Consider the following 260,153-nt stretch of genomic DNA (forward strand, 5'->3'; position numbering starts at 1 on the left):
AGCTCTCTGTACTCCCACAGTCAAATAAACAGTTTGTAGTGCGACTGTTTAGCTCGATGTCCATCATGGACCTGGCGAGTTGGTGAGGCCTGGATTGGTCCAGCATAACCGAAGCCACCGTTGGATTTTGCGACGCGGCTGACGGCATCCAAGATGGCGGCCCGCACGGCTCACACGTGGCTGAAGACGTCCAAGATGGCGGCCCGCACAGCTCACACGCAGCTACTGGCGCCCAAGATGGCGGCCCCTGCGGGTCGCATGCGGCGCTACTGGGCTTGGAGGTCGACTTCGCCCTGCATACCTTCACGTAATGGCCCTTCTTTCCACACCTGGAGCAGATTGCATCCTTCGCCGGGCAGCGTTGTCAGGGGTGCTTCCCCAGGCCACAGAAGTAGCACTTCGGGCCTCCAGAGACTGCCGCAGCGGTCGGGTCATTGGTGGATCGTGGTGTGGCGTAGGCCTGCGGCCCTCCCGAGTACAGAGGTGGCGGCGACTGCGGCGTCCACGATGCGCCCCTGTGGTCGGGGGTGTAGGCCTCGAGATTACGGAAGGCCACCTCTAATGAGTTGGCAAGCATTACAGTCTTTTGTAGATCCAGCCCACCCTATTCCAGCAGTCGTTGTCGGATATAGTTTAACCTGATACCTGTGACATAGGCATCTCTGATTAAGTCCTCAGTGTTTTGGGCTGTTACGGCCTTGCAGTTGCAGGCCCTGCCAAGTGCTCGCAACGCACGCAGGAATTGGTCGCCCGATTCTCCTGGCTGTTGTCTGCGAGTAGCCAGAAGATGTCTGGCGTAGATTACATTAGTCTGTTTGTTGTACTGGCCTTTTAAAAGTTCGATCGCATCCTCGTAAGTTTCAGCGTCTCTAATCATCGAGAATACTTGATCGCTTACCCGGGCGTGGAGCACGTGGAGCTTGTCGGTTTCGGTCCGGACGACGGAGGTGGAGGCGGTGAGGAAAGTTTCGAAACATCGCAGCCATTGGTCGAAGGTATTAGAGGCTCCTACGGCTTGAGGATCCAATTCTAATCTATCGGGTTTTAGTATCTGCTCCATCCCAAAACTTTTTGCGAATAAAATTGATGCACTATCAATCAAGCAAAGACTAGTTTGTATGCAAGAACAAATAGGCTTTTATTCGCAAAAGACTTGGAGCACACCCATGCTGATGAACTGGTCCAGAGACTGAGGCAGGGGGGTGGGGAGCAGTCACCTTTATACCTGGACCGGGGGGGGAGGAGTCTCAGGCAGGGCCGGCAGGGGCATGCCCAGGCATGTCACACACACACACAGGCAATAAGCTTAACAGTGGTTTACCACACTAATTAATAAATTGTTGTTTTACTGTGCTCGGGGTAGCAACAGACACCCAAGGCAATAAATTAAATCTGCAAGACCACCCAGACTGAAATCTCATTCCTGTATCTTATGCTGCAATGGTTTCCTCTTACGCGGTGAACCGGAGTACATTTTGTCAGGGAAACACTTAACAGCTGAGAAGGGAAGCTGTCACCCGAGGTGATGGATCTAAACTGGGACAAAGCTAATTTACCATTCCTATAACTGGGAAGGATGGATCAGAGCACTGTGACAGGGTTAGTACCAGTATTCGGGGTTACAGCATGAGACAGGCCAGGACTCAGAGTTACAGTTTGAGAAAGAGGCAGGTGTTACGCACGGGGGAGACAGGTTTAGGGGCTTATTTCACCACCTGTCCATGCGCAGAAGGTGTTTTGAATTTTTTTTAATATGCGGTGGTATCTGTTCCCAGTTCCTAATTTTTTTGTGATTCAGTTATTAATAATTCATGGTGAATTCACATTAGAATTAACTAAAAAGATTAGTTTACTTCACATTCAGAAAAACCTAGGGCAGGAGTTTATGCAATTATACCAACACACACACTCACGCACACAGACAGACACACACAGACACACACACTCGCATATACACACACTCACACAGACACACGGGTGCACACACACACTCACCAGACACACACTCACACAGACACACGGGTGCACACACACACTCACCAGACACACACTCACACACAGTCACACACTCACACAGACACACACTCACACACACACAGTCGCACACACTCAGCCGCACACACTCAGCCGCGCACACTCAGCCGCACACACTCACACACATAGACACACATACACACACTCACACACAGACACACAGATGCACACACACACACACACACACACAGACAGACATTCACACATACAAACACACACAGACACTCACACAGACACACATTCACACACACACACACAGACATTCACACATGCACAACCCCAGACAGGCACACACTCACACACACTCATACACACATACATTCACACAGGTTGCTGAAGAAGATTGGGTCACACGGAGTTGGGGGTAGGGTGTTAGCGTGGATTGGGGATTGGCTATCCGACAGGAAGCAGAGAGTCGGAATAAATGGGTGCTTTTCTGGTTGGCGGATGGTAACTAGTGGCGTGCTGCAGGGATCGGTACTGGGGCCTCAACTATTTACCATTTATATAGACGATCTGGAGGAGGGGACTGAGTGTAGGGTAACAAAGTTTGCAGACGACACAAAGATAAGTGGAAAAGTGAATCGTGTGGAGGGCGTAGAAGGTCTGCAGAGAGATTTGGACAGGCTGAGTGAGTGGGCGAGGATCTGGTAGATGGAGTATAACGTTAACAAATGGAGGTTATTCACTTTGGAAGAAATAATAGCAAATTGGATTATTATCTAAATGGAAAGAAATTACAACATGCTGCTGTGCAGAGGGACCTGGGGGTCCTTGTGCATGAGACGCAAAAACCCAGTCTGCAGGTGCAACAGGTGATCAAGAAGGCAAATGGGATGTTGGCCTATATCGCAAGGGGGATAGAATATAAAAGCAGAGATGTCTTGCTGCATCTGTACAGGGCATTGGTGAGGCCGCAGCTGGAATACTGTGTGCAGTATTGGTCCCCTTATTTGCGGAAGGATATATTGGCCTTGGAGGGAGTGCAGAGAAGGTTCACCAGTTTGATACCAGAGATGAGGGGTGTTGATTATGAGGAGAGACTGAGCAGATTGGGTTTGTACTCGTTGGAATTTAGAAGGCTGGGGGGGGGATCTTATAGAGACCTATAAGATAATGAAGGGGCTGGATAGGGTAGAGGTGGAGAGATTCTTTCCACTTAGAAAGGAAGCAAGAACTAGAGGGCACAGCCTCAAAATAAAGGGGGGTCAGTTTAGGACAGAGTTGAGGAGGAACCTCTTCTCTCAGAGGGTGGTGAATCTCTGGAATTCTCTGCCCACTGACGTGGTGGAGGCTACCTCGTTGAATATGTTTAAATCACGTATAGATGGATTCCTAATCGGTAAGGGAATTAGGGGTTATAGGGATCAGGTGGGTAAGTGGAACTGATTCAGATCAGCCATGATCTTATTGAATGGCAGGGCAGGATCGAGGGGCTAGATGGCCTACTCCTGCTCCTATTTCTTATGTTCTTATACATAGACACACACAGACACACATAGACTCACACACAGACACGCACACTCAGACACGCACACTCAGACACACATAGACACACAGACACATACACTCACACACACACACAGACACACATTTATCTTGTCAGAGTGCAGTGGTGGGCAGTGCCGGCAGCTCCATTGCCTCTGGCCATGAACCCTCGGCTCAAAGTTTCAGGTTGGGGACCTCTCGTCAGAACTGGCAAAGAATCTGATGAAAAGGCATCAACAGTGGAAGGTTCGCTATTTTCCTCTCTCCCAAGATATTGAGTATTTTGAGCATTTTCGTTTTTTACTGTGAAAACACTCGAAGTGTGTATCCAGTTCCCTTTGGACAGTTACTGCTGAATCTACTTCCATTGCACTTGCGTGTAACGTCTTTCCATATAACAATAACTCTCTGTATAAAAACCTCCCCCCCCCCCCATTATGGGGATGCAATGGGCAGTGGTATTCTTGCTGAGTTAGTAATTGCGAGACCTCCAGTAGTGCTTTGAGGACCTGTCATATTGCTAAATTTGAATTTAATAAAAATTTGGAATTAAAATCTAAAGATTACCATGAAATCGTCTTTATAAAAAAACCATCTGATTCACAAATGTCCTTTAGGAAATGAAATCTGCTGTCCTTACCTGGCCTGGCCTACATGTGACTCCAGGCACAATGGGGAGGCGATGGTCTAGTGGTATTATTGGTGAATTATTAATACAGAAACTCAGTTGATGTTCTGGGGACCCGGGTTCGAATCCCACCACATAAATGGTGGAATTTGAATTCAATCAACAATATCTGGAATTGAGAATCTACTGATGACCATGAAACCATTGCCGATTGTCGGAAAAACCCATCTGGTTCACTAATGTCCTTTAGGGAAGGAAGTCTGCCGTCCTTACCCGGTCTGGCCTACATGTGACTGCAGAGCCACGGCAATGTGGTTGACTCTCAACTGACCTTCAAGGGCAACTAGGTATGGGCAATAAATGCTGGCCCAGCCAGTGATGCCCATGTTCCACAAACAAATTTTTAAAAAGTCCTCTAAAATGGGCTAGCAAACCACTCAGTTCAAGGACAATTCGGGATGGGTAATAAATGCTGGCCCAACCAGCGACACCCACATCCCATGAATCAATTTTTAAAAATCCCAGCAAGCTGCTTTTCCTTATCTCGGTGTCCTCTAATTGATGGCCCTGTGGAAGTAGTTTTGTCCCATCCACAAAGCGTACTTTGACCCCTGACTGAATGAAACGATTACTCACAGATAATGATTGATGGCAATTGCGGTTTAGGAATGTGAATTCCACGTCCCAATCGAGTATGAATTTAAGAGCTTCCCCTGTCATTCATAGAATCCCTGCAGTGCAGAAGAGGCCATTCGGCCCATCGGATCTGCACTGACTCTCTGACAACAATCCCACCCGGACACCATTTCCGTAACATCATGTATTCACCCTGCTAATCCCCCTAACCTACACATGTTGAGGCAATTTCATGTAACCAATTTCACATAACCCTTTTTGGAAATAGAGGGATATGGTCCCCGGAAAGCTGGAGGGTTTTAGTTCAGTCGGGCAGCATGGTAGGTGCAGGCTAGGAGGGTTGAAGGGCCTGTTTCTGTGCTGTAATTTTTTCTTTGTTCTTTGTTCAATCCACTTAACCTGCACATCTTTGGAGTGTGGGAGGAAACCGGAGCACTGGGAGGAAAGCCACGCAGACACGGGGAGAATGTGCAGACCCCACCCAAGGCTGGAACTGAACACAGATCCTTGGCGCTGTGAGGCAACAGTGCTAACTACTGTGTCACCGTGCCATTCCCAATAGCTACTTTTCCCTGGATTGCTGGGTTATGGTTTGCATGACATTGACTAGAGACTCTCTGTCTATCAGACATTCCCAGAACTGCAGAGTGTATTTTGCCTTTAAATGTGATGACTTATGCACATATTCTTGCGACTGAACATTCCACTTCAACCTTTTCCCATTTTGAAGAGCAGGTGAGCAGGATGTGTTGGAAAAGCCCACTTCTCTCAAATTGCGTTCCAGATTATTCTACTCTAACATCAAAGTTGCCATAAATACGTTTAATTGAAATGATGATGTGAAGATGCCGGCGTTGGACTGGGGTAGGCACAGTCAGAAGTCTCACAACACCAGGTTAAAGTCCAACAGGTTTATTTGGTAGACCGAGCTTTCGGAGCGCTGCCCCTTCATCAGGTGAGTGCAGGATTTGTTTCACACACAGGGTATATATAGACACAAACTCAATTACAAGATAATGGTTGGAATGCGAGTCTTAACAGGTAATCAATTCTTTACAGGTACAGACTATGTGAGCGCAGAGAGGGTTAAGCACAGGTTAAAGAGATGTGAATTGTCTCAAGCCAGGACAGTTAGTAAGATTTTCCAAACCCAGGCAAGTCATGGGGGTCACAGATAGTGTGACACGAACCCAAGATCCCGGTTGAGGCCGTCCTCATGTGGGCGGAACTTGGCTATCAGTTTCTGCTCAGCGACTCTGCGTTGTCATGTGTCTTGAAGGCCGCCTTAGAGAACACTTACCCGAAGATCAGAGGCTGAATGCCCTTGACTGCCCTTGAAATGATGGATTACCTGGAAATGGATCAATTGTATCACCTTAAAGTGTGAAATTTACCCAAATTGCTTCTGTCTGAATTGTCACCCTGAAGGCAAACCCCTTGCCATAATTATCCCTTGGCATGTTCAAACTGTGATTATAATGTATGATGTGTTTGAATGTCTTCTGCTTTCATTTATTTCCATTAAAAAGATTAAGTTGCTATTATAATAAAACCAATGTTCTGTTTTAGAATTTGTCAGATTTGTGTCTACAAGCAGTGCGATATGTAACACCATTTATTCAGGCATTTGCAAAGGAAATCACTTACGTAAACATTGACAAAGTCAAAACACAGACATGCACCGACATTTTAAAAAGGGAAAACGATATGTAAAGATTTTGTTTCTTTGATTAACCAACCGAATCACTCAAAAACCTCTTTTGAACAAACTAAAGTTTCAAATAAAATTAAAATGTTACATATTTCATAATTAAATGATGAGTAATTGTTCCGACTTCAGATCATCTGCTACCTGGTTTGTATAATAGAGTCATAGAGATTTATAGCATGGAAACGGGCTCTTCGGCCCAACTTGTCCATGCTACCCCTTTGTTTATAACCACTAAGCTCGTCCCAATTGCCCGCATTTGACACATATCTCTCTATATCCCTCTCACCCATGTAACTGTCTAAATGCTTTTTAAAAGACAAAATTGTATCCTCCTATACTACTACTTCTGGCAGCTTGTTCCAGGCACTTGTAAGTTTCAGGCCAATCCTCCACATTTTAGAAGGACTCAGGAGAAACCTGACAGTTTAAAAGTGGCCAACTCTGGCTGCTGGCTGATAAAAGCTCCCAGAAGGCTAGGCAGGACAAACATAACCTGCCTGTGGACTGTGCTAAGAAAAGGTGTGAGCCCCCTGAATATGCAAGTGGCCAGAAAGGCAGACACACCAGTGATCTAATCATCAGAAGGACAAAGGGAGATGGAGGCCAGCAGACGAACAGTAAACAGACCAGCAGGGAGACAATGGCCACGGAAATCGGCCCATCCACAGAAGACAAGAAGACCCATCCCTCTAATGGGACACCGTTCAGGAAGCTCCGGAGGAACATTAAGAAGACATTAAAATAACGACCCACGGGGGGTCAAGGCAGTTCCAGCCTTTTGTGTTTGGACTTCACTCAATTAAACCGAGACTGCCGGTGATCGAAACCCATTGTCCTTGAAAATCACCTACGGGGGCAGGGAAGTTGGTTGTTAAATTGGGCGGAAGATCAAGAGAGACAGACAAGCAAGACTGAGCTCTCTTCCAGGATTGCAAGCTGATGTGCAGAGGTGAAGACCAACAGCAGCCCAGTTTCGACCCTGCACTAAGACATTCGAGCCCACAACAAAGGAACCCCTTTTAGAATTGTGAGTATCCCAGCCAACCTTGTGAAGCTCCCGAGGATAGGATAGAGGTTGAGGCAAGGGGAGGGGTGGTGTATTGTAATTTTAAAATTCAGTAATCTTGTTTTGAACTGTGTAAAGTAAGATTTTACGTTGTACCCGTTAGCATTTCTCCCATAGTGATAGTATAAAATATCAGTTTTATTCATGTGTGGTGGGGTATTGGAGAGGTTGATTCTATTGTTAAAGAAATCATTGTAAGTTTTGAAATTCATTTGGAGTTCGTCTTGCCTCTTGTTCTCTCATCAGCGCACTCTGGCGAGGTCACAGTTTCAATATCCCTTACCATAAATCCAGAGTCTAGAACCGAGGGTGATCTGAGCGATTCCAACCCGCTCACTCAAGGGAGACTGCTGGTCAGGAGATAAAAAGGACAGAGTCTCTCTGTTCTCTTTCTTGGAGACCTACTCGAGTGGAGTGGGTGCAGGGTGGCCGTTGTCCCACCGACAAGGGAGAGAATCACTCAGGCCTTGGTGGCGGTTTTGGGATGGCTGTGTGATATAAGTATCAGGTTACCGGTCAGGTATAAACGGTGAGCCTGGTTCAGCGCTCTCTCCTGCGGAGTTGCCCCAGTGCAGCATTCCCCGGCCTTTGAAATTTCAAGGCCTGTAAGAGAGAGACACTCGCAGCTATCGGCAGACCCCCAAATACCGGCCTGTAAGTGGAGTAAAGAGAAAGATCCCGCTACACACTCACACCCTCTGAGTGAAACAATTGCCACTCTGGACCATTTTGAATCTCTCCCCTTTCACCTTAAACCTATGCCCTCAAGTTTTAGACTCCCCTACCTTTGGGAAAAGATGTTGACTATCTCGCTGATCTATGCCCCTCATTATTTTATAGATCTCTGGAAGATCACCCCTCAGCCTCCAGGGAAAAAAGTCCCAGTCTATCCAACCTCTCCTTATAACTCAAACCATCAAGTCCCGGTAGCATCCTGGTAAATCTTTTCTGCATTCTTTCTAGTTTAATAATATCCTTTCTATAATAGGGTGACCAAAACTGTACACGGTATTCCAAGTGTGGTCTTACCAATGTCTTGTACAATGTCAACAAGATATCCTAACTCCTGTGTTCAATGTTCTGACCAATGAAACCAAGCATGCCGAATGCCTTCTTCACTACCCTGTCCACCTGTGACTCCACTTTCAATGAGCTATGAATCTGTACCCCTAGATCACTTTGTTCTGTAACTCTCCCCAATGCCCTACCATTAACCGAGTAAGTCCTGCCCTGGTTCGATCTACCAAAATGCATCACCTCGCATTTACCTAATTTAACTCCATCTGCCATTTGTCAGCCCACTGGCCCAATTGACCAAGATTCTGTTGCAATCTTAGATAACCTTCTTCACTGTCCACTGTGCCACAAATCTTCGTGTCATCTGCAAACTTACTAACCGTGCCTCCTAAATTCTCATCCAAATCATTAATATAAATAACAAATAACAGTGGACCCAGCACCGATCCCTGAGGCACATCGCTGGTCACAGGCCTCCAGTTTGAAAAACAACCTTCACTCTGGATCCGTGAGATTTAACCTTTTGCAGCAACCTACGATGCGGTACCTTGTCCTGGACATTCGCGTATTCTCTGTCCTGCATTTGCTCCTAGTCCAGTCCAGCAACCCCATCACTTTAAAAATGTCACCCTTGTTTTTCCAATCCTTCCATGATCTAACCCTTCTCTATCTCTGTAATCTCCACCAACCTGACAACTCCCTAAGATCTATCCATGTCTCCAATTCTGAGTGTGTGGGGGGGAATTTTCCTGTCCTGCCTGCCTTGGGAATCGTAGCAGTTTGGGGGAGTGGGGGTGCGGTGGGGGGGAGGGGGGGGGGGTGCGGAAGGTGGGTGGGGAGGTTGGAGGGGGGGGACCATGCAAAGATCCGTTGACCTCAGATGGGATTTTCTGTTTTTGGGATGAGCGTGGTTGGAAGATCCTGCCCTGTGTGCCTTCCTGAGTTTGCCTGCTCCACCATTGGTGACCAAGCTCCCAAGTTTTGGAGTTTCCTCTCTACGCCTCTCCACGTCACCATGGCACTTTCCACCTTTAAGATGCTCCTTAACACTTACCTCTTTAACCAAAGAGTTTCAAACACCAATCCTAAAATCTCCTCACGAGGCTTCAGGTCAACTTATCACCAGAAACTTCTGACCTCCTCCGCGGCTGAGATTCTCCAGTTCTGCTGCAGTTTGGGCTGAGCGCCAAATTCTCCATTCCCGCTGGCAGCGGAGGGGGGGGGGGGAGCCTAGGAGATTGGAGAATCCCACCTTTGTCAAAGTTAAGGGGGCTATATAAATTCAAGTTGTGCTGCTGCTGGGATTTCATCTCGAAAGGTGGACAAAAATCCTAGAATACCAAGTAATTAAAAACAGGGCTTGTTCCATTGAGTGAACATACAGCTCTGATGTATGTTTACTCATACGGCACGATGGCACAGTGGTTAGCACTGCTGCCTCACAGGGCCAGGGACCCATGTTCAATACCACAGGTCATTGTTTGTGTGGAGTTTGCACATCCTCCCCGTGTCTGTGTGGGTTTCCTCTGGGTGCTCTGGTTTCCTCCCACACTCCAAAGATGTGGTGGGTTAGGTTGATTGGCCATGCTAAATTGCCCCTGATCATCAGGGGGACTAGCTAGGGTAAAATGCATGGGATTACGGAGATAAGGCCTGGGTGGGATTGTGGTCAGTGCAGACTTGATAGGCTGAATGGCCTTCTTTTGCACTGTAGGGAATCTACGATTCTATGATAGGACATGGAGACAGAGATTGAGCATCATTCTCTGGATGAGAAACTGAGACACAATACACCAATTTCACGGGGCTAACTCCCATGGTCCCAAGTGTACTGAAGAACGTGTGATGCCATTTTGACCTTCATTGCTTTACTGGAATCCGTGTAGTCGCCTAAAATAGGTGTGAGGCCCCTTGCTAATGAGGGGACCTCTGATAGGACTCCTCTGAAATACTGAGGCATTTCAAGTGTTTGCAGTTCTCCCATTGGCTCCGCAGCTTTGCTGCCAGTTATTAAGAGGTGTAACTGGACCCCCTCTCCTGTTATCCTCGCCTTCCTTCCATTCCTACCATCCAGCTGAAAGGACCACAGACACAGGGGTGTAAGGGGTGTAAGGAACCCACAACTGGACCTCAGAAAGGGATGGGTTTCTTGTGCAAGTTCTGCAGGTGCCCGGCACAGCATCTAAGTTATTGACATGTGGGCTGAGGCCTAACTCTGAGCCAAACCCGAAGCCTTTCGATGGGAGCACCCATTGCCCACACCATGCTATCAATGGGCCAAGATGAATTTCTACTCCACTGCACGTTTCTTGGCACTGGGTGCACAACATCCTCTGACTCTCCACTTGGAATGGTGAATGAGTCAGATGTGCCGAATTATACCCCACTCCTTCCTGAGATAGTGAGTGACCCAAGACCCCAATCCAGAGAATTTCCAATAGCGACAATTAACCTCGAATTAACCCCAGGAATTATTTTGATTGACATTTCCCCCAGGAAACCAGTGCGCAGTTGTCTCAAAGGTTAATCACAGGAACTGTGCTGCAGATCACAGAGTACTCATGGGTATGACAGAAGACCTGTCAGTGCATGTATGGTTTTGTGTGTGAATCTTACATTCAGGGCATCAGTCATGTTTTATGTAAATACCAAAGATGGAAGAATCTCAAATAAAAACACCCAATAAGAGAGCCAGTCATTTTCTGCAGATTTTCATTCCATCATAGAATAGCTACAACACAGAAGGAGGCCATTCAGCCCATTGTGTGATGCTGTCTTTGTTTAAGAACAACTCAGCTAGTCGCCCCCACACCATCCTTATCCTGTGCCCTGCATTTCTTTGCCCATTCAAGTGTTTTTTATGCAGGTCAGTGTTGACTCTCCCTGCCCCACACTCAGACAGTGCATTCCAGACCCTAACCACTCGCTGTGTGAACCTGTCTCCACCACACTCTCAGACAGTGCATTCCAGATCCCACCCACTCACTGTGTGAATCTGTCTCCACCACACTCTCAGACAGTGCATTCCAGACCCTAACCACTCGCTGTGTGAATCTGTCCCCACCACACTCTCAGACAGTGCATTCCAGACCCTAACTACTCGCTGTGTGAATCTGTCTCCACCACACTCTCAGACAGTGCATTCCTTAAACTTCCACCAAGAGAAGCACCCAACCTCCTCCAACGTATCCACATAACTCTCATTCCTGGGACCATTCTGGTAAATCTCTGACAGCCTCTCTAAAACCTTCCTGCTGTTTGTGAAGTGTGGGTGCTCAGAACATGACAGTGGAGGTCAAACCAGATTTTTATAAAAATTCATCACAACTGACCTGTTTTTGTACTCTGTGCCCCTATTTTTAACATGGTGTGGAGATGCCGGCATTGGACTGGGGTAGGCATAGAAAGAAGTCTCACAACACCAGGTTGAAGTACAATAGATTTATTTGGAATCATGAGCTTTCGGAGCGCTGCTCCTTCCTCAGGTGAGTGAAGGTTGAATTCCATTTGCCACTGATTTGATTTGATTTGTTATTGTCACATGTATTAACATACAGTGAAAAGTATTGTTTCTTGCGCGCTATACAGACAAAACATACCATTCATAGAGAAGGAAACAAGAGAGTGCAGAATGCAGTGTTACAGTCATAGCTAGGGTGTAGAGAAAGATCAACTTAATGCAAGGGAAGTCCATTCAAAAGTCTGACAGCAGCAGGGAAGAAGCTGTTCTTGAGTCGGTTGGTACGTGACCTCAGACTTTTGTATCTTTTTCCTGAAGGAAGAAGATGGAAGAGAGAATGTCCAGGGTGCGTGGGGTCCTTAATTATGCTGGCTGCTTTGCCGAGGTCGCGGGAAGTGTAGACAGAGTCAATGGATGGGAGGTTGGTTTGCGTGATGGATTGGGCTACATTCACGACCTTTTGTAGTTCCTTGCAGTCTTGGGCAGAGCGGGAGCCATACCAAGCTGTGATACAACCAGAAAGAATGCTTTCTATGGTGCATCTGTAAAGGTTGGTGAGAATTGTGCTCTGTCCACCTAACCAGTCCATTGATATCCACTCATCTGATGAAGGAACAGCGCTCCGAAAGCTTGTGATTCCAAATAAACCTGTTAGACTTTAACCTGGTGTTGTGAGGCTTCTTACTGCGCCTATTTATAAAGCCCAGGACCTTCTATACCTTTTTAACCACTTTTGCAACCTGCCCTGCCACCTTCGACAATATTTATGCATATTGCACCCAGGTCCCTGAATATCCCCAGCTCTCTTGGTTCCGCTTGCTTTGGACTACGTGCCACATTGCGCTGCTCTGCATGAAATCTTTCTAGCCCTGGGGCTAAACTAATCGCTTCCGAAACAATCCACTGCCTGTCAAGTAGTATCACCAGCTGGGTGCTAACTGATCTGAGCACACGCCCACTTAGACAATATTCCTCCCACTGCACAGGGAGAAATCAGCCAGCAGACCCCAAGGCACAAGTCAGAAATCATAGAAATCATAGAAACCCTACAGTACAGAAAGAGGCCATTCGGCCCATCGAGTCTGCACCGACCACAATCCCACCCAGGCCCTACCACCATATCCCTACAGATTTACCCACTAATCCCTCTAACCTACGCATCGCAGGACACTAAGGGCAATTTTTAGCATGGCCAATCAACCTAACCCGCACATCTTACACAACTTACACAGCTTAGACCCTAACCCTCAGGTTAGGGTCTAAGCAACGCAAATGAGTACCAGACTGCAGACTACTGGTGAGGATCGCCATGGAGAAAAGTGAGTTTCAGAACTGAGGTGGACACATGGCCAACTGTTTGTTACTTGTGCCAAAATTCTTTGGTTGAGATTATTGACAGAAAGAATTTCAGACCTTTAGTTTTTTTTTGCAGCAAAATAGCTTCCATGTCATAAATTTACATTGAGATTTATAAGGGGTTTTGATAGATAAGCTGTTGAAAATTGTTTCCACTGGCTGCAGGGCGGTAACCAGAAGACACAGATTTAAGATAATAGGCAAAAGAAAATTCAGAGGGGAATATATTTTCATGCTCGACTAGTTGTTATGTTCTGGAAGGCACGGCCTAAAAGGGCGGTGGACAGAGATTCAATAGCGAATTGGATAGACACTTGGAAAAGAGAAATCTCACTAAAGGAATTCAGGGAATTGTAGAAGAGACAACACATTTTATTTCATTGCCTCAGGGCAACATAATCCAGGAGAGCCTGATCACTCAACACCATAGAAACATAGAAACTAGAAGCAGGATAGGCCATTCGCCCCTTTGAGCCTGCTCTGCCATTCACCTTGATCATGGCTGATCATCAAATTCAGTATCTTGATCCTCCCCTTCCTCTATATCACTTGATTCCTTTAGCCCCAAGAGCTATGTCTAATTTCTTCTTGAAATCAGACAATGTTTTAGCCTCAACTACATTCTGTGGTAGTGAATTCCACACATTCACCACCCTCTCAGTGAAGAAATTTCTCCTCACCTCAGTTCTAAAAGGTTTACCCCTTATCCTCAAACAGTGACCCCCTAGTTCTGGACTCCCCCACCAAGTAGTATCACCAGCTGGGTGCTAACTGATCTGAGCACACGCCCACTTTGACAATATTCCTCCCACTGCACAGGGAGAAATCAGCCAGCAGACCCCAAAGCACAAGTCAGAAATCATAGAAATCATAGAAACCCTACAGTACAGAAAGAGGTCATTTGGCCCATCGAGTCTGCACCGACCACAATCCCACCCAGGCCCTACCACCATATCCCTACAGATTTACCCACTAATCCCTCTAACCTACGCATCTCAGGACACTAAGGGCAATTTTTAGCATGGCCAATCAACCTAACCCGCACATCTTACACAACTTACACAGCTTAGACTCTAACCTTTCTGAATCTACCCTGTCTAATGCTGTTAGAATTTTATAAGTTTCTATGAGATCCCCTCTCACTCTTCTAAACTTCAATGAATATAATCCTAACCGATTTAATCTCTCCTCATATGACAAACCTGCCATTCCAGGAATCAGCCTGGTAAACCTTCACTGTACTCCCTGTATAGCAAGGACATCCTTTCTCAGATAAGAGAAACTGCACACAATACTCCAGGTGTGGCCTCACTATCTGTGGGTTCTCAGCTCTTGCTTGCTGCCAGTAGATGTGTTCATACTAAAAGAGAAAATGCTGGAAAATCTCAGCAGGTCTGGCAGCATCTGTAAGGAGAGAAAAGAATCCAGATGACCCTTTGTCAAAGCTAAAAGGAATAGAAAGTGGGAGATATTTATACTGCAGGGGGAGGGAATGAAAGATGAGTCGTAGCCACAGAAACCAGGGGAAAAGACTGCTAATGGTTGTCCACAGAGAGAGCAAAGGGTGTGAATGGGAGGATGTGTTCATACTCCTATACAACTTTACTTGCCTCTGCCTCAGGTCATTGCTTCCAGAACACACCAGCCAATGCTCCTGCCACCCCAAACTCAAACTGTTCAACACTTTTCTTAACCAGTTGCCTAATCTCCTCCAACTGCAAGAAGGCAGCTCACCTCCACCTTTTCAAGGGCAACTAGAGATGGGCAATAAATGCTGGCCAGCCAGCAACATCCATGCCCCACAAATTAAAAAAAGGTCCCAACTCACCTCTTATCCCCTATCCCTGCTCTCCCATTACCTCCCAGTCCCACAGATCTCCATATGCTCAAAGACCTCTTCACTTTCAAATCCCTACGGGTCCTCAAGTCCTCTGAGACCTTCTCCTGTGACCTGCTCTACCCCAACATCTCAGGCCCATTCTTTTCAATCCACTGTTCCAGCTCACACCCTCCCTCCCTCCCACCCTCCCTCCACTCTGCTAAGTCTGTTCCTGTCCTATATTTTGCAATGGTCTTCCTAAATCCTTCGCATTCTTTCCCTTGGTTTATCGATGATGTGGAGATGCCGGCGTTGGACTGGGGTGGGCACACTAAGTAGTCTCACAACACCAGGTTAAACACCAGGACACTCACCTGATGAAGGGGCAGTGCTCCAAAAGCTTGTGCTACCAAATAAACGTGTTGGACTTTAACCTGGTGTTGTGAGACTTCTTACTTGGTTTATCAATGCCACAGGTTTAAAATTCGCAATCTCCTGTTCAAATCCTGGCATGGGCGGCAGGGTGGCACAGTGGTTAGCACTGCTGCCTCACAGTGCCAGAGACTCGGATTCGATTCCAGTCTCGGGTTACTGTCTGTGTGGAGTTTGCATATTCTCCCCATGTCTGCGTGGGTTTCCTCCCACAGTCCAAAGATGTGCAGGTTAGGTGGATTAGCCATGGTAAATTCTCAGGGTTATGGGGATAGGCCTGGGTAAGTTGCTCTTTCGGAGAGTCGGTGCAGACCTGATGGGCTGAATGGCCTCTTTCTGCACTGTAGGATTACAGAGTCAACATTTTGAGTCGAACATGACTCTTCTGTATAACTGAGGTGTCCCCTTGTGTCCTGGCCAATATTTATCTCTCAATCAACACCATTGGAAAGAAACAGGTGGAATTTTCCCACCCCGCCTGCCATGGGAATGGTAGTGGATGGGGAGGGGTGGGGGGGTGCGCATGCTCAGGTCCGTTGACCTCGGGCAGGAAATTCCAGCCTTGGGGGCGGCGAGCATGACCAGAAAATCCCGTCTAACTTATCTGGTCATTGTCTGCATTGCATTGCCTTTTATGGGATCTTGCTGTGTGTTAAGTGATTTTGATTTGATTTGATTTATTATTGTCACATGTGTTGATATACAGTGAAAAGTATTGTTTCTTGTGCACTATACAGACAAAGCATAGCGTTCATAGAGAAATTCTCACCATCACAACTGTAACTGCGTTTCCAAAGAACTTAATTGGGCGCGAAATCCCCTGGGAAACACCTTGGGTTGTGGAAAGGACTCTGTAAACACAGGTTTCGCTTCAAGGGAAACATAATCCCATCGCCCCCGTTGAAGGAACATTAAAATTCAATCCTTATTGAAAAGTAAATAAATTGTGGATCAAATCCACATGCACAGAAGCCATCACAATAACTGGCCAATCTTGACATCTTGAATGATGTAGTACATGCGCTCACTTCAGATTAATGGGCACACTGGATTCTCACCAGGCGTGAAGAATTGTTTTAACAGTTAAGCGCTCACGGCTCACAAGGCGCTGAAACATAAACATTCGCAATTCAGATAAAGGGAATTGAATACATGATAGCTCCTGCCTTCTCGGCCTACTGACGTGACATAACAAGGTTGGCAACCCAGCCCCAGGGGCGAACAATGTAACGTTAGGGAGGAAAAATCAGAAGTAACACTTGATCAGATTTTTAGAAAATATGCAGGAAAACCAAACTTGATCAAGTGTGGCAGCTGATGATGGATTAGATAAGGGAGTCAAAGCAAAGTTATCTGATTGTAGATCGAATGACTCTGATATGTTGTGGGTAAGAGCTAAAGGAGAAATGTGAATCTATTTTTAGATTCCAAAATCTAAATTAAAATAAAAATCTATTTGAGTGGTGGTGATCTGGAACGTGCTGCCTCAGAGGATTAAAAAAACCAACAATTTCAGAGCAGATTTAGAAGAGTCATGGGGGAAAGTAAATCCACGGAGCTCTGGGAATAGGGCACGGGACTGGAGAATGGGACTGACTGGCTGTATTGCTCCATGGAAGTCAAGCCTGGACTACGGTGGCACAGTGGTTAGCACTGCTGCCTCGCAGCGCCAGGGACCCGGGTTCAATTCCCGGCCTCGGGTCACTGTCTGTGTGGAGTTTGCACGTTCTTCCCGTGTCTGCGTGGGTTTCCTCCGAGTGCTCCAGTTTCCTCCCACAGTCCAAAGATGTGCCGATTAGGTGGATTAACGCAGTACACGGGATTATGGGGATAGGGCAGGGAGGGAGGGTTCTGGATGGGATACTGTTTAATAAGGGGTGACACGGTGTCACAGTGGTTAGCATAGCAGCCTCACAGCACCATGGACCTGGGTTCGAATCCCAGCTTGGGTCACTTTCTGTGTGGAGTCTGCACCTTCTCCCAGTGTCTGCGTGGGTTTGCTCCGGTTTCAAAGAACAAAGAAAATTACAGCACAGGAACAGGCCCTTCAGCCCTCCAAGCCTGCATCGACCATGCTGCCCAATTTAACTAAAACCCCCTACCCTTCCGAGGCCCATATCCCTCTATTCCCATCCTATTCATGTATTTGACAAGATGCTCCTTAAAAGCCGCTACCGTATCCGCTTCCACTACCTCCCCCGGCAGCGAGTTCCAGGCACCCACCACCCTCTGTGTAAAAAATCTGCCTCATACATCTCCTTTAAATCTTGCCCCTCGCATCTTAAACCTGTGCCCCCTAGTAATTGACTCTTCCTCCCACAGTCCGAAAGACGTGCTGATGCGCTACATTGGCCATGCTAAATTTTCCCTTAGTGCCCTGAATGTGTAGGTTAGTGGAATTAGTGGTGTAAATATGTGGGATTATGGGGATGGTGCCTGGGGAAGATGCTCTGTCGGAGAGTTGCTGCAGACCCAATGGGCCAAATGGCTCCTTCTGCATTGTAAGGATTCTAGATGGGTTGAAGAGTTGTCTTCTGTGCCAGAATGACCCCAGGGACTGAATTTCCCCCTCAGCCTCAAGATCCTGACGTGAGAGGTCGTGTTCCTCCACTTGACAGTAGAGGGTGCAGCACAAGGATATTTCCAGAGACAACATCCAAATGGACTCTATCTGAGCTCTCCATCCAATAAAGGTAGATGCTGCTGACCTCATTGAAGGGTTAGCAGCTCTGAAACTTTAGGCACCCCACTGGGAAAGGTGGGCACTGCGAAGGCAGGTCGGAAACCCAAAGGGTGTCACCACATGAAGGGCTGAGTTTAAAGTAAAAATTCAGAGGGATAAATAAACAGGTAGGCCTGTCAGATCGGAGGAGATGCCTCCTTTGGATGGTTCATTGGCACTGAGAGTGGGTACTTTCCTGACTGTGGCCTATATATACCCTGGAGCCTCTGCCTTTGATGTACCCTGGATGGCCACAAGGGGCCCCCCTCTATGAGCTCAGAGGCCATTCTGTGCCTGAACAAGTTACAGCAGGATCGGGGCCTTCAGTACGGTCTCTGCTCAGCAGGCTGCCAATCTGGGTCCTTGCCTGCTTCTGAGAAACCACTCGCAAGGCTGGAAATGCACCTGGAAAGCATCCCATCATGACTCCCCATTATTTTCCCACCCCTGCATTGCCAACTCAACTCCTGCCATCCCCGGGAAATTCTGCCCTTTCACTCTAAGGGCTGGATTTTCTTTGCTGCAATTGGGGCGAACGCACACGTGGGGCAGGAACAAAAATTAGCGCCACCCACTGAGGCAGTTTGCTGGCACAATCCTGCCCAACCAGGCCATTTTTCCTGAGGAGGAATTGGGGGAGTTTAGGCCTGAGGTCTGCAGCCAGTATATCTTCCCAAATGCAAAGGGAACTGGGCATCCAGGTCCCTTTGCACATAAAGTAAAAAGTAAAATTTATATATTAGTCACAAGTAAGGCTTACATTACAGTGCAATGAAGTTACTGTGAAATTCCCCTAGTCGCCACAATCTGGCACCTGTTCGGGTCAATGCACCCTAACCAGCACGTCTTTCAGAATGTGGGAGGAAACCAGAGCACCTGGAGGAAACCCACGCAGACACGGGGAGAACGTGCAGACTCCACACAGACAGTGACCTAAGCCGGGAACCGAACCCAGGTCCCTGGTGCTGAGAGGCAGCAGTGCTGACCACTGTGCCACCGTGTCACCCGTATCAACATTTCCCAATCTATCACCATTTAAATAATACTCTGCCATTCAGTTTCTCCTTCTGAAGTGGATAACTTCACATTTTTCCATATTATACTGCACTTGCCATGTCTTTGCCCACTCACTCAACTTGTCTAAATCGCCTTGAAGCTTCTGAACATCCTCCTCACCAATTCACATTCCCACCAAATTTTGTGTCGTCAGCAAATTAGCAAATAGTTAGTTCCCTCATCAAAATCATTGATATACATTGTGAACAGCTGGGGCCCAAGCACTGATCCCGCTGGGACCCCATGAGTCACTTCGGAAAAGATCCATTTATCCCTACTCTCTGTTTCCTGTCCGCTAACCAATTCTCAACCCAAGCCAATATATTAAACCCAATCCCATGTGCTTTAATTTTGCACACCAACCTCTTATGCGGAATCTTATCGAAAGCTTTCTGAAAATCCAACCACACCACATCCACTGATTAACCCTTATTCATTCTACTAGTTATGTCCCGAAAAAACTCCAGTGGGTTTGTCAAACGTGATTTCCCTTTCATAAATCCAAGTTGATTTGTCTAATCCCATTGATATTTTCTAAATGTCCTGTTATCACATCCTTCAACATAGACGCCAGCATTTTTCCTAATAAACTACTGATGTTAGTCTAGAACAAAGAACAAAGAAAAATACATCACAGGAACAGGCCCTTCAGCCCTCCAAAGCTGCACCAATCATGAAGCCTGCCTAAGCTATATGCAACCATATGCACTTACAGAGTCCGCACCCTTCCATTCCCATCCTATTCATGTATTCATCTAGATGCCCCTTAAAAGCCGCTATCATTCTTGCTCCCATCACCTCCCTGGGCAGCGCATTCCAGACATTTATCACTCTCTGTGTAAAAAACTTGCCTTGCACATCTCTAAACTTTTCCCCATGCACCTTAAGCCTATGTCCCCTAGTACTTGACTTTTCTACTCTAGCTTGTAGTTCTAATTTGTTTTCTCCCTCTCAACATGATCTCAACCCGAAACCTACAACCCATGGACCCAACTCCCCGCCCCACCGCACCCCCCCCCACCTCCCCCACCACCACCACCACCACCACCCCGCCCCCCCACCCCCCCCCCCCCCCCCCCCCCCCACCCCCCATCCTAGCTGCAGACACCTGTTGGATTTTGACATCTTAAGCAATATGGCAGATACAAAGTGTATTGCCTGCTCACGATGCATTACCTGCCTCACAGATTTGAGAATTAGAGTCTGGAGCTGGGAGGCAGATTTACAGATTTCACCAGTGGTAATCTTTGAAGGCAGGCAGCTGGAAATCCCAAAATGTGACATTCCCAAACACAAATATTGAAGATTTCACCACTATATGTATCTGTGAAAATGAGACTTCCCAGACATCATAACGCAGCTTCTGTCTTCATTTCCCTTTCAGTCGCCTCTTCCAATCTCACTTATACTTCATGGGGCGGCACGGTAGCACAGTGGTTAGCACTGCTGCTTCACAGCACCAGGGACCTGGGTTCGAGTCCTGGCTTGGGACACTGTCCATGTGGAGTTTGCACGTTCTCCCCGTGTCTGTGTGGGTTTCCTCCGGGTGCTCCGGTTTCATCCCACAGTCTGAAAGAGGTTCTGGTTAAGGTGCATTGACCCGAACAGGCGCCGGAGTGTGACGACTAGGGGAATTTCACAGCAACTTCATTGCTACCACTTTGCAGGATAGGAGCAGGATAGAAATACCATGAGCTGCAATGTCCCCTCCAAACCACTTCCCATCCTGACTTGAAACTTTATGGCTGTTCCTTCACTGCCGCTGGGTCAAATTCCTGGACCCTCCACCCTTCACATTGCTGTGGGTGTACCAGCCGACATCATAGGGACTTCAGCATCCAAGAAGTCAGCTCAAGGGGAAATTAGGGATGGGCAACAAATGTTGGCCCAGCCAACAACGCCCACATGCCACAAATGACTGAAAAAAATGGCCATCATCAGAAGCGAATGCCGCAGGCAATGCGGACATTCCTGTGTTCAAATACCAACACACTTGTGCTTCAACTATCCTTTTGAAGTCTCCTACCTGTCAGGAAAGATTTCAAGCTAAATTTGACTTCCTCAGCTTTGTGGAATCCGATCGGGTCTCAAAAGGGAATCTTCAGTAAATGCTATTTACAAGTTGAGACAGACAGCAATTCTGCAGAGCGCGTGCCGATCAACTTTCTTCCCAGTCCTGTGTGTGCCAACACAGGAAAGGATGTGAGCCAGAAAAATGAGTCAGGACCTGAGTAGAATTTGTATGAAACTGGGCATTTCACCTACAAGAAAACAGCCTTAAAATATATATATATATCTAGGTAATTTGGGATGTTGAAAGGGTGGCTTACAAAATGCAGGAAACCTATTTACAATTGTTGGTCTGAGGTTTGTGGAAGCAGACACAAAGGGCGGGATTTTATAGCCTCGTTCGTCCTGAAACTGTAAAATCCCACCCGAGGTCAACGGACATTTCCATAGTCCAGCCCTTGCCTGCTCTGAGTCCGTGGCAGGCGGGGCGGTAAAATTCCAGCCATAGGGCGAGATATTACAGCCTCGCTCGGGGCTGTAGAACCGGCCATAGATCTAGAAGCAGGAGGAGGCCATTCGGCCCTTCGAGCCTGCTCCGCCATTCATTTTGATCATGGCTGATCATCGAATTCAATATCTTGATTCCCCCCTTCCCGCCCATATCCCTTGATCCCTTTAGCCCTAAGAGCGAAATCTAATCTCTTCTTGAAATCACACAACGTTTTGACCTCAACTACATTCTGTGGGAGTGAATTCCACACATTCACCAACCTCTGGGTGAAGAAATTTCTCCTCACCTCAGTTCTAAAAGGTTTACCCCTTATCCTCAAACTGTGACCCCTCTTCTGGACCCCCCCCCCACCATTGGGAACATTCTTTCTGAATCTACCCTGTCTAACCCTGTTAGAATTTTTAAAGTTTCTCTCACTCTACTAAACTCCAAAGAATATAATCCTAACCTACTTAGTCAATAAATACTGTGATTACAAGACCAGGTCAGAGGCTAGGAATCATGCAGAGATCAACACATCTCCTGACTCCTCAAAGTCTGTCCACCATCTCCAAGGCACAAGTCGGGAGTGTGATGAAATAGTCTCAACTTGCCTGGATGGGTGCAGCTCCAACAACACTCAAGAAGCTCAACACCATCCAGGACATAGTAGCCCCACTTGATTGGCACCACATCCATCACGTTCAACATCCATTCCCTCCAGCACCAGTGAACAGAGGCACCAGCGTGCATCATCTACAACATGCACTGCAGCAACTCACCAAGGCTCCCTCAACAGGAACTTCCAAACCCATAACCCCCACCACCTAAAAGGACAAGGGCAGCAGATGTATGGGAGCAGCACTCCCTTTCTTACTTGGAACTATATAATTGTTCCTTTATTGTCGCTTGAGTCAAAATCCTGGAAACCCCTATTTTTTTCTTCCATGGGGTATAGGCATCACTGGTGAGACCAGCATTTTTATTGTCCAATTCTAATTGCCCTTGAGATGGCAGTGGTGAGCTGTCTTCTTGAACCACTGCTGTCCATATGATGTAGGTACACCCACAGTGCTGTTAGGATGGGAGTTCACCACACTGATTGCAGGAACCTGAAGCCCTCCTATCTGCACTATTTTGCCAACAGCACACTACACCTCTTTCATCTTACTGTCCTTGAACTGACTGGTGTGTGGCACTGGAAGGAATTAGAGATTATTACCTTTGCGGTCCCACTTTTTAACTTTCTTCCGAGTTCCTGAAATTCTGACTTTAGAACATCAACCCTTTTCATTCCTATGTTTTATCCCACATGGGTCAGAAATTCCGATGTTTCCCCTTCCCTGTTCAAAATATTCAAATAGCTTTACCTTGGCTGCAGGGAACAAACACACCATGTGAAAGTCACAGCAGTGGGCAACGGCATGGTAGCACAGTGGTTAGCACGGCTGCCTCCCAATGTCAGGGATCCGGGTTCGATTCCCGGCTTGGGTCACTGTCTGCGCAGAGTCTGCACATTCTCCCTGTCTTTGCGTGGGTTTCCTCCCACAGTCTGAAAGGCATGTTGGTTAGGTGCATTGGCCATGCTAAATTCTCCCTCAGTGTACCCGAACAGGTGCCGGAATGTGGAAACAAGGGGATTTTCACAATAATTTCACTGCAGTGTTAACGTAAGCCTACTTGTGACACTAACGATAAATAAACTTAAAATAAAGTGGTCACAGAAATGTTTGTCTATTCCTCTGACTATTGAATTCCCCATGACCAGAGCATCCATGCACACTGCTCTGCCCCACCTTCTGACATCATTTGCCCCACAGTGCTGTGGATGTGCTCTGGACCTAAGGTGTCATAAGGTGCAGATAACTAATTCAAGAGCGCCACTGTTGAGAGAAGTTTGAGTCCACTGTCTGTAGGGTCTTTCTGACTCGGTATCACTCTGTCAGATAGCTGGATAATTCTCTTAAGGGATATTTAACTGGCAGGGATGGAGAGCTGCTCTGGAGATGAATGCTGGCCTTGTTACCTGGCTGCCCCGGCCTCTGGCGATGTTCTTCCAAGATGTTCCCCCCTTAAAATGGCTGTTTCTTTGGCCTTTATAACGGCAATGACCTCACAATTTTCTTACACCATGATTGGTTTGAGGCTGTCAACAGTATCAAATTCAAATCTGATAGGCTCTTAATAGCTGAGTGTCTTCTTTAACCTCATAGGCTAACAAAAATGAAAAGAACCTGCAGAGCCGGTTACCAAGGCAACAAGGGATGTCTTGGCACAATCATAAAGGGCTTTGGTGAGACCACACCTGGATTATTGCAGTTTGGTCTTCTTATCTGAGGAAGGATGTTTTTGCGATGGAAAGGGAGCAGAGAAGGTTTACCTGACTGATTCCTGGGATGGCGGGACTGTCATACCAGGAGAGATTGAGTTGTTTAGGATTATATTCACTGGAGTTTAGAAGAAAGAGGGGGGATTTCAGAGAAACCTATAAAATCCAAACAGGACTAATCACGGTAGATGCAAGACAGATATTCCCCATGGCAGGGGAGTCCAGAACCAAGGGTCACAGACTGAGGATACGGGGTAAACATTATGGACTGAGATGAGGAAAAATCTCTTTACCCAGAGAGTGGTGAGCCTGTGGAATTCTCTACCATAGAAAGCAGTTGAGGCCAAAACATTGTAGAGGATCCATTCATTCTTCAGAATAGATGTAGGCAGCACTGATACGTTGAATTTCTTTCATTGGGCAGAATTTTAAAATTAACATGTTACAGAAAGCAAAAAAAACTGATTTACTGGAGAGAGAGAGGGAGAGAGATACTAGCTAAAGCCAGTCTTGACACAGACTTGACCCAAACCTCACTGAACACATATAGCTGGATACAGAATTATAACTTTTCCGCTTTCTCGCATTGAAATTGCTTGGCACAAACTGTGTCTCCAACTTTCATAAACAATTGGCAGCTGGGGCCATGAAAAGCTTTGTTTTGGCTTATGGGAAAGCCGCTCCTGTGAGCATTATACTTCCAAATAATGCAGTCAATTTTCAAGCTAATCCCAGCATGCCTGCTGAGTTTAAAATGTGGTCAAGTTAACTTTAAAAGCTTAGCGTTTAGTTACATAGGCAGAAATATCTTAAAATGAAGTCTTTGCATTAACTGAAGCAAACCATACGAAGGATCTCACACATTGTTTGTTTTCACGAAGGAATTAGATATAGCACTTGGGGATCAAAGGAGATGGGGGGAAGGCAGGAACAGGTTACTGAGTTGGATGATCAACCATCATCATGATGAATGGCAGAGCAAGCTGAAAGGGCCAAATGGCCTCCTCCTGCTCCTATTTTGTATGTTTCTATGTTTCTCCAGATTCAAGGAACCCTAACCTCCAGCTCAAGCCACTGGAGAAATAGGAAGGATCCTGGAGTTTTCACATGGCGAAGGAATTGAAGGCAACAGGTTTCCTCAGATCTATTTTAGTTCATTAAAACACAGCAAGGAAATCCAGGTGAGCACTTAAAAGTTTAATTAAAAAGGAGCAGCATTTGTAATTTAACCCGAATGCCTGGTCTGTAGGCACTTAGATAGTCGCTTGAAGACAAAAAGTAACAAAAATTCCATTAATCTGACTTGAAACCAACTGCTGCTTCAGGCTTCTTGGGAATAACATGTGCATCTGTGATCTTCACATCTTAGTCTCCCACACACATGGTGTAGCGATTTTCACCGGGAATTAACCCAAGGTGAAGCATCCTGGCTGAAGGAATCCAATATAAGTCTCTGAATGCTGCCATTTCATATAAATGTCAATACATTGGTAATAATTCAGCCACACATTCCATCTTTTAGAACTTGGTACGTATGTCAAGAAACATTGAGTAAACAGACAGCTGAGCAAGATCGATCCGATATATTAATCAAACACATCTGGATTCAAAAATATCTGGGCAGGTGATTTTATAAATATGATTTACTTAACAGGAATCAAGAGCGATTGCGAGCTTGTGTAAGAGGGGGATTGGAGGCTGTGTTTGCAAATGCCACAGTGCCCCATGTCGCAACTTTCAAGCTTGTTGTCAAATGCTTCAGTTGCAACAATGTCATAACAACGGTGGCACAGTGGTTAGCACTGCTGCCTCACAGCGTCAGGGACCCGGGTTCGATTCCTGGCTCGGGTCACTGCCTGTGTGGAGTTTGCACGTTCTCCCCGTGTCTGCGTGGGTTTCCTCCGGGTGCTCCGGTTTCCACCCGCAGTCCAAAGATGTGCGGGTTAGGTAGATTGGCCATGCTAAATTGCCCCTTAGTATCAGGGGGACTAGCTAGGGTAAATGCATGGGGTTATGGGGATAGGGCCTGGGTGGGATTGTGGTCGGTGCAGGTTCAGTAGGCCGAATGGCCTCCTTCTTCACTGTATGATTCTATGATTCTATGAAAAACAACTTACGTTTAAATAGAGCCTTCAGTGTAGTTATCTCCCTAGATCTGGCTTAGGTTGTTGACAATAGTGATGGCAGCTTGTGATGATTGTATGTTCAGATAGACGATGACGGTGAGTCACATGCCATCGTGTAAACCTGCTGAAGAAATGCTGGCGAGATCTAGTCCAATGCGGAGACACTCAGTCGACTAGGCCCATGTTCCACTCACTTTAGAAGAATGAGGTGAGCTCATTACGACACAGGAACATTCTTAAGGGAATTGACAATGTGGTGTAATGAGAATGCCATTGGCCCAATAACGCAGAGGCTCAATCTTGTGCGCTTGGTGCGTGGGTTCAAATCCCACCAGGAGGCCGCAGGTGGAATTTATATTTAATAAAACCTGGAATATAAATGGTGACCATGACAGCCATCATTGCTTGCTGTAAGATAGGAGCCAGAGTAGGCCATTCAGCCCATCAAGCCTGCTGCACCATTCATTGCGGTCATGGCTGATTGGACACTTCAATACCTTTTTCCCATACTATCCCCATATCCCTCCATGTCAGTGGTATTTAGAAATCTGTTCATCCCTATTTTAAACATACTCAATGACTGAGCTTCCACAGCCCTCTGGAGTAGGAAAATCCAAATGTTCACAAACTTCTGAGTGAAAAAAAAAAATCATTTTAGTCTAAAGTGGCTTCCCTCTTATTTTGAAATTGTGTTCCTTGGTTCTGGACTCCCCAACTAAGAGAGACATCTTACCTGCATCGACCCTGTCAATTGCTTTCAGTATTTTGTAGGTTTCAATGAGATCACTTCTCATTCTTTGAAAGGCTGGACAACACTGGCCCAATTTCTCCAATCTCTCTTCATAGGACAGTCCCACCATGCTGGGAACAAGCCTGGTGAATCTTTGTTGCACTCCCTCTATGGCAATAATATCCTTCCTCAGGCAGGAGGACCAATGCTGCACCCAGTACTCCAGGTCTAACCAAGGTTCCAAACCACTGAAGCAAAACTTTGCTATTACTTTACTCAAATACTCTTGCGATGGAGGCTAACAAACCACTGATCTTCATATTTGCTCACTGCACCTGCATCTCAACTTTCAGTGACTTATTGATCAGGACATTCTACACTTCCATCTACACTTTCTATTCTCTGACTATTTAAGAAATACTCTGCATATCTTTTCCTCCTACCAAACTGGATAACCTCACGTTTTTCCATAGAACATTACAGCACAGAAACAGGTCTTTTGGCCCTTCTTGTCTGTGCCGAACCATTTTTCTGCCTCGTCCCACTGACCTGCACCTGGACCATATCCCTCCACACCCCTCTCATCCATGTACCTGTCCAAGTTTTTCTTAAATGTTAAAAGTGAGCCCGTATTCACCACCTCATCTGGCAGCTCATTCCACACTCCCACCACTCTCTGTGTGAAGAAGCCCCCCCTAATATTCCCTTTAAACTTTTCCCCCCTCACCCTTAACCCATGTCCTCTAGCTATTTTCTTCCCTAGCCTCAGTGGAAAAAGCCTGCTTGCATTCACTCTATACCCATCATAATTTTATACACCTCTATCAAATCTCCCCTCATTCTTCTACGCTCCAGGGAATAAAGTCCTAACCTATTCAACCTTTCTCTGTAACTCAGTTTCTTAAGTCCCGGCAACATCCTTGTAAACCTTCTCTGCACTCTTTCAACCTTATTTACATCCTTCCTGTAATTAGGTGACCAAAACTACACACAATACTCACAAATGTCTTATACAACCTCACCATAACATTCCAACTCCTATACTCAATACTTTGATTTATAAAGGCCAATGTACCAAAAGCACTCTTTACGTAAGGACTCTTTACACTCTTTATGTATCTGTATTCCCAGATCCCTCTGTTCTACTGCACTCTTCAGTGTCCTACCATTTACCCTGTACGTTCTACCTTGGTTTGTCCTTCCAAAATACAATACCTCACACTTGACTGCATTAAACTCCATCTACCATTTTTTAGCCCATTTTTCTAGCTGGTCCAAATCCCTCTGCAAGCTTTGAAAACCTTCCTCACTGTCCATTCCACCTCCAATCTTTGTATCATCAGCAAACTTGCTGATCCAATTTACCGCATTATCATCCGGATCATTGATATAGATGACAAACAACAATGGACCCAGCACTGATTCCTGTGGCACACCACTAGTCACAGGCCTCCACTCAGAGAAGCAATCCTCCACTACCACTCTCTGGCTTCTTCCATTGAGCCAATGTCTAATCCAATTTACTACCTCTCCATGTATACCTAGCGACTGAACCTTCCTGACTAACCTCCCATGCGGGACCTTGTCAAAGGCCTTACTGAAGTCCATGTAGACAATATCCACTGCTTCCCTTCATCCACTTTCCTGGTAACCTCCTCGAAAAACTCTAATAGATTGGTTAAACATGACCTACCACGCGCAAAGCCATGTTGACTCTCCCTAATAAGTCCCTGTCCATCCAAATATTTGTAGATCCTATCTTTTAGTACTCCTTCCAATTATTTACCTACTACTGACGTCAAATGTACCGGCCTATAATTTCCCGCATTACTTTTTGAGCCTTTTTTAAACAACGGAACAACATAAGCTACCCTCCAATCATCCGGCACCTCACCCGTGTATACCGACATTTTAAATATATCTGCCAGGTCCCCTGCAATTTCAACACTAATCTCCTTCAAGGTCTGAGGGGATACCCTGTCCGGTCCTGGGGATTTATCCACTCTGATTTGCCTCAAGACAGCGAGCACCTCCTCCCCTTTAATCTGTAAAGGTTCCATGACCTCCCTACTTGTTTGTCTTATTTCGATAGACTCCATGCCAGTTTCCTTAGTAAATGTGGATGCAAAAAACCCATTTAATATCTCCCCCATTTCTTTTGGTTCCATACATAGCCGATCACTCTGATCTTCAGGAAGACCAATTTTATCCCTTAGTATCCTTTTGCTCTTAATATACCTGTAGAAGCTCTTAGGATTATCCTTCACCTTGTCTGCCAAAGCAACCTCATGTCTTCTTTTAGCCCTCCTGCTTTCTTTCTTAAGTAGTTTCTTGCACTTTTTATACTCTTCAAGCATCTTACTTGCTCCCTGTTGCCTATACATGTCATACATCTCTCTCTTCTTCTCTATCAGAGTTCCAATATCCCTCGAGAACCAAGGTTCCTTATTCTTATTCACATTGCCTTTAATCCTGACAGGAACATACAAACTCTGCACTCTCAAAATTTCTCCTTTGAAGGCCTCCCACTTACCATTCATATCCTTGCCAGAGAACAACCTGTCCCAATCCACGCTTTTTAGATCCTTTCTCGTTTTTTCAAATTTGGCCTTTTTCCAGTTTAGAACCTCAACCCGAGGACCAGATCTATCTTTATCCATGGTCAAGTTGAAACTAATGGCGTTATGATCACTGGAACCAAAGTGTTCCCCTACACACACTTCTGTCACTTGTCCTAACTCGTTTCCTAATAGGAGATCTAATATTGCATCCTGTCTAGTTGGTACCTCTATATATTGATTTAGAAAATTTTCCTGAACACATTTTACAAACTCTAACCCATCTCGACCTTTAACAGTATGGGAGTCCCAATCTATATGTGGAAAATTAAAATCCCCTACTCTCACAATTTTATGTTTCCTGCAGTTGTCTGCTATCTCTCTGCAGATTTGCTCCTCCAATTCTCGCTGACTGTTGGGTGGTCTATAATACACCCCCCACCCTTCATCCCTCTGCCTCTATCACGTCTGAAACATCGGAACACTGGAACATTGAGCTGCCAGTCCTGCCCCTCCTGTAGCCAAGTTTCACTAATGGCTATAATGTCATAATTCCATGTGTCGCCCTCAGCTCGTCTGCCTTCCCCACAATACTCCTGGCATTGAAATAGACACACCTCAGAAGATTATTACCACCACACACAACCCTTCTATTTGTGATTTTGCATGAACTATTAACATCATTTGTTTTCACCCCTGCTCCACTATCTGCTCTGGCACTCTGGTTCCCATCCCCCTGCAAATCTAGTTTAAACCCTCCCCAATAACCCTAGCAAATCTCCCTGCAAGTATATTGGTCCCCTTGTAGTTCAGGTGTAACCCGTCTCTCTTGTACAGGTCCCACCTGCCCCAGAAGAGGTCCCAATGATCTAGAAATCTGAAACCCTGCCCCCTATACCAGTCCCTCAGCCACGTGTTCATCCACCCGAGCATCCTACTCTTACCCTCACTGGCACATGGCACAGGTAGCAATCCTGAGATTACTACACTCGGGGTCCTGCTTTTTAACTTCCTACCAAGCTTTCTATACTCAGACTTCAGGACCTCCTCACTCTTCCTTCCTACATCATTGGTACCGATGTGTACCATGACATCTGGCTGATCACCCTCCCACTTCAGAATGCTGTGCACGCGATCAGAGACATCCCTGATCCTGGCACCCGGGAGGCAACAAACCATCCAGGAGTCTCTGTCACGACCACAGAACCTCCTGTCTGTACCTCTGACTATCGAGTCCCCTATCACTACCGCTCTCCTCTTCTTCCACCCTCCCTTCTGCGCTGCAGAACCAGACTCAGTGCCAGAGATCCGGCTGCCGCAGCTTGTCCCAGGTAAGGCATCCCCCACAACAGTATCCAAATCGGTATACTGTTGTGGAGGGGAATGGCCACAGGGATACCCTGCTCTGCCTGCCCTTTCCCTTTCCCTCGCTTGATGGTAACCCAATTACCTGTGCTCTGTGCCTTTGGCGTAACTGCCTCCCTGAAGCTACTATCTATAAAACTTCTCATTCTCCCGAATGATTCAGAGGTCATCCAGCTCCTGCTCCAGTTCCCTGTTAGGAGCTGCAGCTGGATGCCTGATTTCCCATGTCATGCAAGAGAAGCATTCCAACATCCTGCCTGGCATTCTTTCTACTCTGAAGAAACAATAACAACTGACCGGAACCTACCCTCGCCTCTGCCTGTTCACGCTGAAGCCTGTTTGAGCCAAAGCCGTCCCACTCTGCTCCCTCTCACTCGCCGCCCACTCACAACGCTGCCCGCTGGATAGAGCGGCCTGCTTTTTAAACCTTCCGCGCGCTGACATCAGAAAAAAAACTTCCCAGGTCTCACTGGGGCGTACTCCCGGTTTTAGACTTCCGGCTGCCTTACAAAAACTCTGAAAAAAGAAAGAAAGTTAAGTTATAAATCCCTCTTTCCGACTAGCTTTCCTCACTTGAATCACCTCTCCAGCTGCTCCTCTGGAACAATGAGCTATCTACTCATTCTATCTGCCACATTCTTGCCCACTCACTAAGTCTGTCCATGTCCTATTGACACCTCTTTGCCTCCTCCTCACAACTCATATTCCCACATTACTTTCCGTCATCCACAAACTTGGAATTGTGGGCGGCACGGTGGCACAGTGGTTAGCACCGCTGGGTCACAGCGCCAGGGACCCAGGTTCGATTCCCGGTTTGGGTCACTGTCTGGGTGGAGTCTGCACGTTCTCCCCGTGTCTGCGTGGATTTCCTCCGGGTGCTCCGGTTTCCTCCCATAGTCCTAAAGACGTGCTGGTTGGGTGCATTGGCCGTGCTAAATTCTCCCTCAATGTACCCAAACAGGCGCTGGAGTGTGGCAACTAGGGATTTTCACAGTAACTTCATTGCAGTCTTAATGTAAGCCTACTCGTGACACTAATAAATAAACTTTAAAATATCACATTTGGACTTGAAATGCAAATTATTGTGAACAGCTGGGGGTCAGGAACTGATGACTGTGGTACCTCTAACCACCACTCTTGTCACAGCCTGTCAACATAAGAATAACTTGCCCACTCCTACTCTGTTTTCTGCCTGTTAACCAAACTTTAACACATGCCAGTACATTACCTCCTATCCCATGTGCTTTCGTTTTGCTAATTAACTTCTTGTGGGGGACTTTATTGAAAGCCTTCTGAAAATCCAAAAACACTCTGGCAACATCCCTTTATTAATTCTGTTAGTAACATTCTCAAAAAACCCCAGCAGGTTCATCAAACATGATTTCCCATTCATAAATCCATGTTGGCTTTCACCAAGCAGATCATTATTATCTGAGTGTCCATTTGTCACATCCTCCGTAACAGATTCCATCATTTCCATGACTACTGATGTCAGGTTAAATATCAGTAATTTCTCTGTTCCTCCCCCCTTCTTAAATAGTGGGGTCACATTTGGAACCAAAATATGGGAAAAGTTCTGGATTCCATGGATTTTGGAAGATGGTCACTAGTGAATCTATTATCTCCATATCTCCCTTTGTCAACTCTGAGATGCAGAATATCAAGCCCTGGGGCCTTACCAACCTCCGATCCCTTCAATTTCTCCAATGCAACCTTCTTACTAATACTAATTTTCTTCAATTCATCATTCTCCCTATAGTCTCCTGGATCTCTAATCATGGGAGATTTCTTGTATCTTCCTCAGTGAAGACACACAAAGTAATCATTTCGCTTCTCTGCCATTTCTCTATCCCCCATTGTGAATTCTCCTGACTCTATCTGTAATGGACCCACATTTGCCTTAGCCGAATATTTCCTTTCTACACGCCTACAGAAGGTTTTACCATCCATTTTTATAGTTTCTGTTAGTTTATATTCATATTCCATTCTCCCTTAGTTTATCAGTTTTTGATCAAACAAAGAACAAAGAAAATTACAGCACAGGAACAGGCCCTTCGGCCCTCCAAGCCTGAACTGATCATGTTGCCCATCTGAACTAAAACCCCCTACCCTCCCGGGACTGTATCCCTCTATTCCCATCCTATTCATGTATTTGTCAAGACGTCCCTTAAAAGTCACTATTGTGCCTGCTTCCACTACCTCCCTCGGCAGCGAGTTCCAGGCACCCTCTGCGTAAAAAACTTGCCTCGTACATCTCCTTTAAACCTTGCCTCTCGCACCTTAAACATGTGCCCCCTAGTAATTGCCTCTTCCAGCCTGGGAAAAAGATCTGAAGGATCTTCAAATTTCCCCCTGCAGTTTGTGAACCAGACAGTTTACCAACAATTTGTGTTAGATTCAGGAATAAAATTTAACATTTAAGGCTAATTCTTTTTAAATTCTCTCACACTTACCTTAAATCCCAAGCACTCAGAGAAAAATGGCACTCCAACTCTTTGCTTCCTGTTTGCCAACCAATTTACTGCACCTCAATACACCACCCTCAATCCCCATCGCTTTAATTTGACACACTAATCTCTTTTGTGGGACGTGTCAAAAGCCTTCTGAAAGTCCAGATAAACCACTGGCTCTCCCTCATCAACTCCATGGGTTACATCCTCAAAGAGGGTGGCATGGTGGTACAGTGGTTAGCACTGCTTCCTCAGAGCACCAGGAACCTGGGTTCGATTCCCGGCTTGGGTCACTGTCTGTGTGGAATGTGCACATTCTCCCTGTGTCTGCGTGAGTTTCCTCCGGGTATTCCGGTTTCTCCCACAGTCCAAAGATGTGCGGGTTAGGTGGATTGGCCATGCTAAATTGCCCCTTAGTGTCAGGGGGACGAGCTAGGGTAAATGCATGGGGTTATGGGGATAGGGCCTGGGTGGGATTGTGGTCAGTGCAGACTCGATGGGCCAAATGGCCTCCTTCTGCACTGTAGAATTCTATGGATTTTATGGAATTCCAGTGGATGTGTCAGGATTGAAGGAGATGCTGAAAACATTCACAAGGCACCAGAACTGAGAGCTTATAACCATCAGGGACCACGATGGTGCAGTGGAAATGTCACTGGATCAGTCATCTGGAGATCCAGGTTGATGTGCGGGACGGCACGGGTTCAAAACTCACTGTGGTAACTGGAAATTAAAAAATAAATTACTAAAATATCTAGATGAAACAATTGCTGTAAAAACCCATCTAGCTTCTTCATGCCCCTTCAGAGAAGGGAAATCAATCCATAGCCTCCATGTTGACTCTCAAGGGTAATTATGGATGGGCATCAAATACAGTGATGTCTGTATCCCATCAAATAATAAAATCGGGAGAGACTGAAGAGGTTGGGACACTGTCCTCAAAAGAGAACGCTTTGAAATGATGAAGGGTTTCAACAAGGTAGAAGCAGAGATGTTTCTCCTTGTGGGAATCGAAAACCATAGATGTGAGGTAGTCACTGGTAACCCCAACAAAGAACTCGGGAGAAAGCGTTGAGAATGTGGAGAATAGCATTGACATATTTCAGAACAAGCTTTATAAATGAAGGTTGAGTGAGATAAACTGGGGCAGAGGATCATGTGGAATGTAAACACCAGCATAGATCTTTGCCTTTGACCTTTGTCGAATTCCACCACCCCTCCCTACCCTCATCTCTGCTGACTCTCTTTCCTCTCAGCTCTGACGAAGGGTCATCAAGACTTTTTGTTTATTCATTTATTCATTCGTGGGACATGGGCGCCACTGGCTGGCCAGCATTTATTGCCCATCCCTAGTTGCTCGAGGAAAACCACATTGCTGTGGCTCTGGAGTCACATGTAGGCCAGACCGGGTAAGGACAGCAAATTTCCTTCCCTAAAGGACATTCGTGAACCAGATGGGTTTTTCCTGACAATCGGCAATGGTTTCATGGTCATCAGTAGATTCTTAATTCCAAATATTTTTTATTAAATTCAAATTCCACCATCCGCCGTGGCGGGATTCGAACCCGGGTCTGCAGAATGTTTGCTGAGTTTCTGGATTAATAGTCTAGCAATAATACCACTAGGCCATTGCCTCCCCCTGAACATGAAACGTTGGCTCTATTCTCTCTCCACAGATGCTGTCAGACCTGCTGAGATTTTCCATCATTTTTCTGCTTTTGTTTCAGATTTCAGCATTCCCAGTATTTTGCGTTTACCAGCATGGATCTAGAACAAAGAACAATACAGCACAGGAACAGGCCCTTCGGCCCTCCAAGCCCGTGCCACTCCCTGGTCCAAACTAGACCATTCTTTTGTATCCCTCTGTTGGGCTGAATGGCTTGTTTCTGTGCTGCTAAAATACACAGCACTAATCTCGATATTATTGTGCAGAACTGGCATCATTAGGAATAGTGCTTTCTGTGGAAACCCATTCAGAGTTTTGGTTTGTCTGAGAGATTCGAATACTGCAGCAAGTTCTGCGTAAGGTCAAATTGAATATCACACTCACTTATGTCATTGCTGCAGGGTGATTCTGACCTCTTGCTGACACAATCTGTGCCAAGCTCGGAAAACTGTAACCTGTGGAGGAGCTGATATCTCACATTTCAATTTTAATGCCTGGCGCAACTCAACCCTGACTGCCTCGCTTCTCCCCGCCAGCCCTCACACCCCATTTCCGCACCCTCCAGACAAGTTCAAAAGACAATTTTGGATACAGATGTTGAAATGCAAAGGAGTTTATTATCACAAGCACATGTGGATGGGGAAGGGCTTAGCTGTTCTTGCACACAAAAAAACACATCTTGCCCTTGCCTTGAGTTACTGGATTTTCACTGCAAGCCTCAGCATTGATTCCCCCCTGAATAGCTGTTATATACACTCTGTTATATTCACAGTTATAATTACCAGTCGCCATCCTTGATAAAAGGACAAAGCCTTATGATCACCGAGAACCTGCCCAATCTTGTAGCAAGGGCGATCACAAGGTTGTAAAGAATTGTCTCTCTTAGTGTTCTGGAGCTGAAGATCCATTATTCTTTAGCTCCCTCTCCACAGGCACCAGCAGATAGTCTTGAGACTCGATTACAATCTTCTAGATAAAGCATTGAACCAGGGTCTGGTCTGTGGCCATAAAAGGTCCCATGGCACAACTTCAACAAAGCACAGGGGAGTTTACCCCAGTGGCATTGTTAATACTAATTCTTTAATCCCATGATCTGATCATTATCTGATTACTGCTTGAGAGATCTTGCTGTGCGCAAACTGGCTACATCTCTGTCCACATTACACTGCACTTCCAAAGTGCTGTTGGCACATCCAAAGGCTGTGAAAGGCACAACTGAAATGCAAACCTTTCTTCTATACTTTTCCTATCTAAATGTTACAGTGCAGATTTCTCAGTGACTTGGCTTAAAGACGCCACCAGGTTCGACAGGATCCTTAGCCGTGTCTGTCCCATTTCCCGCACGTCTGCTCTCACCCCTTCCTCTCCCTCCAGGAGCACAATAAGGTCCTCCTTGTCCTCACCTTGCAGCTTCCATTCAGCCTCTTCCAGCGTGAAGCCACCACCAAACACATCTTTCCTTCTCTTCCCCGTCCAATATTCAGAGGGATCTTCTGTGACATCATTTCTCAATCAGCCCCAGCACCTCCTCTTCTTCACACAACGCAACAACTGCCGGACCATAAGATCATAAGAAATAGGAACAGGTGTAGGCTGTTCAGCCCCTTGAGCCTGCTCCATCATTCAATAGGATTATGGCTGATCTGACATTCCACATATCCACTTTCCTGCCCTTTCCCCGTAACCCTTGATTCCCTTACTGATCAAAAATCTATCTATCTCAGCCTTAAATATACACAAGGACTCTGCCCCCACAGCTCTCTGTGGCAAGGAGCTTCAAAGACTCACAACCCTCTGAGAGAAGAAATTCCTGCTCTGTCCAAGACCGCAAGAAACAACAAAAGGTCATGAACGAAGCCCAGTCCATCACTCAAACCAGCCTCCCATCCATTGAATCTGTCTAAACTTCCAGCTGCCTCAGAAAAGCAGCCAGCATAATTAAGGACCCCATGCATTCAGACATTCTCTCTTCTACCTTCTTCTGTGGGAAAAAGATACAGAAGTCCGAGGTCACGTACCAACTGATTCAGAACAACTTCTTCCCAGCTGCCGTCAGACTTTTGAATAGACCTACCTCGCATTAAGTTGATCTTTCTCTACACCCTAGCTATGACTGTAACATTACATTCTGCACTCTCTCCTTTCCTTCTCCATGTTCACCTTATCTATGCCCTTCATAATTATATAAACTTCAATCAGGTCGCCCCTCTGACTCCATCTTTTCAGTGAGAATAATCTCAGTTTATCCAATCTCTCCTCATAGCTAATATCTTCCATACCAGGCAACATCCTGGTAAACCTTTTCTGTAATACCTCCAAAGCCACCACATCCTACACATTGGTACCAACGACATAGGTAAGAGAAGGGACGGGGATTTAAAACAGGAATTTCGGGAGCTGGGCTGGAAGCTGAGAGCCAAGACAAAACATGTGGTCATCTCTGGTACGTTGCCAGTGCCATGTGATAGCGAGTTGAGGAACAGGGAGAGAGTGCAGTTAAACATGTGGTTGCAGGGATGGTGTAGGAGGGAGGGTTTCAGATACGTGGATAATTGGAACACATTCTGGGGAAGGTGGGACCTGTACAAACAGGATGGGGTGCATCTGAACCAGAGGGGCACCAATATCCTGAGAGGGAAATTTGATACGGCTCTTCAGGGGGGTTTAAACTAATTTGTCAGGGGAGTGGGAAAAGGAGTTGTAGTCCAGAAGTCAGTGAGGGTGGTGAGGTATTGGGGAAGGTATCAGGGTCAAGGGTGGGTACCGGTAGACAGGAAGGTGGGTTGAAGTGTGTCTACTTCAATGCAAGGAGCATCCGGAACAAGGTAGATGAACTTGGGGCGTGGATTGGTACTTGGGACTACGATGTTGTGGCCATTACGGAGACGTGGGTCGAACAAGGACAGGAATGGTTGTTGGACGTTCCGGGGTATAGATGTTTCAGTAGGTGGAGGGAAGTAGGTAAAAGAGGTGGAGGAGTAGCATTGTTAATCAAGGATAGTTTAACGGCTGCGGAAAGGCACTTCGAGGGGGATCTGCACATTGAGGTAATATGGGCTGAGGTTAGAAATAGGAAAGGAGCAGTCACGTTGTTAGGAGTTTACTATAGGGCCCCAAATAGTAATAGAGATGTGGAGGAAGAAATTGCTACGCAGATTATGGATATGTGTGGGGGTCACAGGGTAGTTGTCATGGAGGACTTTAACTTTCCAAATATTGATTGGAACCTTTGTAGGTCAAATAGTTCGGATGGGGCAGTTTTTGTGCAGTGTGTGCAGGAGGGTTTCCTGACACAATATGTGGATAGGCCGACAAGAGGTGAGGCCACATTGGATTTGGTACTGGGAAATGATACGGGCCAAGTGTTAGATTTGGTTGTGGGACAGCACTTTGGAGATAGTGACCACAATTCGGTGTCTTTTGTTATTGCAATGGAGAGGGATAGGGCCGTACGGCAGGGCAAGGTTTACAATTGGGGGAGAGGTAATTATGATGCGATTAGGCAAGAATTAGGGGGCATAAGTTGGGAACAGAAACTGTCAGGCACTAATGAAAAGTGGAACTTTATCAAGGAGCAAATACTGGGTGTCCTTGATAGGTATGTCCCTGTCAGGCAGGGAGGAAATGGCCGAGTGAGGGAACCATGGTTCACCAAAGAGGTGGAATGTCTTGTGAAAAGGAAGAGGGAAGCTTATGTAGGGATGAGGAAACAAGGTTCAGATGGCTCGATTGAGGGTTACAAGTTAGCAAGGAACAAGCTGAAAAAGGAGCTTAGGAGAGCTAGGAGGGGACATGAGAATTCCTTGGCGGGTCGGATCAAGGAAAACCCCAAGGCCTTTTACTCTTATGTGAGGAAGAAAAGAATGACCAGGGTGAGGTTAGGGCCGGTCAAGGACAGTAATGGGAACTTGTGTATGGAGTCAGTAGAGATAGGCGAGGTGATGAATGAATACTTTTCTTCAGTGTTCACCAAGGAGAGGGGCCATGTTTTTGAGGAAGAGAAGGTGTTACAGGCTAACAGGCTGGAGGAAATAGATGTTCGGAGGGAGGATGTCCTGGCAGTTTTGAATAAACTGAAGGTCAATAAGTCCCCTGGGCCTGATGAAATATATCCTAGGATTCATTGGGAGGCAAGGGATGAGATTGCAGAGCCTTTGGCTTTGATCCTTGGGTCCTCACTGTCCACGGGGATGGTGCCAGAGGACTGGAGAATGGCGAATGTTATTCCTCTGTTTAAGAAAGGGAATAGAAATGACCCTGGTAATTATAGACCGGTTAGTCTTACTTCTATGGTTGGTAAATTGATGGAAAAGGTCCTTAGGGATGGGATTTACGACCATTTAGAAAGATGCAGATTAATCCGGGATAATCAGCACGGATTCGTGAAGGGCAAGTCGTGCCTCACAAATTTGATTGAATTTTCTGAGGAGGTAACTAAGTGTGTTGATGAAGGGAGGGCAGTTGATGTCATATACATGGATTTTAGTAAGGCGTTTGTTAAGGTCCCCCATGGTCGGCTTATGATGAAAGTGAGGAGGTGTGGGATCGAGGGAAAGTTGGCCAATTGGATAGGTAACTGGCTGTCTGATCGAAGACAGAGGGTGGTGGTGGATGGAATATTTTTGGATTGGAGGCAGGTTGCTAGCGGAGTGCCACAGGGATCAGTGCTTGCTCCTCTGCTCTTTGTGATTTTTATTAATGACTTAGAGGAGGGGGCTGAAGGGTGGATCAGTAAATTTGCTGATGACACCAAGATTGGTGGAGTAGTGGATGAGGTGGAGGGCTGTTGTAGGCTGCAAAGAGACATAGATAGGATGCAAAGCTGGGCTGAAAAATGGCAAATGGAGTTTAACCCTGATAAATGTGAGGTGATTCATTTTGGTGGGACTAATTTAAATGTGGATTACAGGGTCAAAGGTAGGGTTCTGAAGACTGTGGAGGAACAGAGAGATCTTGGGGTCCATATCCACTGATCTTTAAAGGTTGCCACTCAAGTGGATAGAGCTGTGAAGAAGGCCTATAGTGTGTTAGCTTTTATTAACAGGGGGTTGGAGTTTAAGAGCCGTGGGGTTATGCTGCAACTGTACAGGACCTTGGTGAGACCACATTTGGAATATTGTGTGCAGTTCTGGTCACCTCACTATAAGAAGGATGTGGAAGCGCTGGAAAGAGTGCAGAGGAGATTTACCAGGATGCTGCCTGGTTTGGAGAGTAGGTCTTATGAGGAAAGGTTGAGGGAGCTAGGGCTGTTCTCTCTGGAGCGGAGGAGGCTGAGGGGAGACTTAATAGAGGTTTATAAAATGATGAAGGGGATAGATAGAGTGAACATTCAAAGACTATTTCCTCGGGTGGTGGAGCTATTACAAGGGGGCATAACTATAGGGTTCAGGGTGGGAGATATAGGAAGGATATCAGAGGTAGGTTCTTTACGCAGAGAGTGGTTGGGGTGTGGAATGGACTGCCTGCAGTGATAGTGGAGTCAGACACTTTAGGAACATTTAAGCGGTTATTGGATAGGCACATGGAGCACACCAGGATGATAGGGAGTGGGATAGCTTGATATTGGTTTCAGATAAAGCTCGGCACAACATCATGGGCCGAAGGGCCTATTCTGTGCTGTACTGTTCTATGTTCTATGTTCTATCCTTCTGGTAGTATAGTTGAAGCATGGTTGACTTATAATTAAATACTTTTTAGGGATATCCTAGTATTCAATTAGCTTTGGTGGCAACTTCACATTGACTGGAACTGTTGAGAGAATGACGAACAAACACACCCAAATTCTTTTCTTTCTGGAGTTTGGTTAAAGTACATTCTTTCATCACATATCAATATTAGATGTTTTCATTTTCAACATGCTAACATTTATATCAACATTAGACCCATCTGCCATTCATTACTCTTTATGGTTAATGTGCCTGGAGCCTTTACATGCTCTTTATCTGCCTTGTATTTGTCAGTAATGACCAGGATAATTGAAACCAGTTCATTATTACTGAGAACCTCCAGTGAACTGGGTTTTGCTCGACTCAGTACATGGATTATAAAAGGGGAATAGTAAAATTGTGATTGGTTACTAAAGCATTGTAAACCTCAGGAAATGTTCCTTTCGAGCATTTGAGGGTTGGGGTTAACTCTCGATAGTGCGGAGAAAGAGGACAGTAGCAGACTGGTCAGCCATTGATTGGTCAATGAAGGGGCTAATTGTGAAGGGGTGGCACAATCGCACAGTGGTTAGCACTGCTGCTTCACAGCGCCAGGGACCCGGGTTCGATTCCCGGCTTGGGTCACTGTGTTGAGTCTACACGTTCTCCCCGTGTCTGTGTGGGTTTCCTCTGGGTGCTCCAGTTTCCTCCCACAGTCCGAAAGGATGATCAGGATACTTGAAAACAAATGTGCTGGTTAGGTGCATCGCCCATGCTAAATTCTCCCTCAGTGTACCCAAACAGGTGCCCAAGTGTGACCACTGGGGGATTTTCACAGTGACTTCATTGCATATTTAATTGAAGCCTACTTGTGACGCTAATAGATAAACTTTAATTGGGCAGTCTGTACATTAGGTAAATGGTGTAGATAGGATGAAAATGCATGGAGTGTATCACATGCAGGGTGGGTAACTGGTAGGGCATATTATGGACAGAATGTCTAACTGGCAGATATATAGTAGATGGAGCATCTAATGGGCACATAGAAAATGGGTGGGTATATAAGGGGGTATATAATGGGCAATAGGGAAAAGGAATGGGGTAAATAATGGGATATGGCCATTAACTGTGGAGCAAAGTTAAATTTGGGATGTGTGAGCGAGCAAAGTTGGAGTTGTAAAGCTGGAAGAGATTACAGAGGCAGGGAAGGGTGAGGCCAAGGAAAGGTTTGAAAACAAGGATGGCAATCTCAAAATCACACCAGTGAAATGGAGTCGAAGTTAAGATCAGCCACAATCCAACTAGCAGAGTATGCTCGGGGAGAGGGGGGTTGGGGGGGGGGGGGGGGGGGGGGGGGCTGAATGGCATCCTCCTCTTCTGTTGCTAAATATCACCACAAGAGAAAACACAACAGTTTTTGTGGTATTCTGCTGTGTGTAACAGTCATTGGACTTCATCTGATTCACTGTGTGAGGAATCGCGCTGAGGGATGTGATAAGGGGAGGAAGTTGACTTGGCAGCGATCTGAAACAGCCTCCTGGTGAGTCTGAAGCTGATCTCACTGCAGTCTACACATCCTGGCATCTATACTGGCATCTCCACATCCTCACTGCAGTCCACAGAATAATGACTCACACTCTTTTTTGGAAACTTGTTTACGAGCCTCACTGTCACTTTTGTTCGGTGTGTCACTTGTATTTTCTTCATCAATGGAGAGTTGATACAGAAATAAAAAGTCAGCTGCCCACTTCACACTTCTGGCAAAGACCAATTTCGCCCCGAGTGTAAATTAGAGTTTATGTTCTTTCCCTCTGTGATACATCCTCACCTTTAAGAAAGCAAAGACAAAAGTAACGACTGGGTTGATTACTTTATTACTTTATTACCGCTCTCCCATCCATTCTTCCCACATCTTCACCTGCCACGGTTTACCCTCTGATTTCAGCTTCTCTGCCGTTTGGCCATTCACACCCTTTATTCTCTCTATGAGCTGCCATTAACAGGCTTTCCCCTTGTTTCTGTGGCTATGGCTCATCTTCCATTCCCTCACCCTGCAGTATAAATATCTCCCACTTCCTTTTAGTTTTGACAAAGGGTCATCTGGACCCGAAACGTCAGCTCTTTTCTCTCCTTACAGATGCTGCCAGACCTGCTGAGATTTTCCAGCACTTTCTCCTTCGGTTACTTTATTACAGCATGACCACTGCGCTTCAGCACTCTAACCAATCAACACTCTCATAACAAATGGACCTTTACCAGAGAGTTAAAATCATTAATTAATGAGCAAGACGACCTCACGGGTAATGACAGAGAAATAACCAAAGTATTGAACACATACTGCACCTCCGTTTTTACTAAGGTAAAAAAAAATGGACACTCCACCAGTAAAGTTAGAGAAAGATCAGAATTCAGAAAGTTGTTACCATGGGAGGCAAGGAGAAATTATTTTTAAAAGGCACCACATTGGACCCTAAGGCAGAAAGTGTCAATGGTTTGCTAACAAGCCACATTAAAAACCTTATTAAAGGCTGAAAGGAAAATCTTTGTATCGAGACAGAGAACTTGGTAAAAGTACCACAGAATCATTTTGCATTTGTCTTCACACACACAAAGTAGAAGGTACACTGAAAGAGAGAGGGGGGGAAGTTATTGTCCGAATTATAATCGCTGGATTAGCATTACTGAAAGTGCGATGGCCTAGTGGTATTACCGCTGGACTATTAATCCAAAAACTCAGCTAATGTTCTGGGGACCTGGGTTCGAATCTCGCCACGGCAGATGGTGGAATTTGGGTTCAATAAAAAATATTTTCACCCTTCGCAGAGAGGAGAAACTGTACACACGTTCCGTGTGTGGAGGAGGCTTCAACTGATCATCCAACCTAGAAAGACACAGGGACATCAACACCATGGAAACGTGGGGGGTGTCAGAAAGGATTCAATTCTCCATCCCTGTTTGAAATTAAGAATCTACTGATGATCGTGAAACCATTACCGATTGTTGGAAAAACCCATTAGCTTCACTAATATCCTTTAGGGAAGGAAATCTGCTGTCCTTACCTTGCCTGGCTTACAGAAACACAGTAACGTGGTTTACGCTCAGCTGCTCTTGGCCAACCAGGGATAGGCAATAAATGTTGGCCAGCCAGCAATGCCCATCTCCCACGAATGAGTAAATAGAAAGTGGTTAAGTCACCTGATCCAGATGGGATGTATCCTCAGTTGCTGAAAAGTAGAAAGAGCCAGCATGATTCTGGTCAAGATAAATCATGTCTAACTAACTTGGTTGACATGATGTGAAGATGCCGACATCGGACTTGGGTGGGGACAGTAAGAAGTCTCACAATGCCAGGTTAAAGTCCAACAGGTTTACTTGGAATCACGAGCTTTCGGAGCGCTGATCCTTCATCAGGTGAGTGGAGGTTCGTTCACAAACACGGCGTATTCCAATCTGTAATTATCTTGCAATTGTGTCTTTGCCAATATGTGCCATGTTTGTGAACTAACCTCCACTCACCTGATGAAGGAGCAGCGCTCCGAAAGCTCGTGATTCCAAATAAACCTGTTGGACTTTAACCTGGTGTTGTGAGACTTCTAACTTGGTTGAGTGATTTGATAAGCTTTAGAGAGAAGGCTGATCATGGTACTGTTGTAGATGTTGTATATGTAGATGTTTGGAAGGTATTCAACATAATGGCATACAGGAGACTCCTCATGAGGGTGGAAGCCCAGGGAATTAAGAGAGAAACAGTGATATCAAAAATTGTCTCTGTGACAGGAAGCAAGTGTGATGGATGGCTGCTTTTCAGACTGGGAGGCAGTTTGCAGTGATGTGCTCAATTTTAGGTCTTTGCAATTTTTATACATGACCCAGACCAGGGTGTAGGGGGCAACATTAGAAAATTTGCAGATGGTATGAAACTTGGTGAAGGAATGGATCACAATGAAGATAGTTATGAGATTCAGGATGATGGAGGCAAAACAGTGAAATGGACAGAAAAATGACAGATAAAGTTAAGGGCAGGGCAGTGTGAAGTGAATGATTGGATAAATATAGAAAGGCACCTTACCCTAAATGACATGGCTTGGTGAAGTGTAGGCAAGCAGAGACACTTTGGTTTCCATATACACAAATCCTTAATGGCGGCAGGACAAGTTGATCAGGTGGTTAAAAAAAATGAGTTACTTGAGTCTATAAGAAGGGGGATAGAATATAAAAGCTCAAACTTTATAAAAGACTGGTAAGACCTAGTTGGGGCATTGTGGACAATTCCGGTCATCACTCTTCAAGTTGTGAATGTTTTAGAAAGAGTACAGAGGAGGCTGGCCAGGACGTTACCAGTGATCAGCCACTTCAGTTGTGAGGAATGGTTGTAAAAAGTAGCCCTGTTCTTGGTGCAGAGAAGACAAAGAGACAATTTCATAGCGGCTCTCAAGGTGAGGGGCTTTGCTGGAGTCAATAAGGGGAAAAAATAATCTCTGTGAAAAGTGAATCATTAGCCGGGGATCAGAGGTCCACAATCATTAAAAACATAGATCAAAGAGAAGATCATGGAATCATAGAATCCTACAGTGCTGAAGGAGGCCATTCGGCCCTTTGAGTCTGCACCAACCACAATCCAACCCAGGCCCTATCCCCATAACCCCACTCATTTACCTGAGCTAGTCCTGCTGACTCTAAGGGTCAATTTAGCATGGCCAATCCATCCAACCCGTGCATCTTTGGACTGTGGGAGGAAACCGGAGCACCCGGAGGAAACCTACGCAGATACGGAGAGAACGTGCAAACTCCACAGAGACAGTGACCCAAGCTGGGAATCGAACCCGGGTCCCTGGCACCGTGAGGTAATGGTGCTAGCCACCGTGCCGCCCCAGGGGATTGGCAAGATCAAGAACACTCAACTTGAAAAGAGCGTGGAAGCAGATTACACAAATAATTTAAAAATGGACAAGCACTTGAGATTAAGGAACCTGTAAGGTTACGGACAAATGTGGGGAACTGCGATTCAGTCAAGCACTGGCGCGATGGGTCAAATGGCCTCAGTCTGAGGTATCAGTATCTGTGATTCCAGAGGATGATCTTAAAATCTTATTAATGCAGTTGGGATAGAACAGAAGGAAAAAATTGACAAACTAGCAAAACTAAAAGATGAATAAAATAGATTATGTGTTTCCTCCTCGTTACTGCTAGCAAATTAATCTCAAAAGGGCAATCTCTAAGTCTGACAGAGGCTATTGAAGATTGATTGCTATAATTGGGCAAAGTGGAAAACAACATTATGTATCAGGTGACTACCAGGCCAGTAATTCCTATGATATTATTCATAATTAAGTAGCAAATCCTCAGGAAATGTATTTGGGAGGAAAACAAATGGAACCAGTTGGAGCATTGGGAATTCCTCTGCTGAGTGGACAGAGGGACTGGGATAGGAGGTGCTCCAGCCCCACCACTGGCAGGGATGTGTAATCGCAGTAAGAGTTTTAACAACACCAGGTTAAGGTCCAACAGGTTTATTTGGTAGCAAACGCCATTAGCTTTTGGAGCCCTGCTCCTTCGTCAGATGGAGTGGATATCTGCTCCCAAACACAGAGATGTGTAATTACAGGGTGAGGCATTTACATCGGCAATTTCAATGTAAATGCGGAGATTTGCAGGGAGGTAGAGATGTAGTGGTATAGTTGCTGGACTAGTAATCCAGAGATCCAGGGTAATGCTCTGGGGGACGGGGGCTCAAATCTTCCCAATGACAGATGGTGAAATTTGAATTCAATAAAAATCTGGATGTTAAAAAGTCTAATGATGACCATGAAACCATTGTCAATTGTTATATTAAAAGAAATTTGGTTCACTCGTGCCCTTTAGGGAAGGAAATCTGACGTCCTTACTTGGTCTGGCCGATATGTGACTCCAGACCCACAGCAATGTGGTTGACTCTTAAATCCCCTCGGGGATGGGCAATAAATGCTGGCCAGCCAGCAATGCCCATGTTCCATGAACGAATAAAAAAAAAAGATAGGAATTGATAATGGAACAAATCTGACACAAACATGCAACAGAAAATAATGATGACAAGGAATAATATTTTGTAGATGGAAGCGAATGGAGATATAAGATTTTTAATTGTTATAATTCAGGTCAGAAACTCCAAAGTGTTTTATGAAGTCCGCCTGGATCATAAGTTTTGCACTTTGAATTTGGTTAGGATAAGCATGATATATTTCCCCTCAGGTCTGATTCAAATGACCCACTAGGGAGCTTTTATCAAACAAAGTTTATTTAAGTATGCAGTTAGAAAGTGTAGAAAGAAAGTTAACAATAACTTTTACCAATTACAACAAGACAAAAAAAAAACAATCATGATATGCTATAATCCTTAATGAATATAGAAAATGTTCCAATCAAACCAATCCCATAAATGAAACCCTTTTCACAGGCTTAACACAGCTAAGACTAATGCCCATGCGATACTGGAATTTAGTCCTTTGGTTGAATGCTGCAGTTCTCCTGAGGCACACACAGACAAGCTTGGAGTCAGAACAGCTTCCCCAAACACCAGGGAAGCTCGAGTCAAGCCAGCCGCCAACAGTAGAAGCCAGGAAGGCAGAATTTCCAAATCCAGGGAGAAAGTGAGAGAGAGAGAAACACTGCTTTCCGGCTTGATGTCCACCCCCTCCTAAAGTAAAACTGAAAATGAATCCTTCGATGTTTTTTCCCTGGGGAGGAACTGTCTGACTTTGACTTGTCAATCAATCTTCCCCCTCACAATGCAAGGTCATAAAAGATCCCAGAGAACAATTAAACAATTTGAGCTATTGAAGCAGCAATAAAAGGACTGAGCCAAACGGCCGGTACCAATAATGAAAAAAAAGCTGAAGCTGTCACAGCTGCAGAGAACATGATTTTTTTTTTAATCTCTTAAAGGTACACTAATGTCACACCTCCCCCCTTAAGAAGGAAATGAACCATCAACATTCAAAGGTGGTTCCATCATATAAAATAACAGCAAGAATTTGTAGCCCATTAACCTGAACACCAGGAAATTCCCCGCTTTGTTGTTAAAGCATCAGCCATACACTCTTAAAACATCTAAACACCTTGATTTAATCTGAGGCACCAGACATATGGTTATGTCTATTGGTGAAGCATTTGGGGATCATGGCCTTCCAGTATAAGCCTCAGAATTTATTTCGACTGAGCTTTTTAAGAAATGAGCACAAAAGGGTTTTCTTTTTATGAAGGCTGCACTTGCCTTGCCAGTCTGGTGGAGAAATCACACGCGGCTCAATTGAGGCCCATTTGAACTGTTGCCATGCATTTCTGGAGGAGATGCAGAGGTCAGCCTTCTGTTATTCCTTTTTGTTAGACCAACACACAGTGACATCTGCTTCTCATTGTGCTCCGATTGCAACGTGCCAAGTTGGTATCAGATTCCAATGGTTGTTTGTCCATTTTGCATCGCGGACTGCAGTAGGAGGCCATTCGGCTCACCAGCCTTGTGTCAGCTCTCTGAGGAAGCCCCCTGCTTAGTCCCACTCTCGCCCCTTTTCCCATGGGCTTTTAAATGCTGACTCTATCAAATTCTACCCGGTTTGGCTTTTCAGATGAAATATTATTGACCCTGCTTGCACGATGGTGTTGTAGGGATCGGAACCAAGTCGAGAGAAACTGAATCCAAATACTGGAAACCTGACATAAAACAGTTTAAAAAAAGGACAAATTATGGCAAATCTTTCAAACAAAACTGAAACTGTGGGCAAGACCCAACAGGTCAGCCAATATCTGTGGCTCCTTCATGTCCTGCAACTGCTGCCAGTGAGAACGGGGAATTTGGCATTCAGCCAAATCTCCATTCACTGCAGTGGGACTGGAGAATCCCAGCCATGGGTGAGGTCAGAGAATTCCAGCCCATTAACACTGGGTGGAATTTTCCGGCCATTCCTGGCAATGGGACCTTCCAGTCCTGCTGTTGGCAAACTCTGCTGGGAGGCTCCCCTACAACATGACCACTGAGCAACGAGAATGACCATTGGCTTTGATGGGACTGCAGGATTCCACTGGCAGCCAATGGTGAGCTACCTCCTCATCTCATCTACAGTGGGGCGGGGAAGGGGGGCCGGGAGGGGGCTGGGGGGAGGGGGGGGGGGGGAGGAGAAAGTCCCAGCCTTTGATTCTGTCACCACACTTGCTACCTGACCAGCTGAATATTTACAGCATTTTCTGCCTTTATAGTAACTATTATTAATCCAGGAACTTGACTAACGTTCTGGGGACCCGGGTTCGAATCCTGCCACAGCAGATTGTGGAATTTGAATTCAATAACAAAAATCTGGAATTAAGAACCTACTGATAACCATGAAACCATTGTCGATTGTCGGAAAAGCCCATCTGGTTCACTAATGTCTTTCAGAGAAGGAAATCTGCCATCATTACCTTGTCTGGTTTACAGATCCACAGCAATATGACTAACTCTCAACTGCCTTCGGGTAAATAGGGTTGGGCAATGAATACTGGCCAGCTAGTGACACCCATGTCCCATGAATGAAGAAAAAAAATGTCCTTTCGAAGTTAAGTTTGAAGTCAAAAGATTTCCAAACTTCTTCCTCACTTTTTGTGTAAAAATGTTTCTAATTTCATCCCTGGAAAGGGTGGCTCTAACTTTTAGATTATCTCTTCTTTTATAATTCCCAATCAGCAGAATTAGTTTCTCTCTGTCTATCTTATTTGTTTTCCTTCATATCATGAAAGCTTCGATCAAATCAATTTTGAATTGATGAGAGAAATGTTGATCCATAGAATCATAGAATGCCTACAGTGCAGAAGGAGGCCATTCGGCCCATCGAGTCTGCACCAACAACAATCTCACCCAGGCCCTATCCCCATAGTCCCACATATTTACCCTGACACCAAGGGACAATTTAGCAAGGCCAATCCAACTAACCCACACATTTTTGGAATGTGGGAGGAAACTGGAGCACCCGGAAGAAACCCAAGCTGACATGGGGAGAGTGTGCAAACTCCACACAGACAGTCGTCAAAGGCTGGAATTGATCTCGGATCTGTAAAGCTGTGAGGCAGCAGTGCTAACCACTGTGCCAGCATGCCGTCCAAAGATACCTGGATGTCAATGTTCATGTGTCACTGTAAGCTAACATGCAGTTGCAGCAAGCAATTAGGAAGGCAAATGGTATGTTGATCCTTATTGTAAGGGGATTTGAGTACAGGAGTAAAGTTGCCTTGTTGCAGTTGTATAGAACCTTGTATAGACCACACCTGGAGTATTGTGTACAGTTTTGGTCTCCCTACCAAAGGAAGGAAATACTTACCATAGCAGGAACAAAACTAAGGTTCACCAGACTGATCCCTGGGAAGGCAGGATTGTTCTTTGAGTTTAGAAGGCAATCTCCTTGAAACATACAAAATTCTCACAGGCCTCGATAGGTGCATGGTACATTTCCACAGATTTCATTACAGATACAAAAGGTATTTATTAATGAGAAAAATCATACAGATACCAGGTGGGTCCCCACATATCTCCTGTCTAAGAGAGTAGTCCATCCCCTAGGGTGATTTACCCATTCTGCATCCCAATTTCTCCCCAAACCAGGTGACCCTTACTCTGCTGTGTTGCCCTTAAAGGGACAATCACCACAAATCACCACAATAGGTTAGACGCGGGAAAGATGTTTCACTTGGCTGGGGGGGGGGGGGCGGGGGGCGCGGGGCGGGGGTATTCTAGAACAAGGGGTCACAGTCTCAGAATAAAGGGTTGGCCATTTAAGATGGAGATAAGGAGAAATTTCTTCACTCAGAGGGAGGTGAATCTTTGGAATTCTCTATCCCAGAGAATGGAAGGGGCTCCATCATTGAGTATGTTCAAGACAGAGATCAAATATCTAGATGTTAAAACCATTAAAGGATATGGGGGTAGAGCAGGAAAATGGCATTGAAGTAGAAGAACAGCCATGATCTAGTTGAGAGGCAGAGCAAACTTGAGGAGCTGAATGGCCTTCTCCTGCTCCTATTTCCCATGTTCCTCTTTACTATACACTCCTTACCTGAGACCCTTTGCACCTCCATTGTTCCTAACTTATCATCATTTACAAAAAGAATGTTTTATCTTTTTTGGTCCATTCTAGTTGACCTTTGACCACATTGAAATTCATTTCCCACAGCTTTGCTCATTCACTTCATCTATTAATATCTCTTGATTGATTTATTTATTATTGTTGCATTCATCGGGAAACAGTTAAGTACAGTGCAGCCCCATTGTAACACGATGGTTGGAGTCCATAAAATGTTATCGCGAATGTTATCAGGGTCGCGTTAAATCGGGGTCACGCTAAATCACTAAACCGGAAAGAGCAAAAAAAAGGGTCTAATGATTCATCGCGTCATATCCGATTTCGCACTAAATCGGGGTGCGTAAAATCGGGGTTCCACTGTATTGTTTCTTGCGGGATATACAGACAAAACATACCGTTTATAGAGTACATAGGGGAGAATGAAAGGAGATGGTGTAGAATATAGTGTTACAATTACAGATAGGGTGAAGCGAAAGATCAGTTTAATGTGTGATAGGACCATTCAAAACTCTGATGGCAGCAGGGAAGAAGCTGCTCTTGAGTCGGTTGGTACATGACCTCAGACTTTAGTATCTTTTTCCCAAAGGAAGAAGGTGGAAGATTGTAGGAACGGAGTGCATGGGGTCCTTAATTGTGCTGGCTGCTTTTCCGAGGCAGTGGGATGTGTAGACAGAGTCAATGGATGGGAGGCTGGTTTGCATGATAGATTGGGCTTCGTTCATGACCCTTTGTAGTTTCTTGTGGTCTTGGTCAGAGAACGTAGAGGGGTTGGTGGGCTTGCTTAACTATATATTTTCTGCTCGCAATGCTGCCAATTCTGTCACTGGCAAGCTTTCATCTAAGTCATTGATAGATACAGTGAATAGTTGAGGGGCCGGCACAGATCTTTTTCTTAGTTACTAAGGAACACAGGCGCCCGCCACATGATGTTATTTTTTATTCATTCGTGGGACATGGGCATCACCAGCTGACCAGTACTGATTGCCCATCCCGAGTTGCCCTTGAGAAGGTGGTGGTGAGCTGCTTTCTTGAATCGCTGCAGTCCATGTTCTGCGGGTTGACCCACAGTGCCGTTAGAGAGGGAATTCCAGGATTTTGACCCAGCGACTGCGAAGGAACGGCGATATATTTCCACGTCATGGCTTGGAAGGAAACCTGCAGGTGGTGGTGTTCCCATGTATCTGCTGGCCTTATCCTTCTAGATGGAAGTTGCTCAGTTCTTAGCAGCACAGATCATTGTGAAACACCACAGTTTACATCCTGCCAATTCCATTGCCTGCCCACCATCCTTATTCTCTCTCTCCTGTCACTCGGCCAAGTTTCCAAGCCAGTCTTTTAGCCAGTTGAACCAATTTGTATTTGATTTCATGGGTTTCCACGGGAAATGTTGGGAGAACACATCTGCTCACTTTCAGCACCAAAGAAAACGTTAGTAAATCTTTTAATTGTGAACCCTGTTTGCTAGCTGAAAATAATTGAGTTCATTTAATAAAATGGAGCAGCGTGCGGGACAGGGAGGGGATAATTAGAACAACCAAATAGGTTTTGGGAGAAGCTGGAAAGAGGTTAAAATAGCTGGAAATCACCTTAACGAGCCAATTAACCATCATCAAAAGAAGAAAGGGCAATCAAAATAAAAAAGGAAAATGCTGGGCACAATCCTGAATGGGGCACAGGGACAGAGAGGCCGCACGGTGTTTTGTGCACAAGTTGAAGGTCACAGGACAGGTTGAGAAAGTTGATAAAAATGTATACAGGATCCAGGACTTGATAGATAGAGGCAGAGAGTGGAGAACCAAGGGGGTAATGATAAATTTTTCGAAAACTCTGGTTTGGCCTCCACTGGGGTATTGTATCCAATTGCAGGCACCACGCTTCAGGGAAGATTGTGAAGGCTTTTGAGAGGATGCAGAGAAAGGTTAACGAGAATATTTGTAGGGTTGAGCAACATCAGTTACATGGATGGGTTGGAGAATCTATTCTCCCATCAGAATCATGGAATCATAGAATCCCTACAGTGCAGAAGGAGGCCATTTGGCCCATCGAGCCTGCACCGACCATAATCCCACCCAGGCCTATTTCCGTAACCCCACATTTTTACCCCACATGTTAATGGGTAGCACGGTGGCACAGTGCTTAGCACTGCTGCCTCACAGCTCCAGGGACCTGGGTTCAATTCCCGGCTTGGGTAACTGTCTGTGTGGAGTTTGCACCTTGTCCCTGTGTCTGCGTGGGTTTCCTCCGGGTACTCCGCTTTCCTCCCACAGTCCAAAGATGTGTGTGGGTTAGGTGCATTGGCCATGCTAAATTGCCCCTTAATGTTCCGGGATATGTAGGTTGGGGGATAAGTGGGCTAAATATGTGGTGTTACGAGGATAGGGCCTGGGTGGGACTGTTGTCAGTGCAGGCTTGATGGGCTGAATGGCCTCCTTTTGCACTGTTGGGATTCTATGATTCTACCCTGTTAATCCCCTGACACTAGGGTCAATTTAGCATGGCCAATCAACCTAACCCGCACATCTTTGGACTCAGTTGGAGAAATATTTTCTCTCTATCTGCCTTCTCAAATTATTTAATCATCTTTAACACATTCAGTTAGCTCACCCCTTAGCCTTCTATACGCAAAGGAATGAAAGCTTGTGTTTGTAATTTAACCCTTTGCGCCTTGGTATCACCTTTACCTGGTTTAACTGCATCTATATCTTGCCATAGGCATCTCTCTCCATCAGAGAGAGACATTCAAGCCGCTCATAGATTGAAGGGTGCCACTTGGCAAGGCAAAGACACAGGGTCTCTATGAATGACTATAGCTGGTGCATGGATCGAACTTGTGCTACTGGTATCCTTCTGCATCACACACTCTAGCTCACCAGCCGGCCGAGCTTACCCTGGTTTAACTCAGCAGCACACATTTGAAACTCTGACCTTGCCACCCCAGCAGGTTTCTCAGTTCAAAGTCCATCCAAAAAAAAAACTTGCACAAAATAATGGCCAGCTTGTTTTATTGACACCAGCCACTGCCACCGGCTGCCAGGTGCAGAAAAGCCAAGCCAGAGCTCTGCTGGCAATAATAACTATAAAACATGATTTAACATCACCCTCATATTAATGCTACAATGTAATAAATTTCCATCATGCCAAAATTGGACAGCTGCCTTGAGATCTTGAAATGTTTTGGTTTCGTGAATTCACGCAGCCCTGTGCAACTGGGTAATGAGTGACTGGCAGTTCTGAGGTGAGGTGAGCCAAGGTCTCTTTCACCCTGTGAAGCCATGCTGATTACAGGAGGGTGGGGATGAGGGTGAGGGGATGGGTGGGGTGGTGCTTACTTTTGCACCCTTGCCTATGAGCCAGAAGCACCAGGCTCCAACCCTACTCCAGGACCTGATCGCCATGTTTATAACACAGCCAAAACAAATTATCAATCTATCAATTTATCTTAAAATTCATTCATGGGACACGGGTGTTGCTGGCTGGGCAGCATTTATTGCCCATCCCCTAGTTGCCCGAGGGCAGTTGAGAGTCAACCATATTGCTGTGAGTCTGGAGTCACATGTAGGCCAGACCGGGTAAGGACGACAGATTGTAATTATTGAATCTGAACTCATATTTTTTAGATTATTAGCCAAGCCTCTCTGTTATTAATTTAGTACGACTACACTACCATACCTACAGATTATAACCTGTATTATGAACACATGCTTCTGTTGTTACAGGATAAACCATCGCTGCTACAGGCATGAAATCTTACAAAAGATCATCTTTTGGGACTGTGTCATTAATTTGGTGTGAAAAGCGAGGAACAAAGTGGATTATGCGACCAATTCTTAATTCTGCTGACAAAAAAGCCTGGCTAGTTTTGTTTTTAAAGGGGAACTCAGGTTGTTCGCCTGAGAAGATGCTTACACCAATAAACGAAGAGCAGAGCAACTGTGCTGACAGTAGATAGGCTGTTTGTCACTAATGATGATGATGTGGAGTTGCTTGCGTTGGACTGGGATGGAGTAAGCAATCTCACAACTACAGGTTAAAGTCCAACAGGTTTATTTGGTAGCACGAGCTTTCGGAGTGTTGCTCCTTCATCAAGTGAGTCACCTGATGAAGGAGCAGTGCTTCGAAAGCTTGTGCTACCACATAAACCTGTTGGACTTTAACCTGGTGCTGTGAGGCCACTTACAGTCTCTAAGAGTGAGTGGGTGTGCAGGAGGGAGTGAACGAGTGAATGGGTGTGGGAGGGAGAATATGAGTGACTGTGTGAGTATCGAGGTTATATTCCCAGAGACCCCTCCAAGAAAGGTTAAATTCTATATTTACCACTGTAATAAAAGCAAAATTTACGTGTACCTTGGTTTCTTTCCTGAAATACAAGTAAAGCCATGAAGAAACTGAATTTGGTATTCTGTGTTAGATTTTTTGATATCCCACTGCACTCATAGTCAGCTATTTGTAGATGTCGATATTAGACTTTTATATGTTGGCTTCTCAGAGGAAAAGGATCTGAAATGTGACTGGTGATTCAGAAATGTTGATAGGAGTTCTGCAATGCTCCATAATGAACAACATTCATTGGCTTTTGATTTTGTTATTTGAATGTCAGCTCTGGGAGCCCTGCTCATCACTCTGAGTTCACATCAGCAGGCGAAGCTGTAGAGATGTTGGAGCAACGGGATTACTTTTGGATTGGGCTACCAGATTCACGTTGGGCTGAATAGCCCCCAATGCCACAAGGCTTCACAGATCCCGGGGCCGGAATTTTCCTTTCCTCTCACTGAGCCATAGGATTGTGGACTCAAATCTCATCCCAGAGTCGTGGGCACAAAATCCCAGGGCAGTACTGAGGAAGTGCTGGACTGCCAGAGGTGCCCTCTTTCAGATGAGAGGGTAAGGTAAAGCTTTGGAAGGTGGATGCATGAGATTCCATGGCCTTATTTCAAAGAAGAATTGTCAGAATCACCCTTATAGTCCTGACTGGTATTTATCCCTCCTCCAGCATCTAAAAGACCCATTATCTCGTCAATGTCACATCACTATTTATGGGATCCTGCTGTGTGCATATTTGCTGCTATGTTTCCATCATGACCAATACTGATCATTTCAGACTGAGATGAGGAGAAATGTCTTCACTCAGATGATTTTGAATCTTTGAAATTCCTTACCCCAGGAGGGTGTGGACACTCCATCATTGAACATATAGATGGATTTTTGGGTTGGGATTCTCCAGTCTTATTCACCCCGCCCCCACTCCCAGTGAGAATGGAGAATTGGGCACTCAGCTAAAACTCCATTCACTGCGGCACTGGAGAATCCCAGCCACGGACAAAGTCTGTGCTGTAGCGGCAGGGTGGCACAGTGGTTAGCACAGCCGTCTCACAATGCCAGGAACCCAGGTTCCATTCCTGTGTCTGTGTGGAGTTTGCACATTCTCCCCGTGTCTGTGCGGGTTTCCTCCGGGTGATCTGGTTTCCTTCCATAGTCTGAAAGATGTGCTGGTTAGGTACATTGGCCACGCTAAATTCTCCTCAGTGTACCCGAACAGGCACCAGAGTGTGACGACCAGGGGATTTTCATAGTAACTTCACTGCAGTGTTAATGTAAGCCTACCCGTGGCACTAATAAATAAACTTTAAACTTTAAGGTCAGAAATTTCCAGTGCTGGTCTCTCAAGGAATTAAGGAATAAGGAGAATAGGTTAGAAAATGGAGTTGAAGCCCAAGATCAACCATGATTGTATTGAATGGGCCCATAGAACCATAGAAAAGTTACGGTGCAGAAAGTGTCCGCACTGGCCAAAAAGGAAACTATTCTAATCCCATTTTCCAGCTCAGGGTCCGTAGCCTTGCAGGTTCGAGACATTCAGTGACAAATCGAGGTACCGTTTCAATTAGTTGAATATTTCAGTCTCAACTACCAACTTAGGCAGTGAATCCCACACACCCACCACATTCCTGGTGAAGAAGATATCCCTCATATCGCCTCTAATCCTTCAACCAATCACCTTAAATTGGGGCAGCACGGTGGTACACTGATTAACACTCCTGCCTCACAGTGCCAAGGACATGAATCATAGAAAGAAATCATAGAATCCCTACAGTGCAGAAAGAGGCCATTCAGCCCATCGAGTCTGCGCCGAACACAATCCCACCCAGGCCTTATCCCCATATCCCTACATGTTACCCGTTAATCCCTCTAACCTACGCATCCCAGGACACTAAGGGACAATTTAGCATGGCCAATCAACCTAACCTGCACATCTTTGGACTGTGGGAGGAAACCGGAGCACCCGGAGGAAACCCACGCGTGAGTTTGATTCCCAGCTTGGGTGACTGTGTGTGTGGAGTTTGCGTTCTCCCTGTGTCTGCATGGGTTTCCTCTGGGTGCTCTGGTTTCCTCCCGCAGTCTGAAAGACGTGCTGATTCGGTGCATTGAACAAGCGCCGGACTGTGGCGACTAGGGGAATTTCACAGTAACTTCATTGCAGTATATGCAATATGAGCAGTGTGCAGTAATTAAAACTTTCACTGACCCCTCAGCTAGGGAAACTACAATCCTGTCCAGGACTCTCACAATTTTGTTCGCCTCAATTAGGTCACCCCTTCGTCTCCTCTGTTCTAAGGAAAACCATTCTAGCCTATCCAATCTCTCCTCACAGCTGCAATTTTCAAGCCTTGGCAACATTGTTCTAAATCTCCTCTGCACCGTCTCCAGAACAATGATGTCCTTCCTTTAATGTGGTGACCAGAACTGTACACAAAACTCTAGCAGTGGCCTAACCAGCATTTTATACAGTTCCAGTATTACATCCCTGCTTTTGTATTCAGCACCTTATCAAACTAAGGAAAGCATTCTGTATGCTTTCTTGACCACCTTGTTCACCTGTCCTGCCACCTTCATGGACCTGTAGACAGACGCTCCAAGGTCTCTCACTTCCTCTATCCCTCTCAATATCTTCCCATTTATTGGGAATTCCCTTGCTTTGTTTGCCCTCCCCAAATACATTGCCCCACACTTTTCCAGATTGAATTCTATTTGCCACTTCCCAGCCCACTCAATCAAACCATTGATATCATTCTGAAATGGACAGCTGTCCTCTTCACTATCAATCACACGGCCAATTTTTGTGTAATCTGCAAATTTCCCAATCACGCCTCCCACATTTAAGTCTAAACTGTTAGAATGTAACCACTGACAACTTTGTATTGGATGCAATGTGACCAATGGTAACAAGCTGTAAGGGTCAGCTGACCCGGTAAGCCATGGAGCCAATTACGGAATGATGTGATGGTCAGCTGACCAGCTGACTCACTATAAATCAGCACCTGTTGGGAATTGTGGGGAACTTGGATGGGCCCAGGGCGAGGAGTTTGGAGTAATGAAGTTTCTTTATGAAACCCTTTCTTTGATTTATAAGTTGGAGTAAATTTGGTTGTACTTTTATTGTCTGCATTTGAAGAGTTCCTTCCGTAGCAGCATAAATTATTAATATAAACACCAAGAGTCCAACACTCACTGGAAACTGTTTTCCACTCACAAAATCATCCATCCACCAATAATCCCCTTTGTTTCCTGTCACTAAATCAATTTTGGATCTAACTTCCCCTGCATCCCATGTGATCTCACTTTTCTGACCAGTCTGCCGTGTGGGACCTTGTCAAATGCCTTACTGAAATCCTCGCAGACAGACTATAGTTTTCTAGCCTATCTCTCGCAACTTTTTAAATAATGGTACAACATTCGCAGACCTCCAATCCTCTGGTATCTCCACTGTATCTAGTGAGGATTGGAAAATGATCCTCAGAGCATCCGTTATTTCCTCCCTGGCTTCCTTCAACAGCCTGGGATACAATCCATCTGGGCCTGGTGACTTATCCACCTTCAAGGATGTCACTCCCTTCAGTACATCCTCTCTCACTATGTTTATTATATCTAATATTTCACACTCCTCTTCTTTAACTAGAATGTCTACACCATCCCTCTTCTTAGCAAAGACAGAGACCAGGTCTTATTGTGAATCCTGCCCACATTTTCTATCAACAAGTTAACATGTATATCTCTGATAGGCCCTCCCTTTTATTTAGTTATTCTCCTGCTCTTAAAGCACTAATATTTTAGGATTTCTTTGATTTTAACCGCCAATATTTTTGTATCCTCTCTTTGCTTTCCTAATTTTCATTTTTATTTCACCTCATACTTCCTATATTCCTATACTATCATATTAAGTCTTTGCGACTGTTATAAGCTTTCCTTTTCTGCTGTATCTTGGCCTGTTTGCTTCTGGATAACCAATGGGCTCTAGATTTGGCAGTACCTCCCAGTTTCTTTGTGGAATATGTCTACATTGTACCCATAAAATGTTGCTTTTGAAAGCCTCCCACTGCTTTAACACAGTTTTTTCTTCCAATACCTGTATCCAGCCCAGTCTTGCCAGCTTGCCTCTCAGCTTTGTAACATTTGTCTTCCCCAGTTTAGAATGTTTGCTTATGTTCCATCTTTGTCCTTTTCCAGAATTATATTACGGTCGCTATCTCCAAAATGCTCCCCACTGCTACTCCACCCACCTGTCCAGCTTCATTCCCTGAGACTAAACCCAGAATTGTGCCCCTTCTCATTGGGCTTATTGTGTGCTGGCTAAGATAGTTCTCTTGAACGCAGTTTGAGAACTTTGTGCACTTCACTCCAAGGTCTATTCCTGCTCTTATTTCTTGTGCCCTTATATGACAACAGTGATTATACTGCAAGAGGTATTTCATCGCTGTGACACACTTGGAGATTTATGAAGAGTGACATATAAAAGTAACATCTTTATGACTTCACAGAATCCCTACAGTGCTGAAGGAGACCATTTGCCCCATCAAATCTACACCGCCTCTAACCCAGGCACTATTCAAGTAACCCCACCTATTTTACCCCGCTAATCCCCCTAACCTGTATCCATCTTGGGGCACTAAGGGTCAATTTAGCATGGCCAATCCACCTAACCTGCACATCTTTGGAGTGTGGAAACCGGAGCACCCGGGGGAAACCCACGCAGACACGGGGAGAACGTGCAAACTCCACACAGAGAGTTACCCGAGGCTGGAATTGAACCCAGGTCCCTGGCACTGTGAGGCAGCAGTGTTAACCACTGTGCGTTAAAAGCTGCACCTGACCTTTTTTTACCTGACTTTGAACCTGTGACCTTCAGCCTCAGTAGCATTTTGTTGATCTTTCTCTGCACCCTAGCTATGACTGTAACACTACATTCTGCACTCTCTCCTTTCCTTCTCTACGAACGGTATGCTTTGTCTGTACAGCGCGCAAGAAACAATACATTGCGCAATACATGTGACAATAATAAATCAAATCAAATCAAATAATTTGCTAAAAGTCAGTAATTTGCCTGAAGGAACTCTGACAATCCATCCACTTGAAAACGTCGATTAGAAAATTCAGCCACATTCAGGACCTAGGGATTTACAAAGGATTGTGCTCCCGGCAAAAGGTCTGTGAGCCAATTGAAAGGCCCCTCCATTTGGCGGAATGCCTATTGCTGATTCTGCACAAACATTGCATGCCTGTCTAGTGTCTTTTCCCCCATCGCTGAGAAATAAGAGTGCAGGGTGTGTGGAGCATAATTGCCCTATCAGAATCGCAGATCTAGACTAATTTTAAATCAAAATGTAGCTTCACAAAGTAGCTCAGATGCCTCCCCTTTGATGTCTGCGTGGAGTATGTACACGTACTTAAAACTCCGATTCAAGTTGGGCCTTGGAAAATCTGGTTTATTGCAAAGCACATTGAGGAAAGGTTTTTGGTTGATTGTCAACATTCTAAGCTTTGGTACATTTATATTGCTTTTTAAAAACTCCATTTCTGGCTCCATCTGCTATATTTGATCTCCATTCCAGGCCTTATATAACAACCCTCTGTGACACAAAACTTCAAGAGTTTGCCCAGTGTCTGGAATCCAGAGTTACTGAGGTATGGACTACTCGTTGTCTCTGTCAGCACTGACACGCAGTGTTATAACTCTCAAAGCATTTTATCCTCTTCCTCCGCGGCCTTTTATCCCACCGCTTAGAATTAGCTTTACCCTGCTCTGCGCCAATGCATTACTGCCTGGGTGACTGGTGGCTGCTTCATGCACAGCAAATCCCACGAGTGGCAAAGGGAGGAACGCCTGGTTGGCGTGCTTTTGGCAATGTTCTTTGAGAAAGGATCATTGGCCCAGGATCTATTGTGACCATCTGGAACAACAGAACATAATCTCATTAGGCTAAGAATCGCCCATTTATTATAGATGTAAAGCATTATTTCATTTTGCTGACAGGAGGGACAGGTTGTCGAAGTTTTTCATTGTGCACTCATCAGGATAACTGCAAGAATAGCAGATTTAAAACAAGTACAAAAATGTATAATACGGGGGAAAAGGATGCTGATTGGTCAAGAATTTGCCAGAAAGATCTCTGATAATCCATCTACAAGTCAAATCTGATTGGCTGAGGTTCTGTCATGCAGAAAGCCAAAGGGGAATGAGAGGTTCCCAAACTCCTGATAATCCAAAAAAAGGTGCAATCTTGATGAGTACAAGAAACCTGCACAACTTTCTAAACACCTGACTGTCACCATCTAAAAGGACAAGGGCAGCAGACACATGGGAACACCACCATCGAGAAGTTTAAGGGCAGCACGGTAACACAGTGGTTAGCACAGTGGTTAGCACTGCTACCTCACAGTGCCAGGGACCCAGGTTCAATTCCGGCTTCAGGTCACTGTCTGTGTGGAGTTTGCAGGAGTGTGTGGAGCATCAGAATCACAGAGATGGACTAATCACAGCCCTATCAGAATCACAGAGATGGGCTAATTTTAAATCAAAATGTAGCTTCACAAAGTAGCTCAGATGCCTCCCCTTTGATGTCTGCGTGGAGTATGTACACGTACTTAAAACTCTGATTCAAGTTGGGCCTTGGAAAATCTGGTTTATTGCAAAGCACATTGAGGAAAGGTTTTTGGTTGATTGTCAACATTCTAAGCTTTCTTACATTTATATTGCTTTTTAAAAACTCAACTTCTGGCTCCATCTGCTATATTTGATCTCCATTCCAGGCCTTACATAACAGCCCTCTGTGACGCAAAACTTCAAGAGTTTGCCCAGTGTCTGGAATCCAGAGTTGCTGAGGTATGGACTACTCGTTGTCTCTGTCAGCACTGACACGCAGTGTTATAACTCTCAAAGCATTTTATCCTCTTCCTCCGCAGCCTTTTATCCCACCGCTTAGAATTAGCTTTACCCTGCTCTGCACCAATGCATTACTGCCTGGGTGACTGGTGGCTGCTTCATGCACAGCAAATCCCACAAGTGGCAAAGGGAGGAACGCCTGGTTGGCGTGCTTTTGGCAATGTTCTTTGAGAAAGGATCATTGGCCCAGGATCTATTGTGACCATCTGGAACAACAGAACATAATCTCATTAGGCTAAGAATCGCCCATTTATTATAGATGTAAAGCATTATTTCATTTTGCTGACAGGAGGGACAGGTTGTCGAAGTTTTTCATTGTGCACTCATCAGGATAACTGCAAGAATAGCAGATTTAAAACAAGTACAAAAATGTATAATACGGGGGAAAAGGATGCTGATTGGTCAAGAATTTGCCAGAAAGATCTCTGATAATCCATCTACAAGTCAAATCTGATTGGCTGAGGTTCTGTCATGCAGAAAGCCAAAGGGGAATGAGGGGTTCCCAATCTCCTGATAATCCAAAAAAAGGTGCAATCTTGATGAGTACAAGAAACCTGCACAACTTTCTAAACACCTGACTGCCACCATCTAATAGGACAAGGGCAGCAGACACATGGGAACACCACCACTTAGAAATTTAAGGGCAGCACGGTGGAACAGTGGTTAGCACTGCTGCCTCACAGTGCAAGGGACCCAGGTTCAATTCCGGCTTTGGGTCACTGTCTGTGTGGAGTTTGTACGTTCTCCCTGTGCCTGTGTGGGTTTCCTCCGGGTGCTCCGGTTTCCTCCCACACTCCTAGGATGTGCAGGTTAGGTGGATTGGTCATGCTAAATTGCCCCTTCATGTCCGAAGACGTGTAGGTTTGGGGAATTAGCAGGGTAACTGCATGGGTTTACGGGAATGGGCTTGGGTGGGATGCTCTTTTAGAGAGTCAGTGCAGATTTGATGAACTGAGTAGTTTCCTTCTGCACTGTAAGGATTCTATGGTTCAATGGTTTCCCTCTAAGGCACCCACTTGACTTCGAACTAAATTGCCGTTCCTTCACTGTCGCTGGGTCAAAATCCTGGAAATCTCTCCCTAACAGCACTGTGGGTGTAACTACACCACACGGACTGCAACGATTTAACAAGGCAGCTCACCACTATCTTCACAAGGGGCAATCAGTGATGAATAATAAGTGCTGACCCACCCAGTAACACCCACATCCCATGAAAGATAAAAAGAATGGAAAGCTTCACCAACATGTCCCTATTTTCAGCAATATTCAAGTTGTGAACAATCAATTAATTCTTTCTTCCTCATTATGAATCCTCATTATGAATCCTAACTTCTTGTGTGGCACCTTATTGAATTTTTCATGAAAATCCAAATATACTACATCTACTGGTGCGCCCCTTTATCTACCCTCCTAGTTATATCCTCAAAAAAACTCTAACAGATTTGTCAAACATTATTTCCCTTTCATAAATTTGAGCTTACATTGCCCAGCCGTACAATTATTCCTATATGCCCTGTTAAATACATGAATAGGATGGGAATGGAGGGATATGGTCCCCGGAAGGGTAGGGGGTTTTAGTTCAGTTGGGCAGCATGGTCAGTGCAGGCTTGGAGGGCCGAAGGGCCTGTTCCTGTGCTGTAATTTTCTTTGTTCTTTGTTAACCCTAATAGTAACTTCTAACATTTCCTTACCACTGCTATCAGGTCAACTAGCCTTACACTTCCCAGGTTTCTCACTCATTACTTTGTTGACATTTACTCCCCTCTAATTCATGATGACCATTCTATCATCTCAAGAACTCTGGAAGATCATCACCAACACACCCAACCTCACTGTAGACCCTGTGAGACTCTTAGGATGTGCATTATCAGATCTGGGGGATTTGTTGGCTTTTAATCCCACTAATCGCTCCAGTACTATTTCCGGGATTACCTTAAATTCCTCATTCCCGCTAATCCCATGGCTCATCATTATTTCCTGGTGGTAGCACGGTGGCACAGTGGTTGGCACTGCTGCCTCACAGCGCCAGGGACCCAGATTCGATTCCCGGCTTGGGTCACCTTCTGTGCGGAGTCTGCACACTCTCCCCGTGTCTGTGTGGGTTTCCTCCGGGTGCTCCGGTTTCTTCCCACAGTCCGAAAGACGTGCTGGTTAGGGTGCATTGGCCATGCTAAATTCTCCCTCAGTGTACCCGAACAGGCGCCGGAGTGTGGCGACTAGGGGATTTTCCCAGTAACTTCATTGCAGTGTTAATGTGAGCCTACTTGTGATACTATAAATAAATAAACTTTAAAAACTTTTTCGAAATGCAATTTGTGTCTGCTACATTGAAAACAGATACAAGCCCTTATTCCCCCATAAAATCTCTTCTGTCTCTTCCAGTGAGGGCCCATATTTACCTCTGTTAACCTAAAGAGAAAATGCTGGAAAATCTCAGCAGGTCTGGCAGCATCTGTAAGAGAGCCATAGGATCATCTGGACTCGAAACGCCAGCTCTTTTCTCTCCTTACAGATGCTGCCAGACCTGCTGAGACTTTCCAGCATTTTCTCTTTTGGTTTCAGATTCCAGCATCCGCAGTAATTTTCTTTTATCCACTGTTTACTTCTGTTGATCTCTTTTTTCCATGTGGGCTTGTTTCTTTGTCTCTCGCTAGTTTGCTCCCACTTATTCCCAGGGGTTCAGGTTGTTGTGCAACCTCTCGCAAGTGTGAGGTTGGTCATGTCCCTCTGTGGCACTCTGGTGCCCCTTACTGAAGTAGTATTTTCAGGCAAATCGCTTCGGAGTTTAATGTGCAGTCTTTGAAATGAGGTAATGTCACGACAGGGGTCTAATATCCACCAGCGCTGAAAGGTTTATCACAATTATTCCTGCCACATGCCGAACTCACTTCCAGAAATAATCTGTGCCGATACCTCCCAGGAGGAGTAGAGTGGTGGTTATTTCCTGAGGATATTTGTCAGATATTTATTTTGTGATGTTAATTCTCGCGGTCTAACGCATCCTTGCACAGTTTTCGATAGCCTGGCTCGAAGGAAAAACAAACTTAACCGAATGATTCTGCTGAAATAAGCATGTGTTTGCTACTGGGAGCCTGATGCAATCAAATGGTCTCGGGAGAGGCACAAGAACTGGAGGAATTCTGGAATTCTCTCTCTCAACCTCGCTACTTCTCTCCTTCCCTCTGTTTAAAGAACTTTCTTAAAATATATCTTTGACCAAACTTTTGGTCACCTGTCCTAATATTCTCATCTTTGCCTTCATGTCAGTTTGTGTCTGATTACGCTCCTTTGTGTGATGGGACATGTGACCGCATTAAAAGTGCTCCATTAATGCGGGTTGTTGTTACTGAGCAGAAGAATCCCATGCCTAATGGCATTGGAGATAGGGGAGAATACACAGGTCGAATCATAGGACCCTACAGTGCAGAAAGATGCCATTCGGCCCATCGAGTCGGCACCAAAAGGATGGATGCAAAATCAATTCTGACATCCAGGGAGGGAGTGGATGGACATAGCGGGGAGGGGGGTGGATGGGACATCTGATCACCATTCACCATCTCTCACTGGGGTGACACCCTGAGCCTTGTTTACAAGCTGCAGAGTCCTGGATCTGATTCAGATCCCATGCTGGATGTATGGAGGGGATGGTGGGTGAGAGGGCAGGGGTGGAGGGGTTAGAGAGGAAATCTCTGGGTAAATCCCACTTGCCCTACCCTCCCCAGCCTTTTGAAAGTAATGGGACATCTCTTGTTCAATTGTTCAGTGTTTGATTATGTGAGCCTGTTTACAATTGATGCTCACTGTGCCTGACTAGTTAAGTCTGGGTGTGGATTCAGAGAAAAGTAAGCGCATTGTAGAAGTTGCTGGAAGCCAGAGTTGAAGCCTGGAGTGGATATTTTAAAACATTGTATAAATAAACTATCAGTCATCTCTACATAGATCCAAGATGCAAAATATATAACTGAGACCACCAAAGATCTCTTCAACAGATTCTAAGTATTCCATCCACCACCTGGAATTTGGAATTTGTTCAGCAAACACTCAGCCCATCTGTACCATAAATAGTAGTAATGTTAGGATGATCTGAGCTACAGAACATGTCTCTTGCGGAAATCTTTCTAGTCTCCTAATTGTTAACAGCAGGTCTTTAGTAACTATCTGTATCTGCGTACATACAATAAAGGAGATAGGCAAGGAGCTAAGTCATGGGGAGGTGATGGCCTAATGGTATTATTACTAGACTATTAATCCAGAAACTCAGCTAATGTTCTGGGGACCTGGGTTCGAATCCTGCCACGGCAGATGATGGAATTTGAATTCAATAAAAAATATCTGGAATTAAGAATCTACTGATGACCATGAAACCATTACCAATTGTCGTAAAAGCCCACCTGGTTCACTAATGTCCTTCAGGGAAGGAAATCTGCCATCCTTACCTAGTCTGGCCTACATGTGACTCCAGAGGCACAGCAATGTGGTTGACTCTCAACTGCCCTCTACAGGCAGCCAGGGATAGGCAATAAATGCTGGCCAGCCAGCGACGCACATGTCCCACGAATGAATAAGAAAAAAGGTCACATGACCTGGGTCAGGTCTGGGTCATGTATCTTCTTGTGGGCAGTACTATACTCAGTCCCAGATTAACCCTGTATGTGCCAAACCCTTCTATGAGTGGGACCCCTGATATGCAGGTCCAAATGGCTCCCCTGTCTGAAGCAGGCGAGTGCTCCAGCCACCTATCTCAGGATGCCATTCAAGATGGCAAGTGACCCAATAGTAACTTCCAGGTCATCCTCCCCATACCCCACTGGGCAAAGTTCAGAATTCCGATAAAATCCCAAAGAAACCCTACAGAAAGGAGACCATTCCACCCATCGAGCCTGCACCGACCACAATCCCACCCAGGCCCGATCCCCATAACCCCATGTATTTACCCCGCTAATCCCCCACTAAGGGGCAATTTAGCATGGCCAATCAACTTAACTCGCACATCTTTGGACTGTGGGAGAAAACTGGAGAATCCGCAGGAAACCCACGCAGACACGGGGAGAACGCGCAAACTCCGCACAGACAGTGACCCAAGCTGGGAATTGAACCCGGGTCCCTGGTGCTGTGAGGCAGCAGTGCTAACCACTGTGCCACCGTGCCACCCAAATGACCCCATCGTGAATGATACCACAAATGTTCTCCAACCTGTTTGGCAGCAGGTTGGTCAGAAGTCTTGCAGTGATTTACATAGAAACATAGACACTAGGAGGGCCATTCAGCCCTTCGAGCCTGCTCTGCATTCAATAACATGAAGGCTGATCCGCTATCTTAATAAATTTCCTCTTTCTGCCTATACTCCTTGATGCCATTAAAATCTAAAAAATTATCTATCTGAAAACATTCAGTGACTTGTCCTCCATAGCTTTCACTATTGGAGAATTCCATAGGTTCTCTCGCATTTTTCCTCATCTCTGTCTTAAATGGTCTACCCTGTATTCTGAGATTGTGTTTCCTGTTCTAGATTCCCCAGCCAGGAAAAACATCCTCCCGGCACTGAAAGACAGAAGCTTGACAAGTTTGGAGCCAGATGAACTTTATTCATTGAGCCTCTCCAAGAATGACAGCTTCTGGAGTTCATAACACAGCAAGTGGCTGCAGCAGTGGGGAAGAGTAAGTGCTTGAATCTCTCTTCACAATATTTGTGGAGGGAGAAACAGATGAGTTGCTATTTGGGATGTGGATAACCACAGCAGCAAAGACTTAACAGACTAACCGCCCTCACTGAGAATTGGAAAGCTGAAGCGAAGAGCTTCCAATGAGGAGGTACTGTGGTTTCAGAATGTGTGGCTTGAGAATACAAGTTGTCTGCAGGGACACAGGACAAATAGAAGTGAATGAACAAAATCTAAAAAACAAGGCAAGGTGGAGATGGAGAATTTTGGACCAACTTTGTTGTTGCTTCTTTTATTCATTCGCTGGACATGGGCGTCGTCGACTGGCCAGCATTTATTGCCCATCTCTAGTTGCCCGAGGGCAGTTGAGAGTCAACCACATTGCTGTGGCTCTGGAATCACATGTAGGCCAGACCAGGTAAGGATGACAGATTTCCTTCCCTAAGGGACATTAGAAAGCATTCTTTCTGGTTGTATCACAGGTTGGTATGGCTCCTGCCCAGTCCAAGACCGTAAGGAAGTACTAAAGGTTGTGAATGTAGCCCAATCCATCACGCAAACCAGCCTTCCTGCCACCTTGGCAAAGCAGCCAGCATAATTAAGGACCCCACGCATCCCGGACATTCGCTCTTCCACCTTCTTCCTTCGGGAAAAAGATACAAAAGTCTGAGGTCATGTACCAACTGACTCAAGAACAGCTTCTTTCCTGCTGCTGTCAGACTTTTGAATGGACTTACCTTGCATTAAGTTGATCTTTCTTTGCACCCTACCTGTGACTGTAACTCTATATTCTGCACTCACTCGTTTTGGTCTCTATGAACAGTATGTTTTGTCTGTATAGCGTGCAAGAAACAATACTTTTCACTGTATGTTAATACATGTGACAATAATAAATCAAATCAAAAGTAAACCAGATGGGTTTTTCCAACAATCGACAATGGTTTCATGGTCATCAGTAGATTCTTAATTCCAGATATTTTTTATTGAATTCAAATTCCAATTCAACCATGGTGGGATTTGAACCCGGGTCCCTCAAACATTAGCTGAGTTTCCAGATTAATAGTCCAGCAATAATACCACTGGGTCATCCCCTTCCCCTGCTGTTGAAAATAAAAGTCTCAAAGGGACTGGGTAGCAGGAAGGGGAACCCTTTCAGGGAACTGACACCTGTGCTGTGGGATAGATGGTCTCTGTGCAGTCAAATGGTATGATTCCATTCTAAACTGTTGTGCAGAGGAAGGTGTGTGAATGATATGTATCTCCACAGTGCCTCCACCAGCCAAGGTACAGAACAGAGATGTGGGGTGAGATTTTCCAGCCGTGCTCACCCCAAAAACGGAAAGCCCCGCCCGAGGTCAATGAACCTTTCCATGGTCCACCCCTCGCCCGCTTCAATTCCTGTGGCAGGTTCCTTGGGAATATTCACACCATGGTGCTAGCATCTCTTTAACATCTCTGGTTTGTGCCTTGACTTATCCCAGCCAAGTACTTACTCCAAACATGTCATGTGTTTGTCATTAACAACAACTGCTTGCATTTATATGGCACATTTAATGGAGTGCCCATTTCTCCATCAAACAACATTATCACAAACCATTCTAATTGGTAAGTGGTCTCTTTGCATTATGGGGAGATGAAGGTGTCGTGGTAATGTCACTGGGCTAGGATACAGAAGCCCAGGTGAATGCACTGGGGAAATGAGTTCCATTGCCAGGGGATAGTGCCCAGGCATCTCTCCCAATGAAAATGGGAGAGGAAACCTCCCCCTGGCTAGTCTCGGTGATGGTAACTATTAAACTGTCAACAAATGTTGCAAAAACCCATCTGGTTCAGTTCCGTCAGGGACATTTGCCACTCTAACCTGGTCCAGCCTACTGTGGCTGCAGGCACAAGTGGTTGACTCTTAAGTGGCTTCTGAAGCCAGTAAGTTGAACAAAACAGATGGCAACGGTTCAAGAAGGTGGCTCACTGTCACCTTCCCAAGAGCAATTAGGGATGGGCGACACGGTGGCACGGTGGTTAGCAACTGCTGTCTCAAAGTGCCAGGGACCCGGGTTCAATTCCAGGCTTGGGTCACTGACTGTGTGGAGTTTGCACATTCTCCCCATGTCTGCGTGGGTTTCCTCCGGGTGCTCCAGTTTCCTCCCACACTCTGAAAGACGTGCTGGTTAGTGCATTGGCCATGCTAAATACTCCATCAGTGTACCCGAACAAGTGCCAGAGTGTGGCAACCAGGGGGATTTTCACAGTAACTTAATTGCAGTGTTAATGTAAGTCTACTTGTGATACTGATAAATAAACTTTAAAATGTAAATGCTGACCTTGCTGTGACACCCATATCAAATGAAAGAATTTTTTTTAATTGTTGGACAGGCTAGGAGCAGAATAGTTGGTTAAATTGCCTTCAAACACAATGAGTCAAAAAACTAATTGAAGATTTGTGAAATATCTTTGGATTACCTGGTGAGATGTGAAAAGAAGTTATTACTATTTGCAATATGCTTGCATCATGGAATCTATTCCTGCTATCTACGATTCAATGATTCCATTATCAGAAATGACTTTCTAGAATTGCTATACTAATAATTACACACTTCCCAAACCCAAAACCTCCACACCCAGAAGGACTGGGCAAGGGAAAATTATTAGATAAAAGCAAATTACTACGGATGCTGGAATCTGAAACCAAAAGAGAAAATGCTGGAAAATCTAAGCATCTGTAAGGGGAGAAAAGAGCTGATGTTTCAAGTCCAGGTGACCCAAGAGCCATTAGGGGGAGACATTAGGGGGAGGCAATGGCCTAGTGATATTACTGCTAGACTATTAATCCAGAAACTCAGTTAATGTTCTGGGGACCTGGGTTTGAATCCCGCCACTGCAGGTCGTGGAATTTGAATTCAATTTTTAAAAAATATTTGGAATTTAAGAATCTACTGACGACCATGAAACCATTGCCGATTTTCAGAAAAACCCATCTGGTTCTCTAATGTCCTTGAAGGAAGGAAATCTACCGTCCTTACCTTGTCTGGCCTATATTTGACTCCAGAGCCATAGCAATGTGGATGGGCAATAAATGCGAGCCAGTCAGCGACGCCCATGTGCAACGAATGTATGAAAAAAAGATCCACTGAATCAGAATCCTGGATCTTGCAGTGTGGGCATATCCACATCATATGAACCGTGGCAATTCAAGATGGCGGTTCACCACCACCTTTTCAAGTCCAATACACGGTGAGCTATGAGCACTGGCTTTTCCAGCTCGCTCACATCCTCAGAATGGTCTTATCACCTTTCCCATCGTTTGATTTGATTTATTATTGTCACATGTATTAACATACAGTGAAAAGTATTGTTTCTTGCACGCTATACAGACAAAGCATACCGTTCCTAGAGAAGGAAATGAGAGAGTGCAGAATGTAGTGTTACAGTCATAGCTTAGGTGTAGAGAAAGATCAACTTAATGCAAGGTAGGTCCATTCAAAAGTCTGACAGCAGCAGGGAAGGAGCTGTTCTTGAGTCAGTTGGTACGTGTCCTCAGGCATTTGTATCTTTTTCCTGACGGAAGAAGGTGGAAGAGAGAATGTCCGGGGTGTGTGGGATGCTTAATTATGCTGGCTGCTTTGCCGAGGCAGCGGGAAATGTAGACAGAGTCAATGGATGGGAAGCTGGTTTGAGTGCTGGACTGGGCTTCGTTCGCGACCATTTGTAGTTTCTTGCGGTCCTGGAGCCATACTAAGATGTGATACAATGAGAAAGAATGCTTTCTATGCTGCATCTGTAAAAGTTGGTGAGAGTTGTAGCTGACATGCCAAATTTCCTTAGTCATCTGAGAAAGTAGAGGCGTTGGTGGGGCTTTCTTAACTATAGTGTCGGCGTGGTGGGGGCCAAGACAGGTTGTTGGTGATCTGGGCATCCAAAAACGTGAAGCTCTCGACCATTTCTACTTCAGCCCCATTGATGTAGACAGGGGCATGTTCTCCTCTGCGCTTCCTGAAGTTGATGACAATCTCCTTAGTTTCGTTGAGATTGAGGACAAACATTGTTGACATCAGATGACAAACCAAGGCCACATCTGCCTTATAAAAGATCCAATGGGCGCTCTTTTGATGAAAGAGAGGTGAGTTGCACCAAATATTCCTTATTCCTCAAACCTCATCACAGAATATCTGCTCATTAACAGATTGCGGTTTATGGAGCTTTCTGTGGACAAATTGAATTCTAATGGAGGCATTTTCTCCCCCCCATCCTGCCCCACTGTGGCGTGTTTTGCAGAGGCGGCCCATGATTGGCTGGCTGCAGGATCCTCTGGTTCCCATTGTTCACACCCTCTGCCACTCGGGAACCTTTGTCGGAAGGTGTGAGGGGGAGGTGGGGGGGCGGTTGCCATCAGAGGGACCGGAAGAAGTGCCGTATCAATACAAGTTTGCCTGCATTTTGAATTTAAGTGGAAGCTGGGTCTTGGGATCATTTTGAGGTGTACGGAGGATTGGTGTGAACTGCAGGACTCATCAGAGTCAATTCACCAAGCTTGAGGTTACAAGGGCATTGTGAGGTGGAGAATGGGTACTAGAGATTCTCCCCTCTCTCACAGTCACACTCCTTGCTTTAATACACAAGTTCAAAGAGAAAACTTAGAGATATTCTGAGCTCCTGAGGGGAGCAGTTACTTCTCCGACCCCATATCTACCGAAGTCCATACTTGAGCTTTGTAAACAGGTGGTGCAGTGGTTAACGTGCTGCCTCACAGCATCAGGGACCTGGGTTCGATTCCCGGCTTGGGTCACTGTCTGTACAGAGACTGCACATTTTCCCCATGTCTGTGTGGGTTTCCTCCGGGCGCTCCGGTTTCCTCCCACAGTCCGAAAGACATGCTGGTTTGGTGAATTGGCCATGCTAAATTCTCCTGCAGTGTACCCGAACAGACGCCGGAGTGCGTCGACTAGGGGATTTTCACAGTAACTTCACTGCAGAGTTAATGTAAGGCTACTTGTGACACTAATAAATAAAATGTATTAACTAACTTACTATGTGTATAAAACCCCATATCCAATGCATTAAATATCAAACAGAAGGGATTCCGTGAATTTTATTCCCTCAAGGATGTTTCTGAAACTATTGTAAAGATTGGCTTCTTACTTGGAAGACCCAAGTCTTCCCAAAGCCACAGTGAACTGGCTTTTTATACCACCACAATCATCCTCTGTTTGGAGAAAGCAATTATTTTGTTGTCAAGCCGCAGAACATTCTGTGACTTGTGTCCACAAAAAAAAACATGGAATGTCAAAGACACAACGGATACTGGCAGTAAAAAAACAAGAATTCTTCAACCTGATGGAGTTTTCTGTTTGCCTCTATAGAGTGTAAATTTTCAAAGTATCCAGCGTTATTGGAGGGGGTCCAGAGGAGGCTCACAAGAATGATCCCAGGAATGAAGGGTTTGTCATTTGAGGAGCAGTACAAGGCGTCCGGGTCGATACTCATTGGAGTTTAGAAGGTTGAGGAGTAATCTCATTGAAACTTACAAAATACTGAGCTGCCTGGATAGAGTGGATACAGAGAGGATGTTTCCACTAGTGGGAGAGACTAGAACTCGAGGGCACAGCCTCAGAGTGAAGGGACACTCCTTTAAAACTGAGATGAGGAGGAATTTCTTCAGCCAGAGGGTGGTGAATCTGTGGAACTCATTGCCACAGAAGGCTGTGGAGGCCAGGTCATTGAGTGTCTTTAAGACAGAGATAGATAGGTTCTTGATCAATAAGGAGATCAAGAGTTACAGGGAAAAGGCAGGAGAATGGGGATGAGAATCATATCAGCCATGATTGAATGGCTGAGCAGACTTGATGGGCCAAATGGCCTAATCCTGCTCCTATATCTTATGGTCTAAAATGGGCACTGTGGCAGTGTTTGGTGTGGGGAGGGTCTATGGGGCCCTGAGATATGTGCATTTTCAGAATCCTATATTCCAAATATCGTGAATGTATTAAATTCATAGACCGATAGAGCGGGGAAGTGTTCATTCAAAGATTTGCACCGATACTTTAGTTAGGAATATCTAATTGACCCTACTGCTGTGCCCTTTCCCCCAGTAACCCTGTAATTCCTTTTACATTCATATATTTATCCAATTCTCTTTTGAAAGTTCTGATTAAATCCACTTTCATTCCCCTTTCGACCAGTGCCCTTCAGATAACAACTCATTGCATAAAAACATTTCTTCTTATGTTGTTAGAATGATCCCAGGAATGAAGGGTTTGTCATTTGAGGAGCAGTACAAGGCGTCTGGGTCTATACCCATTGGAGTTTAGAAGGATGAGGGGTAATCTCATTGAAATTTACAGAATAGTGAGGTGCCTGGATAGAGTGGATGCGGAGAAGTCCTTGTGCAGGAATCTCAAGGAGTTGGTTTGCAGATGCAACAGGTAATTAAGAAGGCAAATGGAATTTTGTCCTTCATTGCTAGAGGGATGGAGTTCAAAAACAGCGAGGTTATGTTGCAGCTGTATAAGGTGCTGGTGAGGCCACGCCTGGAGTACTGTGTACAGTTTTGGTCTCCTTACTTGAGAAAGGATATACTGGCACTGGAGGGGGTGCAGAGGAGATTCACTAGGTTGATTCCGGAGTTGAGAGGGTTGGCTTATGAGGGGAGACTGAGTAGACTGGTGCTATACTCATTGGAATTCAGAAGAATGAGGGGAGATCTTATAGAAACATATAAGATTATGAAGGGAATAGATAAGATAGAAGCAGGGAAGTTGTTTCCACTGGCGGGTGAAACTAGAACTCAGGGGCATGGCCTCAAAATAAGGGGGAGCAGATTTAGGACTGAGTTGAGGAGGAACTTCTTCACACAAAGGTTTGTGAATCTGTGGAATTCCCTGCCCAGTGAAGCAGTTGAGGCTACCTCATTGAATGTTTTTAAGGCAAGGATAGATAAATTTTTGAACAGTAAAGGAATTAAGGGTTATGGTGAGCGGGCGGATAAGTGGAGCTGAGTCCATGAAAAGATCAGCCATGATCTTATTGAATGGCGGAGCAGGCTCGAGGGGCCAGATGGCCAATTCCTGCTTCTAGTTCTTATGTTCTTATGTTCGTTATTTTGTCTCTCATCTTAATTCTGGATGGGGCATTCCAGCCTCGTCCCACCCAGAAGACCGGAAATTCCTGCCCTGGGTCAAAAAATCCTTTTAATGGTCTGTCAAATTATCTGTCTCACCCGCAATGATTCCCACAGTCGGGGAGATCAGAGAATTTACCCCTCTGTCTTCTTGTTACCAGCCCTCCTGCCACTGAAAAAAACCTTTTCCTTCCTTATTCTGTCAAAATCAGGCATCATTTTGAATATCAATTATTTTTAATTCTGGCTCGGCCAGCATTTATTGCCCATCCCTAATTGCCCTTGAGAAGGTGGCAATGAATAACCTTCTTGAGCCGCAACAGTCCATGTGGTGTAGGTACACAGGTTCATAGCTCCTTGAAAGTGGATTCACAGGTGGACAGAGTGGTGAAGGAGGCATTCGGCATACTTGGTTTCATTGGTCAGAACATTGAATACAGGAGTTAGGACGTCTTGTTGAAGTTGTACAAGACTTGGTGAGGCCACACTTGGAATACTGTGTGCAGTTCTGGCCACCCTAATATAGAAAGGATATTATTAAACTAGAAAGAGTGCAGAAAAGATTTGCTAGGATGCTACCGGGACAGGGCGGCACAGTGGCACAGTGGTTGGCACTGCTACCTCACAGCGCCAGGGACCCAGGTTCAATTCTCAGCTTGGGTCACTGTCTGTGCGGAGTCTGCACGTTTTCCCCATGTCTGCAAGGGTTTCCTCCGGGTGCATACCATACATAGAGAAGGAAAGGAGAGAGTGCAGAATGTAGTGTGATAGTCATAGCTAGGGTGTAGAGAAAGATCAACTTAGTGCAAGGTAAGTCCATTCAAAAATCTGATGGCAGCAGGGAAGAAGCTATTCTTAAGTCGGTTGGTACGTGACCTCAGACTCTCACTCATGATTCCTGTGCCTTAGTGCAGAGACAACAATGGGGCTCCCACGTGCTGATTTGTGTGGGAAATGAAATTGTCACACTGGTGGGGGTGGGGTGTGTCCTGAGGTTAAGGCAGAGTGAAGTGTTTGACTGTGCACTTGCCTCTCTTTAGAAGCAGCCAGGCATCTGCCTATTCTGGGCAAACTCTTTCCAGAGCTGACCAACTCGTCACCTCACATGACTGGGACTTCTAACCTGCAATCCGCAAATGGTTGAAACCTGCTTCCTCTTATTTACTCTCTGTCGTTTGATTTGCTCCACCTTCTCGCTGACTCTTTCCAGCTACCCACCCCTCTGCCCGCTCCACCCTGCCCCCCCACACCCCTACTGCACAAAGGGCTCTCTGCAGAGCTCTTCAGTTGCAACTGCGTATAACCAAATCCAGAACATCAAGCGAGATATAAAACAGTGGTTAATAATTCACAGTTTGACTTCTTCATAAATTACCGCAAAACAGAGGACAGCAGTTTCTGTCAAAAACAGACATGATCGCAATGGATTTTTCTGGGTGTGGTGCAAAACTTATTTTTAAAACGGGACTGCAAAATATATGGACTCTTGTTTTTTTCTGGGCAAAGCTTAAACGAGTTTAAGCTTTTCATAAGCAGTAATGACATTTTGGCTTGTTTGGTGTACTGAAAACTTGAACAAGTCTGAAAAAAAAGCCCCAGTGAAGTGGCACAGATATTTTAATATCTGCAACATGCAAGTTATTCTTAACTCAATCAAGCTTCAGTCACAGTGCCAACTATTCAACTTTAACAATCCGGTTAACAAGTTTGAGGGAGAGACAAAGGGCAAATGTGTTTAGCTGTTACATAAGTAGAGGGGATGTAAGTGTCACTATGAAGGGGTGTCAGCCATAACTCAGTTGGTAACGTGCTTACCTTTAAGTCAGCTCCCTGAGTCAGTGAAACTGAATGCCCCTTATATGATCATGGGGAGGTGATGGCCTCGTGATATTATCATTAGACTATTAATCCAGAAACTCAGCTAATGTTCTGGGGACCTGGGTTCGAATCCCGTCACGGCAATTGATGGAATTTGAATTCGATTAAAATTATCTGGAATTAAGAATCTATCAATGACCATGAAACCATTGTTGATTGTCGGAAAAACCCATCTGGTTCACCTTTAGGGAAAGTAATCTGCTGTCCTTACCTGGTCTGGCCTACATGTGACTCCAGATCCACAACAATGTGGACTCTTAACTGTCCCTCTGAAATGGCCACTCAGTTTCAAAGGCAATTAGGGATGGGTAATAAACGCTGGCCATGCCAGCAATGCCCGTGTCCCATGAAAGAATAAAAAAGGCACAGAAATCCAGGCCGATTCTGTACAACACAGCGAGTGCTGTTCTGATGGAGATGCTGCCTTTCTCGTGAGATGTTGAGCTGTGGTCCTGACAGCCCTCTCAAACAGATGTAAACAAAATTCCATGGCATTGTTTCAAAAGAAGATTCTGTGGTCTTTATCGCATTTCTGTTTGCAAGAGCTTGCTATGCACTAATCCTCTGCTGAACGTCCGACAAGTGCGTACTTCTCAAAAGTACTTCATTAGCTGTGGAGGGTCTTGACAGTTGGAAACTCAGGTTGAGAACCAGAGGACACCGGTTTAAAGAGGTTGGCAAAAGAACCATAGGAAACAGAGGGAAATGGTTTTTTTTCCAGTTAGAGGGATAAGTGATAAGTAATGTTCATGTCACACAAGTACCAGGCAATGACCAACTCCAACAAGTGAGAGTCCAGCCATCTTCCCTTGATATTCAAGGACATTAGAACATGGAACATAGAACAGTACAGCACAGAACAGGCCCTTCGGCCCACGATGTTGTGCCGACCTTCATCTGAAACCAAGATCAAGCTATCCCACTCCCTACCATCCTGGTGTGCTCCATGTGCCTATCCAATAACCGCTTAAATGTTCCTAAAGTGTCTGACTCCACTATCACTGCAGGCAGTCCATTCCACACCCCAACCACTCTCTGCGTGAAGAACCTACCTCTGATATCCTTCCTATATCTCCCACCATGAACCCTATAGTTATGCCCCCTCGTAATAGCTCCATCCACCCGAGGAAATAGTCTTTGAACGTTCACTCGATCTATCCCCTTCATCATTTTATAAACCTCTATTAAGTCTCCCCTCAATCTCCTCTGCTCCAGAGAGAACAGCCCCAGCTCCCTCAACCTTTCCTCATAAGACCGACACTCCAAACCAGGCAGCATCCTGGTAAATCTCCTCTGCACTCTTTCCAGCGCTTCCACATCCTTCTTATAGTGAGGTGACCAGAACTGCACGCAATATTCCAAATGCGGTCTCACCAAGGTCCTGTACAGTTGCAGCATAACCCCACGGCTCTTAAACTCCAACCCCCTGTTAATAAAAGCTAACACACTATATGCCTTCTTCACAGCTCTATCCACTTGAGTGGCAACCTTTAGAGATCTGTGGATATGGACCCCAAGATCTCTCTGTTCCTCCACAGTCTTCAGAACCCTACCTTTGACCCTGTAATCCACATTTAAATTAGTCCTACCAAAATGAATCACCTCACATTTATCAGGGTTAAACTCCATTTGCCATTTTTCAGCCCAGCTTTGCATCCTATCTATGTCTCTTTGCAGCCTACAACACCCCTCCACCTCATCCACTACTCCACCAATCTTGGTGTCATCAGCAAATTTACTGATCCACCCTTCAGCCCCCTCCTCTAAGTCATTAATAAAAATCACAAAGAGCAGAGGACCAAGCACCGATCCCTGCGGCACTCCGCTAGCAACCTGCCTCCAGTCCGAAAATTTTCCATCCACCACCACCCTCTGTCTTCGATCAGACAGCCAGTTACCTATCCAATCGGCCAACTTTCCCTCTATCCCACACCTCCTTACTTTCATCATAAGCCGACCATGGGGGACCTTATCAAACGCCTTACTAAAATCCATGTATATGACATCAACCGCCCTACCTTCATCAACACACCTAGTTACGTCCTCAAAAAATTCTATCAAATTTGTGAGGCACGATTTGCCCTTCACAAATCCGTGCTGACTATCCCAGATTAATCCGCATCTTTCTAAATGGTCGTAAATCCCATCCCTAAGGACCTTTTCCATCAATTTACCAACCACCGAAGTCAGACTAACCGGTCTATAATTACCAGGGTCATTTCTATTCCCTTTCTTAAACAGAGGAACAACATTTGCCACTCTCCAGTCCTCTGGCACCATCCCCGTGGACAGCGAGGACCCAAAGATCAAAGCCAAAGGCTCTGCAATCTCATCCCTCGCCTCCCAAAGAATCCTAGGATACATTTCATCAGGCCCAGGGGACTTATCGACCTTCAGTTTATTCAAAACTGCCAATACATCCTCCCTCCGAACATCTATTTCCTCCAGCCTATTAGCCTGTAACACCTTCTCTTCCTGAAAAACATGGCCCCTCTCCTTGGTGAACACTGAAGAAAAGTATTCATTCATCACCTCGCCTATCTCTACTGATTCCATACACAAGTTCCCACCACTGTCCTTGACATTACCATCACTGAAACCTCCACTAGCAACATCCCTGGGATGTCCCACAACCTTTGCTGCTTAGAATGACAAGAGCAGCAAACACATGGGAAAATCAGCACCTGTAAGTTCCCCTCCCAGTCACTCACCATCCTGACTTGGAAATATATCTCATTTCCTTCACTGTTGCTGGAGCAAAATCCTGGAACTCCCTGCCTAATAGCACTGTGGGTGTACCTATACCACATGGACTGCAGCGGCTCAAGAAGGCAGCTCACCACCACCTTCTCATGGGCAATTAGGGATGGACAATAAATGCCAGCCTGGCCAGTGACGCCCACATGCAAGGAATAAGTAAAAGAAATCTCCCCTGACGTAAATCGATTTATCTCAATCTGGAAAGTTCCATTTGACTTTCACCATCCATAGCCTTTTACATTGTATTTTCATTGAATTTACAGCACAGAAAGATGCAATTTAGTGCGACTGATCCACACTGGTATTCATGCTCCACAGAAAACCTCCTCCTAGCCCTGTTCATCTCAGTCTATCAACCCTTCCCTCACATACTTACTGAGCTTTCCTTAAAGATATCTATTACCAACTAACCTGCATCATGACTTGTATTTCTGCAGAGGCTGGACCCGGTGGTTCCTGTCCACTTTGTCAGTAGTCAGAGATGCTTCTTACAAGGATATTGTGAAGCAGCAGAGTTGCGGGCAGCTCATATCAAAACCCTTCCTGACGGCATTCTACCTTTCCCAGGCCAGGGGTACAAAAGTGGACGGACTGTGCGGATTTTCCGCAGGCGACTGTGAAGGTCCAGCAGATGGGAATTCATAATTGGGAATCTTAAACCATTTGGACGTCCCCTCTCCATCAGTGCGACCTGTAGTGAAAAGTCTGCACTAATCATTCTGCATTCCTATCTGCAGCCCCTCTCCAAATCCACAAAAGACAGGCCATGTTTGATGAATGATACCCAGATGCTACCAGAGCGACAGTATCTCAGCAGTATTGATTACGCGTGTGGGGACCTTCCTTATGGGATGCCTAACACGGATCAAACATAAAGGTTGACCTCATTATTACCGGGTGGCCAGCCATTCAGAAGGGAGATAGCCTTCATTTGACAGAATCAGGGTGACTTTTGTTGATGTCCTACAGGCGACACAGGATGAGCAATTCATTACTTGTTGCTGCGGCCTCTGGCGAGCACACCCAGATGCAGCAACACCCCTCTCTTTCCAATTCCAACCAGCAGCCGGCTGCTGAAGCACTCATATGAAACAAACACATCAAAGCGCCAAAGCAGAAGGAATTTAATACAGAGATGTGTGAGCTGATGGAATTTGACAGAAGGAATAGGGAAAGGCAATGTAAACTTCATGGCACGGTTTTAAAGAGAATACAGGAACAGATGGACTTTGTGTGTGGATTTTTGAAGGTGATAGACAACGAGATGTTAATTAGCAAAACATATGGGACCTTGGGTTTTATGAAGAAAGATATTCATTTCAAAGTTGGAAAGTTATGCTGAACCTTTACAAAGTTCTGGTTGGGCCACAAATAGAGAAATTGGGGGCGGCACGGTGGCACAATGGTTAGCACTGCTGCCCCACAGTGCCAGGGACCCGGGTTCGATTCCCGACTTGGGTCACTGACTGTGCGGAGTCTGCACGTTCTCTCCGTGTCTGCGTGGGTTTTCTCCGGGTGCTCCACTTTTCTCCCACAGTCTGAGAGACGTGCTGGTTAGGTGCATTGGCCATGCTAAATTCTCCCTCAGTGTACCCGAACAGGCGCCGGAGTGTGGCGACTAGGGGATTTTCACAGTAACTTAATTGCAGTGTTAATGAAAACCTACTTGTGACATTAATAAATAAACTTACTTAAACTTAAGGACAGTCTTTGGCTGGAAATGTTAAAGGTGTTGGTCACACATTGACTAAATTATCGTAGTCGATGGGAATGAGGGGTATGGTCCCCAGAAGGGTCGGGGGTTTTAGTTCAGTCGGGCAACATGGTCGGTGCAGGCTTGGGAGGGTCAAAGGGCCTGCTGTAATGTTCTTTGTTCTTTGTTCTTAAATTGGCCGGAACTCTACCACCTTGCCCAACACGGACGAGGGTCCGACAACGGAAATCTCCATTGACCTCGGGTGAGAATTTCCAGTCTTGCCAGAGCGAGGCTGTAAAATGCCGCCCATTGTGTCCAGTTTTGGAAGACACACTTTGGGAAGGATTCATCAGAATGGTTCCAGGAATGAGGGATTTCAGCTCCAAGGTTAGGGATGGAGAGTTTGAGATTGTTCTTCTTGGATGGAGGGAGACTGAGGGGAGATTTGGTAGAGGTGTATAGGACGATGACCAGTTTAGATAAGAGAGACAAAGGAAAGCTGTTCCTATTGGCTGATGGTTCAAGGATAGAGGACATGGATTTAAGGTTTGGGATGAGAGATGCAGAGGGGTTGTGAAGAGCTTTTCCATGAAGTGAGTGGTAATAATCTGAAACTTGCTGCCTATGAGGGTGGTGGAAGTGGAGACAGTTAGGGAATTCTAGAGGAAACTGAATGTTTGAGGGAAATAAACTTACGAGGATAGAGTGCGGAATGGGACATGCCAGATTGCTCTGCAGAGAGCCAGCATGGACTCAGAGGGCCAAATGGCCTCCTTCTATGCAGTCATGACTCTAATTCCAATAGTATGCAAGGACAGTCATTGACTGGAAATGTTAACGGTGTTGACCACACATTAACTAAATGACCAAAGTCTTGGCTTAATGTCTCATCTGACAGCTTATCCTCAGCGCTGCACTGGGAGCATTGGTTTAGATTTTGTGCTTATGTCTCAAGGACTGGAACCCACTAACACTGAGCTAACATGGTGAGTAACTGAGCCACTGCAGTGTTACCTACTTCACATAACACACGAAAATCATGAATGTATCTTCACATTCTTAAAGCTTTCAGTACGTAGGAGCTCCCCGTGTTTTCTTGCTTGATGAAAGAAAGCAGGAGTTAAAATGAAATGCACAGCCCCTCTGCTTTTGATCAAGTCTAGTTTAATTGGCTGCCTTACTGGGATAATAAACAGCCAAGACATGTGGCAGGCTCTCGCGCAGTGAGATCATTCCTCTTGCATTGATGTGCTCCCCCCCCCTTTGACCTCCCACTGAAGGGGCTCCCTGATTCTCAACTTCATCTACACTGCCTTCTCAGGTCTTTAAACCAAATGTGTTTCCAATTAATCTGTTGCACTGATCTCTCCTGGACAGGTGGTTAGGATAGTTGGGCGGGAGGCTGCAGGCATCTCTTCAAAGTCTCTCTAACACTCTCACTAATCTCCATAGCTGGTATCAGCATACTCCAATGCTAAAAGGGATTAAAATATCATCAACCCGCCCTGTTCAACTTAGAATCCCTGACTCACTGTCTTGCTCAGTGTTGGACGCAGGTAAGTTTTTTATCCCTGTCAGAGGTCTTGAATTCTCCTGCACCAACTTCCTATGCTGGTCATAACATCCAAACCTTGTCCCCTTGTGTCAACTGTCAAAGGCCCACTTGGGCCTTCCCTATCTCTGTGCGCTGCCCTGGAGTTAGAGTCGCTCAGACCCCTCAGCATTTTAACTAGCCCACTGTGCTGATGGAAAACAGGGGGGCCGTTAAAATAGCGTGGGAGGGATCAACACATTCTGTTACCTCCACAAGCTGGCTGCCCGCAGGCAGCGATGCCACTGGTTCTCAAATTGGCAAAGCAATTGGATTGGATGGACATTGACAAGGCAATGGGATAGGATGGACATTGACAAAGCAATTAGATTGGAGAGATATTGTCAAAGCAATGGTATGTTGGCCTTCATAGAGAGGATTTTAGCAGAGGGATAGGGATGTTTTACTGTAATTGTATAGAGCATTGGTAAGGCCACCCCTGGAGTATTGTGTTCAGGTTTGGTATCCTTATCTGAGGAAGGGTGTCCTTGCTATAGAGGGAGTGCAGTGAAGGTTTACCAGGCTGATTCCTGGGATGGCAGGTCTGTCATATGAGGAGAGACTAAATCGGTTAGGATTGTATTCACTGGAGTTTAGAAGAGTAAGAGGGAATATCATAGAAACTGGATAGATTCAGAAAGAATGTTCCCGATGCTGGGGGAGTCAGGAACTAGGGGTCATAGTTTGAGGATAAGGGTAAACCTTTTAGAACTGAGGTGAGGAGAAATTTCTTCACCCAGAGAGTAGTGAATTTGTGGAATTGACTGCCACAGAATGTATTTGAGGCCAAAACGTTGTGTGATTTCAAGAAGAAATTAGATATAGCTCTTGGGGCTAAAGGGATCAAGGGATATGGGGGGGGAATTAGGATATTGATGATCAGCCATGATGAAAATGAATGGTGGAGCAGGCTCAAAGGGCTGAATGGCCTCCTCCTGTTTCTAGCTTCTATGTTTCTAATGCAATGGGATTGGATGGACATTGACAAGGCAATGAAATCCTGAACTGTTTCGAGCTCCTCCTCATCTCTTCATGCACTTTCTCTCATCATGTTAATTTGTCTCTCTATTCCTTTCACCCCCACTTCTTCTCTGCTGCCATCAGACTTTTGAACGGACCTACCTCGCATTAAGTTGATCTTTCTCTACGCCTTAGCTGTGACTGTAACACTACGTTCTGCACTCTTTCCTTTCCTTCTTTATGAACGATATGTTTTGTCTATATAGTGTGCAAGAAACAATACTTTTTACTGTATATTAATACATGTGAACATTATAAATCAAATCAAACTAATTTATCCAGCTTTCCTTTAAATATATCCATGTTAAATTGTTCAGTCACTCCGTATGAGGGTGATTCACACTCATCTGAATTCCTTATTAGATTTATGACTGATAATCTTATATTGATAGATTTAGACTCACCCCTACACATTCTTCCATATTTCATTTGTTTGCTATATTTAGTAAAAAACATTGAGTCTTCTAAATACAGATGTTGGCAATTTCATTCCAAATGATTTTCCCAAACACGAGACAGGGAAAGCGTTGCTATGTTTATTATCAAGCTGGGGTGGTGGTATCTTCCAGTTCACTCAGTGGGTCCGAGTTGACATGGTAACATGCACTTGAACATGCATGTTGTAGTCTAGAGCGAGGGATAGCGCTGGTAGAGGTTCCACCATTCTGTCCATCACGGGGCTGACCAGGAATCTCTCCCACTCTCACTGCCTGCCATTGGTGTATGTCAGAATGATTTACAGGTTGATAATGGGAGGCGGTGGCCTAGTGAAATATTATCGCTAAACTATTCATCCAGAAACTCAGCTAATGTACTGAAGGACCGGGGTTTGAATCCCGCCACGGCAGATGGTGGAATTTGAATTCAATTTTTTAAAAATCTGGAATTAAGAATCTACTGATGATCATGAAACCATTGTCAATTGTTGGAAAAACCCATCTGGTTCACTAATGTCCTTTAGGGAAGGGAATCTGCCATTCTCACCTGGTCTGGCCTACATGTGACTCCAGAGCCACAGCAATGTGGTTGACTCTCAACTGCCCTCAGGCAACTAGGGATGGGCAATAAATGTTGGCTCAGCCAGCGATGCCCATGTCCCACGAATGAATATTTTTAAAAATGACTTTGTTTGGCTACATTATTGACGTACCTTCCTTGGCCATCAAGTCTTGGAGTGGGATGTAAACCGTAAGCTTCTGGTTCAAAGACAAGATCGCCACCCAATGCACCACAAGACCGCTGTCACACTGATTAAACATTATTGAATTCTTTGCGGTTATTATAAGGAATAGTTGGGCATTAATTTTGCTATTAGTCCAAAATGTGACTCCAACCCACATGTTCTTTAAATTCTTTCACGCTTTTGATTTGATTTGATTTATTAATTTCACATGTATTAGTATGCAGTGAAAAGTATTGTTTCTTGCACGCTATACAGACAAAGCATACCGTTCACAGAGAAGGAAACGAGAGAGTGCAGAATGCAGTGTTACAATCATAGCTAGGGTGTAGAGAAAGATCAACTTAATGCAAGGTAAGTCCATTCAAAAAGTCTGACGGTAGCAGGGAAGAGTCGGTTGGTATGTGACCTCAGACTTTTGTATCTTTTTCCCGAAGGAAGAAGGTGGAAGAGAAAATGTCCGGGGTGCGTGGGGTCCTTAATTATGCTGGCTGCTTTGCCGAGGCAGCGGGAAGTGTAGACAGTGTCAATGGATGGGAGGCTGGTTTGCGTGATGGATTGGGCTACATTCACGACCTTTTGTAGTTCCTTGCGGTCTTGGGCAGAGCAGGAGCCATACCAAGCTGTGATACAACCAGAAAGAATGCTTTCTATGGTGCATCTGTAAACGTTGGTGAGAGTTATAGCTGACATGCAAAATTTCCTTAGTCTTCTGAGAAAGTAGAGGCATTGGTGGGCTTTCTTAACTATAGTGTCAGCATGAGGGGACCAGGGCAGGTTGTTGGTGATCTGGACACCTAAACATTTGAAGCTCTCGACCCTTTCTACTTCATGCCCATTGATGTAGACTGGGCATGTTCTCCTCTACACTTCCTGAAGTCGATGACAATCTCCTTTGTTTTGTTGACATTGAGGGTGAGATTATTGTTGCCGCACCGGTTCACCAGATTCTCTATCTCATTCCTGTACTCTGTCTCGTCATTGTTTGAGATCTGACCCACGACGGTGGTGTTGTCAGCAAACTTGAAAATTGAATTGGAGGGGAATTTGGCCGCACAGTCATAGGTGTATAAGGAATATAGTAGGGGGCTGAGAACACAGCCTTGTGGGGCACCGGTGTTGAGGCTGATCGTGGAGGAGGTGTTGTTGCCTATCCTTACAGATTGTGGTCTGTGAGTTAGGAAGTTCAGGATCCAGTCACAGAGGGAGGTGCCGAGACCCAGGCCACGGGGTTTGGAGATGTGTTTCGTGGGAATAATAGAGTTGAAGGCTGAGCTGTAGTCAATAAATAGGAATCTGACATAGGTGTCCTTGTTATCTATGTGTTCCAGGGTTGAGTGCAGGGAACATGTGATGTGGACATGACTGGCCCATCCATAACTGCCCTTGAACTGAGCGGATTTGCTAGGCTATTTCAAAGGGCAGTTAAGAGTCAACCACTGGGATCTGGAGTCACATGTAGGCCAGACCAGGTAAGGACAGCAGATTTCCTTCCCTAAAGGGCATTATTTAAAGTAAAGTAACATGTATTTATTAGTTACAAGTAGGCTTACATTGACACTGCAGTGAAGTTACCGTGAAAATCCCCTAGTCACCGCACTCCGGCAGTTCGGGCACACTGAGGGGCAATTTAGCATGGCCAATGCACTTAAGTCGCACATCTTTGGACTGTGAGAGGAAACCGGAGCACCTGGCGAACACACTGGCAGACACAAGGAGAACGTGCAGACTCCACACAGACTGAAACTTGGGAATTGAACCCAGGTCCCTGCGCTGTGAGGCAGCAGTGCTAACCATCATGCCACCGTGCCGTCCCAACCAATTAGTGAATCAGATGGGTTTTTACAACAATCAGTAGGTATCAGAAGGTATTTTGAGAGACAGGATCTACGGGCATTTAGAGATGCAAGGACCGATTAGGGACAGTCAGCATGGCTTTGTGAGTGGAAAATCATGTCTCACAAATTTGAGTGAGTTTTTTGAAAGGGTAACCAAGAAGGTAGATGAGGGCAGTGCAGTTGATGTTGTCTACATGGACTTTCGCAAGGCCTTTGACAAGGTACCGCATGGTAGGTTGTTGCATAAGGTTAAATCTCATGGGATCCAGGGTGAGGTATCTAAATGGATACAAAATTGACTTGATGACAGAAGACAGAGGGTGGTTGTAGAGGGTTGTTTCTCAAACTGGAGGCCTGTGACCAGCGGTGTGCCTCAGGGATCGGTGTTGGGTCCACTGTTATTTGTCATTTATATTAATGATTTGGATGAGAATATAGGAGGCATGGGTTAGTAAGTTTGCGGATTACACCAAGATTGGTGGCATAGTGGACAGTGAAGAAGGTTATCTCGGATTGCAATGGGATCTTGATCAATTGGGCCAGTGGGCTGATGAATAGCAGATGGAGTTTAATTTAGATGAATGTGAGGTGATGCATTTTGGTAGATTGAGCCAGGGCAGGACTTATTCAGTTAATGGTAGGGCGTTGGGGAGAGTTACAGAACAAAGAGATCTAGGGGTACAGGTTCATAGCTCCTTGAAAGTGGAGTCACAGGTGGACAGAGTGGTGAAGAAGGCTTTCAGCATGCTTGGTTTCATTGGCCAGAACATTGAATACAGGAGTTGGGACGTCTTGTTGAAGTTGTACAAGACATTGGTAAGGCCACACTTGGAATTCTGTGTACAGTTCTGGTCATCCTATTATTGAAAGGATATTATTAAACTAGAAAGAGTGCAGAAAAGATTTACTAGGATGAACAAAGAACAAAGAACAATACAGCACAGGAACAGGCCCTTCGGCCCTCCAAGCCCATGCCGCTCCCTGGTCCAAACTAGACCATTCTTTTGTATCCCTCCATTCCCACTCCAATCATGTCGCTATCTAGATAAGTCTTAAACATTCCCAGTGTGTCCGCCTCGACCACCTTGCCTGGCAGCGCATTCCAGGCCCCCACCACCCTCTGTGTAAAATATGTCCTTCTGATATCTGTGTTAAACCTCCCCCCCTTCACTTTGAACCTATGACCCCTCGTGAATGTCACCACCGACCTGGGAAAAAGCTTCCCACCGTTCACCCTATCTATGCCTTTCATAATTTTACACACCTCTATTAAGTTTCCCCTCATCCTCCGGCTTTCCAGGGAGAACAACCCCAGTTTACCCAATCTCTCCTCCTAACTAAGCCCCTCCATACCAGGCAACATCCTGGTAAACCTCCTCTGTACTCTCTCCAAAGCCTCCACGTCCTTCTGGTAGTGTGGTGATCAGAACTGGACGCAGTATTCCAAATGCGGCCGAACCAACGTTCTATACATCTGCAACATCAGACTCCAACTTTTATACTCTTTCCCCATCCTATAAAGGCAAGCACACCAAATGCCTTCTTCACCACCTTCTCCACCTGTGACGTCACCTTCAAGGATCTGTGGACTTGCACACCCAGGTCCCTCTGCGTATCTACACCCTTTATGGTTCTGCCATTTATCGTATAGCTCCTCTCTACATTATTTCTACTAAAATGCATCACTTCGCATTTATCAGGATGCTACCGGGACTTGATAGTTTGAGTTATAAGGAGAGGCTGGATAGGCTGGGACTTTGTTCTCTGGCGGGTAGGAGTCCGAGGGGTGAACTTATAGAGGTCTATAAAATAATGAGGGGCATAGATCAGCTAGATAGTCAATATCTTTTCCCAAAGGTAGGGGAGTCTAGAACTAGAGGGCATAGATTTAAGGTGAGAGGGGAGAGATACAAAAGTGTCCAGAAGGGCAGTTTTTTCACACAGAGGGTGGTGAGTGTCTGGAACGAGCTGCCAGATGTAGTAGTAGAGGCGGGTACAATTTTGTCTTTTAAAAAACATTTAGTCAGTTACATGGGTAAGATGGGTATAGAGGGATATGGGCCAAACGCGGGCAATTGGGACTAGCTCAGGAGTTTAAAAAAAAGGGTGGCATGGACAAGTTGGGTGGCAGGGCCTGTTTCCATGCTGTAAACCTCTATAACTCTATAATTAATCTTCGCAAGGGCAATTAAGAATAGGCAATAAATACTGGCCTAGCCAGTGGTGCCCGCACCCTGTAAATAAAAATAAAAATTGTCCGAAGATTAGATTTCATTAACTAGGTCTAAATTCTACCAGCTGCCATGATGGGATTTGAACCCATGTCCCAGCCTTGGCTTCTGGATCTGGTCCAGTGATATCACTACCATTTCCCCATCAATTGTCTGCAGAAAAGTTTGTAGTTGTATTTAACAAGGTGGAGGCAGTAGAAGGGAGGCGGTGGCATAGTGATATTGTCACTGGACTAGTAATCCAGAGACCATGGGTAATTCGCTGAAGACCAAGATTTGAATCCCACCTCGGCAGGTGATGAAATTGAATTCAATAAAAATAAACCTGGAATTAAAAGTCTAATCATAGAATCATAGAATCATACAGCGCAGAAGAGGCCCTTCGGCCCATCGAGTCTGCACCAACACATTAGAAACACCTGAACTCCCACCTAATCCAATCTGCCAGCACTTGGCCCAGAGCCCTGAATGCTATGATGTGCCTAGTTCTCATCCAGATACTTTTTAAAGGATGTGAGGCATCCCGCCTCCACCACCATCCCAGGCAGCTCATTCCAGACTGTCAACACCCTCTTGGGTAAAAAAGATTTTCCTCACATCCCTCCTAAACCTCCTGCCCCTCACCTTGAACCTATGTCCCCTCGTGACTGACCTTTCAACGAAGGGGAACAGCTGCTCCTTATCCACTCTGTCCATGTCTCTAATAATCTTGTACACCTCGATCATGTCGCCCCTCAATCTTCCCTGCTCTAACGAAAACAACCCAACCTATCCAATCTCTCTTCATAACTGAAATGCTCCATCCCAGGCAGCATCCTGGTGAATCTCCTCTGCAACCCCTCCAGTGCAATCACATCCTTCTGATAATGTGGCGACCAGAACTGCACACAGTACTCCAGCTGTGGCCTCAGCAAAGTTCTACACAGCTCCAACATGACTTCCCTGCTTCTGTGATGCTAATGATGACCATGAAGCCATTGTAGTAAAAACCCATCTGATTCACGAATGCCTTTCAGGGGAGGGAATCTGCCGTCCTTACCTGGGCTGGCCTACATGTGATTCCAGACTTACAGCAATGCCCGATGGCGCAGCAAGCCACTCAGTTCTAAGACTATCTGAGATGGGCAATAAATGCTGACCCAGCCAAATCCCATAAACAAATTTAAGAAAAGGAATTGCCATTCACGCATGGCATTATACGTTGGCCTTCCCAGAGAATAACAGTGAGCGAATCAAGAAAGATGTCCTCAGGGAAGATTTGATAAAAACCCTGTGCTTGTTGGAATTTGGATGGTCCAATCCTTTAAAATCCCAGGACAAAATGTCCATGACCTGCATTTCCATTGGTTACAAACGAGAACTACTTTCAACCTCTTTTTATTTATCTCAATCATAAGTGTCCTGTTCCTATGCTGTAAAAATATTTTTTTGTAATTGTAACACATCAAGGTCCACTGAAATCTATCCCTCATCTATAAACTGAAGCACTGAAGATTTTCTTTAATGCATTGAAGGCTAATTAATATCAACTGTGGGTTGATTTTATCTTTCTAATACCAAGGACAGATTTAAACTAGATGTAAGGATGTTCTCTCTTCCATACAGACTCAAATGTCACAGTCAAACGTTCTCCGACTCCCGACAGAGGTCAGTGAAGTCAGTGGAGAAGCAGACTCTGTGGGAGATTTTTCTGATGTGGAGATGCCGGCGTTGGACTGGGGTAAGCACAGTAAGAAGTCTCACAACACCAGGTTAAAGTCCAACAGGTTTATTTGGTAGCAAATACCATAAGCTTTCGGAGCAATGCTCCTTCGTCAGATGGAACAGAGACCACTCCATCTGACGAAGGAGCATTGCTCCGAAAGCTTATGGTATTTGCTACCAAATAAACCTGTTGGACTTTAACCTGGTGTTGTGAGACTTCTTACCGAGATTTTTCTAACAGCTTCTAATCACAATGTAATGTGTCAGTTAGTTCCTAAGGTCACATGTCTCCCATATATCATCAGTTAGGTTTCGAACGTTGTAGGCTTATCACCCTGTTTAATGTCATCCTTCTTCTCACCTTTATGCTGCGGTGCTTGCTGGTTTCTGGTGTTCTTGTGTTTGAGATTTGACCTGGAAAAAAACCTCAGCTGTTAAACATCCTTTGTGTAAAGAAATACTCCAGGTTTGAGTCCCAACTTTCCTCTATAAAAACCCTGAACCTGTAACCTCTCCCCCACTGCCGTAACAGATATAAATATTATTTTTCCAAGTAATTCTCTCCAACCCGTTAACTATCTCTGTGTCTCCCTCTGAGTCATACTGATTTCAAAATAGAAATCTATCAACCTGTTGAGAAAGAGCCAAATGATTCACTGTTGTCCTTTGGCCCAACTTGCCCAAGCCCGCCCAGTTTTTACCAATAAGCTAGTCCCAATTGCCTGAATTTGGCCCATATCCCTCTATACCCATCTTACCCATGTAACTGTCTAAACGCTTTTTAAAAGACAAAATTGTACCCATCTCTACTATTATCTCTGGCAGCTCGTTCCAGACACTCACCATCCTCTGAGTGAAAGATTTGCCCCTCTGGACCCTTTTGTATCTCTCCCCTCTCACCTTAAACTATGCCCTCCAATTTTAGACTCCCCTACCTTTGGGAAAAGATGTTGACTATCTACCTTATCTATGGCAACACAGATAACCAACACAGATAGCCAACATATATGCCGATTGTCGGAAAAGCCCATCTGGTTCACTAATGTCCTTTAGGGAAGGAAATCTGCTGTCCTTACCTGGTCTGGCCTACATGTGACTCCAGAACCACAGCAATGTGGTTGACTCTCAACTGTCCTTAGGCAACTCAGGATGGGCAATAAATGCCGGCCGGCCAGCGACGCCCATGTCCCACGAATGAATAAAAGAAAAGCAACATAGAAGCTAAAACTCAATCTTGGCGATTTATGAATAGCATTCTCCAACCCATATCTCTTGTGCATAAGGAAGGCTGCTGGATGAGTTTGGAATTCACTGTGTGCTTTTGAACTAAATGTGAAAACCTCCCAACATCAGAGAATTCCATAGAATCTACAACACGGAAACGGAACATTTGACAATAGTCCATTCCACTGTCTATACTCTACACAGCGCCACTATGGAGAGATGGTGGCGTAGTGGTATTGTCAGTGTTGGAGAGGCGATGGCCTAGTGGTATTATCGTTAGACGATTCATCCAAACCTCAGCTAATGTTTGTGGATGGGACAGTGGCACAGTGGTTAGCATTGTTGCCTCACAGCTCCAGGGACCTGGGTTCGATTACCGGCTTGGGCCTGTGTAGAGTTTGCACATTCTCCCCGTGTCTGCGTGGGTTTCCTCCAGGTGCTCCGGTTTCCTCCCACAGTCTAAAGATGTGCAGGTTAGGTTGATTGGCCGTGCTAAATTGGCCCTTAGTTCTCCTAGGATGTGTATGTGTATGTTAGAGGGATTAGCGGAGGATGAAGGATGACCTAATAGAGGGGTATAAAATTATGAAAGGCATAGATAGGGTGAACGGTGGGAAGCTTTTTCCCAGATCGGTGGTGACATTCACAAGGGGTCATAGGTTCAAGGTGAGGGGGGGAGGTTTAACACGGATATCAGAAGGACGTATTTTACACAGAGGGTGGTGGGGGCCTGGAATGCGCTGCCGGGCAAGGTGGTGGAGGTGGACACACTGGGAACATTTAAGACTTATCTAGATAGCCACATGAATGGAGTGGGAATGGAGGGATACAAAAGAATGGTCTAGTTTGGACCAGGGAGCGGCGCGAGCTTGGAGGGCCGAAGGGCCTGTTCCTGTGCTGTATTGTTCTTTGTTCTTTGTTCTTAAATATGTGGGGTTTTGGGGATAGGGCCTGGGTAGGATTGTGATCGGTGCAGACTCGATGGGCTGAATGGCCTCCTTCTGCACTGTAGGGTTTCTATGAATCTGTGATTCTATGACTAGTAATCCAGAGAGACCCAGAGTAATTCTCTGGGGTCCAGTGTTCACCCTGGCAACTGGTAAAATCTGAATTCAATTAATAAATCTGGAATTATAAAACTAATCTCAGTAAGACTGACCATGAAACTATCAACGATTGTAATGAACAAAAAAAATCTGGTTCACTAATGTCCTTTAGGGAAGAAAATCTTCTTTCTTACTCAGTTTGGCCTACACATGACCCAAGACCCACAGCCATGTGGTTGACTCTCAAATGCCCTCAGAAATGGAGGGCAGTTAGCGATGGGCAATAAATGTTGGCCCAGCCAGCGATGCCCACATTCCCTCAGCAAATAAAAAAAAACTATTTGCCTCAACCACACTTTGTGGTGGCAGCATTCGAACCACTCACTGAGTAAAGAACTTACGACAGAATTCCGTTTTGGATTTATCAATCACTGCCCTGTAGTTATGACCACTCGTTTTCAATTATCCTGCTTGTGGATACAGTTACCCAACTGAACACCTTCATAAATTTAAAGACCTCGGTCAGGTCACCCATCTGCTTTTTCTCGGCTTTTTTTAGAAAGAAGGATTCCAGCAATGAGAGTCTTCGAATGATCCATTTCTGTCCATGATAAATAGTCAATGTCAGCTTTTTTTGTGAAGGATAACCTTCGGTGACTTTGAAAGCAAATCGCTTTCCTGCATGATAAATCATTTCATAGATTCCCTACAGTGCAGAAGGAGGCCATTCGGCCCATTGAGTCTGCACCGACTTGGGTTTGTAATGGCTGAAAGGTCAAAGGTTAAGCAGTGACCTAATTGAGGTGTGGCTTTGGTAAATCTGCAGGATTGTCTCCAGAAAAGCTGGCCCAGCCGGGAGCCAATAGAAAATGATATTTTTGATTACTCAGGGCATTAAGTGAGGTGGGTAAATGGAGTCAAGGTACAGATCTGACTATGATATAATTGAATGGCAGAACAGGCTTGAGGGGCTGAATGGCCTCCTCCTGTGCCGACGGTAATAGTCTCCGTTCCAGTGTCTTGTCAGCAGCTGACATAGAAACATACAAAATAGGAGCAGGAGTAGGCCATTTGGCCCTTCGAGCCTGCCCTGCCAGTCATTTTCATAGAATAGAATCCTTACAGTGCAGAAAGAGACCATTCAGCCCATCGAGTCTGTACCGGCCGCAACCCCACCCAGGCCCTATCCCTATAACCCCACTTATTTACCCCAGCTAATCCCCCTAACACTCGCGTTAATTTCGCATGGCCAATCCACCTAACCTGCACATCTTTGGACTGTGGGAGGAAACCGGAGCACCTGGAGAGAGCTCACGCAGACACGGGGAGAACATGCAGACTCCGCACAAACAGTGACCCAAGTTGGGAATCGAACCCCGGTCCCTGGCGCTGTGAGACATCAGTGCTAACCACTGTGCCACCATGCCGCGGTGATGATCATCAAATTCAATACCCAGATCCCGCCTTCCCCCCCCGTCTCCCCTCCAACCACTCCATATCCCTTGATCCCTTTAGACCAATCTTGCACTGTTTAGGTCATTTGTGTTTGTTGGAGGTTGGGGCTAATTATGGGCACGAGGGTGACCAGGGAAGACAGTGTGCAACATGGTACAGTGTCAGAGGAATCATTGAAAAAAAAACTCCTGAGTCTAATCCACAGTCTGTGCCAAAGTCATGGTGTCCATCACAGGAAGCTTAATGGGTGCACTGCACCATCCTAATCATTCACTCCATCCACCACCCTCGCAGCAGAGTGTACCATCTACAAAAGACACCTCAGCACTTCACCAGGCCTGCTTTGACAGCATCTTCCAAACTGGGCTCAAGATGCGACCCACCATCACTTTCTTGAGGGCGATTAGGAGTGAGCAATAAATGCTGCCCTTCCCTTGAGGTTCACATTCTAAGAGCCCAAAGTATAAACAACTTCAATCTCACCAGTGTATTGAGAAGCAGAGCAGAGTATCTCATTCAGTCCCTCAAACCTGCCTGGCCAGGGAGGGAAAAAGAAAGCATGACTGGGTTCCAGTTCTTGACTGCGATCCACAGACCGTTGGGCAGCCAGTATGGATGGAGGTCCAGTACAAGCAGGGGATTTGATTCTTATCCCACCTTCCATCGAGCATGGACTTTGCAGAGCCTGGACTCTGTGCTGAGGAACTTACAGTTGTTCTCATTTCTGACCAAGCTGTTTCAATGTTTCCAGGGGTTAAATGGAACAGCAGGAATCAGGAGAGAAATCTCCATCCTTAACCTGAATTTCAATATTAAAGTTAAAGTTAATTTATTAGTCACAAGTAGGCTTACAACAACACTGCAATGAAGTTAGTCTAAAATTCCCCTCGTCGCCACACTTCGGTGTCTGTTCAGGTCACTGCACCTAACCCAGTGTGGGAGGAAACCAGAGCACCTGGAGGAAACCCACGCAGACACGGGGAGGAGGTGCAAACTCCACACAGACAGTGACCCAAGCCAGGAATTGAACCTGGGACCCTAGTGCTGTGAGGCAGCAGTGTTAACCACTGGGCCACCGTGTCACCCTATAGCACAATGGTGTCTTGTACTCCATCACTTGTTCGATCAGGGTCTGGGATCAGCTAATCTTGTCGAGCCACCACCACCACACAAATGATCAAGCAGACATTTGACCAGGATTCTCCAAAACCTTCCATTGGCTGGTATTACTGTGGATGAGAAACATAACATAACCCATCGCTCCATCTGTCTCACTGCTCACATGAGCTGGCATCCCAGATCTCGAAGTATGGGCAGAATCCCACGTGATTGGTTGTAAAGTGATTGGAACAGTATGGTGGCACAGTGGTTAGCACTGCTGCCTCACAACGCCAGGGACCCAGGTTCAATTCGGCCTCCGGTCAGTGTCTGTGTGCAGTTTGCACGTTCTCCCCTGTGTCTGCGTGGGTTTCCTTTGGGTGCTCCGGTTTCCTCCCACAGTCCTAAAATGTGCGTGTTAGGTTGATTGGCCATGCTAAATTGACTCGATTAGCAGAGTGGATGTGTGGGATTATGGGAATAGGGCCTGGCTGGGACATAGTCGGTACAGACTCGATGGGCAGAATGGCCTCCTTCTGTACTGTAGGCATTCTATGTTTCTCAGTTGTGGGCGATACAGGCCTTGATTGGCACCATCCACTCCTGGTGGGACAAGGGTGCCCACCACAAGGGCATAGATCAATTGTAATCCTTATAATGCCTTGTGTTTTTTTATGAATTCACGATGTTTGGTGCCAGATTTTGATGAAGAATAAATGGTTCACATGTTCTGGGAGGTGATGACCTCATGGTATCATTGCTCGACTATTAATCCAGAAACTCACCTAATGTTCTGAGGACCCGGGTTCGAATCCCGCCACGGCAGATGGTGGAATTTGAATTCAAGAAAAAATATCTGGAATTAAGAATCTACTGATGACCATGAAACCATTGTCGATTGTCAGAAAAACCCATCTTGTTCACTAATGTCCTTTGGGGCAGGAAATCTACCACCCTTACCTGGTCTCGCCTACAGGTGACTCCAGAGCCACAGCAAAATGGTTGCCTCTCAACTACCCTCTGAACTGGTCCAGCAAACCACTCAGTTCAAGGGCAACTTGGGGTGGTGGGCAATAAATGCTGGCCAACCAGCGACGCCCATGCCCCACAAATTGATAAACATTTCTAAAAATGGCCTGTTTTAATGTTTCTGCCAATGTGAATTGGTGTGGCTGGGGTTACTGTTGGTGGGAGCTTTGACCTTTAAGCATGCACCAGATGTTGTTAAATTTCAGATGTTGTTCAGAATTCACCTCCCGCCCCTCCAATTTAAATGCATGCATTTAAATTGAATTAATTAACTGCCCGCCCACCTCTATCAACATTTCTCCCTTTACCACCACGTTTGCCGATCCGGAATCGCGCTTTTACGGACCTGCTAAATAAAAGTCTGAGTCGGGCGCTCCGGCCTCTGATGGGCGCATTCAGAGTTTCCAATGGCTCTCTGACTCAGATCAGCGGTGGGGGGGAGGAGGGTCAGATCATTCTCTGGTTGGAGGGGGAGGAGGGGAGTGAGGTCAGATCGTTGTCTGGTTGGGGGGGCGGGGAGGAGGAGGAGGCGGGTCAGATGTATCTCTGGCAGGGGGGGGAGGGCCAATCATTGTCGGCGGGGGGGAGGGAGGCTGATCGTTGTCTGATGGTGTGGGGGGGGGGAGAGGCGGTTCAGATGTTCCCCTGGAGAGGAGTGGGAGTGAGGCCAGGCCATTCTCTGGGGGGTGGGGGGCGGCAGGGAGTGAGGCCGGATCGTTGTCTTGGGGGGGGGTGGGGGAGGGAGTGAGGCCAAATCATTGTCTTGGGGGTGGGGGGAGGAGGAAGGCGGGCAAGATGTATCTCGGGAAGGGGCGGCAGATGGATCTCTGGTGGGGGGGGCAGATGGATCTCTGGTGGGGGGGGCAGATGGATCTCTGGTGGGGGGGCAGATGGATCTCTGGTAGGGGGCCAGGGGGGTCCGGTGTCACTCTGTGGGCGATCGGTGGGGGGGGAGGGGGGCAGGGGTGGCGATCAGTCTGGGTAGCAGGGGGTGGTGGATAAGGGGGGCAGTGATGTGTGTGTGTGTCCCTTATTCACCCGCCCCAACACCCAGAATGATCGCCACCCCTGCCCCCTCCCCCCACCGATCGCCTGCAGAGTGGCAGCAGACCCCCCTGCGCCCCCCGCACCCCCACCAGAGATCCATCTGCCCCCCTCCCCCACACCAGAGATCCATCTGCGCCCCCCCCCCCCATCCCGAGATACATCCTCGCTCCCACGGTTTGCTCCCGGGTGCTTTCTCCGCTTTCTGCGGCTCGGGAGCGATCTGACACGGGCGTACTTTTTCCAATTTCTTTCTAACAGCGCATGCGCAGTTCAGAGCTCCGATCGTTCCGGCAGTGCTAAGCCCCGCCTACAGCACGAATCGGACCGGAGATGGCTGAGAGTGTATGGGGGCGCCTGAAAGCGGATTTCTAAGTTGGATCTGTACTACGCCCAGATTCGGCACTTGGAATGAAAATGATAAAATCGGGCCCTTAGTGATGAAAATGGTTGCGCAATAGATTAATGTTAGACTATACTGGAGTACTCATTTCGAAATGAGTAAGAATAAAATATGAACGAGCGAATGATGTTTTTATTGAATTGGTTCACAGCGGTTGCCAATTTCAGATGCAATTATTGTGATTCAGTGGATTCATTCGGAACACTTCAGGGGACGCTGTGTGACTGTGATCTTAAAGTAAATCTTGGTGTTTCTCGTCACCGCTGGGTCAGGGGTTCATTGCGAAATGAGAAGCATTAGTTATAGAGTGGAGCGACTTTCAACTCCTAATCTGATGGTCTTTATTGTATCTAAGTGAGGGATTGACGTGGAAGAAATAGGAATTTAATAATGCAGCTAGTTCTTAACTTCTCTCCGATTCGACACCCCTCCCCCTCCCCGCTAGAAAGTGCTCGCAAATGGACTCCAGTTGCAGACAGTCTTGGGCCTGATTTGACTCTCTCCATGGCAGTGTCATCTGCCAACACTCACCAGCACTAACGGGCACTGGGATGATTTCTCTGGGTGAAAGCTGAGAAACAGACACATCTAATTATAGAATCCCTGCAGTGCAGAAGGAGGCCATTCAGCCCATCCAGCCTGTACCAACTCTCCCATCAGAGCATCCCACCCAGACCCTATCCCCGTAACCCCACATATTTACCCCGCTAATCCCCCTGAACTACGCATCGTGGGACACTAATGTTAGAATGAACCAATGATAATATTGGAACTGTTGTAGCGTAACCAAAGGTAACAAGCTGTAAGGGTCAGCTGACCCAGTAAACAATGTAACCAACGACAAATGATGTGATGATCAGCTGACCAGCTGACTCAGTGTAAATAAGAACTTGTTGGGATTGTGGGAGAGCTTGGAATGGCCCAGAGTGAGGCCTCAAGTGTTGGAGTAATGAAGTTTCTTTATTAGACCTTTTTCTTTGATTTATCTGTTGGAGTAAATGTTTCATTTTATTGCCCATAACTGAAGGGTTCCTTCTGCTGAATGAACAACTAAGGGGCAATTTAGCATGGCCAATCAACCTAATCTGCACATCTTTGGACGGTGGGAGGAAACTTCACACAGACAGTCACCCAAAGCCGGAATCGAACCCGGCTCCCTGGCGTTGTGAGGCAAATACGGTTTTATCAGTCAGGGAATTGAGGGTTACAGGGATAAGGATATAGGGGAAAGTGGAGCTGAGGATTATCATTTTGGATCAGTCATGATCTCATTGAATGGTGGAGGAGACTCGCCAGGCCGAATAGCCTATCTCTACTCCTACACCTTATGGAAAAGAGAGGCAAAGGAGGATAGAAGGAGCGATGAGCAGAAGCTGCATTTGTATAGCACCATTTTGGACATTCCAAAGCATCCTCAGTGTCCCGTTCGACCCTCAGCTGAGCTTCCCATCCCATCGTGAAGGCCATCCACTTCCAGCTGGGTGATCCCATCCGTCTGCTGCTGACACCTGCATCCAAACTTTTGAACCTCCAGGCTCAATTATCCCAACATTCTCCTCGCCGGCCTCTCACTTTCCACTGTCTGGAAACTGAACCTTGCCAAAACTCTGCTGCCCACCTCCTAACTCATGCTGATGGTTTGCCCGTGACCCTCCCGTACTTCCAAACTCATATCCTTTCCATCGCAAAAACCACCCACTTCCACCTCATTGAGGCATCAGCTGCGGTCGTACATTCAAGCTCTGGAATTGCCTCCCTAAACCTTTCTGCCTCTCTTACGTATCTCTCTCCTCCTTTAAGATGCTTTGACCGAGCTTTAGGTTTATAGCAGAGGGAGGTCTTGTGCTGCAGTGGATAGCATCCCCAGCTTTGAGCCCAGAGGTTGTGGGTTCAAATCCCAATCCAGGAATTAATAGGTAAGGAAGCCGTGTTTATCGTGTGGCGGCACGATGGCACAGTGGTTAGCGCTGCTGCTTCACAATTCCCGGCTTCGGGTCACTGTCTGTGTAGAGTCTGCATGTTCTCCCCATGTCTGCGTGGGTTTCCTCCGGGTGCTCCAGTTTCCTCCCACAGTATGAAAGACGTGCTGGTTAGGTGCATTGACCGTGCTAAATTCTCCCTCAGTGTATCCGAACAGGCACCAGAGTGTGGCGACCAGGAGACTTTCACAGTAACTTCTTTGCAGTGTTAATGTAAACCTATTTATGACTAATAAATAAACTTTACTTTTACTTTTGTAAATCTTTCCAATATGACAGGTGCTAAGTGGAGGAGAATTTCCTAGTCAACTGGGACCGTGTGGTAAGTGTAGTGTAACACAGTGGTTGGCACTGCTGTCTCACAGCACCAGGGACACGGGTTCGATTCCCGGCTTGGGTCACTATCTGTGCGGAGTCTGTACGTTCTCCCCGTGTCTGCGTGGGTTTCCTCCGGGTGCTCTGGTTTCCTTCCACATTCTGAAAGATGTGCTGGTTAGATGCATTGAACTGAACAGGTGCCGGACTGTGGCGACTCGGGGAATTTCACAGTAACTTCACTGCAATGTTAATGTAAGCCTTACTTGTGACTAATGAATAATCTTTAAAAAAACGTTAAACCTGCCCCCCATGTTAAAATACCACGTATGCAAGTTCTCGTTATGTGGCAAGCATCCTAGTCAGAGAGAGAGTGTGAGGTCTCCTTGTCTGATTCTGCGTCCAATTTTGTTCGGCAAAACTCCTGTCAAACACCTTGGCAAAATGTACCGCGCTAAATTTGCTTTATAGATGCAATTTGTTGCTGAGATATTGAAGTCTCAGTCAAAACACTGTCCGATATGTCCAGTGCACATGTTTGCAGTTTTCAAAAGCAAAATACTAAAGAGATCCTGGCAATCCGAACTTAAAACAGAAAATTCTGGAAACACTCAGCAGGTCAGGCAGACCTGGAGAGGAAAACAGAGTTAACGGACGGAATTCCATCTTGGCAACAGGGGTCCCTCTCACTGCTTGGAGGTGCTTGGTGGGTGTCTCCTGTTGGGGAAGGGCTGTCGCAAGTAGCATCAGTCCCTCCTTGAGATTCAGGACCTCGAGGGTGGAAATCCCGCCTCTGAAAGCTGCCAGCCAATCAGAAACCAGCAGCTCCCCTGGCAGCGCCATCAGGAGGGGTGGTGACTGCCGGTAATGCAGCCAGGAACAGCCAGGGGTGAATGAGGGTGGGATGGGAGTCACAGGGAGGCAGTCACTAACTGGAGACGGGAGGTCGTTATTCAAAGAGGAGGGGGGGTGGCTTTCAATGGGCCTCCTCTTTCCCATCAGGCACTGAGTATCTTTTAACAAGGGACCACCCCCAGACAGAGGGAGGCCGCAAGCAACGTGATAGATTAATCTCCCCACATGGTTAACCCTCCCTTGTTGAACACCAGCGGTGGTGGTATGAGCTCCCCACCCCCCTCCCCCACCAGTGGGCATTAATTGGCCATTTAAAGGCCTCAATGAGCATTTGGGCAGGGTGGACATTGAGGAGCTTTGGGTGGAGGTGGTAAGGCTGTGGGGTGCCCACCCTGTACCCTTCTGCCTCCTCAAATACCCCCACCTCCAGACTCACTTCTAGAAGAGACATGAAATTTGCCCAATGTTTCCAGTTGACGACTTTTAATTCAAACTGGGAAAAGTTAGTCAGTTAAAAGTTTTCCATCAGGTGAAAGCGGGAAAAGGTTAGAAGGAAAAATCATCAGGGAGAGAAAACTGAACCAGCAAGAAAACATGAAATAAAATGGGGCCTGAGCTTGTTATCTAAATTTGTTGAACTCAATGTCAAGTCCATCGGCTGCATGGTGTCACAGTGGTTAGCACTGCTGTCTCACAGCTCCAGATACAATATACTAAAAGAAGTATACACAAGAAATATACATAAACTGTTGTTTTACTTGCATGAAGCGTTTGGGGTCTTGGGAAGTGCGGAGGTGAAGGGACAGGTTTTCCATCTCTTGGACATGCATGGAAAGGTGTTGTAGGGGTGGGAGGGAATGGATGGAGGGGGGAATGAGGGTACCATGGGAAGGGACAGTCCCTTTGGAATTCTGAAAGGAGAGAGGTGTTTATGGTGGCACGGTGCTGGCGGTTATGAAGGATAATCAGTTGAATGGCAGGGCGGAAGGTAAGGACAGGAAGAACTCTATCACGGTTCTGGGAGGGAGGACAAAGGGGTCAGAACAGAAGTGTGGGAAATAGGCAGATTTCAATGTGCGGAACACTCAACATGCTCAGCACCATCCGGGACAAAGCAGCCCTTCGATCAACACTCTGGCCATTACCTTAAACATTCACTCCCTCAACCACCAACATACAGTGACAGGACTGTATGTTGTCCAAAGATGCACTGCAGTAACCCTCCAAGGCACATTTCAGAGCACCTTCCAAACCCATGACCTCTACCACCTCGAGACAGAGGCGAGACAGGGGAGGGGGTAAAAGAGAAGGAGGCATTGCATTATTAGTTAAGGAGGCAGTTACTGCAGTAAGGAGAGATGATATCTTGGAGGGGGCATCAAATGAAGCTTTGTGAAGAGAGCTTAGGAATAAAAAAGGGTCAGCTACGTGGCTAGGTGTTTATTACAGACCCCCAGATAGTCAGTGGGAAATTGAAGAGCAAATATGTGCGCAGTTCGCAGAGGGGTGTAAAAATAATAAAAGGGTAATTATATTAGGTGATTTCAACTTTCCCAACATTAATTGGGATAGTCATCATGTTAAGGGCTTAGATGGAGTAGAGTTCTTAAAATGTATACAGGAAAACTTCTTAGGTCAATATATAAAGGATCCAACAAGGGAAGGAGCTGTGCTGGGCCTAATTCTGGGGAACGAAGCGGGACAGGTGGTTGGTGTGTTGGTGGGGGAGCATTTTGGTGATAGCGATCACAACATGGTTCAACTCAAATTTGTTATGGACAAAGAAATTGACAAGTTGCAGGAAAAGGTTTTGGATTGGGGGACGGTAGATTTTAACAAAATTAGGCAGGATCTGACCAAGGTAGACTGGAACGAGTTACTTGTGGGGAGATCTACAGAAGAGCAGTCGGGGGGGTGGGGGGGGGGGGGGGGGGGGAGGGTGTTCAAAGATGAATTGGGGAGGGTACAGGCCCAATGTTCCCTCTAAGGTAATAGGAAGGTGTAACAAACCCAGAATGACCAGAGTCATTCAGGATACAACGAGAAGGAAAAAAGAGGCTCTTAACAAGTATGAGGGGAGTAAGTCTGCGGAAGTATTAGTGGAATCCAGAAAGTACAGGGTGGAGCTTAATAAATCAATTAGGAGAGCAAAGAGGGAAAATGAGAACGCTCTACCTGGTAAAAGTGGGGAAAATCCTAAGATATTCTATAAGTATATCAATGGGAAGAGGATAGCCAGGGAAAGAGTAGGGCCCATTAGGGACCAAGGGGGAAATCTGTGGGTGGATGCAGAGGACATTGGTTGGGTGTTAAACAAATATCTCACACCCGTCTTCAACCATGAGAATGAGGAGGCAGTTATCGAACCCGGGGAGAGAGACTGTGAGGCTCCAGAGAAAATTATTATAGGGAGTGACAAGGTAATGGAGGTATTGACAGGCTTAAATGTGGACATATCTCCACGTCTGGATGAATTGTGTCCCAGGTTGTTATGGGAGGTAAGGGAGGAAATTGCAGGGGCTCTGATCCAAATTTTTAATTCCTCCCTAGCCACCGGGGAGGTGCCAGAGGACTGGATGTGGTCCCACGATTTGAGAAAGGTTGTAGAGAGAAGCCAGGGAACTGCAGACCAGTGAGTCTCATGTCTGTGGTTGGGAAACTACTGGAAAAGATTCTGAAGGATAGAATCTATCTCCATTTGGAGAGGCAAGGTTTGATCAGGGATAGTCAGCATGGTTTTGTCAGATGGAGGTCATGCCTAACAAATTTGATTGAATTTTTTGAGCATGTAACCAAGTGTGTGGATGAGGGTAGTGCGGTTGATGTAGTTTACAGCAAAGCCTTTGACAAGATCCCACATGGGAGATTTATTAAGAAGGCTAATGCACTTGGGATACAAGGTGATCTGATCAGGTGGATTCATAATTGGCTTAGCGGTAGGAGTCAGAGGGTAGTGACAGACGGCTGTTTTAGTGGCTGGAGGCCAGCGACCAGTGACGTACCACAGGGATCCGTGTTGGGCCCCCTATTGTTTGTCATTTATATAAATGACACAGATGACTATGTGGGGAGGGAGGATCAGTAAGTTGCCAATGACACAAAGATTGGCCGGGTGGTTAACAGTGAGGTTGAATGTCTTGGGTTACAAGAAGATATAGATAAGGTGGTCAAATGGGCAGATAAGTGACAGGTGGAATTTAACCCTGAAAAGTGTGAGGTGATGGACTTTGGAAGGAGTAATTTGACAAGGAAGTATACTCTGAAAGGTCTGAAGAACAAAGGGACCTTGGCGTGTTTTCCATAGATCTCTGAAGGCGGAAAGGCAGGTTAATCGGGTGGTGAAAAAGGCATAAGGCACACTCGCCTTTATCAATCGGGGTCTAGATTACAAAAGCAGAGAGGCACTCACCTGATGAAGGAGCAGCGCTCCCAAAGCTCGTGCTACCAAAAGCTTGTGCTACCAAATAAACCTGTTGGACTTTAACCTGGTGTTGTGAGACTTCTTACTGAACTTTGGTGAGGCCACAGCTGGAATACTGTGTGCAGTTCTGATCACCACATTGTAGGAAGGACGTGAACACACTGGAGGGGTGCAGAGGAGATCCACTAGGATGTTGCCTGGGATGGAACATTTAAGTCATAAAGAGAGGTTGGGGAGGCTTGGGTTGTTTTCTCTGGAGCAAAGAAGGCTGAGGGGTGACCTGATTGAGGTGTTCAAGATTATGAGGGGCATTGACAGAGTGGATAGGGAGCAGCTGTTCCCCTTATTTAAAAGGTCAGTTACGAGGGGACACAAGTTAAATGTGAGGGGTGGGAGGTTTAGGGGGGAATTGAGGAAAATCTTTTTTACCCAGAGGGTGGCGGCGGTCTGGAATGCGCTGCCTGGGAGGCTGGTGGAGGTGGGATGCCTCACATCCTTTAATAAGTACCTGAATGAATACTTGGCACGCCATAACATTCAAGGCTATGGGCCAAGTGTCGGCCAGTGGGATTAGGTGGGCAGGCCAGGGCCTTTCATGCATCAATGCAGTCTCGATGGGCCAAAGGGCCTCTTCTGCACTGTAGGATTCTGTGATAGAGGGCAAGGGCAGCAGTGGGTGGGATTGTGGTTGGTGCAGACTCAATGGGCCAAATGGCCTCTTTCTGCACTGTAGGGTTTCTATGATTTTCTATGATTCAATACATGGGAACACCACCTCCAAGTTCCTCCCCAAACCACTCACCATCCTAGCTTGGAACCTCATCGCCGTTCCTTGACTGTCACTGGGTCCAAATCCTGGAACTCCCTCCCTAACAGCACTGTGGGTGTACCTACACCACATGTACTGCAGCCCGTCAAGAAGATGGCTTAGCATCACCTTCTCAAGGGCAACTGGAGCTGGGCAATAAATGCTGCCCTAGCCAGTGACACTCGTGTGGAGTTTGTACGTTCTCCCCGTGTCTGCGTGGGTTTCCTCCAGATGCTCCAGTTTCCTCCCACAGTCCAAAGGATGTGTGGGCTAGGTGGATTGGCCGTGCTAAATTGACCCTTAGTGTCCCGAGCTGTGCGGGTTAGGTGGATTGGCCGTGCTAAATTGACCCTTAGTGTCCAAAGATGTGCAGGTTAAGGGGATTAGAAGGGAAAATGTATATGGCATTTGGATATGGGGCATGGGTGGGATGCTCTGTCAAGAGTCGGTGCAGACTCGATGGGCCGAATGGCCTCCTTCTGGACTATAGTGATTCTATAACCGCATGAATCATCACTAGTAACTGTGCAGGAGACATTGGAAAAATGGTCGGGCAGAAAGCAGATGCATATCTGGAATTTGTTGCGTAATTGGTTCTTGGAATCTGAGCAACCAGTACTTAGTGACACTTCAATCCCTTGAGAGTCCCTCTGGCTAGTCACAAACAGCGAAATAAAGGATCTGCCACCACACTCTCATGGGCAGGCTGGTCATACAGACCTCAAACTTGTCCATCCCTCATTCCTTTAAAGGCACAACCACCTTTCAGACCATTGGCGTTCCAACTTAACCAGCCCCACGCCCCACCCCCCACTTCCCCCAACTCCCCCGACCCAGTCCGAGAGGCCATCTTCTCTCTCCACTCTGAGACACCCAATCAGGAACGTTATATTTGCATGACTAAAGCTTTTGTTTATTTGCTTTGTACAATAACAAAAAAAACAGAACAATCTCAAATGGTTTCACTCAATTAAAAATACACTAACACTGAAGACTGGCACAGCAACTGGCCAACATCATTGACAAAGACTGCAATAAATAAATATTTACAGAAGTGACTAGATTAACATCAGCAGCAGGTTGACAGGTGGCAATGGGGGAGGGTGGGTGGGGAGAGGGGAGTCACAAAGTAAACTCACACAAGAACAACATCATATCAAAGACTCATACAGACCGTACTACACAGTAGTAAAGTTGCAATGCCAGAACTTAGCAGAACATCCAGCTAACGCAGTGATTGTCAAATTAATATTCGCAACAAGTCTAGATTACTGACATTTGTGGGGCTGAAGCTTACACATTTCAAACATCTCTCTTGAATATTATCCTCCATGAAAAAATATGTTTCTCTCGTCACCTGGAAGGCTGGGATTGTGGGGAAGTATCAGGAATTTTCACTGCCACTGTGTGACAGGCACCACGCTAAAGGTAAGCTGAAGGTAAACACATACACACACACACATTCACTCTCACACCCATTCACACACTCACACGCACACACACTCACACACACATTGTCTCACACACACACACTCACTCTCACATACGCATTCTCACACACACACACATTCACTCACACGCGCACTCACACATACACATTCACACATTCACTCTCACACACACTCTCACATACATACAGTCTCACATACATACAGTCTCACATACACACACTCACACACACATACACTCACACATACATACACTCACACACACACATTCACTCACACATTCACACTCACTCTCACACATTCACTCTCTACACTCACTCTCACACACACATTCACACACACTCACACACACATACACTCACACACACACATTCACTCACACATTCACACTCACTCTCACACACACATATTCACTCTCACACACACATTCACACTCACTCACACACACACATATTCACTCTCACACACACATTCACACTCACTCACACACACACACACATTCACTCTCACACACACACACATTCACACTCACTCTCACACACACACACATTCACACTCACTCACTCACACACATTCACACTCACTCTCACACACACACACATTCACTCTCACACATTCACACTCACACTCACTCTCACACACACACACATTCACACTCACTCTCACATACACACACATTCACACTCACTCACTCTCACACACATTCACACTCACTCTCACACACACACACACATTCACTCTCACACACACATTCACACTCACTCTCACACACACACATTCACTCTCACACACACATTCACACTCACTCTCACACACACATTCACTCACTCACACACACACACATTCACTCGCACTCACTCACACACACACATTCACTCTCACTCTCACACACACATTCACACTCACTCTCACACACACACACATTCACACTCACTCACACACACACACATTCACACTCATTCACACACACATTCACACTCACTCACACACACATTCACTCTCACGCACACATTCGCACTCACTCTCACACACATACACATTCACACTCACTCTCACACACACACATTCACTCACTCTCACACACATACACACTCACTCTCACACACACATTCACACTCACTCTCACACACATACACATTCACACTCACTCTCACACACACACATTCGCACTCACTCTCACACACACACACATTCACTCTCACACAGTCACTGAAATCAAGTGTTTAAAGGTTTTAAATCTACTTCATTCTTTCCCAGGCCCTCAAAACATCTGAAGACCCATCTGAAGATCTGACGAAAGGTCATTGCGTTGAAGCAATAACTCTCTTTCTCACTCCACAGGTGCTCCCTTTACCTGCTGAATGTTTCCAGCATTTTCTGTTTTAATCTTTAAGACCATTTCCACCTTGCTGAAATCTGCAGGATCAAAGGCCGGCAACACCTCGCCCTGTTCAAACTTGACTACTCTCCTGCTTTTGGGGTAGCCTTGCTGGTGTCCAACACAGTGGACCTTTCACCTCCTGTGTGTGTGCCAAACACAACGGGCTCCGTTGCTGTCATTGTTGTTCCTGCAGTACCGCCTGATTGCTGAAGGTGGTGCTGATGGCACTATTGAGTCCAAATGTGTGCCATCGCCACTGTCAGGTAGCTGGTGGTACTGCAGGTCATTGGAAAATGCTGGAGCAACACCTTCAGCGTTGGTAAGGTGCAGGTGAACATGTTAGAATATTTGTCAACATTTTATTATAAAACTGTTTGCAAATATTAATCGTGGATCTAATGAATGTCTTCAGTGAAATGGAGTCACAGTGAAATTGGGGTGATAATAAGAATGTGACCCTTTCTCTATGAACTAGTAACTGGGCTCAATTGAAGAAAGTGCTGAATGTAGGAGGAACTAATATTATAATTGCAATGCCCTGCTTTGACAGGTCAGGTGTAGGGTAGGGGCTAGAATCAGAAGAAAAATGCTTGGCAGTCCTCTTAAAAGGCCTGTGTTTGACTAGCCTCTAATTGAGCCAACGTGACTACTTCTGTATCACACATCAGCCATCACCTGGGAGAGCCTGGTGGCTAAAACCTGGGATTAGCGATGTTTATACCCAGCCAGTCAGTCCACCTGAGGCAAGGCAGTTCTTGATGCTGTTGGTAAACAAACAGCACCTCCCCCATGTCCCAGAAATGATGTGGAGATGCCGGAGTTGGACTGGGGTGGACACAAGTAAGAAGTCTCACAACATCAGGTTGAAGTCCAACAGGTTTATTTGGAATCACGAGCTTTCGGAGCGCTGCCCTTTCATCAGGAGCAGCACTTCAAAAGTTCCTGATTCCAAATAAACCTGTTGTACTTTAACTTGGTGTTGTGAGACTTCTTATTATGTCCCAGATAGTCACCTTTCACCAAACTCTACTGCTATAATTGCTCAAATCTAGCGGCAGCCCTCAACTTGCCTGTGCTTTACACTGGGCGACAGGGAGAGTGTGTTTGCTGATAAGATGTCCGTAATGGATCCCAAATGCTCATTCTCTTTTATATTATCCTGTAAAACTATTCCTTCATTCGATGGGTTAAGAACATAAGAAATAGGAGCAGGAGTAGGCCATCTAGCCCCTCGAGCCTTCCTCACCATTCAATAAGATCATGGCTAATCTGAAGTGAATCAGTTCCACTTACCCGCCTGCTCCCCATAACCCTTAATTCCCTTACCGATCAGAAATCCATCTATCCGTGACTTAAACATATTCAACGAGGTAGCCTCCACCACTTCAGTGGGCAGAGAATTCCAGAGATTCACCACCCTCTGAGAGAAGAATCCTCTGAGGGTTGAATGAAGTAGAGGTGCCAGGAGGCTCATGTGGGGCATAACCACTGACAGAGATTAATGGGGCCGAATGGTCTGTGTCTCCACGGTGAATTCAGGCTTCTGCACAAACTAGGCCTCAGTTACCTCACTATCTTCTTTCTGCGAATTCTTGACTTTAACTATTACTATGCTGGTGATTCTTTTTGCACCCATCAAGGTGAGGTGGTTCTTATTATTTTGGGGCCTCTGGAGCCAGCCTCAAAGTGATCTCTTGAGAAGAGGGGAAAATGGAGTGACGTTCCCTCCCCTCTCTTCCTACAGTATGGCTGAGCCACTAATCCGGGGGACACCAAATTGATGCATCATTCTACTGAGCAGCGATGCAGCATCCTCCATCCCACAGCCTCTCCAAGGGAAGAGAGCCAGATAAGATCTAACCACAGGGTAGGTTTCACTGTGGGCCCACAACCCAGTGGAAATGGGATCAGGGCCTGACACAATCTCATTTCAAATGGGCCTCTGACAGGCTGCATTAACTGGGATGGGGAAGTGGTTGGTATGGCGGGGGGTGGGGGGGGGGGGAGGGGGGAGGGAGGGGGGAGTAGTGATGGGCTGCGTTCAAATCAAGATCGCAGAGGTGAAGTGTTGGTGAATTGCATGGCCCAACTGCCTCAGAATGGAGACCAATAATGTGTGAGCTGATCTGGAGCAATTGTTTCATGACGAAGTACCAGATGGAGAGGGGTGTGAAAGATCGCCGGAGTCCAGATAATATCCAAGAGCCAGGTGACCTGTGCTCTGGCCATTTGTTGAAGACATCCTAACTCTTTCTATCAAATTACCACCCTTTCATTCACACCCAAATAACTGCAACAAGATTGTCACCGACCCCCCATCCTCCTGTCCCCCTCCCATCCTTCCTGTGTCGAGAGACCCATTCTCCATTATCAGACTGCACGCCTCTCCCCGGGACTGCCTTCTTCCAGACAAGTTCCTTGTCATTCTCCTTTTGTCTTTTGGTGGCATGTCGGACGTTAGAACTTGGTGCTGTGGCTGAAATTGTCGGACATCATGATGTTCTTGTAGAAGTTGTCTGAGTGAGTTGGGTAGTAATTGGTGACCTTGTCCAGGGCGTTGTGCACAGGAATGACAGGCTCCCGGTGGACGTCCAGATGGTCAAATTTAGAGGATGCCACAGCTGCAAAGAGGCCGCCTGGGTGAGGGAACGAAAGACAGCATGGTCAACTCCGCAATCAGACTGGAGTTCACAGAAAATAACGGGGCCACAAGACCACGTACGGGAGCAGGAGAAAGTCCCAAAGAGGCCTAAAGGACCGTAACCATACATTCTTAATCCTACCAGTGTTCAAGAAGAACATTTTGTTTATTTAAGCTTTCACCACTCCAACCCCACTCCCTGTTTTCTTTCCAAATCTTGGCCATCCCACAACTGGCGGTGAGAGGAATTGTCACAGTCAGTCACACATTTGTGGATGGAAATAGCCGCTTCATCTCAGAATAAAAGTTGAAACCAATATTGGCAAAACGAACAAAAACGGAAGGGTCATCTAGACTCGAAAGGTTGGCTCTATTCTCTCTCCACAGATGCTGTCAGACCTGCTGAGGTTTTCCAGCATTTTTCTGTTTTGGTTTCAGATTCCAGCATTCGCCGTATTTTGCTGTTATACTGGCAAAGTAAAACTCCGTATCTGACCAAACATCAGGTCCAAGAGAAGTGGAAACCTAATTTTAGTGGCTTGTCTATGGGAGCTTTGATGGAAAATCAGAAATAAAGACACTTTTAACTGGGATTCTCAGAAACCATCAGCTGGTTTCTGCATCAACATTTGGGAACAATAACGCTCCGACCTATCCAGTACAAGCAGACGCACCTTACAAACGATTCAATTGGTCAATCCTAACAGCTCCAAAGCCAATGAAAAACAGACAAATATATTTTGTTGTGAAATGTTGGCACGGTGACAACAACAACAGTTGCATTTGTGTGGCACCTTTGATTTTGTAAAATATCCCCAGCTGATTTAAAAGAACATCGCCCCCTTGACATTCAAAGCCTGTCCATCATTAGGAGTCAGGAGTGTGAATGAATGCTCTCCACTTGCCTGGATGAGTGCAGCTCCAACAACACTCGAAGCTCAACACCATCCAGGACAAAGCAACCCGTTTGATTGCTACCCCATCTTCAAACATTCACTCCCTCCATCACTGACAGACAATGGCAACCATGTGTACCATCTATGAGATGCATGGCAGGAACTCACCAAGGTTCCTTAAGTAGCACCTTCCAAACCCACCAACCTCTACCATCTAGAAGGACAAGAGCAGCAGTCACCTTGGGAACACCACCACCTGGAGGTTCCCCTGCAAGCCACTCACCATCCTGCCTTGGAAATATATCGGCCATTCCTTCACTGTAGCTGGGTCAAAATCCTGGAACTCCCTCCCTAACAGCACTGTGGGTGTACCTACAGCACATGGATTACCGCGATTCAAGAAGGCAGCTCACCACCACCTTCTCAAGGGGAAATGGGGAATGGGCAATAAATGCTGGCCTGGCCAGCGATGCCCACATTCCATAAATGAGTAAAAAATAAATTTATCAAATGAAATTTGACGCTAAGCCACATAAAGCAATATAAGGGCAGGCGACCAAAAGCTGAGTCAAACAGAAAGGTTTGAAGCCATGGCTTAAAGGGGGAAAGTGAGGTAGCGAGCCAGGGGTGGCGGGGGGGGGGGAATTTAGGGAGGGAGTTTCAAAGCCTGAGGCCTAGGCAGCTGAAGGCATGGCCACCAATGTTGGAGCAATTACAATATGGGGGAGGAGTGGCAGTGCACAAGAGGACGGATCTCTAAGGGCCGTAGGAGATTCCAGAGAGGGGGAGGGGTGGGGGCACGGAGGGATTTGAGAACAAGGATGGGGATTTTGAAATCGGGGTGTTTCCAGAGCTGTGAGTCAGCGTGAGTCACCGAGCACAAACAAGCTGAATAACAGACCACTGGAATGTGTGGTTAGCTGATAACATACAGGCATACGCAAACTACTGGGAATATGTGAATCGGAAGCAAAGATTGTGACATTAGTGTACCTTTGAGAGATTTTTTTAAAAAAAAACATTGTTCTCCCAGCTCATAGCCTCAGCTGATGTCATTGTTGCCGGGCTGTCTACGAGGGGTTCTTTTATTGCTACTTGAGTGGCTTAAATGGGGATTGTTTGTGTTTACTCTGGGATTAGTTTTATGGCCCTGCAATGTTAGGAGAAAAGGTTATGGATTCTGGACAGGTTTTTTTCCCCTTCCTAGGGAGTTTAAAGTTTTTTTTTCTGTTTGGCTGCAGTTAGAGTGGAGTTTCAGAAGGGGCATCAAGCTGGAAAGAAGTCTCTCTCTCTCTCTTACTCCCTGGTTTTGGAAATTCTGCGGGTTAGCTGAAAGCCTTCCTGGAGTAGATGGCTTGACCAGAGTCTAGCTGGTGTTCTGGGAAACTGTTCTGACTTCAAACTGTTCTGGGAGTATCCAGAGAACTGCAGACTTCAACCAAAGGACCCAATTCCAGTATCACGTGAGCATTGGTCTTTGCTGTATTGAACTTATTTAAAGGGTTTTGTCCATGGCAAGGGTTTTGTTTGATTGGAACATTTTAGATATATTTGTGAAGGGTTATACATTATCATGGTTGTTTTATTTTTGTTTGATAAGTTATTGCTAATTTCCTTATTATACATGTTAACTATATTCTTGAATAAACTTCGTTTGCTAAAAACTCCCTAGTGGGCCATTTGAATCACACCTGAAGTGAAACATCTCATGCTTATCCTAGCCAAATTCAAGATGCAAAGCTTATGATCCAGGCGGGTTCCAAAAACACTTTGGAATTTCTGACCTGAACCATAAGGTTCGGCACGGTGGCACAGCGGTTGACGCTGCTGCCTTGTTTTTTTTCTCTATTCATTCCTGGTACCTGGGCGTCACCGTCCGTCCTTAGAAGGATGAGGGGGGGATCTTATTGAAACTTACAGGATACTGCGAGGACTGGATAGAGTGTTCTTGGAGAGGATGTTTCCACTAGCGGGAAAAACTAGAACCAGAGGGCACAACTTCAGGCTAAAGGGACAATCCTTTAAAACAGAGATGAGGAGGAATTTTTTCAGCCAGAGAGTGGTGAATCTGTTGAACTATTTGCCGCAGAAGGCTGTGGAAGGCAAGTCATTGAGTGTCTTTAAGACAGAGATAGATAGGTTCTTGATTAATAAGGGGATCAGGGGTTATGGGGAAAAGGCAGGAGAATGGGGGATGAGAAAAATATCAGCCATGATTGAATGGCAGAGCAGACTCGATGGGCCGAGGCCTAATTCTGCTCCTATGTCTTATGGTCTTATGGCCAGCATTTATTGCCCGTCCTTAATTGGGTGGCACAGTGGTTAGCACTGCTACCTCACAGCACCAGGGGCAAGGGTTCAATTCCTGGCTTGGGTCACTGTCTGTGTGGAGTTTGCATGTTCTCCCTGTGTCTGCGTGGGTTTCCTCCGGGTGCTCCAGTTTCCTCCCATAGTCTGAAGGACGTGCTGGTTAGGTGCATTGGCCATGCTAAATTCTCCCTCAGTGTACCCGAACAGGTGCTGGAATGTGGCGACTCAGGGATTTTCACAGGAACTTCATTGCAGTAACTTCATATGTGAGCCTACTTGTGACACTAATAAATAAACTTTAAAACTTTCGCCCTTGAACTGAGTGGTTTGATCGACCATTTCAGAGGGCAGTTGAGAGTCAACCACATTGCTGTGGATCTGGAGTCACATGCAGGCCAGACCGGGTAAGGACGGCAGATTTCCTTCCCCAAAGGGGCATTAGTGAACCAGATGGGTTTTTACGACAAGGGTTTTGTGGTCACCAAAATACTTTTAATTTCAGGGTTTTTTTTGGCTGGGGAGTGGGAGTTCTGCTAAGTCTAACTCATATCTCAGCTGCCTTATCAATGCTTGATGCTGCCACTGGGTAGAAAGGTTTGGTTTAACAAAGAATAAAGAAAATTACAGCACAGGAACAGGCCCTTCGGCCCTCCAGGCCTGCACCAACCATGCTGCCCGACTGAAGTAAAACCCCCTACCCTTCCGGGGACTGTATCCCTCTATTCCCATCCTATTCATGTATTTGTCCAGACGCCCCTTTAAAAGTCACTATTGTATCTGCTTCCACTACCTCCCATGGCAGCGAGTTCCAGGCACCCACCACCCTCTGTTTTATACTGTTTCTCCAGTATAAAACTTCCAGTCAATTTAAAAAAAAGATTTCATACAAATCACTGGTTAATAAAAGACACCGGCCCAAATTTTACCGCCCTGCTCACCATGGGAATCGGAGCCGGAGAGGAACGGGCCATGGAAAGGTCCGTTGACCTTGGGCGGGATTTTAGGGATTTGGGACGAGCGAGGCCAGAAATTCCTGCCCACCACCTTCTTCACAAGTGTTAGATCCACAAGCAACAACTCTGGCATTAAGTAGAATGGTGAACTTCACACTGTGCCCGCCAGCATCAAAGAGCCCGGAACAGACAAGCCAGTGAGATAAAGGTGCGGGACAGTCCCGGGGGCAATGATACCGAGAGAGAAAAGTAACTCCCGTTAGGGTGCAGAAAGTGTTGAAGGCAATCAGATGGAGAAGAGGTCAGAGAAAGCAGCTGTCACATGCAGAGTACCCCGCAGAGATTAGGACCAAAGTCAGTCTCGCTCAACGAGCATGCCACCCAATTCAAACAGTTAGACATGCTGCAACGCACAGGCACAAAAAGAGGTCAACTATGAGACATGGCTGCTCCATCGCCTCATCGTCTCGCCAGACTGCAGAGTAGAAGGTGCACGGGCGCAGATGTGTCGTGTCAAGCTAAAAGCATCAGGCCTCAGCCAGTGGCGTGATGGATACCGAAGAGATGCACCTCCCTTCTGTATACCGACATGTGTGTGGTAGGCAGTTGCCTGCCAACTAGACGCACAGGATTGGTAGTCACTCTAACATGTGGCTACCATCCATCTCTGCCCAGCATGCGTTACCTTGTCAAAGGAGCCCATCTCTGCGTATGGACAAACTCTCAGAAGACATCATCCTGTTCCAAAAACATATCAGTATTTGTTAACTAGAGCTCCGTGACAGTACACACGCATCATCTGTGCCTTTCACATCTTTTGAAAGACTTAACTCTGCAAATAGACACTCATGCGCCACGATGGCACAATGGTTAGCACTGCTGCCTCACAGCACCAGGGAATGCTGGTTCGATTCCGGCCTCGGGTCACTGTCTGTGTCGAGTTTGCATGTTCTCCCCGTGTCTGCATGGGTTTGCTCCGGTTTCCTCCCACAGTCCAAAGATGTGCAGGTTAGATGGATTGGCCATGCTAAATTGCCACTTAGTGTCGGGGGACTAGCTAGGGTAAATAGGTGGGGTTAAGGGGATAGGGGCTGGGTTGGATTGTAGTCGGTGCAGACTCGATGGACCGAATGGCCTCCTTCTGCACTGTAGGGATTCTATGATTATTTTGAGGCCTGTTGTGTAACGCTGCTCACAGCTATGCCCAGTGTAGAAATAATGCAACTTTTAAGATTTTACTGCAGTTTTTTGCAATGCTTCAGTATTACTCAGGCAAGTAAAATCATTTTGCACCTTTTCCCAAACAAGTTGGAACAGTCAGTTGGTCATCTGTCTGACAGTGCTGGAAACCTGTCCTCTGCAAGTAGAGAGAGAATGTTTCCCAGCAAGGAGGGGGTTCGCTACAAAACAAAGTCTTCCCTACTTCCCCATTTGGTTCAGGGGACCAGGCGTAAAAATAGTCCGGTCATGATTATTTATTTCACTGTCTGAAAATTTAAATCAGAGGTTAATCAGTGCTTTGAACTTCCAGATTGCCTGTCTGTGAGAATACTTCAATGTGATTGGCTATTTGCTCTGTTTATTGATGTCACTGCTGTCGGACACCTGGAGATTTCATTGACATGATGTCAGATTTAACCTGACTGGGGAAGGGGAAAGCCCACCCCACAGGGGGTCACTAGATTAGCTCTGCTTCACCCTGACTGCAACATCCAGCTTAACATTGCTGGTGGAGTAAAAGGTAAAGTTTATTTATTAGTCACAAGTAAGGCTTACATTAATGCTGCAATGAAGTTACTGTGAAATTCCCCTAGTCGCTACAGTCCGACGCCTGTTCAGGTACACTGAGGGAGAATTTAGCATGGCCAATGCACTTAACTAGCACGTCTTTCAGACTGTGGGAGAAAACCGGAGCACCCAGAGGAAACCCAAGAAGACACGGGGGTGCAAACTCCACACTGACAGTGATCCAAGCTGGGAATGGAACCCGGGTCCCTGGCGCTGTGAGGCAGCGGTGCTAACCACTGTGCCACCGTGCCGCCCAGTGAAATGCGAAAAAGAGATGTGTTGGAAAATTGCAAGTTGTAAAATAAATAAAAGACACAGAGATGGCGAGTAGGCACAGATTGAAGTGTAAAACTGAGGGCGGTGCAGGTAGACTCGAGCCTCTCACCCTTACCCTTGCTGTTGCTTTTAAAGAAGGTGGAGCCAGATTTAAATTTACTGGTCCAGCTGGTGGAGTTGGAGCCGATGGAACTGGACGAGAGGGATTTTCCCAGGTTTTCTGAGCTCACTTTCTTGGTGTTGTTCGTGATGGTTCGGCTCCAGTCTGGAATTGAAACATCAGAAACAGCCGTCAGAGCAGACCCTCAAAAATGCAACTTAAAATAACTACATGAGCCAAAAGATTTTGATCAAGGGAAAGCGATGGCCGAGTGATATTACCACTAGACTATTAATCCAGAAACTCAGCCCATGTTCTGGGGACCCGGGTTCGAATCCCACCACGGCAGGTGGTGGAATTTGAATTCAATAAAAAATGTCTGGAATTAAGAGTCTACTGATGACCATGAAACCATTGTCGATTGTTGGAAAAACCCATCTGATTCACTAATGGGAAGGAAATCTGCCGTCCTTACCCAGTCTGGTGTACATGTGATTCCAGAGCCACAGCAATGTGGTTGACTCTCAACTGCCCTCCAAGGCCAAGGGCAACTAGGGATGGGCAATAAATGCTGACCAGCCAGCAATGTCCATCCCATGAATGAATTTAAAATAAAACAGAATTTGTTTTCGTCTCTCGGGAGAGATATTATGCCCAAGAATGTTCTTCCTCAGTGAACTTAACACATGTTTTCTCTCCATTCTACACTTGAAGGTCTTTGAGGCAACTCTATGGACACCTTGGATGAGAGCGTCCTTAACTCTGATTGGATATATTCCTGAAGGGTCCATCACATGATCTTCAACTGTCCTATCCCATGTTGACTGAATGTCCAACATGTCTGATCCTCACAAAGCACAGTCTACCCACACCAACTGAAATGAAAATAGGCTTTTAATGAATTGGATTATGCTTCATAGTCAACCAAACATCCTTTTAATTCATCCCATTTGTGTTCAAAAGCAATGAAATAAACCCTCTCAGGTCTTTTAATGCCCCCATGATTTTTCTCCCAGGTTTGCTCGTAAGGTTAAAGATTAGTCTTTCATCCCTGGAGATCCAAGATAAGGCTAGAGAGCTGGCAACTACATCTGGTGGTCATTCTGAAGAGAATAGCAACATCAGGTGGATGCAGATGGCACGGGATTGTGTTAGGATCATTTCCACCTCCCAACCCTCGCCTCTCTGCCCCTCAAGGAGAGACTGATACTGAGGTCCATCGCAAGGACACTAGCTGTTAACAGGGCCCAAGCTGATCACTGAAGCTGACCCCAAGACACAGAGATTTCATTTATCGACAGAGTTTGTTTACTCGTTCAGTCTCCTCCCAAACAATCTGTCCTGGTCCCCCCATGCCGACGGTATAGTTAAGAAAGCCCACCAATGCCTCTACTTTCTCAGAAGACCAAGGAAATTTGGCATGTCAGCTACGACTCTCACCAATTTTTACAGATGCACCATAGAAAACATTCTTTCTGGTTGTATCACAGCTTGGTATGACTCCTGTTCCTCTCAAGTTGGAAAGGAACTACAAAAGGTCGTGAATATAGCCCAATCCATCACGCAAACCAGTTTCCCATCCATTGACTCTGTCTACACTTCCCGCTGCCTCAGCAAAGCAGCCGGCATAATTAAGGACCCCATGCATCCTGGACATTCTCTCTTCCACCTTCTTCAGTTGGGAAAAAGATACAAAAGTTTGAGGTCACGTACCAACCAACTCAAGAACAGCTTCTTCCCTGCTGCTGTCAGACTTTTGAATGGGTTTACCTTGCATTAAGTTGATCTTTCTCTACACTCTAGCTATGACTGTAACACTACATTCTGCATTCTCCAATTTCCTTCTCTATGAACGGTATGCTTTGTCTGTATAGTGTGCAAGAAACAATACTTTTCACTGTATGTTAATACATGTGACAATAATAAATCAAATCAAATCAAAATCAAAATCAATTAACCCAGTATCCCAGCTATCTCCCATTTATACACTCTTGATTAGAACAAAAATGTCAATAAATCAAACACAATGACGAAGGGGGAGGGGGTGTGACAGTCCCTGGTGGGCACTGTAACTAAAACAGAATGTTAAATCCCCCATTTATACAATGCTCAAAGACAATTAATACCCATCACCTGTGACTCGTAACTTTAACAATATCATTGATATTAATACACCTTAACAATGTAATTGACAAGAGATTAACACTGGCCACCTTCCAATATCTCACCCAAAAACGCCTGTTCTTCAAGCATGGCGCGAGACAGAAAGGGTTGACCCTAAAGGTCATGGTGATCAAATCTCAACCGATTCTCGCCTTATTTCTAGGACTTTCTAGCAGGGATATCCGGATAGAAATCAGGAGGAAAAATTAGAGCTGGCTTCTTATCCCCTACACACCCCCCCCCCCCCCCACTGCCCCCCCACCCCCCACCCCTCCCCCCAGTCGCATCTTCTCTTCCTAGCCCAGGGACACCAAGCCTGATTTTGACGCTGGGACCAGAACAGCAAATATATCTGAGACTGGGTCCTAAAGGTGAACCAGAATGACATTCCACAATGGGTGTCAGTCCATCCAGAGAACCTTGGGAGACATTCATGTACCACCTCTTCCAGTAAAAAGCAAAGAAAATTACAGCACAGGAACAGGCCCTTTGGTTCTCCATGCCTGCACCGACCAAACTGGAGTACAAGGTCAAATTGCATGGATCCTTCCTGAAGATATCAATGTATGCCGCAAAACATCCTGCACTTTTATAGAACCATATTTTAAAAGTGCTTGGATATTCACGAGAGGTGCCATAACCTACAGGGCTAAACGTCAAGAGTTGGAAGGTGGATTAAACTGGTATCTCTTGCTTGACAAGCAAAGACACGGTGGGCCGAATGGCCTCCTCCTTTCCCGTCGGTTTCCATATCTCTATCATTTGTGAGGCTCAAATGGAGACTGCTCTCGTTCCTACCGGAATTCTCTGGTAGTCGGAATCTGCCACAGCAAAGATATCGCCTCCATTGCTTCTGAACATTTTCCTTTAGAGCGCAGTGGAATACAAACACAAAGAAGCCTGTATTGAATAAAAAAGTCTTGGTTATAATAGCGAATAGAGAGCCTGGGCGCAAGCGAGCATGTCTGGATCCTTGAGCTATCGGGGTCCGCATGGGATGTCCATTGCCAATTTACACAAGTTAGGTTCAATGAAAGAAGGGGTCCAATTCTATGTTTAAAATTTACAGTTTATTCATTAGTGTCACAAGTAGGCTTACATTAACACTGCAAAGAAGTTACTGTGAAAATCCCCTAGTTGCCACATTCCGGCACTTGTTTGGGTGCACTGAGGGAGAATTTAAAGTTCATTTATTAGTGTCACAAATAAGGCTTACATGAACACTGCAAATAAGTTACTGTGAAAATCCCCTAGTTGCCACATTCCAGCATCTGTTTGGGTGCACTGAGGGAGAATCTAAAGTTTAAAGTTTATTTATTGGTGTCACAAATAAGGCTTACATTAACACTGCAAAGAAGTTACTGTGAAAATCCCCTAGTCGCCACATTCCAGCACTCGTTTGGGTACCACACTCCGGCGCCTGTTATAAAATTCCAGTACAATCTCTTTGCTTTTGTATTTTATCCCCCTATTTGTAAACCATATGTTTTTTATTAACTACTTTTTCTCCTTGTCCTGCCAATATTCAGGATTGTGTACATGGCCAGCCAGGTTTGTCTGTTCATTGACTCTATTCAAGATCATGCCATGTATTACATTTGGATGAAGGTGGATATGGAAGTTGATGACAGGTGAATGGATGATGGATGGATAGATGAAAACAGAATGAGTATAGTCGCTTGGTATAACTGAACCTCAATCTTGCTGAAAAGAGACATGTTGTTGAAGCTTTTCATCTTGCACTCACCAGGACAAACACATTACCAAAATTCAAACAATTACAACCATTGATACTTCAGGAGAGAAGGGGTGGTGATTGGTTGGCAAGTCAACTCTGATTGGCTGAGGTGTTGCCAGGGAGAAAGCAATGGGGAGCAGAACGGGAATACCTTGCAAAGAATTGAAGATCGCAAACAGGTACATGAAAGCCAGATTCACTGGACCCCAGGCAAAGAAGGCAAAGCCCCAGGTCATCCCCAGGAGGAACGTTAGGCTGATGACGCTTCGCAGATTCCTCAGAATCTCCTCCCTCAGGTTACGGTTGCTCTTCTTCCCATTCCTTCCGCAGATCTGCATCAACACCACGATAAACATGGCTACATTCACCAGGAAGACAATCACAAAATAGCTCACACAGGAGACGTAGAACACGATGGAATCATTGATCCAGCAGCTGCAGGTGGGATGGAGAGGAAAAGAAAGTAATTCAGATTTAGGACAGGTCCCACCATTGTGATGACTTCAGCCAGGCTAATGAGGTTGGCGTGCGAGAGTATGAACTACCTGATGAGTCCTAATTGATGGTTAGCCTCCTGCTCCCTCTTTAAAGCAGGTGTGTCAGACTCCCAGCCTGCATTCAGCAGGGAGCAACTGGAGAACTGGCTGTGTACAGATGTATGGTGTAAATAAAGTAACTTGGTGACGGCACTTTCGCCTCCGTGGAGTTATTACAACCATCCAATTGGTTGGAAGAGGTCCATTGACCATCGACCCAGCCAGTTACTTATTGCGGAAAGAATGTTAATCATGGCACTGGCAAACTTTGCTGTTAAAATTAAGCACCGGAGTTTTACCAGCATGCCCGCCCAAGACTCATAAGATCTCACCCGAGGCCACAGGAGAATGCCGTTCTGCGAGCCTTGCCCGCCCCGATTCCAGGGTGGGCGTGCCAGTAAAGTTCCAGTGAAACTGTGTGATATTAATAATTAAAATAACAGTTGAACTTCCTCTATGTTTTACTTTACTTATTCATTTATTTATTAGTCACAAGTAGGCTTACATTAACACTGATGTGGAGATGCCAGCGTTGGACTGGGGGGTACAGAGTAAGAAGTCTTACAAGCCAGGTTAAAGTCCAACAGGTTCATTTGGTATCAGGAGCTTTCGGAGTGCTGCTCCTTCATCAGATGAGTGGCTTACCTGATGAAGGAGCAGCCACTCACCTGATGAAGGAGCAGCGCTCCGAAAGCTCGTGATACCAAATAAACCTGTCGGTACATTAACACTGCAATGAAGTTACTGTGAAAGGTATTATTCTGGGAACAAGGCAAGACCACGGCATTTAAGCAGAACAAGAGTAGCACAGTGAAATATCAATGGATATTTTGAATTGACACATGCTAATGCCCTGAAATAGGGATAAGAGTAGCACACACAAGTGTGAATGGTGTTGGATGTGGTGTAACCCTGGCTCGCTCTGCGCAGAGTAAAGTCCAGTGGCTGCAGTTGTTGAGAATGTGTCAGTCCCTGCAGCTGTTGCCAATAATAGAAATCTGAGCTCTCAAATATGACTTCCCCTTTCCAATGCCCGTCCCTCCTCCAATCAACACTAATGCCTTTTCCCAAATCTACCAGTCAGCAGATGCCACTTAAAGGCTGCAGTCAGCTTCGAAGGTATTGGTGGGGGGAAAACAATCAGTGCTTTGGGTTAAATAAAACTGCAGTTAAAAATGATTAGAAATCTAAAACCCCGGGGGTGGGGGGGGGAGGGGGGGGGGGCGGAAGGGGGGGGGGGGCACCCTAGGCGTGGGCAAATTGGCCAGTAACCTGTTCAACATTGCTGCACAATAGCACACTACAATCAAATTAACCAGCTATTCTCCTTGCATTGGTTGCTGGGATCTTTCTATGCGAGGTGATGCATTTTGGTAGATTGAACCAGGGCAGGACTTACTCAGTGAATGGTCGGGCGTTGGGGAGAGTTACAGAACAAAGAGATCAAGGGGTACATGTTCATAGCTCCTCGAAAGTGGAGTCACAGGTGGAGAGGGTGGTGAAGAAGGTATTCAGCATGCTTGGTTTCATCGGTCAAAACATTGAATACAGGAGTTGGGATGTCTTGTTGAAGTTGTACAACACATTGGTAAGGCCACACTTGGAATACTGCGTGCAATTCTGGTCACCCTATTATAGAAAGGATATTATTAAACTACAAAGAATGCAGAAAAGATTTACTAGGATGCTACCGGGACTTGATGGATTGAGTTATAAGGAGAGGCTGGATAGACTGGGACTTTTTTCTCTGGAGCGTAGAAGGCTGAGGGGTGATCTTATAGAGGTCTATAAAATAATGAGGGGCACAGATCAGCTGGATAGTCAATATCTTTTCCCAAAGGTAGGGGAGTCTAAAACTAGAGGGCATAGGTTTATGGTGAGAGGGGAGAGATACAAAAGTGTCCAGAGAGCCAATTTTTTCACAGAGAGAGTGGTGAGTGTCTGGAACAAGCTGCCAGAGGTAGTAGTAGAGGCGGGTACAATTATGTATTTTAAAAAGCATTTAGACAGTTACATGGGTAAGATGGGAATAGAGGGATATAGGCCAAATGCGGGCAATTGGGATTAGCTTAGGGGTTTTAAAAATAAGGGCAGCATGGACAAGTTGGGCCGAAGGGCCTGTTTCCATGCTGTAAACCTCTATGATTCTATGACTATGACAAACTGGTTACCGTATTCACTCCACCTCAGTAATCTATTGGCTGTGAGGGTCTTCGAGTAATCCTGACTATGAAAACATTTGACTGAAATAAGTTTTCAAAGTTTAAGTTATTTATTAGTGATTTGATTTATTATTGTCACATGTATTAACATACAGTGAAAAGTATTGTTTCTTGCGCGCTATGCAGACAGAGCATACCGTTCATAGAGAGGGAAAGGAGAGAGTGCAGAATGTAGTGTTACAGTCATGGCTACGGTGTAGAGAAAGATCAACTTAATATGAGGTAGATCCATTCAAAAGTCTGACAGCAGCAGGGAAGAAGCTGTTCTTGAGTCAGTTGGTACGTGACCTCAGCCTTTTGTGTCTTTTTCCCGACGGAAGAAGATGGAAGAGAGAATGTCCGGGGTGCGGGGGTTCTTTAATAATGCTGGCTGCTTTTCTGAGGCAGCGGGAAGTGTAGACAGAGTCAAGTGATGGGAGGCTGGTTTGCGTGATGGATTGGGCTACATTCACAACCTTTTGTAGTTCTTGACTTGGAGTGTCACAAGTAGGCTTACATTAACACTGCAATGAAGTTGCTGTGAAAATCCCCGAGTTGCCACACTCTGGTGCCTGTTCGGATACACTGAGTGGGAATTTAGCATGGCCAATGCACCTAACCAGCACGTCTTTCATACTGTGGGAGGAAACCGGAGCAGACATGGGGAGAATGTGCAAACAGGCAGTAACCCAAGCCGGGAACCCATGCCCGTGGTGCTGTGAGGCAGCAGTGCTAACCTCTGTACCACCGTGCTGCCTCATAGATTATCATTCCAAGCTGGTTCTTGTTTTAATAATGACATCATGTGGTGAAGGATGAACACACTTACTGAATGACAGGATAATAGATATAATCTAAGATGCTGAATAAAAGACCCAGAGGTGACATGAGGAAATAGTTTCTTTGCACAGAGACTTGTCGTGATCTGGATGGTGCTGCCTGAAGGGCGATGGAAGCAGATTCAATAGAAATTTTCTAAAATGAACAGCTTGAATACTTGGAGGGCAGAAAATTGTCGGGCTCTGGAGAAGGAGGGGTGGTGAGTGGAGTTAAATGGATAGATCCAAATGGATGGATCAAAGAGCCAGGACAAGCTAAATGGCTCGAATGGTCTCTGACTCTGTACTTCACTGTGACATTCTGATTCTATGAAAAGCACAGCTCAGTGGAAACTCCACTGACTCTGTCTACGCTTCCCGCTGCCTCGGCAAAGCAGCCAGCATAATGAAGGACCCCACGCACCCCGGACATTCTCTCTTCCACCTTCTTCCGTCGGGCAAAAGATACAAAAGTCTGAGGTCACGTACCAACCGACTCAAGAACAGCTTCTTCCCTGCTGCCGTCAGACTTTTGAATGGACCTACCTTGCACTAAGTTGATCTTTCTCTACACCCTAGCTATGGCTGTAACACTGCATTCTGAACTCTCTCTTTTCCTTCTCTATGAACGGTATGCTTTGTCTGTATAGTGCGCAAGAAACAATACTTTTCACTGTATGTTAATGCGTGTGACAAAAATAAATCAAATCAAATCAAATCAAATCAAATCCATGCTATTACCCCTTAGCACAGAATCATTGAAGCCGACAACACATAGAAAAAAGCCCTTCAACTCTTCATGCCTGTGACATCTCTATGAATGCACTGGTCCCTTTCCTTTCCTGGTCTTTCCCGTCTCCAAGTGCGCTGATATATAACATCCAAACATCAGAAACCTCCGACCTCACCCGCGGCTGGGATTCTCCGACCTCGCCCGCGGCTGGGATTCTCCGACCTCGCCCGCGGCTGGGATTCTCCGACCTTGCCGGCGTCTGGGATTCTCCGACCTCGCCCCGCAGCTGGGATTCTCCGACCTCGCCCCGCGGCTGGGATTCTCCGACCTCGCCCGCGGCTGGGATTCTCCGACCTTGCCGGCGTCTGGGATTCTCCGACCTCGCCCCGCAGCTGGGATTCTCCGACCTCGCCCCGCAGCTGGGATTCTCCGACCTCGCCCCGCAGCTGGGATTCTCCGACCTTGCCGGCGTCTGGGATTCTCCGACCTCGCCCCGCAGCTGGGATTCTCCGACCTTGCCGGCGTCTGGGATTCTCCGACCTCGCCCCGCAGCTGGGATTCTCCGACCTCGCCCCGCAGCTGGGATTCCCCGATCTCGCCCCGCAGCTGGGATTCTCCGACCTCGCCCCACAGCTGGGATTCCCCGATCTCGCCCCGCAGCTGGGATTCTCCGACCTCGCCCCACAGCTGGGATTCCCCGATCTCGCCCCGCAGCTGGGATTCTCCGATCTCGCCCCGCAGCTGGGATTCTCCGACCTCGCCCCACAGCTGGGATTCCCCGATCTCGCCCCGCAGCTGGGATTCTCCGACCTCGCCCCACAGCTGGGATTCCCCGATCTCGCCCCGCAGCTGGGATTCTCCGACCTCGCCCCGCAGCTGGGATTCTCCGACCTCGCCCCGCGGCTGGGATTCTCCGATCTCGCCCCGCAGCTGGGATTCCCCGACCTCGCCCCGCGGCTGGGATTCCCCGACCTCGCCCCGCAGCTGGGATTCTCCGACCTCGCCCCGCGGCTGGGATTCTCCGACCTCGCCCCGCGGCTGGGATTCTCCGACCTCGCCCCGCGGCTGGGATTCCCTGACCTCACCCCACAGCTGGGATTCCCCGACCTCGCCCCGCGGCTGGGATTCTCCGATCTCGCCCCGCGGCTGGGATTCTCCGATCTCGCCCCGCGGCTGGGATTCTCTGGTCCCGCTGCAGTGAGTGGAGTTTTGCCTGAATGCCAAACCCTTCTCGTTGGCAATGGGGCGGGGCGAACGAGATCGTACAATCCAGGTCCACTATATTGATATATTTATTGTTGTATTATTATTTGCCTTTTGTAACTTACAATTCAGAGGCTCCATTTTCTGCTTCATTCCCGTACAGTTTCACACCATAGAATTCATCGTCGATTGCCAGAACGATCGCCACCACGATCGCAGGTAAACCTGCGAAGAGTCCAAATGCAGAAAGACAGAGAGTCATTGAAGAACAATGTCTTCCCACCCACCCAATGCTTTTAGTCTTCCGAATATTTAATTGGAGGAAATGTCTGCTGATCCAGCACTGGATGTGGGACAAAGCAGTCTGATCCTTTAGCAACAGCAGAGGAGTCGAGAGAGGAGACGGTGAGCTTGAGTCTTCAGTGTGTAAGTGAAAACAATTCAGATGGTGCTGCCGAGGGACAGCATGTGGATAAGAAGTGGGTTGGGCCAAGGGGGGCGGGGGGTGGGGGGCTGCAGAGGTAACATCGGTATAGGCGGCACAGTGGTTAGCACTGCTGCCTCACAGCGCCAGGGACCCGGCTTCAATTCTCGGCTTGGGTCACTGTCTGTGTGGAGTTTACACGTTCTCCCCGTGTCTGTGTGGGTTTCCTCCGGGTGCTCCGGTTTCCTCCCACAGTCTGAAAGACATGCTGGTTAGGTGCATTGGCCATGCTAAATTCTCCCTCAGTGTACTCGAACAGGCGCTGGAGTGTGGCGACTGGGGGATTTTCACAGTAATTTCATTGCAGTGTAAGTCTACTTGTGACACTAACAAATAAACTTAAACTTCAACTAACAGAGAGGGAGCAGTAATAGAAAGCATTGTAAGTGATTCTCTGAGTACAATTCGAGATAAGAATGGAACCAGCTGAGAGCAGTCACACCCAGCTGGACGACAGTGGAAAGGTGTTGTAGGACGATGTTATCATCAACCGTGTCAAAGGCTGTGGACTGGTTAAGCAGGAGGAAGAGGGATAGTTTCGCTTTGTCACCCTCACACAGGGTGTCACAGAGTGTCATCTGTGGTTTCAATCAAAGCTGTTTCCATCATGTGGGAAGAAACCTGATTGGAGGGATTCAAGTGTAGAATTGTGGCAAAGATGAGATCAGATTCAGGGTACAACACCACACTCGAGAACATTGGAGAGACAAGGGAGATTGCAGATGGGACTAAAATAAGCAAAATGCTGCGGATGGCACAGTGGTTAGCACTGTTGCCTCACAGCGCCAGGGACCTGGGTTCAATTCCTGGCTCGGGTCACTGCCTGTGTGAAGTTTGCACATTCTCCCCGTGTCTGCATGGGTTTCCTCCCACAGTCCAAAGATGTGCGGGTTAGGTGGCCATGTTAAATTGCCCCTTAGTGTCAGGGGGAGTAGCCAGGGTAAATGCATGAGGTTATGGGGATAGGGCTGGGATTGTGGTTGGTGCAGACTCGATGAGCCGAATGGCCTCCTTCTGCAGGATTCTATGATTCTATGGATTGTATGCTGGAAAAACCCAGTAGGCCTGGCAGCATCTGGACAGAGAGAAACAGGGTTAACATTTTGAGTTCTTTTGGCTCTTTGTCAGAAGAAAGAAAGACATTCGTCCTTTAGATGCTGCCAGACCTGTTGAGTTTTTCCAGCATCCACTGTTCTTGCTGGAGATGGGACTGTTTAGCAAGGACAGTGGGGTTCAGCTTAATGTTTTGAGGAAAGGGTATGTGGATGTTACTGGCCTGTAATGCCCTTGAGAAGGTCATGGTGAGCCATCATTAGCCACAGGAAATGTGTGGGGTTACTGGGATAGGGCCGGGGAGAGGGCCTGGGCAAGATGCTCAGAGTCAGTGCAGACACAATTGGCCAAATGGCCTCTTCTGCGCTGTTGGGATTCTACAAAGAAAATCTAACTTACCCCATCCAATGATGCAGAATTTGAGCATGTACTTTCTGATATAGGTGTTAAACACCTTCACCAAGGCGATGTACATGTGGAGAGCCTCCAGTCCCATCCAGGTGAAGGAGGCCAGCAGGAAGAAGTGGAGGAACGCCGCAACGGCAACGCACAATCCGGGAATGTTGAACGAGGCAAGCCAGCCATCGATCAGGAACACGAGGTTCAGGAGGAACAGCGCGGTACTGAGGTTCATCAGGATCTTTGACGGATAATCCCGTCGGAGCTTCCTAGATGGTGAAAGGAAAAGTTTAATTTGAATTTAAATACCAAGGTAAAAGTAAAGATAAAAGTTAAATATTGCAGATGCTGGAACCTGAAACAAAAACAGAAAATGCTGGAAAATCTCAGCAGGTCCGACAGCATCTGTGGAGAGAGAATAGAGCCAACGTTTTGAGTCTGGATGGGTCATCCATCATGTTTTTGTACTCATTCATGGGACTTGTGCATCACTGGCCGACCAGAATTTATTGTAAGAGTTTTAACAACACCAGGTTAAAGTCCAACAGGTTTATTTGGTAGCAAATGCCATTAGCTTTTACAGTAGGCGGCCTTCATGACACACAACAGCACAGAGTCGCTGAGCAGAAACTGATAGCCAAGTTCCGCTCACATGAGGACGGTCTCAACAGGGATCTTAGGTTCATGTCACACTATCGGTAACCCCCACAGCTTGCCTGGACCTGCAGAATCTCACTGGCTGTCCTGTCTGGAGACAATACACATCTCTTTAACCTGTGCCTAATGCTCTCTCCACTCACATTGTCTGTATCTTTAAGACTTGATTAGCTGTAAAGATTTGCATTCTAATCAGTATTCTGTAACTTGAGTTTGTGTCTCTGTATGCCCTGTTTATGAGCAGATATCCACTCCATCTGATGAAGGAGCAGCGCTCCGAAAGCTAATGGCATTTGCTACCAAATAAACCTGTTGGACTTTAGCCTGGTGTTGTTAAAACTCTTTTACCCCAGTCCAACGCCGGCATCTCCACATCAGAATTTATTGCCCATCCTTAGTTGCCCTTAGAGGGCAGTTGAGAGTCAACCACATTGCTGTGGCTCTGGAGTCACATGTAGGCCAGACCGGGTAAGGGCGGCAGATTTCCTTCCCTAAAGGACATTAGTGAACCAGATGGCTTTTCCCTACAATCAACAATGGTTTCATGACCATCAGTAGATTCTTAATTCCAGATATCTTTTTTAAAATTAATTCAAATTCCACCATCTGCCATGGCGAGATTCGAACCCAGGTCCCCAGAGCAGTGGTGTTTCTTACTCTGACTCATTTCAACCTAGGACACCAATACACTGTGGGCCTCCACATCTTCTCTTCCCTGCTGCCATTAGACTTTTGAATGGACCTACCTTATATTAAGCTGATCTTTTTCTACACCCTAGCTACACTACATTCTGTACCCTCGCCTTTCCTTCTCTATGAATGGTATGCTTTGTCTGTATAGCGCGCAAGAAACAATACTTTTCACTGTACACTAATGCATGTGACAGTAAATCAAATTGAATCACATCTCCCTTTCCACCTTCAACTTTCAGGCTTGTAAAACACAACTTTTTCTGTCATCCACAATGACGGGTTCCTGAAATGTGTTAATTGAGTCACAAGCCAGATGGTGAAGTCAGAATGTGAACACAAATCTTTTTCTTGATGGTTGATTTATTTACTGAATGTAACATTACACATGTCTGCCTCCGACCATACTCCACTGAGTAAAAAAATAATCAAATTAACAAATCCACTCATACACAAGATAACAGCTCCTTAAAGGGCTACTGTAAGGAAAAGACAAGGGAAATTTAGCACTCCAACCCCGTCGTGTCGTGTAAGGCCGTGAGTGTCTTTTTATACTCTTTAAAATCAAACTTTAAAAATGTGAACAAAAATACTACCAGGTGGAGCATTATAACTAAAGCGAAACATCAAAAGGAAACTTAACTAATTAAATCAAAATGTCAAAGCCCCTGCAGTGCCCACTGGTCAGGGAGGGCACTGGTCAGGGTGGGCACTGGTCAGGGTGGGCACTGGTCAGGGTGGGCACTGGTCAGGGTGGGCACTGGTCAGCGTGGGCACTGGTCAGGGAGGGCACTGGTCAGGGAGGGCACTGGTCAGAGCGGGCTCTGGTCAGGGAGGGCACTGGTCAGAGCGGGCTCTGGTCAGGGAGGGCACTGGTCAGGATGGGCACTGGTCAGGGTGGGCTCTGGTCAGAGCGGACACTGGTCAGAGCGGGCTCTGGTCAGAGCGGACACTGGTCAGAGCGGGCTCTGGTCAGGGAGGGCACTGGTCAGGGTGGGCACTGGTCAGAGCGGGCTCTGGTCAGGGAGGGCACTGGTCAGGGTGGGCACTGGTCAGGGTGGGCTCTGGTCAGAGCGGACACTGGTCAGAGCGGGCTCTGGTCAGAGCGGACACTGGTCAGAGCGGGCTCTGGTCAGGGAGGGCACTGGTCAGGGTGGGCACTGGTCAGAGCGGGCTCTGGTCAGGGTGGGCACTGGTCAGAGCGGGCTCTGGTCAGAGCGGACACTGGTCAGAGCGGGCTCTGGTCAGGGAGGGCACTGGTCAGGGTGGGCACTGGTCAGAGCGGGCTCTGGTCAGAGCGGACACTGGTCAGGGTGGGCACTGGTCAGGGTGGGCACTGGTCAGCGTGGGCACTGGTCAGGGTGGGCACTGGTCAGAGCGGGCTCTGGTCAGAGCGGGCACTGATCAGGGTGGGCACTGGTCAGGGTGGGACTGGTCAGGGAGACACTGATCAGTGTGAGCACTGGTCAGAGCGGGCAGAGCAGGGTGGGCACTGGTCAGGATGGGCACTGGTCAGGGTGGGCAGTGGTCAGGGAGACACTGATCAGTGTGAGCACTGGTCAGAGCGGGCAGAGCAGGGTGGGCACTGGTCAGCATGGGCACTGGTCAGGGTGGGCACTGGTCAGCGTGGGCACTGGTCAGCGTGGGCACTGGTCAGGGTGGGCAGTGGTCAGTGTGGGCACTGGTCAGGAAGGCACTGGTCAGGGAGACACTGATCAGCGTGGGTACTGGTCAGAGCGGGCACTGGTCAGGGTGGCCACTGGTCTTGGCAAGCCTGAAGCATATCAGTGGATACTGTATCCTCCCTCTCCAAAGCTACCCAGTTATGAAGGTCGCAGCGGTGCTTCTTTATATGCATTTAAGGTACTTAATCAATCAATGCCTTTCCTAGAATCCCTACAGTGCAGCTGGAGGCCATTCAGCCCATCAAGTCTGTACCGACTCTGAAAGAATACCTTCCCCAGACCCATTCCCCCACCCTATCCCCGTAACACCATGCATGGCTAATCCCACGTAACGTACACATCTTTAGTCACTAAGGGGCAATTTAGCATGGCCAATCTATCTAACCCGCACATCTTTGGACTGTGGGAGGAAACCGGAGAAACCCATGCAGACACGGGGAGAACGTGCAAACTCCATACAGACAGTCACCCGAGGCTGGAATCGAACCTGGGTCCCTGGTACTGTGAGGCAGCAGTGTTAACCACTGTGCCACAAGATGTATATCCTTATCCTTGACCAGTCAACACCCCACTAACATTTGCTCTTGGCTGTCAATGTGTTTCAGTGGGTGATTGCCACGTGCTAGTTAAACAAGACCTTAATCTATGTGGAGATGAGTTGGTCATAGAGGCAGAGAGTCATAGAGGTTTACAGCATGGAAACAGGCCCTTCGGCCCAACTTGTCCATGCCGCCCTTTTTTTTTAAACCCCTAAGCTAATCCCAATTGCCCACATTTGGCCCATATTCCTCTATACCCATCGTACCCATGTAACTATCTAAATGCTTTTTAAAAGATATAATTGTACCCACCTCTACTACTACCTCTGGCAGCTTGTTCCAGACATTCACCACCCTCTGTGTGAAAAAACTGCCCCTCTGGACACTTTTGTATCTCTCCCCTCTCACCTTAAACCTATACCCTCTAGTTTTAGACTTCCCTACCTTTGGGAAAAGATATTGACTATCTACCTTGTCTATGCCCCTCATTATTTTATAGACCTCTATAAGGTCACCCCTCAGCCTCCTACGCTCCAGAGAAAAAAGTCCCAGTCTATCCAGCCTCTCCTTATAACTCAATCCATCAAGTCCCGGTAGCATCCTAGTAAATCTTCTCTGCACTCTTTCTAGTTTAATAATTTCCTTTCTATAATAGGGTGACCATAATTGCACACAGTATTCCAAGTGTGGCCTCACCAATGTCTTGTACAACTTCAACAAGACGTTCCAACTCCTGTATTCAATGTTCTGACCGATGAAACCAAGCATGCCGAATGCCTTCTTCACCACTCTGTCCACCTGTGACTCCACTTTCAAGGAGCTATGAACATGTACCCCTAGATCTCTTTGTTCTGTAACTCTCCCCAACGCCCTACCATTAACTGAGTAAGTCCTGCCCTGGTTCAATCTACCAAAATGCATCATCTCGCATTTGTCTAAATTAAACTCCATCTGCCATTCATCAGCCCATTGGCCCAATTGATCAAGATCCCGTTGTAATTGGAGATAACTTTCTTCACCGTCCACTATGCCACCAATCTTGGTGTCGGCTGCAAACTTACTAACCATGCCCCCTATATTCTCATCCAAATCATTAATATAAATGACAAATAACAGTGGACCCAGCACTGATCCCTGAGGCACACCGCTGGTCACAGGCCTCCAGTTTGAAAAACAACTCTCTACAACCACCCTCTGGCTTCTGTCAAGAAGCCAATTTTGTACCAATTGGCTGCCTCGCCCTGGATCCCGTGAGATTTAACTTTATGCGACAACCTACCATGCGGTAACTTGTCAAAGGCCTTGCCAAAGTCCATGTAGACAACATCAACTGCACTGCCCTCATCTACCTTCTTGGTTACCCCTTCAAAAAACTCAATTAAATTTGTGAGACATGATTTTCCACTCTCAAAGCCATGCTGACTGTCCCTAATCAGTCCTTGCATCTCTAAATGCCTGTAGATCCTGTCTCACAAAATACCTTCCAACAATTTACCCACCACAGATGTGAGGCTCACTGGCCTGTAGCTCCCAGGCTTTTCCCCGCAACCCTTTTTAAACAAAGGCACAACATTTTCCACTCTCCAATCTTCAGGCACCTCACCCGTGACTATCGATGATTCAAATATCTCGGCTAGGGGACCCACAATTTCCTCCCTAGCCTCCCACAACATCCTGGGATATACCTCATCAGGTCCCGGGGATTTATCTACCTTGATGCGCTTTAAGACTTCCAGCACCACCTCCTCTGTAATATGTACACTCCTCAAGACATCAATATTTATTTCCCCAAGTTCCCTAACATCCATGCTTTTCTCTACAGTAAATACTGATGAGAAATATTCATTTAGGATCTCATCCATCTCTTGTGGATCCACACACAGATGACCTTGTTGATCCTTAAGAGGCCCTACTCTCTCCCTTGTTACTCTTTTGCCCTTTACGTATTTGTAGAAGATCTTCGGATTCTCTTTTGCCTTATCTGCCAAAAAAGATAAGGCAAAGGAGGTAATGCAAGTCCAGTCTTGCATTATAAACAGGCACCCAAACAGAGATCAAACGAGGGAACAGGAATCTGTGACCAAACAGCCAGGGGCCAGTTAACTCTTCCTCTGCTGGGTCCAATAAAAAGATGGTAAATGAAGCAGCACAGGTTCACTTTGACAAAGATGTGTTAAAATTCACTCACTCAAAGGCCACATATGTTAAAAGTGTTGTTGCTGAAAAGATAGCTGAGATACCGCATCCTATGTGAGTGATGAAGGTCAGAATCCTTGTATTAAGAGCATCTATTTGTTGCGCAGTCCCGGAGATGTCCTATCAGAAAAATAAATAAAATTACAATCCGAATTTCTCAACAATGCAATTTTCTGAGTCTTCTTTCTGTATTTGAAGGGGAGGATGTAAGGCGTGCATTAAAAACTTCAGCTGGGAGTGATACTTGACCAGGGAGCAAGCATCACATTAGCAAGCAATCAAACATGTAAATAAGTGGGCAGCACGGTGGCGCAGTGGTTAGCACTGCTGCCTCACAGCACCAGGGACCTGGGTTCAATTCCAGCCTCGGGCCACTGTCAGTGTAGAGTTTGCACATTCTCGTCGTGTCTGCGTGGGTTTCCTCCGGGTGCTCCGGTTTCCACCCACAGTCCAAAGATGTGCAGGTTAGGTTGATTGGCCATGCTAAATTGCACTCAGTGTCAGGGGAATTAGCAGATTAAATATGTGGGGTTACGGGCCTGGGTGGGATTGTGGTCGGTGCAGACTCAATGGGCCAAATGGCCTCCTTCTGCACTGTTGGGATTCTACGATTGACTCCTGAATGGCCTTGATGTAGCTTGAAGATAATGTCCCATTGTTATGGCTATGGGGTCTGGGTGGGATACTCTGTCAAAGAGTCGGTGCAGACTCGATGGGCCGAATGGCCTCCTTCTGCACTGGAGGGATTCTAAGCTATTGATCATTTTCCCAATTTATCTTTGTTCCTTTGAGCACAATTATCGCACAGTTAACGCCACCGAGAGGATTCCAGTGGCTCCAGCTTGATGATTGATTTAATAACTGCATGAAAGAATGTAGGAACAGGAGCTGCCCACTCAGTCCCTCAAGCTTGCTTTGCCACCCATTGAGACTGTGACCAATCAGGACCTTAACTCCATCTGTCATGTGACCCGCAACACCCTTGATGGCCAAAAACTCGATCAATCTGATTCAACAGCTATTTTCAGGGTGAGAGAGAGAATTCCAGATTTGCGCGACCTTATGGATGCATCCCGCCATCAGCCATGAGCCGCCTGGCCTGAGACTGTGCTCCCTTCTTCTGAGCTCCCCTCAGCAGAGGAAATAATTTAAGTTCCCCCCATTAGATTCAGAAAGAATGTTCCCAATCTTAGGGGAGTCCAGAACTAGGGGTCAGAGTTTGAGGATAAGGGGTAAACCTTTTCGAACTGAGGTGAGGAGAATCATAGAACCCGACAGTGCAGAAGGAGGCCACTCGGCCCGTCGAGTCTGCACCGACCACAATCCCACCCAGGCCCTATCCCAATAACCCCATGCATTTACCCCAGCTAGTCCTCCTGACACCAAGGGGCAACTTAGCATGGCCAATCTACCTAACCTGCACATCTTTCGGACTGTGGGAGGAAACCGGAGCATCTGGAGGAAACCCACGCAGACACAGGGAGAACGTGCCAACTCCACACAGACAGTGACCCAAGCCAGGAATCGAACCTGGGTCCCTGGCACTGTGAGGCAGCAATGCTAACCACTGTGCCACCGTGCCGGAGGAGAAATCTCTTCACCCAGAGAGTGGTGAATCTGTGGAATTCACTACCACCAAATGTAGTTGCGTGATCTCAAGAAGAAATTAGATATAACTCTTGGGGCTAAAGGGATCAAGGGATATGGGGGGAGGGGGAATCAGGATATTGAATTCGATGACCAGCCATGATCACAATGAATGGCGGAGCAGGCTCAAAGGGCTGAATGGTCTTCTCCTGCTTCTAGTTTCTATCAAACCCTTTAATCATCATAAATAAATCACCCCTTAATCTTCGATATTCAACTAGTGGTTAATGGAGGAGGAGTCCAAAGATGTGCAAGTTAGGTTGATTGGCCATGATAAATTGCCCCTTAGTGTCAGGGGGCTAGCAGGGTAAATGGGTAAGGTTATGGGAACAGGGCCTGGTTTGGATTGTGGTCAGTGCAGACTTGATGGGCTGAATGGCCTTCTTCCGCACTGTAGGGATTCTATGATACTATGCGTCATCTATGTAGTGTGGGACTGGAGTGACATATGCAGGCTGGAATGCATGGATAAGGGTAGCAGGGTTCCTTTTCCTGAAGGATATTAATGTTCCAGTTAGCTTTTCCCCAGCTTCTTGTGGAAAAAAATCTTACCAGCAGAACTCCGAAGTGTGTGAGGTGATCACACAGGCAGATGGTTTCATTCACACTGGACTGTGAATCGACACGACAACCTTGAATATTCCAGCCACCAGTGCCATCTGCAGGAACAAAATGTTAAACAGTGAGGCCACGGTTCAAACTGAGAGCTTACAAATCACTCAGAGATTAAAAGGAGCATACTTTATTTATTAGTGTCAGTAAGTAGCCTTACATTAACACTGCAATGAAGTTACTGTGAAAATCCTCTAGTTGCCACACTCAGGTACACTGAGGGAGAATTTAGCATGGCCAATGCACCTAACCAGCACATCTTTCGGACTGTGGGAGGAAACCGGAGCACCCGGAGGAAACCCACGCAGACACGGGGAGAATGTGCAAACTCCACGCAGACAGTGACCCAAGGCTAACCACTGTGCCACCATGCCGCCCTTACCCTATCAAGCCCATGTCGTAGGGTCAGGTTTCAGCACTAGGATCCAATAGATAGATCCAATAACCCGCACATCTTTGGGACTGTGGGAGGAAACCGGAGCACCCCAGAGAAAACCCACGCAGACACGGGGAGAATGTGTAAATTCCACATACAGACAGTGACCTGAGGCCGGAATCGAACCCGGGTCCCTGCTAACCACTGTGGTGCTGTGCTACCGCAATGGTCACATACAGCATGAAAGATGCCTCCTCAATCATGGGACAAGGCGAGGATGATGTGGAGATGCCGGCGTTGGACTGGGGTAAACACAGTAAGAAGTTTAACAACACCAGGTTAAAGTCCAACAGGTTTATTTGGTAGCAAAAGCCACAAGCTTTCGGAGCTCCAAGCCCCTTCTTCAGGTGAGTCACCTGAAGAAGGAGCTTAAGGCTCCGAAAGCTTGTGGCTTTTGCTACCAAATATACCTGTTGGACTTTAACCTGGTGTTGTTAAACTTCTTACTAGGCAAGTAGACAAACCTCCATAGCTGGCATGGGATTGGCTGGCAATGGAACCCACACTGGTAGTAACATTCTGCTTCATCCTTAAGCTAACTGAGCTAATCCACCCCCACTGGTTCCTGGTTCTATTCAGTATTTTCCACTGGTTCGTGTTCAGCATCTCTGATTAAATGCTGAAATTGGTCATGGCATGAAGGAGTATCAGCCACTGGGCTTTCTATCTAACCGCGGTCCTTTGGGACATACTTGTCCTGACCTCACAGAATAAGGGCGGCACAGCGGCACAGTGGTTAGCACTGCTGCCTCACAGTGCCAGGGACCCGGGTTCAAATCCAGCCTTGTATGACTGTGCGGAGTTTGCACGTTGTCTGCGTGGACTTCCTCCAGGTGCTCCGGTTTCCTCCCACACTCCAAAGACGTGTTGGGGTGGCATGGGGCACAGTGTTTGGGGAGGCAAGGTGGTTAGCACTGCTGCCTCACAGCGCCAGGGACCCAGGTTCGATTATCAGCTCGGGTCACTGTCTGTGTGGAGTCTGCACGCTCTCCCTGTGTCTGCGTGGGTTTCCTCCGGGTGCTCCGGTTCCCTCCCCCATTCCAAAGACGTGTGGGTTAGGTGGATTGGTTGTGCTAAATTGCACCTTCATGTCAAGGGGGTTAGCAAGGTAAATACTTAGGATTACGAGATAAGGCCTGGGTGGGATTGTTGTTGGTGCAGGCTCGATGGGCCGAATGGCCTCCTTCTGGACTGCAGAGATTCAATGATTCTGTGAATTTGCCAGTAAAACCATGATTAATAAACTTTTACTTACTGTTTAATGTCAAATCCCAGAAGGCACACTGCGGTTTAAACTGCTCCTGTTGAAGAACAAGATTGCAGAAGTTGATGAGCTCCCAGTGAGACCAGGCTCCCCTCTCAAGGCAAAGTGGAAAATACATTTAGACATATAAAGAACTTGCATTTTATATCAGCTCAAGACATCGCAAATGCTTCACGGGAAATTGAAGCGAAGTTGCTCTTTATTTTGTCCACATTCCACAAGCAGCAATGTAATAATGAGCTGATGATCTGTTTTATTCGTGACATTGACCGAGGGACAAATATAAACCAGAACACTGGGGAGAACACCCCTGCCCTTTCTCAGAACCTTGGACGGCACGGTGGCACAGTGGTTAGTATTGCTGCCTTCATGGCGCCAGGGTTCGATTCCGGCCTTGGGTCACTGTCGGTGTGGACTCTGCATGTTCTCCCCGTGTCTGCGTGGGTTTCCTCCGGGTGCTCTGGTTTCCTTCCACAGTCCAACGATGTGCTTGGTTAGGTGGATTGGCCATAATGAATGTGTGGAGTTACAGGGATAGGGCAGGGCAGAGGGCATGGGTAAGATATTCTGACAGGGAGCTGTGCAGACTCGATGGGCTGAATGGCCTCTTCTGCACTGTAGAAATTCTATGAATGTCTTATCAGAAAAGAGGATGGTGATGGTGCAGCACTCCCTCAGAATTCCAACTCTAGAGCAGGGGTGGCACGGTGGCACAGTGGTTAGCACTGCTGCCTCACAGCGCCAGCGACCTGGGTTCAATTCCAGCCTTGGGTCACTGTCTGTGTGGAGTTTGCATGTTCTCTCCGTGTCTGCGTGGGTTTCCTCCGGGTGCTCCGGTTTCCTCCCACAGTCCAAAGATGTGCAGGTTAGGTTGATTGGCCATGCTAAATTGACTCTAGTGTCAGGGGGATTAGCAGGGTAAATATGAGGGGTTGCGGGAATAGGGCCTGGGTGAGATTGTGGTCAGTACAGACTTGATGGGCTGAATGGCCCCCTTCTGCACTGTTGGGATTCTATGATAATGTGCTCAAGTCTCAGGAGTGGGAACTGAACCAATGACCTCCTGAGTGGAGGTTAGAGGATTTAGCACAAACCATTCAGCAACCTGAGCAACACTGGAGAGAAAATAAAAATTGCCCTTCATGTGACAAAAAATACAATCTAAGGAGAGATTACACATGTGCATTGGGAAGAAAAGCCATGCCAGTGGGAGTTAGACACGGAGACAGGGTGGCAAGCAGGGTTGGGGAAGTGGATGCTGAGAATTCTCAAAGTGGATAGAGTGATGGAGTGATCTGGAGGAAAGGTTCAAAGCGAGGGGTGACTCATGAGGTTGAAGGCTGCACCAGCGAGCCTTTGGCGATGATCTTTGAGCCTTTGGCGATGATCTTTGAGCCTTTGGCGATGATCTTTGCATCGTCGATGGAGACGGGAGAGGTTCCGGAGGATTGGAGGATTGCGGATGTGGTCCCTATATTCAAGAAAGGGAACAGGGACAGCCCGGGAAATTACCGACCGGTGAGTCTAACCTCAGTGGTTGGTAAGTTGATGGAGAGGATCCTGAGAGACAGGATTTATGATCATCTAGAGAAGTTTAGTATGATCAAAAGTAGTCAGCACGGCTTTGTCAGGGGCAGGTCGTGCCTTACGAGCCTGGTTGAGTTCTTTGAAAATGTGACCAAGCACATTGACGAAGGAAGAGCGGTGGATGTGGTCTATATGGACTTCAGCAAAGCGTTCGATAAGGTCCCCCATGCAAGACTTCTTGAGAAAGTGAGAGGGCATGGGATCCAAGGGGCTGTTGCCTTGTGGATCCAGAACTGGCTTGCCTGCAGAAGGCAGAGAGTGGCTGTGGAGGGGTCTTTCTCTGCATGGAGGTCAGTGACCAGTGGAGTGCCCCAGGGATCTGTTCTGGGACCCTTGCTGTTTGTCATTTTCATAAATGACCTGGATGAGGAAGTGGAGGGATGGGTTGGTAAGTTTGCTGACGACACCAAGGTAGGTGGTGTTGTGGATAGTTTGGAGGGATGTCAGAAGTTGCAGCGAGACATAGATAGAATGCAAGACTGGGCGGAGAAGTGGCAGATGGACTTCAACCCGGATAAGTGTGTAGTGATCCATTTTGGCAGATCCAATGGGATGGAGCAGCAGTATAAAATGAAGGGTACCATTCTTAGCAGTGTAGAGGATCAGAAGGACCTTGGGGTCCGGGTCCATAGGACTCTTAAATCGGCCTCGCAGGTGGAGGATGCGGTCAAGAAGGCGTATGGCGTACTAGCCTTCATTAATCGAGGGATTGAGTTTAGGAGTCGGGAGATAATGCTGCAGCTTTATAGGACCCTGGTTAGACCCCACTTGGAGTACTGCGCGCAGTTCTGGTCACCTCATTACAGGAAAGATGTTGAAGCCATTGAAAGGGTGCAGAGGAGATTTACAAGGATGTTGCCTGGATTGGGGGGCATGCCTTATGAGGATAGGTTGAGGGAGCTTGGTCTCTTCTCCCTGGAGAGACGAAGGATGAGAGGTGACCTGATAGAGGTTTACAAGATGTTGAGGGGTCTGGATAGGGTGGACTCTCAGAGGCTATTTCCAAGGGCTGAAATGGTTGCTACGAGAGGACACAGGTTTAAGGTGCTGGGGGGTAGGTACAGGGGGGATGTCAGGGGTAAGTTTTTCACTCAGAGGGTGGTGGGTGAGTGGAATCGGCTGACGTCGGTGGTGGTGGAGGCAAACTCGTTGGGGTCTTTTAAGAGACTTCTGGATGAGTACATGGGATTTAATGGGATTGAGGGCTATAGATAGGCCTAGAGGTGGGGATGTGATCGGCGCAACTTGTGGGCCGAAGGGCCTGTTTGTGCTGTGACTTTCTATGTTCTATGTTCTATGTTAGAGGCTGGCGCAGGGGAACAGTGAGTGAAAGGTTAAAACTGATCGAGTGGAATCTCAGGGAAGCGAGATGGTGCTGGTGAGGCACAGGTTTCATTTAGATCGAAGGGTGAGGGAGCCAATGGGGGACAGTGGAGAAGGGCATGTGATGGTCGAAGGAGACTTAGTGCGGAGCAGGGCTGAACTGACTGGGTTTGGAACAAACTGTAGTCCCGGAAGAGGAAGGGTGGGAGATCAGAAGGGAATAGTCTCCGAGGATTCTCTCAAAGTGGCAGAAGTTGATGCAAAGTGGCACAGGGTGGAGACACAAAGGTTACACAATGTTGTGCGAGTTGCACTTAAGCAATCTTGCTGATTGAGGGTTTAATGTTCAGTCTCGGGTCAAATCTTCCCAGATTCCACAGTGAGAGAATACAGCTGTGAGACTTCAGAGAGCGCTTCATTGTATATTGCCGCACTCACTGCTAAAATCCTGCAGGTGGCGAAGGTGAGCTACTAAAATCCACTATCGGCTGCAGTGACACTGGCTGGCTGTTCTCAATACTGAATAGCAAGGCTGTGGGCAGTAGTTTACACAGTAAGAAGTTTAACAACAACTTCTTACTGTGTTTACCCCAGTCCAACGCCGGCATCTCCACGGCAGTAGTTTATACAGCCCTTTCTCTCAGTTCATCTACATTCAACGAGAAAACTTGTTTAGTGCAGACGCCACAATACTCCCCAGAGCCCAACAACCTCTCAACACTCACCCCTGAAGAAATGGCCATTTGGATGATCACAGAAGCCCTACAGTGCAGAAGGAGGCCATTCGGCCCATCGAGCCTGCACCGACAATCCCACGCATATCCCCGTGACCCCACACATTTACCCTGCTAATCCCCCTGACACTGAGGGAGAATTTAGCATGGCCAATCAACCTAACCCGTACATCTTTGGACTGTGGGAGGAAACCGGAGCACCCGGAGGAAACCCACGCAGACACGGGTAGAACGTGCAAACTCCACACAGACAGTGACCCGAGGCTGGAATCGAACCTGGGTCTCTGGCGCTTGGGTCATTTGAAGTTTGCATGTATCTACTGTCCCTGTCCTTCTAAGTGGTAGAGGTTGTGGGTTTGGAAGGTACTGTTGTATTAGGCTTGGTGAATTGATGCAGTGAATCTTGTAGATGGTCCACACGGCTGCCACGATACATCAGTGGTGGAGGGAGTGAATGTTTGTAGATGTGGTGCCAATCAAGTGGGCTGCTTTGTCCTGGATGGTGTCGAGCTTCTTGAGTGTTGTTGGAACTGCACCCATCCAGGCAAGTGGGGAGTATTCCATCACACTCCTGACTTGTGCCTTGTAGATGGTGGACAGGCTTTGGGGAGCCAGGAGGTGAGTTACTCACTGCAGAATTCCCACCCTCTGACCTGCTGTTGCAGCTGCAGTACTTTGATGGCCGGTCCAGTTAAAATTCTGATTAATGGTAACCTGCCAGGTTGTTGAGATTGGAAGCTGATCGTACCTCACGCTGTCGGTGTTTAATTCTGATCCTGACTGGTTCAGACAGGTTACTGATGCTGATGTTTCCCACGCTGCTTGCAATCACAAAGCTCTGCAGAGCAAATCCTCCTGGATCCTAGCAAATTAAAGGATAAACACACCTGTGAGAGTCTTGAAAAAGCTGCAGAAATACCAGCTGAACTGGACAACATAATGCGTGAATTTCCGATGGACTTCCACTCAACAAATGACCAGCTCTAACACACCCCTACAGTGATCTGTCACAGCGAGTGATCCCCTCAGTGTCAGGTGTGGTTTCATAGAATCATAGAATCCTACAGTACAGAAAGAGGCCATTCGGCCCATCATGTCTGTACTGATCACAGTGCCGCCCAGGCCCTATCCTCGTAATCCCCTTGACACTGAGGGGTAATTTAGCATGGCCAATCAACCTAACCTGCACATCTTTGCATGGACAGGACTCGCCAAGACCAGCCACAGGTCCACTTACTTTCAGTGGGACAGGAAGATCCCGGAGTGAGCTGGAGCGGGGCTAGAATCTCCCAGCCCTAATCTCAGTAAAAGCTGGCGGTCCTGTCAGACTCTCACCAAAGTCCAACAGGTTCACCCAACGCCCTCTTGGCTCCTTAGCCTGTCTGGGTTGCTGTAAGGCCCCAATCGCACAATGATGCGGTTAATCATTGATTACCCTCCGAGAGAACCCAGCAAGTGAGGGACAGGCCAGACCCATCAGCACTGCTCACATCCCGAGAATTATTCAAACAAAGAATGAACTCTGTCTGCTTCTAGCCATGGTGTGGAGATGCCGGTGTTGGACTGGGGTGAACACAGTAAGAAGTCTCACAACACCAGGTTAAAGTCCAACAGGTTTATTTGGTAGCAAAAGCCACAGAAGCTTTTGGAGCTCCAAGCCCCTTCTTCAGGTGAGTGAGAATTCTGTTCACAAACAGGGCATATACTGTTATATGCCCTGTTTGTGAACAGAATTCTCACTCACCTGAAGAAGGGGCTTGGAGCTCCGAAAGATTGTGTGACTTTTGCTACCAAATAAACCTGTCGGACTTTAACTTGGTGTTGTGAGACTTCTTACTGCTTCTCGCCAGACAGCAGCAGGTTAGTCAACCTTCCTGCTCCTGATAGAAATATAGAAACATACAAGATAGGAGCAGGAGGAGGCCATTTGGCCCTTCGAGCCTGCTCCGCCATTCATTACGATCATGGCTGATCGTCCAACTCAATAGTTTAATCCTGCTTTCTCCCATAACCTTTGATCCCATTTGCCCCAATCTCTATTTAATGGCTCCCGCTCGGCAGTGCTCAGTTGCGATGCCTCCTGTGGATAAATAACTTGGCCAACACACTCCCCAAACTGCCCACTTGGTCACTTGGGTGAGAGTCAGGAGAGATAACTGAACCATCTCCACCAATCAGGATTCAAAAGGAGGAGCCAGCAGCATTAGGAAAGGAGAGGGTGAAAGTTGGCGATGGGATTGGAAAGGGCAGTTGGGAACCTGTCTTCAAAAGCCATACCTGTCATGCAGATGCACCAAGTGCTCTTCCCTTACCTGAAAGAGTCCCGTTTTACTGAAGAAAGCAAACTGAGTCCTCGACACCGCACTGAGTTCATCATCTGTCAGCTGTTGGAAAAGGCCAGGGGGCAACTTGATTTCAGCCAGGGCTCCACCCTTGGGTTCTCCCTCAAGATTAACCTGCGGGTGAGAATGGGAGAGGCATCAATCATAGTGTGATAGCAGAGAGGGCCATAACCTGTAGCATGTCATTCTGTCATTGACTTTCTCCCCTTCTTCCCATCCATTCCCGAGGGATTCATGTTCCCTGGTCACTTCGTTAAGCACAGTAAGAAGTCTCACAACACCAGGTTAAAGTCCAACAGGTTTATTTGGCAGCACGAGCTTTTGGAGTGTCGCTCCTTCTTCAGGTGAGTGAGTGAGTCCAAGTGCATCTCCGCATCACTTTGTTGAGAAGAGAGTTTCCTCACAAAATGAAGGTCTGGAGTCCTTTTCATCTTTGGAATCTCACCATCGGGGTGTTTGCAGAGAGACTCCCACCACAAGGGCCTCCATCAAAGAGGAAAAGTCACCACTGAGATCCACTTTAAAGAATCTCCCCGTCAGAGGGTTGGTGTTTAAGGAGGTGGATTGGGTACCAAATAGGCAGGCTGCTTCATCCTGGATTGTGTTGAGTGAATCATAGAAACCCTACAGTGCAGAAGGAGGCCTTTCGGCCCATCGAGTCTGCACTGACCACAATCCCACCCAGGCCCTACCCCCACATATTTACCCGCTAATTTATGCATCCCAGGACTCTAAGGGGCAATTTTTAACCTGGCCAATCAACCTAACCCGCACATCTTTGGACTGTGGGAGGAAACCGGAGCACCCGGAGGGAACCCACGCAGACACGAGGAGAATGTGCAAGCTCCACACAGACAGTGACCCAAGCCGGGAATCGAACCCGGGACCCTGGAGCTGTGAAGCAGCAGTGCTAACCACTGTGCCACCGTGCCGCCCAGTGTTGTTGGAGCTGTATTCATCCAGGCAAGTGGAGAGTATTCCATCACACCCCTAATGTGTGGCTTGTAGATGGTGGACAGACTTTGGAGAGTCAGGAGGTGATTTACCGTCCAAAGAATTCCTAACCTCTGACCTGCTCTGCTAATAATGGCTATAGTCCTGAAGGCCAAATTGTCTATTGATCCTCAGTGTTGAGTTACACGTACAGGAAGATCAATTGGCCAACTTACTACAGAGCTGTCTGATCCCAAGGAACCTTAGTCCAACATGTGGTAGAATCGTCAGATAGAAGGGACAAAGCATTGGGAAGAAAACTTAAACAGATACAACCAGCAGTGTTGCTGTAAGACAATATTTATCATTTCAGATATGTTCCCAAAGCACAGTAACTCTAAATGTCATTACAGGCTTGGGGGAGGGTTAGGGGTGGGGGTGGGGGGGGATGCAGAATTTTGTCATTGGCCAGAATTTTCTGGTCCTTCACGCCCCGCTGCTCCTGCTAGTGAGGCCAGAGAATTTGGCGTTCAGCCAAACTGCAGCAGGACCGGAGAATCCAAACCCACTATGGGTTGCTATGGGTCAAACCCACTAGCCGTGATTGAATGGCGGAGTAGACTCAATGGGCCGAGTGGCCTAATTCTGCTCCTATGTCTTATGGTCTTATGGTCTACCATCCAGAAGGACAAGAGCAGCCGATACATGGGAACACCACCACCTGCAAGTTCCCCTCCAAGGGAAATATCCCGACTTGGAAATATATCGCCGTTCCTTCGCAGTCGCTGGGTCAAAATCCTGGAATTCCCTCCCTAACGGCATTGTGGATCAACCCACAGAACATGGACTGCAGCGATTCAAGAAGGCAGCTCACCACCACCTTCTCAAGGACGACTAGGGATAGGCAATAAACGCTGGCTATCCAGTGATGCCCACGTCCCACGAATGAATAATTAAAAAAAGGAATCCCACTGGCGTGAAAGGTCGGAAACTTCTGGCCATCATGTTCCAAAGAGCTGGATGAATAATTCAACAGTTTAATCCCAGCAAGCAGCTGGAGAATTTTAATTCAATTAATCAAACATGAAACCATTGTCGATTGTCAGAAAAACCCATCTGGTTCACTAATGTCTTTTAGGAAATCTGCCGTCCTTACCCAGTCTGGCCTACATGTGACTCCAGAGCCACAGCAATGTGGTTAACTCCAAGCTAAAATGGCCCGAGCAATCACTCAGTTATTTTACGAGAGTAAGTACAAGAGTAAGTAGTGTTGGGTAATGAATGCTGGCTTCTCAGAAATTAAAAATAACTGGATGTGAGGAGTGGTGTTGTGTCCATGTTGTCTGTCCTAGTCACAGCACCTTACCTCCAACTCCGAGTCTTCATTCGGAGATCCCACGCTGAAGGAAGTACCGGTGTAATTGATGGTGTCGACAGCGGAGATCCCAACTGCCAGGTTTGGTGTGGTGATACTCACTGAAGGCCCAGTGAAGATCATCTTCACAGTCAATGCATCCACCGTCCTCAAAGCTCTAAAACAGAAGAGAAACAGTATGTAAAATGTAGTTCATGCATGCTTTGAAGGTTCAGCCTTGGCTAAGAAGTGAGCATTCTCACCATGTGAGTTCAAGTCCCATTCAGAGAATGAGTATACGAGACAAGTGGACATACCTGGTGCAGTATTGGGCGAGTGCCACACTGCTAGAGGCACAATCTTTCAGATGAGATGTTTACCCTCCCAGCTGGACATATAATGCGGGGTAAGTCCATTCAAAAGTCTGATGGCAGCAGGGAAGAAGCTGTTCTTGAGTCGGTTGGTGCGTGTCCTCAGACTTTTGTATCTTTTTCCCGACAGAAGAAGGTGGAAGAGAGAATGTCCGGTGTGCGTGGGGTTTTACAACTTTTACAGATGCATCATAGAAAGCATTCTTTCTGGTTGTATCACAGCTTGGTCTGGGCTCCTGCTCTGCCCAAGACCGCAAGGAATTACAAAGGGTCGTGAATAAAGCCCAATCCATCACGCAAACCGGCCTCCCATCCATTGACTCTGTCTACACTTCCCGCTGCCTCGGAAAAGCAGCCAGCATAATCATGGACCCCACGCACCCTGGACATTCTCTCTTCCACCTTCTTCCGTCAGGAAAAAGATACAAAAGTCTGAGAAAATGTATCAACCGACTCAAGAACAGCTTCTTCCCTGCTGCTGTCAGACTTTTGAATGGACCTACCTCGCATTAAGTTGATCTTTCTCTACACCCTAGCTGTGGCTGTAACACTACATTCTGCACTCTCTCCTTTCCTTCTCTATGTACAGTATGCTTTGTCTGTATAGCGCGCAAGAAACAATACTTCTCACTTTATACTAATACATGTGACAATAATAAATCAAATCAAATCAAATATAAGATCACACAGCACCATTGTGAATAAAGTGTTGGAGTGTTCTCCCCAAGGGTAGAAAATATTTATCACCCAATTATAACATTAATAAAACAGACCTCCTAGTAATTGACTTCACGGCTCTTTGTGGGATCTTGCTGTGTACAAACCGGTTATCACATTTCCCACAATAGAACCATGGCAATACTTCAGACGTGTTTCAGTGGCTGTTGAGTTGTTATGAAAGATGAGGTTTCACCCGCCCTCTCAGAGTGAATGGAAAAGATGCCCTGGTACTTTACGAAGAAGAACAGGGGAGTTCTCCCAGTCAGGGGTGGCACGGTGGCACAGTGGTTGGGGTGGCACGGTGGCACAGGTGGTTAGCACTGCTGCCTCGCAGCGTCAGGGACCCGGGTTCGCTTCCCGGCTTGGGTCACTGTCTGTGTGGAGTTTGCGCATTCTCCCTGTATCTGCGTGGGTTTCCTCCGGGTGCTCCGGTTTCCTCCCACACTCCAAAGATGTGCAGGTTAGGTGCATTGGCCATGCTAAATTGCCCCTTAGTGTCCCGGGATGCATAGGTTAGTGGGATTAGCGGGGTAAGCATGTGAGGCAACGGGTTGTCAGTGCAGACTTGATGGGCCAAATGGCCTCCTTCTGCACTGTCGGAATTTGATGGTTTCTATTCATTCCTCAACCAATATTACACATTTCCACATCATATTTTTCTGACACGTTCCCAACCAGCCAGGAAGTGAGGACATACACAAATAAAACTAACGCAGCTGCGGCCGCGGGATGCTCACACTTGGGAAGATGTGGCCAAGGCGGTGTCAGAGCTCGACAGGATGTTGGACAGGACAGTCAGTACCGTTGATGCCAAGGTGGAGTTGATTTCCGAGACGATGACAATCTGTTTCAGCGTCTCCACCAGCTTATCCACCTGCTCCCGGGTCAGGTTCTTGTCCGCTGTAAAATCCAGAAGCTGATTGGCTACCTCAGCTGCGTTGTCTGTGGGAAATAACGAGGGGAAAAGTTCAGAGGAATTCACCCGGAAGGTCAGCGCTGATCATTGGTCAAATTCGCGGGAAGGTCAGTGCGTGATCATTGGTCAAATTCATGGGAAGGTCAGTGCTGATCATTGGTCAAATTCGCGGGAAGGTCAGTGCGTGATCATTGGTCAAATTCATGGGAAGGTCAGTGCTGATCATTGGTCAAATTCGCGGGAAGGTCAGTGCGTGATCATTGGTCAAATTCATGGGAAGGTCAGTGCTGATCATTGGTCAAATTCAGGGGAAGGTCAGGAGAAATGGAGTTCAGATGCACCTGGTCCAATGCAGCAAGGTATGTGTAGATATGTCTGTATATCCACACGAGGTTTATGCGTGTGAGTGCTTCAACATGCAATAATCATGCATGAAGACTCATAGAACAATATTGTGTTCACTGATGTTATACTTGTAGGTGCTTCGAGCAGAATTTGTGTACAACATATCTACATATCCATAGTTTTCAGAGACTCGGGCAGGATCCCCCCACCGTACCCACCACACCCCCCCCCCGCCCCCCCCCCCCCCCACACCCCGACCTCCCCGCCACCCCCACCGCCCCCTCCAACCCCGGCAGCATGTTTGCCAGCAGAGAAGACAGCTCACCATTGGCTGCCAGCAGGATTTTCCAGCCCCCCCACCCCTCCCCCGCAGCGGCATCTTTTCAGGTGAAGAAGGCGGACCGCCATTTTCCGGCTCCTCCTCCCCACAGCATGTTTTCCGGTGAGAGGAGGGGCTCACTTTTGTCCCATTGATGATACGGCGTTTTGCATAGCTTGCCCATCCTGCTGCCAGGGAGCCCGCCATGAGGCAGTGGCGGGGGGGCGGTTTGGGGAATGGCTTACCTACAATGGGATAGAATCATAGAATCCTACAGTGCAGAAGGAGGCCATTCAGCCCATCGAGTCTACACTGACCACAATCCCACCCAGGCCCTATACCATAACCCCACATATTTACCCTGCTAAACCCCCTGATGCTAAGGGACAATTTAGCATGGCCAATCAACCTAACCCGCACACCTTTGGACTGTGGGAGGAAACTGGAGCACCCGGAGGAAACCCATGCAGACACGGGGAGAACGTGCAAACTCCACACAGACAGTTACCCGAGGCCGGGATTGAACCCGGGTCTCTGGCGCTGTGAGGCAGCAGTGCTAACCACTGTGCCACCGTGCCGCCCCCAATGAGAAGATCCAGCCTTTCATCAGCACCGCTGTGGAGTGAACCCATGTATGCTGCAACTCAGTGGCGAATAGAGATTGGTGGGAAATGATGGCAAATCCGATGATGCTACATTTTAAGAACAGTAGCCGATACTGGTCTGGGTTTAGTTTTAGCCTTCTCTCTCCTCCTTTACGGACACACTTTCACGATGCTGCAAATCCTTAGATGGCACCCAAATGGAAACCATCAGTGAGCATGAGGAGGCCATTCAACTATGGAAGCATCATGGAATGGGCTGTACCCATCCTCCTGGTCAGTGGTCGCCCCCGGGTAGCAGTCAGGAGCAGTAACCCAGCTTGAAATGTTTCCTCATTGTGGTGGACCTCAGTTGTGCCTTTGTCCTATATGGACCACTGTTGTGTGTGCTTGTCATACCTGGACACATCCCCTTCCAGTTTGGGTCCTCCCCTCAGCACCTAGTATAAAGGTGGCTGTCTCCTCCCCCTTGTTCAGTCCAGGTTGGTTATATGTTGGGATCTGCTCCTGATTCTGTTGTGAATAAAAGCCTACACTTATATTGGCACACAGGTAGTCGTTCGCCTTATTGATAGCACATCACTCATCCCGAACCCCATTTTGGATTCAATTCTGATCACTGGGCACGCCCACACAGCAGCGGTCCAGCGTGGGATCTCTCTGCCCCTTAACGCTCCGAAGCAGACACATCCTTCACTTGAGAAAGCAGAGGGTAATTACCTGCAGATACCAATGGGATATTTTCTAAGTCGCTGCCGTTTGTGCTTGCAGTTGGTACTATCGAACAGTTCCTCAGGTCAGGTGGCTCCCAGAAAGATGTGTAGTTCTGCATATTCAACATACTGGGAAAACAAACAGGAAGATATCATTCCACCTGCGGAAAACACTAAAAACCAGTGCACAGGTACAGACAATTAATTGAAAAGGTTAATGGAATGTTTATCTTCATCGCAAGGGAGCTGGATTACAGAGGGATGGAAGACATTCCACACTGATATATATCTGCAGTTAGATTGACTCTGGGATGACGGTGTTAACTCTGGGCACTGCACCTCGGAAAGGTATTAGGGTTCAGGTTAGAAACTCCAAAGTGTTTCATGAAGCCAGCCCGAATCGTAAGTTTTGCATCTTGAATTTGACTCTGATAAGCATGATATGTTCCACTTCAAGAGATTCAAAAGACCCACTAGTGGAGAGAGGGTTAAGTACAGGCAGAAGTGTTCGCTTCCTGTTGGGGAACACTTCAGCAGTCACGGGCATTCAGCCTCTGATCTTTGGGTAAGTTTTCTCCAAGGCGGCCTTCACAGCACACGACAACGCAGAGTCGCTGAGCAGAGACTGATAGCCGAGTTCCGCACACATGAGGACGGCCTCAACCAGGATCTTGGGTTCATGTCACACTATCTGTAACCCCCACGACTTGCCTGGGCTTGCAGAATCTCACTGACTGTCCTGGCTGGAGACAATACACATCTCTTTAACCTGTGCTTAACCCTCTCTCCACTCACATTGTCTGTACCTGTAAAGACTTGATTACCCGTAAAGACTCGCATTCCAACCATTATCTTGTAAATTGAGTCTGTGTCTATGTATGCCCTGTTTGTGAACACAACTCCTCACTCACCTGAAGAAGGAGCGACACTCCAAAAGCTTGTGCTATCAAATAAACCTGTTGGACTTTAACTTGATGGGGTGCCATATGGAATGATACCAGAGCTAGAACGGTTAAATTATAAAGGCCAGAATTTTCTGGCTGCTCATGCTGGCCGGATCTTCCAGTCCTGTCGAGAGTGCACGCCTGCCACGGATGATACCACAGGAAGCATCGATGAAATAAGTCTCTCTCTCTGTTTTTATTTTTAAAATGTTAGCAGTTAGCTGAAAGAGTTATATGTTAAATTTGTTATGTTGTTTCTTGTTTGTAATTGATAAAAGTTCTTGTTAATTTTCTTACTATACATGTTAACTATATTCTAAAATAAACTTTGTTTGATTAAAGCTCCCTGGTGGGTCTTTTGAATCACACCTGAAGTGGAACATCTCATGCTTATCCTAGCCCAATTCAAAATGCAAAGCTTATGATTCGGAGTGGGGTGGGGTGAGTGGGCAACCCCAGTGATAGCGGTGGGACCAGAAGACCCCTGCTGCCGGCAACCAGCACACCAGAATGATAGGGAGTGGGATAGCTTGATCTTGGTTTCAGATAAAGCTCGGCACAACATCGTGGGCCGAAGGGCCTGTTCTGTGCTGTACTGTTCTATGCTCTATGACCTCCCGCCATGAGAATCGCGCCACGGGGAGGCCAGAAAATTCCCCCCAACCCCAAGGATAGATCGGTTTGTATTTCCTCAGCATGGAGGATTGGGGGGTGGGGAGGTCTTTCAGATGATCAATGGATTTGGCAGGTCAGGTAAAGAGAAACTATTTCTTCCGGTGAGGGAAATCTAAAACTAAGAGGTCTCCGCCTTCAAATTAATGTCAGGCCATTCAAGAACTCTGGGGTCAGGATCATCTCAAAGACTATTTCCTCGGGTGGATGGAGCTATTACAAGGGGGCATAACTATAGGGTTCGTGGTGGGAGATACAGGAAGGATATCAGAGCTAGGTTCTTTACTCAGAGAGTGGTTGGGGTGTGGAATGGACTGCCTGCAGTGATAGTGGAGTCAGACACTTTAGGAACATTTAAGCGATTATTGGATAGGCACATGGAGCACACCAGGATGATAGGGAGTGGGATAGCTTGATCTTGGTTTCAGATAAAGCTCGGCACAACATCGTGGGCCGAAGGGCCTGTTCTGTGCTGTACTGTTCTATGTTCTATGTCCTCAGCCTCCAGTAACCGGCCCAACATGATGTTCATTGGCAAATTAGTGGTCAGAAGGGGCACTTAAATCCAGTTATGTGCAGCAGGGAGGATCCCATGGCTGGTGGGGGTAACAGGAGGCCTACTGAGTTGATATGATTTGATTTATTATTGTCATGTGTATTAGGATACAGTGAAAAATATTGTTTCTTGCGCGCTATACAGACAAAGCATACCTTTCATAGAGAAGGAAATGAGAGAGTGCAGAATGTAGTGTTACAGTCATAGCTAGGGTGTAGAGAAAGATCAACTTAATGCGAGGTAGGTCCATTCACAAGTCTGACAGCAGCAGGGAAGAAGCTGTTCTCGAGTCGGTTGGTACGTGACCTCAGACTTTTGTATTTTTTTCCCAAAGGAAGAAGGTGGAAGAGAGAATGTCCGGGGTGCGTGGGGTCCTTAGTTATGTTGACTGCTTTTCCGAGGCAGTGGGAAGTGTAGACAGAGTCAGTGGATGGGAGGCTGGTTTGAATGATGGATTGGGCTACATTCATGACCTTTTGTAGTTTCTTGCGGTCTTGGGCAGAGCAGGAGCCATACCAAGCTATGACACAACCAGAAAGAATGCTTTCTATACTGTCTGCCTGAAGGAGCTGCAGCCTCCTGCTGATGCAGGTAAGGGAAAGAGAAGGCACTTCAAGATGGAGATGCACTCTCAGCATATTCGAGACAGAGTTGATAGATTTCAGAGCACTAAGGGAATGAAGGGATATCGTGATCAGTGGAGTTGAGGTCAATCCGATTGTACTGAATGACAGAGCAGGTTTGATGGGGCATCGACTATGATTCCTAACTCCTGGAGACTCCAAGGCAATCCCTGAAGGCTGGACACTCCAGATGGATTGGGATGTCCAACTAATCAGTTTGGGTTGAGGTGAAATGAGTGATGTCATCCTCTACATCGCACTTACCGCACATTTTTAATCAGCTAGAATCAGTGTGGTGAAAATCGGACCAACTCACCATTTCCTGCTCGCATATTGCCCTTGATTCGAGAGGCAAGGCAGATGCTGGGTCGTCCTTGGCCGGGTATCTTTCCAAATATATTGACTCGGTTGTTCTTCCAATGAACAGTTCACTGTGGACAGAGGACACTGAAAGTTATATCTAACACAGAGGGACATCAATGGTTAAAACCATTAAAAGCAGGACTACATATGTGGAAAAGCAAAGGGATTTATGGGTCCATGTAGATGGGTCATTAAAAAAGGCTTGATAATTACTCAAAAAGGCTGTTGCAATATTTACCTCAAGGAGACTGGGATTCCAAAACAAAAGAAGTTATGCTTCATGTGTATTTTTTTTAACTCTTTCATGAGATGTGGGCATCGCTGTGCATTTATTGCCCATCCCTAGTTGCCCTTGAACTGAGTGGCTTGCTCGGTCATTTCAGAGTCAACCACATTGCTCTGGATCTGGAGTCACACGTAGGCCAGGCCAGGTAAGGACGGCAGATTTCCTTCCCTAAAGGGGCATGAGTGAACCAGATGGCAAGGACAGTTGTCATGGTTACTATTATTGAGACTAACTTTATATTCCTGATTTAGTAATTGGATTTAAAGTTTCACCAGCTGCCGCGGTGGGATTTGAACCCGTGTCCTCAGAACATTAGGCGGTGCCTCAGGATTATTAGCTGAATGACATTTCCACCATTTCCCCCTATTTGTGTGTAGGCCTTGGTCAGAGCCCCCAGCAGAACATTCAGTGCTATCGCAAGGATACACTGACCTTGTAGAGGGAACAGTGCAGAATTATGTCACAGACTAAAGGGTTAAAACGCGGGGACAGTTTGCATAACTCTGGCTTGTATTCCCTCGAGTTTACAAGGTTGAGGGTGATCTGATCGAGGTGTTTGAAACGATAAAGAGGTTGGATATTTAGTTAGTGAGGGATCATGTCCTCTGTGGGAGCATTCTGAATAAAAAGACACAGGGCGGGACTTTCCAGCCAAGCTCTCCCCAAGACTGGAAAATCCCACCTGAGGTCAACGGACCTTTGCATGGTTCCCCCCCCCCCACCCCCACCCCCCCCCCCCCCCCCCCGCCCCCACCCCCCCAAACGCTATGATTCCCGTGGCAGGCAGAATGGGAAAATTCCCCCCACAATCTTAAAATTAGAGTTGGGGCCTATCAGGAAGCAATATTTTCAGACATAAAGTTGTAGAACTGTTTCTCCAAAGTCTGTATTTTTCAAAACTAAGATTGGAAGATCATAGAATCCCTACAGTGCAGAAGGAGGCCATTCGGCCCATCGAGTCTGCACTGACCATATTCCCAGCCAGACCCCATTCCTGTAACCCCACATATTTAGCATGGCCAATCTACCTAACCCACACATCTTTGGAATGTGGGAGGAAACAGGAGCACCCGGAGGAAACCCATGCAGACGCAGGGAGAATATGCAAAGACCACACAGACAGTGATGCAAGGCCGACATTGAACTCGGGTCTCTGGCACTGTGAGGCAACAGTGCTAACCACTGTGCCACCATACCGTGATTAAGTAATTGACACCAAGCGATATGAAACAACGATGGGTAAATGGTGTTGAGGTTTGAGTCAACTCTGATCTAAATGAACAGCAGAATAGATTTACAATGGCTGAATGGTCTACTTTTGTTCCTATTTTCCTATGTTAGCAATATCATTGAATAGGACCATACCATACAATTCCAGCGCTCTGATCATTACATTGAGATAATGGGAAGGACTGAGTTTTAGATTTTACCCTTTCTCTCTGTGTGTTGTTTGGAATCCACACTTACCTACCTCCCAGCCCTCATTACAAGCGAGAACTTGGTATTTTCCAATACACATTGGAAATAGCAGGTAGCTATGTTACATAGAATTAGGATTACTCCAAACTGTACAGCACAGAGAGAGGCCATTCAGCCCACCTGCTCCATGCTGGTATTGATGCTGTCTCCTCCCACCATAATTCATCCAACCCCAACACCAAAATGTGCTGTAGAAGGGTCATTTGCAACCGAAACACTGGGTGGAATTTTCCGGCCACGCTCTTCCCGAAACCATAAAATCCTGACCAAGGTCAACAGACCTTTCCATATTCCGCCCCTCGCCCGCTCTGATTCCCGTGGCGGACTGGGCAGTAAAATTCCAGCCGTTAACTCTGCTTCTTTCCACAGGTGCTGCCAGACCTGCTGAGCTTTTCCAACATTTTCTATTCTTATTTCAGATTTCCAGCGTCCGCAGCTTTTATCAAAATGTTCGAGTACATTCTCCCTCAGATGTTTATCTAGCTTCTCTTTAAATACTCCTATGTTATTGGTCTCAGCCAAGCATGTGGTGAGACCGATAACACCCTCTATGTAAAACACTTGTCTCGTACATCTCCTTTAAACCTTGCCCCTCGCACCTTAAACCTGTGCCCCCTAGTAATTGACTCTTCCACCCTGGGAAAAAGCATCTGACTATCTACTCTGTCCATGCCCCTCATAATCTTGTAGGCTTCTATCAGGTCTCCCCTCAATTTCCGTCGCTCCAGTGAGAACAAACCAAGTTTCTCCAATCTCTCCTCATAGCTAATGTCCTCCATACCAGGCAACATCCTGGTAAATCTTTCCTGTACCCTCTCCAAAGCCTCCACATCCCTCTGGTAGTGTGGCGACCAGAATTGAACACTATATTCCAAGTGCGGCCAAATAGTTCTCCTAAATTGTTTGTTGGATTAATTTACATTTTATCTATGTTCTACCCGATCAAACTCCTTCTTTGTCTGTTGGGTCATCTCTTGGCTTTCTCTGTTTGAGAGGAAAGAGACTCCCAGCCTTTTCAATCTTTCCTGATCGAAGGAAACCATTCAGCCCATACCACCCGTGCCTACTACCTTTCCACCAGAAACAAATGGCCATGTTATTTCAAAGTGATTGTCACTTACCCACTGGTTGGACCTGAATGGAGTCGATGGAAAGATTATTCCCGATAACTGAAGATGTGTTTTTCAGTCTTTCTTGGACTATCCTCTCTTCCAGGTAAATATTTTTGGTAATGTTGTAATACAGAATGGCCAAGCAATCATAGCTGAAGAGGAAATAACATGTGAGAAATGGAGACAGGAATGAACTGGGATGAACTGGGATGAACTGGAATGAACTGGGATGAACTGGGATGAACTGGCATGAACTGGGATGAACTGGCATGAACTGGCATGAACTGGGATGAACTGGGTGAACAGGGATGAACTGGGATGAACTGGGATGAACTGAGTAAACTGGGTGAACTGGAATGAACTGGGTGAACTGGATGAACTGGGATGAATTGGGTGAACTGGGTGAACTGGGATGAATTGGAATGAACTGGAATGAGCTGGGTGAACTGGGATGAACTGGGTGAACTGGGGAGAACTGGGTGAGCAGGGATAAACTGGATGAACAGGAATGAACTGGGATGTACTGAGTAAACTGGGTGAACTGGAATGAACTGGGTGAACAGGGATAAACTGGATGAACTGGGATGAATTGGAATGAACTGGAATGAGCTGGGTGAACTGGAATGAACTGGGTGAACTGGGATGAACTGGGTGAACTGGGATGAATTGGAATGAACTGGAATGAGCTGGGTGAACTGGGATGAACTGGGTGAACTGGGATGAACTGAGTGAACTGGGATGAACTGGGGCGAACTGGGTGATCAGGGATAAACTGGATGAACAGGAATGAACTGGGATGTACTGAGTAAACTGGATGAACTGGAATGAACTGGGATGAACTGGAATGAACTGGGTGAACAGGGATAAACTGGATGAACTGGATGAACAGGGATGAAGTGGAATGAACTGGGTGAACAGGGATAAACTGGATGAACAGGAATGAACTGGAATGAACTGGATGAATTGTGATAAACTGGATGAACTGGGTGAACAGCGATGAACTGGGGTGAACAGGGATGAACTGAGATGAACTGGGTGAACAGGGATGAACTGGAATTGACTGGGTGAAAAGGGATGAACTGGGATGAACTGGGATAAACTGGGTGAACAGGAATGGACCAGGAGGAACTGGGAGGAATAGGAATGTAAACTACAATGTTCATCCATCATCCTCCAATGTCATTGGATCAAAATCATGGAACCCCCTCCCTAACAGCACTGTGGGTGCACCTACACCACATGGAGTACAGCGGTTCAAGAAGGCAGCTCACCACCACCTCCTCAAGGGGCAATTACTGATGGGTAATAAATGCTGGGCTAGCCAGCGACACCCACATCCCGCGAGAGAATAAACGAAAGGAGCAATCTAAACGTAGCGAGAAAGGTATCAATGTCTCACCTTGTGCTCTCGGCTGATCGGGAAATCCGGTGAGATGACGTTTTGTTGCTTTCATAAATCCTAAACATTGACAGAAAGAATCCCGGTTTGTGAGAAAAAAACTACTGATCATAAAATAAAAACTGGTTGGGTTTTTTACAACAAATCAGCAACTTAGAGTCATCCTGCAAATGAGTAAATCTATTGAATTTGGTGTCTGCATTGTGAGATTGAAACTCCGAAGAGCATAAGCAGGTGTAGGCCATTCCTCCCCTCCTGCTCTGCTGTTCAGTAAGGTTATGGCTGATCTGATATTGGCCTCCACTTGCCTGCCTGTTACAGGCGGCACGGTGGCACACTGCCTCACAGCGCCAGAGACCCAGGTTCAGTTCCAGCCTCAGTCACTGTCTGTGTAGAGCGTTGATGTGGAGATGCTGATGTTGGACTGGAATGGGCACAGTAAGACAACACCAGGTTAAAGTCCAACAGGTCTATTTGGAATCACGAGCTATCGGAGCGCTGCTCCTTCATCAGGTGAGTCACAGAGAAAAGCTCGCGATTCCAAATAAACCTGTTGGACTTGAACTTGGTGTGTGGAGTTTGCACCTTCTCCCCGTGTCTGCATGGGTTTCCTCCGGGTGCTCAAGTTTCCTCCCACAGTCCAAAGATGTGCTGGTTAGGTGGATTGGCCATGCTAAATTGCCCCTTAGTGTCAGGGGGATTAGCAGGGTAGATGCGTGGGGTTATGTGGATAGGGCCTGGATGGGGTTTTTGTCAGTGCAGGCTGGATGGGCCGAATGGCCTCCTTCTGCACTGTCGGGATTCGATGATTCTATGATTGGAGGAGCAGGCACAATGGGCTGTATGGTCTACTCCTGCTCCTATTTCTTGTGTTGGCGTGTTAATCGGAGGCATTAACCCACATGTCTAATGATACATTCCCACCCGAGTTTAACCTTTGGTTTTGTTTATCAAGAAACAATCTGCTCACCTGACACTCTCCACATAGACAGAGTAATTCCAATTCTGAAAAGACTCAGTAAGCTGAAAATTCAATGAAAGAAAGAAACAGCAAATCAGCGCACAGGTCGATCCATTAACAAAGGCCACACTGGCACAAGCACATAAACTTTCATCCCTCGCTCAGGTCAGCAATGGCACCAAAGAAACACATGTCAGAACAGCTGAGTCTTGACATCTATGTGGACTCCCTGTGCAGGAAATGGTCCCATCCACTCTTCTATCAGATACATTGTTCAATTGGATAAGGTTTAGGTTGTGTGAGGGAGTGAGATAATAAACAATCGATCACAAGAAAGGAGAAAGTCAATGAAGGGCGGCACGGTGACACAGTGGTTAGCACTGATGCCTCACAGCACCAGGGACCCGGGTTCGATTCCCAGTTTGGTTCATTGTGGAGTTTGCACATTCTCCCCACGTCTGCGCGAGTTTCCTCCGGCTGCTCCGGTTTCCTCCCAAAGTCCAAATATGTGCAGGTTGGTGCATTGGCCATGCTAAATTGTTCCTTAGTGTCCAGGGATGTGTAGATTAGAGGGATTAGCAGGGTAAATATGTGGGATGACGGGGATAGGGCCTGGGTGGGATTGTTGTCGGTGCAGGCTCGATGGGTTGAATATACTGTAGGGAATACACTGTAGGGATTCTATGAGTCTAAGACGGTTCCCTATTCCCTACAGGTAAAGTGTCCCAGGGTGGGATGTGGAAGCCCTTCTGAGTTTTATCTTTGCTCACTAAAGAGTGATGAAGCCAACTGCAACAGAGGGAGTTGGCGGCATTGTGGCAATGTTACTGGGTTCGTAATCCAGAGGCCCAGGCTAATGTTCTGGGGGCACAGGTTCAAATCCCAACACAACAACTGGTGGAATTTCAATTCAATTCATAAAATCTGGAATACAAAGTTCATCTCAGTAATGGTCACCATGACAACTATTACTTGTTGCTGTAAAGGCCCATCTGGTTCACTAATGTCCTTTAGAGAGGGAAATCTGCCGTCTTTACCCGGTCTGGCCTCCATGTGACTCCAGACTCACAGCAACGTGGCTGGCTCTTTACTGCTCTCTGAAATGGCCCGGCCAGCCACAGGGGTGATAAATGATGGCCTTGCCAGTGAAACCCACATTCAATGAAGAACATAAAGCTCTGTCACCATGCCAACTGTTCCGACACAAATTGGAACCCTCCAGCTCTCTTTGGCTTGACTAACTCTCTGTCTTCACTGTCTCAACCAGCTGGGGAGTGGCCGGGAGAGTGGGGAGCAGTATGGGAGTATCCCTGTAGCTGAGGGTATCACTGAGACACGAACAGAGGAGTAGGAGGTCAGTATTATTGCACAAGAACCAGGGAAAGGTAAATGGAAACGACCTACCCAGGCTGAGACTGTTCGCTCAAGATCCGCTGTGTTCATATTCCCATTCAGGTCATGGACTGTGAACTGTGTCCTGTATAAAAGTCCCCCTGTGTAGTGAGAACAGAGCAGAGTTACAACGTGTGTTTAAACCGCACCCCCCCCCGCCCCCCCCCTCCCCCCCACCACCTCCGCTCCCCTCAAATGGCTCCCTCTAGTCACCGAGAATAGCCACAGTGCGTTCAGAGCCTGCTGAGAGTCCGACTGGAGACAGCGAGTGGAGGAAATCCGCCTACAAACTCAGGCTGTTGCCAGGAGATGTACCCAGAGGAAAACCACGGCCTCAGCACTCCACGCTAAACCTGTCTGGAAACGTGTGTCTTATGGTTCAATCATTCAGCAAATAAAAGAATGTTTTTTTTCTCATTCGTTCATGGGCATCACTGGCTGGACCAGCATTTATTGCCCATCCCCCTTGAAGGGGCAGTTTAGTGTCACCCACTGTGACCCTGGAGTCACATGGAGGCCAGACCGGGTAAGGATGACAGATTTCCTTCCCTAGAGGACATTAATGAATTAGATGGGTTTTTGTGACAATTGACAACGGTTTGATTTTTTAATTCCAGATTTTTATTGAATTCAAATTTCACCATCTGCCGTGGTGGGATTCCAACCCGGATCCCCAGAGCATTACCCTGGGTCTCTGGATCACTCCTCCAGTGACTTCCCCTAAGGATGAGGAGCCAGTTGGGATTGCTGGAGTTTGAGAGGCTGGCTGCATAGATACCACACCATTGCTTCAGAGAGAATGCAAGAGGCACACTTTCCATGGGCAGATAATGGAATGGAAGGAAGATAGTCTAAAAAAAAAGTTTTCTTAATTTGTCCCATTTTCCAGTGTGTTAGAATGCACATAAGATCCAAAGTTGTCAATAAATTATACATTCTTATGCATCTTTGATTCTTGCGTAGTATTATAATATACAAAATTCTGTAACTATAGGATTAGCCAACTAACTACAGGCCAAGAGCTATTGAAGTGACAAGTGTGCAGACTTCATTGATTGGTTTCTAAAGTCAGGCCCACGGATCCAAAGAGGACAAGGAGGTCAGTGCCCGCTTCCAAATACTGTAACAATTACATGGCATTTGCCGACCGGACCTTCTGTGTTCATCCCCTTGGGAAACATCCCATGTCCTGACCAGTGTGAGGAAAGAGATCTGGATGAGTTCCAAGCAGCAACTGCGAGGGAAGGAGGGGGAGAAGGAGGGAGGGGATCGTCTGCACAGTCCTCACTAGATGGCGCCTTTTGCATTGCTAACGGCTGCCGATGTTAGTTAAAATCAGAGTCATGCGTTAGTTAGCCTTTGGGACTGTGGACATTTACCAGGGAGGAGGCAAAAAAATGTCACTTTCCAGGGAAAATCAAGCACAGAGACACACAGTTAACCCTCTGAGAAGACAATAAAAGCAATAAGTGCCAGAGCTCACTTCAATCTTTACAATTTTTCTGACAATATTCGTTAGAACTCTGCGTTCAATCACTGTTTAAATCAGTGAAGATGTATATTCCAGGCTATATTTATTGTCAAGATGTGTCCAGTGGACTCAAAGGGTTAATATACTCCGTGCAACACAAAGTAAACATCAACCTGAAGCCTGAACTTCCGACTTTTGTGAACTTGAGCAGCTCACGCTCTGAATTGTACTTTGCTCAGTTTCAAAAAAGGGTGAAGAATTTCCGTGCTAGCTCACTCTGTCCACACGCTCCCATCTCGGTCCCCAGCAGATCAATCGTCAGCTACAGTCAAGCATAAATCCACCACATTCTTCCTCCCCTTCAAGTGGCGCTTGTCATACGCTCACCAGATTGATAGTAAAAATCACAATTAGAATCACGCCCTGAACTTCCTCCTCCAATGAAAAATCATTTTCTCTGTAGTCAAAGTTAAAACTTTACTTATCAGTGTCACAAGTAGGCTTACATTAACACTGCAATGAAGTTACAGTGAAAATCCCCCAGTCACCCCACACTCCGGTTCAGGTACACTGAGGGAGAATTTAGCATGGCCAATGCACCTAACCAGCACGTCTTTGGACTATGGGAGGAAACTGGAGTACCCGGAGGAAACTCATATAGACACGGGGAGAAGGTGCAAACTCCACACAGACACTGACCCAAGCTGGGAATCGAACCCGGGTCCCTGATGCTGTGAGGCAGTCGTGCTAACCACTGTGCCACCGTGTCACCCCTCAATCAACCCTCAACAAAACTGTCGCAATAGCTTGCTCGTCATCCAGAGAAACGAGTTGTTGTTCATTGAAAGAAGAACTTCGGTTTGTGGTTTAGAAAGTGCACTAGTATCTTTGTGCTGGATGAAAATAATTATGGAATAATGTTCCTTTTTTGCAGCAGAGGGTAGCGTTCTGCTCCTGCTGTTTGTCCTTAAAGGGGAGTGAATGTTTGCATTTTCTGGATGTACCTTTAATAAGAATACTATTTAATTGTCGCTGCTAATGCTACTTGGTAAGCCTTACAAAATGGGAATGTTCTACAGTTATCAAGCTTCATATAATCAGCCATCTCCTCACAGCATACTGCTGTGCTGCTAGCTATCTCTACATGTTCAGCTCAATGCTACAAAATCCCAGCATCAACACATGTGAGGCAACTACTGGCAGTGATCTATGGTGATAGATACCACTACAGGTTTCTACAGCTGCTACTAAGACATACAGTTGGCAACCACTTCTCCGCACGGGCAGCCCGTCCTGCCAGCCTCTTCACAGAGACAGGACGCCGAGGCATGGTCAGGGGTGACGGACGGTTCCCTGCTCCCCAAGCCCATAGAGGGGGCTACTAAGCTGAGTCCATAAACATCAGGGGAGGGAACTGAAGGAGGTGCCACTTCCACTGATGAAGAGACGGGCACAAGATGCACCAGTCGTGTTGTGGAGGTTAGCAGTGGCTGTTCGCTGTCAGGGTCAGTCTCCGTGCTGATGACATTGCCCCAGATCGATGCAGTTGGAAGTACACCAATAGAGAGACCCAGAGAGGAATCCATTGATAACGTGGGCACCAGTGTTTGTTCTTGAGGTCCAGCACTTAGCTGAGGAGCTCCCACAGATGCTGAGGTAACGTTTACTGATATCCCTTCGCTTATGTGAGCTGAGGTACTGAACAGGGAAGAGTACAACCCCTCATTATAAGTGATTGGCTCCTCAGCAGAATGCTCTGGCTTCAGATACTGCAATGTTCTTGCATGGTTTTGACTTGTTAAAGTTATGCTTAGAACCGTAGCTGGGAAGTCACTTGGTGAATGGGCAGAGCCGCTGACTGCCATGTGTTCAGGTTCAGCCCCTGTAACAATGTCATCGGCATTCGCAAGTTGGGGGGTCCTTGTTAGCAATGGGGTATGTGTATTGAGTGAGGTCCACTGTGCTCCTGAATGTACAGAGATCACAGTCACTGCCTGGACTCCTTCAACCCTCTCCAATACGGAATACGAAAATGGCTCCCACTTCAGCCCAGGACTCCAAGAAGCAGGCGGCACACGGCTCTCTGAAACAAACCCCAACAATGAATACTCTGTATTTGTATTGTCCACAGAGACCTCGGCCAACTGATGCTCAAGCTGGACTTCCTTTGCCCGCTCTACACTGGATGTCACAAATCTCTCTTGGGCGTGTGAGCCGGAAGCCACAACTGAACTATTACTGGCACGCGAAAGAATTCCCCACTTGTTCTGCAATCCTTCTGGAATTGTCAGTGGGAAACTGGGAAAATACGTTCCATTAACAGATATTTGGAATGAACTGGGCGTCGACGAAAAAGTCTGTTCCAGTTCAGGAAGATTATCAGGATGAAGAGAATTTGTGTTTTCACTTCCCACAGCCGCAGAGACATCGAAAGACATGGGCAAGAGCATGTGGGTCACCACTGGGGTCCAGTCCAAGGGAACAGCCCATGTGTCCCCCACATTATTGATTGAAGTTTCCACTGAAGACTTGAGGTTATCGGGTACTGCTGAGGAACCACTCTTCAGATGAAGAGTCTCAGGGGTTGAGTCAGTTGAAATACTCAAGGACATGAGTGAAATATCTTTGGTCAACATTCCAGCATCATCTGGAGCCAGTGTCCTCCATGTGCTTTCACTCATTGGATATGCACGTTGATGGCTCTGTGTGATACGTTGTGTGATATCAGGCAGCGAGATCTGATTACTATCTCTCTCGGTTGACTTCCTGCTGTCAGGCAGGGGATGAGGGTTGAGCTCTCCTGGAGACAATGTCCACTGACTCACTATACTTGGTGACGCCACTTTCAAAGGCGATAAATAACTTGTTTGGGATTCAGGGATTCTTGTTGGTCCTGGTGTACCAGTCATTCCGATTTCCACCTGCGTACCAGTCTGTAACACTGTCAGATGAACACTGACTGACTGCACATTGCCTGAAAGGGAGTGCTGGATGCTAGACTCAGAAGTTGCCATTGATAATGTCTCTGTGTTGTACTGGGAATGGTTGACACCTTCATTGGGTCCGACCATAGAAGGTGATAGGGATTTGCCCCAGAAATGATCTGGCGTGGAAGGAATATTTATCACATCTGGCACTGATGGTGCTGAAGAAACATATGCTAAAGCATTGGGAGAGTTCGAGCTCTTGAGTGGCTTTGTCGACATGACCAGAATGTCCGTGTCTGTACTGGGCACTAAAATAGCAATGCTATCTCCTTGCCCTCTGATTGAAAAGTGGCCTGGAAGCCATATAAACTCATCAGACTGCTCTAATTGGTTTTGTAACTCTTCAGTACTGAAAACTACAGTTGGAAAGTCTTCTGAGGGATGTGCAAAGCCATGAACTGCCATCTGTTCAGGTCCAGCCCCTGTAACAATGTCACCTGAATTCACAAGTTGCTGAGTTCCTGTTGGCAATGGGGTATGTATCCACTGTGCCGATGTAATAGATTCAGTGCCAAAGTAGTTTGTGAGATGAGCTAAGTCAGTTGTGTATGTTAGTCCAGTGGCAGGGAAACCATTGTTATCTCTTTCAAAGGCTGGGCTCGATATGATAGACTCTTCATCATCAAAACCAACTTGCCCTGGAATGAGTAACGAATAAGACCAACTGGACATGCTCTTGATAATATCCTTTGACAAGGCAGCGCTAGATGACTTAATCTCAGAATGGTGCGACATTAGATGGTGGGTATCCATAGAAAATTCAACAGTCTCATGGAGAGATGACGCTGCAGTCTCTGTGTTGAACAGATCCCTCAGTAGCACAGGTAAGGTGTTTAATGAATTTTCCATCCAGTCAGAACTACTGCTAGCCATCCAGAATGAACTAGATAAAGAATGTCCGTGAGATACAACACTTGTCTGTGCACTCGGTTTATGTGCTGGCGTTGTTGGAGTGGGTCTAATTGTTGGATAGAAAACTAAAGATGTTGTTTGGGATTGTAACCCCATTGGTTTTAACAGACCAGCGGACCCGTCACCAGTAGCGTGTTGACTTGGTGATAGTGCAGGAGGAGTGCTTTGCCCCAGACTGTACCATGTACCCAATCCAGTGTCAGCTCCTTCCTCAGTCCTTAATACATCTCGGCTTCCAAGATCAGTGGACAACATCTCAAAACTGGAGTCGGGCTCACTGCCCTTGGTTATATTACCAGTCAGATTCTCACCAGAAACCCTCAAGTCATAGGATTGGTTCATCAGCTTCATCAGTTGGGTGACAACGTCCAGTTGAGAGGGGTTTGGTTCTCTGTTGGCTGCACCTCCATCTCCGGCACTGGTTAGCTGCTTCAATGCCCCCGAATCCTCTGTAACACTGTGTGGCCTCTTGGTCACAGCCTTGGTGAAGACGATTGAAGCACTGTGCGTGTTAGGTATCCCTGGTCTCAAAACACTCGACATGTGGGGTCTGGGTCTCAGTGGGTACCTCAAAGGTGTGGAAATGATTCCCGGCCACTTCCTGGAGCTTCTTGTTCGCTGTTCCGTTTGCCAGGTGGAGTGATGTCGGGATGTATTCACTGGCCCGCGGTTTACTCGGAGGGCAGCTGGTGGCAACGGGACCTGGGACCTCTGCAAATCTGTATCGTTAAAGTTTCCTGCTGTTAGTGTGCAGATCATCCCATAATGAACTCATCACATTAACCTGCAACAAACCTGATGCACAATGATATGGAACAATGCCAGTTCGAACATTCTCAGCAAAACCTGCTGAGTGAGTTAAGTGTACATTTATCCCACACCCTCCTCTCCCTCACACCCACTGATTTGATTTGGTTTGATTTGATTTATTATTGTCACATGTATTAACATACAGTGAAAAGTATTGTTCATTGAGCTCCCTGGATCAGGTTTCCTCCTGAGTCCTGTGCTGATTGAGCCGGGGATGTGGCAGATAGCAATAGGGAATTACAAAGTGTGTCCTACTGCTGACCAATGTCCAACAGCACCCTCCACCCCTGCCCCCCCCCCTCAGCCTTGATAGGTGGGCTTGTGGGCATGACAGGGTCAAGGTTGACTGGAACAGAAGGAGGCCATTCAGCCCCTCAAACCGATTCTGTCATTCAATGAGATCATGGCAAGTTTGTTACCTCAATCCCCCCCCCCTCAGGCTCAGCTGTGACGCAGCCTACAGTCCAACTACTAACATTCATCATCAGGGTGCACCCATGACCATTGGGCCTGATGATGCTTCAGCAATAACGTCATTGAGAGTCAACATTCACACAAAGAATCACAGTAAGTTACCTTGCAGGTAGAGAAAGTAACCAGGAATGCAAATGTAACGTTCGCCTTCACTGAAAGGGGATGGAATATAAAAGAAGGGAAGTCTGTACAGGTGAGACAACACTGCGCTGTGCATGGATTTGGGTGCCTTATTTCAGGAGCGATATACTTTCCAGCTCTGGCGAAGGATCATCCAGACTCAAAACGTCGCCTCTATTCTCTCCCCACAGACGCTGTCAGGCCTGCTGAGATTTTCCAGCACATTCTGTTTTTGATTCAGATTCCAGCATCCGCAGTAACTCAGCAAAGGTTCACTTGGTTGATTGAAAGAGAAGGATTGAGCAGTTGAGAAGAATGAGAGGTGGCCTTAAGTGAAACAGATATGATTCTGAAGGGACTTTTTCATATCCTTGGATGTGGGTATCCCTGGCAAGGCCAGCATTTGTTGCCCATCCCTAATTGCCCTTGAAATGAGTGGCTTGTTCGGCCATTTCAGAGGACAGTTAAGAGTCAACTACGTTGCAGTGGCTCTGGAGTCACGTGTAGGCCAGACTGGATAAGGACGGCAGATTTCTTTCCCTAAAGGACATTACTGAACCAGCAATAGTTGTCATGGTCACCTCATTTTATAATTCCAGATTTATTCATTAAATTTAAATTTTTAAATTCCACCAGCTGTTGTGGTGGGATTAGAACATGAACCTGGGCCTTTAGATAACTGATCCAGTGACATTGCCGCCTCACCATTGGCACCCCCTTTGAACAAGGTAGGTGCCAAGAGGATGTTTCCCCTTGTGGGGGAATCTAGAACCAGGGAGCACAATAAAGAGTCTCCCAGTCTTGTTGGGAAGTGAGGAGGTTTTTTTTCTCTCAGAGGGTCGTTAATCTTTGGAATTTTCTTCCCTAACAGAGGTGGAGGCTGGGTTATCGAACCATAGAATTCCCTACAGTGCAGGAGGAGGCCAGAATGAATGTAGTCAAGGCTGAGTTGGACAGATGCTTGATCTACAAGGGCATTAAGGACTATGTGGTACAAGCCGGAAAGTAGAATTGAGTCCCATGTCAGAGTAGTCATGATCTTATTGAATGGCAGAGCAGGCTCAATGGGCCAAATGGCCTAATCCTGCCTCTATCTCTTATGAATTTGGAAGTGGAGGAAATCATCAGTCCCGCTTTCTCTTTTCTCCCATCCGCCATCTTTCCATTTCATTCCAATTATTGCAACAATTATTACAGCACGATTAAGTGAGCATTATGTCAAGCAGGACAATGAAGCTGTTGTTAATATATCAAAACACCGGGGAACCCGTGTTTCTGTGTTACCATCCAACACGTGCCTCGGGGGGGGTGTGACTAATTAATGAGAAGCGATGAGCACCTTGTGGGCCTCATCAGCACACATAACAGAAACAACATGCAATGTCCACTGAAGACTCAAAATGTTAACTGTTTCTCTCTCCATAGAAGCTGCCAGACCTGCTGAGTCTTTCCAACATTTTCCGTTTTTAATTCAATGTCTGTTTATTCTTTTCCCGTGACAGTGTCCTGTCACCTGCTCAACCCGTGCCCCAACCCAACTGTAAAACACATGGTTGAGTATTGATAATGGCTGATCCTGACTTATACTAACCATTGCAATGCTTCTCCAATATCACGGAGAGGGCAGTCCCACATGTTTCGCTTCTAATCATTATTGGGCTGTATTAAGAAAATGGAATGGGGCCAATTGTCACCAATGGGGCAAATTCCCCAAGTTAGCATCTGTGGGGGGAAGGGGTGTCATTTTGAATTGAGGGGGCACCCGGAAGAATCCCACGCAGACACGGGGAGAATGTGCAGACTCCACACAGACAGTAACCCAAGGCCGGAATCGAACCCGGGTCCCTGGCGCTGTGAGGCAGCAGTGCTAACCACTGTGCCACCCCTTGTGTACTGGCTCATATTTAAACTTCAACCAAAATCACCAAAACAGATTGCGGATTCTGGGAGCTTGCTGTGCTAAATGGGCTGTCACGCAACAGCAGTGACCATCTGTCAAAAGTGCTTAAAAATGGGTCACCGTGAGATTGTGGAAGAAACTGGGCGGGATTTCTTGCTGCGGTGGGACTGGAAAATCTTGCCGTATAAATGCGAGTCCCGTCTTTCAAAGCATCCCCTCAGCAACCTACTGCTCTACTGGCCTAACCACAGAAAGATAAATAATACACAACGCTGGCAATAGCTCACTGAGGAACATGCATTGTATAAGCTGCATCAGACATTGTATTCAACATCTGTCGCTTACGCTTCCCTCGTGAAGAAGCTCGAAATGATCTCAAACGAGCAAGTTGGCAGTGGAGTTCACGGCCTCCATTGTCACGGCAAGTAAGGCTGCCACTGCTTCTGTGACACAAACTGACCACCGCCATAATTACCATGACTGTGCCCACAGAGCCCCCACCATCACCCATGCCACTTTCGCTCCTTGGCACCATCGCTAGCGTCAGTACAATCCAGCAGCATTCCTATAGCGTAAAATGCTGTTTTACACGGAACACACAACCTGTTTACAGGGGCAACATTTTGTGGACACAGTTCAGCTAATTACTTATTTGTTAAAAATTCTTTTGGCTGATGATTGCCAGAAAGTGTAAAGCACCGTGTACAACAAGATGGTGAGAGTTTTTAAACATTCATTCTGATTCGCTGCATTACAAAAGATTGGCCAAACTATTTTTTTTGTGTGGGAACATTGCCCTTTAAACATGCGGTTGTGATCCTTTAAGACTGAATCATTAAGTCCCGCCAACCCCAACAGCATCATTTGCATCATTCTCACAGCCCCATTAGTACCGCACCCAGCTGCACCATCACCATTGAAGAGTTTGATGACATTGCCTTCCTACCTTCACTGCTTGAGGAATGGTTTTGGGAGATTGTAGTGGTTCTCAGGCCTGAACAGTAAACACATTGATTACACATTCAGTCTTCAGAAAGCCCCATTGTTCTCTTTCCTTTGGTTTGCCAGTCATCAGACTCCCGCAAAAATCTATCGCCAAACAGCTACTGAGCCAAGCTATTGAGATGTCCATCAACATAGAACATTCGCTAGCCCGATATGAAGTGTGCACTGTCTTCACAAATGGATTCTCATCTATCCATCTTCCTCAGAAGACTTTGATATTGAATTTGATGATCGAAGGGCCGAATGGCCTCCTCATGCTTCCATTTTCAATGTCTATATGGCGTTATAGGGTGGCAGCAGATAGGCCAATGGGACCCAGCGATGATGCAGGGTTTACTGCTGAGAATAAGAGTCCTCACTTCAGCAGCAAGTGGAGCTGGGATGCACCTTCTCGTGCTGAGATTGTGCCACTAAATAGGACACTGGACGCATGGAAAGCAGCAGGAAGAGTCCCAGCCCCTCCGATGGTACATCTCCCTCTCCTTGTCCCGTTGATACGCAGGCCGGATGATCAACCATCAACAGTGGCCTGGAGCACTCTGGGACAACTCCAGACAGGCATCCAGACTGACTGCGTGCTCCAGAGGACAGGATCTCCCAGCTGTCTCCCCTTAGGAGCTACCTTAACCAGCAAGAGTCTCTGCTTCCTCTGCCATTCCCCTGGAGGAGTTACTAATCGACCCTGAGCCATGGTCTCAGTTAAATAGACTCTGTTAGTGTCATCCTTGGCTCAGTTGGTGGCACACATACAGTCCCCATCTCCAACACTCCAACACAAACTCTAGACAAAGACTCCAGTGTGGTACTGAGGGAGTCCTGCACTGTAGAAGGGGCTACTTTTTGGATGAGACATTAAACTGAGTCTCTGTCCTGTCGGACGAGCAGGAAAGATCCCATGGCGTTATTTCAAAGAGGGATGGGTAAGTTACCCTTGGCATCCTTGGCCATTAGTTGACCCAGCGGCACTATAACAAATTACCTGGTCATCAAGGCGACCAGTGAACTCTTGCTGCCATTGACGGCAGTGGGAGCTTATTGTCCCGCTGACAGCGCATCCTCACCATGTATTTCCCACCGATACAGGGTGTGTTCAACAGGAAACTCCATTGAAAACGCCGGGATCACAAGATCCCGCTGCCAGGGTACAGCCACCTCCCGCCGCCGTGAAACACACAGCAAAGAGGGAGGAAAATCCCACCCAATACTGTTTGGGAGAGCTTGCTGTGTGCAAATTGGTTGCCACATTTCGTACTGTACAATAGTGTCGACACGATAAAACACTCAATTGTCTGTGGAGTGTTACTGAGCTCATGAGAAACACTACATAATCGCAGATCCTTTTCCAGGCTTGGTTGCTGGAAGGGACTCGCTGCGTCTCACTTGTGAGAGAGTTTGGGAGCCAATCGCTCCCCATTGGGATTGTACATTTAAGTTAAAGTTTACTTATTAGCCGCAAGCAAGTTTGACATTAACACTGCAATGAAGTTACTGCGAAACTCCCAGAGTCGCCACACTCCGGCGCCTGTTCGGGTCAATGCACCCTAACCAGCATGTCTTTCAGACTGTGGGAGGAAACCGGAGCACCCGGAGGAAACCCACGCAGACATGGGGAGAACGTGCAAACTCCCCACAGACAGTGGCCCGAGCCGGGAATCGAACCCGGGACCCTGGCGCTGTGAAACAGCAGTGCTAACCACTGAGCCACCGTGCCGCCCACGATATTATTCACTTGTATCTACTTAAAGTCATTAAAATTTCAAAATCCAGCCACTTACTCAACTCTGTCGTTTCGCTGCTCCCTTGCGTTGTGGCTTCTGTGAATGGAAGATTTGTGCCTTGGTGATGTAAGCAAATGCAAGATATTGATCACAAGGCTGGAACAATAGAACTCGAAATTTAACTCTAATTCTCAGACTTGCTGAGACATGGAACCAAGAGTTGTCACTGTGGATCCATATGGTCACTGCTACAACCTGTTAAGTGGTTTGTGAAGATGATATTTCTTGGGACGATGATAATTATTCAATAACAATAAATATTTTCATTGGTTATGATTGTTTTCTGGTGCGCACTGTCAGCGGCGTGTACACTGGTTAGCTGTCGCCAGTCTAATTTAACCTTTGACCCATGACCTTGCTCACTGTCACACATTGTGGGAACGGATGGTATGAAACATAGCACAGTCCAGGAGCAGGACAGAGTAGATAGGGAGAAATGTTCCCCCTTGTCAAAGGATTGAGAATGAGAGGAGAAACAAATTTAAAGTGATTTGCAAAAGAAGCAGATGTGATGTGTGAAAAGTTCTTCACACAGCGAGTGGTTGGGGTCTGGAATGTACTGCCTGGGAGTGAGGTGGAGGCAGATTCAATCGAGGCATTCAAGAGGGCATTAGATGATTATTTGGATATTACAATGGCTGGAACTTTCTGGGTGTTCACGCCGGCTGGATCTTCTGGTCTCAAATCCCTTTGAACAGGGTGGGTGCCAAGAGGATGTTTCCCCTTGTGGAGGAATCTAGAACCAGGGAGCACAATAGGGAGTCTCCCAGACTCGTTGGAAAATGAGGAGGGTTTTTTTTTTCTCTTAGAGGGTCGTTAATCTTCAGAATTCTCTTCCCCAAGAGCGGTGGAGGCTGGGTCATTGAACCATAGAATTCCCTACAGTGCAGAAGGAGGCCAGAATGAATGTAGTCAAGGCTGAGTTGGACAGATACTTGATCTGCAAGGGCGTTAAGGATTGTGTGGTACAAGATGGAAAGTGGAATTGAGCCCCCAGTCAGAGCAGTCATGATCTTGTTGAATGGCGGAGCAGGCTCAATGGGCCAAATGGTCTAATCCAGCTCCTATCTCTTATGAATAGTTTTTACAGCAAGATTAAGTGAGCATTATGTCAAGCAGGTCAATGAAGCTGTTGTTGAGTTTATCAAAACACAGGTGAACCTGTGTGTCTGTGTTACCATCCAACACGTGCCTCGGGGAGGGTTTGTGACTAATTAATGAGAAGCAATGGGCACCTTGTGGGCCTCATCACCACACAGATCAGAAACAACATTCAATGTCCATTGAAGACTCCAAATGTTAACTGTTTCTCTCTCCATGGATGCTGCCAGACCTGCTGACTCTTTCCAACATTTTCTGTTTTTAATCCAATGGTCGGAATTTTACCGAACTGGCCACCATGGGAATCGGAGCGGGCGAGGGCTGGATAATACGAAGGTCCATTGACCTCTGGCAGGATTTAATGGTTTCGGGATGAACGAGGCCATAAAATCCCGCCCCATGTCTATTTAATCCGTCCCCGTGATAGTGCCCAGTCGCCGACTCAGCCCATGTTCCAAGCGAACTGTAAAACACATGACTGAGGATTGATAATGGCTCATCCTGATTTATCCTCACCAGTGCATGGTTCTCCAATATCACGAACAGGGCAGTCCCACACACTACGTTGCAAAGAGACAAGTATTTTCTAATCCATTATTTAAGAAAATGGAATGGTGCCTGTTATCACCAATGGGGCAAATTCCCCGAGTTAGCATCTGTGGGTGCTGGGGGGAAGGCGGTGTCATTTGGAGTTAGAACATAGAACATAGAACATAGAACATTACAGCGCAGAACAGGCCCTTCGGCCCACGATGTTGCACCGACCAGTTAAAAAAAAAACTGTGACCCTCCAACCTAAACCAATTTCTTTTCGTCCATGAACCTATCTACGGATCTCTTAAACGCCCCCAAACTAGGCGCATTTACTACTGATGCTGGCAGGGCATTCCAATCCCTCACCACCCTCTGGGTAAAGAACCTACCCCTGACATCGGTTCTATAACTACCCCCCCTCAATTTAAAGCCATGCCCCCTCGTGCTGGATTTCTCCATCAGAGGAAAAAGGCTATCACTATCCACCCTATCTAAACCTCTAATCATCTTATATGTTTCAATAAGATCCCCTCTTAGCCGCCGCCTTTCCAGCGAAAACAATCCCAAATCCCTCAGCCTCTCCTCATAGGATCTCCCCTCCATACCAGGCAACATCCTGGTAAACCTCCTCTGCACCCTCTCCAAAGCCTCCACATCCTTCCTGTAATGTGGGGACCAGAACTGCACACAGTACTCCAAGTGCGGCCGCACCAGAGTTGTGTACAGTTGCAACATAACGCTACGACTCCTAAATTCAATCCCCCTACCAATAAACGCCAAGACACCATATGCCTTCTTAACAACCTTATCTACTTGATTCCCAACTTTCAGGGATCTATGCACACATACACCTAGATCCCTCTGCTCCTCCACACTATTCAAAGTCCTCCCGTTAGCCCTATACTCAACACATCTGTTATTCCTACCAAAGTGAATTACCTCACACTTCTCCGCATTAAACTCCATCCGCCACCTCTCGGCCCAACTTTGCAACCTGTCTAAGTCTTCCTGCAAACTACGACACCCTTCCTCACTGTCTACCACACCACCGACTTTGGTGTCATCAGCAAATTTGCTAATCCACCCAACTATACCCTCATCCAGATCATTAATAAATATTACAAACAGCAGTGGCCCCAAAACAGATCCCTGAGGTACACCACTTGTAACCGCACTCCATGATGAATATTTACTATCAACCACCACCCTCTGTTTCCTATCCGCTAGCCAATTCCTGATCCAATTTCCTAGATCACCCCCAATCCCATACATCTGCATTTTCTGCAGAAGCCTACCATGGTGAACCTTATCAAACGCCTTACTAAAATCCATATATACCACGTCCACTGCCTTGCCCCCATCCACCTCCTTGGTCACTTTCTCAAAAAACTCAATAAGGTTAGTAAGGCACGACCTACCTGCCACAAAACCATGCTGAATATCACCTATCAATTCATTACTCTCCAAATAACTATAAATCCTATCCCTTATAATTTTTTCCAACATCTTGCCGACAACAGAAGTGAGACTCACCGGTCTATAATTCCCGGGGAAGTCTCTGTTCCCCTTCTTAAACAATGGGACAACATTCGCTAACCTCCAATCTTCTGGTACTATACCAGAGGCCAACGACGACCTGAAGATCAGAGCCAGAGGCTCTGCAATCACTTCTCTTGCCTCCCAGAGAATCCTTGGATAAATCCCATCCGGACCAGGGGATTTATCTATTTTCAGACCCTCCAGAATATCCTGCACATCCTCCTTATCAACTGTAATACTGTCTATTCTACTCCCTTGCAACCCAGTGTCCTCCTCAGCTATATTCATGTCCCCTTGCGTGAACACCGAAGAGAAATATTGGTTCAATGCTTCACCAATCTCCTCCGGTTCCACACATAACTTCCCTCTGCCATCTATAACTGGCCCTAAACTTGCCCTAAACCAACCTTCTGTTCTTGACATACCTATAGAACGCCTTAGGATTCTCTTTAACCCTATCCGCCAAAGTCTTCTCATGTCCCCTTTTAGCCCTTCTAAGCTCGCTCTTCAACTCCCTCTTAGCCAATCTAAAGCTTTCTAGTGCACTACCCGAGTGCTCACGTCTCATCCGAACATAAGCCTCCTTTTTCTTTTTAACCAACAAAGAAACTTTTTTGGTGCACCACGGTTCCCTAGCCCTACCAATTCCTCCTTGCCTGACAGGGACATACCTATCACAGACTCGCAGTAGCTGCTCCTTGAAAAAACTCCACATGTCGGACGTTCCCAGTCCCTGTAATCTCCTAGTCCAACCTATGTTTCCTAATTCTCTCCTAATAGCCTCATAATTACCCTTCCCCCAGCTAAAACCACTGGCCCGAGGTTCATGCCTATCCCTTTCCATCACTAAGGTGAACGTGGTGGAGCACCCGGAGGAAACCCCCGCAGACACGGGGAGAATGTGCAAACTCCACACAGACCCAAGGCTATAATTGAGCCCGGGCCCCTGGCGCTGTGAGGCAGCACTGCTAACCAATGTGTTGCCGTGCCGTCCCTTGTGTCCTGGCGCATACTTAAACCTCAACCAAAATCACCAAAACAGATTGCAGATTCTGGGAGCTTGCTGTGCTAAATGGGCTGCCACGCAACAGCAGCGACCATCTGTCAAAAGTGCTTAAAAATGGGTCACCGTGAGATTGTGAAAGAAACTGGGCGGGATTTCTTGCCGCGGTGGGACTGGAAAATCTTGTCCCGTCTTTCAAAGCATCCCCTCAGCAACCCACTGGTCTACCGGCCTAACCACAGAAAGATAAATAATACACAACGCTGGCAATAGCTCACTGAGGGACATGCATTGTATAAGCTGCATCAGACATTGTATTCAACATCTGTCGCTTACGCTTCCCTCGTGAAGAAGCTCGGAATGATCCCAAATGAGCAAGTTGGCAGTGGAGTTCACGGCCTCCATTGTCACGGCCAGTAAGGCTGCCACTGCTCCTGTGACACAAACTGACCACCGCCATAATTACCACGACCTTGCACACACGGCCACCACCATCACCCATGCCACCTTCACCCCTTGGCACCATCGCTAGCGTCAATACAATCCAGCAGCATTACGATAGCGTAAAATGCTGCTTTACAGGGAACACACAACCTGTTTACAGGGGCAACATTTTGTGGAAACAGTTCAGCTAATTACTTAATTGTTTAAAATTCCTTTGGCCGATGATTGTGTTGTGAAGTTGGATTGCGTCATTGTAGATTGGAAGGTAGGACGTTAGAATTTGGTGTTTGCAAAATTGTAAAATGCTCAGGGGTTGAAAGAATTGCGCGGTTCCTTTAAAAGGTGGTGCTTTTTCTGTGTTTAGAGATTTTAAAAATGCACGTACACAGAGAGCCCAAAATGAAACATTAGTATCGAAAAGACAAGCAGCAGTTTTTAGCAAGACAACAGGCTTTTTAATTCAGCCAATCAATTTGAATCAGGCACTTAGATACCAAAAACCTATTAGATTCAGATCTGATGGTTTTGACAACCTAGAACCAACCCAATTGTGGGAAATATTGATGTCATACAGGGTATAAAAGAAGGGGGCAATGGGACAAAGGATGAAAAGCAACTGCCACCTATCAGAAATAACAGCTCTCAGGTCTCAGCTTTCAGCTCTCGAGAGAGAGAATCGCTGGCTCTCATAACTTCATCTATATCTTAGAGAAAGCACCATCTAGATAGCAAAGGTATCAAAGAAGAAAGAAGTTCCAGACAGAAGAATGAAGAGCGAAGCCCAGAATATTCCAGAAGACAAAAAACCTGGTTGTAATTTAGAGAGTGGCTAAATTGTATTTTTGTTAATGAGTAGGAATTGTGTTTATTTGAACATTGAATCTTGTTTTATTCAGGAATAGTTAATAGAAGGGATTTATTCAGTTTGTTAATAGTTTAGCTAATTTGCCCACTGTTAGTTCGATAAATAAATTGTTATGTGTTGATTTTAGAGAGAGTGTCAGGGAATTATTTTGATTTAACCACTAGAGGTTGCTGAAGAGCAGGTCACACCACTTCACACACACTTTTTACAGATTATCGGGTGAGGTACTCCTCTTTGGATGTTTCGGTGTTAGTTCTCAGAGGGAGGAATCAACCTCCGCTTTATAACAATTGCCAGGAAGTGTAAAGCATCGTGTACAACAAGATGGTGAGACTTTTTAAAAGTTCATTTCAATCAAGTTCATTACAAAAATTAGCCAAACTTTTTTTTGTGTGGGAACATTGCCCTTTAAACATGCGGTTGTGATCCTTTAAGGCTGAATTATTAATTCCCGCTAACTTCAACAGCATCATTTGCATCATTCTCACAGCCCCATTAGTACCGCACCCGCTGCACCATCACCATTGAAGAGTTTGATGGCATTGCCTTCCTACCTTCACTGCTTGAGGAATGGTTTTGGAGGATTGTAGTGGTTCCCAGGCCTGAACAGTAAACACACTGATTACACATTCAGTCTTCAGAAAGCCTCAGCGTTCTCTTTCCTTTGGTTTGCCAGCCACAAAACTCGCACAAAAATCTATCGCCAAACAGCTACTGAGCCAAGCTATTGAGAGGTCCATCATAGAGTCATAGAGGTTTACAGCATGGAAACAGGTCCTGTGCCCAACTTGTCCATGCCGCTCAGATTTTACCACTAAGCTAGTCCCAATTGCCCACAATTGGCCCATAATCCTCTATACCCATCTTACCCAGGTAACTGTCAATGCTTTTTAAAAGACAAAATTATATCCGCCTCTACTACTGCCTCTGGCAGCTTGTTCTAGACACTCACCATCCTCTGAGTGAAAAGATTGTCCCTCTGGACCCTTTTGTATCTCTCCCGTCTCACCTTAAACGTATGCCCTCTAGTTTTAGACTCCCCTACCTTTGGGAAAAGATATTGACTATCTAGCTGATCTATGCCCCTCATTATTGCCCCTCTATAAGATCACACCTAAGCCTCCTACACTCCAGGGAAAAAAGTTCCGATCTATCCAGCCTCTTCTTATAACTCAAGCCATCAAGTCCCGGTAACATTCTAGTAAATCTATTCTGCACTCTTTCTAGTGTAATAATATCCTTTCTAAAATAAGGTGACCAGAACTGTACACGGTATTCCAAGTGTGGTCTTACTAATGTCTTGTACAACTTCAACAAGACGTCCCAACTCCAGTATTCAATGTCCTGACCACTGAAACCAAGCATGCCTAATGCCTTCTTCACCACTCTGTCCACCTGTGACTCCACTTTCAAGGAGCTATGAACCTGTACCCCTAGAACTCTTTGTTCTATAACTCTCTGCAACGCCCTACCATTAACTGAATCGGTCCTGCCCCGATTCGATCTACCAAGATGCGTCACCTCATGTTAATCTAAATTAAACTCCATCTGCCATTCATTGGCCCACTGGCCCAATTGAGCAAGATCCCATTGCAATCCTAGATAACCTTCTTCACTGTCCACTATGCTATCAATCTTGGTGTCATCTGCAAACTTATGAACCATGCCTCCTAAATCATTAATATAAGTAACAAATAACAGTGGACCCAGCACCAATCCCTGAGGCGCACTGCTGGTCACAGGCCTCCAGTTTGAAAAACAACACTTTACAACCATCCTCTGTCTTCTGTTGTCAAGCCAATTTTGTATCCAATTGGCTAACTTGCCCTGAATCCCATGAGATTTAACCTTATGCAACAACCTACCATACGGTACCTTGTCAAAGGCCTTGCTAAAGTCCATGTAGACAACGCCGACTGCATTGCCCCCATCTACCTTCTTGGTTACCCCCTCAAAAAACTCAATCAAGTTTGTGAAACATGATTTTCCACTCACAAAGCCATGCTGACTGTCCGTAATCAGTCCTTGCCTCACTAAATGCCTGTAGGTCCAGTTTCTCAGAATACTTTCTAACAACTTACTCACTACAGTGGTTAGGCTCACTGGTCTGTCGTCTCCAGGCTTCTCCCTGCAGCCCTTCTTAAACAAGGGCACAACATTTGCTGCCTTCCAATCTTCAGGCACCTCACCTGTGACTGTCGATGATTCAAATATTTCTGCTAGGGAACCCACAATTTCCTCCCTAGACTCCCACAACATCCTGGGATATACTTCATCAGGTCCTGGGAATTTATCTACCTTGATGAGCTTGAAGGCTTCCAGCACCTCCTCCTCTGTAATATGTACGCTCCTCAAGACATCACTATTTATTTCCCCAAATTCCATAACATCCATGCCTTTCTCAACAGTAAATACTGATGAGAAATATTCATTTAGGATCTCACTGACCTCTTTTGGATCCGCACATAGATGACCTTGTTGATCCTTAAGAAGCCCTACTCTCTCCCTAGTTATTATTTTACCCTTTATGTACTTGTAGAAGCTCTGTGGATTCTATTGAAATAGAACATTCGCTAGCCCGATATGGAGTGTGCACTCTCTTCACAAATGGATTCCCAACTATCCACCTTCCTCAGAGGACTTTGATATTGAATTTGATGATCAGGCATGATCCTAACGAATGGCGGAGCAAGCCACCTCCAGCCGCCATGAAACACACCATGAAGAGGGAGGAAAATCCCACCCAATACTGTTTGCGAGAGCTTACTGTGTACAAATTAGTTGCCACATTTCGTACAGTACAATAGTTTCCCCCTTAAAACACTTAATTGTCTGTGGAGTCTCACTGAGCTCATGAGAAACACTACGTAATTACAGATCCTTTTCCAGGACTTGGTTGCTGGAAGGGATTCGCTGTGTCTGACTTGTGAGAGAGTTTGGGAGCCAATCGCTCCCCATCGGGATTGTACACTTATTCTCTTTTATCTACTTACAGTCACTAAAATTTCAAAATCCAGTCACTTACTCAACTCTGTCGTTTCGCTGCTCCCTTGCGTTGTGGCTTCTGTGAATGGAAGATTTGTGCCTTGGTGATGTAAGCAAATGCAAGATATTGATCACATGGCTGGAACAATAGAACTCGAAATTTAACTCTAATTCTCAGACTTGCTGAGACATGGAACCAAGAGTTGTCACTGTGAATCCATATGGTCACTGCTGCAGCCTATTAAGTGATTTGTGAAGATGATATTTCTTGTGACGATGAGAATTATTCAATAACAATAAATATTTTCATTGGTTATGATTGTTTTCTGGTGCGCACTGTCAATGGCGTGTACACTGGTTAGCTGTCGCCAGTCTAATTTGACCTTTGACCCATGACCTTGCTCACTGTCACACATTGTGGGAACGGACGGTGTGAAACGTTTCCAAGATGATGAAAGGTATGGATAAAGTGGGCATGGAGCAGATGTATCCTCTTGTGGGACATTCTAGGACGAGAGGTCATAGTCTTAGGATAAGGGGTAGTAAATTTAAAACAGAGTTGAGGAGAAACTACTTCTCCCAAAGGGTTGTGAATCTGTGGAATTCGCTGTCCCAAAGTGCGGTGGATGCTGGGACAGTGAGTAAATTTAAGGAGGAGTTGGACAGATTTTTAATTGGTGATGGGTTGAAGGGTTATGGGGAGAAGGCAGGAAAATGGGAATGAGGACCGTATCAGCCATGATCGAATCGCGGAGCAGACTCAATCGGCCAAATGGCCTAATTCTGCTCCGATACCTTATGAACATAACAAATTCAGGAACAGGACAGAACAGACAGGGAGAAACTGTTCCCACTCGTAAAAGGATCAAGAATGAGAGGGGAAACAGATTTAAAGTTATTTACAAAAGAAGCAAATGCGATGTGAGAAAAAATTTCTTCACACTGCGAGTGATTGGGGCCTGGAATGCATTGCCTGGGAGTGTGGTGGAGGCCGGTTCAATCGAGGCATTCAAGAGGGCATTAGATGATTATTTGGATAGAAACAATGGCTGGAACCTTCTGGTTGTTCACGCCGACTGGATCCTCTGGTCCCGTGCCGATGGCACACCCTGGGTTTCCCGGCAGCGTGGGGTGGAGGCTATGGGAATCTCATCAGCAGCATCAGGACCAGAAGATTCTGCCACTGGCAAACACCACCCACACCACCCCCTGCCACGTGGAGAGGTTAAAGAATCCCACCCAATGCACAAGGGGTACAGGGAAAAGGCAGGAGAATGACTCTAAGTCTTAATGCTCATAGAGCAGGTAAAGGCATGCTGGACTGAATGGCCTCCTCCTATGCCATAACAATTCTGTGATTCTGAAATGTAGAAATATGTTGTTTCCCCTGACATTAGTACTTTCTCGTCAGTTGTCCTGATGAGTCCGAAATGAAAAGCTTCAACAAAAGAATATTTCTTTCTTGGGCAACAATATAAAGTCATAGAGTCATGATGGTACAGATGGAAGCTATTTGGCCCATCTAGACCGTGTCAGAGTAATAAGAACTGGATACCTCTTACACCAGTCGCTGAAGGTAAGCATATAGGTGCAGCAGCCAGTAGAGAAGGAAAATGGTATGTTGGCCTTCAAAGCAAGAGGATTCAAGTGCAGGAGCAGGGATGTTTTGCTGCAATTATACAGGGCCTTGGTGAGACCACACCTGGAATTCTGTGTGCAATTTTGGTCTCCTTATCTGAGGAAGGATGTTCTTGTGATAGAGGGAGTGCAGAGAAGGTCTACCAGCTGATTCCTGGGATGGCAGGACTGTCGTATGAGGAGAGTTGAGTCGGTTAGGATGATATTTGCTGGAGTTTAGAAGAATGAGGGGGGACCTGAGAGAAACCTATAAAATTCTAACAGGACAAGACAGAGTAGATACAGGGAGGATGTTCCTGATGGTGGGGGAGTTCAGAACCAGGGGTCATAGTCTAAAGATACAGGGGTAAACCTTTTAGGACTGAGATGAGGAGAGATTTCTTCACCCAAAGAGAGCGGCGAGCCTATGGAATTCACTGCCACAGAAAGTAGTTGAAGCCAAAACATTTATGTTTTCAAGAAGGAGTTAGATATAGCTCTTGGGGTGAATGGGATGAAGGATATAGGGGAAAGGCAGGATCAGTCTATTGAGTTGGATGATCAGCCATGATCATAACGAATTGGAGAACTGGTTCAAAGGGCCGAAAGGCCTCCTCCTGTTCCTATTTTCTATGTTTCTATGTCTATGCTTCTGTGTGTAGTACATTCATGCTGTAATTGTGCATTGCAAACTATTATATATTATACCACAAAGTTGTAGCACCGTACAATACCACCATACACCACAATACACCATTCTATATTCTATCATATCATGCAGCAAACAGCATTTCAGAATATACCACCAAATTGTTGGATTTAATATACTCTTTCTGTCAGAGACCATTCTAAGATGGTAAATTACAAATTATTTTTAATTTTCGACAGGCTTCCACAGGCTGTTTCCCAGCATTTTCAGTCATGAATAACTAAGTGCACATTTATCAGGGGAATTCTCTATGTAAACACGTCACACTGTGATTAACCTTGCCCAGTAGAGGAGCAACAATACCACCACTGGTAGGAGGGTATAATTACACCACAACAACCTTGCACCGGTTTTCTCCATTATAACTGTGCACACAGTAACTGATGATTGGAAATATGGTGAAGTAAGAATAGAATGATGAAAACACACTTTGCTTACCAGACGTGAAGGGCTCAGGGCTGTTAGTGCCATGCGTGTTAGTGATGCTAGTGCTGAAGTGAGCTGATGTGGGAGCTGCCGATAAGACAAGGAAGAAACACGCAGATAACTGCAGGTTATTTCAGGTGGGACACAGTCATCGCACACAGTTGCTGAATATCCACACTGTTAAAAGGAACAATACCTCCCTTGCCTGTGAGATTTTCATATTTTCTGCAAGGATCATAGGCGGAATTTTCCCGCCACGCTCAGCTTAAAACCGGAAAATCCCACCCGAGGTCAACGGACCTTTCCATAGTCCATGTCCCGCCCACTACGATTCCCGTGGTGGGCGGGACGGGAACATTCCAGTCCATGGATTTTGCCATTGCAATGATCTCATGTCAGCCTTGGCTCAGTGGTGCCTGTCTCCCCTTGGAGTCTGGAAGAATCCCTACACTGCAGAAGAGGCTATTTGACCCATCAAGTCTGCACCCACTCTCTGATAGAGTACCTTACCCGGGCCCTCTCCCTGTCCCTGTAACCTCACACATTTACCATGGCCAATCCCATCTAACCGCCACATCTTGGGACACAAAGGGACAATTTTAGCATGGCCAATCCACCGAATCAGCACGTCTTTCAGACTATGGGAGGAAACCGGAACACCCAGAGGAAACCCACGCAGAAATGGGGAGAACGTGCTGACTCCACACAGACAGTGACCCAAGGCCGGAATTGAACCCAGGTCCCTGGCGCTGTGAGGCAGCAGTGCTAACCATTGTGCCACCATGCCACCCACATGAGCACATATCCAGCTGACATGCAATGACATGGAGTGCTGCAGTGTTGGCACTACCTTCTCTGAAAAAGAGACTAAAATCAGGCAGAGTCTGGCAGTGGAAGCGGATTTAAAAGATTGCGCTGTAATGTTAGAAAAAGCGCTCTTTTGAGGACACAGAGCCAACGAGTGTTAAAACAATGTTCCCAGGATTAACCCAAAAGTACACATTATCAGCTGAAATCAGTTATCAAGACAGGGTCTGAACTTTACCCCTAGGTCACCAGTTCAACACTAGCCATTAGCCATGGAACTCACTATCATATAGAGTGGTTGAGGTGAATAGCACCTCACGAGGGGTCCAACCAGATTCCACCTATTGTTCCTTCAATCCAGCCTCATTCTTTCCCACTGTCACTGCCTCCACCAAAGGTGATGTCCCTTAGGGAAGGAACCTGCCATCCTTACCCCATTTGACCAATATCGGACTCCAGTCCCATGCTAATGTTTTTGACACTTTTAACTGCCCCCCTAAAATGGCCACATGGGTTGCATCAAACTGCTAAAGAAGATGGTCCATCACCACCCCTTCAAAGGACACCTCAGAATGGACAATGGGGTAATATTCTGGCTCTTTCCGCCACCGGCATCTTCTGGTGCGGCAGATGGTGCATCCCCACCGTGGGTTCCTGGCAGTGGGGGGCGGATTTAATAATTTGAAATCCCATTGACAGCGGCGGGACCAGAGGATCCCACCACCAGCCAAGGGCAGGTGGCCTCCTATCACTGAGAAGCACATCACAGGAGTCAGAGAATTCTACCCAATAAATGCCAGCCTTGCCAAGAATAAAATTTACAGTCACCATAGCAATAGTGCGAGTCAGATCCCTTCTATCATTTATTTATTAAGCTTCTGTTTCACATACTCGGGAGGACTAGTGGTGCAGTGAATGGTGTCCCTGTCTCTGAGGATCAATTCCTACTCAAGGCCTTGAAGGTCAAAGAGCATGCGGTCATAACGCGGCCAAACAGGTTGAGTACACGTAAATCCTTCCAGTAACATGTGGTAAGAGTGGGAGAGATTCCTGGTCAGACATGTGATGGACAGAACATTGGAGCCTCTACTATCACTGTCCATAGTTCCAGTCTACAACATACATGTAGCCATGCATGCTGTCACAGCAACTTGGATTCCCTGAGTGAATTGCAACACACTGGTCGGAATGTTACCTCCGTTCACGCTGGCGGGAATTTTCCATCCTGCTGCAGTGAGGTCGGAAAATTTGGCATCCAGTCACAAGTGTGGCATGAACGGCCAGTGAAATCGCGCCCACTGTATTTAATATATCCAGTAAAATGTAGTGTATATGGTGTGTTTTACATGTATCACAATTGTAATGAAGCACCTCAAGAGTGCAACTTGATCTATGCAGAAAACTTCAACAGCTTTGTCCTATTTGTAATGCCCGTTTTGAAATGTCTGTAATGTTCCTTTGACTATATTGAAGCATCTCAGGGTGCACTGTGATCTGTAGCGAATAGTATTGCACTTTGTGTGATGGCCACTTTGAAATGTTTGGAATGTTCTTTCAGATATTTTACAAATAAAATATATTTTAGCAAAAAAAGCTATGCGGCCCAATTGAAAACTTCCCAATCTCTCCTTTCCCTTCCCCATCTCTGTCACCTCCCCCAGCCTCCGAGATATCTGCTCTCCTCCAAATCTGGTCTCTTAAGCATTCCTGAGGTGGATCCTTCCATTTGCTTAGCAGCCGTGCCTTCAGCTGCCTGGACCCTAAGCTCCAGAATTCCCTCCCCAAATCTCCGAGCCTCTCTCTCTCCTGATTAAAAACCACCTCTTGACCAAGCTTCTGTGGTCACTTGTGCAAAATTCTCCTTACGTGACCTGGAATCAAATCTAGTTTGGGAATGCCCCTGTGAAACACCTCGAGGTGTTTTGTTAAATGAAGGGTGCTATATAAAAGTTTATTTATTAGTATCACAAGTAGGCTTACATTAACACTGCAATGAAGTTGCTGTGAAAATCCCCTAGTCGCCACACTCCCGTGCCTGTTCAGGTACACTGAGGGAGAATTTAGCAAGGCCAACGCACCTAACCAGCAGGTCTTTCGGACTGTGGGAGGAAACTGGAGCACCTGGAGGAAACCCATGCAGCCACGGGGAGAACATGCAGACTCTGCACAGACAGTGACCCAAGCCGGGAATCGAACCCGGGTCGCTGGCGCTGTGAGGTAGCAGTGCTAACCACTGTGCCACCATGCCATTGCAAGAGCTTGGCCAACAAATGAACTTGTTTTAATTTTGAACTTGTTGCTCTCCCTCACTCTTCCTTTCTGAAAGGTGCTGGTTGGGGAGGAAATTGGGTACAGCCCACTTATCAGTTACTATCCAATGTTCGGTTTGCCTGGGCCGAGGTTTTATTACAGATTGCCACTGCCTCCGCAGCTGACTCACATGTTTTAGTAAGAGGTGTATGTATCAGGCAACTTGCTGCACCTCAGATTAAACTCTTATTGTCAGTGCTTAGACTGTGATCACTTCAGAATCCTGAGTGAAATTGGTCTGGTCTGTTCCCCTCAGTCTAAATCCTGGTTGTATCACACCTTAGTGTGGCTCCTGCTCTGACCAAGACAGCAGGAAACTACAAAAGGCTGTGAATGTAGCCCAATCCATCACGCAAACTAGCCTCCCATCCATTGACTTTGTCTACACTTCCCACTGCCTTAGAAAAACAGCCAGCGTAATCAAGGACCCCACTCATCCCGGACATTCTCTCTTCCACCTTCTTCCGTCGGGAAAAGGATACAAAAGTCTAAGGTCACGTACCAACCGACTTAAGAACAGCTTCTTCCCTGCTGCCATCAGACTTTTGAATAGACCTACCTCGTATAACGTTGACCTTCCTTTACACCCTAGCTATGACTGTAACATTCTGCACTCTCTCGTTTCTTTCTCTATGAACGGTAGGTTTTTTCTGAATAGCGTGCAAGAAAAAATACTTTTCACTGAATGTTAATACATATGACAATAATAAATCAAATCAAATCAAAACTTCTGCAATGGGGCCCAAAACAGGGTGTGGGCTGCTCATTCATATAGATAACAGCCTTAATTTATATTTTAGTTGGCCGAATGTGGTTGTTAGTTTGTTCATGGGACCTGAGCAAAGCTGACAAGTCTGCCTAATTACCATTGAGAAGGTAGTGATTAGCCACCACCTTGCACTCTTGCCATCCATGTGGTGTAGGTACACCCACAGTGCTGTTAGCAAGGGATTTTGACCCAGCAACAGTGAAGAACCAATAGTCTGCAGTCAGTGTCCTTCTAGCTGATGGATATCATGCACTTGGAAGGTGCTATTGAAGGAACCTTAGAGAGTTGCTGCAGTGCATCTTGTAGATGGCACACACTCTGCCAGTGGTGGCGAGAGTGAGTGCTTAAGGTGGTGAATGGAATGTGGCTTGAGCGAGTTGCTTTGTCCTGGACGGTGTTGAGATTCTTCAGTGTCTCTGGAGCCTCATTCATGAAGGTAAATGGGTTAGGAAGCACCAGGGGTTTACAATTTTAAGTTGCCCAAGGTCAGATCCAGGTCAGTTGAGAGGTGTTACTTTTCCCACAGGATAGTGGACTCCATGGAAGAGGGTGCTGACTCAGGAGGTGGATTCCAATTCGCTGAATCACTTCAGTCAACAGCTGGACTGTTTCTGGATTGGACAGAGGTCACCTGGTACAAAGGACAGGTGCTGCATAGATTTATCAGAGCCAGAGTGGTCCCTAGGCCAAATTCTGATCACTTAAAAGATTTTTAGAGGAATATCTGTATTACCAAAATGGTTTTGATCTGTAGAATTTAATTTGGTAGAATCAAGCATGAGATCATGTTATGAATGATCTCAAAAGGTCAAGGATCATCACTCAAAATGAAAGCTGATTTTAATATTCAAACTAAGAACAAAGAACAAAGAAAATTACAACACAGGAACAGGCCCTGCGGCCCTCCAAGCCTGCACCGGCCATGCTGCCCAACTGAACAAAAGCCCCCTACGCTTTCAGGGACCATATCCCTCTATTTCCATCCTATTCATGTATTTGTCAAGACGCCCCTTAAAAGTCACTATCGTATCTGCTTCCACTACCTCCCCCGGCAGCGAGTTCCAGGCACCCACCACCCTCTGTGTAAAAAACGTGCCTCATACGTCTCCTTTAAACCTTGCCCCTCACACCTTAAACCTAAGACCCCTGGTAATTGACTCTTCCGCCCTGGGAAAAAGCTTGTAACTATCTATTCTGTCCATGCCCCTCATAATCTTGTAGACTTCTTGGGGGTAGGGCCTGCGTGGGATTGTGGTCGGTGCAGACTCGATGGGCCGAATGGCCTCCTTCTGCACTGTAGGGTTTCTATGATTTCTATGATTCTATCAGGTCGCCCCTCAACCTCTATCGTTCCAGTAAGATCAAACCAAGTTTCTCCAACCTCTCCTCATAGCTAATGCCCTCCATACCAGGCAACATCCTGGCAAATCTTTTCTGTACCCTCTCCAAAGCCTCCACATCCTTCTGGTAGTGTGGCGACCAGAATTGAACACTATGTTCCAAGTGCAGCCTAACTAAGGTTCCATAAAGCTGCAACATGACTTGCCAATTTTTAAACTCAATGCCCCAGCTGATGAAGGCAAGCATGCCGTATGCCTTCTTGACTACCTTCACCATCTGCGTTGCCAATTTCAGTGACCTATGTACCTGTACACCCAGATCCCTCTGCCTATCAATACTCTCAAGGGTTCTGCCATTTACTGTATATTTCCCATCTGCATTTGACCTTCCAAAATGCATTATCTCATAGGTCTGATTGACATGAGATTTGGCCAATCATGTCACCCAGTAAAACATTGACAAAAGCAATGAGAATACATTTGTCCAATCAATTCTTTTGTCAACCGGAATTAGTCACACAGAACAAAAACATGGAATTTTGCACTGAGAAGGAGAGTCGGTTCTCTGAAACAGAGAAATAAATCCTTCCCTTTCCTTGTTACTCAAATGAACTGCAAACTCAAGGTAGCTCTCTCAGAGAGTTGGCACAGACACGGTGGGCCGAATGGCTTCCCCTGTGTGCCCCAAGGTTCTGTGGAATTTTTGATTAATTGCCCTTCTGAAAGCCATTCTGGACTCCCCTCCCAATGTTTTCTGATAGGGAATGCTCTTTCCCAAAGGTCCGTCGTGTAAATAAAAGGACTGTTTATGTTTGTTTTCACTAGGGAAAGAATTGGAATTTCTGGAATCTTCCAACACTCTGCTTATATGTAAGCATAAGAACAAGAACAAGAAAGTGCTGCGAATAAAAAATGGAAAAAAATGTCGTTATGTGCAATGAAATAACTGAAGGCGTTTTTTAGAGACCAACTTTGACATCAAGTGGATTGAAAGACTTTTCCAACCGCTAATGATCCAGGAAAATGCAGATTAATCTCTCTCCCTCCTGCTCTCTCTCACTCCCCCACCCATTCTCCTGGGTATCCTGCCCACAAAATATCAGCTGAACTGTCGGAGGAGCAGGAAATGAGCTAACTCAGAGAACAACCATTTAAAATACCAAACCCGGGTCATTGTGACACTCAGTGGTCAGGCACAGTCTGCCCTGAGCTATCTGACCTCAGATGTGACGCCCTTTTAAGAACATAAGAACATAAGAACTAGGAGCGGGAGTAGGCCATCTGGCTCCTCGAGCCTGTTCCGCCATTCAATAAGATCATGGCTGATCTTTTCGTGGACTCAGCTCCACTTACCCGCCTGCTCACCATAACCCTTAATTCCTTTACTGTTCAAAAATCTATCTTTGCCTTAAAAACATTCAATGAGGTGGCCTCAACTGCTTCACTGGGCAGGGGATTCCATAGATTCACAACCCTTTGGGTGAAGAAGTTCCTCCTCAACTCAGTCCTAAATCTGCTTCACCTTATTTTGAGGCCATGCCCCCTAGTTCTAGTTTCACCCGCCAGTGGAAACAACTTCCCTGCTTCTATCTTATCTATTCTCTTCATAATCTTCCATGTTTCCATAAGATCTCCCCTCATTCTTCTGAATTCCAATGAGTATAGTCCCAATCTACTTAGTCTTTGAGCGGAGTTGGCTTAAGAACATCCAAAGGTGGAGACTTTAACCAACATTCTTCCTTTTGGTCAACAAGGCTGAGTTATTCATCGGATAAAATTGTTAAACTAAGGAGGAGCGTGGGGTGGGCAGTTGACAATTGACCCTATTAAAAGTTAACGACTATATTATGAGAAGCTGTATAACCCGTGATCGCCAGTTTGTCTTACTCCCAAACTGCCAGTAATGTTGCCCTTGGCCCTACCTTGACATCCAGAACCTGGGGTAGAACAATAGGTGGGTTTGATGGTCGTCTGGGTAAACAATGAAGTGGCTGCAACAGTGAGAGAAACGCACGTTAGTTAAAACATCTTGCAGAAGAACCATTGTGTCAGAGACAGCAGTCTGTGTGTGAGTATGTGTATCTGTGCACGCATATGCATGTGTGCCTGTGTGTACTTGTATGTCTGAATATACATGTGTGCATGCATATGTATGTGCGCATATGTGTGAGCACATATACGATCATTGAATCCCTGCAGTGCAGAAGAGGGCCATTTGGCCCATCAGATCTGCACCAACAACAATCCCACCCAGGCCCTATCCCTGCAACTCCTGTATTTACCCTAGCTAGTCCTCCTGACACTAAGGGACAATTTAGCACGGCCAGTCCACCCAACCAGCACATCTTTGGACTGTGGGAGGAAACCGGAGCACCCGGAGGAAACCCACACAGACACGGGGAGAATGTGCAGACTCCGCACAGACAGTGACCCAAGGCCGGAATTGAACCTGAGTCCTGGCACTGTGAGGCAGCAGTGCTAACCACTGTGCCGCCCTTATATGTATGAGTGCATGTGCGCGCGCACATATGTATGTGTGTATGAGTGTGCATGCATATATATGTGTGCGCATTAGTAAACTGGCGTCGGAGGCTTGTACCTCTCTGTGGCATCACATTGAGAATTACACTTAGTGGCCAGAATTTTATCGCCCCAACCGCCACGGGAATCGGAGCAGGCGAGGGGCAGACAATGGGAAGGTCCACTGACCCCAGGTGGGGTTTTACGGGTTTTGGGATGAGCGAGGTCGTAAGATCCCACCCGGTGACTTTGTTCTGGAAACCTGAACTCTATAACAGCATTGCACACTTAAATACACAGTCTGTTAGCACTCTGGGCCCAGATTGGAATTAGCCTAAACTGATCAGAAACTAATCTTAACTTTCGCATGGCTATCAAATCTTGGGGCGTGCAATACTAACTCGCGTCAACAAGCAGTGAAATGATCAGTAAATTGGCAATACGACTCACAATAGGCGGCAGCAATGCCCCTTGACAGAGTCATGTGTGACAAAGGCAGCCGCACTCTCACCCCTGAGTCAGGAGGTCATGGACTCAAGATTTACACACCACCACTGCTGGATGCAGCTACCCTGCAGCTGGGCGAATGGGTGGCAGGTGCAGACTCTTTACTGCTCATTCATTGGCCACTTAAGGGCCTCAGCAGGTGCGGCGAGGTGGGCAGGGTCAGCCTTCCCACCCAGAACTTCATTCAGCCGGAGGCAGGAAGGCAGTGGGTTCTGCTATGTGGCCATCCTGCCTAATTCCAAGGTGGCCTTTCCATCCCCATGCTCGCCAGCGGTGAGAGAGTCATCGAATCATTGAACACTACTGTGCAGGAGGAGGCCATTCGAATCTGCACTGACCACAATCCCACCCAGGCCCTACCCCTATAACCCATTGCATTTACCCTAGCTAGTCCTCCTGACACTAAGGGGCACGTTAGCATGGCCAATCAACCTATCTGCACGTCTTTGGGCTGCAGGAGGAAACCGGAGCACCCGGAGGAAACCCACGCAGACATGGGGAGAACGTGCAGACTCCTCACACACAGTGACCCAAGGCCGGGAATCGATCCTGGGTCTCTGGCGCTGTGAGGCAGCAGTGCTAACCACTGTGCTACAGTGCCACCCACACGCATGAGATTCTGCCCAGTGTGGATGGAACAGTCAAGTCACTTCCCGGGCGAAACAGAATAGAGTGGCATCATATTTTCTGAAACTCCGATTTGAGATAATGAAATGACTAATGCCAATGAATAATGAAGCGGGAACTCTGAGTGGGCTGAGTCACTTAGTGAATTGAACAGCCCACAACAGCACATTCTGTTCATGCCACAGGCAATCCAGCATTGGCCCTTTCAAGTCAGCCCTTTAATTTTGCTGGCTTGTTACTGATTGTATCTTGCAGGCGAGCAGTGGAGATTATTCAGTGAGGCCTGGGGAATGTTTTAATTGCTCTTTCTGCTTTACTGTACCACATGATCGCTGACGCCCCTTCGAGCAGTCGGTGTGACTGACAGAACGAGGAAAGAACCGTGTCAGGCAGTCCAGCAGGTATCAGTACCTCGGTGGCAGACAGGTGGGAACAGGACTCAAGTCTGTCCAGGGTACTAAACTTCTAAATGGTAAAAAGAAGCTTGAAAGGTGAGATGATGGAATCATAGAGTCCTTACAGTGCAGAAGGAGGCTTTTCGGCCAATCGAGCCTGCACCAACAACAATCCCACCCAGGCCCTCTCCCCGTAACATCACGTATTTACTTTGCTAATCCCCCTGAACTGAGGGGCAATTTTAGCATGGCCAATCAACCTAACCCGCACATCTTTGGACTGTGGGAGGAAACCGGAGCACCCGGAGGAAACCCATGCGGACATGGGGAGAACGTGCAGACTCCGCACAGACAGTGACCCAAGGCCGGAATTGAACCCGGGTCCCTGGTGCTGTGAGGCAGCCGTGCTAACCGCTGTGCTGCCCTTAATTGATGATTGCTGCAGAGATGCAGAGATAAACTCAGCGGCATGCTTGTGGCATGTCAGGACTCACACCGGCCTATGGGAGGTTTGTTCCTTGTGGTATATCCGCATGCCAAGAATACTTACAGTCAAATAGTTTTCAATCAAGTCCCACCTTAAAGGTGAAGTCATAAATCTGGTGGCACCTGGTTTGTGATCATTTAAAGGTGGCTCCCACCAGCCATCTGTGTGTAATTGTGGTGGGGTCAGTGGTTTATCTTGTTGAACTCCACAACACAATGTGGGGGAGAGGTGGGGGAGGGGGAGAGGGCGGTTGGGTGGGAGCAGGAGAATGGCAGCTTTCTCAGAGGACCGGCAACAGTGAGTCCATGGTGGGGGAGGTTGGGATTGGGGGCACGGTGGAGTGAGGTGCAGAGGGCATGGTGCCCCCATGGTGTTGGCGGGCGGGGCGGGGGGGGGAATGTAAAGATGTGGAAACAGTCAGTCAAGGTCAGAAAATGAGGGGGCTAAAAGGGAGTGTCCATACTGTCCGCATGTGTGTCCATCTCGGGGTATTGGTTGGCAGAATCTTGACAGAGACTTGAGTTCACCTACGACATTCCAACTCTCCCACCGAGAGTGATCTCGGACAACGTCCTCTGAGACGCTTTGAGGGGAGAGCAAGCTGGGTGGGCTTGTTCAGCCACGTCCCACAGAGTGGCAACAACAACATGAACATTCAATTAAGAGTGAGCAAAAAACACAACATTGCCTTTTCGACATTTGAGGGAATGTCCCTAACTACCCGTGTAACCATCAGGGCATGCCCACCATGAGGCATCTAAGTGCATTTAACTCTCTGACCGAAGTCATCTCAACAAATAACCATGATTAGGGCGGCACGGTAGCACAGTGGTTAGCACTGCTGCTTCACAGCTCCAGGGTCCTGGGTTCGATTCCCGGCTCGGGTCACTGTCTGTGTGGAGTTTGCACATTCTCCTCGTGTCTGCGTGGGTTTCCTCCGGGTGCTCCGGTTTCCTCCCACAGTCCAAAGATGTGCGGGTTAGGTTGATTGGCCAGGTTAAAAAATTGCCCCTTAGAGTCCTGGGATGTGTAGGTTAAAGGGATTAGCGGGTAAAATGTGTGGGGGTGGGGCCTGGGTGGGATTGTGGTCGGTGCAGACTCGATGGGCCGAATGGCCTCCTTCTGCACTGTAGGGTTTCTATGTTTCTATGATGCACATAGAACATAGAACAGTACAGCACAGAACAGGCCCTTCGGCCCACGATGTTGTGCCGAGCTTTATCTGAAACCCAGATCAAGCTATCCCATTCCCTACCATCCTGGTGTGCTCCATGTGCCTATCCAATAACCGCTTAAATGTTCCTAAAGTGTCTGACTCTACTATCACTGCAGGCAGTCCATTCCACACCCCAACCACTCTCTGAGTAAAGAACCTACCTCTGATATCCTTCCTATATCTCCCACCACGAACCCTATAGTTATGCCCCCTTGTAATAGCTCCATCCACCCGAGGAAATAGTCTTTGAACGTTCACTCTATCTATCCCCTTCATCATTTTATAAACTTCTATTAAGTCTCCCCTCAGCCTCCTCCGCTCCAGGGAGAACAGCCCTAGCTCCCTCAACCTTTCCTCATAAGACCTACCCTCCAAACCAGGCAGCATCCTGGTAAATCTCCTCTGCACTCTTTCCAGCGCTTCCACATCCTTCTTATAGTGAGGTGACCAGAACTGCACACAATATTCCAAATGTGGTCTCACCAAGGTCCTGTACAGTTGCAGCATAACCCCACGGCTCTTAAACTCCAACCCCCTGTTAATAAAAGCTGACACACTATAGGCCTTCTTCACAGCTCCATCCACTTGAGTTGCAATCTTCAGAGATCTGTGGATATGGACCCCAAGATCTCTCTGTTCCTCCACAGTCTTCAGAACCCGACCTTTGACCCTGTAATCCACATTTAAATTTTTCCTACCAAAATGAATCACCTCACATATATCAGGGTTAAACTCCATCTGCTATTTTTCAGCCCAGCTTTGCATCCTATCTATGTCTCTTTGCAGTCCACAACAGCCCTCCACCTCATCCACTACTCCACCAATCTTGGTGTCATCAGCAAATTTACTGATCCACCCTTCAGCCCCCTCCTCTAAGTCATTAATAAAAATCACAAAGAGCAGAGGACCAAGCACTGATCCCTGCGGCACTCCGCTAGCAACCTGCCTCCAGTCTGAAAATTTTCCATCCACCACCACCCTCTGTCTTCGATCAGATAGCCAGTTACCTATCCAATCGGCCAACTTTCCCTCTATCTCACACCTCCTTACTTTCATCATAAGTCGACCATGGGGGACCTTATCAAACACCTTACTAAAATCCATGTATATGACATCAACTGCCCTACCTTCATCAACACACTTAGTTACCTCCTCAAAAAATTCTATCAAATTTGTGAGGCACAACTTGCCCTTCATGAATCCGTGCTGACTATCCCGGATTAATCCGCATCTTTCTAAATGTTCGTAAATCCCATCCCTAAGGACCTTTCCCACCAACTTACCAACCACCGAAGTAAGACTAACCGGTCTATAATTACCAGGGTCATTTCTATTCCCTTTCTTAAACAGAGGAACAACATTGGCCACTCTCCAGTCCTCTGGCACCATCCCCGTGGACAGCGAGGACCCAAAGATCAAAGCCAAAGGCTCTGCAATCTCATCCCTTGCCTCCCAAAGAATCCTGGGATATATTTCATCAGGCCCAGGGGACTTATCGACCTTCAGTTTATTCAAGACATTTGAATAAAGTGAAGCTGGTGTGATTTACCAGCTGGATTCTGCTTTGAAAAGCACCCGTGCCAATTTCGAATTCTCAAAATGTTTTATGTTGGCGGCAGTGAGATGGGCAGAAAGGTTGTGCCCCTGATGCAGTCAGAAGGCTCTTTCTCAGGCTGCCTGCAGTGACAGCGGTTAAATAACGATGGCTTTCCGCAATGAAAGACTTCTGCAACCACTAAATCGGATGCGTTTTGCATGCAGGCCCCTGGAACTTGGAATTTCCCTTTTAATTGTGTGGGTCCATCGTGTAGGAAATAGCAAGAAGGCAGAAAGCAGAAGTCATTCACAGTTCCAGTTATGACATTAGGAATGGCAAAATAGCAGCCTGGGAGTGGGTCATGGACTGGAATCTGATGGAAGTGTTCATCCGGTTTATAAATCGAATTGTGGATGCTCGGGAATGTGTGACAGGCGAAGCTTTATATATGTCATAACAGAAACATGGGAGTGAAACTTGCAAAAATTTTATGGAATGTGTGCCTTTGTGTATCTGAATGTGTGAGAATGTATATGACTGTGAGTATGCAAGAGTGTGTCTCTGTGTGTGTGTGAGTGTGTGTGTGTGTCTGTGTCTGTGTGTCTGTGTATGTGTGTGTGTGTGTCTGCGTGCGTGCGTGTGTGTGAGTGTATGTGTGCGTGTGTGAGTGAGTATGTGTGTGAGTGAGTATGTGTGTGTGTGTGTGAGTGTGTGTGTGTGCGCGTGTGTGTGTGTGTGCGCGTGTGTGTGAGTGTGTGTGTGTGTTTGTGCGCGTGTGAGTGAGTATGTGTGTGTGTGTGCGCGAGTGTGAGTGTGTGTGAGTGTGTGTGTGAGTGTGTGTGTGTGAGTGTGTGTGTGTGTGTGTGAGTGTGTGTGTGTGTGTGTGTGTGAGTGTGTGTGTGTGTGAGTGTGTGTGTGTGTGAGTGTGTGTGTGAGTGTGTGTGTGAGAGTGTGTGTGAGTGTGTGTGGGTGAGTGTGTGAGTGTGTGTGTGTGTGTGTGAGTGTGTGTGTGAGAGTGTGTGTGTGTGTGTATGAGTGTGTGTGTGAGTGTGTGTGTGGGAGTGTGTGAGTGTGTTAGTGTGAGTGTGTGTGTGTGCGTGAGTGTGTGTGCGTGAGTGTGTGTGTGAGTGTGTGTGTGTGTGAGTGTGTGTGTGAGTGGGTGTGTGAGAGTGTGTGTGAGTGTGTGTGTGTGAGTGTGTGTGTGTGCGTGTGAGTGTGTGTGTGTGAGTGGGTGTGTGAGAGTGTGTGTGTGAGTGTGTGTGTGTGAGTGTGTGTGGGAGTGTGTGAGTGTGTGTGAGTGTGTGTGAGTGTGTGAGAGTGTGAGTGTGAGAGTGTGTGTGAGAGTGTGTGAGTGTGTATGTGTGAGAGTGTGTGAGTGTGTGTGAGTGTGTGTGTGAGTGTGAGTGTGTGTGTGTGTGAGTGGGTGTGTGAGAGTGTGTGTGAGTGTGTGTGTGAGTGGGTGTGAGTGTGTGTGTGTGAGTGGGTGTGTGTGAGTGTGTGAGTGTGTGTGGGAGTGTGTGAGTGTGTGTGAGAGTGTGTGAGTGTGTGTGTGTGTGTGTGTGTGTGAGAGTGAGTGTGAGAGTGTGTGTGTGTGTGTGAGTGTGAGTGTGTGTGTGTGTGAGAGTGTGTGAGTGTGTGTGTGCGTGTGAGGGTGAGTGAGTGTGTGTGTGTGTGAGAGGGTGTGAGTGTGTGTGAGTGTGAGTGTGTGTGTGTGTGTGAGTGTGTATGTGTGTGTGTGAGAGTGTGTGAGTGTGTGTGTGAGAGTGTGTGAGTGTGTGTGTGTGTGAGTGTGTGTGTGAGTGTGTGTGTGAAAGTGTGTGAGTGTGTGTGTGTGAGTGTGTGTGTGTGTGAGAGTGTGTGAGTGTGTGTGTGTGAGAGTGTGTGAGTGTGTGTGAGTGTGTGTGTGGGAGTGCGAGAGTGTGTGAGAGTGTGTGAGTGTGTGTGTGTGTGAGAGTGTGTGAGTGTGTGTGTGAGTGTGTGTGTGAGTGTGTGTGTGTGAGAGTGTGTGAGTGTGTGTGTGTGTGTGTGTGTGAGAGTGTGTGTGTGTGAGTGTATGTGTGTGTGAGTGTATGTGTGTGAGTGTGTGTGTGAGTGTGTGTGAGTGTGAGTGTGTGTGTGAGTGTGTGAGTGTGTGAGTGTTCAGCAGGGTTGAGGTTCACCTTGTTAATGCGCTGATGTTCACAGAGGGAAATGAACAGGTGCGAGTGAACTGAAGGGTTGATTGTTGAAAAGCCATCGATGCATTACTGCACAGAAACCAACCAGACAGCGGACGAGGGACCCGAAAGCAAACCCATCAAAGCAGCATACTTACCGCAGCTCAGAGCACTGTCAGATTCCAACCTGTCGACAGGGATATCCCAGAATGAATTCTCCCAGTCCACAACATTCCCAACCTCGTCGCAGGTTAAGTCCAGCAGTGTCTGTGCAGGCATGCTGAAATTCCAGAGCCGGAAGTTGTAGAGCTCGCCGGTGTAAGTGTGGCTGGATGGATGCTGCTTTGGGGCCAGTGTGAGCGTGCCACCAGCTGCGATAACCTTGTTCTGGGATGCACTGCAGGCATGGAGCTGGGACTTATCTTGAGTCTGGGTGATGACATTGCCAGAACTGCCACCCCAAGCGACACATAATTGGCGCCAAGAATCTGTGATCACCTCTCCGGAGAAATGGGCTTCCCAGAACCCGCCCACTTCACACACCGCACCGGAAATGGACAGGTAGATTCCATCTTTCCCTTTCTTGAAATCGATCAGTGTCATGTCACTGCTGTCTGTGTAGGAGAACAGGGTCCACTGCTCCTTTAACGTGGTAGACTTCACCTCCAGGCACACTGTGAACTGCTGCAGTTCTGGGATGGAGACTGAAGGCAAGACTGAGAGGACCTGGCTTTTGGAAGACTGCAACACCACCTTCTGATTCCGTAGGGAAGCTGCCACTTAATCCGGAGAGAGGAGGACAAAACAAAAGGGACAGAATTTAGTGACGCGAGTATAAGAAGAGGATTCGTTAACACAAAGAGGGATGAAAGGGGCTTCTTCTAGTGCAGAACAATGCGATGCATTGCTTACACAGAGATGAACCAGGATATCATACAGCAAAAGTGGCCATTCGACCCACAGTACCCATGCTAGATCTCTAAAGGAGATATCCAGTTAGTCCCACCCGCCATGTTCTTTCATCACAGCCCAGAAAATTGTTTCCCCAACAATTTGATTCAATAACATTGCTATTGGCTGAATAAACCATCAAGCATGCTGGAAGATGACTCTGCCCAATTGCGGGCATCTTTGTGGGCCATGAAACCATGTGATAGAGTATCCATGGAAACACGTGATTCTGGGCTGTTTTGTAATCCCAGAGAGTGAGTCAGGAAGCTGAGAGAGCTTTGGAGATGAGTGCAGTACCACAGAGTCTGATAGTGCTCCCACTTCCGCTTTACTTGTGTTGACACTGCTGACTAACATCAGTATTAGTGGTTAAGTTATTGAAACTATAATCCAGAACTGAATCTGAAGTAACAACCCAGAGAACCAGAGCTCAAATTCCATTGTACCCGTTTGAGAATCTCAATCCAGTATAAATACAAAGCTGGGAATAAAAAGAATTGGGATAAGTTAAACTGTGTATTGCTTCTTCCTGAAATCCAACTGATTTGCTAATGTCCTTTGGGGAAGAAATCTTTTGCATTTGCCTATAAGCGACTCCAGATCCACCCTCCCCACCTCTTACTAGCAAATTACAATCTCCTCAGGATGATGAGGGATGATCAATATATACGAATAATGCCAACATCCCGAGAATGAATTAAAAGCTAGAATTGTGCTTCCTATGATGATGAACGCGTTCTACCCAAGTGTGTTGGATGCAATGACAATCAAGTGCTTTAGAAAGATTCTGGGTAGAAGTCGAGCTCAGAACAAAATCAGAAGGAGAAGAGTAGCCCCATGTATCATCACCTTCAATAAGAGGACCCATCTCTATCTTTTAAGGACAACTAGAGATGGACAACAAGCCAAAAGAGAAAACGCTGGAAAATCTCAGTAGGTCTGGCAACATCTGTAAGGAGAGAAAAGAGCTGACGTTTCGAGTCCAGATGACCCTTTGTCAAAGCTCTGTCAAAGCAGCTTTGACAAAGGGTCAACTGGACTCGAAACGTCAGCTCTTTTCTCTCCTTACAGATGCTGTCAGACTTGCTGAGATTTTAAAGCATTTTCTCTTTTGGTTTCAGATTCCAGCATCCGCAGTAATTTGCTTTTATGGACAATAAACGTTGATTTTCCCTGCATTGCGGACATCCCACGAATGAATGATGGATGAATAGAGGGATATGGTCCCCGGAAGGGTAGGGGGTTTTAGTTCAGATGGGCAGCATAGTCGGTGCAGGCTTGGAGGGCCGAAGGACCTGTTCCTGTGCTGTAACTTGCTTTGTTCTTGTTCTTTGTATATTTCCAAGACAGGGTGATGTGTGGTTTGGAGGGGAAGGTGCAGGTGGTGGTGTTCCCATGCACCTGCTGCCCTTGTCCCTCTATGATGTGGAGATGCCGGCGTTGGACTGGGGTAAACACAGTAAGAAGTTTAACAACACCAGGTTAAAGTCCAACAGGTTTATTTGGTAGCAAAAGCCACACAGGCTTTTGCTACCAAATAAACCTGTTGGACTTTAACCTGGTGTTGTTAAACTTCTTACTGTGCTTGTCCCTCTAGACACTGGAGGTCAGAGGGTTTGGAAGGTGCTGTCGAAGGAACCTTGTCAGTGGATATTGCCAGGGTTTGTTGGGTGGCCTTTGGAAAGCACAGGAAAGATGTAACTCTCACTTAATCCCTGAGCTGCCACTAAATTCCAGGGGGTTCAGGGTGATGGGAGTCAAGCAGCTCATTAATAAGCCTAATTGACATGCTGAATGGGATTCCTACAACGGATCCTTCCTTAGGTGGTGACAGTTTTCCTGACACCAATGACTCCTTCTCGATTTTCCCAGTGTCCCCGCCACCATGCCAGTTCAGATGGGCTCAATTAAGTTCTGCCCTCTCGACTATAACTGAGTGTATTGTGTTATTATGACAAACCAGAAACCTCACGGTCACTTTTATCAACTTTCTTATAAGCTGAATTAAAATTCTCAAACTTCTATGGTGGGTTTCTTTGGATTATTAGTCCAGATCTCTGAGTTACCAGTAAGATGAGCACTACACCACTCAATCAACCCCTAATCCACTGAAACACTGTAATGACAATGAATAACTTGGTCAGTTTCAGATTCTGAGCTCTGTGTCAGGATTTTGCTGAAAGCAGTTACCCTCAGTTCAGTATTGTTCAAGTCCAGAAGCCACACTGCTCCATCCAGCTCTTGGCTTTGTGGCCAGCACATTGAGGGGCCAGATTTGCCACTGTTTTAATTCAGTGTACTGAATATCACAGCCCTGCACTGATGCGCGCGCGCAGAATGCTTTTCAAATAACATAGCTGGCAACAAAATACAGACCATTGTAAAACATGCTTGATTAAGAAATTGTGTGAAAATCATCACTGATGGATAACTAGGAGGGGATTACAGGTTGGAATCTAACTGGAGGGTTTATGTACACAATAATCGATACCTGCGAGTCAGTTACAGACTGGAATCTAATCGAGAAGCTCAGGTGGTTTATATATAGAATAACAGATACCCGGGGTGAGTTACAGACTGGAATCTAATCAAGGGGTTTGGGTGGTTTATATATAGAATAACAGAAACCCGGGAGTGAGTTACAGACTGGAATCTAATCGAGGGGTTCGGGATGGTTTATATATAGAATAATGGATAGCTGGGAGTGAGTTACAGACTGGAATCTAATCAAAGAATTCAGATGGTTTATACACAGAATAATGGGTACCTGGGTGTGAGTTACAGACTGGAATCTAATCGAGGGGCTCGGGTGGTAAAGATACAGAATAACGGATACCTGGGAGTCAGTTACAGACTGCAATGAAGCAGGTTATCTGCCATTATCACAGTGAAATTTGCGGGAGCTTGCTGTGCTAAAATTAGCTGCTGAGTTTCCGACATTACAACAGCAATCACATATCAGAAGTGCTACGTTGTCTGGATAGGATATGGGACATGCTCAGGTCATGAAACACTCTATATAAATGCAAGTGCTTCTTTCTTCGAAATACGGCATTAGTCTTGGTAGAATCATGTTGAAAAGCCACAAGTTTTAAGCCATTTCCTTGATCACATACCTTGTATGTAGGAGGCTTTGAAGCCCTTCTTTTGGATGCTAAAGTCAGTCTTGAATGTGACAATCATTTCACTCCCCGTCGAGTTCAACGTGAGGCCCTTAGCTGTGACACCGCAAAACTCTACCAGCTCGGCCCCAGTGCTTATTGCCACAACGTCGTACAGACATCTTTGGGCTTCCTCTAACTCGAACTCGTGAAAGGTCAACTGTATGATAAATCCAGGAGGGGCTCGGATGGTCCAGTAACAATTTAAATTAGAAATGTACTCGTTGGGGTAGCATGGGGATGTGAACTGTCCTGAGGGACCGGTCAGAGTTTCTGTGCATTCTGAGCAGCCCAACACTGCTGAATCTCGACAGAAGGAAAAGAAAATGGAACACAATTATAATTGTCAACTTGACCTCAGAAACCTCGCATCGACATGTATTGGGCAGAGTCCCAGCAAGATCAGGAGAGGGAAGGCTGCCAAGGTTCAGTGCCAGGCATGCAGTCAGTCGCTTGGTACCAATTCATAAGAACACAACACTGGAGATGTTGCCAACTACAGTCTGGACCCTCTGGGCTCACTAGACAGTTCCATCTCACACACTCCCAAACCCAAAACCTTTCACCATCCCCTTCCTGCAAGTGTCAACTGACGGTGGGCTATTGTGTAGTCATTCGACACTCAAACCAATTTAATAAGTTTCACACCATAGACTGGACAGCAACTGACAGCATGTTACTTACTACGGGCAGTATCATAGCAACATGCGAACAGGAGGAGGCCATTCAGTCCCTCGGGTCTGTTCCGCCATTCAGTTACATCATGGCCAATTTGCATCTATACTCCATCTACCCACCTTGGGTGCATGTCTTTAACTGACAAAAATCTATCCATCCCAACTTTATAATTTTCAATTGATCTCATGACTTTCTGGGGGGAACAAGAACTAGATGTTCTTTGCCTTTGTGTGAAGAAGTATATCCTGAATGGTCCAGCTCTATTTTAAGGTCATGGTTCCCCTGTTCCAGCAGAGGAAATAGTTCCTCACTATCCACCGCATCAACTCTTAACGAAGTTAAACCCAATCTTGCCCTTACTAGGGAAGGACATTTCTTTTTTATGAACATAGTCTGTGAACCAATCCTTTACAATGACAGTACTGTCTGACTCTGTTATGTGTAAAGAGTACAGGGAACTCCCCGCTGGCCTGACTTCTCATTATTTTGAATCATCCGTGTGCTTTCACCCATCACAAGGTCCCATTCACTCATCACCCCTGCGCTCATTGACCTATGCTGGCTCCTGTTACAGCGATACTTCCATCTTCAAATCCCTCCAGATCCTCACCCCTCCCTATTTCTGTAATCTTCCCCAATTCTCTGCACTCCACCAATTCTGAGAATACAGTTTTAAGTGTTGGAATACTTGAATCCAATGGTTCTGCAGCATGATAGTGGAGCAACTTGCTTGTAGGAACTCACTGGCCTGGAGGAAAGGGGCCATATTGCTCTGGAGCCTGTCGCCAAGCACTCCAAGTTGACCTCAGGTGATGCTATTCTGAGGTGGAGAACTCCTCATTCCAAATCCTAATCGGAACACCTTCCAGCAAGTGTCACCAGCTGAGTGGAAAGACTGTTTGAATTTAGCTAGCTTAATCTGCCAACTGATCCTGACAGCTTCCGGCTCTGGGCACTTCAAGTACCCCTCATCCCAGTGGTATCCATTGGAGTTTAAACTATTGAAGAACCAGGAACCAGTGCATTGTCTAAGTGAGGGTAATGGGTCCAGTACTGTAGTAGAAACGACACATCAATGCTGTGAAGACATTGAGATGAGAAGGAGTTGCAGTTTTAGCACCAGCAAGGCAAAAGGAGGAGCAATGTGGAGATAGTCAGGGCTGCACACATCATTCAGGAGATGCATAGGCATGTGGAATATTTTGTGGGTTTTGGTGACTATCTAGATGCTTGCAACAGTCAGTGGTTATCACAGCATAGCAATACACCAAGCATTACAATATCTTCTTACAAACCTGAGCCCCATCACTTCTATTCCCCAGTCTTTACTCTTCTCTTTCCCCCTCTTAGACACTTAGTTCCTGCCACCATCGAATCATAGAATCATACAGTGCAGAAGAGGCCCTTTGGCCCATCAAGTCTACATCGGCACACGAGAAACACCTGACCCCCAACCTAATCCCATTTACCAGCACTTGGCCATAGCCCTGAATGTTATGATGTGCCAAGTGCTCATCCAGGTAGTTTTTAAAGGATGTGAGGCAATGCGCCTCCACCACCCTCCCAGGCAGCGCATTCCAGACTGTCACCACTCTCTGGGTGAAAATGTTTTTCCTCACATCCCCCCCTAAACCTCCTGCCCCTCACCTTGAACCTATGTCCCCTCGTGACTGACCCTTCAACTAAGGGGAACAGCTGCTCCATATCCGCTCTGTCCATGTCCCTCATAATCTTGTAACCTCGATCATGTCATGCCTCAGTCTTCTCTGCTCCAATGAAAAGAACCTAAGCCTATCCAACCTCTCTTCGTAACTTAAATGTTCCATCCCAGGCAGCATCCTGGTGAATCTCCTCTGCACCTCCTCCAGTGCGTTCACGTCCTTCCGATAATGTGGCGACCAGAACTGCACACAGTACTCCAGCTGTGGCCTCACCAAAGTTCTATACAACTCCAACATGACTTCCCTGTTTTTGTAATCTATTACAAGGATTATCGATTGATAATCCTTAAAAAAACTACCACCCTGTCCAAGCTTTTGACCACCTGTCCTAGTATCGCTTTCTTTGACTTAGTGCCGAATGTTATCTGATGACACTCCCCTTGAAGTGCCTCAGGATACTTTAGTTACATTAAAGGTGCTATCTAAATGCAAGCTGTTGTTTCCACATTCAAGTGTAGACGCGCAAAAACAACAACGTTCCGACATTCTGGTCACAGCCAGCAATGCATGTGACTGCACAATACAGAGCACTGTGCACTATCGACAATAGCACCGATACAGAATAGCATCAACTGCGCCCAACATGAGTCATAATACCTAACACTGCAGACATGCCACTGTTCCACACAACCCCTTCACCTCTACTTCCAACTCGGACATGGGAACACCATCGATTTCAAGTGTCATGCTATCCTGGGCATAAGTCACCTCTGTTGGGTATTGGAATTTACTGCCTCAGACCCTGATGGGAGCACTATTACCTGAAGGACTGCAGTGGATCAAAAAGAAGGCAAACTGCTATCTCCCCAGAGCATCTTGGGATGTGGCCCATGCCAGCAATGCCCACATCCCGAGAATGAATTAAGCATAACAGTATGAATTATACTCAATGCCATCGTCAATATATACCACAATTAGCACTAGATAATAGTAATCCATGACACCATGTTATAAATTACAATTTCCGCATTCTGTAACCTGTGAAATATACTTAACGCTATGAATGATAGACAATGCTGCCAATTATATGTAACACTACCAACTATCAGAATCTGTATCACTATTAATTACACAGAGCACAGTCAACAATACAGAGCACAAGGCAGAATTCTCAATAACAAGTCACAATGAGCATCATTGTCAACAATATGGAAAAATGCCACTGATCACAACAGTACACAGCATTGTCATGTACATCAATAAACACTATTCCGAACACATAGCTAAACAATAACCAATATTATCAGCAATATTCACCATCATCAAACAGCATTCACATCCAACATTACCAATACACATCACCTTGTACAATTTGGCATGTCAGCTACGACTCTCACCAACTTTTACAGATACACCATAGAAAGTATTCTTTCTGGTTGTATCACAGCTTGGTATGGCTCCTGCTCTGCTCAAGACCGCAAGAAACTACAAAGAGTCATGAACGAAGCCCTGTCCATCACTCAAACCAGCCTCCCATCCATTGACTCTGTCTACACTTCCCGCTGCCTCAGAGAAGCATCCAGCATAATCAAGGACCCCACGCACCCCAGACATACACTCTTCCACCTTCTTCCATCGGGAAAAAGATACAAAAGTCTGAGGTCACGTACCAACCGACTCAAGAACAGCTTCTTCCCTGCTGCCGTCAGACTTTTGAATGGACCTACCTCGCATTAAGTTGATCTTTCTCTACACCCTAGCTATGGCTGCAACACTACATTCTGCACTCTTTCCTTTCCTTCTCTATGAACAGTATGCTTTGTCTGTGTAACGCAAGAAACAATACTTTTCACTGTATGCTAATGCATGTGACAATAATAAATCAAATCAAATCAAAAGCACAAACGATCAAATGACCTAACATGGTTAAACTTCCATGGTATTACTACTGCCCAACATTCTGAGTGGTGCCGATATTATCTGTGGAATTAGCGCTATATTTCCAGCTATCCATTCAGAATTATATAGTAATCAGAATTTCAGACATTCTTTACATTTTTAGCCCCTTAACCACATTTTATCACATGCGTCAGCTACTTAAGCCATCGGAGCTATCTTAAAGCTTCCCCCTGTCAGTGAGGAATATCCAACTGTCACTGCGATTCCCCGTTCCTATACTACGGCAGCAATATTCAACAATTGCTAACATTGTGAAAATGCTGTGGAACAGGCAAAGTTGACCTTTCAAAGTTCCTCCTTTCATAGACCACAGAACACCAAGTCATGGACTAGATCCAGATCATTCCATCTCATGGCTGGCAAGTGCACTTAACTATTCAGCTTAGGTAATCAGGCAAAACTTCCAAATACTTCCCCCCACTAACATTATCCAGCCCTGCCTTGCCCCCATTCAAGGGTATCCTTCTTTACTATAAGACCATAAGACATAGGAGCAGAATACTCCTGCCTTTTCCCCATAATTGCTGATCCCCTTATTAATCAAGAACCTATCCATCTCTGTCTTAAAGACACTCAATTACCTGGTCTCCACAGCTTTCTGCGGCAAAGCGTCCCACAGATTCACCACTCTCTGGCTGAAGAAATTCCTCCTCATCTCTGTTTTAAAGGATCGTCCCTTTAGCCTGAGGTTGTGCCCTCTGGTTCTAGTTTTTCCTACAAATGGAAACATCCTCTCCACGTCCACTCTATCTTGGTCTCGCAGTGTCCTGTAAGTTTCAAGAAGATCCCCCCTCATCCTTCTAAACTCCAATGAATACAGACCCAGAGTCCTCAACCGCTCCTCATACGACAAGCTCTTCATTCCAGGGATCATTCTTGTGAACCTCCTCTGGACCCTTCCCAAGACCAGCACATCCTTCCTTAGATATGGGGCTCAGAACTGCTCACAATACTCCAAATGGGGTCTGACCAGAGCCTTATACAGCCTCAGAAGTACATCCCTGCTCTTGTATTCTAGCCCTCTCGACATGAATGCTAACATTGCATACTATTGGCCCTTGGAACACAGAAAGAACACTGGGAAGTTATTTGATCATTTCAGCCTTGCATCCATCCCTGTAGCCCTCAATCCAATTCCTAACCCAATATTTTTCCAGCTCTCTTTTTGAGTTATATTTAGCTCTTTAACTGGGGAGGGGTTTGACAGTCAGACTCCATCCTTCAATTAAAATCTCAACCAATGGGGTCATTCTTTATGTGTGAACGCAGGTGCTATTTGACTGTAGCTTCATCACAGCTGAACCCTATCCCCAATCCGAGTGTCCATTCTTGTGAGCCAATTCCACCTCAAGACACTGGACAACCAGGAATCCCCTTGAAACCTAAAAATATTCACTGCCGTCGTGAGAAAATGAACAAAGGGTAAATGTTGAAAGGGCTCAATTCTTCAATGTACTGGTTGTTTATTTATTTATTCGTGTCACAAGCAAACTTACATTAACACTGCAATGAAGTTACTGTGAAAATCCTCTGGTCACCATACTACGGCGCCTGTTCGGGTACACTGAGGGAGAATTTAGCAGGGCCAATGCACCTAACCAGCATGTCTTTCAGACTGTGGGAGGAAACCGGAGCAGCCGGAGGAAACCCACGCAGACACGGGGAGAACGTGTAAACTCCACACAGACAGTGATCCAAGCCAGGAATCAAGGGGGGCGCTGTGAGGCAGCACTGCTAGCCACTGCGCCGCTCCTGTGTGTAAGACCTAGCCACATAGCTTACAATATGGCCCTTAATTCATTAAAGAGGCATTTTTCTGTTCACTACTTCAACTCATTCAGTGTAATGGACCTTCACTATAACAGTACACAGAGGCAATGATATAAACAAGCTCAGTTTCAGCCATGCTCATCTGTACCTTTGCTACCACTAGACTTGACTATCCCAACACATTCCTGGGCCAACCTCACATCTCTCGAGTCCCTGCCCATGTCCTAACTCTCATCAGATTCCATTGGTCCACCTCCCAACAATGGTCTATACTGGCCCCCAATTAAACAACGCTTCGAGTTGAAAGTTTTCATCCTTATTTTCAATCACCTGTCCTTCCGTCCGAAATCTCCTCCAGAGCCCCAGCTCTCTGTCTTCCTCCAATTCTGATCTTTTGAGTATCCCCGATTGTATTTGCTCCAACAACAGTCGCCATGCGTTCAGCAGCCTGGGCTCTGAGATCTGAAATTCCCTCCTAAACCTCTCTGCCTCCCTACATCTCATTTGCCCTTCAAGACCTTGCTTAAGATTTTAGTCACTGCTCCTAATATATCCTTTTTACGGCTTGGCATCAATTTAGGATTTGATTGGACCCTTGGGATGATTCATTAAGCGGCGCGGGACAGTGGCACAGTAATTGGCACTGCTGTTTCACAGCGCCAGGGACCTGGGTTCGAACCCGGCTTGAGTCACTGTCAGTGTGGAGTTTGCATGTTCTCCCCGTGTCTGCATGGGTTTCCTCCGGGTGCTCCGGTTTCCTCTCACAGTCTGAAAGACGTCCTGGTTAGGTGCATTGACCCGAACAGGCGCCGGAGTGTGGCGACTCGGGGAATTTCACAGTAACTTCATTGCAGTGTTAATGTAAGCCTTACTTGTGACTAATAAATAAACTTTAAATTAAAAGTGCAAGTTGCTGTTGCTGTATACCACCAATGTTGGTGCCATTTGTCAATATGCCACATGTTAGAATTCTGAAGCAACAATTACTATTTTATTGCTTTTGTTTACGATGCCTTGCAGCTCAGGACACAGTATAGCTGCCCTCAACTGGCAGTCCTTGTTACTGAAATTCTTCCCACTTTCCCCCATCCTCTACTGACGATATGAGGCGGGAATTTCTGTCCCCCGGCCACCACTGGGATCTTCCGGTCCTGCCAAAAGTCATAGAATCATCAAGTCGTGACAGTATGGAAGGAGATCATTCGGCCCATCGAGTCTGCACCGCCAACAATCCCACCCAGGCCCCATCCCCATTACCCCACGTATTTATCCTGACTCTAAGGATCAATTTAGCACGGCCAATGCCCCTAACCAGCATGTCTTTCTGACTGTGGGAGGAAACCGGAGCACCCGGAGGAAATCCATGCAGACACGGGGAGAACGTGCAGACTCCGCACGGTCATCCGAGGCTGGAATTGAACCCGGGTCCCTGGCGCTGTGAGGCAGCGGTGCTAACCACTGCGCCATCCTAAGTCAATGAACTTTTGACTAGCCCACCGCAATCCCCACAGTGGATCCCGCCACAGCAGGCGTGGAAAATCCCGGCCATGGACTTGTGTTGAGAGCTGGCTCCAGCTGAGTCGCGATCCAGCAACCTGAAGCTCTCTTCCAACACGTGAGGCAAAAACCCTGGCAGACTATTCCTCGGTGGGAGCCATTTGCTGCTCTTGGCCCAGTATGCCCCAGACACCCACTTCCCAAACTTTGACCAATTCTAGCATTGCCATCCACGGCTTTATGGGAGAACGCATGCCCCAGCCTAGAGTGATAGTTACCGTGATACCTTCCTGCTCTGTGTGAGCTGATGTCACACAAGATAGCGCCCCCTGCCCTGCAGCTTTTCACCAGAAGAAACGTGAGAGGAATAGGGGGCCAAGGCGCACTCATCATGACATTCTCATTAGCATGGGGGAGTGATTCAGAATGTATGCAATCTCTTGAAGTACAACCAGACTTGCTTTTCAAAGTACTCAAGTGGTTTAAATCATGCACATATGTTAGTTCCTTCTGCTGCGTTTAGTTCCATTAGTGAAAGCAAGCTTGGCAAGAGTCAGGGAATGGAATAAATTGGTAGCACAGAAAAAGGACAAGAGGAATGGAACAAACTAGAAATTAGATGAAGAGGAAATCATAGCATACTGTAAACAACAAAAAAATACAGCAACCATTTCAATCAATTAATCTAAAACTTGCTGCAGTCGATATCGGTGCCTGTTACTCAGTGTTTCGATAATGCCTTGTTCCTTATTTTAAAATAGATCTTAACCCATGTATGAATTATCAAAAAAACAGATGTCTGCACAGCCTTCCTTTTATGCCAAATTTCCCAATTGGAAATTCCGACATCCTGTGTCCACATGTGCAATGGAAGTTGGCTATGTAAACCGGTCACGCCGTACTTACACCCTCCCAACAGCAGTGGCACTGTAGTAGCCACGCCTGAGTCGATGCAGTTGGGCTCTCACCAGCTCTAAGTCCATCCTTCCCACATCACCGTACAACTCGCTAATTGGTGGTAAGTTTGTTAATCTTTACAAGAGTATCCCCACTCGCATTCTCTAAATTTTTCCCGTTCCTGTGCCCCTGTTCACATGAATTGATAAGTTGCAATTGCATCCAATCACCAGCGAAGGGGCTACAGCACCACCACTGCCGGGAGGGTATAATTACAGCCTGGCAAGTTCATATTGGCGGGGTCCATCAACAGGACTATGCCAGTGTTTTTCATCTCTGAGCCTCTACCACCACCACCCGCCTCCTCCCTCTCCCCACCACCCCACCACCCTTCTCATCTCACCCGATTAACATAGCCTTCCATTTCTTTTCTCCTCAGCTTCCCCTCAAATGCATCGACACTATTCATCTCAAGCACTCCCTGCGGCAGTGAATTCTATACCCTCACCACTCTCGGGGCGAAGGAGTGTCTTGTGAATTCCCTGTTTGCACCGATCTTGGTGACTATCTCGTATCCATGGACACGAGTCCTGGTCGCCCCCATTATGTGCAAACATTTTCTCTACACCCATGATGTCTTATTTTCAATATCTGCTTGCAAATGGTGAAATATATAAGTAGATACAGATAAAAGTAAGGATAAAGTGTGTGAATCGGAATCACACCTGTGGGCCCTCAATCCAATTACTCACCCTCCGCCAGCCTCTAACCCTGCTTAACTTGTAGACTTATCACGATTCCCTAGATTCAACACTGCAGTAGATCGGCTCACATAGAATCCTGACAGTGCAGAAGGAGACCATTCGGCCCATCGAGTATGCACTGACAACAAACCCACCCAGGCCCTATCCCCGTAACCCCAAATTGTCTACCCCGCTAATCCCTCTAACCTATGCATCCTGAGACACTAAAGGGCAATTTAGCATGGCCAATCAACCTAACCCACTCATCTTTGGACTGTGGGAGGAAACCGCAGACACAGGGAGAATGTGCAAACTCCGCATCGACAGTCATCCGAGGTCGGAATCGAACTCAGGTCCCTGGAGCTGTGAGGCAGCAGTGCTAACCATTGTGCCACCGTGCCACCCAGAATAAACAGCTCAATGTACCAATCGCAGTGGAATCTTGGAAACACTTTAAGAATTAATTCACTAATATCACCAGCAGCAATTTGTGGACTATTAGATTTGAACATCCAACATAAACAAAAGGCAATATTTAATTTAAAATGAAACACACAAGTATAATCTGTAAATAAACCAAAAACATCACACATCTACTGGGAAACAATCAAAAGTGAAATGATGTTTTCCATTCCGTCCCTGGGGAGATGTTCTTACCTGTGGGATTGAGGCAGGTTGTAAAAACAGCCAAATGGCAGAGAAATTTCCAGAAGCTCCAACCTCGGTGGAAGCACCACACACTGGCTTTGTGGGACATCCTGTAGGAAAGAAACAGAGCCCAGGGTGAGGAGAAATGAGAGTGAGTCTTCAGAGAGGTGACTGGCTCCCACTCAACGGGAATCTGGCTTTTACACTCGGTCTTTGCTCCAGAATTGCGAAATATTTCCCACTGCTTATGTTCGACATCATTACACAGCTTATCCCAACAAGGTACGAAAGGCCAGGAATATCCTCAGAGTGCTCTAGATCTCCGTGACCTTCCGAGAAGACGGGTTTGCCATCACACTTCCGGGCATGGATTGGGGGCAGTTCCTAGAAAATGTCAACTCCGGTTCCTTTTTCATTCTCAGCACTGGTGAATCCATAACTTTTCCCCATCCCAAGTTGCCGTGAGGCGAACATAGTTGACTTATATACATTGCTTCGGCTTCAGTCACACAGAGGCCAGATTGGCTAAGGATTGTGAATTTCCTTTCCTGAAATACATTAATTAACTAGCACAGCCTTAAAGAACAGAGAACAGGACAGCACAGGAACAGGCCCTTCGGTCCTCCAAGCCTGCGCCGATCATGATGCCTGCCTAAACTAAAACCGTATGCACTTACGGAGTCTGTATCCTTCCATTCTCATCCTATTCATGTATTCATCTAGATGCCCCTTAAATGCCGCTGTCGTACCTGCTCCCACCACCTCCCCAGGCAGCGCGTTCCAGACATTCACCACCCTCTGTGTAAAAAAATTGCCCTAAACTTAGGTCATGTTGTTTCCTCAAAAATAGTGCAAAGATTTAGTGAATTCACTCAGAAATCTTTCTTTTTAATTCATTTGTAGGACATGGGAGTCGCTGGCTGGTCAGCATTTATTGCCGATCCCAAGTTATCCTTGAACTGAGTGTTTCGCTCCGCCATTTCAGAGGGCATTTGAAGGTCAATCACATTGCTGTGGGTCTGGAGTCACATTTAGACCAGACCGGGTAAGGACGGCAGATTTCCTTCCCTAAAGGACATTGGCGAACCAGATGGGTTTTTCCAACAATCGACAATGGTTTCATCGTCATCAGTAGATTCTTAATTCCAGATTTTTTTATATTGAATTTAAATTCCACCATCTGCCGTGGCGGGATTCGAACCCAGGTTCCCAGAACATTGGCTGAGTTTCTGGATTAATATTTAGCGATAATACCACTAGGCCATCACATGAACTGTAGGAATAGGAATATGCCATTTAGGGATATGGTAGCGTTGTGATTACAGCTCAATTAATGAGTTCAAATCCCATCATGGCAGCTGGAGAATTTAAATTCTTGCTAACTAAGTTTTTTAAAAAATCAAATTGATGGAAACGTAATTATCAGATTGTCAAAAAAAAACACCTGGTTCACTAGGGGCGGCACGGTAGCACAGTGGTTAGCACTGCTGCTTCACAGCTCCAGGGTCCCGGGTTCGATTCCCGGCTCGGGTCACTGTCTGTGTGGAGTTTGCACATTCTCCTCGTGTTTGCGTGGGTTTCCTCCGGGTGCTCCGGTTTCCTCCCACAGTCCAAAGATGTGCGGGTTAGGTTGATTGGCCAGGTTAAAATTGCCCCTGAGATGCGTAGGTTAGAGGGATTAGCGGGTAAATATGTGGGGGGTAGGGCCTGGGTGTGATTGTGGTCGGTGCAGACTCGATGGGCCGAATGGCCTCCTTCTGCACTGTAGGGTTTCTATGATTTCTATGATTCTACTAGTGTCCTTCAGTGAAGGAAATCTGCCCGTCTGACCTACATGTGACTCCAGACCCACAATTCTGCCTGACCTCATAAGGTTGTACCAAACTACTGCAGAAACATCATGGTGGGTGTACCTTCACCACCTGGACAGCAGCGATTCAAGAAAGTCACCACCACCACCTTCTCAAGGGCAAGGAATATTGGCCATACTAGCAACTCCTTCATCCCACCACTGATATAGAAATTCAGTTCTTTGAACCTATACCGCCACTACTTTACCCAACTGGAATTAGCTGCCGCACCATGTGCCAGGAATGATACTAGGAACCTTCCCGATCTGTACATCTCCAATTCTACACTGGGGGGCCAACTGCAGTCCTAAAATTGCCCAGCTATCTTGTGTCAGCGAGGTAACTGTCCCTCAGATAACCGCACCATCAAAACAAGTCAAAGTTACCTCCAACATCTTGCTGAAATATGTTTTGTGCAAAGAGGAAATCTAGTGTATTGGGATTCCTGACTCATTCTTTGAATTGGAACAACTCCTGAAAGGAGGCGATCGAGGCTATTATTAGTGCCTTTTCGTCATGCTAAATGTTAAATAGTGCATTCGGCTCTGAAGCAGCTGCCTGCTGCATTTTGAGCTGGAATCTTCCCCCGTGACATCATTCGGTTCCATTCCAGGGACAGCACATGTGAGGAGGGTGACCTAGGGAGGGAATTCCCCATGATATAGAGACACAAGGTGCAGGGCCCATGATAAACACGCTGGATACAGGGCCCATGATATAGAGACACAAGGTGCAGGGCCCATGATACAGACACTGGATACAGGGCCCATGATTAGGGACATTGCGTACAGGGACCATGATATAGAGACACTGGATACAGGGCCCGTGATATAGAGATACTGGGTACAGGCCCCATGATATAGAGACACTGGGTACAGGCCCCAGAGACACTGGCTACAGGTCCCATGTGACAAGTGGCGTCACTCAGGGATCAGTGCTGAGACCTTTGCTGTTTGTAATATATATAAATGATTTGGAGGAAAATGTAACTGGATTGATTAGTAAGTTTGCGGACGACACAAAGGTTGGTGGATTTGCAGATAGCGATGAGGACCATCAGAGGATACAGCAGGATCAGTTGGAAACTTGGGTGGAGAGGTAGCAGATGGAGTTTAATCCGGCCAAATGTGAGGTAATGCATTTTGGAAGGTCTAATACAAATAGGAAATATACAGTAAATGGCAGAACCCTTAAGAGTATCGATAGGCAAAGGGATCTGGGTGTATAGGTACACAGGTCACTGAAAGTGGCAACGCAGGTGGAGAAGGTAGTCAAGAAGGCATACGGCATGCTTGCCTTCATCGGCCAGATCATTGAGTTTAAAAATTGGCAAGTCATGTTGCAGCTTTATAGAACCTTAGTTCGGCCGCACTTGGAATATAGGGCCTGATTTTACCATTGTGCCGCGCCCGTTTTCGGGTGCGAAAATGTGGTAAGGTCGGGCGTGAGGCCATTAACGCAATCCGCGCCTGCGTCCACGCAGATGCCCACTTTACCAAGGCCCGAAAATGGCCGCAATCCGATTTGCACCCAAAACAGGCGCAACAGCGATTTAAATGTATTTGCATGCATTTAAATTGAATTAATGAACTGCCCGCCCAACTTTACCAGCATTTCCTCCTTTACCATCACGTTCGCGCGTCCAGATTGGGCGTGAAACAGACATGCTCTGCAAAGGTCTGTTTCGGGCGCTCCAGCTTCTGAAGAGGTAAGTTCAGAGCTTCCAACAGCTCTCTGACTCAGACCGGTGGTGGAGGGAAGGTGGTGGGGGGTGGGGGGTAGGGAGGAGGGAGGCGTGTCAGATCATTCTCTGATGGGGGTCGGGAGAAGGGAGGCCCGATCATTTTCTGGTGGGATGGGGGGGGGGAGAAGGAGGCGGGTCAGATGTATCTCTGGCTGGGGTGGGGGGAGGGCGGAGGGAGGTCAGTTCGTTGTCTGGTTGGGGGGGGTGGGGGAGGCCCAATCATTCTCTGGTAGGGGGGTGAGGCCAGATGGGGGTGAGGTGAGGCCAGATGGATCTCTGGTGGGGGGGGGGGGGGCAGGGGCAGGGGGGTCTGCTGCCACTCTGCGGGCAATCGGTGGGGGGAAAGGGGCAGAGGGTCGCGATCGGTCTGGCTAGAGGGGGGGCTGGGTGGATAAGGGGGACAGTTATGTTGTGGGGGTGGGGTGATGTCTATGGGGGCTATCGCTCCCACTTTTTGCTCCCGGGCCGCTTTATCCGCTTTTTGTGGCGCAGGAGCGATGCGACAGCGGCCCGATTTTCAAATTTTTTTCTAACTGCGCATGCGCAGTTCAGAGCTCCAATCGTTTCGGGCGTGCTAAGCCCCGCCCACAGCACGATTCAGACCCGCGATTTGTTTTTTGAGCTAAGTGCTAATGGGGATGCCTGAAAGCAGATTTCCAAGCCAGATCTGAATTGCACCCAGATTCAGCACTTAGAATCAAAATGGTAAAATTGGGCCCATAGTGTTCAATTCTGGTCGCCACACTACCAGAAGGGTGTGGAGGCTTTGGAGAGGGAGAAAAGATTTACCAGGATGTTGCCTGGTATGGAGGGCATTAGCTATGAGGAGAGGTTGGAGCAACTTGGTTTGTTCTCACTGGAACGACGGAGGTTGAGGGGTGACCTGATAGAGTCGACAAGATTATGAGAGGCATGGACAGAGTGGATTGTCAGAAGCTTTTTCCCAGGGTGGAAGAGTCAATTACTAGGTGGCACAGGTTTAAGGTGCGAGGGACAAGGTTTAAAGGAGATGTAGGACGCAGATTTTTTACACAGAGGGTGGTGGGTGCCTGGAACTCTTTGCCCGGGGAGGTAGTGGAAGCGGATACGATAGTGACTTTTAAGGGACATCTTGACAAATACATGAATAGGATGGGAACAGAGGGATATGGTCCCCGGAAGGGTAGGGGGTTTTAGTTAAGTCGGGTAGCATGGTTGGTGCAGGCTTGGAGGGCCGAAGGGCCTCTTCCTGCGCTGTAATTTTCTTTATTCTTTGATATAGAGACACTGGGAACAGGCTCCATGATATAGAGACACTGGGAATAGACCCCATGATATAGAGACACTGGGAACAGGCCCCATGATATAGAGACACTGGGAACAGGCCCCATGATATAGAGATACTGAGTACAGACCCCATGATATAGACACTGGGTACAGGGCCCATGATATAGAGACACTGGGTATAGGCCCCATGATATAGAGACACTGGGTACAGACCCCATGATATAGACACTGGGAACAGGCCCCATGATATAGAGATACTGGGAATAGGCCCCATGATATAGAGATACTGAGTACAGACCCCATGATATAGACACTGGGTACAGGGCCCATGATATAGAGACACTGGGTATAGGCCCCATGATATAGAGACACTGGGAATAGACCCCATGATATAGAGACACTGGGAATAGGCCCCATGATATAGAGACACTGGGTACAGACCCCATGATATAGACACTGGGAACAGGCCCCATGATATAGAGATACTGGGAATAGGCCCCATGATATAGAGATACTGAGTACAGACCCCATGATATAGACACTGGGTACAGGGCCCATGATATAGAGACACTGGGTATAGGCCCCATGATATAGAGACACTGGGAATAGACCCCATGATATAGAGACACTGGGAATAGGCCCCATGATATAGAGACACTGGGTATAGGCCCCATGATATAGAGACACTGGGTACAGACCCCATGATATAGAGACACTGGGTATAGGCCCCATGATATAGAGACACTGGGTACAGACCCCATGATATAGACACTGGGAATAGGCCCCATGATATAGAGACACTGGGTACAGACCCCATGATATAGAGACACTGGGTATAGGCTCCATGATATAGAGACACTGGGAACAGGCCCCATGATATAGAGACACTGGGAATAGGCCCCATGATATAGAGACACTGGGAGCTGGCCCCATGATATAGAGACACTGGGTATAGGCCCCATGATATAGAGACACTGGGTACAGACCCCATGATATAGACACTGGGAACAGGCCCCATGATATAGAGATACTGGGAATAGGCCCCATGATATAGAGATACTGAGTACAGACCCCATGATATAGACACTGGGTACAGGACCCATGATATAGAGACACTGGGTATAGGCCCCATGATATAGAGACACTGGGTACAGGCCCCATGATATAGACACTGGGTATAGGCTCCATGATATAGAGACACTGGGTACAGGCCCCATGATATAGAGACACTGAGCACAGGCCCCATGATATAGACACTGGGTATAGGCTCCATGGTATAGAGACACTGGGAACAGGCCCCATGATATAGAGACACTGGGTACAGGGAGCTGTCTGGCTTCACTCCTCTCCTCCGCTTTATAGTGCTGAGCGCAGCAGCAAATGGACACTTGCCAGGAGGATTGGCCATGCTAAATTGTCCCTTAGTGTCCCAGAATGTGTAGGTTAGATGGTTTAACCATGGGAAATATGTGGGGTAACATGCATAGAGCAGGGCAAAGAGCCTGGGTAAGAGTCTGTTCAAGAATTGGTGCAGACTCGATGGGCTGAATGGCTTCTCCTGCACTGTAGGGATTCTAACGATATGTACCAGCATGATATAGAGACCAGCAGTCCTTCAAAACACACAGAAACCTTTAAAACAACCCAACAATCTTAAAACTTATTATTATACTGTACCACTAATCTCCCACTCCTTCTCCTCATCCTGCATCCCGCCACACACATAGCAACCACCCACACTGCAATCTGATGAAATATCAGTAATCAAACACAGGACAGCAACTGAAGTGAATCGATCCAGAATTGTCCACAAAAATATCAGAGTGCATCAGAAACCCACTGAAATACTCCCAAAATCCATCAAAGCACATCAGCACCACCACAAAACTAGAACAGCAACCCCTAAACTGCAATATCCCATCAAATGTCACAACTGACATGCTGTAATGTATCAAAATACATCAGTAACAAAGCTAAAATGTGTAACTATACTCCAAAACCATCAATAATCTGGTACGGCATAGATAAACCACAAGAAATACCAAAAACCTCAACTTATGTATAAAATACTCCATCTGTACACAAATTAAACACAATTCAACAATAACTCTCAGAAACAAACTTGAATCACTGTCCTACATGTAGCACCAAGCGCTCCCTCTAAGATCTATCTTTTGTTGCAAACTCATTCACCTTGTAGTTCAGTCAACCTAAACCCTACACTCTGCATCCCAGCAAGGCTGCTAAATTACTGTCCCATTCTGATGATGATGATAATGATGATGATGTCCTTCAAAACAATGAAGGAAATCCTCATAGCTCCAAGACATCTTCCCTAAGGGCCAAGAATGTTGTGGGAGACACGGGGCTCTGACTTGGAGTTATGGCTGTTCACTCCTCGCCATCGCCACAAGCAAGGATGGAGAGTTTGCCCCTCAGCCAGATAATCAATCATAGAAACATAGAAACATAAAAACTAGAAGCAGGAGGAGGCCATTCGGCCCTTCGAGCCTGCTCCTCCATTCATCTTGATTATGGCTGATCTTCAAATTCAATATCCTGATCCCCCCTTCCCCCCATATCCCATGATCCCTTTAGGCCCAAGAGCTATATCTAATTCCTTCTTGAAATCAGACAATGTTTTGGCCTCAACTACATTCTGTGGGAGTGAATTCCACACATTCACCATCCCCTGGGTGAAGAAATTTCTCCTCACCTCAGTTCGAAAAGGTTTACCCCTTATCCTCAAACTATGACCCTGAGTTCTGGACTCCCCCACCATCGGGAACATTCTTTCTGAATCTACCCCGTCTAACCCTGTTAGAATTTTATATGTTTCTATTGGATTCCCTCTCACTCTTCTAAACTTCAGTGAATATAATCCTAACCGACTTAAGTCTCTCCTCACATGACAGACCTGCCATCTAGGAATCAGACTGGTTTACCAGGCTCCCAAGACACACACCAAACATTGGTGTGGAGCCGCAGCAACTATTTAAGAGCGGCACATAATAATCAGCCAATCCTAACGAGACATCAAGTCAAACAGCTCTCCAAATTCTTTACAAAAACAACCAATAAAAATGCCAGCAAATACATCAACTTCACCAGAAAAATCACCAATATACACCAGTTTTATCAGAAATTCACAAACATTCACCAATTTCATGAAAACACTCACGGGTATTCACCAATTTTATCAGAAAATTCATTGACTTTCACCAATTTCACCAGAAAATTCACCAACATTCACCAATTTTATGAGAAAATTCACCAACATTCTCCAATTTCACCAGAAAATTCACCAATTCACCAATTTTATCAGAAAATTCACCAATTTCAACAGAAAATTCACCAACATTCACCAAGTTTATGAGAAAATTCACCAACATTCACCAATTTAGTGACAAAATTCACTAACATTCACCAAGTTTATGAGAAAATTCACCAACGTTCACCAATTTCAACAGAAAATTCACCGACAATCATCACTAACTTCATCACCAACTTACAACGACAAATGCAATATAAATATAGGAGGCTGTCACTCTTCACAATTACAGCAGAAAATCTACCAGCATTCAGCATCAGTTTCACCTGAAACTTCAGCATCTTTCAACAGATCCACCTGAAAACTCACCAGCATTCACCATCCGTTTCACCAGTACAGACTGGTATATGCATCAAAATGCAACAAGGAACACTGTGGAAACACCAGGAAACACACTTATATCGCAAAAAAAAGTTGCAGCACTTTGACTTTGAACATTCGGTGACTATATCCAGCCAGTGAATGAACTAGGAACCATGAGAGGCCACTTTGTTTAAGCTGCCTGATTCCACGCAGTGGCTATAATTTGCAAAGCTTTGGACAGTGCCCAGCGTTGCTCTCAGACTGAGGGAGGTACAGGTAAATATTTGTGGAAATTGTCTCACTAACCCTTGCGGTAATCTTGCAAAGTCTGACATTACTGACATTTCAACTGCATTCTTCTGACTTGAACATTACATTCCATCAAGAACATTTTCCATGCTGCTCGCTTTGAGTGTCACCATCTGCGCTTATCCTTTATGCGTGATGTCTGATCCCATTATACAGCAAATGTGCGTCTACCTCTTTTATAGATTCATTCCGATACGTCATTAACTGGATCTTTTAAGATTATTCCACATTTATTCCACAAAATTCCAGAGAAGAACTGGAGCCGAGGTTGGATGTTGGGCACAGATTTCTTCCAGTTACCCTGTCCAGTCACGGTCTATATTAAATCACTCACTTAGCTCCACACTATTCAGGCCTCTGATCCATTTAGAGCTCACCTTGTATGACCAATGAGCAGCATTCTATATGACTGCTGCAAAGCTTGATTTGATTTGATTTATTATTGTCACATGTATTAACATACAGTGAAAAGTATTGTTTCTTGCGCACTATACAGACAAAACATACTGTTCATAGAGAAGGAAGCGAGAGAGTGCAGAATGTAGTGTTACAGTCATAGCTAGGGTGCAGAGAAAGATCAACTTAATGCAAGGGAAGTCCATTCAAAAGTCTGACAGCAGCAGGGAAGAAGCTGTTCTTGAGTCGGTTGGTACGTGACCTCAGATTTTTGTATCTTTTTCCCGATGGAAGAAGGTGGAAGAGAGAATGTCCGGGGGACGGGAGGTTCTTAATTATGCTGGCTGCTTTGTCGAGGCAGCGGGAAGTGTAGACAAAGTCAATGGATGGGAGGCTGGTTTGTGTGATGGATTGGGCTACATTCATGACCTTTTGTAGTTCCTTGCAGTCTTGGACAGAGCAGAAGCCATACCAAGCTGTGATACAACCAGAAAGAATGCTTTCTATGCTGCATCTGTAAAAGTTGGTGAGAGTCGTAGCTGACATGCCAAATTTCCTTAGTCTTCTGAGAAAGTAGAGGCGTTGGTGGGCTTTCTTAACTATAGTGTCAGCGTGGAGGGACCAGGACAGGTTGTTGATGATCTGGGCATCCAAAAACATGAAGCTCTCGATCATTTCTACTTCAGCTCCATTGATGTAGACAGGGGCATGTTCTCCTCTGTGCTTCCTGAAGTTGATGACAATCTCCTTAGTTTTGTTGAGATTGAGGACAAACATTGTTGACATCGGATGACAAACCAAGGCCACATCTGCCTTATAAAAGATCCAATGGGCGCTCTTTTGATGAAAGAGAGGTGAGTTGCACCAAATATTCCTTATTCCTCAAACCTCATCACAGATTATCTGCTCATTAGCAGATTGTGGTTTATGGAGCAGGTTATTGATGATCCGGACACCTAAAAACTTGAAGCTCTCATCCCTTTCTACTTCATCTCCATTGATGTAGACAGGGGCATGTTCTCCTTTATGCTTCCTGAAGTCGATGACAATCTCCTTCGTTTTGTTCACATTGAGGGAGAGATTATTGTTGCCGCACCAGTTCACCAGATTCTCTATCTCATTCCTGTACTCTGTCTCGTCATTGTTTGAGATCCGACCCACTATGGTGGTGTCGTCAGCAAACTTGAAAATCGAATTGGAGGTGAATTTGGGAATTGGGGAAGTACAAAGGTGTTTGGAACAGTTTCTGCTTTAACAATCTGAACTGAAAGGGTGGCACGATGGCACAGTGGTTAGCACTGCTGCCTCACAGCGCCAGGGACCCAGGTTTGATTCCGGTCTTGGGTGTCTGTCTGTGTGGAGTTTGCACGTTCTCCCCCGTGTCTGCGTGGGTTTCCTCCGGATGCTCCAGTTTCCTCCCACAGTCCAAAGATGTGCGGGTTAGATGGATTGGCCATGCTAAATTGCCCCAAGATGTGTAGATTAGGGGGATTAGCAAGGTAAATATGTGGGGTTACGGGGATCGGGCTGGGGTGGGCCTCATAGAATCGGAAAGTCGGTGCAAACTTGATGGCCAAATGGCCTCCTTTAGCACTGTAGGGATTCTATGATTCTAAGTTCCACCATCCTGATTTAGAAATATATCAGGTTAAAGTCCAACAGGTTTATTTGGAATCACAAGCTTTCAGAGCGCTGCCCTTTCATCACCTGATGAAGGAGCAGCGCTCCAAAAGCTCGTGATTCCAAATAAACCTGCTGGACTTTAACCTGGCGTTGTGAAACTTCTTACTGTGCCCACTCCAGTCCAATGCTGGCATCTCCACATCATAGAAATATATTGGCCGCTCTTTCACTGTCACTGGGTCAAAATCCTGGAGCTCGCTCCCTAACAGCACAGTGGGTGTACCGACACCACAGGGACTGCTGTGGTTCAGGAAGGCAGCTCACCACCAACTTCTCAAGGGGCAAATAGGGACGGGTAGCAAATGCTGGCTTTGCCAGCGACGCCCACACCCCAAGAATGAAAAAACAAAACAAACCAGGACAGTTGGCGGCAATATTTAAATTCTGCGAATTAAATAAATCTGAAATAACAGCTAATCTTACTAACGCTCACCGTGAAACTATCGGGTTGTTTATGAAAGCCCATCTGGTTGGCTGATGTCCTTTTGAGAAGGAAAGCTCTCCGGCCTTACCCTTTCTGATTTATATGTAACTCCAGACCCCGAGCAACATGGCTGCCCTCTGAAAGGGCCCAGCAAGTCCCACTCAGCCTTACTCACAAAGGTGACTCACCCCCACCCCCCCTACTTAGCAACAGCAATAAATGCTGCAGATTCATTTTGATAAAACGGAATGATAAGGTCAGTTCATTTAGGCAGTTAAAATACAAGCCAAGACTAATGTTATTTCCCTTCCTGACATCCCTCCTATTAGTTGTGGTTCAGTGGACACCACTTTTGTCTCTGAGTCACACATTGTGAGTTCTGGATGAACTGTAAACACCAGGCCCCATGTGGTTACTGAGCAGTCAAGAGAAGACCATAAGAAATAGAAACAGGAGTGGGCCGTTCAGCCCCTTGAGCCTGCTCCACCATTCAACAGGATCATGGCTTATCTGACATTCCTCATGTCCACTTTCCAGGCCTTTCCCCGTAACCCTTGATTCCCTTACTGACCAAAAATCTATCTATCTCAGCCTTAAATATACACAAGGACTCTGCCCCCACAGCTCCCTGTGGCAAGGAGCTCCAAAGACTCACAACCCTCTGAGAGAGGAGATTCCTTCTCCTCTCAGTCTTTATTCTGAGACGCTGCCCCCTGGTCCTAGACTCTCCCATGAGAGGAAACATCCTCTCAGCATTTACCCTGTCAAGCCCCTTAAGAACCCGATATGTTTCAATGAGATCTCCCCTCATTCTTCTAAATTCCAATGAGTCCCAACCTGTTTAACTTTTCCTCATTGGAAAATCCTCCATACCCGGGGTCATCCTAGCGAAACTTCACTGAACTGCCCCCAATGAAATTCCTTATATAAGGGGACCAAAACCGCTCTCAGGTCTCCAGATGTGGTCTCTCCAGTACCTTGTACAGTGGCAGCAAGACTTCCCTACTCTGATGCTCCAACCCCCTTTGAAATAAGGGCCAACATCCTTATTAGCCTTCCTGATTACCTACTGTACCTGTGCGCTAGCCTTCTGTGTTTCGTGCACAAGTCCCCCCAAGTCCCTTTGCATTGCAGTTTTCTGCAGTTTTTCTCCATTTAAATAATATTCTCTTCTTTTGTTCCCCCTTCCAAAATGAAGAATGCAGGTGGCTAGTTTAACACCTCATTTGAAAGACAGCACCTCCAACAATGCAGTGCTCCCTCGATACTGCAAAGGAGTGTTAGCCTCGATTGTTATGCTCAAGCTTTGGAGCTGCATCCTTGTCGGTGCTACCTCAGGAGCCAGAACGTTCTGGGGCAGAGGGAGGAGGGGGGAGATGGGAGTGGGGTTGTCTGATATTGAAAGCCAGCTGTTCATCGTGGTACATTTCACCCTGCTCACCCTCCCCACCCCCCCCCCCCCCCCACCGCCCACCCCACCCCCCCTCCCCTCCCCTCCCCTTAACACCCCCTCCCTCCACCCCACAGCCTCCCCGCACCCTGAGTCCTGAGCAGGGTCACATTTCAGGTTTGCCCTCCCCTGCCTCTGAACTCCTCCAGTCAGCCTGAAACCTGAGGCCAGGTGGGAAGTGGCACTTAACGGGTCATTAATTGGCCACTTCAGGGCTTCAGTTCAGGTGAGGTTGGAGGGAGTATGGCCTCGGCCTTGCCCGTCTCCCACTGTAAAAGTGCAGCAAAGTCACGGGCGGCTGGAGCCCGGTGGGAAGGCCATCTGAAGGATTGTATGGCCACATCCCCTTCCGCCTACAAATCCACCAGCACAGGACATAAATTTCTGACAAGTGGAATGTGACTGTCGCATTCAATTGCTCTGCATTTGATTAAGCGAGTCTGGTAACTGATCTATGCTCACTGTGCTTGATTGGTTAAGCCTGGCCTCAGAACAAAGTAAAAAGGTGCCACAGAAGCGGAACTGAAAGCACGAGTGATTGCAGAAATACTCTAAAATTCTTGCAAAAAAACTGGTTGCCCACTCAGAAACTAATGTCACCTCTGCCTTGCTCCCAGATATGAAAAATGTACAACCGCGACGACTGTTGTTCTCTCAGAGTCGGCACCGAGGCCGCAGATTCTCTCCATATTTATCAATGACTTGGATGAATGAAAAGAGAATTGTGCACCCAAATTTGCAGAGGGCACCAAGTTAGGGGACACAGCATTTTGTGTGTATGAGAGAGAGGAGGAAGTTACAAAGGGACAGACAGATTTAACAAGTGAGGAAAACTGGCAGCAAAGTTTAACATGGGGACGTGTAATGCTTTGGACCAGAGAAAATCAATTGGAATATTTTCTAAATAATGACAGCTTGGAGCTGTGGAGAGGGAAAAGGTTATACAGAGCCATGTACATAAATCTCTGGCTCTTTTCTCTCTCTCTCTCCCTCTGGGGTAGAAACCAGGCTCTGTCACCTCCATTGAATGGAGAGAAAAATGAATACAACTTGAGGGCCATTCTCTGGAACAACATTCTGCGCTCACAGAAATCTCAAGGGTGTCTGACTCAGTGGTGGATTAGGCCAACTTTCAGACATTCATGGTCGATTCTTGGAACGAAAGGGTTGTTTTGAAAGGAAATGTTGAGCAGGTTAACTCCACTGTACTCATTGGAGTTAAGAACAACGAGATGTCATCTTATTGAACCATCTGAGATTTTGAGTTTTTTTTTTTAAAGTTTATTTATTAGTGTCACAAGTAGGCTTACATTAACACGGCAATGAAGTTACTGTGAAAATCCCCTAGTCGCCACTCTCCGGTGCCTGTTCGGGTACATTGAGTGAGCATTTAGCATGGCCAGTGCACCTAACCAACATGTCTTTTTGACTGTGGGAGGAAACCGGAGGAAACCCACGCAGACACGGGGGAGAACATGCAGACTCCACACAGACAGTGACCCAAGCCGGGAATCGAACCCGGGTCCCTGGCGCTGTGAGGCAGCAGTGCTAACCACTGTGCCACTGTGTTGGCAGGGTGGATGCTGAGAGGATGTTTGCCCTCAGGGGAAATCAAGCACTCGGGGGACACTGATTCCATAGAACCATAGAAATGTTATCGCACAGAAGGAGGTAATTCAGCCCATCTTGTCCATGCCAGCCCGATGGCACCCAAGTATCCTTTCTAATCCCACCTTCTGGCACCTGGCTAATTGCCCTGTAGCTTACAGCACTTAAGGTGCAGATCCAGGTGCTTTTTAAAAGAGTTTAGGGTTTCTACCTCCACCCCCCAACTCAGGCAGCGAATTCCAGACACCCACCACTCTCTGCATAAAAAAGGTCTTCCCATGTCCACTCTTTCAAAATATGGGGTCTCAAATCTAAAATAGAGATGAGGGGGATTTTTTTTTAACTCATCAATGGGATGTGAGTGTTGCTGGCTAGGCCTAATTGCCCTTGAACTGAGTTGCTTGCTAGGCCACTTCAGAGGGCATTTTAAGAGTCAACCACATTGCTGTGGGTCTGGAGTCACATATAGGCCAGACTGGGTAAGGACGGCAGATTTCCTTCCCTAAAGGGCATTACAACTGACAATGGTTTCAGCACTGGTCTTTTTAATTGGCCTTTTTGATTCCAAATTTTGTTACTGGAATTCAAATTTCACCATCTGCCGTGGCGGGATTCGAACTCTGATCCCCAGAGCATTACGCTGGGTCTATTGGATTACTCGTCCTGTGACAACATCACTGTGTCACCGCCTGCCCAATTCTACTCTCAGAGGGTTGTGAATCTTTGAAATTCTCCCCTCCAATGGAGGATGAGTGATTGAATGTGTTCAAGGCTGAGGTGGACACATTCTTAATCACAGGGGAATTAAACATTATGGAGAGTAGACAGGAAAGTGTAGCTCAGGCCACAATCAACCAGCCACGACCATATTGAATGGCAAAGTAGGCGTGAAGGGCTGAGTGGCCAACTTGTGTTCATATTTCTTTTGTCCTTATGTGCTTAGCTGCCTGAAACAGCCGTGAGGTCACTTACATGGGGAGGCCTGACACTGTTTTTGTCTAAATGTTAAAATTGGGTAGAAATTATTCCAGAGATGAGGGGTTTGTCGTATGGAGAGAGATTGAACAGTTGAGGCCTATACTCTCTGGAATTTAGAAGAATGAGGGGAGATCAAATTGAGGTATACAAGATGATAAAAGGTATGGATAAAGTAGACGTGGAGCGGATGTTTCCTCTTGTGGGGCATTCTAGGATGAAAGGTCATAGTCTTAGGATAAGGGGTAGCAAATTTAAAACAGAGTTGAGGAGAAACTACTTCTCCCAAAGAGTTGTGAATCTGTGGAATTCGCTGCCCCAAAGCACAGTAGATGCTGGGACAGTGAGTAAATTTAAGGAGCAGTTAGACAGATTTTTAATTGGGAATGGGTTGAAGGGTTATGGGGAGAAGGCAGGAAAATGGGGATGAGGAGCATATCAGCCATGATCGAATGGGTGAGCGGGCCCAATGGGCCGAATGGCCTAATTCCGCTCCTATATCTGATGAACTTATGAACTATGTTTGGAGTTGGTGATGGGCCTGACCACACGGCCTCCTTGACGCCTGGTCGGAAAGAAAAACATTGCTGTGGGCCAGAGGAGTAGAATCGTTCCCCATGACAACCAAATTGCTGACCAATACTAATGAAGTTCAAGGGTCAATTTCAGGCTGGCTTTGGGCCCACCCTGTTTCACGAGCAAAAGTAACCCTGGAAAAATGTACCCCCCTCTTTCTCTCCTCTTCCCTCAGAATGATTGTGCTCACAAAATCTGGAAAATCACGATGGACATTCATTTCCCAGTCTGACTCCCGAGGCAAAGTCCTATTATATCCGAATCCCTGTAAAGTACATGCAAAAATAATCAGTCGAGCTCTCTTTAAATATGTATAAATCTGGTTAGCACAGCAGCTGCAACAGCTTAAAATTAGGCAAATAGACTTTAAAAACTGACCCCTCGAGGGTATTTTTTTTTTAAGAAGGAGCACATTAAAAAGGAAAGAAAATAATGTAGCCTGCACATGATCACATACATTGGATCGGAGCCTGCTTAAGCTGGGAAATCCAGAAACAAGGGTTACATCACCAGCCTTACTTATGAAGGGGAGGCCTTGAGAATGAAGCATGACTCTCCTTTGGGCGGCACACTGGGTTAGCACTGCTGCCTCACAGCACCAGGGAACCGGGTTCGATTCCTGGCTTGAGTCACTGTCTGTGTGGAGTTTGCACGTTCTCCCCATGCCTGTGTGGGTTTCCTCCAGGTGCTCCAGTTTCCTGAAAGACTTGCTGGTTAGGTGCATTGACCCGAACAGGCGCCGGAGTGCGGCGACTCGGGGAATTTCACAGTAACTTCATTGCAGTGTTAATGTAAGCCCCACTTGTGACTAATATTAAACTTACTTCATTCAAAACATTTATTTTGGTGCCTTTCGACACTTTATTTCTAATCAAATTAATTCAAATTAAGTCCAACTCATGGTCTCCACATTAGGGACAAACCATATTATAGAATCATGGCATCCCTACAGTGCAGAATGAGGCCATTCGGCCCATCAAGTCTGCACTGACCACAATCCCACCCAGGCCCTATCCCCGTAACCCCATGCATTTACCCTAGCTAGTCCCCCATTCAAGCTGACAAAACAAGACATTGCATCCCATCTTGGGCTCAATCAAACAAGATCCAAGCTGAGAGGATGAGGCATTGCACACCCTCCGGGGTTTGATCTAACGCTTTATTTTAACCAAAAGGCCAACATGGCTTTGAAACATTGCATCAGATGAAGCCTCGGTTTAACCTCATTGGCTACCCTGATCCTTTACTCTACGCTAGCTTGGCCAAGCCACCATCGTAGGCCTCAGCACACTCCAAGTGCAATGAGCTTGCCTCTACTCGTTCCCTACTAGTTTAAAGTTTATTTATTAATGTCACAAGTAGGCTTACATTCACACTGCAATTAAGTTACTGTGAAAATTCCCTAGTTGCTACACTCCAGCACCTGTTCGGGTACACTGAGGGAGAATTTAGCATGGCTAATGCCCCTAACCAGCACGTCTTTCGGACTGTGGAATGAAACCGGAGCAAACCCACCCAGACACGGGAGAACGTGCAGACTCCGCACAGACAGTGACCTAAGCCGGGAATCGAACCCAGGTCCCTGGCACTGTGAGACAGCAGTGCAAACTGCTATGCCACTGTGTCACCCTGATCATGATTTCACCCCTGCCAGGTAAGTATGGGGTCATGGAGTGCTGAATTTAGGCCATCTGGCCCATTGTACCAGCCTGTACCAGTTATGCGAAGGAGCAATTCAACCAGTGCCAGTCCACTCCTCCCTTACCCCATCGCTAACCAAGTCTGTCTCCTTCAACTTTCCATCCAACATGCTTTTGAAAGCTCTTTCTGAATCTGCTTCCAGCGCCTTCTCAGCCAGCAGACTCCAGATCAAAACAACTCGATGTGTGAAAAAAATTCTCCTCATCTCAAAACTGATTTTTTTTGTCAACCACCCTCGATCTGTGTCCTCTCCTCACCTGTAATCGAATACCAAATGCCCACAGAATTTTCAATACCTCGATTCGACCTCCTAATCTATTCCGCTCCAAAGAGAACAACCACATCTTCTCCAATATCCACGTAACCTACCTCCCCTGGAAAATTAATCAATTCACAGACTGGTTTACGATTAAGTGAGTTATTTTGGGTTCTGTGGGAAAAATGATCAGAATGCAAAATGCAAATCCTTAAGCACTGGTAAAAATCCAGGAATCCTAGGTTCACTGGAATGTGAGCATTGCTAGCAAGGCCAGTATTTAATTCTCATCCCCAATAATCCCAAGGGGAGAAGGTGGTGTCGTGACAATGTCGCTGGACTGTTAATCCAGGGATCCCAATTAATGCACTGGGGACCTGGGTTCAAATCCCATTAGTGGCTGGAGTTTAAACTCAATTAATTAAAAAGACATCTGGAATTGAAAGCCAGCCTTGGCAATGATGACCATGAAACTATCCTTGATTGTTGTAAAAGCCCATCTGGTTCATTAATGTCCTTTAGGGAAGGAAATCTGTTGTCCTTACCAGGTCTGGCCTACATGTGACTCCAGAGCCGCAGCAATGTTGTTGATTTTCAACTGCCCTCTGAAATGGCCCAGCAAACCACTTAGTCCCAAGGCAATTAGGGATGGGCAATAAATGCTGGCCCAGCCAGAGATGCCCACATCCCGTGAAAAAATAAAATAGGTGGTGGTGAGGTGCCTTCTTGAACCGCTGCAGTCCACACGGTGTAGGTACACCCACAGTGCTGTTAGGGAGGGAGTTCCAGGATTTTGACCCAATGAAGGTCTTCATCAATAGAGGAATTGAGTTTAGAAATCGGGAGATAATGCTGCAGCTGTATAGGACCCTGGTCAGACCCCACCTGGAGTACTGTGCCCAGTTCTGGTCGCCTCATTACAGAAAGGATGTGGAAGCCATAGAACGGGTGCAGAGGAGATATATGAGGATGTTGCCGGGATTAAGTGGTATGCCTAATGAGGATAGGTTGAGAGAGCTAGGTCTATTCTCCTTGGAGAGGCGAAGGATGAGAGGTGACCTCATGTTGAGAGGTATTGATAGAGTGGATTCTCAGAGGCTTTTACCCAGGGCTGAAATGGTTGTCACGAGAGGCCACAGGTTTAGGGTGTTGGGGAGTAGGTATAGAGGAGATGTTAGGGGTAAGTTTTTCACTCAGAGGGTGGTGGGTGCGTGGAATCGGCTGCCGGTAGTGGTGGTGGAAGCGGATTCGATTGAGTCTTTTAAGAGACTTTTGGATAGGTTCATGGAGGTTAGTAAGATAGAGGGTTATAGATGAGCCTAGAAGGTAAGGAAATTGTTCGGCGCAACTTGTGGGCCGAAGGGCCTGTTTGTGCTGTAGCTTTTCTATGTTCTATGTTCTAAAGGAATAGCAGTATAGTTCCATGTCAGGATGGTGAGTGACTAGGAGGATTGTTTTTTGATTGGCCAGTCTCTGTCTTCCATAGAATCATAGAATCCCTATAGTGCAGAAGAAGGCCATTTGGCTCATCAAGTCTACACCTACTCTCTGAAAGAGCATCATACCCAGGCCCTCCCTTCCGCCCTATCTCCATAGTCTCTTGCATTTACCATGGCTAATCAACCTGACCTACAAATCTTTGGACACTAATGGGCAATTTACCATGCCAATCCATCCAACCTGCACATCTTTGGACTGTGGGAGGAAACCTGAGCACCCAAAGGAAACCCATGTAGACACGAGAAGATCATGCAAACACTGCACAGACAGTTAGTCAAGGCCAGAATTGAATCCAGGTCCCTGGCACTTCTACTCAACTTGTTTCACATCTTCAAGTTCTTGTCTTGCCAAGCATCTTGCCCACTGCCCAAGATTGAGCTCCCAATCTCCTTGGAGAGGCTGGCTTGTCCCCCGGCCTCTGCCAACTCTGCTCCATCAGAGACTGGTGTGAAGTCTGAGGGACCCACATTGACCAAGTCTCCAACTTCCTCTCGCCTTGATATCTGGAGCAGAGCTGGCATGTACACAGCTAACTGCCACTCAATTCCAAAATTGCCGCCAAACTTCAAGGCTTCTTCCCTGCTTCTGAACTCCTTCCTGAGCCAGTTTTATTCCGATTTTAATGAGAAAAAAAGAAAGAATGAACCTGCATTGATGTAGCAACTGACACATCCTCAGGTAGCCCCAATGTGTTTTACAGGCAACAATGTACTTTCGGACTGTCATCACTGCTGTAATGGAATCCAGAGGCACAGCAAGATCCCACAAGCAGCAATGTGGTGATCATCAGATAATTATTTTCAATGACATTGGAGTAGGGGTACATTTTGGCCAGGGGTTCATGGGGGAGGGTGAGGGGAGCTCCCCTACTCTTCAAGATATTGCCCACCCGAGAGACAAATGGGACCACGAATTGGCATCAAATTCAAAAGACAGGAGTATAGACAATGTAGCACTCCATTGGTACTGACATTGGAGTATCAGCCTGGATTATGTGATCAAGCCCCTGCCCATGGATTCACAGCTGACTCCTACATTCATTGAGCAAGGACACTGGGATATATCCTACAGGACCTGGCTCCGCTACGAACTGTGAGTCTAGTGATATCTCTGAGTTATTTAACTATAAAAGACATCATCGCAAACTTCACCTCAATCATCAATTGGCAACCACACAAATATACTGTTCAGTAGGAGCTGATGGGGAGCATTGCAGCCTCACAGCGCCAGGGACCCAGGTTCAATTCCAGCCTTGGGTGACTGTCTGTGTGGAGTTTGCACATTCTCCCCATATCTGGGTAGGTTTCCTCCCACTCTCCAAAGATGTGTGGGTTAGGTTGATTAGCCATGGTAAATTGACCTTAGTGTCAGGGGGATTAGCAGGGTAAATATGTGGGGTCACGGCAATAGGGTCTGTGTGGGATTGTGGTCGTTGCAGACTCAATGGGCCAAATGGCCTCCTTCTGCACTGTAGGGACTCTAAGTGGCTCATTTCTCCCCCATCCCAAGCTTATGAAACCTTGATTGAATTGTCAGCCTTGACCAGTTAAATCGAGAGAGACCAGCTGACGGAGCAAGAGTGGGTCAGATTCTCAAATGGTCAATAGCCTTGACATCTGAAGTGCTAGGGAAGTTCTGGCCAGGATTCTCCAACATCGCCCGCAGCTGGGATTCTCCGGTCCCGCTGCAGTTAATGACAATTTGGCTGAGCGCCAAATTCTCTGTTGTGGCTGGCAGCGTTGGCAGGGGTGGGAGGGGTGCAACTTCGGGGAATTCCGGCCTCCAGATTTCAAAGAGAACGCTTGTTACTGAACAGGATCCAAACCTTTCCTCCACAGCAACATGGCAGAATTTTCCCACCCCGCCCGCTGTGGGAATTGTAACGAGCGGGACAGAAAATTTGGCGGGATCATTTACAGGTCCGTTGACTTTGGGCGGGGAATTTCCGGTCTTGGGGCACGCACGGCTGGAAAATCCTGCCCAAGGTAACAAGGTAGTGGTAATATTGGGAATATTTTGGGACATGAGGGAAGGTGTTATCCTTGTGTGCTGGAGGAGAGGCGGCAGATAGAATCTGAATTATAAAGACAAGCCATATGGTCGTGTGGTCGAGTGGTCTAAGGCGCTGGACTTAGGCTCCAGTTTTTCTGGAGGCGTGGGTTCAAATCCCAACACTGCTAAAAATCCTTGAAGCTGGCACAATGGCACAGTGGTGAGCACTGCTGCCTCACAGTGCCAGGGACCCAGGTCTGATTCCTGGCTTGGGTCACTGTCTGTGTGGAGTCTGCATGTTCTCCCCATGCTCCGGTTTCCTCCCGCAGTCCAAAAGACATGCTGGTCAGGTGCACTGGCTAAAGATTCTCCCTCAGTGTACCTGAACAGGTGTTGGAGTGTGGCAACTAGGGGATTTTCACAGTAACTTCATTGCAGTGTTAATGTAAGCCCTTCAGACAATAATAAGTAAATTTTTTAACTTTTATATGTCCATACAAGATGGGCCAAATGGCCTCGCTCCCTGCTGTATCCATTCTATAAGCACCGAAAATAAGAAATAAAAATAGAAAAGTTTGGAAACGCACAGGAAGGTCAGTCAGTGTCTGCACCCAATCTCACCATCTAAGGGAATGGACAATAAATGTCAGCCTTGCTCGCAACGCCCACATTCCCAAGAATGAATAAAAGCAAAAGTCAGCGGTGAGAACATCCAGCATTTTTAAAAAACAAAACAACTTTTCAAAGAGACCACAGCTTCTCTTTTCTGAGGGTTTGTTGACTGTCTCCTGTGAATGCGTGCGTTCATCTGAATTTGTAACATAGACTTGTAACTCTGGTGAATATACCCCTGACTATAAACTTCGCTGTAAATCAGCCCCTTTACGTCCTCCTAGTCCTTCCCGCGCCCCCACCACTGCTCTCTGTTCTCCTACCTCCAGACCGTCACTGTTCTATTAGCTAGCAGCAAAAGTGTTCCGAAACAACGCACTCAGACCTCAGGCTCAAGCATGGAGAACCTCCATTGATAAAAAGGAATGGCACCAAATCCTGGTGTTAGATTCTCTCCAACAAAAACAGAAAATGCTGGAAAATCTCAGCAGGTCTGGCAGCATCTGTGGAGGGAGAATAGAGCCAGTGTTTCGAGTCTGAATCCGAGTCAGATCTGCTGAGATTTTCCAGCATTTTCTGTTTTGGTTTCAGATTCCAGCATCCGCAGTAATTTGCTTTTATATTAGGTTCACTCCGTTTATCGCCTGCCTTGCACACTTCTCATGCACTCCATTCCCATCCGCTCCAGATACAATTGCAGCTGTTAAAAAAAACCCTCTTTTGTTGTTCACACAGATTAAAATCTCCAACCCCCTCACATTCACTCAGTCAAGCCCCTCGGAGCTTACAGCGGACGAATATCTGATCAAATGCTGAACACATTTAGGGGACGCACAACTCTCTGACCCCCACAAAGGGACATTACAGAAGTGGAGAAAAGATTCACCAGGATGTTGCCTGGATTGGAGGGTATTAGCTATGAGGAGAGATTGGACAAACTTGGTTTGTTTTCACTTAAACATTGGAGGGGCGACCTGATAGGAGTTTACAGGCGTGGATAGAATGGATAGAATCCCTACAATGCAGAAGGAGGCCATTCGGCCCATCAAGTCTACATCAACGACAATCCCACCCAGCCCCTATCCCCGTAACCCCATGTATTTACCCTACTAAACCCCCCTAACCTACACATCTTGGGGCACTAAGGGGCAATTTAGCATGGGTAATCAATCTAACCCACACATCTTTGGACTGTGGGAGGAAACCAGAGCACCCGGAGGAAACCCACGCAGACGCGGGGAGAATGTGCAAACTCCACACAGACAGTCACCTGAGGCCGGAATTGAACCCAGGTTCCTGGCGCTGTGAGGCAACAGTGCTAACCACTGTGCCGCCCTTAATAGTCGGAGTCTTTTTCCCAGGGTAGAAATGTTAGCTACTAGGGGACATAGGTTTAAGGTAAAAGGGGGAAAGTTTAAAGGAGAGGCAAGTTTTTTGCACAGAGGGTGGTAAGTGTCTGGAATGTGCTGCCAGAGGAGGTGGTAGAAGCAGATACAGTAGCAACGTTTAAGAAGCATCTTGACAGATACATGGGATACATGGGCAGGGAATAGTGGGATACGGACCCCGTAGAGGTAAAAGGTCTTTTGTTTAGAATGGTGTCATTTGTCAGCGCAGGCTTGGTGGGCCGAAGATTCCTGTGCAGGACTGTTCTTTGTTGTTTGTGCCTAGTGTTCATTTAATTAAAATTTATTCTTTCATGGAATTTGAAGTCGCTTCGCAGAAGGAGATATTAGGGACAGGTGACCAAGAGCTTGGTCAAAGAGGTGGGAGTTAAAGCAGCATCGTAAGGAAGGAGGGAAGATGGAGACACTTCCAGAGTTTCCAGTTCCAGACATCACAAACAATCATTTCTCGACCACAGGTCTGTGGTTTTTTTATTCATGACTGTGAGGCCAATCCCTAGGATCCCCCCGGGACTGGTTTCAGTGATGGTGGCTGACGGACAAGTGTTGGCCGGGATACTGGGAAGAATTCCCCAGCTCTCCCTTCCCCAGGGAACAGTCTCCCCATGTTCAGAAGCTTCTGCCAAATCTTTTATTGCATTTGTTTACTTGCAAGCAAAAATGTGAAATGTGATGCAATGCTTCTTTGATGTGTGTTGAGAGGCTCGTCATTGAGTAAGATGGTCACAGTGACAGTAAGTGCGCTCTTGTTTATTTCTGGTGAGATTATATATCATTACACACATATCATTACTGCACTGAAACAGCCCATCCAACTTAACCAGTCAATGCCGGCAGTTATGCTCCACATGAGCCTCCTCACATTCTGTCCTTTATCCTTCCATTCCTATTCCCCTTATGCAGTTTCCCTTTAACAGTAGCTGTCTGATCTACTCCATCTGGGAGCGAGTTCCACATTCTCGCCACTCTCTGGGTAAAAAGGCTCCTTCTGGCTTCCTTTTGGGTTACAATATATTTAAGGGCCCCCCCCCCATATTCAGTCTCCCTCGCAAGTGGAACCATCTTTTCTAAATCTACTCCATCAAACTCTCACATGCCGTGTGGTTCATGCCAGTCATGGGCTCAGTGGATGAAACTCCTGCCCCTGGGTCAGACGGTTGTGGGCAGCACGGTGACACAGTGGTTAGCACTGCTGCCTCACAGCAGCCAGGGACCCGGATTCGATTCCCGGCTTGGGCCACTGTGTGTGCAGAGTCTGCACGTTCTCCCTGTGTCTGCGTGGGTTTCCTCCAGGGGCTCCATCAATTTGAAATGACACCCTACCCCTCACCACCCGTAGATGCTAACTCGGGGAATTTGCCCCATTGGTGACAACTGGCACCATTCCATTTTCTTAACGCAGCCCAACAATGATTAGAAGCGAAGCGTGCGGGACTGCCCTCTCCGTGATACTGGAGAAGCATGCACTGGTTAGGATAAGTCAGAATCAGCCATTCCTCCAGGTGCTCTGGTTTCCTCCCACAGCCCAAAGATGTGAGGGTTAGGTGGATTGGCCATGCTAAATGTGCAGGGTTATAGGGATAATGCAGGAGGGGTGGGCATGGGTAAGGTGTTCTTTCAGGGAATCAGTGCAGACTCGATGGGCCAAATGGCCTCCTTCTGTGCTGTAGGGATTCTATGGTTCTATTCTGTGGTTCTGGATTTAAATTCCATCCCAAGACTTGAGCACAAAACCCAGCCTGACACTCCGGTGCAGTACTGCGGGAGTGTTACACTGTCAGGAATTCGATCTTACCAACACCCTGTCTAATTAAATAGGTCTAAAAAATCTATTTCAAAGAAGGGTAAAATTTGGCCAATGTTCACTTATCCCACAGCTAACATCCCAAACTGATTATCTGCCTATTTATTGAATTGTTTTTGTGTGATTTTGTTATCCACAAATTGGCTGCGGCATTTCCTCCAATTTGACAGTTACTCCATTGGAAAAGTTGGCAGTAACAGGCTACCCTGAAAGGAGCTTTATAAAGAAATCCTTTCTTTCTCTAAAAGTGCAAACTGACCTAAGGCTAATTGGCATCATAGCGCCGTAACAATATACAGAGCTCTTACTATATCCAATCTTTTAAAAATATGACTGTTGGGATATGGGCAAGGCTGGTGTTTATTTCCATTCTAACTTTCCTTCACAAGGTAGAGGTGGGCCGCCTACTCGAACCGCCATAGGCCGTGTGCTGAAAGTGCTCCCGCAATCGTCCCCAGTCCGGAGTTACAGGATATTGACCCAGCAACGATGAAGGAAAGACGATACATTCCCAAGTCAGGATGATGGAGACAACTGCCCATCGTAGTGCCAGAGGTGGCAAGGCTAGGACAGAGCTGCCATATTTTATTACCATGTCGCGAGTAAGGGTTAATAATCCCCTACTTCATTAGCTGGTTCCATGCAAATCATCTCAGAAGATTGAGTGGTCCACTTGGTCCACTCTTCAATATCACACCAAACCTGATCTTAGGAACAGGGGGAGGCCATTCAGCCCCTCAGGTTTGTTCCATCATTCAGTTCGAAGGTATTCATCAGTATTTTAACCTCACCTTGTTTCCCTAAATACCTAAAGAAATTCTACTCACTTCAGTTCTGAAATTTCCAATGGGGCCCTCAGTGTGCACAACCTTTTAGCGGGAGAAGGTTCCACATTTCCATTACATTTTTTGTGAAGGAGTGCTTCCTGACATCGACCCAGATCAGCCTCACTCCAGAACTACGGGGTCATGGTTTTAAAATAAGGGGTCGCCCATTTAAGACGGAGATGAGGAGGGTTTGTTTCTCTCGGAGGGTGGGTGAGTCTCCAGAACTCTCATCTTCAAAAGGCAGCGGAGGGAGAGTCTTTGAATATTTTCAAAGCTGAGCTGGATAGATTCATGATTAACAAGGGGGGGTGAAAGGTTATTGGGAGGTGGGCAGGAGGTTACAATCAGATCAGCCATGATCTTATTCAATGGCAGAGCAGGCTCAAGGGGCTGAGTGGCCTACTCCTGCTCCTAATTCTTATGTTTGGATATAACTCCAAGGTTATGTCACTTGTTCGGGACTCCAATGCAAATTATATATCGGGTGAGATTCTCCAGCCTCCCAGCCGTGCGTTTCCCATTGGTGGGAGATGGCGCGTTGTTTGCTCGCGGCGGGATTCTCTGGTCCCGCCGCTGTCAATGGGAATGCCCATCGACGTCCCCCCATGCCAGCTGGAAGCCCACGGGTGAGGGTACGCTGCCGGCGGGACTGGAGAATCCCGCCAGTGTGAATGGACGGAGAATTCCGACCGTCATGTCCATTAATCGTCTGAAACACTTCAATGCGGTCACCTTGCAGGAATACAAGAATGTGCAGCCTGTCATCACAATATAACCCTTACAGCCAAGGTTCTACACAGAAGCTGTATCGGGCTCAATCTCACACCCAACAGTGAGGAGATTTCATTGAAGGAGTCGGTTTTAAGGTCTGAAAGGAGGAAAGAGAGTTAGAGAGATGAGGAGGTATAGGGCAGGAATTCCAAAGTTTAGGGATTAGGCATGTGTGTGTGTGTGTATACATGTGTGTGTGTGTGTGTATACATGTGTGTGTGTGTGTGCGTGTATGTGTGTCTGTGTGTATGCATGCATGTGTGTGTATGCCTGCACGTGTATGTGCGTATGTGTGTGTGTATGTTATATTAAGGTGAGCATCCTTTTTACTATGTGTTTTGACATTCTAAATGTATTTGTAATGATTTCCTGTGGTCTATAAGGGCCAGTAAAATGGTGAACAAGTTCCAAACAAATGGGCTTACATCCTCCCTCAAAGCACTGGCACAATGAACAATTCCTGATGGGCTCGTAGGAAATTGGAGCTCCTCAGTTGTGCCAAATACTGAACGCAAATGTAACTTGAACCATACGAGTGTTGAATAGTACCATTTAACCAAACAAGTGGCGCTGCGAATGATTAAAGCCATTTCAAATGTAACAAATATAATTGCCACATTTCAGAATTCTATCACCAATTCTGCAATAATGATATTACACTTTGCAATGCAGTTAGCAACTCTCACTGGTGTGTGATGTGGACGGGTAAATCAGAATGGGGAAAAGCACAACATTCAGATCCAATCCCCTTATTATCAGCTTTTATTCTTGACCTCCACCAACTTTGTTTGCAAAAAAAACACACACAAGGGTTTTTGCCCCCTTGTAGAAATAACAGGAACAAAAGCAGAGAGGAGAACATCTCGCCCCAGTGGGAAAGAGCTCTGGAATTGTAGAGAAAGGTTCTTTTGTTTGACTCAACCAGGATTTGGGTAAATTTTCAGGATAAATTCACACTGCGCTGAACTCAAACTTGATGCAAGGCAGGCTACTGGCGAAGCTGTTATATGCGTTGGGTAATATCGAGAGTTATACTGCCCAGTGACAGCATCTGTATAAATACCCCATCTGTATTACAACTTGCAAAGAGATGATTTAACTCACACCCGTATTGGTACAGAACAGGTACCTCCCAAAGACACTAAAGGTGGGATTTTCCAGCCACACTCGCCCCAAAACCAGAAAACCCCACCCGAGGTCAACGGACCTTTGCATGGTTTGCCCCTCGCACGCTACGATTCCCGTGGAAAACTCCCCCCCCCCCCCCCCCCCCCCACCCCTCATAGTTCATTCTGAAGAAGGGTCATAAAGACTCTAAATGTTGGGCGGGATTTTCCGTCCGCGTGCTTCCCAAGGTTGAAAATTCCCGCCCAAGGTCAACGTTAAATGGCCCGCTGAATTTTCTCTCCTGCCCGTTACGATTCCCACAAATGGGAAACGGAAAAATGACCCTGTTAACTGCGTCTCTTTCTCTCTCCACAGACGCTGCCAACCCTGCTGAGTTTCTCCAGCATTTTCTGTTTTTATCTCAGATTACCAGCCTCCGCGGTATTTTGCTTTCACTCACTATGTTAGTCACAGTTTGGTCCCATTGGCAGGAACCCACCTCCGACAGTTCAGCATTTATTCAGCTGCTGCTCTGAAGTGTCATCCTGGATTTTTCGGGATCTTGATCCCTCGGGTGGGGCTTGGGACCCCCCCAACCTTTGGGATGAATCACAGCCGACAGTATTTGATACTGTTTTCAAGGGAACAGATGAAGTAGACACCAAAAGAGAAAATGCTGGAAAATCTCAGCAGGTCTGGCAGCATCTGTAAGGAGAGAAAAGAGCTGACGTTTCGAGTCCAGATGACTCTTTGTCAAAGTTGGCGCTGTCATTGGTATAACAAGTGCTATACAAAACAGCTTTGACAAAGTAAAGTTGATTTATTAATCACAAGTAAGGCTTACTTTAACACTGCAATGAAGTTACTGTGAAATTCCCCCAGTCGCAACAGTCCGGTGCCTGTTCAGGTCAATGCATCTAAGCAGCACGTCTTTCAGACTGTGGGAGGAAACCGGAGCACCCGGAGGAAACCTAAACAGACATGGGGAGAACGTGCAGACTCCGCACAGTGACCCAAGCCAGGAATAGAACCCGGGTCCCTGGCAGCAGTGGTAACCACTGTGCCACCGTGCCGACAAAGGGTCGTCTGGACTCGAAACGTCAGCTCTTTTCTCTCCCTACAGATGCTGCCAGACCTGCTGAGATTTTCCAGCATCTGTTTTCTCTTTTGGTTTCAGATTCTAGCATCCGCAGTAATTTGCTTTTATTAAGATGAAAAGTAGGCGTTCCCGCTGCCGGGGGAAGGGGCGATCTAAGGACTAATGGTGGGGGACAGTGTAAAAATGAGAGCCTGTCTCTCAGAGGAATGAAATTGGGAAACATTTCTTACAAAAAAGTTTGGGAAAAGTTTGGAACTCTGTTCCCCAGAGCAACAACAGATGCTGGATCAATTGTTCCTTTCAAAATTGGAGGCAGTGAATTTAGTGTAGGGTTCAATTGCTGTCGTTAAACTTGCTGCACTGAGCAAGTGACCAGCCACATACAACCTGCTGGGGCCACACAATAAGAAGTTTAACAACACCAGGTTAAAGTCCAACAGGTTTATTTGGTAGCAAAAGCCACACAAGCTTTCGGAGCTCTTGTGTGGCTTTTGCTACCAAATAAACCTGTTGGACTTTAACCTGGTGTTGTTAAACTTCTTACTGTGTTTACCCCAGTCCAACGCCGGCATCTCCACATCGGGGCCACACAAGTCAGCGACTCCCCATTCGAAAGAATCAGGAATTCACACCCCAGACACTCGGGCGGCGAGTCTTGCGACCAATCTGCCCGAGAGAAGGGGCTAGAATCGCTGCTCCCACCACCCTCACAACCCCGAGGAGACCAAAAGAGAAAACGCTGGAAAATCTCAGCAGGTCTGGCAGCATCTGTAAGGAGAGAAAAAGAACTGACGTTTCGAGTCCAGCTGCCCCGGTGCGCAACTCTCCGCTCGAATGTTCCCCAAATTCCGGCGGATTGAACGGGAACTCCGCCGCAGAGAGGGGGAACCTGCCTCGTAGATATTCCAATCATAACATTTCAATCTAACTTCTCCCCGCATCCAACAGACAGGCAGGCGCCTTTGGGAACATTTACCTGTTCTATTCTGTTCTCTCCAGACGGGGTGAATGTTGCTGTAACATTTCTAACCAGCAAAAGTTCCAGCTCTGCCTCCAACAAGTGGCTGCTGCAGTGAGACAGAGTCAGGGAGTGAGTGCAACTTTCAACCCAACAATCTGACACTTCGAAAACAGAGAGAGAGAGGAGGGAGATTTCCAAACTTTAAAACTCACCAACCTTTTTTTTTGCTTCTGCTGCTAACTGCCGCCGATGTGACCAAGACTTTGGCCAAAGGAGATTATCCCGAGCTGTGGCTGGTCCTCAGGGCGGTCTCCGGGACTCGCTCCTGCCTTTTGTTTTGGCTTTGCCAATTTCAGTGTAGCTTCTCCCACAGTCAGAGGGAAATGATTATTCAAGCGCCCCAGGGAGAATTTCACCAGATCCTGTCTCTCTCTCTCTCTCTCGGGTAGGCACAGGGATTGTGCAGTTCATTGGGATGTTGCACAGTCTCTCTCACCACCACCCCCACGCCCCCCCCTTCCCGCTGCCCCTCCCAATTACAATATTGGCTTCTTCGCCAGCCGCAGCTTGGCTGCAAGGGGAACTGTTACAGTCACAGAAACTAACTTTTCGCAGTGTTTGTGTGTGTTTTAGAGAAAGCACTTCTTTTCCCCCTGAGTTGGGGGCTGATTTGCAGATGTGGCTGTTTGAAGTCCCTTCATTTCTTCCTCAACCTGATCCGCATCAGGGACATTCAGCCCCACTTCTTCTGTCCCACTTGAAGCACTGACTCTGAAGCAAAATTAACTCCAAACTGACGGTTCAAGTCATTTCCATTACACTCTAACTAACTGGCTCCAACTCCTGCTGGTGCACTTCACAAAGGACCAGGCAGCCGAGATACAGCAATCATGTTGTACCCGACATTCCTACAAAACCCACTATAAACTACAAAGAGCAGCTCGGTGGCACAGTGGGGTTAGCACTGCTACCTCACAGCGCCAGGGATCTGGGTTCAATTCCCAGCTTGGGTCACTGTCTGTGTGGAGTCTGCACGTTCTCCCCGTGTCTGCGTGGGTTTCCTCCGGGTGCTCCGGTTTCCTCCCACAGTCCGAAAGACGTGCTGTTTAGGTGCATTGGCCATGCTAAATTCTCCCTCAGTGTACCCGAACAGGCGTTGGAGTGTGGCGACTAGGGGATTTTCACAGTAACCTCATTGCAGTGTTAATGTAAGCCGTACTTGTGGCTTATAAATAAACATTAACCCTCTTATATCTGCTGTTCCAAATCTGTTTATTCTGTAAGGGTTAAAACTCCACTCAATGAGCAAAGAGAGGAATGTGACAGATTGGGAGCAAGAACATTGATCCCAGTCAGATCCAGCTTCCTACAATCAGCACAGGATCAAGAGGAGGCCACTCAGCCCCTCGCCATTTAGTGAGGTCATGCTGATCCATGCCCTAACACCATCCACTCTGCCTTTCTCCCACATTGGGAACAGTCTATCTATCGCAGCTTTTAAAATGGCATAACTGAAATTACTGCTTGTGGCAAGAAGCTCCAAACATCTCCCAGACCTTGCGTGTGGAGATTTTCCTTCATTTCTCTCCTCAGAAGCCTGGCTCTAATGACTCTGCCCCCCTGGTCCTGGACTCCCTGAGGAGTGGAAATAGTATCTCTCTCTCTATCCTAATGGGCAGCACGGTGGCACAGTGGTTAGCACAGATGCCTCACAGCGCCAAGGATCCGGGTTCAATTCCGGCCTCGGGTGACTGTCTGTGTGGAGCCTGCACATTTCCCCGTGTCTGTGTGGATTTGCTCTGGGTGCTCCAGTTTCCTCCCACAGTTCAAAGATGTGCAGATTAGGTGGATTGACCATGCTAAATTGCCCCTTAGTGCAGTTCGGATGAGACGTGAGCACTCGGGTAGTGCACTAGAAAGCTTTAGATTGGCTAAGAGGGAGTTGAAGAGCGAGCTTAGAAGGGCTAAAAGGGGACATGAGAAGACTTTGGCGGATAGGGTTAAAGAGAATCCTAAGGCGTTCTATAGGTATGTCAAGAACAGAAGGTTGGTTAGGGCAAGTTTAGGGCCAGTTATAGATGGCAGAGGGAAGTTATGTGTGGAACCGGAGGAGATTGGTGAAGCATTGAACCAATATTTCTCTTCGGTGTTCACGCAAGGGGACATGAATATAGCTGAGGAGGACACTGGGTTGCAAGGGAGTAGAATAGACAGTATTACAGTTGATAAGGAGGATGTGCAGGATATTCTGGAGGGTCTGAAAATAGATAAATCCCCTGGTCCGGATGGGATTTATCCAAGGATTCTCTGGGAGGCAAGAGAAGTGATTGCAGAGCCTCTGGCTCTGATCTTCAGGTCGTCGTTGGCCTCTGGTATAGTACCAGAAGATTGGAGGTTAGCGAATGTTGTCCCATTGTTTAAGAAGGGGAACAGAGACTTCCCCGGGAATTATAGACCGGTGAGTCTCACTTCTGTTGTCGGCAAGATGTTGGAAAAAATTATAAGGGATAGGATTTATAGTTATTTGGAGAGTAATGAATTGATAGGTGATAGTCAGCATGGTTTTGTGGCAGGTAGGTCGTGCCTTACTAACCTTATTGAGTTTTTTGAGAAAGTGACCAAGGAGGTGGATGGGGGCAAGGCAGTGGACGTGGTATATATGGATTTTAGTAAGGCGTTTGATAAGGTTCACCATGGTAGGCTTCTGCAGAAAATGCAGATGTATGGGATTGGGGGTGATCTAGGAAATTGGATCAGGAATTGGCTAGCGGATAGGAAACAGAGGGTGGTGGTTGATAGTAAATATTCATCATGGAGTGCGGTTACAAGTGGTGTACCTCAGGGATCTGTTTTGGGGCCACTGCTGTTTGTAATATTTATTAATGATCTGGATGAGGGTATAGTTGGGTGGATTAGCAAATTTGCTGATGACACCAAAGTCGGTGGTGTGGTAGACAGTGAGGAAGGGTGTCGTAGTTTGCAGGAAGACTTAGACAGGTTGCAAAGTTGGGCCGAGAGGTGGCGGATGGAGTTTAATGCGGAGAAGTGTGAGGTAATTCACTTTGGTAGGAATAACAGATGTGTTGAGTATAGGGCTAACGGGAGGACTTTGAATAGTGTGGAGGAGCAGAGGGATCTAGGTGTATGTGTGCATAGATCCCTGAAAGTTGGGAATCAAGTAGATAAGGTTGTTAAGAAGGCATATGGTGTCTTGGCGTTTATTGGTAGGGGGATTGAATTTAGGAGTCGTAGCGTTATGTTGCAACTGTACACAACTCTGGTGCGGCCGCACTTGGAGTACTGTGTGCAGTTCTGGTCCCCACATTACAGGAAGGATGTGGAGGCTTTGGAGAGGGTGCAGAGGAGGTTTACCAGGATGTTGCCTGGTATGGAGGGGAGATCCTATGAGGAGAGGCTGAGGGATTTGGGATTGTTTTCGCTGGAAAGGCGGCGGCTAAGAGGGGATCTTATTGAAACATATAAGATGATTAGAGGTTTAGATAGGGTGGATAGTGATAGCCTTTTTCCTCTGATGGAGAAATCCAGCACGAGGGGGCATGGCTTTAAATTGAGGGGGGGTAGTTATAGAACCGATGTCAGGGGTAGGTTCTTTACCCAGAGGGTGGTGAGGGATTGGAATGCCCTGCCAGCATCAGTAGTAAATGCGCCTAGTTTGGGGGCGTTTAAGAGATCCGTAGATAGGTTCATGGACGAAAAGAAATTGGTTTAGGTTGGAGGGTCACAGTTTTTTTTTTTAACTGGTCGGTGCAACATCGTGGGCCGAAGGGCCTGTTCTGCGCTGTAATGTTCTATGTTCTATGTTCAGCAGGGTAAATATGTGAGATTATGGGGCAAGTCAATGCAGACTCGATGAGTTGAATGGCCTCATTCTGCACTGTAGGGATTCTCTGATTCTAACTGCCCCTCTGAAAGGGCTGACCCAGCCGTTCAGTTCAAGGGACAATTAAAGATGGGCAACAAATTTTGGCCCTGCCAGCGATGCCCACATCCCATGGCAAAATAAGAAGTAGGTCCTAATGCAGGGCGCCACTAGTCACAGCTTGCCAGCTGGGATGCCAGTCCATTATTCCTGCATTCTGATTGCTGCCATGCAGGGAGTTTACCAACCAGGTCAACAATTGGCCTTTAATGCAATGAGCTTCAGGTTTAGTCTCTAATGAGGGACTTTATTAAGTATCTGGAAATAACATCCATAGATATCCTCCTGTCCACAACTTTCATTACCTCGAACAAGAGATTTTATCAAATTTCACGGACATGAGCTATTTTTCACAAATATGTCTTGGCCCATTCTGCTCAGAGAATCATAGAATCCCTGCCGTGCAGAAGGAGGCCATTCGGCCCATCGAGTCTGCACCGACCACAATCCCACCCAGGCCCTATCCCCATAACCCCATGCATTTATCCTAGCTGGTCCCCCTTACACAAAGGGTCAATTTAGCACGGCCAATCCATCTAACCTGCATATCTTTGGATTGTGGGAGGAAACTGGAGCACCTGGAGGAAACCCACACAGACATGGGGAGAATGTGCAAACTCCACACGGACAGTCACCCAAGCTGAGAATCGAACCCGGGTCCCTGGCGCTGTGAGCAGTAGTACTAACCACTGTGCCAACGTGCCGCCTAAGCTAGCACATGAGAATGATTGAGGTGAATATAGATACATTCGGGGGAAGCTGGATAAACACATGAGAAGAAAGAAATAGAAAGATTTGGTGATAGGGTTAAATGAAGAGGTGTGGGAGGAGCATAAACATCGACATGGACTGAACCAGTTAGGCTGATTGGCCTGTTTGGGTGCTGTAAGTTCTATCTAATGGTGCAGCACTGAGATACCCTCTTTCAGGTGAGAGGTTAGAGAGTCTCTGTCATGTACTTCATGTACATAACGATGGAATGAGTGAATAGAAAAGCACAGAGTTCTCTTGGCCAACATTCCCCCCTTGTACATCTCAGTGCTGCTTCTGGGCTTTATCCAGTGCACGAATCAATTGCTGCGTTCAGCTACATCAGAGCGGTTAGTATACTTAAAAGTAACATTTTTGATATTATTTCTGAGGGATGAAATAAGTGCCACATCAAAGCAATAGTTTCTAGCTTTTCAGCAGACTGGGGCGATAGAGAATGTGAGTGCATGAGAGAATCGGGTGGTGATGAGTTGAGAGCCAAGCAGCATGCTAACACCAAGTTCGAAAAGAGTAGGAAGGAAAGAGAGAGAAACAGAGATCGCGTCATTATTTGTCACCAAGCTTTTTGATTTGATTTGATTTATTATTGTCACATGTATTAGTTTATAGTGAAAAGAATTATTTCTTGCGCGCTATACAGACAAAGCATACCGTTCATAGAGAAGGAAGCGAGAGAGTGCAGAATGTAGTGTTACAGTCATAGCTAGAGAAAGATCAACTGACTGCAAGGTAAGTCCATTCAAAAGTCTGATGGCTTGGGAATACAAAACCCTCAGAGTGTTTGGATAAATAAAGACAAAGGAATATGTTAAATTTTGTAATTCTAGGGTTCCAAGAAATAATTTGTTTACTAGACTAATACCAGGGATGGGCGGGATGTCTTCTGAGGAAAGGTTGGACAGGCTAGGCTTGTATCCACTGGAGTTCAGAAGAGTAAGAGGCCACCTGATTGAAACATAAGACCCTGAGGGGTCTTAGCAGGGTGGATGTGGAGAGGATGTTTCCTCTTGTGGGAGAATTTAGAATTAGGGGCCACTGTTTAAAAGTAAGGAGTTGCTCTTTAAGATTTTTGATTTGATTTATTATTGTCATATGTATCAACATACAGTGAAAAGTATTGTTTCTTGCGCGCTATACAGAGAAAACATACCGTTCATAGAGAAGGAAAGGATAGAGTGCAGAGTGTAGTGTTACAGTCATAGCTAGGGTGTAGAGAAAGATCAACTTAATGCACGGTAAGTCAATTCAAACGTTTGACAGCAGCAGGGAAGAAGCTGTTCTTGAGTCGTTTGGTACGTGACCTCAGACTTTTGTATCTTTTTCCTGAAGGAAGAAGATGGAAGAGAGAATGTCCGGGATGCGTGGGGTCCTTAATTATGCTGGCTGCTTTGCTGAGGCAGCGGGAAGTGTAGACAGAATCAATGGGTGGGAGGCTGGTTTGCGTGATGGATTGGGCTACATTCACGACCTTTTGTCTTGTGGGGTCTTGGGCAGAGCAGGAGCCACACCCAGCTGTGATACAACCAGAAAGAATGCTTTCTATGGTGCATCTATAAAAGTTGGTGAGAGCCATAGCAAATTTCCTCAGTCATCTGAGAAAGTAGAGGCATTGGTGGGCTTTCTTGACTATAGTGTCAGCATGGGGGGACCAGGACACCTTGTTGGTGATCGTGACACCTTAAAACCTGAAGTTCTGGACCTTTTCTACTTCATCTCCATTGATGTAGACAGGGGCATGTTCTCCTTTACGCTTCCTGAAGTCGATGACAATCTCCTTCATTTTGTTGGCATTGAGGGAGAGATTATTGTTGCTGCACCAGTTCACCAGATTCTCTATCTCATTCCCGTACTCTGCCTCATCATTGTTTGGGATCCGACCCACTATGGTGGTGTCATCAGCAAACTTGAAAATCGAATTGGAGGGGAATTTGGCCACACAGTCAAAGGTGCATAAGGAATATAGTAGGGGGCTTCGGGGCCACCGATAGATAGAGATAGAGATTAAGAGATTTCTTTTCTCACAGAGGGGAGTGAGTCTCTTGAACTCTCTTCCTGAGGCAGTGGAAGCAGAGTCTTTGAATATTTTTAAGGCAGAGGTAGATAGATTCCTGATAAGCAAGGGGGTGAAAGGTTTTTGGGGACAGGCAGGAAGTTACAGTCAGATCAGCCATGATCTTATTGAATGATGAAGCGGGCTCAAGGGGCTGAGTGGTCTACTCCTGCTCCTAAGTGGCATGTTTGTACGTTAAGAATGATTCAGAGAATCGAGGATGATGGAGAGAAAGATGAAATGTGTAGATGAGTCCAGTTTAAGAGGAACACAGGAGAGAAGTTCAGAGGATCATTTGGCCACAGCTAAACCAACCAAATAGGTAGTGAGAAAGAGAAGCTGAGAAGCATTCAGTTGACTTGCAGTCAAATACTACAGATGTCAACGTATAAATCAACTATTGAAGCCTCAAGAAATCCCCCCAAAAATCGCTTAGATGCTGAGTATAAAAGTGAACCACCATGGGTGCGACTGGTTGCCATTTTCAAATGTCATGGCATCATAGAATCCCTACAGTACAGAAGGAGGCCATTCAACCCACTGAGTCTGTACCGACCACAATCCCACCCAGACCCTATTCCCATAACCCATTAATCCCCTGACACTAAGGGTCAACTTAGCATGGCCAATCCACCTAACCTGCACATCTTTGGACTGTGGGAGGAAACCGGAGTACCCAAAGGAAACCCACGCAGACATGGGGAGTAGATGCAAACTCCGCACAGACAGTGACCCGGGGCCAGAATTGAACCTGGGACCCTGGTGCTGTGAGGCAGCAGTGCCACTGAGTATCTGTAGAAAAGAGTAGGTGTCTCTTAAACTTTCACACACCTTCCAATACTGCCCACTGCCCTGCTAGATCCCTGAAAAAGAACATGGAAACACGAGCAAGAGTAGCTCATACAGCCCCTCAAACTTGCTCCACTATTTAACTAACTCACTAGATACACGCCCAGCTATAAGTAAAACATGCATTTGTGGAGTGAAAGATTGAGGCTGGCTACTAATGAGAGGATAGCTCATCGTGGCTGCCAAGTGTATGCAAAAGAGCAAAAAAATTGCCAGTTGGTTTATATGCCGTGATTTACGGTAGTCTGCCAGAATGTGTTTATTGAGGCAACAGATGTGAGCGGTAGGACATTTGGTGGAGGGAGGCGATGGCCTAGTGGTATTATCGCTAGATTATTAATCCAGAAACTCAGCTAATGTTCTGGGTTCGAATCCTGCCACAGCAAATCGTGAAATCTGAATTTTTTAAAAATCTGGAACTAAGAATCTATTGATGACAATGAAACCATTGTCAATTGGCAGAAAAGCCCATCTGGTTCTCGGTGGCACAGTGGTTAGCACTGCTGCCTTGCAGCATCAGGAACCCAGGTTCGATTCCTGGCTTGGGTCACTGTTTGTGTGGCATCTGCACATTCTCCGTGTGTCTGTGTGGGTTTCCTCCGGGTGCTCCAATTTTCTCTCACTGTTCGGAAGACGATGCTGGAATCTGAAACCAAAAGAGAAAACGCTGGAAAATCTCAGCAGGTCTGGCAGCATCTGTAAGGAGAGAAAAGAGCTGAGTTTCGAGTCCAGATGACATTTTGTCAAAGCTCAGACGTGCTGGTTAGGTGGATTGACCTTGCCAAATTCTCCCTCAGTGTGCCCGAACAGGCGCCGGAGTTTGGCGACGAGGAGATTTTCACAGTAACGTCACTGCAATGTAAGCCTATTTGCAACTAATCAATAAATTTTACTTTAATGTCCTTCAGGGAAGGAAATCTGCCGTCCTTGCCCGGTCTGGCCTACATGTGACTCCAGAACCACAGCAATGTGGTTGACTCTCAACTGCCCTCCAAGGGCAACTTGGGATGGGCAATAAAGGCTGGCCGAGCCAGCGACGCCCATAAAGAACAAAGAAAATTACAGCACAGGAAGAGGCCCTTCGGCCCTCCAAGCCTGCACCGACCATGCTGCCAGACTGAACTAAAACCCCCTACCCTTCCGGGGACCATATCCCACAAATGAATTTAAAAAAAGCTCCAACCAAAGAATATCTTCAGAAGAGAAGACATAAAAAAAAATACAAAAGTTGAATCAATTGACAATGTTTGGTGCGAGAAACCACTTGCTACAATTAAAGACTTAGACAAACACGGGGTACTTTTAAACTTTACAAGCACTGGGGGTAATGGTGGTGTAAAATTGTCAATATTGAAATGTCACACTAGACGCAGAGTTTCACTGAAGTGAGTGGAAGTGAAACTGGGTGGGGTGCTTAATGAGCAGATAATTCAATATTGCCCATCCGGGAATATTGGCAAGCGATGGTCAAAAGATTTCTTTGCGCCAGTCATCTACGTCGCACCTCCCTGCTGGGAGAAACAAAATTAACTTATCTCACTCGTACAGGAGTTCTGATCATGAGATTTGGCACACTCGATAAAATCTTGCTTGGAGGTGCGATGTATACACTGGATCTTATGGTATATAGGCCTGCTGAATAAATGTGAGAGGCTTTGATCGTCAGAACCAACTGCAAGTCAAGACATGTTTTTTTTCAAAGGGTGGGACTGAACCATTTCATTTAAACAGGGTTTACAGGTTTTTAACCAATAACCAGTCAATTCACCCCCCTGCCCCACCCCCACCCCAGCAACCTTTTAACAATCAGTCCTTTGAAGCTGAAGACACCTCAATCAAGTGTGTTATTTCAACACCAGAGAAGGGATGGGCTGTCTACGAAGAAGGCACCTTGTCAGAGTGCACCTATTTCACACATAACACATGTCATAGCCAACACTTATTGTCAATGGATAAAATTCTATTTTACAAATATCTACTTTAGGAATGGGGCCACGAAGAGTCCATTTAGTCCCTTGAAGCTGCTGCACTATTCATAGAATCCCTTCAGTGCAGAAGGAGACCATTTCGCCCATCAAGTCTGCACCGACTCTTCCAAAAGAGCATCGCACCCAGGTCCACACTATCCCCATAACCAAGCACATTTCCCATGGCTAATCCACATAAACTGCACTTCTTAGGACACTAACAGGCAATTTAGCCGCGGCCAATTTATCCTGATAATCCCCCTGACACTAAGGGACAATTTAGCATGGCCAATCAACCTAACCCACACATCTTTCGGACTGTGGGAGGAAACCAGAGCACCCCCCCCGGAGGAAACCCACGCAGACAACGTGCAAACTCCACACAGACAGTGACCCAAGCCAGGAATCGAACCTGGTTCCCGACGCTGTAAGGCAGCAGTGCTAACCACTGTGCCACCGTGCCACCCATCAACTCTGTGACTCACCTTCACTGCCCTGATACCTTTACAAAAATGAGGTTGTACAGTCAAACGCCTTCCTGAATATTTAGCAAATTAACTCTGTAGTTTTATATTTCATGAAACTGTTCATAGAAACAGAAACTAGAAGCAGGAGTAGGCCATTCGGCCCTTTGAGCCTGCTCTGCCATTCATTTTGATCATGGCTGATTTGATTTGATTTGATTTATTATTGTCACATGCATCAACATACAGTGAAAAGTATTGTTTCTTGCACACTATTCAGACAAAACATACCGTTCATAGAGAAGGAAATGAGAGAGAACAGAATGTAGTGTTACAGTCTTAGCTAGGCTGTAGAGAAAGATCAACTTAATGCAAGGTAAGTCCATTCAAAGGTCTGACAGCAGCAGGGAAGAAGCTGTTCTTGAGTCAGTTGGTATGTGACCTCAGACTTTTGTATCTTTTTCCCGAAGGAAGTAGGTGGAAGAGAGTGTGTGGGGTCCTTAATTATGCTGGCTGCTTTGCCGAGGCAGCGGGAAGTGTAGACAGAGTCAATGGATGGGAGCCTGGTTTGTGTGATGGACTGGGCTTCATTCATGACCCTTTGTAGTTCCTTGCGGTCTTGGGCAGAGCAGGAGCCATACCAAGCTGTGATACAACCAGAAATAATGCTTTCTATGGTGCATCTGTAAAAGTTGGTGAGAGTCGTAGCTGACATGCCAAATTTCCTTAGTCTTCTGAGAAAGTAGAGGCGTTGGTGGGCTTTCTTAACTATAGCGTCAGCGTGGCGGGACAAGGACAGGTTGTTGGTAATCTGGACACCTAAAAACTTGAAGCTCTTGACCCTTTCTACTTCGTCCCCATTGATGTAGACAGGGGCATGTTCTCCTCTACGCTTCCTGAAGTCGATGACAATCTCCTTTGTTTTGTTGATATTGAGGGAGAGATTATTATTGCTGCACCAGTTCACCAGATTCTCTATCTCATTCCCATACTCTGTCTCATCATTGTTTGAGATCCAACCCACTACGGTGGCGTCGTCACCAAACTTGAAAATCGAATTGGAGGGGAATTTGGCCACACATAAGTGCATAAGGAGTATAGTGGGGGGCCGAGAACACAGTCTTGTGGGGCACTGGTGTTGAGGATGATCATGGAGTAGGTGTTGTTGCCTAGCCTTACTGATTGTGGTCTGTGAATTAGGAAGTTCAGGATCCAGTCGCAGAGGGAGGTGCCGAGGCCCAGGCCACGGAGTCTGGAGATGAGTTTCGTGGGAATAGTAGCATTGAGCTATGAAGGCTGAGCTATAGTCAATAAATAGGAGTCTGACATAGGTCTCCTTGTTATCTAGGTGATCCAGGGTTGAGTGCAGGGCCAGGGAGATGGACCTGTTGCGGCGGTAGGCAAACTGTAGTGGATCCAGGTAGTCCGGGAGACTGGAATTGATTCGTGCCATGATTAGCCTTTCAAAGCACTTCATAATGATGGATGTCAGAACCACCAGCCAATAGTCATTAAGGCACGCTGCTTGGTTTTCCTTAGGTACCGGGATGATGGTTGTCTTCTTGAAGCAGATAGGGACCTCAGACTGTTGTAAAGAGAGGTTGGAGATGTCTGTGAATACCTCCGCCAGCTGATCCACGCAGGATCTGAGTGCTTGTCCGATCATCAAATTCATTATCCTGATTCCCCTCTTCCCCCCACCATATTCCTTGGTCCCTTTAGCCCCAAGAGCTATTTCTAATTTCTTCTTGAAATCAGACAACCTTTTGGTCTCAACTGCATTCTGTGGTTTTTCCCAATAATCCCTCACTTTATCTCACTGGTAATGATCTCATAATAGCCAATTTTAGCTGTCAGGACCATCTGAAGACACTGTGTGTGTTTGCACTTTTGGGTGGAGATGCTTCAGAGTGAGGAGCGCAGAGGCCAATGGAAGAATTACATGAGGTGAGAAGCAGGTTTTCGAAGGTGAGAAAGTGGGAGAATTGGGTTAGGTGGGCGAAGGAGGAAAATCATATCTTATAACATTAAAATTCAAATGCTGCAATCTCTATTAATTTGTAACAGAACACAGATTCAAACTCCCGTGTACTGTATATCCTTCTCTGAGGTTGCAAATGGAAAATAGGGCAAAACTATAGGGCAGAACACAAACCAGTTTATTCCTCACTGCATAAGATCAAGGCACTGAATCACTTTTCTGACTCAACAATCCAAATACAATTTCCTCACGACACAATACCAAGAAGTGATACTGTAATTAAGCCAAGACGGAAGAAACAGTCCATAATGTGCTGTATTGTTCCTTGTTCTTTGTGTTTAAAAACGTGCAAACATATGAATTAGGAATGCGAGTAAGGCCACTCGGCCCCTCGAGCCTGCTCCGCCATTCGATAAGACCATGGCTGATCTGATTGTAACCTCAACCCCACATTCCTGCCTACCCTCAATAACCTTTCACCCCCTTGTTAATCAAGAATCTATCTAGCTCCGCCTTAAAAATATTCAAAGAATCTGTGTTCACTGCCTTTTGAGGAAGAGAGTTCCAGAGACTCCTGACCCTCCGAGAGAAAAATATTCTCCTCATCTCCACCTTATGGGTGGCATGGTGGCACAGTGGTGAGCACTGCTGCCTCACAGCGCCAGGGACCTGGGTTCAATTTCGGCCTCAGGTTACTGTCTGTGTGGAGTTTGCACGTTCTCCCCGTGTCCGCGTGGGTTTCCTCTGTGTGTTCCGGTTTCCTCTCACACTCCAAAGATGTGCAGGTTAGGTTGATTGGCCATGCTAAATTGCCCTTTGGTTTCAGAGGGATTATCAGGGTAAATATGTGGGGTTACGGGGATTGGGCCTGGGTGGGATGCTCTTTTGGAGAGTCAGTGCAGACTCGATGGACCAAATGACCTCCTTCTGCACTGTAGGGACTCTCTGCTTCTCTATGAAATGGACAGCCCCTTATTCTTAAACAGAGACCACTAGTTTTAGATTCTCTGACAAGAGGAAACATTGTCTCCACATCCACCCTGCCCAGACCCCTCTGAATCTTACATGTTTCAATCAAGTCGCCTCGTACTCTTCTAAACTGCAGCAGATACAAGTCTAACCTGTCCGATGTTCCTCATAAGACAATGCACCTGTTCCTGGTATGAGTCTGGTAAACCTTGTCTGAACTGCTCCCAATGTATTAACATCTTCCTTAAATAAGCAGAACAGTATTGTACCCAGTACTCCCAATGTGCTCTCACCAATGCCCCTCAATTCCCCTAACAATAAATGATAACATTTTATTAACTTTCTTAATAGCTTGCTGTTCCTGCCTTTTGTGATTCATACGCTAGGACACCTGGATCGTGCTGAATCCCTGAGCTCTGCAATCTCTCACCATTGAGATAATAAGATTTTCTTTAATTATTCCTGCCAAAATGGACAATTTTATAATTTCCCACATTATGCTGTATTTGGCAGAACTTTGCCCACTCATTCTGTGTCCCTTTGTAACTTCTTTATGTTCTCTTCACAATTTAGTTTCTTACCTATCTTTGTGTCATTTGCAAATTTAGTTACCATTCCTTCAGTCCCTTCATCCAAGTCATTTCCATAAGTTGTAAAAGTTGAGGTTCCAGCACTGATCCCTGTGGCAAACCAACCGTCACATCCTGCCCAACAGAAAATGACCCATTTATGCCTACTCTCCGTTTCCTGTTAACTAACCAATCTTCAGTCCATGTCCATACTTTACCCCCAATACCCTGAGCTTTTATTTTCTGCAATAACCTTTGATGCAACACCTTATTGAATGCCTGCTGTAAATCTAAGTACAGTGCATCCACCAGGTCCCCTTTATCCACACCGCACGTGACTCCTTCAAAGAACTCTAATAAATTGGTTAAACATGATTTCCCTTTCACAAAACCATGTTGACTCTGCCTGATTACCCTGAATTTTTCTCAGTGAGCAAACAACATTTTAATTGCAACTCCTTTAATTTGGTCGACTGTATTTGCTGCTCCCGATGAGGTCTCTATATTGGGGAGACTAAACTCAGACCTGGGTGATTGCTTTGTGGATCTGCTTTGCTGATCACCCTTGCTCAGTCTGCAAGAACGACCCCCAACCTCCCTGTCGCTTGCCATTTTAACTCAGCACCTTTCTCTTATTCTGACATTTCTATCCTTGGCCTGCTGCAATGTTCCAGTGAAGCCCAATGCACAGTGGAGGAACAACACCTCATCTTCCCATTAGGCAATTTACGGCCATCTGGACTCAACACTCAGTTCAACAAATTCAGAGTAAGAAGTCTCACAACACCAGGTTAAAGTCCACCAGGTTTATTTGGTATCACGAGCTTTCGGAGCGCTGCTCCTTCCTCAGGTGAGGAAGGAGCAGCGCTCCGAAAGCTCGTGATTCCAAATAAACCTGGTGGACTTCCTCAGGTGAGGAAGGAGCAGTGCTCCGAAAGCTTGTGATTCCAAATAAACCTGGTGGACTTCCTCAGGTGAGGAAGGAGCAGTGCTCCGAAAGCTTGTGATTCCAAATAAACCTGGTGGACTTCCTCAGGTGAGGAAGGAGCAGCGCTCTGAAAGCTCGTGATTCCAAATAAGCCTGGTGGACTTTAACCTGGTGTTGTGAGACTTCTTACTGTGTTTACCCCAGTCCAACGCCAGCACTCCACATCACAACAAATTCATACATCCTGCTATCTTGCTTTCAGACCTTTCTGCTGCCACAGTCTTTAATACTATTGTTACCACTCACTTGTCTTGCGCCCTTGACATCTTTAATCGCTCCTGCCTTCAACTTATCCCCGACCTTTTATTTTTCTCCATCTGTTCCACACCCCTTCTCAAAAGCAAAAATCTCATCACATTTCTCCCTCTCTTTAGCTCTGAAGACAACTCACATGGACTCAAAATGCAATCTCTGTTTCTCTCCACAGATGTGACTAGACCAGCTGAGTTTTTCCAGCACTTTTTGAGTCTATATCACATTCAAATTAAACATTAGGCTCCCCCAAGAGCTTGTTTCGGGACCCCTGCCTGAAACAGGGATGTCCTGAGCTAGAATCATGGAATCCCTACAGTGCAGAAGGAGGCCATTCAACCCATCAAGCCTGCACCAACAACAATCCCATCCAGGTCTTTCCCCATAATCTCATGTATTTACCCTGTTAATCCCCCTGACACTAAGGGGCAATTTAGCATGGCCAATCCACCTAACCCACACATCTTTGGACTGTGGGAGGAAACTGGAGCACCAAACAGACACGGAGAGAATGTCCAACTCCACACAGATCTCCCACTCACCTGACGAAGGAGCAGCGCTCCGAAAGCTAGTGGCATTTGCTACCAAATAAACCTGTTAGACTTTAACCTGGTGTTGTGAGACTTCTTACTGTGTCAACTCCACACAGGCAGTGACCCGAGGCCAGAATCGGACCCAGGTCCATGGCACTGTGAGGCAGCGGTGCTAACCACTGTGCCACCATGCCGCCATGGACTTGCTGCAGAATTTTCCGTCGTGGTTGTTGCCGTATGAACAGACAACAAAGCTTTCTTTCTGTAAAATGGACTTGTACATGGAGCCAGGCGGGTCCCTGTTGATTCAGGTGTCCTGTCAATGTCGAGTTCCTACCTGCTCATGTTCTACTGGCTTATCCTTAATTATAAAAAGATTTCTGAGTCAGTGTGACTAGAGTTAGAAATTCACCAGCCTCTGAAGTAAACAAACCCTTTCAACGTCAATTATTTCCTGATGTCTGGGGTTTATCTTTGATGCCCACAGCTTCCTTTGGCATGATCAGAATGCAAGTGTACAGTTCCGTGCATACGGAAGCCCCAATTAAATTCAGTCCTCTTAAATGCCACAATTTTTAAATGTTTCTTAGCCGTGGCAAGATTCATGTGTCCCACAATGGGGGCCCAAGCTTGAGGGGCTGAATGGCCTAGTCTTGCATCTGTGCTTCTAAGACTACACAAACCTAGTGGCTTACTGTTAGTGCTGACTTACTAAGTTGGCTCTGACACCTAAAAAAATAAAGTGGATCATTTCTATAGCGCCTTTTACAACCTCAGGATATGGACAGCGCAGTGGCACAGTGGTTAGCACTGCTATCTCGCAGCGCCAGAGACCCGGGTTCAATTCCGGCCTTGGGTGACTGCGCAGAACTGCACGTTCTCTCCGTGTCTGCGTGGATTTCCTCCAGGTGTTCCAGTTTCCTCTCACACTCCAAAGATGTGTGGGTTAGGTGGACTGTCCATGTTAAATTGACCATTGCTGTTAGGGCGATTAGCAGGGTAAATATGTGGGGTTACGGGGTTAGGGACTGGGTGGGACTGTTAGGTGGACTGTCCATGTTAAATTGACCATTGCTGTTAGGGCGATTAGCAGGGTAAATATGTGGGGTTACGGGGTTAGGGACTGGGTGGGATTGTTGTTGGTGCAGACCTGATGGGCTGAATGGCCTCCTTCAGCACTGTAGGGATTCTATGATTCTATATCCCCAAGTGCTTCACAGCCACTGAGTCACTTTTGAAGAGTAGCCACTCATGCAATGGAGGAAACCAACTTGTGCACAGTAAGATCCCGCAAACAGCAATGACCTTTTCTTTTTTTTGAGTGATACTGCTGTGAGGGACAATCATTGGACAGCACGCCGGGGAGAAGTCCTTCCACAAAATAATATCATGGAATCATAAACATCTGCCAGGGGACAGACTGACCCTCAGTCTGATGTTTCACCTAAAGGACAGTACGTCTGATAATGCAGCACCCCCTCAGTTCCACACTGCAAATGTCAATCTGGATTTTTATACTGAAATCTATGGACTGGACTTGAACCTTTGTCGTCCTGATTCAGAGGAAAGTAGTAAGAAAAAAAGGTTTATTTATTTATCACAAGTGGGCTTACATTAACACTGCAATGAAGTTACTGTGAAAATCCCTGAGTCACCACACTCCGGCACCTGTTCGAGTACACTGAGGGAGAATTTAGCATGGCCAATGCACCTAACCAGCATATCTTTGGAGTGTGGGAGAAAACCGGAGCACCCGGAGGAAACCCACGCAGGAATGGGGAGAATGTGCAAACTCCACAGAGACAGTGGCGCAAGCCAGGAATCGAACCCGGGTCCCTGGCACTGAGAGGCAGCAGTGCTGACCATTGTGCCACCATGCGGTCCACAGATTGCTTCATGCAATTTTCAATTGCGTGCAGGTAACCGGTTGCTATGTCTCGCTGGCAGTAGGTAAAAATATTCTCCAGGGCAGGACATAATTAAATTGTCTTTCTCTGCCAAGGACAGCATTTACCCCAAGGAAGCAGTCAGAAGGCACACTGAAATATTTAAGCTACTGACCTTTGACACCTGACCTGAGAGGCTGCTGATTGGAGTCAGAGTCTGGAGATCGCTGGGCATGGATTCAGTCGGCCCAAACTGAGAGCTGCGACCCTCGGCTGACAGGAGTGTGACTTGGGGCATTTCAACCCCATACAGCTCACGCATATCCATTCCATTGTAATGAGAAATTGGGAGCAGCGCACATCCAAATTTCCAATAGGCAGTCAAAGATCTCCACCAGGAACACTGAGGGAAAGGCTACATGTTCGGTCAAGCAATTTAACCCTAACTCCACAAAGGTGGCAATATCACAGAACTAGTTGAACTGGATTATTCACAAAGCATTCCTGTTTGAAGTGTCTCGGTTTATCACTAAGCATGAGGGCATGTTGTGAATTAATACAGCAAATGTGTCGAAGAAAGAGAAGTACAGCACAGGAGCAGGCCCTTCAGCCTTCCATGCCCGTGCTAATCATGATGCCCAACTAAACCAAAAAAAAACCTTCTGCCCTTACTCGGTCCATATCCCTCTATTCCCTCCCTATTCATAAGAACATAAGAACTAGGAGCAGGGGTAGGCCATCTGGCCCCTCGAGCCTGCTCCGCCATTCAATAAGATCATGGCTGATCTTTTCGTGGACTCAGCTCCACTTACCCGCCCACTCACCATAAGCCTTAATTCCTTTACTGTTCAAAAACTTATCTATCCTTGCCTCAAAAACATTCAATGAGGTAGCCTCAACTGCTTCACTGGGCAGGGAATTCCACAGATTCACAACCCTTTGTATGAAGAAGTTCCTCCTCAACTCAGTCCTAAAATCGGCTTCCCCTTATTTTGAGGCTATGCCCCCTAGTTCTAGTTTCACCCACCAGTGGAAACAACTTCCCTGCTTCTATCTTATCTATTCCCTTCATAATCTTATATGTTTCTATAAGATCTCCCTTCATTCTTCTGAGTTCCAAAGAGTATAGCCCCAGTCTACTCAGTCTCTCCTCATAAGCCAACCCTCTCAACTCTGGAATCAACCTAGTGAATCTCCTCTGCACCCGCTCTAGTGCCAGTATATCCTTTCTCAAGTAAGGAGACCAAAACTGTACACAGTGCTCCAGGTGTGGGCCTCACCCAGCACCTTATACAGCTGCAAAAATAATCTCGCTGTTTTTAAACTCCATCCCC

At 46.5% G+C, this 260,153-nt stretch overlaps 1 protein-coding gene across 23 annotated transcripts; it reads right to left on the reverse strand.

The window, feature by feature from the left end:
* Nucleotides 1-110,283: 110,283 nt before the first annotated feature.
* Nucleotides 110,284-242,072, reverse strand: adgrg6 (adhesion G protein-coupled receptor G6). 23 transcript variants are annotated; one of them, XM_078229420.1, is made up of 31 exons: nucleotides 241,817-242,072; nucleotides 241,616-241,706; nucleotides 211,659-211,759; nucleotides 201,752-202,102; nucleotides 197,843-198,463; nucleotides 190,162-190,230; nucleotides 183,026-183,100; nucleotides 180,302-180,361; nucleotides 177,831-177,878; nucleotides 171,788-171,847; nucleotides 169,954-170,001; nucleotides 160,346-160,434; nucleotides 158,951-159,003; nucleotides 157,981-158,040; nucleotides 156,591-156,733; nucleotides 153,658-153,772; nucleotides 150,554-150,675; nucleotides 148,389-148,593; nucleotides 146,573-146,738; nucleotides 144,244-144,387; nucleotides 142,680-142,793; nucleotides 138,279-138,324; nucleotides 136,528-136,634; nucleotides 134,321-134,448; nucleotides 128,562-128,830; nucleotides 126,751-126,850; nucleotides 121,286-121,569; nucleotides 120,195-120,296; nucleotides 117,249-117,398; nucleotides 115,755-115,807; nucleotides 110,769-110,905 (listed from the first exon to the last, which is right to left on the reverse strand). In XM_078229420.1, the coding sequence occupies exons 3-30, from the start codon at nucleotides 211,756-211,758 to the stop codon at nucleotides 115,803-115,805; spliced, it is 3,834 nt and encodes a 1,277-aa protein (XP_078085546.1). In that variant the 5' UTR covers nucleotide 211,759; nucleotides 241,616-241,706; nucleotides 241,817-242,072; the 3' UTR covers nucleotides 110,769-110,905; nucleotides 115,755-115,802. The 23 variants fall into 23 exon arrangements, with proteins under 23 accessions (XP_078085531.1, XP_078085529.1, XP_078085534.1 ...); XM_078229405.1 differs by lacking the exon at nucleotides 115,755-115,807 and having other exon boundaries at nucleotides 110,284-110,905; nucleotides 201,752-202,093; nucleotides 241,817-242,071; XM_078229403.1 differs by lacking the exon at nucleotides 115,755-115,807 and having other exon boundaries at nucleotides 110,284-110,905; nucleotides 201,752-202,096; nucleotides 241,817-242,071.
* Nucleotides 242,073-260,153: the final 18,081 nt, after the last annotated feature.

This window comes from Mustelus asterias, chromosome 15 (assembly GCF_964213995.1).
Source record: "Mustelus asterias chromosome 15, sMusAst1.hap1.1, whole genome shotgun sequence".
NCBI lineage: Eukaryota > Metazoa > Chordata > Chondrichthyes > Carcharhiniformes > Triakidae > Mustelus > Mustelus asterias.

Bases quoted from the DNA above. Each gene is read 5' to 3' on its own strand.
- adgrg6 (XM_078229402.1), bottom strand. From the start codon at position 211,758: ATGTCCCACAAAGCCAGTGTGTGGTGCTTCCACCGAGGTTGGAGCTTC. The intron at 190,231-197,842 runs GTAAGTATGCTG...TCACTGTTGCAG, and splicing joins TGACAGTGCTCTGAGCTGCG to CCACTTCATTGTTTACCCAG. The intron at 138,325-142,679 runs GTACGATCAGCT...GTTCTTCAACAG, and splicing joins TTAAACACCGACAGCGTGAG to GAGCAGTTTAAACCGCAGTG.